Source organism: Dipodomys merriami, unplaced genomic scaffold, assembly GCF_024711535.1.
Source record: "Dipodomys merriami isolate MVZ:Mamm:240054 unplaced genomic scaffold, mDipMer1.0.p SCAF_113, whole genome shotgun sequence".
Classification (NCBI taxonomy): Eukaryota; Metazoa; Chordata; class Mammalia; order Rodentia; family Heteromyidae; genus Dipodomys; species Dipodomys merriami.
In genome coordinates this window covers 2,439,068-2,727,425 of record NW_027202416.1, presented here as the reverse complement: position 1 = coordinate 2,727,425, position 288,358 = coordinate 2,439,068, and the positions used below count along the sequence as shown (strand labels likewise).

At 42.9% G+C, this 288,358-nt stretch overlaps 3 pseudogenes; all 3 read right to left on the bottom strand.

Moving 5' to 3' along the window:
• Positions 1–96,446: 96,446 nt before the first annotated feature.
• LOC138822614 (chromodomain Y-like protein) lies at positions 96,447–111,783 on the bottom strand (annotated as a pseudogene).
• A 2,743-nt stretch (positions 111,784–114,526) lies between these two features.
• LOC138822613 (tubulin beta-2 chain-like) lies at positions 114,527–252,989 on the bottom strand (annotated as a pseudogene).
• LOC138822625 (U6 spliceosomal RNA) lies at positions 234,452–234,551 on the bottom strand (annotated as a pseudogene).
• Positions 252,990–288,358: the final 35,369 nt, after the last annotated feature.

Here is a 288,358-nt window from a genome sequence, read left to right as displayed (position 1 = left end):
GTGTGGAGAACATAAAGCTCAAACCTGTCAAGCATCCAATTTCTATGTCCTCAGGGGAGGGTAGGATTCCTCTGAAGCCTGGAGGAGTAGGGGGAGGGGAAGAAAGGTTAGCTGTAGCTGGGTGCTAGGCTGGGAGAGCGGTACACTGTCTTAGCCAAGAAGGAAAGTGTGGCTAGATGTTAATATCTCATGCTCTCATATTCCTAGCTCCTCAGGAGGCTGAGATCTAAGGATTGGCATTCAGAGGCAGCCTAGCTCACCTTTTCTTTTCTTTTTTTTCTTTTTTTTTTAGTATCAGTGGGATCTTTTTTTCTGTGTGAAAATTCTGTACAGAGGGCTTACAATTACATGGGCAAGATAATGAGTAAATTTCTTATCACCAGCTAAATTTTCTAAAGTGTGTGAGACTCTCCTTTCCCAATAACCACCTGAAAGCTGGAAGAAAAGCTGTGGCTCAAGTGGTAGAGTTGCTAGCCTTGAATGAAAAAAGTGAGGGACAGAGCTCAGGTCCTGAGTTCAAGCCCTAGTACCAAGATGTGCCCATGGACACACACACACACACACACACACATTCACACACACTCACACACACAGAGGAAGGTAGCAATGATGAGCTGAGCTAGAACTGGGGGCAGTCCAGAGGCATAGTCATAGTAAACTCTTGACACATAAGTTATTTCTCCCCAACTCCTTCTTGGGCTGAGGTGTCTGGGCCATGACTGTAAGTCCCATGGAACCTGCACCTCCATCCATGCATAGGGTACAGGACCAAGGGAAGAACACGATAGATGCTGGTTTATACTCAGTACATGATTGCAGACCTTCATCTGCCACTTAACACTGGTGACCAAAGCAGGGATCTGAGCCCTGGGACTCGGGATAGCCACTACTACAAGCAGCAGGTAGTCAGCTGTGGATTCCTGAGCCTATAAGTCTTTCATGAGCCCAACTCAACACCCACCCAAGGTGTGCCTGACAAATTTGCCCCCATGAGTAGGCATTACCTGCTGTGCCATCTTGCAGCTCTTGCCCCTCCTGACTCAGAAACTTGGTCTAAAATATTGAATTACTGCTCAGATCCACACTGCACCCATGACAGATGGCATTCTGATGACCTGGCTGATGACTTCCAGGCCCCAAGGCTAGAACCTTCTCTGATACTTTGGCCCACTCTGTAGGCAAAGGCTCCCAAAGAGGCTGCTTTCAAGACTTGTAGGACACCTAGATATTGGGAGACCCTTAGTGGTCCACTGGAAATTACTCTACCTAGAGCCACAGAGTGAGGTTCAAGCAGGTCTGGTGGGCCTTGAACTCTGGGACTGGGAACTGTCCCTTCAGCTCTTCAGCTTACCACTTGAGCCACAGTACCACTTCCAGTTTTCCTGTGGTTCATTGGATATCAGAGTCTCTTGGACTTTCCTGCCCAGGCTGGCTTTGAACCATGATCCTCAGATCTCAGTCTCCTGAGGAGCTAGGAGGATAAGCATGAGCCAGCAGCACCCAAGTAATTTGGACTTTCACCACAGTGGACTAGGAACTCCTGAAAGCTTTTCTTTATTTTTTATGTGCCAGTACTGGGGCTGGAAATTAGGGTCTGGGCTCTGTTCTCTAATTTTTGCCTCAAGGCTGACACTCTACCACTTGAGCCACAGTTCCATTTCTGGCTTTTGGTAGTCCATCGGCAAGAAGAGTCTCACTAACTTTCCTGACCTGAGCTGGCTTTGACCCAAGACTTCTGATCTCAGTCATTCATTTGAGTAGCTAGGATTTGCAGGTGTCGAGCCACCACTGGCATTGGGCAAGAAGCTTTACTTAAGCAAGTGTTCTTCCCTGCATTTGCCCTGACTCCTCCATGTAAAGGAGGCCTGAGGGTCAGGAGCTGTGAAAAATAGTCTTCCAGCCACAGGAAGTGGCTGGGATCCATGATGAAAAGCCAAGCTCATATTCCCCTGGGCACCATTCTGGGACCTCTAGCCTCTGCCTTCCCTGTGACTCAAGTACAAACCTTGACCCAGCCTTGTATGTCCTGCCAGATATGTCAGAAGCCACAGAACTTTCATTCCACCCACACCACCTATTCTACACCACACATCAGGGAACTTTGTGCATTGTTGTACCTTCTGCCTGCGGCTCTCTATCTTGTTCCACATCTTAGAACTCCACTGGAATTTTGGCACTGGTTATATCACCTCCAGGAGCAAATCTTTCCTTCCCTTCTCTCTCTTTTTTTTAAATATTGATTTGCTAGAGATGGAACTTGTGCAGGGGGCTGGCAAATGCTCTGGCTTGGTGTGTGTGTGTGTGTGTGTGTGTGTGTGTGTGTGTGTGTGTGTGTGTGTTTGTGTGTTTGTGTGTTTGTGTGTTTGTGCCAGCACATCATCTTAAATATACTTGGAACTCAAGAAGTTAAATCCCCCAACAACAAATCCTGAAAGAAACAATTCCCCAACAAATAAGTGGGCAAAAGACTTAAAGAGAATCTTCTCTGAAGAGTAAAGAAGGATGGCCAATAGACACATGAAGAGATGCTCAACTCCCTACCCATAAAAGAAATGCAAATCAAAACAACATTGAGATACCACCTCACCCAGTTAGAATGGGTATAATCAAGAACTGTAATAACAACAGATGCTGGAGGGGATGTGGACAGAAGGGAACCTTACTGCATTGTTGGTGGGAGTGTAAATTTGTTCAACCACTTTGGAAAGTACTATGGAGGTTCCTCAAAAGACTCCACATAGAGCCCCCCTATAACTCAGCAATCCCATTTTTGGGCATTTACCCAAATGTTTACAAACAAGACCACACTAAAGCTACCAGCACGACTATGTTTATTGTAGCACTATTTACTATAGCTAAGATATGGAACCAACCCAGATGCCCCTCAGTAGATGAATGGTTCAAGAAAATGTGGTATATATACACAATGGAATTCTATGCCTCCATCAGAATGAATGACATTGCCACATTTATTCGAAGTGGAAAGTCTTGGAAAAACTTATATTATGTGAAGTAAGCCAGGTCCAAAGAAACATAGGTCCCATGGTTTCCCTTATTTGCAATATCTAGTATATGTCTGAGTCAAGCAGAAAAGGTCAGTTAAGGTGAAGTTAGCGAAATGAACCCTAAGATATGTGCTCAAATGTTTTTTTCTTTCTTGTGATTGTTTCTAACACATTTATAAGACTATTTCTTTGTTGCTTTGAATGACCCTCCCCCACAGTATAACCCATGCTTTCACTGTATTTGATGTCAGTATAATTTGTGGAGGGGAAGGGGAAAAACAATTCATTTAAATAGGGATACATGTGGACCCATTGCAACAATGAGGTGTACAAGTCATTTTGTCAATAACGAACTTCACAACTTTGGTGCAGGGTGGCAGGGGTGAGTGGGGAGGATTGGGTGGGGGCGGAGGGCAGGATGGGAAGGGATGGGAAGGGGAAACAAAGGAGGAGGCTACAATGCTTGATAAGAAATGTACTCATTATCTTGCCCATGTAATTGTAACCCCTCTGTACAATATATTCACAATAAAAAAAGGAAAACAAGCCCTGCACTGGTGGCTCATGCGTGTAATCCTAGCTACTCAGGAGACTGAGATCTGAGGATCTCGGTTCAAAGCCAACCCGGGCAGGAGAGACCGTGACACTCCTATCTCCAATAAACCACCAGAAAACCGGAAGTGGCGCTGTAGCTCAAGTGGTAGAGCCCTCTCGTTGAGCTGAAGAGCTGAGGGAGAGCTCCCAGGCCCAAAGTTCAAGCCCCACGACCGACCAAAAAAAAAAAAAAAAGGGAAAATAAATGAATAAAACAAAAATGCAATAAATAACTACAACAAACAGGACATGGACTCAACATTTATACGAAAGTACAAATCATACCTTTACAATGTATATAAATAGAAGGTTTCCAGGGCTGGGACTTGAATTCAGGCCTAGGGACCAGCCTTATTTTCTTGACTTCAAGCATGGTGAGCTTCCCCTTCATCCACCGTGCTTCAGTTACCCAGGCCTTAAGTTCAAATTCAAAGGTAGGAGAAAAGGCGTGAATTGCAAGCCAGGGACCCTATTTTTTTTTTTTTTTTTTTTTTTTTGCCAAGCACTTTCTTGAACTCAGGTCATGGCAACAGTGCCTCAGCTTTCATCACCATAGGCTGGGGTGCAGCCGCTGAAAACACAGCCTATCCTGGGATCCTAGAACTTCAGGCCTTGTGCAGGGGGGGGGGGGAAATGCACAGAAAAAAAGTGGTGTGATGGCGTTTTTACATTTTCTTCCTTTGCACTATGGCCATCTGGGTCTGAGTGATCTGACTCCAAAGGATAATTCACCTTGCATTGATGAAGGCTTGCAGGCTACTGAAGAAGCCATAATCCCGACCAATGATTAGCCAGGCACCAGTGGCTCTCAGCAGTCCTCCTTGATACTTAAAAGGCTGTGATAGGAGGATCATGGTCAAAGTCACCCTAGGAAGTAAAATCCTTAAGACCCCTGTCCAACCTCAATGCCAACAATGCAAAAGTAGAGCTGTGTGGCTCCAGTGGTAGAGGGCTAATCTTGAGCAAGAACAGCTCATGGACTGTGCTCAGATCCTGAGTTCAAGGTCCAGGTTTGGCAACAAACAGACATACACAACAATCTGTGCAGCCATCTGGCTAAAGCAGGTCTCCCTCTTGTCCCCAACTGGATTGTACAGAGTTTCCTGGTGAAGGGGCTGCTGTCATCTTGACTCTGTCCATTCTGTCTGCATCACAGGATTCCAGGAACACCCCCATTCTTTCATGGTTCTTTTTGCCCAATGGGATACAAGAATAGTGGCCACGCCCACATTCCATGCTTCCCAGTTACACCTGGATTCCCTCTGTTGGTTGACACCAGCAGTTGAGGAAAGTAGAGGTGGCTGAGTGGTGAGCAAGAGACTCCAGGTGACTTTGAGGTAGAGTAGGAAATGATGTCCTAGTCGGTGAGTGGGAGAATAGAGGATTTCCTAGAGCCTGGGAATGTGGCCAGCCCAACTTTCCCGTCCCATTGCTCAGATGTCTGAAACAATAAGAATCAATGAGAGAACTGTGGGCAAGAAACTGCCACAAGAACACCAGCAGTATCCTCCCGACAGACCTGAAACATTCAAGAAAACAAAGAACACGAAAAAGGGAGGGATCCCCAAGATAAACACCACTGGGGACCCAGATTGAATGGAGAGTCCGGCCAAAGGTGATGTCGACCATGGGCCTACCCTGCCTTTGGACACAGTCACAGCCACCAGGGTCCAGAGTGTCAAGGGTCCCAATACCACCAAGGATCCACAGAGGTGCTACCTGCATGTGGTGCCCACCCTGGACCACAGAAAAGAAGAAACCAGGCACTCTTTGCCAAGATCCTACCACTGAAGCTGGGAAAGACAGACCCGCAAGGTCAATGGGAGTAAGAGAGGGAGAAGATAGCCCAGATACATGCAGCAACAAAAATGGAGGTATAGATCCAAAAGGTACCCATACAGCGGTTGGTTTCAGCAGAAAGCGATTTACAATGTGCACTGGCCCAAGTGCAGCAGACCACTGATGACAGAGAAAGGAAGCATGAAGCTCTCACCAGCTGCCTACAAGCTACAGAGTGGCGTTTGGCAGAGCTGGAGATAGTTGCTTCTCTGGTCACTGCTGCAAAGGAGCAGACCAAAATGTTCCTCAAACAGCTGAATGATGTGATCCTTCAGCTCGAGGAAAATACCAGAAACTCTGATGACCTGGAGCAAGTGAACACAGAGTTGCAGGAGAAGGTGGACGTGCTGTAGATACAGAGGAGCAACATGAAGAAGAGAATATGCAAGTTCCAACAAGCGCTGGAGGGCATTAGGTACTGAAGATGGAGTTGAATAACCTGGAGGAACAACTTCACATCCAGGTCCAGGAAAACCAGTCTCCGTCTTCAGAACGTGGAGCAGCAGGAGCAACTGCAGAGACTGGAGGAGAAAGCCTAGGATCAGCAGGAGACCCCTGAGACCCCACGATGTGCATGTGTGTGGGATAGACAACCGGAGGAAAAGCTGGCCCTGCTGTGGAACGCTCTCCACAGGGTGAGCACTGAGAAGGAGGAGCTCGCCAGCATCCTGGACTCAGAGCAGCAGATGAAGAAACATCTGTGGGAGCAGTAGGACTGCTCAGAGAAGAAGATAGAGAAATGGATAGTGGTGGCTGAGCGAGAGAGAGCCAAGCAGCTCAGGAGCAGCAGGAGCAGTCCCTGGGTCAGTGCAGGAGTTCAGAACCTCCTGTGAATGGCACATTGTCTCCAATGAGCGACTGTGGTCTGAGAAGGAGGCCCTGCAGCAGCACTTAGAGAGGCAGATCCAGCTGCTGGAGCAGCTGAAGCAAGTGAAGGGCTCAACAAACTGGAAGGACCAGGTGGTGTCCCCGAAGTGGCAGGACACTCTCAAGTGCCTGGAAGCCACCAGATCACAGGAGGAATGCCTGCAAGCCCAGCTGAGCTTCCTGGCTTTCCCTGGGGAAGGGGAAGGTATGAGCCCTGGAGAAGCAAAAGGTAAGGAGGTGAATCCCCCCCACCCCATGTGACCATCACACAGGATGGAGATGTTCCCCAGACCAAGAGTGATATGGCTCTGAGAGTGCTCTTGGAGGATGAGATCCACAGGTGGAAACTCCTGACCCAAGAATGGTGGGCTAGCTTCAGGCACCCCATGGCCAACCCAGCAGCTCAGTGCCAGACTGAGCTAGAGCCACAGACCCTCATCCATGACCTGCCTGATGAGGTGGACTTCCAGAGTCCAGCAGGTGAGCTCCACCATTGATGCAGCCAGCTGTTGGCACACATCCAAACTATCAAGGAGTCCCTCATGGTGTGTAAAGAGCAGATGTTGGTCCTGAATGAGCTATGTTGTGAAAAAGCCCAGTGCATGCACTGGCTGTCTCAGGAGAAGATCGAGAAGAGGAGAGTGTTGTGGAGCTGCTGTCACTCCTAGAAAGGGAAAGCACAGACAGCAGTTTCCAGATGCCAGCACAGGCTGAGCCTCCCATCCCCCTCCCCAACACTGCTTCAGAAGCAACTTGAAGACAGCATGGAAACTGCCAGAGGAGAGGTCAGGGTTCCCGACCCCATAGTGGACTCCCCCAAGGAGCAGTTCCTGCCCCAGATGCCCCACATCCAGATCTGCCCACAGCTTCCAGGCTCAGGGGAGGAGTGCTTTCTCACTTTCTCCGGTAGACTGATGCGGATGATGACTATGTGACATACTGACTCTCAAAAGCGTTGGCAGCCACCAGCAGTAGGTGACTAAATGGCTTTCTCTCAGGCCTCCATCTGCCGGGCAACGGGAAGGTTAAACTGGGGGTAGGGTAGGGCAGAGGCTGAAGGGAGTGGGCCCAAACTGAAGGGACATCTAATTGCCTATTGGTGGCCCATTGGTGACTTCTGGCATGCTAGGCAAACACTCTACCACTGAGCCACATTCTCAGCTAGGATGATTTTTCCCCCTCCCAAACCCATATGGCCATTCCTCAGATAAATAGGAAGTAGGGGCTAGGATGAATATGAAGCACAAGTCTGGTTCACCCCAAAATATTCCCATGCCCCCTCTTCCCACACCCTGAGTTGAAGCTTCTCTTCTAACATTGAGGGATGAGAGAGGGAGAGGGGAGTCCCAAGAAAATACCAACAACAGTGGCCCCCTGAGTCCCACATCCTTCCCCACACAAGTGGTCCTCCAGATTCTGATCTTACCTGACTCAATGTAAAGTCTAAACTGTCTCCCTACCACTGCAAGGCTCAGGATGAAATAAAAGTCAGCCCAGGCCTCAGCCCACACGCAAAGTGGAAGCTCCTAGTCCCAGACCTACTTCCACCTCTGACTGCCCCTAGTTAGGCCACACCCACCACTCACCACTATGATGGTGGTGATAACCTCATGGATAGATTCCAGGAAGAAGGTCTATGGCAAAGAGCAGAAGCATCAGGGTGAGCAGGGCAGAAGGAGGTGGGGTGATTGCTCTGGGATCTTCCTTGGAGCCCTCCCATCCAGCCAGACCCATGCTGACCCAAAGCACGGACAAGGCCAGGGGGTGAGACGAGATGGAGGAGCACAGGACTAAAGGAGGTACTGCTTTGTCTTGGAGGACTTGATTAATTCCAATTATAATTAATTCCAATTATATTTGGCCCATGCCAATCCCAAAGACATCATGCAATGCCTCTCCGTGTTGTTGGTCGTGAAGGCTGTCCCTGAGCTCTTTTTCTCAAGGCTGGCACTCTACCACTTGAGCCACAATGCCATTTTTGTTTTCTGATGGTTCATCGATAAGAGTCTCATACACTGTCCTGCCCAGACTGGCTTGGCACCATGATCCTCCAGATCTCAGCTTCCTGCGTAGCTAGAATGACAGGCATGAGCCACCAGTGCCCAGTATGTGATGCCTTTTGAAGGCATCTTGGCGAGTCTGTAAAGGAGCCCCAAAGGGCCTGGATAGACCATGACCCAATCAAGGAGCCGGGATGGGGGAAGGTTGACCTTCTAGCCATTCTGTTCCTCCAAAATTGAAGATGCCAGGTGATGTTGTATGCACCAAACACCTGGCCCAGCAGCCACCAGGCTTAGTGGGGGAAAAAGTAGAGAATACCCAAAGACTGCAGTGTAGAAATCTCTGATTTTGCATTCATGTGGTGTGTGTGTTTGTGTGTGTGTATGTGTGTGTGTGTGTGTGTGTGTGTGTGTGTGTGTGTGTGTGTGTGTGTGTGTGTGCAGCCCCACTTCCTTTTCGATGGTTAATTGTAGGTAAGAGTCTCAAGGACTTTTCTGTCCAGGGTGGCTTTGAATCATGATTGGGGGCCCCAGGGAAGCAAGAGTAAACACAAGTCGCAAGTACAATCCCTATTGTGGGCCACTCCTGCCCCCTAGTGGCCACACATGGAACATGCGGTCTCATGCCATTATCCTCTAGAGTTCAATTTGGGCAAGTTACTAGGGCCAAGCTGACTTTTGCTTACCCAGATTGTTGATGCCAGAGCAGGTCTGTTCCACCCTAGGCCAAGAGAGCTACAGGAGGCCCAGCTTTCCAGGGACACAGGGAAGAGAGAGGTCAGCTCCAGGCTGAGCTAAGAGCCTTTGCCCACAGATACCCTAACTTGGCCTTACTTATCACCATAAGACCTGTCAAAGAACAACCCCAAAAAACAAAATTGGATCTGTGCCTCCAAGTGTTAGAGCTCTAGCATTGAATCAAAGAGCTCAGGGACAGGGCCCCCAAGCTTTGAGTTCAAGACCCCCAGTTGACTTCCCTCATAAAACACAGCTTGTCTAAATGTGAACTGGTAGGATTTGTGAAGTGTTTCTGAAGAATGGTGATACTGAAGAAAGCACCCTAATTCTAATGACAGCTGAACTTGTGACATACAGCTATGTGCTGAGTCCTTCACAGGGCGTTATTTACTGGGTCCTTCCCTCATGAGAATTATATGGTGAGTCCTTAAAAAGATGCTGTTTGCTGAGTCATACCAAAGGGTGCTATGTGCTGAATCCCTGAGAAGAGTGGGCCATCCTGGTTTTTTTTAAAGGGGGCTTTTTGCTGAGTCCATTACACAAAGTATTGTACTCTGAGTCCTTCAAAAGTTGTGGTGTGCTAATGCATCCTAAAGGGTCCTGCTATGTGTGAGCCTTTGAGAAGAGAGGGATGAAGTTTATTTTGAGTGCTGTGTGCCAAGTCCTTTCCATAGGGTGCTCTGTACTGTCCTTCAAATGGTGCTGTGTGCTGAGAGCTTCCACAGTGTGGTATGTGCTGAGTCCTTCAAAATTGTTCTGTGTGCTGAGTTTATCTAAGGAAGCTGTGCACTGTGTGTTTTACACAGCGTGCTTCAACACAGATTATGATGAGTCCCTGGTAAAGAGTGCTATGTGCTGAGTGTTTCAAAGCATGCCATTCACTGAGTCCTTTACACTGTGGGCTATAGACTCCCTCCTTCAAAGGGTGCTGGGTAGAGTACTCAGCATACTACATGCTGAGTCCTTCAAGGGGAGCTGTGTGCTGAGTCATTTACACAGGGTGGTTTGTGCTGATTTTGGAAGTGTGCTGTGTGCTGAGTCATCCCAAAGGGTGCTATGTTCTGAGGCCTTGAGAGGTGGTTATCCCCAACAATCACACAGACACAAACACAAACACACATACACACAGGAGTGTCACCATGCAACTGCTTGGTGTGTGGAGTGGAGGGGGATGGAGGAGAGTCTCCTCAGGCGGTGGGGCTGAGGGGAGATTCGATCCCCTGGGCCGGTACTGGGGGTGGGGGTAGTTTTGAGCTGAGGTAAGGCTGCAATTGCCATGGTCTAGAAGCCTCAGGGCCCAGTCAGGGCTGCAATTGTGGCCAGGGGTGGGGGGTGGGGCCCAGGGGAGGAGGGGGCGGGGCCCAGGAGCACACTTTGTTGGCAGCAATGGCCAGGAGCTCCAGGGGCAGCGGTGTGTGTGCAGCATGGGTGGGTGGCCAAGGAAAGGAGTGTGGGGCAGAGAGAGAGCTGGGAGAAGAGCGAGCATGAGCACTAGCACGCGTGGAAACGGCTTCAGTGGCTGGCGGTTGCTCCGCTCATAGTGTGGGTCCTGGCCGGGAGCGCAGAGCATGTGGAGCTGCACGGCAGGCACATCGCCACACCCAGCCCCTCGGAGGCGCCCAGCCATGGTGGCCCAGAGTCTAAGGTCCCAGTGTGGGGAGCACGGCAGAGGCAGTGGCTGCTGAGGCGGCGGACGCCACAGGTTAGGAGGCCGCTGATGCTGCGGTGGTGGCTGAGGAGGAGCAGAGGCTGCGCACAGCTACACCACGCGCCCGCGCTGGGTTTCAAACATGGCGCTGCTGGCTGGGACCCGTGGAGCCTCTAGCAGTCACCTGGCGGAGATGTTGCGCCCCTGGCCTGCTGGTGGCCCTGACGTGGTTCCAGCCCTCGGTTCTCAGACTCCTGGCGCCACGCGGAGTTGCAGCCTACAGCTTCTTCCAGCAGCACACGTGAGTGGCCGACCTGAGCTCCCGCACTCCACAAACCCCCTGTAAACCCCGTCCCCCACTCTACCCTTCCTCCCCACCCTCGAGGACCCGGACCCTTGCCTCTTGCCTCCCCATCCTGCCCTGCCTGCGCCTCCCCCGTGCCCCACAGTCTGTCCTGGCTCTGCCACAAATGCATCCCAGAGGTGGGGGGTGGAGGTGGGTGTCCACCTGGAGATCCCACCCTCATCCCTGGTGGACAGTGTTCCAGGAAAAGGGGACCTGCAGGGATGGGGAGGAGGGGGCACCACAGAACCCCTGTCCTGGAGCAGTGGGAACCACACAGCTGTGCATCTGCACCCTTCCTCTCCCTGGTGGGAACCTGGTGGCTTTAGTCAGAAGTGGGGAGCTGCACCTCCACACCTACCTTCTCGGTTCTTTTCCCTTTTGCTGGGCAGGAGTTGTTGGATGCAGAAGATAGAACCCGTTGTTGTGTGAGCCCTTGTCTTCTGCGCTCAGTCACCCTTTCACCTGAGGTCATTCCCAGAAGAGCCCACTACAGAGGTGAGGGCACTGGGGTCAGATAGAAGGTGGGTATTTGGGAGAAAAACACACCCCCTCTGACACACATATAAACGGCCTGTACCCCCAACCCCAGCTGTCAACAGTTCTGACTGGGTGATCACATTTCCCAGTTCTGCCAGCTTCTGCTAGTGCTACCAGTCCATCTAGTCTCGTAGTCCTCACCAAGAATTTGCCAAGTTGCCCAGAAGTATGTAGGAGGGAAGTAGGGAGTCCATCCATGTATATAGCCTTTAGGACCCCATCAAAGTCCCCAACAACGCCCCCACCCCAGGTCAGACACCTTTCTGGAGGCACCTGCTTTGTTTTCTGTCCAGGCTCTGAGAAGCCACATGTCTCGGAACTCCTTCACCCAGCATCCTGGTCCAGGGTTTTGGTGAATGGTGAGTCAAGGCTTGTTGTTACCAATGGGAAGGGTCTGGCCCGTCTGCATTATGAGAGCATTGTTCCCCTTGGGTGAGATCCCTTGGTTCTGACAAGGGAACCCCTGTGCTCCAGCTAGTACATTGCCCAGGTGAGAAACCAACAAACTCAGGAGAGACACTGCTCTGAATCTGTGTATATGTGTGTGTGTGTGTGTGTGTGTGTGTGTGTGTGTGTGTGTGTGTGCGAGAGAGAGAGAGAGAGAGAGAGAGAAAGAGAGAGAGAGATCATCTTTCTCATTGTACAGTCACCTTGTCTAAAAAGAGCAAAAGCATTTTATTTGTGTGTATGTGTGTATTTGTTATTCTTTTTCAATTAATGTCCAGTATGAGCCCAGCCATAATTTTTGTTTTCTCTTTCACCGTTTCATGGCTCCTTTAGAGAAGGTCTCAGTAGATGTTCCTTTCCACCTCTTTCTTCCCCTTTTCTGCAGCCCACAGTAGCTGCTGGACCTGCGTGGGTCTCTTCTAGGAGGCCTGTGTGAACCTCAGACCAGAGTGGAAACCTGCCCTTCTGTCTTTAGCCAGAAGGATCATGAGGCTACTGTGATCACAGCCGCACTCTTCCAGCCAGACAGTCTGCTCTGGTGTGTATAGTTGGAGCTAATTCAAGGTTGGGAATGAGTCTGCCAAACATAAATAGGGAATGAGATGGGAGATAGTAGGGCAGGGGCTTTGAATCTAGGAGGGTCTGGGAAGTGATGAACGGTGTGACATAGCAGATGGTTCACCACGACTGAGGATGAGAGGAGAATCTTACCCAGGGTATTGACCATGTAAGTGGGCATCTGGGGAGGGCGATCCGGGCCCCCAGTGGTGGCGTGGATTCACTCTAGGGGCAGTGCACTGGTGGGTAGTCCAACCTGGAGTCCTGCAGACTCCAATCTGTGTCCCTCCTGGGCTGTTTCCAGCTGGGCAATGGTAGGCAAGTGTTTGCCCCTGCTGGAGCCTGCTTGGTATCAGGACATGGCAGTTAGCTAGGGCTCTCTGAATGCCATTTCTGTAACCTGCTGTATGCTGTCTGGAAGGAAAAGAGGACCACTGACTTTGGAACCCTTTAAGTTTGATTGGGACAAGTTGAAATGCCAGCTTTTCCAGGGTTTTTTCCTTGAAGCTGGCAATTTCTACTAATGCTTGGGATAATGGGTCAAATGAGAAAGACCATTTCAGCCACCAAACAATGATATTCAAGCAGTACAAGCGAGTTGCGGAGCCAAATGGTCTCCTGATATGAACGCCGTGCCTTGACTGGCTTTCTCTGGCAGCTGCCGATTCTCCTCCAGCTCTCTCTAGGGTGATCACTACATTCGAGAATGTTGTGGGGAGCAGAGATTGTGACCTTGCCATCTGAAGCCTGATTGCTGTGAGCAGAGACAATTCCCAGGACCTGTACTGGACTCTGGGAGACTTAGAGACCCAGGATGCCTCAGGGATCCTTTTCTACACCATGAAAATTGGGGGCCGGATATGGTGGACCATCCAGTCTGGCACTAGGGAGTGAAGAGGAGGCCCCTTGAGCCAAGCTTTCAACTCAGGACAACCTTGTTCACAGCTGAGTGGGGAATAGAGTGCAATACAGCTGGTCAGTGGCTGGACAGAGATCTTTGAGAAGATAGGCATCCTAGAGGCCCCAGAATACAGTGAGTACATGGCTCACGTCCTTGGAACCAAAAGAGTTAGGTGCGGTGGCACCAGGAGGGTGGGAAGAGGGAGGAGGGAGAACTGTGGGAGGGCTACATCAGGCTTTACCCCCACCCAGGATGCTTACCTGAGTTGGATGGGACTTTTCTGTAGTATTGTCATAGACAGATGCTCATCTATTTATCTAACAAAACGTTACAGTGTGTGCCATTTCCTGGGGGGGAGAGAGTTGGAGTCATACAAGATGAAAGGTTCCAGTGCTGGTTCAACAGCACATGAAGAAATCTTGGTTTGAGCTGGATGCTGGTGCCTCACACCTGTCATCCTAGCTACTTAGGAGGCTTGAGACTCTTTATTTCCAACTGACTACCAAAAAGAAAATGCCAGAAGTGGATTAGCAGCTCAAGCTGTAGACTGTTGGCCTTGAGTAAAAAGGCTCAGGGACAGCACCCAGGCTCTGAGTTCATGCCCAGGAGTGACACAAAGAAAGGAAAGAGAAAGAGAGGAGGGAAGGATGGAGGGAGAAAAGGAGGAAAGGAAGGAAGAAGGGAGCATGCAAGCCTTGGTATGGAGTCCCTAGATCAAGGGAGCCAACCATTCACAATCTCTGTGGGGAAAGTTCCAGTGCCTAAAGCTAGTGTGTAGGACCAAGCCACTGACCCATTCATGACATCAGCAACTTCATGACATACAAATCTGAGTGGTCGCCGACTGCAGAGGTAAACAGCCTAGGGTAGACCCTAGGGCTCAGGGTGGGTCACAGAGTTTCAATTTCCCCTGGCTCACGGAGTTTATTTTCTGGTCAGATAAGAAGAAACTGTCCAAGGGCTAGGGAGGTATAGGCTGAGGGAGTGTCCAGAGGGGGGTGGCAAGGGATTAGCAGGAAGATGAAGAGGGAGGACAATCCCAGATCCAGATCAGGCCATTGGAGCCATGACCTCAACTGACAACCTAGACCATCAGTGATAGAATCTTCGACCCAGCCACATGGCTATTAAAAGTCCTGGCACTCTGGGTTCACCATTGAAAACCTGGCTGTTGTCTACTGCAGGATGCCTGTGCAGTACATCCATGGGCACTGGCACTTTTGCTGGCTCAATCTGAAGATGACACCCCCAGTGTTCATTCCTCGACCAGAGACAGAGGTAAGCATGCCACTGGAACAGGACACCCAGGGAATGAGGGCGAGAGTTAAACCCGTGTTGCCCCCAGACTTCCTCTAGGGGATTCTAGGGCCCCCTGACTGCCATTCTCAGAGGTAGAGGTGGGTCTCTTTGCTGGCTCACCCTTTAGTCTAGATGGCAGATGAGGGAGGGGCCGACTGATGGTTGAGGCTAGTGGGAAATCAGGAGGCACTGGGGTGGGAGCAAGGTTGTTTCTTTGAGGATACTCAAAACCCAGGAACATTCCTGAGATGGATGAGCCCCTTTCTCCTCCCTGAGAGAGAGGGACCTAGAGCCCTCCAGTCTGCATCCCTTGGCTGAGAAATTCATTCATTCCCATATCCTTTGTTTGGATAACTAGATCTCACCTGACTGCCCAATGTCAAGGCAGGACAGTGAGAGATCTTGAATCCTTGATGAGGTCACGGGATCCTCAGTATGAGATTGTACTTGAATGTCCTGACTTGGTGCATGGTCAGTCCCATCTCAGCCTGCCATGATCTAGTACATAGAATCTAGAGACTCAGAGCAGGATGGGGTCTATTCTGTGAGTCTTGAGTTTATGTGTGAACTTTGAGCTCCCGTGTGCTCACCTGCTTCCTTTTCTTGGGTGGGTCTATGCTAGAAAAAGCTTAAAACTAGGGCCTGGGTCCCATCCCTGGTTTCATGCTCAAAGCTAGCACTCTACCATTTGAGCCACAGCTCCACTTGCAACGTTTTTTGGTGTTTAATTGGAGATAAGAGTTTTCAATGACTTTGCTGCCAAGGGTTGCATCCAAGTGCAGTCCTCAGATCTCAGTCTCCTGAGGGGATAGTATGATACGCATAGAAAAGCCTGTTTGGCTGGGTGCCAGTGGCTCATGGCTCTCATCCTAAGTATTCAGGAGCTGAATCTTAGCATCATGGGTAAAAGCCAGCTTGGGCAGGAAAGACCCTCAGCCTCTTCTCTCCAATAAAGCACCAGAAAACCGGAAGTGGTGCTGTGGCTCAAGTAGTAGAGTGCTGGACTTGAGCTGAAGAGCTCAGGGATAGAACCCAGGCCCAGAGTTCAAGCCCCAGAAACAACAAAAAGAAAGAAAGTAAAACATCTTTGCCTGCAAAGGATGGTGGAGGTGTGTTTGTGTGTATGTGGGGGGGGGGGGAGGAAGTGGTGGCGGTAGACATTTTGTGCCCTGCTCAGTCATCATTTTAGACGGATTGTCCCAAACTCTTACTTCACAGGTGAAGCTCTGGGTTGGATGTCGACCACCGGACCTCAGTCTCCTCATGGGACAGTTGTGAGTAAATAAGGGACTAATGCAGAGGGATCTCTGGAGCAGGGCCAGGCACAGAGGGAGCAGGTGTCAGATATAGTTCTCAACAATTCTGTGAGCATATGACAGGAAGTTGCCGGGAAAGGGCTCAGATGGGGTCTGTTATTAATCATGCAACAGGTGTGGGATTATGAAACAAAACATGGCTGCTTTCATCATTACCCTGTCCCCATGAGGAAGGGATTTTTCACTCTATTCATTTTTCCAGCTGGGGAAAATGAATCATGGAGAAGCCAGGTGACCTACTCATGACCCCAGCTGACAGGAATCTTGGCCTGATTTCTCTACCATGCTTATAGGACCCTGTGTGTTATTCAGTCCCTTCTTGTGGTGGGAAGTCCACTTCTTGTCATTTGTGGGGATTGAATTCTGGGCCTGGATGCTATCCCTGAGCTCCTCATAACAAGGCTAGTACTCTACCCCCTGAGCCACAGCATCACTTCCGGTTTTCTGTTGGTTCTTTGAGGATAAGAGTCTCACATACATTCCTCTGGAGCCAGCTATGAACCACCATCTTCACATCTCAGCCTCTTGTGTAGGTAGGATTATAGGTCTGAGCCACCAGCACCTTAATTAAGTGTAGTTCTGGACCTCTGTCTCTCTCTCTCTCCCTCTCTGTCTCTTTTCTCTCCCTCTCTCTTTCTCTCTCGCAGGAATTGGTAGAATGCTGGAGGAGGTGGCCCAGCATTCCCATGTGGCTGGAACCCAAGGTGGCCCTCTCATTCTGGAGGTGGGCTGTGGGTCAGGATCTGTTTTGCCCAGCCTGTTGAACCAGCCCCTTGAGGTAAGCCCCTCTGTGCCCTGGCTAGACGGTGATGGTTATTCATTGTCTATCCCATAAGTCCTTCCCCACATCCCTCTGCTACATTGTTGAAGGAAAGTGGATGAGAAGGTGTTGCCTTGTCCCCCTGCCAGCACAATTCCGGGCCTCTGACCTATACCCCCACGTATCTGACAAGACCCTGGGTATAAGACAATAAAAACACTCTGTGTGTACTACGTTTTGCTGGGGAGTGTCATTTTGGTTAGGGTGGCGGGGTTCAGAGGAAAGACCACAGACCTGACGCCTCCCGGGGGGACATTTGTTCTTGTGACAGAGCCATGTCATTGCTGTGGATAAGGACGAAGCCTCCATCAGACTGACCCAGAACAATGCTCAAAGATAGGTAGGTTGTTGAAGTATCAAACCCACTCATGTCTGCTTCCTACTCCCAACAAGGAGGTGTAGTATAGGTGGCTTGGCTCTGGGCCTAAGGGATTATAAATGGATGTTGGCAGTCAGGAGCTCATGGCTCCCACCCATCATTCTGGCTCTTTGGGAGGCTGAGATCTGATGGATGTGACTCAGAGCAGCCCGGGCAGGAAAGTCCAGGAGATTCTTATCTCTTATTAACCACCTCCCTCCCCAAACCCACACACAAAAAAGCCAGATGTGGTGCTGAAGCTCAAGTGGTAGAGCCTCAACCTTGAACAAAAGAAGCTAAGGGATAACACCCAGGCCCTAAATCCAAGCCCTAGGACTAACACAAACATAAAATAAATGAATAGTGTACATCTTTTTTCTGACTACCAAGAAAGATGTATTCAGTTTTCTTGCTGGTACATGTAGCCAAAGGTAGGGGCTCACTTTCATGTTCCAATAACCCTCTCCTTCTCTCCTTTATCTGTCCAGGCTTTATCAGTGCAGGACAGAATTCAGATCATCCCCCTGGATGTGACCTTAGGTACCCTCCCTCATCCACCTCCCTTGGGGTCAGGATCCTGGATGCACTCCCTGCTGGGAGGAGGAGGCACCACGTAGATGAGGGTAGGTATCCCCAACACCCATACACATACACACACAAACATCCCTAAGCCAATGTCCAAAGACATTTTATCTCCATGGATTGACCGACTTGGGAAGGAATTTGATCCCCTGTAACTGATTATTTTAACTTGGTTTTGCTAGTTCACAGGAGATAAATGGAAGCAAACAAAAACCAAAAAGCCTTTGGTGCCCGTCACCTCTGGCTCAGGGTCAAGCCTGACATCCTGGCGACGTGGGATGCAGAGATCTGAGGATCAAGGATCAAAGCCAGCCATAAGCTGGAAAGCCAGAGAGACACTTCTCTCCATGGAACCAACAAAAAGCCAGAAGTGGAGCTGTGGCTCAAGTGGTAGAGCACCAGCCCTGAGCAATAAAACTCAGAGAAACAGCTCCCAGATCCTCAGTTCAAGCCCACAAAAAGAAATGGACCTGTCATGTTGCCCACAGATTGCCCAGTCCTCGAGGCCCCTCTCACGGAGTGTGATACAACACCTGCCCCTGGGTGGTGTATCAGGGTCTTCACAAATCCGGTGGTGGAATCCAGGCCTTCCCCTTCATGCATTCTCAACCCACACTGGCTGGAGGGCAGAGTCTGACAAGGTTGGCAGCCTGCACAGCGGAGAGGCTCCAGCTTTTCCAAGGTGATCAGAAAGGGCTTCTTGGAGCCAGCACTTGAAAAGGGGTCTTGCTTAACAAGGAGGATCTGTAGGAAGCACAGAGTACAAAGGTGCTACAGATGATGGGCAACATAGCAGAGCGTGTTCATTTCCAGCCAGGGCTGCTGGTGAGAGACTTGGTATAGATGTGCGAGACTGTCCCAAGACAGGCCCGAGGGATCACAAAAGAACAGCTATCCAGGGCTGGGATTGCATCCTAGAGGTAGAGCTGCCTAGCACACAGGAAAGCATGGGTTCGATTCCTAGGTCCTGCATACACAGTAAAAGCTGGAAGTGGCACCATGGCTCAGGTGAAAGGGCCCTCCCCTGTAGACACAGAAAGTCAGGGACAGTTCCGGGCCCTGAGGTCAGGCCCCAGGGCTGTCACCATAAAACACTTCTCCCAGGGACCTTTGTGAGAGGTAGATGCACTGAATCTCTTAGTAGATCCATCCGTGCTTTGTGTCTCCTTTGACAGAGGGGAGCTGGACACTCCTTCTGCCCTGCGCACCCCTGGGCCCGGTTATCAGCAACCCTCCCAACGTCTTCCACCGTGACATGGAGCAGCTGGCCCAAGAAGTCTTCAGGTATCGGTTGGGTGGGGCAGGGGGACATAGGGTAGGCCCCAGAACTCCTTGTGGGTCTTATCCACCCTGGAAGACCAGGCAATCCAGAGGAGGCAGATGGGAGCTTCGAGGGGGTTAGTGATGTGGAGTGGGCCCTTTAATCCCCAAGACCCCACCCAGATTCTAGCCTCCCTTTGCTTTCCCTGAAGGAGGTAGAGGGCTGTCTAGGTGGTAGTGTCTAGAGAAGGACTAGGTGGAAATTCTGAAGGACTAGACACCTTAAACCATGAGCCAGTGGCTCACACTTGTCATCTCATACCTGTCATCTCACAGCTGTCATCCTGCCCACTCGGGAGGCTGAGATCCAGAGGATCTCATTTCTCAGCCAGGCAGGAAAGTCCCTCCAGAGCCTCATCTCCAATCTCCAACCCGAAGTGGAACTGTGGCTCAAGTGTTACAGCACTGGCCTTGAGGAAAATTAGACATCAGGGACAGTACCCAAGCCCTGAGTTCAAGCCCCTCAACCAAAAAAAAAAAAATTCAGAAACCGAACAAGAAAGAAAGACACCCCTTCCTTGCTTGCAAGAGAGGGTGAAGTAGTAGGGTTTCTCTGGTTGTGAGAACCAGATGTTGACCTCACAGTACAAACATTTCTAATAAGTCCCCAGATTTACCCCAGTGTGAAGCCAAAGCAGGGTGGGTGGTGCCTTACCAAGAACTCCAGAGGTTTTGGCTATGGCAGGCAGGGAGTGGGTGAATGGGATCTGGGGTGGAATGGTAGTGTCAATTATATGCTCTCCACCCATGGAAGAATGGTTTTGGATGCTGGTGACAAAGTCTGAAGTGTAGGGTTACATTTGGTTTGTGTCTTGATGAGTTGGGTTTTCCCTTGGTATAAGAAGTTGGCTGCAGAGGAGGCTACAATGCTTGATAAGAAATGTACTCCTTTTATGGCTAGGGAGGTTGAGCATTTCTTCATGTGTCTATTGGCCATACTTCTTTCTGCTTCAGAAAAGTTTCTCTTTAAGTCTTTATCCCACTTATTTATTGGACAGTTGTTTCTTTGAGGATTTGTTGTTGGGGGACTTAATTTTTTGAGTTCCAAGTATATTTTAGATATGAGACCCTTGTCCATTGTATGGCTAAGTGAAGATCTTCTCCCAATCCGTAGGCTTTCTATTGGTCTTGCTAGCTATGTCCTTTGCCGTGCAAAAGCTCTGCAACTTCATGCAATCCCATTTCTCCAACCTTTCTTTGATTTGTTGTGTTTCTGCGTCTCTATTAAGAACATTTTGGCCTGCGCCAAGGAGACCTAGGGTTTCTCCTATTCCATCCTCTAATGTTTTCCGAGAGTCTGCTTTGACTCCGAGGTCTTTGATCCATTTGGAGTTGATTCTGGTGCAGGGTGATATATAAGGATCTAGCTTTAGTTTTCTACAAGTAGTTAACCAATTTTGCCAGCACCATTTACTGAAGAGGCTGTCTTTCTTCCATTCTATTTTTTTTAGCTCCCTTATCAAAGATTAGATAGCTATACTTCTTTAGGTTCATTTCTGGGTTTTCAATTCTATTCCATTGGTCCTGAGGTCTGTTCTTGTGCCAGTACCATACTCTTTTGATTACTATTGCTTAATAGTAGAGGTTGAAATTTGGTATTGATATTCTTCCAGCAGGGTTCTTTCCGTTGAGGAGCGTTTTTGCTATTCGGGGTCTTTTATTGTTCCATATGAAATTTTGTATTGCCTCTTCTATTTCCTTGAAGAATGAGGTTGGAATTTTGATAGGTATCACATTGAATTTGTAGATAGCCTTGGGAAGTATTGCCATTTTCACAATGTTAATCTTTCCAATCCAAGAGAATGGGAGTTTTTGCCATTTTTGGCTTAAGGTGTCTAGTCCTTCAGACACCTTAAACCATGAGCCGGTGGCTCACACCTGTCATCTCACACATGTCATCCTGGCCACTCAGGAGGCTGAGATCCAGAGGATCTCATTTCCCAGCCAGGCAGGAAAGTCCCTCCAGAAACTCATCTCCAATCTCTAACTGGAAGTGGCACTATGGCTCAAATGGTAGAGCACTGGCCTTGAGGAAATTTAGACATCAGGGACAGTAACCAAGCCCTGAGTTCAAGCCCCTCAACCAAAATAAAAAACAAAAAACAAACATGAAAGAAAGATACCCCTTCCTTGCTTGCAAGAGATAGTAGTAGGGTTGCAAATCAAAACAACATTAAGATACTACCTCACCCGTTAGAATGGCAAAAATCAAGAACTCTAATAACAACAGATGCTGGAGGGGATGTGGACAGAAGGGAACCTTACTTCATTGTGGGTGGGAGTGTAAACTTGTTCAACCACTTTGGAAAGTAGTATGGAGGTTCTTCAAAAGACTCCACATAGATCACCCCAATGACCCACGAATCCCACTTTTGGGCATTTACCCAAATGTTTACAAACAAGACCACACTAAAGCTACCAGCACAACTATGTTTATTACAGCATTATTTACCATAGCTAAGATATGGAACCAACCCAGATGCCCCTCAGTAGATGAATGGTTCAAGAAAATATTGTATATATACACCATGGAATTCTATGCCTCCATCAGAAAGAATGACATTGCCTCATTTGTTAGGAAATGGAAAGACTTGGAAAAAATCATATTAAGTGAAGTAAGCCAAGCCCAAAGAAACTTAGGTCCCATGGTTTCCCTTATTTGCAATATTTAGCATATATATATGAGTCAAGCAGAAAAGGTTAGATAAGGTGATGTTAGGAAAATGAACCCTAAGGTTTATATTTAAATGTTTTTTTTTCTTTCAAGCATTTGTTTCTAATGCATTTATAATATTATTTCTTTGTTGCTTTGTATGTCCCTTGCCCACAGTACAACCCCTGCTTTCACTGTATTTAATTGTGGTATAATTTGTGGAGGGGAAGGGGAAAAAACAAGTCATTTAAGTAAGGATACAGGCTGACCCTTGCATCAATGATAAGTACAAGTTGTCATATCAAAAAAGAAATTTACAATTTTCGTGGGGGGGGGGAAGGGTTGGTTAAGGGATAGGGGAAAGCTGGGAAGGGATGGAAGGGGAAACAAAGGAGGAGGCTACAATGCTTGATAAGATATGTACTCCTTATCTTGCCCATGTAATTGTAACCCCTCTGTACAGTATTTTCACAATAAAAAAAGAACGAAAGAAAAGAGCTGAAAAAAAAAAAAAAGAAGTTGGTTGTAGCCGGGCACAGCCAGTGGCTCACAACTGTCATCCTAGCTACTCAGGAGGCTGATATCTAAGGATCACGGTTCAAAGCCAGCTTGGGCAGGAAAGTCTGTGAGACTTTATCTCCAATGAACCACCAGAAAATTGGATGTGGTGCTGTGGCTCCTGTGGTAGAACACACAACTTCATTTGAAGAGCTGAGGGCCTGCTGGCAGGCCCAAAGCTCAAACTCCATAACCTACAACCAAACAAAAGGTAGCTGAATTTTCTGCGTAAATGTACAGTAGAAATGCCATGATGTGTTGTGAACCATTCCAGACATGTGAGAGGCTCTGAGTTTTGTCTACAGTTGGTCTATGATGGTAGTGCCATCATCTCTGGGGTGGAATATTCAGGGTGCTCAGGGACTGCTGAGGGTTTGGGCTACCAGTGTGTATGTCTGTGTGTTCGTGTGTGTGTCTGTGTCTGTGTGTTTGGATGTAGAAGACCTGGGTCTTGAACTCAGGTGAAATTCCTATGCTTCTGTGCTCAAAGCTAGTGCTCTAACACTTGAGGTACAGCTCATTTCTGGCTATTTGTTGGTTCATTGGAGATAAGAGCCTCACAGACATTTCTGGGCTGGCTGGCTGGCTTTGACCTCAAACTCGTGAATAGCTAGGTTGACAGGTGTGAGACACCAGTGCCATATTTGTGTGTGTGTGTGTGTGTGTGTGTGTGTGTGTGTGTGTGTTTTCCTCATCTTTCTCTGTCCCCTTCCTGGGTGCCTGTCTGCCTCTTTCTGACCTCAAATGGTGCTCCTTCTCCATACCGCCCTTGCCTTTAGCCTCCTATCTGGGTCTACAATGAGTCCTAAATTGCCAGAGACCTGAGTTCACACTTTTCTTTGGGGCCCAAGTCGAGATGTCCAAATCTTTGGCCTCCTGCAGGGGATTCTGGGTCAGCCAGGCCAGCTGCAATAAAGTCTTGCCTGTCTGTGGGTGGGGAACTTAGACATGGGATGTCCTGCCCTTTTCCTCTTCTAGACCTCTGGCTGCATGTCCCTCTCAGCAGGCTGGCAGTGAGTGGGGGAAGGGGGTTGCCAGTGGCTCTGGCCAACTCCAGCTTCATAGCGGACTGAAGGCCGCCCAAGCAAGAAGGATTCCGTGCTACATTGAAGGTGAGGCCAAGATGGCTTGGAAGTGTCTGTTGGTGTCTAGGAAATGTCAACATACATTATCGCAGGCAAGTCAATCTTCCAGCCTTAGCTGGGCCTCTCAAATCCTTCTAGAGAATTCTGGATGCCCAGAACACTGAGGCACAGACTTTAGATTCCAGGGCCAGGGAATTGGGGTAGGAGAGACTGGTATGGCCAATACTTCAACGTTCTGGGCATTAGCCTTGACCTGGGTATGCCCCCATTGTGTACGTTCACGTCTTAACCCAGAGCTGGCCAGAAACAGGCCACTTGTGGTGGTGCTGTAGAAGTGGCAAGAGTGGAAGTGAGATCTAGGATGACCAATATCTGGATTTAGGGCCTGATGGCGGGGGCGGGGGGGGAGGTGAAGGTGTCTTTTTAAAAAAAAATCTCTAAGAGCTGGAACTCAGGGCCTAGGCACTGAGTTTCCTTTGCTCAAATCTAACACTCTACCACTTGAACCACAGCTCACATTTCATCTTTTTTAGTAGTTTAGTGGAGATAAGCGTCTCACGAACTTTTTTGCCTGGGCTGGCTTCAAGCTGCCATCTTAAGAGCTCAGCCTCTTGAGTAGCTAGGATTGCTGGTATGAGACACTCGCACCTGCTAAGGATGTTAGTGTGAGTGTGTGTGTGTGTGTGTGTGTGTGTGTGTGTGTGTGTGTGTGTGTGTGTGTGTGTGTGTGTGTTTACCAGGGCTTGAGCTCAGAGCCTAGGTGGTATCCTTTAGCTTGTTTGCACAAGCCTCATGCTCTACCAGTTGTACTATAGTAGCTCTGCTTCTCAGCTTTTTGGTGATTCATTGGAGATAAGAGTCTGCCCACCCAAGCTAGCTTTGAATCTTGCTTGATCCTCATGTGTCAGCCTTGAGTAGCTAGGATTATAGGCATGAGCCACTGGCATCCAGCTGCAAGGATGTCTCTTCATACTGTCTTCTGTTCTAACAGCTGTCTACTTGCCCTGGCCTAGATCTCTGATCTCCACATCAGCTCCCAGCAGCCCTTGACTGTGTGGAGAACATAAAGCTCAAACCTGCCAAGTATCCTATTACTATGTTCTCACCGGAGGGTATGTTTCCTCTGAAGCCTGGAGGAGTAGGGGGAGGAGGAAGAAGGTTAGCTGTAGCTGGGTGCTAGGCTGGGAGAGAGGTACACTGTCTTAGCCAAGAAGGAAAATGTGGCCAGATGTTAATATCTCATGCTCTCATATTCCTAGCTCCTCAGGAGGCTGAGATCTAAGGATTGGCATTCAGAGGCAGCCCAGCTCACTTTTCTTTTTTTTTTTCTGGTATCAGTAGGATCTTTTTTTGTGTGTGAAAATACTGTACAGAGGGGTTACAATTACATGGGCAAGATAATGAGTACATTTCTTATCACCAGCTCACTTTTCTAAAGTGTGTGAGACTCTCCTTTACCAATAACCACCTGAAAGCTGGAAGAAAAGCTCTGCCTCAAGTGGTAGAGTTGCTAGCCTTGAATGAAAAAGTGAGGGACAGAGCCCAGGTCCTGAGTTCCAGCCCTAGTACCAAGATGTGCCCATGTACACACACACACACACACACACACACACACACACACACACACACACACACACACACACACACACACACACACACACACACACACACACATACACACACAGAGGTAGGTTGTAATGATGAGTTGTGCTAGATCTGGGGGCAGTTGAGAGGCACAGTCATAGTAAATTCTGGACACATAAGTTATTTCTCCCCAACTCCTTCTTGGGCTGAGGGGTCTGGGCCATGGCAGTAAATTCCTTGGAACCGGCACCTCCATCCATGCATAGGGTACAGGACCAAGGGAAGAACACATTTTTACTCGTTTTTACTCGGTGCATGATTGCAGACCTTCATCTGCCTCTGAACATTGTTATGGAAAGCAAGGCTCTGAGCCCTGGGACTCTTGGGATAGCCACTGCTACAAGCAGCAGCCAGCCACCTGTGGATTCCTGAGCCTATGAGTCTTTCATGAGCCCAACTCAACACCCACCCAAGGTGTGCTTGACAAATTTGCCCCCATGAGTAGGCATTACCTGCTGTGCCATCTTGCAGATCTTGCCCCTCCTGGCCCAGAAACCTGGTCTGAAATGTTGACTTACTGCTCAGATCCACACTGCACCCATGACAGTTGCCATTCTGATGCCATTCTGGCCCATGTCCTCCGTGCCCCAAGGCTAAAACCTTCTCTGATATTTGGCCCGCTCTGTAGGCAAAGGTTCCCAAAGAATGGTGCTTTCAAGACTTGTAAGAAATGTAGATATTGGGAGACCCTTAGGGGCCCACTGGAAATTACTCTGCCTAGAGCCACAGAGTGAGGTTCAAGCAGGACAGGTGTTGCTCATGGGGCTAGAACTCTGGGCCTGGGCACTGTCCCTTCAGCTTTTCAGCTTACCACTTGAGCCACTGTACCACTTCCAGTTTTCCTGTGATTCATTGGAGATCAGAGTCTCCCGGACTTTCCTGCCCAGGCTGGCTTTGAACCATGATCCTTAGATCTCAGCCTCCTGAGGAGCTAGAAGGATAAACATGAGCCAGCAGCACCCAACTTATTTGGACTTTCACCACAGTGTTCTAGGAACTCCTGAAAGCTTTTCTTTATTTTTTCTATGCCAGTACTGGGGCTTGAACTTAGGGTCTGGGCTCCGGTCTCTTTAATTTTTGCTTCAAGGCCTGCACTCTATCACTTGAGCCACAGCTCCATTTCTGGCTTTTGGTAGTCCATCGGCAAGAAGAGTCTCACTAACTTTCCTGACCTGAGCTGGCTTTGACCCATGACTTTGATCTCAGTCTTTTCAGTAGCTAGGATTTACAGGGGTTGAGCCACCAGTAGCATTGGGCTAGAAAGTGTTCTTCCCTGCATTTGCCCTGACTCCTCCATGTAAAGGAGGCCTGAGGGTAAGTAGCTGTGAAAAATAGTCTTCCAGCCACAGGAAATTGCTGGGGTCCATGGTGAAAAGCCAAGCTCATCTTCCCCCTTAGCCCCATTCTGGGACCTCCACCCTCTGCCCTCTCTGTGGCTCAAGTACAAACCTTTACCCAGCCTTGAATGCCCTGCAGGACTTGTGTGAAGCCACAGATCCTTCATTCCACCCACACCACCTATTCTACACCACACCTCAGGAAACTTTGTGCATGTTGTACCTTCTGCCTGAGGCTCTCTATCTTGTTCCACATCTTAGAACTCCTGTGGAATTTTGGCACTGGTTATATCACCTCCAGGAGCCAGTCTTTCCTTCCCTTCTCCCTCTTTTTTTAATATTGAGTTGCTAGGGATGGAACTTTTGCAGGCTGACTGGCAAATTCTCTAGCTTGGTGTGTGTGTGTGTGTGTGTGTGTGTGTGTGTGTGTGTGTGTGTGTGTGTGTGTGTGTGTGTGTGTGTGTGTGTGTGTGTGTCTGTGTGTGTTTGCCAGTCCTAGGGTTTGAATTCATAGCCTGGATACTATCCCTGAGGTTTTGTGCTCAAGACTAGCACTCTATTACTTGAACCACAGCTCTACTTCTGACTTTTGGGTGATTAATTGGAGATAAGTGTCTCATATAGACTTTCCTGCTTGCAATTGTGATCCTCAGATATCAGCCTCCTGAGTAGCTAAGATTACAGGTGTGAGCCACCAGTAACTGTCCTCTACCATACCTCTTACCTCTAACCTTGGCTCTTCTATAAGTACCAGAAGAATATGTCTCACCAGGCTCACTTTTTTGCCAGTCTTGGGGCTTGAAATCAGAGTCTGGGCATATTCCTGAGTTTCTTTTTGTCAAGGCTAACACTCTTATCACTTAAGCCACAGTGCCACTTTTGGCTTTTTCTGTTTCTGTGATACTGAGGAATCAAACCCAGGGCTTCGTGCGTGCTAAGTAAGCACTTTACCACTAAGCCACATTCGCAGCCCAAGGCTCACTTCTGACAGGAACTATGAGGGTGGGCTTTATTGGCTTACCCCTTTTGGTGCAGAAATCGCTGGCTATTTCATATCTTTGCCAAGATTTGGGACCAGGATGTGACTCGGCAATGAGGAATGGTGAATGAGGGATAGCCACCAGGCCCTAGAGGAGTAGGCTCACATATTCTACAGAGGGATAGAGAATATGGAGCCAGAACCTTTGACATCTCCTACAGCCTAGGAACTGTGGTCTCCCTGGAGGCAGTGGCTGGCTGCTAGGTGTCCCGATGGGACATCTCAACCAGAACATAAGGCACTTGTTGCACTGCCCTGGCAAAGCCAGTGTGGCTTCAGTTATTAAATGGCAGAGAAGGATGCTTTGTTCAAGGTGCTGGCTCAGACTTAGGACTCTCTGAGGATTTGCCCAGGTTGGGGGGATGGACATGAGCAACCTGCTGAATGCCCATCATCCATCCATACACAGAGACATGGAGTTATTGCCTCCTTTATTTGGGGTGGGGGTGAGGAAGTTCCAGGGTTGTCATATGAGCCTAGGCCCTGTCCCTGAGCTCCTTTTACTCAAGGATAGCACTCTGCCCTTGAGCCACAGCCCCACTCATGGTTTATTTTTCCCCCCTGTGATCTCTTAGAAAGAAGACTGTTTTGGACTTTTTTGCCCTGGATGCATTCAAATTGGCATTCTCTACATCTCAGCTTCAGGAGGAGTTAGGATTATAGGCAGGAGCCACTGACACTTGGCTTTCTTTTCTTCTTGTTGTTCTTTATTTTAATTGTGACAATCTGAAATCTTCACAGTGTCATTCCAATGTTTTGCATTCAAAGTAATCTACCCAGGCCTGGAATTCGAATGCTATGACTATCACCCACAAATGGAGGGAGATCCTGATGAACACATTCTTGTTCATGTGAATGCTAATGGAATGTTATAAAAGTAATAATTAAATTTGCCGTTAATTCATGATTGTATTTTAGAATGCCACACAAAAATTCTTGGATTTATATCTTCATTCTAGCACCAAGGTATGATTAAGGATATTGACTAATTTTTAATTAATGCTGTTGTAAGTATTCAACTATGATACTTCATTAAATGGAGTCATAATTTAGTAACTAATAATTGGTTATAACATATATATAATTTAATAACATCTTCACATTCCCTCTTTGTAAGTGTGTGTAAATATATATATATACATGTAGATGCAGGTATATATATATATATATATATATATATATATATATATATAATATCATTCTACACATTTATCAATTGAGCAGTACTGTGGCTTGGTCACAGTTCCTTAGAATTTTCTGGATGCTCAGTTTGCTGGAGGCTGGTGTGCTAAGACTGTACCCCATTTATGGATTGGGCAATGTAGGCTGAGTTGAAATTCCAGCATGGCCAAAAACTTATTTGTGGAGTAAGAAGCCAATTTTACACTTTTTGTTCATTCTCTGTGAAAGTCCTGGGTCTCAATACGATGTATAATCCATATGCAAATATATCCTATGAGATATGATATAAAAAAGGAAATGTTATATGTGTAACAATACTAAATAAGTAAGAGTAATAAATGTCATATACAGTAGAACGTATGTATGTAAATAGATCTCATATATATGAATATTATTTTTTCCAGTGCTGGGGCATCTATTCAGACCCTGGGAACTGGTCTGAATTTCTTTTTTCTTTTTTTCTTTTCTTTTCTTTTCTTTGCCAGTCATGGTGCCTGAAATCTGGGCATGAGCACGGTCCCTCAGCTCTTCAGTTCAAGGTGAGTGAACGCTCTACCACTTGAGCTACAGTGCCACTTCCAGCTTTTTCGGCTTATGTGGTGCTGAGTTACTGAACCAGGGGCCTCATGCATGCAAGGCAAGCACTCTACCACTGAGCCACCTTCCCAGCCCCATGAATTTCTTGTCTTTAATGATGGTGAGCTTTCCTCTTCATACATAGTGTCACAGAGTTACCCAGACCCTGAGTTCAAATCCCAGGCCTGCTAAAAAATGGTGCAATTTCCTCACCAGGGTCTTATTGTTATTATTACTTTTTTTTGGCCTAGCACAGGGCTTGAACTCAGGTCTTCGCATCTCTGCCACAGCTGATCATTGGATCCTACCACCCTACTTCAAATTTCGGAGCTGGCAAAAAAATAAATAAATAAAAAGGAGAAGGATAAAACTGAGAAGTTCAAGAAGGCAGTTTTACTTTTTTTTTTCCTTTGTATTGTGACCATCCTGGGTCTAAATGACAAGCCCCAGAATGTGTACATGACATTGCATTGCTAATATTTGGTGGGCTATTAGGGAAGCCATAGCTGAAACAAGCAACTTAGACCTGGAGGTCCAATCTTGGAACTGCCACTAATGAATGTGGGAGGTTCTAAGAAACGCATTCTGATATACATCCGTACAAATAGAATGTTATAAAAGTAACATTTAAATTAGTTAGTATATGATTATATTCTAAAATTAAACACAACAATTACTCTACATTGACTAATTTTCAATTAATACTTTATTATGTATTCAATCATGATACTTAAAAAAGGAAGGAATAATTTAATTGCCAATAATTGGTAGTAATATCATATATGCAGTTTCATAATATACAGACATCTCTTGTTTTATATCTATCTATCTACCTATCTGTCTATCTATCTATCTATCTATCTCTATCTACCAATCTACACATTTATCTGTTTATACACTTGTCACTCCTGGGGCTCAGTGTTAGAGTGCTCACTGAGTATGTACAAAGTCCTGGGTTCCATTCCTCACTACCACTTGCACGGAAAAATCCAGAAGTCATGCTGTTGCTCAAGCAGTTGAGTACTAGCTTTGAGCATAAAAGTTTAGGGACTGTGTCTAGACACTTACTCAAGATGCAGGACTGGCACCAAAACAAAACAATTGAATGTTCTGACTGCAAAGATATAAGAATAGGACTGCAAATACATCATTGTAGAGCAAGCTAGGAGTCTGGTGCTTAGAGCTGCCATCTAACCTGACTTAGCCAGAGGTAAACTGCTGCAACCCAGCTACACGGAACCAGATGCTTCTGGCTCAATCAGCCCTGTCATCCAAGATACTGGGGGGCTGAGATCAGACACTGGTGGTTTTAAAATCCAGCCCTGACAGGAAGTCTGCAAAACTCTGAGCTGTGGCTCAAAGTGGTAGAGCTCTAGCCTTGAGCAAAAGATCTTAGGACAGTACCCCCAAACTTTCAGTGGAATCCCCGTGGCTGACTCACCCCCCGCCCTACAAAAAACCCACCCCTCTAAATCATTAGAACTTTGTGTAGTTTGGTGACACTGATGAAAGCATCCTAATTGTAATGACAGTGTGTGGGATACAGCTATGTCATGAGTCTTATATGAGGAATGGTGTACTGAGTGCATTCTTGCATCTGGTCCTTGTAAGAGCTCCACAGATTATTGTGCAGATGAGAACCTTGAGGCTCAGATATGTCCCCATGTCAGGGCCAAAATGATGTATGTACTGAAATCTAGTGAGTTGTCTCCTGCAGACAATTGTTTTGGTTTATTTTTCTCGGTCATGAACCTTAAACTCAGGGCCTAGCTACTGACCCTTCCCTGTTGGGCTCATGGCTAGCACCCTACCAAGGGGACCCAAGGACACCCATACAAAAGTGTTACAGTCTAGGCATCTGTGGCTGATATCTGTCATCCTGCCTACTTTGACACATTTTTTTCCTTCTCTGTAAAAATCCTGAGTCTCTGTATGAAGTATAATCCATATGCAAATATATCCATGTGATAAGATGTAATAAATGAAATAAATGTTATATATGTAATAATACTAAATAAATAAATAATGAATAAATAAGTGTAATAAATGTCATGGAGTAAGCCCATGTATGTAAAAAGATCACATATATGAATATTAATTTTCCCAGTGTTGGTGCTGAAATTCAGCCTGGAAACTGATCTGAAATTCTTGTCTTCAACAACAGTGAACTTCCCTTCCTCCACAGTGTCACAGAGTTACCCAGACCCTGAGTTCAAATACCAGGCCTGTCAGAAAAATGGAGCAAATTCCCAGTCACGGCCTTAATTTATTTTGTCCAGGCCCAGGGCTTGAACTCAGCTTGTGGCATTTCTGCCTCAGATTCGATCACCCTAGCCTGGGGTGTAGCCAATGGACCCACAGCCCATTCTGAGATCCTAGGACCCAAATTCAAAACTCGGGACTGATAAAAAAAAAAAGGAGAAGGGCAGGGAAGATGGCCCAGTAGTAGAGTGCTTTCCTTGCTTGCATAAGGCCCTGTGCTCGATTCCTCAGCACCACATAAACAAAAAGCTGGAAGTGGTGCTATGACTCAAGTGGTAGAACACTAGTGTTGAGCTGAATAGTTGAGGAACAGTGTCCAGACCCAGATTTCTGGCCCCACAACCAACAAAAAAGAAAAAAAGAGAAAGTGGGGGAAGAATAAGGATAAACCAGAAGGTAGTTTTACTTTGTTTTTTCCTTTGCATTGTGACCATCCTGGGTCTAAATGAAAGGGCACGGAAAGAGTATGTGACCTTACACTGCTGAAGTTTGGTGGGTTATCAGGCAAGCCATAGCCAAAACCAGCAACCTAAGCCCAGGGTTCAAATTCTGGGACCGCCACCTACGAATGGCGGGAGATCCTAAGAAATGCATTCTGACATACATCCATATGAATGGAATGTTTAAAAGTAACAATTACATTAGTAGTTAGTATATGATTATATTTTAAACTTAAAAACAATAATCATAGTACATTGACTAATTTCAGTAAATATATTATTGTATTTTCAACAATGAGAAATGAAGGAATAATTTAATTATGGATAATTGATAGTAATATAGTATGTGTAATTTAATAATATACAGATATCTTTCTTATTTTATACATATATATCTGTACATATATATTTCTACACTTGTCACTCCTGGGGCTCAGTGGTAGAGTGCTTGCCTAGTATGTATAAAGCCCTGGATTAGTTTCCACACTATCACATGCACAGAAAAAGCCGGAAGTGTTGCTGTCACTCAAGCACCAAAGAAAAGTTAGAATGTTCTAACTGGAACTATACAAGAACAGGACTTTAAATACGTCATGACAGAGCAAGCTGGGAATCTGAAGATGACGGCTGCCATCTATCCTGACAGCCAGAGGTTAACAGCTGCAAACCAACTCCATCGAACCAGATGCTGCTTGCTCACCCTAGCTGCTCAGGGGATGAGATCTGACATTGGTGGGTTGAAAACTCAGCCTTGACAGGAAGTCTGTGAGACTCTGAGCTTTGGCTCAAAGTGGTAGAGCTCTAGCCTTGAGGAAAAGATCTTAGGACAGTACCCACAACCCTATGAGTGCCACCCCTGAGTCTGATGACCCTCCTCCCCCACCCCGACTAACCACCCTTCTAAACTGTTAGATGTGAACTTGTGTGGTTCGTGACATTTTTCTGAAGGAATGGTGATACTGATGAAAACATCCTAATTCTAATGACAGCTTGTGGGATACAGCTATATGAAGAGTCCTTCCTGGGGTGCGGGGTGCTGAGTCCTTCATGGGGTGTATTGTTTCATCTGATCCTTGTTAGATCTCCACTAGTAAGATGATTGTGCAGGTGAGAAACTTGAGGCACAGATATTTCCCAAGGCAGGGCCAACTTAATGCATGTACTGAACTCTATTGAGTTGTCTCCTGCAGACAATGGTTTTGGTTTAGTTTTCTCCATTACGAACCTTGAACTCAGAGCCTAGACACTGATTTTCCTCTTATGCGCATGGCTAACACTCTACTGTGCCGAGCCAAGGACCACCTTGCAGCAAAGTGTTACGGGTTTGGTGTCTTTAGCTGAGGTCTATCATCCTGCCTGCTCAGGAAGCTGAGGATCTGGATTCAAAACTATCCCACACACAAAAGGTCCCATGACACTATCATCTCCTATTCACCACTTAGAAACTTGAAGTGGAAGCTGGGTGCTGGTGACTCATGCCTGTCATCCTAGCTACTTACTCAGCAGGCTGAGAGCTCCGGATCACGTTCAAAGCTAGCCTGAGCAGGAGATTCCTTGAGATGGTTCTCTCCAATTAACCACCAGAAAGCCTGAATCGGTTCTGTAGCTCAAGTGGTAGAGCTCTCCACTTAAGCTGAAGAGCTGAGTGACAGCACCCAGGCCCAGACTTCAACTCCTCCAACTTAAAAGAAAAGAAAGAAAGAAACCTGAAGTGCAGTGCTGGGGATGGGTCTTAGGGGTAGAGTGCTTTGCATGTTTGAAACCCTGGCTTTGAATCCTCAGTGGCACATCACTAGAAAAAGCCTGTAGTGGCTCTGTGGCTCAATTGGTAGAGTGCTATGCTTGTACAGGAGAAACTCAGGTACAGTGCTGAGGTCCTGAGTTCAAGCTCCAGGACTGGTATATGCACACAAATTACCCCACACACACACACACACACATAGATACCAGAAGTGAAACTGTGACATCAAAGGGTAAAGCACTGGGAAGTAGGGCCTGAGAGAAGACTTGAACTGGTACAGCTTCTTCCCAGGCTTTGCCTTTGTTTTAAGGATTTTCAGAAAAAAAAAAAAAAAAAAAAAAAACTTTAAACAATGTTAACTAGACCTTGGCTCCAACTAGCCCTGCTCCTGGAATGGAAAGAATGTATCTAGAATGGAAAGAATGCCTCTAGTTCCCCTTCTCCTTAACAACCTAACTTACTTTGATTGTTGAGTTAAAGACTGACCCATAAAACAGATAGATTGTAATCTGGCTCCAACTACCTGCCTTTCACACATGCTTACAGTAAACTCTGCCTATTGGCCACCTGTGTGTGGTCTGGTATGACCATGCAATCCTTTTGTATGGTATGATTTCATTGATCACCTGTGCTTGACCAGGCTCGACCTCGTGGATTTTGCCTTTAAAAACCAAAGAATGGGGGATGCTCAGGGTGGCAGTATCAGCTCCTTAGCCTGTGCTGTGGCCCTGGCCGGTCAGTGTAGGAACCTTCTCAATAAAGTTGCTTCTTTGTTACTAACTGTGCTCTGTCACTCCAGTCGAATAGGTGGTTTTGCCTGCCTGAGTAGGAATCTTCCTACTACACAGTGAACTTCTGTTCTGAGCTCATGGTCAGTACTCAGGCCCTGTGTTCAACCTGGATACCTAGCCACCCAAGGCCCAACTAGGAGAGGTCAAAGGTTTCCAAACCTGATGAGCTCCACCAGCCCTACATAACAGGGAACATTGTGATTTTGCAAATGTGCTTAGATGTAGCAAGCTTCGGAAAACCTGGGGAGGCACCATTTCCAATAATGAATCATTGCATTAGGTTCAGCTCCCTAGTTGTTGTCTGCCAGAAGAAATCTTGAATTAATTGTAGCAGTTTGTTTCAACACTGGAACATATTCTAACAAAGATAGGATAAGTGCAGGGAACATGGCCTGTCCCTGGAGGTGGCACAAATGAAGGCTTCCTGTCAAAACAGAGCACTGGGGAGAGAGATATCTTGGGGTACAAAGAGGCCTTTTTCTCCTGGTCTTCATAGCCTGCCCATACTCATCATAACTAGTTGGCCCGGATAGAGTTGTTTGTTAGAGAGCTGTAAGGGAGTGAGGCCTTTTGACTGCCTGTTCTAACAAAGAGGCAGACTTCCTCCAGCAGCATGGGGTGTGAAGAAACCCTCAGGCTACACTGGGAACAGGGAGGGGAGCCCTGGAACGTGCACTGTCTTGAAAGCACCCTCTGGGCTATGAAATCATTCTATTCAAAGCAAATTTCCTAGCTGGGTGCCTTTCTTCATAGCGACTCTGGATGTTCACCAATAGAAATACATTCACACATACATAGACACATGGAGTTACTGGCTCTATTTTTTTTTTTTTTTTGGTGCAGGTCCTGAGGCTTGAACTGTGAGCTTAGACATTGTCCCTGAGCTCCTTTTGCACAAGGAAGCACTTTATTATGCCTTAAACCATGATACATCATTAAATGAAGGCATAATTTAATACCTAATAATTATTAGTGAAAGACCCCCTCCCTAACCAACCAGGCCCTGAGCCTCCTTTTTTTTAGGGGAACAGAGTTTTGTATCTAACCACGCTATTTCTGGCTTCTGTAACATGCTTTGCTAAGAAAATTATATTACCCCCATATTCCCCCTTTTGATAACTAACCTCACCAGTTAATCAATAAGCCCACACCCTACTAACTAACCCCACCCCGCAGTCAGCCCCCTGGTGTGAGCGAACGATTAGGCGTCGACTCGGACAAAGGTCACTTCCTCATACCAAGGGCCGGAGACACACAACTCGGCACGTACACCGAGGGACCCCCTCGAACAGTGATTGGCCAAAACACATGATTTGTTTTAAAAGGATTGGCTGCCTGCGTGCAGACCAGGTTGTAATACTTTAAATTTACTGGCTGAAAAAGCGCGGGCACTCCTGTAACGGACAGAGGGGTCCCATAAAAGGACCATCCCCGGGACTGCTCGGGGTTCCCAGCCACTGACCCGAACCTTGCGGATCTCGAGGTCACGTGCACCTGGGAACCTGGGCATGCCCAAATAAAACCCTCTTGCCTTTTGCATCTGGTGTCGTCTGACTGGTGCTTGGGGCAGGGAGGTCCTGATATGGGGGACACCCGAAGTCGGGGGTCTTTCATCTTGGGGGCTCGTCCGGGATCGCCCCCTGACCCACTCCAGCTCGGACCCACCAGGAGGTAAGCCGGCCTTTGTCTTTGTCTCTGTCTGTCTGGTGTTTGTCTCCGCGCAGCGTCTGTACTATTACGCGTAATAGCTCTGTATCTGGGCGGCTTGAGAAGGAGCTGACGAGCTCGGACTTCTCCCCCGCCACCCTGGGGGACGCCTCAGGGATTAGAGGGGCTCGATTTTTCGGAGCTCATGTCTGGAGGAAGGAGGGAACGTGGAATCTCTCTCCTTCCCGGGGAAAGGAGGGAACGTGGAATCTCTCTCCTTCCCGGGGATTTTGCTTCCCCGTCTGAAAATCTGCTTTCGGTTTGTGACCGGAGCCGCGCAGCGTTTGTCTTAACCTGTCCGTTTTTGGTTCTTTTTGTGTTCAGTGTTGGTTTAACTCTTGTTCTTTTTAACATGGGTCAGGCTGTTGTTACTCCTCTGTCTTTAACCCTAGACCACTGGAGAAGTAATCTCTCTCTTCCTGGCCCCGCCCTGGAGTCCTACTCCAGGGTGACCTGGAGGAAGGAGGGAACGTGGAATCTCTCTCCTTCTCGGGGGAAGGAGGGAACGTGGAATCTCTCTCCTTCCCGGGGAGTTTAGCCGTGGTCGGCCACTCCCATCTGAAGTTGCTTTTTCTGTTTGGCGCCTGTCTGTTTTTGTCTGTTTCTGTTTAGTGTTAATCGTCTCTGTTGTCTGTTTTGTTGCCCTTAAAGGGATGGGGCAGCAACTAACAACCCCCCTTAAGTCTGACTATAGATCACTGGAAGTTACAGCCTGAGCCGAGATTGTCAGGTTTTGGGAACTTGCTTGTTTGTCAATTATGAAATTGCCACTGACCACCTGCGAGTGGCCCCAGTTAGATCTCAGCCTCAGGCCTTGGCTTAGGGGGTCTGAGCGTGGGGGAGAACCTGTCAGTCTGAGGGGACGGCCGCTATGGGACTTCTTTCCCTTGCCCCAAGATGACTGGGAATTCTCCTCTGCCTTGGAAGGCCCCTGGGTCAACGTCTGCAGGAATCTAATAGAAAAATTTCTCTGGAATGAGTAGAGGGGGTGTTGAGTCCCCTGGTGAGTGGTGAGATGTCGCCCCATTCACTGAGACCTGATTTTGTCTTGTGGCCACTTGTTTGTCTTGTTAACTTTAGTGTGTTTGTTTTATGTTTTCTGGGGTAGGAAAGTTCTGGGTGAGTGTGGCAGGCTCACCCAGCAGACTCTGGATTCAGCTTGCTGAGTGAGAACAGCACAGAGTTCCGGTAGGGATAAACTGGGGCCCATTAGTCCCCAACTCAGCCTTTGGTTCTTGTCTAGTTCTGTTTTAAAATTGGTACCAGTTTTAAATGTGGATCCTTGGTTTTTGTGTGTATCTGTGTTTTTGTTATTTATTTATTTAAACATCTCTGAGGGAATAAAAGCTCCAACTGGGCTTGGTCACAGACCTGCTATGCCCACCCTCCCTGCGAGGCATGGAAGGTTACTGGGCTAGTTTGGTTCCCTTCAAGCCTCAGGCTGCACCTTCTCCCAGTGGAGGCTGCTGGAGGACAGGCGAGGGCGTAGAAGGCTGTGTGCCTGGTTTGGACTTTTCAGCTAGTTCTGTCTAAAATTGGGTAAAATAAATAAATAAATAAATAAATAAATAAATAAATAAATAAATAAATAAATCAGGCCAGTTTTGTTTTAGGTGACTCCCTCCCCCAGCCCTCCTCCAACTCAGAAGAGATTCAAAAGCCTTGCTAACAAGCAAGCTCTGTGAAAATGAAGCCCAACAAAGGTACCTAGTTCTAAAAGAAATACTGTCTTAAATTTTTGTTTAAAAACTTTAGAAGGCGTACATACAACTGATTTTGATTTTTGCGCACTTTAAGATCTGTGTGAGTGTTTTGTGTGTGTCTGTGAACGTGTTCAAAGATGAAAATTGTCAGCATACTGTAACAATTGGGTGAGTTTAAATTTAAAATTCAAAAGATTATGAGGTTTGGACATTACCAAAAATTTTAAAGAATCTTCACATTGTTTTAAATGGCTTTTTAAAGATTCTTTAACTTGCAAATTAGAAAATCTGGTATTTTAAAAGCTAATATTTTAAAATGCATAAGTCTGTTTATACTGTAATCAAGTTATCTGGCTTAACAAAATGCATTGGCAGTTTGGCATTTAATTCCTTGGCTAAAATTTGGGGAAAAATAATAAAAATTTAAATGTAAAAGTTAGTTTAACACTGTCAAAGATGTTACCTGTTCTGTCTGTCTAAAACTGTGTATTTCATTCGAGAACCAAGAGAAGAGACAGGGGGAAAAACTTAGAAGCCAACAGAAGACCTATCTTTAGGGGTAAGGGGTGAACAAGCAGAAGTGCAGTTCAGCTGGTCATGCATGGTGGGACAGGCCCTGGGAGGAGTCCACCCATGGTGAGGCAAGCTGGCACAAACGCAGTTCATCTAACCCTAAAGAGTCGGATTGGGTGTGTGCCTGCCTATTCCATAGGAGGGGCCAAGTGGCCCATCGTTGTTCTGTCTCTTTTCCCTGTGGATAGCCACTGAAAACATGATTAAAATGAGTGATGTGATAATCTGATTAGTATTGCTAAAACTTCCCCTTGGATGTGTTAACATTAAAATTAGGAAGGCCTTAAAAAGAGGGTTAAAAAGTTATTTGTATAATGTGACTTGCTTTTAATGTTTACAATTAGGATGTTTTTAAAAGTCATAAAGACACTAAGTCTAACTTTTTGGTTCAGTTATGATAATTGTTATTTTCTCATTAAGGAAAAATTGTCATCTGAGTTTAAAAATCTTAATGTATGTCTGTTTTAAAACGAGCCAAGAGGCAATGAGTGACACTTGGCCTCAAGATTTCAAGGGATCTTTTCAAAACACAAATAATAACTAAAGTATAAAATATTAAAGGTGGTTAATAAGAGGTTAAAAAAAATAGGGAATGGATTTTTGGATATAAAGTTTAAATGTAAAATTGTTCTTGACATTGGCCTCAATGTGCACAAAGGAAAAATTAGGATTACCAAAATAATTGCTATTCTAGTTTGCTCTTATAGGTTTTTCAAGTTTCCAGCAAAGTCCAGAGCAAAGCACAGAGGATTCCTACAGTTTGTCAGATATAACTTTGACTCTTAATAAGTTTCAGGTAAGAGCATGCTTAAAAGCTACTTCTATGTTGACCACCTTGTTGCTTTCAATTGGAGTAAAGTGGCCTTTTATAAGACTCATTGATCTGCAAACTGGTTCAAAGCCAGCCCGGGCAGAAAAAGGTCCCTGTGAGACTGTCACCTCTACTCAGCCAGCAGAGTGCTGAAAGAGCAAGCAGAGATGCTTTGGGACTCACAGTGGCAGAGTACTAGCCCTGGACTGAAGAGTTAAGGGACAGCATTCAAGCCCCGAGTCTGGGACTCAAAGTGGCAGAGTGCTAGCCTTGAGCTGTAGAGCTGAGGGACAGTGCTCAGGCCCCGAGTTCAAGTCCAGCAACCAGCTAAGGAAAATGCCAATGAGGCATTTATCCAGTGTAGAGAAGACACTCCTGGGACAAAAACAATGGAGGAACATCCAGAGGCAGTAAGCCACTGCTTGGATGGCAGAAATGTCAGATCCTAGAGTCATTTGTGCGTGGCCCTTCAAAACTGATCAGAGCCGGGAGGTCATAGGAAGATAGTTTGGAAGCATGCCTAATGTTCATGACTACCTTGTAAGGGACAGGAACTTGCCAGTCCTCTGTGATAGTAAAAAAGCTAATGTTATAAAATATGGGAGGTAGTTTAAATCTTAACCCCTTTATGTGCCAAAAGCTCTAATTGGCAGTAATATTGAGCTGACACCAGTTACATGAAATTCATCTTCTCAGGAAAAAGTTTGTAAACCTGAGAGTGTGTTTCTATTGATATCTGTCTAAAGGCCTGCAAAGGTAACTCAGGCATTGTGTTAGGGTCACTAGAGATCACATTCCTAAGTCATCCAGAAAGATGCTTTTACAAACCAGAGTGCTAAACAAGCTACACTGCTATAGCTGGAGAAAAGGTCTGTGCAGTTGTCAAAAGTTAAATATTGTTCTTAATGACATCTAACCCTGATGGCCTCTTTGTAAAATAGGCTAAGGTTATAGGCTCCTGGCTAGGTAAGATCAACGCCCCTAAAGTCAGCTTGAAGAAATTACAGAAGATGGACCTTCGCCCTTCTACCCCCATTTTAAGATCAAGGGTCGAGTCAGTTTTGGAAAAATGAGGCAAAATAGATAAAATAATTTTAAAAAAGGGCATAAAAAATAGTGTTAACTCTTGTAGGTGTGCAAGGTGTGGAGACTGCATTTGTCAGAGATGGTTACAAGACTAAGCCTTCTGTGTCTATTTACTAAAATATCTGGTTAGTAAAAAGTTGTGATTTTGGTAAATTGTCCTCAACTATTGTTTAAAAGATCTTAAAAACCAACAGGATCAAAGCCTGCCAAGCCTATGCAATGTATCCTTAACCAGTCTGTGTAGGAATTTACAGCCGAGCATGAGGTGTGACAGTCCCTTGGAGCCACTGAGAGATCCTGCTGTTGCTGCTGCTGCTGCTGCTGTTACGGTTGCTGCTGCTGCTGCTACGGTTGCTGCTGCTGCTGCATACCTTAATGGGTAAAGTTCAACGACGGCCTGACAGTCAACCAGAGATACTCCTGCTTGATTCCATCACCTGAGTCTGCTTCCTGGTTGACTGCTGCTAAATCTAAGATCTTGTGGGACATTCTTTTGGGTGATATCCAGAAATCCTCTCTCTTCCCACAGTGGATATTGGGGACAAGGATATCACTGGCTTGCTTGTCTTAGGCACTTCAGTGCATAGTGACTGAAAATCCACTCTAGGGTCACAGCCTAGTTTGACTCTGATATGGTAATAACCTGAGTGTGTTATCAATAGAGGTAATACTCTTAGCCTTAAAATCTAGCAAGCTTCTGCATCACAGTGGTGCCTTAAGGCTGTTCTAAGATAAAGGTTCTGCAAGCCAAAGGAAAATTGGGCTTGTAACACTGGAATTACCCCGTGTGTGTCAACAGCCGTTTTTAACCCAACTAGGGATTATTGTGTACTAGTGCAAATTTGGCCCCCCATCACCTACCATCCCGATGAATTTGTCCTCCAGTATTTCGAGAACCCTGTATACAGGGACAACAGAGAACCTAGCTGTTCTTTTGGGCCTTGGAGGAATAATGGCCGGAATTGCCACAGGAACCACAGCCCTGATGAAGGCAGATCAATACATGCTCCTACATCAGGCTGTAAATGAAGACTTAAAGACCCTAAAAAAGTCTGTCCGGGCGTTGACAGACTCCGTAAGCTTCTTAGCTGAGGTAGTCCTCCAAAATCGAAGGGGGTTAGACTTGCTTTTTCTAAAGGAAGGGGGCCTATGTGCAACCTTAAAAGAAGAGTGTTGTTTTTACGCTAACAAAACAGGAGTAATAATCGAGACCCTAGACAAACTCAAAGAGAGGCTAGATAAAAGAAAGCGGGAATTTGAGTCCCAACAGAGATGGTATGAAGGATTATGGAACAAGTCTCCTGGTTCACTACCCTATTATCCTCCTTGATGGGACCACTTATACTACTGATGCTAATCCTTACCTTAGGCCCTTGCATTGTGAACCGCTTGATACAATTTGTAAAAGACTGCCTATCGGTAGTACAGGCCCTAGTTTTGACCCAACAATATCAAGCCCTCAGACAACAGGGAACTGGTAGTTAAAATAAAAAAAAAAGGACAAAGCCTCTAAGGTTAGAGGCACTAACAAAAGAAATGGGGGAATGAAAGACCCCCTCCCTAACCAACCAGGCCCTGAGCCTCCTTTTTTTTAGGGGAACAGAGTTTTGTATCTAACCACGCTATTTCTGGCTTCTGTAACATGCTTTGCTAAGAAAATTATATTACCCCCATATTCCCCCTTTTGATAACTAACCTCACCAGTTAATCAATAAGCCCACACCCTACTAACTAACCCCACCCCGCAGTCAGCCCCCTGGTGTGAGCGAACGATTAGGCGTCGACTCGGACAAAGGTCACTTCCTCATACCAAGGGCCGGAGACACACAACTCGGCACGTACACCGAGGGACCCCCTCGAACAGTGATTGGCCAAAACACATGATTTGTTTTAAAAGGATTGGCTGCCTGCGTGCAGACCAGGTTGTAATACTTTAAATTTACTGGCTGAAAAAGCGCGGGCACTCCTGTAACGGACAGAGGGGTCCCATAAAAGGACCATCCCCGGGACTGCTCGGGGTTCCCAGCCACTGACCCGAACCTTGCGGATCTCGAGGTCACGTGCACCTGGGAACCTGGGCATGCCCAAATAAAACCCTCTTGCCTTTTGCATCTGGTGTCGTCTGACTGGTGCTTGGGGCAGGGAGGTCCTGATATGGGGGACACCCGAAGTCGGAGGTCTTTCATTAGTAATATATTACATTTAATTTAATGATATATAGACATCTCACATTCTATAAATATATTTATATATTTAAATATACACTGTGATATACATATACATCTCTCTCTCACACTCTCCCTGCATATATATGTATTTGCAGCAATTTATACATCTATCTATTTATATATTGGCCACTCCTGGAGGTTAAACTTAGGTCCTGGGAACTCCCTGGCAGTGAATTTGTTTGAGGCTGCTGTGCTTACATTGATCCCTTGATGAGTTGGGCATTCAAGGCCCTGAGTTCAAATCCCAGCAGTGCCAAAGACAATAGGTGGGGTAAGAAACCAATGTTGACCTGCTCTGCTCTCTGTGAAAATATTGTTTCCTAGGTACAATATGTAATACCTATGCAAATACATATATATGATGTATATTATAAATGTATATAAATATTATTTTGCCAGTCCTGGGGCTAGAATTCATGCCCTGGGAAATGCTCTTGACTTTCTTTTATTCAAGGAGGGTGAGCTTCCACTTTACCCACAGCAACATAGAGTTACCCAGGCCCTGATTTCAAATCCCAGGTATGGCAGATAAAATGTCCCAAATTCCAAGCCAGGACCTTAACTTTTGGGGGGAGGAGCAGGCACGGGGCTTGAACTCAGGTCTTCACAACTCTGTCTCAGCCTTGATTACCCTAGGTTGGGTTGCAGGTTTTACATCCACAGATGATCCAAGGATCCTAAGACCCAATTTCAACTCCCATCACTGGCCAACAAACAAACAAACAAATCAAAATGGAAGAGGAAAAACCAGAAAGTTTTACACAACAGTTTTACCTTTGTTTCTTTTGCACAGTCAACATCCTGGGTCTCACTGACTTGGCTTAAAAATTATACATGACTTTGCATGGCTGAGGCTGGTGGGCTGTCAGTGAAGCCTGAGGTTAACCCTGACACCTGCGCCCTGAGTTCGATCCTGGGACTCCCACATACACATGGCTGAAGATCCTAGGAAACTGGTTCCTATCTCTAGGAACACTAATAGAATGTTTGAAATGTGCTACTTGAATTTCTAGTTAACTAGTCTTTCTAATATAAAATTGTATGCATTAAATATAGGTCACTGGTTAGTTTAATTAATATTTTATTAAATCTTCTACCGAGATTAATTAATGGAGGAATAATTTTAGACCAAATAATTAGTAGCAACAGAATATATAAAAGTAAGATATAGACATCACTCTTTATATAGAGTTATACACTAGAATCTGCATAAATGTCTATCTGTCTCCCTCTGTATATGTTTATAGATGCATATACATATGTAATTAAACATACACTGCATTTTACACATCTATGCGTTTAAATCTTATCCACTCCTAGGGCCAAATTTGACTGAAAACTCCATTTGCATCAGACTGGTGTGCTAACATTGACCCATGCCCCATTCATGAAGTGGGTTTTCTAGGCCCTGAGTTTAAATCACATAACTGCCAAAACTTAAGTAATCCTGGTGGAAGAAGCCAAATGTCCCATTTGTCTTCCTTATTGGTGAAAGTCCTGGGTCTCAGGAATGATGTATAGTACATTGGCAAATCTATGTTGTATGTAATAAGATGTAAAAATGGTTATGTGTGTAATCATACTCACTAAAATACATAGGAAATAAATAAAACACAAAATAAAATGAATAACCACACTAACTGCAATATGCAGTAAACATGTGTATGTAAATATGAATCCTGTATTTAAAATGAATACAAATATTATTTTTGCAAGAGCTAGGTCTTGAATTCAGTCCCAGCGAACAGGCCTGACTTTCTTTTCTACCAGCATGGTGAGCTTCCCCTTCTCCCACAGTGCTGTAGATGTACCTAGGCCCTGAGTTCAAATCCCAGGACCGGCAGAAAAAAAATGGCATGAATTCCAAGCCAAGCAGTCTCCTAATTTTTAAAATATTTTAATGTGTTTATTTATTTATTTATTTATTTGTTTGTTTGTTTGTTTGTTTGTTTGTTTGATTATTTATTGTCAAGCATAGAGCTTGAACTCAGGGCATGACAACTCTGCCTCAGCTTCAATCACTCCAGGCTAGCGTGCAGCCACTGAAACCACAGCCAAACCTGAGTTCCCAGGGCACAAATGCTGACAGGAAAAATAAATACATAAAACAACACAGAAACAAAGAAGAAAAACCTGCAACTTTCAGATGGCTGCCGGTTTTACATTTGTTTTCGTTGCAAGGTGATCTTCCTGGGTCTGAATGACATGGCTGAAAAGTCTTGGAAACCTGGAATTGCTGAAGGCTGGAGGGCTTCCAGGAAAGACATAGGCCAACACGACAACATAGGCCCTGGGATCAAAGGCTGGTCCTGACCCCTACAAATGGCAGGAGATCCTAATAGTCTCCTTCCTATTCATAGGAATACTGATGGAAGGTTATGAATGTCAAGGTTGAATTAGTTGTTCCTCAATGATGCTACTATAAAATTAGAGTGATTTTAGGAGGCCGATGGATTTTCATGAATATTTTTGACACATTAAAAGAATACTATTAATTACATGGACACAATGGTTTCGGGACAGTGGTTGATTTAATTAACAATTCATTAAGGATGAAAACAATAATATAAATTACATGGAGGCATTAAAAATACTCAAATATTGGTAGGAATATAGCCTACTTAAATGAATAATGTATAGACATCTCTGGCACTCTATAAAGATCTATATTTATTTGTGTACTACCATCTGCATGTCAATCTGTTCTTATTTTCTCAACCCCTGGGGCTCGAACTCAGGTGCTGGAAACTACCTGTCAGCTCAATAATCCCCAGGCTGGCATACTGACACTCACCCATTCATGAATTGGGGCTTGTAGGTTGTGAATTCAGATGCCAGCACTCACAAAAATTGATTCATAGAGTAAGAAACCCTTGGTGACACAGGTTTTCCTTTGCTGTGAAAGTCCTGGATGTCAGGTGTGAAGTTCATACATAGGCAAATCTATCCTATATAATAAATGTAATAAATAGTCCATGTGTCAGAACAGTCAATAAAATAAATGGTAAATAAATGAATAAAACAAAAAAAAATGAATAGCTACACTAAGCACAATATGGAGTCAATATATGTGGCTCGATCTCAGGGCCTGGGAACAACCTGGCAGCTGAATTGGCTAGAGGCTGCTGTGCTGGCAGCCACACATAAGTGAATTGAGCCTTCTAGGCCCTGAGTTTAGATTCCAGCACTGCCAAAAATGTAATCATGGAGTGGGAAACCGAGCATGACACATGATTTTCTTTTCTTTGAAAGTGTTCAGTGTCAGGAAGGATGTATAATTTGGATGCAAATCAATATGCTATGTAAGTAGAATGTCACAAAGTTAAAAAAAGTCATAGGTGGAAGAATTGTCACTACAATAAATGATAGATTGAATTAATAATGAATCATTCTAGGATAAATTTAGATGTGGTAATTATAGGATGTGGATTAAGTTTAATTAATATTTTATTAAGTATTAACAGAATAAAAATTGCATAGAGACATAAATACCTAATTATTGGTAGTATCACATGATGCATAATTTAAGAATATATAGACACCTGTCTCATTCTCTAAAATATTTAATTATATGTATGGATGTATGTACATATATGATAAACAATAACAGGATATTGAGTATTAATTAATGCTTTATTAATTGTTAGCTGGGACACATCATTAAATGGAGATATAACTTAATACCTAATAATTGATAACAACATTATCTATAATGTAATAATATAGACATCTCTCTTTTGTCTATATAATATTTATATACAACAATCTATCTATTTATACCTCCTTTACTCCTGGGGCTCAGTGATTGAGTGCTCCCCTAGTAAGCATGAGCCCTGGGTTCGACTCCTCAGTGCCACTAAGCAGAAAACTTGGAAGTTCTGCTGTCTTTCAATCAATTGAGTGCTAGCCTTGAGCACAAATGCTTAGGGAGAGTGTCTAAGCCCTTACTCAAGCCCCAGCACTGCCACCAAAAAAAGGCAGAATGTTCTAACTGCAATTATAGAAGGACAGGACTTCAAATACCACATCACAGAACAAGCTAGGAGTCTGGCACTGACAGTTGCCACTTAACCTGACTTAGGCATATGTAAACAGCTGCAACCCAGCTCCACAGAAGCAGATGCTGCTGGCTTAACCCCATCATCCTGGCTGCTTGGGAGCTTTAAAACCAAGCCCTGGTAGGAAATATGTGAGACTCTTGGAGATGTGGCAATAAGTAGTAGAACCTTAGCCTTGAGCAAATGTTATTAGAACAGTATCCCCATGCATTGAGTTCAAGCCCTATGGGTAGACTGCCCCTCCAAAAAACACCCCACTAAACCATTAGATGTGAACTTGTGTGATTTGTGAAATGTTCCTCAAACAATGGTGATACTGATGAAAGCAACCTAATTCTAATGACAGCTTGTGGAATACAGCTATGTGCTGAGTCCTTCATAGGATGCTCTGTGCTGAGTCTGGCACAGGGTGCAGTGTGCTGAGTCCTGCATTGGGTGCTGGGTGCTAATTCTTCACAGGATGTTGTGTGCTAGTCCTTCAAAGAGTGCCATCTGCTGTGTCCTTCACAGAGCGCATTCTTTCATATGGTCCTTGTAAGAGCTACAAAACTGAGATGATTATGCAGACAAGAATATTGAGATGCAGATATGTCCCCATGTCAGGGACAAAATTATGTATTACTGAAGAGTGGGTGAGTTGTCTACTGCAGATAATTGTTTTGTTTTATTTTTTCTCAGTCATGAACCTTGAACTCGCGGCATAGCCACTGACACTTACCTCTTGTGCACATGGCTAGCATTACACCATGTGGAGCCAAGGACCCCCTTGCAGTAGAGTGCCACAGTCTAGGGGTCTATAGATGAGGTCTGTCAGCCTGCCTTCTCAGGAAGCTGAGATCTGAGGATCTGGTTTCCAAACTATGGCAGACACAAAAGGTCCCATGAGACTATTATCTCCAATTCACCACTAAGAAACCTGAAGTAGAAGCTGGATGCTTGTCACTCATGCTTGTCATCCTAGCTCCTCAGGAGGATGAGATCTAAGAATCTTGGTTGAAAGCTAGCCTACGCAAGAAAGTCCTCGAGACATTTAGCTCCAATGAACCATGAGACAACCTGAAATAGTGCTTTGCTTCAAGTGGTAGAGCACCAGACTTGAGGGACAGCACCCAGGCCCAGACTTCAACTCCTACAAGCAACAACAACAAAAAAGAAACAAAATAACAAACCTGAAGTAGAGGGCTGGGTATGTGCCTTAGGGGTAGTGTGCTTTGCATCTATGAAACTCTGGACTTGATTTCTTTGGAACACATCAGTAGAAAAAATCCTCAAATGGCTCTGTGGCTCAAGTGGAAGAGGACTATTCTTGGACAAGAGAAATAAGGTACAGTGTTCAGGTCCTGAGTTCAAGCTCCAGGACTGGTGTATTTGTGCAAGCTTGCACACACACAAACCCACACACAGACCAGAAGTAAAAGCTGTGACACAAAATGTTAAAGCATTGGGCTCCTGCACTGACCTCATGGTCAGCACCCAGGCACTGTGTTCAACCCCAAAACTTTGCCACCCAGGGCTCAACTAGGAGAGGTCAAAGGTTTCAAAACCTAATGTGCTTCAGCAGTCCTAGATGACAGGAAGCATGGTGAGATTAGACATGTGATTGGATTTCTAAAGCTTCCGGAAACCTAGCAGAGGCATCATAGTCCTATCATCTCCCTCAATGAAACATTTCTTGAGGTTAAGTGCCCTAGTTGTCTGCCAGAAGGACTCCTGAATTATATTGAGCACTGTATCTGATCACCAGAATACAGTCTTACAAAGGCAGGATTAGTGCTGAGAACTTGGCCTGCCAAAGGAGGTGGCAGAAATGAAGGCTTCCTGTTAAAATGGAGCACTGGGGAGAGAGATAGCTTGGGGTACAAAGAGGCCTTTTTGTCCTGACATTCAGAGCCCATCCACACTCCTCCTTACTAATTGTCCCATATGGAGTTGTTTGTTACACAGCTGTACAGGACTGAGGCCTTTTGTCTGCCTGTCCAGACAATGAGAGAGAGACTTCTTCCAACAGGCCTGGGAGGCAGAGAAACCCTCAGGCTGCACTGGAAACTGTGAGGGGATCCCAGGAACATGCACTGTCATGAAAGCAGTCTCTGTGTTATGAAATCATTGTATTGAAAACCAATTTTCTAGCTTGGTGCCATTCATCATAGCTACTCTGGAGCTTCAGCTATAGGAATATATCCACACATACACAAAGACATGAAAGCAGATCCTGGGGTTGAACTATGAGCATAGGCCTTGTCCCTGAGTTACTTTTGGTCAAGGGTATTGCATTAACCTTGAGCCACAGCCCCACTTTTGGGTTTTCTGTGATCTCTTACAAATAACAGTGTCTTGGACTTTCCTATGCTGACTGGATTCAAACTCAGATTCTCCACATCTCATTCTCTGAGGAACTGGGATTTTAGTCAGCAGCCACTGGCACCTGCCTTTCTTTTCTTCTTCATTTTTTAATCTGGACAATCTGACTACTTAACAGCATCATTCCAGTGCTTTGAATTTATAAGTAATCTACCCAATGTTCTTTATAGGTGCTTTCTCTGAGAAGGAATTTCTCTCCTCATCTTATTCTCTGGTCACAGGTTTAAAGCCAAAAGTGATAAATGAGTGTCACATGATTTTGGCAGCAAATGTCCACAGGACATGCCAGTTCAGTCACTTAGCATTGAGCTGCAGTGAATTTACTCTCTCAGGATGAGAGGACCAAAAGCTGGAGCGATCCTCATACTGTCTGCATTGTTCCTTAGGCTTATAAAATTATCTATAATTATGAGTGTTTTGTGTCTCCAACTTAAGTATCTAGAACACACTAGAAGCATCTTCATGTTTCAATTTTGCTCTAGTATCTCTCAAGATTTAGACTAAGGGTTTGTGTGGAGCAGATCCTCGGCGAATCCCTGTGGAAAGCCACTTGAAGTCTCCTCAGGAGATCTCTGTTCAAAGCCAGCCCGAGCAGGAAAGTCTGCGAGACTCTTATTTCAATAAACCACCAGAATACCAGAAGTGAATCAGAGGCCCAGAGGGTAGAGATCCAGCTTTGAGAAAGAAAGCCGAACAGGAGATACAAGCCAGACCAGGCAGGAAAGTCTGGCAGGTGCTTCTGTCCAATTAACAACCAGATGGTTGGAAGTGGAGCTGTGGCAATGGTAGAGTCTCAGCCTTGAGCAAAACGGCTGAGGAACATATAGGACCCTGAGTTTAAGCACGGGATGGCCACCATAAAAATTCAAAAAGAGAAGGCCAAGTTTATGTATGAGTGTCCTACCTACTTATGTGTGTATATTACCTCCCTGAGTGCAAACAGATTGTATGCAATGCTTCTCCTTTTATGTACAGATTTATTTTTCAGATAGGCTTGTTGCACATACTGCATCATTCTCTTTTTTTCAGGCCTGTGGCTTTTCTCTTCCAGAGTTCCAGGCCTGTTTCCTTATATGGTACTCACTTAAGATCTCAGCAGCCTTTTTTACATTTTATTATGAGGCCAAGGCAGGAGCAGTCACAAATCAGGCAGGAGAAGGGAAGATCGGGGTTTTTGAAATAACTGGTATTCAGAAAATTAAACTTGGGGGATGTAAAATGGTAGCATACTTAGGTAGAAACTACCATTATGAAAAAGATGATAGGGCTGGGAATGTGGATTAGTGAGAGAGTGCTTGCCTAGCATGCAAGAAGCCCTGAGTTTGATCCCTCTGTAGCACATGCACAGAAAAAGCCAGAATTGGTGCTGTGGCTCAAGTAGTAGAGTGCTAGAGACAGTGCCCAGGCATTGAGTTCAACTCAAGTACAAGTAACTTCTCATCACCAAAGGAAATCCAGGAAGCTCTTGAACATCTGCCCTTTCAGAAGTGGAAGTCAGAGTGTCATAGACATTCCTGCCCTGGCTGGCTTCACCATGTAATCCTCAGACCTCAGCCTCCTGAGATAGGGGATGGGCCTTAGCTACTGGTGCTCTGCTAGGTCAGAAGTGTAATGACATTGACAATACAAGTCAACTGCTTATCACAAAGGGCTTGGGGAACATATTAAGCCTTTCAACAATGGACCTTTCAGAACCCTGTAGGACACAAGGTTATAATTCTAGAGTCTGAGAGGCTGGGCATATGGATCTGCTAAACTTGAACCTTGAGCTCTAACTCCAATTCTGGTGTATATCAGCTTTCATTTTTCCAGTGAATGTTCTCCTAATTAGCAAATAGGAAAAGTACTTTGATTAACCTTCACTTTTTCCCATTGTGTGTCTCGAACTCAAGCTTGGGCACTCACTGTCCCTGAGCTCTTCCTCTCAAGGCGAACAAGCTACCACTTGAGCCACAGTGCCACATGGGGTCTTTTGGTGGCTCATTGGTGATAAGAATCTAACAGGCTTTCCTTGCCTAGGCTGTCTTTGAACTGTGGTCTTTGGATCTCAGCCTCCTGAGAAGAATGGTCCCAGGTGTGAGCCATTGGAATCGGGCCTATTGTTTTTGCCAGTGCTGGGGCTTGAACTTAGGGCCTGGGTACTGTCTCCGTGCTTCTTTTTCTCAAGGCTAGTGCTCTACCACTTGAGCACTCCACAGCTTCTGGCTTTTTCTGAGTATGTGGCACTGAGGATTCCAACCCTGGCATTCATGCATGCTGAGCGAGCTCTCTACCACTAAGCCACATTCCCAGTCTCACCTTTACAATATTATCCCTCAACTTGCCTATCCTCAAGGAAAGTCTTCTGAGTATAAATCATCTAAAAAATCCGTGTAGGAAGTTGTTAAAGATAAACAAGACACAGCTCATATTTGGGAGTGACTCCAAACATGTTAAGGCTGTGACAAATGCCTCCATTTAATCATGTATCATGTTTCAACACTTAATAAAGTATTAATGAAAAATGAGTCAATGTCCTAAATTGATGTGTATAATTTTATAATAGATGTGCAAAATGTAATAAATATTATGTGTATAATGATACTAATACAATAATAAAAAATCATAATTTGTAATAAACATACACATGTAATATATCACATATATTACACATGTAAATAAATATTATTTTCCATTATAGGGACTTCATTCAGGCCCTGGGAACTCTACCCTGAATTTCTTTTCCTCAAGGACAGTGAGCTTCCCCTTCACCTACGATGCAAAAGAGTTACCCGGATGGTGAGATCAAATCCCAGCAGTGGCAGAAATACTAGCCCCAGTTCCAAGACAGTCACTTAATTATTTTTAATGGAAGGAGTTATTTTTATTCAATTCCATACTGAATATTTTAAAAAATGCAGTGTATAATTTTGTATATCTATTCAGACATCCTTCCCTTACCTGCAAAGTGCTTCACTGAGCTCTAAATTGTTTCCTTTTTTGTACATTTTTTGTTTTAATAATGTGGTATAGAGGGGTTACAGTTACATGAGCAAAGTAATGAGTACATTTACTATTGAGCATTGTTGCCTCCTCCTTTGTTTTCCCCTTGCCTTCCCTTCCCTCCCACCTCCACAGCTATTCCCCTCCCCCCAGCTGAGGTCACTGACTTAATTTTTTGTTTTTGTCTTGGCACAGGATTTGAACTCAAGTAGTAGAAACTCTGCACCTTCAGTCACATTGCTACAGATATACCAAGATCCTGAGTTCAAATCCCAGGCTAGGAAAGAAAACTGGCAGAAATTCCAAACCAGGGGGATTTTTTTCAATTTAGTTCAACAATTAATTAATTTTTTTATTTATTCTTTTTCTTTTTGCCAACCATGGAGCTTGAAATCAGGCCATGGCAAGTCTACCTCAGCTTCGATTGCCTTAGACTAGGCTGCAGCCTCTCACCCATAGTCAATCTTGGGATCCTAGGCCCTGAGAGCTTGCAGGAAGAAAAAAAAAAGTGGGACAGCACAAAAAGTGTCCAGCTGCAGAGGACTGGAGGTTTTACATTATTTTTTTCTTTGCAGGGTGATCATACTGAGTCTGAATGACATGGCTGCAAAGTGGAGCTGAACTGATATTCCTGAATGCTGGTGGGCCATCAGGGAAGCCATAGGCGAAACCTGCCAACATAGGCACTGGGTTAAAAATCTAAGTCCTGACACCTACCAATGGCAGGACATCACAAGAGACTCATTCCTATGCATAGAAATACTGATTGAAAGAGTAGTTCGTGCATCAGTCGAATCTAAAAGTGGATGTAATAATTCTAGGATGCTGATTGATTTTAATTGATAGTTTATTAAGCATGAAAAGAATAATATTACTTCAAAGGCAGTATAATAAATACCTAAGAGTTGGTAGGAATGTAGAAGGCATCATTTAGTCAGATAGATGGCTCTGGCACTCTACCAATATTTATTAATTGTATACCACTCAGATCATGACAGCTCTGTCTCAGCTTCCATCACACTAGCCTGGGGTGCAGCCTCCAGAACCAAAGCCGATCCTGGAATCCTAAGACCTGATGTCTGACAGGAAAACAAAATGAAAATGACATTAAAACAAGCCTCAAGCCGAACATGGTAGGCGGTTTCTTGGCTTTGGTTCCTTGCATGGTGACCATCCTAGGTCTGAATGACATGGATACCACGCACAGGTGACCTGTCATTGCTGAAGGCTGGCGGACTGTCAGGAAAGCTATAGGCCAACCCCACAACATAGTCCCTGAGTTCAAATCCTGGTCTTGTCACCTACCAATGGCAGGAGATCCTTAGAGACTCCTGCCTGTGCATAGAAATTCCAATGGAATGGTATCCAACTTATGATTGAATAGTTCATGCAGCGGTCTGGACTCAAATTAGATGAAATAATCCTAGCACGCTGATTGAACTCAATTAATGGTTACTTAGGCATGAAAAGAATAATATTCCTTCAATGGAGGCATAATAACTACCTAAGACTTGGTAGGAACGTAGCAAATGTCATTGAATACTAGATACACAGCTCCAGCACTCTGTAATAATATGTATTTATTGGTGTACTACCACCTGTCTATCCATGTATAGCTATTTTGGCCACCCCTGAAGTTCAATCTCAGAGCCTGCCAAAAATGTCATACTGAAGTAAGAAGCCAAGTGTGACACCTGTTTTCCTTTTCTGTGAGAGTGCGGGATGTCAGGCATGATGGAGAACAAGTCTACAAATCTAAATGCTATGTGATAGGGTGTAAACAATGTAATACAAAGTTAGGTGTCATCATAGTCAATAAAATAAATGGTAAATAAATGAATAAACCAAAAAGTAAAATGAATGACCACACCAAACATAATATAGACTGAACACCTGTCTCGACGTTCAATCCTATCTTTAAAATACATGTAAGGACTACGTTTTCCAGGTTTGGGGCCTGAATTCAGGCCTAGGGAAGAGGCCTGACTTTCTGATCTTCAAGCATAGAGACCTTCCCCTTCCCCCAGAGTGCACCAGAGTTACCCAGACCCTGAGTTCAAATCGCAGGCCTTGCAGACAAAAAATAGCATACATTCCAAGCCAGGGAGCTTCATTAGCATTTCTCATATTTTTTAAAGTTCACTTGGCCTTTATTTGATATATTTTGATTTTATAACAAGAGAGTTTTTCAAAAAGGGGTTTAAACGTTTACATTTCAGCATAGCACATTGGTGTTTCCATTTTGTCCATCTGCCATGAAAAGTGAGAATTAAAATCAGTACATCCTTCCTCCATAGAGGGACAGTTCATGTTAATTCTATTTAGAGTTATTTCTGTAACTATAAACTATCTGCAATTGTATCGTGTGAGTTTTCCTCAGTGACTACCACAAAATACACTAGAGGAGTCCTCATACCACAAAAGGTTGGGTTTCTGAATAAAAACTCACTTCTGTGAGGACAGGAGGTACTTGTAAGCATTATGGGAATAAAGTGAATTTTAAAATGAGAAACTGAAACATTGGGATGGGGATGTAGCTCAGTAGTGGAGTACTTGCTTAAAGAGCATAAGACCCTGGAAGAAAAGGAAGACAAGTTTCCTAAAGCTCAGAAGGTTAGAATTTTATGATCTGTATAAACAAATTTCTTTCTTTCTTTCTTTCTTTTTTTTTTTTTTTTTTGATGGTGGGGCTTGAACGCTGGGCTTGGCTGCCCACCTTCAGCTCTTCAACTCATGGCAAGTGCTCTACAGCTTGAGCCACAGTGCCATTTCCAGTTTGTTGGAGATAAGCCACAGTGCCGTTTCCGGTTTATTGGAGGTAAGAGTCTCATGGACATTCCTTTCCAGTCTGGCTTTGAACCGCCATCCTCATATCTCAGCCTCCTGAGTAGCTAGGATTGTAGGAATGAGCAACCAAAGCCCAGCGCATGAACAAATTTATCAAAGATTGATTCTGAGGAATGAAACTTGGAATACACTTTTAATATAAATAATTTATAATGCCATCCTTAAGGCACTAATTCAGAAGTATTTATTCATTGGCTAGTTTCTTAGTTTATTTAAAGATATATATATATATATATATTTAATATATCTACATGTATATTATTAAAACATAGCTTTGAAGTGTACCTAAAAGCATGTGTGCTCATGTAAAGTTATACAACTGCTTGATTTTTTTATTTTCAGTTTGTTGGTGCCATAAATTAGGTGGGATGTGTGTACTTTTGTTTTGTTCTCTGTTTTTGGAGGATTTCTCTCTGCTTTCTTTCCCTATCCACCCCTCTCTGCACTTTAATTCAGCTTGCTCTTTCTTGGCTTGATTGTTCATAGCTGATTTTCTACCACTTCAGCCATACCTGTAGCCTGGCTTTTTGCCAGTTAATTGGAGATATCGTCTCTCAGGCTTTTCTGCCTGGATTAGCTTTGAAACTTCATCTTCCAGTTCTCACCTCTTGAGTAGCTGGGATTACAGATGTGAGCCACTGGGGTGCTTAGGGATGAATTCGACTTTGGTTGGTGTATTCTTTCTGTTTTTCTAAGCATGGGATCATCTACTATAGAATTTCTGTGAATGTCCTGGGTCTGAAGTAAGATATATAATACATATGCTAATCTGTATAGTTATCCTAAGATGTAATCCATTTAATACAAGTTATAAGTGTAATAATAGTCAATATAAATAATGAATGAATGAATAGCGCAAAAAATAAAATAAATACACAGTAAAATAATATGCAGTAAACATAAGTATGTAGATATTACTCATTATTTCAAATGTGGATGAATATTACTTTAACAGGGCTGGGGATTGAATTCAGGCCTAGGGAACAGGCCTGAATTGCTTGTCTTCAAAGACGGTGAGTTTCCCCATCCTCCATAGTGCATTAGAATTACCCAGACTCTGAGTTCAAATCCCAGGACTGACAGGAAAAAAAAAAGGCACGAATGTCAAGCTGGTGAGCTTTATTAGTATTTTTACAATTTTTTTTCCGTGGGGCTTGAGCTCTGGCCTTGGGCTCTGTCCTTGCGCTCTTCAGCTGAAGGCGAGTGCAGTACCGCTTGAGCCACAGCACCACTTCTGGTTTTCTAATGCTTTATTGGAGATAAGAGTCTCATGGGCTTTACAGCCTTGGTTGGATTGAACCACAATCCTCAGCCTCTTGAGTAGCTAGGATTACAGGTGTGAGCCACCAGCGCCCGGCTATTTTTAATATTTTAATATTTTTTGATTGATTGATTGCCAATCACTGTACTTGAACTGAGGTTGTGGCAACACTGCCTGAGATTCCATCACCCAGGCTGGGATGGTGCAGCCTCTGGGCCCACAGCCGATCAGGGGATGGTACGCCTCAGGGACTGACAAGAAAACAAATTGAAAACAGCACCGAAAAAAACGCCATCTGTGGATGGTCGGCGGTTTCTTGGTTTTCCTTCCTTGCATGGTGACCAATCTGGGTCCAAATGACACGGCTGCAACCTGTAGGTCACTTGGCACTGCTGAATGCTTTCAGGTTGTCAGTGAAGCCATAGGCCAACCTGAACACCTAGGTCCTTAGTTTGAATCCCGGTCATGCCACTTACAAAGGGCTGGGGAGCCTAAGAAACTATTGCCTGTCCATAGGAGCACCAGAAGAATGTGAACAGTGTCATGGTTGGATGAGTAGTTCATCAATCAGTCTAGCAGAAAATTAGACCCAATAATCACAGGACACAGACTGATTTTAATTCATAGTTTATTATGCACTAAAAGAATAGTATTGATTAAATGGAGTCCTCACTAAAGACCTGAGAATCTGTAGGAGCGTAGTATGCATCATTGAACACTAAATAGACATTTCTGGCAGTATGTAAATGTCTAAATTTATATTTATTTGTATACCATCATCTGCATAGAACATTTTTGCTAATTTGGCCAAACCTGAAACTTGTTCCCAGGTCTTGGGATCCACTTGGCACCTGCATGGGCTAGATGCTGCCGTGCTGACACTCACCCCTTCATGAATGGGGTCTACTAGTCCCTCAGTCAAGGTACCATCATTTCCAAATATTCTTCCTGGAGTAAGATTCCATGTGTGACAACCGTTTTCCTTTTCTGTGCAAGTGTTGAGTGTCAGGTATGATGTACATATTATCTCTGCAAAGCTATATGCTATGGAATAGCTTGGAACAAATGTAATTAATGTTATAGGTGTACTCACAGTCCATAAAATAAATGCTAAATCAATCAATGAATCAATAATAATAAAATATAATGAATCACTCCAACAAACACTATTGGAAATGAATATAGAGATATAACTCAAATATTTAAAATGTCTATAAATGTTATGTTTTTCAGTACTGGTGCTTGAATTCAGGCCTAGGGAAGAGTTGAGAAGTTCATGCATGATTCGCATAGGAAATGATCTTAATTAAGACTGCATGAAGTGTGACAATAATAATTACATTTAGGAAATCGAGGCATTGGGAAAGATCCAAGAATCGGTAGTCACATGGAAGATAGGATTCCAACACAGCTCGCCACATCTCCAACTCTATACAAACAGGCCTTTATTAGCATATTAATTTCAGCTTATGAATGGGTGAATATGGTTCTCCACCCCCACCACAAGGCTAGATCTCAGGTCCTGGGTATGGTCTAGCTCCTTAGTGGCTCACAAGCTGGTGTGCTCATGTGGACCCATTTGGCAGTTGGTTCTGCTAGGCCCTGAGTTCAAGTTCCAGCACTGCCAAAAGGTTCATCCTGATGTGAGATGCCAAACCTTGTAGATGTTTTCATATCCTGTGCAAGTCCTGGGTCATAGCTAGGATCTAGAAAGCATAGGCAGCTCTATACCCATGGGAAAAGGTTGTCATCCATGTGAGTACAGTTATATATGTCATCCTATACTCAGTAAAATACACAATACATAGATGAATTAGACACAAAATAAAAAGATTAACTACACTGAAAACAAGGTGCATACCACACCCGTATGTTGAGATCCTAGGTTTAAAAGAGGTAGGCTTGTCCAGTTCTGGGGCTTCAAATCAGGCCCAGTACCAGGACTAACCTTTTAGTTTTCAAGGACGGTGAGCTTCACCTTCCCCCTCAGTGCAACAGAGTTACCCAAACCTGAGTTCAAATCCCAGCTCTCACTGTAAAATGGCACAAATTCTGAGCTAGGTTTCTTCCTTCATAGTTTTTTTCTGTTTTCTTTTACCAGATCTGGGGCTTGAACTCAAGTCGTGGCAACTCTGCCTTAGCTCTGATTATCCTAGGCTGCAGCTTCTGGACCCACATCAAGTCCTCGAACCCTCGGACTCTGAGGTTTGCTGGAAAAAAAAAAAAAAAAAAAAAAAAAAAAACCTTCGAGGGGAAAAAAAGCAGAGGAAATTCTACCTGGCTCTTTTATGTTTATTTTCCTTTGCATGGTGACCATTCTGGGTCCAAACATGGCTGCCTGCAGAGTGAAGTTGACCTGGCATGGCTGAAGACCTGCTGATTTTTGGGGGAGCCACAGGCTAACCAGACAGTGAAGGCCCTGAGGACGAATCCCAGTCAGCCCTGTGACGATGAGGGAATGGCTGGAGATCCTAGGACACTTGTTTCCAGACCTTGGAAGAGTCGTGGAATGCAATCAATCTCATCCTTGAATGAGTAGTTCTTGCTTGATGTGAGTAGGAAATCATAGGCAAGACTCATGGGGTATCGATTATTTTTAATGAAGAGTTGATGAAACATGACCATAATCATCACAATCATGAAATGGAGGCATGGGGGAAGATCCAAGAATCGTTAGTTCCAAGGTTGATTGGATTCCATCACTGGTCGCCATCACTGTGGGGCTCAATCTCAGGTCCTGGGAATGGCCTAGCTTCTTAGTGGCTCACATGCTGGTGTGCTTACCTGTTGGGTCTTCGTCCATCCCACAAAAGACGGACGGAGTCCGAGGAAAGGTAAGTGTGGCGCTCGCCCGTTCCTTAGCCTCCCTCAGCCCAGGAGACAATCAGACACAGCAGGGAGCCAAATCCAGCAGGTAGAAAAACTCGTTTATTAACAGAGAGCAGCCCCTTTTAAAGACAAAAAGGGTGGGTAGTATGGTAAGGGAGGAAGAGGAACCAATCACTGTCAAGGTCATACCCTATCATTCACCTGGCTGGTTAGGCACTGATCGGCAGGTCAATTGGGCTCTACCCACTCTACTCTCTCCCAGAGCCATCTTGGCTGGCCATGTGCTCTACAGTAAATTAGGCTCTGCCCACTCAACCCCCTCCCAGCACCATCTTTGCTGCCCATGTGCTCCACAGATTCCCCCCCCCTTTTTTTTTAAATGGCTGACCCACCTAGCACAGTAATAAACATCAGTCCCACCACAGTTAGAATGTCCGAAGCAGTTCAATTAATTCCTGGGCACCTGGTGTCGTTTAAGTAAGCCAGTTCCTTGTACGTGTCTTTTAGCTAGCACAGGAGTCAAGATCACCTTTGAGCTTTACTGTCAGCTCCCAATTGCTCCCAACATCATCTCCCCCTGTCTTTGCTTAAAGAAGTGAACCCGCCTGTCTTAGGTTGGGTGGATCGCCTTGTCTGCCTTGCCCATCATTGGCAACTTCTTCAGAGCGAAGCTGAAGGCCCTGTCTTAGGTTGGTCAGACTGACACCCCCTCTTACCCATCTCTGGCTGCAATTCCTCTGGGGGGGGGAAATTCATTCATTTGGAGCTTGTTAACTGGCTGGCTAAGCTCATAAGAGTTTTGCAGTGCACGTATAATGCAAGGAAGGCATAGAAAAACCATCAGCAAAAGCATTCCCAGGCCAAGAAATGTCACTACTAGTCCTTTAACCTTAGTGAAGGATGGGATAGCAGTCTTTGCCACTTCAGAGTCCAGAGGTGGGGATTGTTCTAATCCAGCTATTTGCCTGTGGGGTTGGACAAAATCTAAGCTGGAAGCATAACAAAAGGTGGTTGTTTAACAATTAAGTATGGATTCAATGCTGCTATACAAGCAATTAGTAAAAGAACAATTAAAGCAGGTAACATTAAAATAATTAACTCCTACAAAAATATTAAGCAGTCCATAGGGTGGTGATCAAAATGAAGGTCAGGCCACCAGGTCGAAGGGACAGCTTCTCTTGTGGTGCTCCTGATGATTTCTGCATTGCCAGTGTTGACCACTGCTCAGGTCACTTGTCAAGGTTGATGCAGATTCCATAGGGCCATTCACAGGGTTGGGAGAGTCAGGACAGCCAACAGCTGGAGTATCGCCATCTGCTGGTTGACCTTGGGGATGGTTAATAATTGTCTTTTTGGCTTTTGTCTTTAAAACACAAGCCGTTTAAAACATGGCCGTTTTTTTGTTTTTTGTTTTTTTTCCTTGTTGGTTAGCTTATTCTTGGGCATCCTCCTGTATAGAGGAAATGGGTAAAAACTTGGGTTCCTGGCAGGGATCCAAATGGAAGCGGACTCCCCTATGGGAAAAACACATCCAAATCCCCGATCATAGTAACTAGGGGGTCAGGTCCTCTCCATTGTTGTGTCAGGGGGTCCTTCCACCTGACTTTCACTTGGGGCTTAGGGTTTAGTTATCCCCAGTGCTTTTGAAATCTGGATTCAGTTGCCCCTTTTAACAAATTTAAAAACAAAGCTATCTGTAACTGTATATGGGGGCTAACTCCCCCTTTTTTGTTTTAATAATTGCTCTTTAAGACATTGATGATTTCTTTTTATAATTGCTTGGCCTTGGGGATTATAGGTAATTCCTGTAGTATGATTAATATGCCATTTGTCAAAAAACTCTGACATTGCTTTGCTAACAAAAGAGGGTCCATTATCGGTTTTAACTTGTGCTGGTAGACCCAAGGTGGCAAAGCATTGAAGAAAATGTGCTTGTGAATGTTTAGTTCTTTCTCCTGTATGTGCTGTGGCCCAGCATGCTCCTGAGTAGGTATCTATAGAGACAAAGATATATTTAAACTTACCAAAGGCCAGGAAATGAGTGACATCCATTTGCCAGAGGACGTTAGGTTTAAGGCCTCTGGGATTTACCCCGGGGGTTGTAACGGGGTACTTTTAAGAAAGGCTGGCATGTTTTACAGGTATGTACTATCCTTTTAAGGTCCTTTACAGGAATCTGAGGAAATCTATGCTGAAGAACTCTCCAATTAATATGGGTTAAATCATGCAAACAGGTAGCCTCTTGTAATGTTAATGCTTGTGGGCCAGTAGCTAACTGGTCTGCCCACTTATTGCCTAGGGGAAAAAACCCAGTAAGTTTTGAATGCCCTCTCAAATGTTGAATATGAATAGGGGCTCCCCGCCCTTCTAATAGGCCCTTAAGGGTAACCATAAGGGGGGAAATAGGGTTTTCATCCAGCTTAATATGTGCCTGGGGAATATGAGGGAGCAAGTTAATCATATATAGGCTATCAGAATACAAATTAAAGGGTTTTTGAATGTCCTGAAGAGCCATAATTACGGCCAGCATTTCTTTATATTGTGCTGACCCTTGACAAGGTTGAAATCTTTGTTGGCTCGGGGTCTTTTGTTGTTCCTCAAAGGCTGCATATGCAGAGCCTGCTTTACCTCCGTCAGTAAAAACATGAAGGGTGCCAGGAATAGGAGTAGGAGAAAATAGAGATGGTATTTTGAGGGGAAGTCACCATAACATGACAGTCCATTTGGATGGCCCATAATGGCAGTCAATTTGGCCTAGAAACCTGTCCAAGGAGACGAGCATTGGCTCAAGTGAGCCACTCAACGTCTGCCATCCGAAAAGGAAAAACAATGGAGTGAGGGTCGAGGCCATAATGCCTTTGGGCTTGTGTCCTTCCCTTCACAATAGCATCTGCAAGTTGGTCTGCTTGAGAATACACCCGAGGCGTGCCCCCAGGGGAGTGTGAACCCACTCTAATGGCTCCCCACTTTGAGTTAAAACTGCAGATATTAATGTGACCCCTGCAAACAACCAAAGGGAAATGGGCTCACTAATAGAACACCTCTTTAGAGAAACTTTATCCAGGGCTTTTTGGAACGGCAAAAATATTGCCCTATGGCTGTCTGTAATTGTAATAACTTCTTGTGGTGTCCTGTCTTTTAGCAGGGCAAATAAGGGCACAAGACTACCTTTAGGGACAGAAACCCATGGCAACAGCCAATTTATTTCCCCTAAAAGACTCTGAAGTTGGGTTAAGGTTAGAGTGGCCGGAATATCCAGCAAAGGCTTAAGGGGGCTGGCCTGAGTCAAGGTAAGGTGGGTCCCGAGCACCATAAAAGGAGCTACCTTTTGAATTTTATTAAGGGCTATGGTAAAACCCCCCTTTTTTAATATGTCCAGAACCTGGGCCAGAAGGCCTTCCAGGCAGCTTGGGTCTCGGTGTCCCAGAATTATATCATCCATGTAGGCATAGACAAAGGAGTTATCTGAACCCAGCACAGGCTCTAAAAGTGTGGCCAAGTATTGTTGGCAGAAGGCCGGGCTATTGGCCACACCCTGTGGCAGCACTGTCCATTCAAACCTCCGATCAGGCTGGGAAAAATTAAGAGAAGGTATAGAGAAAGCAAACTTCTCGCAGTCATCTGGATGCAGAGGGATAGAGAAAAAACAATCTTTAATATCAATCACAACCAAGGTATATTCTGAAGGTATAGCAGGAGTCCAGGGCATGCCTCTTAGGGGCTTTCCTACTAGCTCCATCCTTTCATTTACCTTTCATAGATCTAGGAGCATCCTCCAAGCCCCAGAGGCTTTTTGAATAACAAATACGGGTGTGTTCCAAGGACTTATAGAAGGGCGGATATGCCCGAGGCTTATCTGTTCCTCCACCAGAAGGTGGAGGGCTTCAAGTTTAGGTTTGGTCAATGGCCACTGGGCCACCCAGATTGGGCTTCCTGGCTTCCACCTAATGGGAGGTACTTGGGGGGCAGTGGTCTTTAGGATTGGGGGTGCACCCGAGAGGGTCCCCTATGTTCTTCCTGTTTAAGCCTTTGTGCTTTTTCTCCATCCAGGATATCATCATATGATGCTCGATGGTCTGTAGTGACCATGGCATCCATTTGTCTTAGTATGTCTTGCCCTAGTAAATTGACAGTGAGGTTCTTTGCCACTAAAGGGCGTATCTTTCCCTGTTCTCCATCTGGGCTAGTCCATGTCATAAGGGCAACAGTTTCTTTGGTCTCGGAGTTGCCCCCTACCCCCAATATTGGAGCCCCAGGTGCAAGCTTCCAGTCCAAGGGCACTACCTCCTCCCTGAGTATGGTTCGGTCTGCCCCAGTGTCAATTAAGCAGTGAAACCTCTTTCCGCCTATGAGAATACTCATTTTAGGGCAGAGTCCATCCTCCGGGGGATAGTCCAATGGGCCTGGGTCACCCCGCCATGAGGCTGCCTGGGCCTCACAGCAGAGGGGGTTCCTCCTTGAGTTAAAGGGGCTAGAGGATGCCCCTCCCCAAGTTTAAAGACTTCCCCTCTAAATCAAACTTGTATCCCTCCATGCCCTTGGGGCAGGGTGTAGGGGGCGGTTTGCTCTCAGGCCGGTTGGCGGGAGATTGTTGTAAACAGTCCCTCTTAAAGTGCCCCTCCTGCCTGCATTTAAAACAAGTCCCTCTTCCGGATAGTCTTGGGGTTGCTTGGCCCTGGGCTGCCAGCGCCTGAGTAATAGCCTCAGTCATTGCAAATGCCTGAGCCTGTAAAGCTAAAGCTAGTGATTGGGACTGGTGCTGTTGCGTTCCCACATCCTGCGAGGCCACCACCCATCTGCTCAGGGAACTCTCTCTCAATCCCGAGCAGGCCATGAGGTGGTCTGCATTCATCCCTTCCCAGACCAGCAGCTTTACAAACTGATCTCGGAGTTTCCCTGCTGGCAGCTTGCGGTGAACACTCTGTTGGACTCGGTCTATGAAATCAGGTAGAGACTCACCCGGTTTTTGTCTCACTCCTGCTATGGGGGACTCAGTAGGCCCATCATCTAGTTCGTACCACGCAGCAAGTCCTGCCTGCCTCACCTGGTCACGGTACGGGCCAGGTATTGTGGCCTGTTCGACGCCGGTGGAGTAGGCTTCTCCCGTCCCTGCTAACATGGTATAAGTAATAGGTATTGCAGGTTGAGCCTGCCGGTTACTCTATGCTCTCACTCTGCATTCCTCCTTAAAGAAAGCACACCATTTAATAAACTGAGAACTAGTAAGAACGGCTTTGGCCACATCCATCCAGTCATTAGGGACACAAGGGTGATAGGCAATGTCTTGGAATAGGGTCTGGGCCCAGGTAGAGTTTGGGCTATCCTCCGCCACCGCCTTGCGTAGCTCTTTAAGATCCTTAGCTTCCCATGGATACCATTCCAAGGGCCTGTTAGCTCCTGGTGCCAGATTGACCAGATATGCTTGGGGAAACGAATCCTGTGGCCGAGAGTCTGGGCTCTTGGGTGGCCCTTCCTTTCCAGGGCTCTTTGGTGGCCCTTCCTTTCCAGAGGAGGTCTCCGAGGAGGTTACTTCCCCAGCCCTCGGCCCCTCCATAGAAGGCTGGTAGGGGTCTGGGTCTTGCAAGTCCCTCTCACAGGTCTGTAGGGCACCGTACCTCCCCTCCAATCAGGAGAATAGGGAGGGGGCCTAGGACCATCAGTATCAGCTGGGTCAGAGGGGGTAATATCAGCTGGGTCAGAGGGGGTAATTTTTACCCTCGTTTTGACTTCTACTGTGCACGTCTCAGTGCGTTCTCGATTGGATTTGACACTTTCCTTTTCCTTCTCACTTCCCAAGTCCTCCTGTACCCCTTCTAGGCCTAATGTTGCCTCTTCCTTCTCCTTCTGTGATATATCATTACCCATATTTAGGGTTTCACTTACCCCGAGAGACCGCTTAGCCTCGGCCGGTATCTTTTCCTTTCGTGCCCCACGTTGGGCGCCAGATGTTGGGTCTTCATCCGTCCCACACAAGACGGACGGGGTCCGAGGAAAGGTAAGTGCGGCGCTCGCCCGTTCCCTAGCCTCCCTCAGCCCAGGAGACAATCAGACACAGCAGGGAGCCAAATCCAGCAGGTAGAAAAACTCATTTATTAACAGAGAGCAGCCCCTTTTAAAGACAAAAAGGGTGGGTGGTATGGTAAGGGAGGAAGAGGAACCAATCACTGTCAAGGTCACACCCTATCATTCACCTGAGCCTTCATGGGCTGGTTAGGCACTGATCGGCAGGTCAATTGAGGTCTGCCCACTCTACTCTCTCCCAGAGCCATCTTGGCTGGCCATGTGCTCTACAGTAAATTAGGCCCTGCCCACTCAACCCCCTCCCAGCGCCATCTTTGCTGCCCATGTGTTCCACACTTACCTGGACCCTATTGGGCCTGCCAGTCCCCGAGGTCAGATCCTAGCACTGCCAAAAGATGAATCCTTACGTGAGAAGCCAATCATTGCACCTGTTTTTCTGTCCTGTGAAAGTACTGGGTCTCAGCTAGGATGCAGTATGCTATATACGCAACTCTATATTCATGGGAATCAGTTGCCATTCATGTCAGCACAGTTATAGCTGTCATCATATGTAATAAAATACAAAATGGGCATCCATGACTAAGACACACAATAAAAATAATAACTACACTGAATGCATGATGCATTCCACATCTCTATGTAAAGAGAAATCTTATGTTTAAAGCAGGTGAGCATAGGATTTTTGACAGTGCTGGGGCTTTAGTTCAGGCCCTAGGACTAGGCCTGACCTTGTAGTCTTCAAGGATGGTGAGCTTCACCTTGCCCCACAGTGCAACAATGTTACCCAGACTTGAGTTGGAATCTCAGAGGTGGCAGAAAAATGGTGAGAATTCTGAGCCAGGGTGTGTTGTTATTATTATTATTATTATTGCCAAGCATGGGATTTGAACTCAGTTCATGACAACTCTGCCTCAGCTTCGATCACCTTAGGCTGGCGGGCTCCCATGGACCTGAGATCCTAGGCTCTGAAGTTTGCAGGAACAAATGACAGAAAAATGACAGAAAAAATGTCACAGGATAGATTTTTTAATATTTATATTTTATATTTTCTTCTTTGTACGGTGACCATACTGGGTCTGAATTACACGGCTGCAAAGGCTACTTCACCTTGCATTGGTGAAGGCTAATGGGCTATCAGGGAAGAAATAGGCCCATGTGGCAACATAGGCCCTGAGCTTGAATCTTGGTCCTGACACCTACCAGTGGGGGGAGATCCCAAGATATTTGTTCCTATGCATGGGAATAACAATGAAATGTTAGCAAACTCATGATTGAATGAGAAGTTTCTGCATGTATTGGTCTAGTCCAAAATTAGATATAATGATCTTTGGACAATGATTCATCTTAATGAATGGTTTATTAAGCATGAAAAGAATACTATTCCTTCAATGGTGGCATAATAAAGACCTAAGAGGTAGTAGGAATGTAGTTGATGTCATTGAATCTTAGGTAGATGTCTCTGGCACTCTGTACAAATATATATTTATTGGTGTTCTACCACCTGTCTACCCATGTATGGCTATTTTGATCACCCCTGTAGCTCAATCTCAGGGTCTGGAAATTCCCTGGCAGCTTCATTGGCTAGAGGTTGCCGTGTTGACACACCCATTCAGGGTCTGAATTGGGTCTGCCAGGCCCTGAGTTCAGATCCCAGCACTGCCAACAATTGGATCATGGAGTAAGAAGCTGAGTGTGATACCTGTTTTCCTTTTCTTTGAGAGTCCTGGGTATCAGACATGATGGAGAACACATCGACATTGTCATCAATATCATAAATGTAATATGTATCATCACAGTCAATAAAAAATCTCATATCTAAAATATACTTGGAATTCAAAAAATTAAATCCCCCAACAACAAAGCCTCAAAGAAATAACTGCCCAATAAATAAGTGGGCTAAAGACTTGAAGAGAAATTTCTCTGAAGAGGAAAGAAGCATGGCCAATAGACACATGAAGAAATGCTCAACCTCCATAGCCATAAAAGAAATGCAAATCAAAACAACTTTGAGATACCACCTCACCCCAGTTAGAATGGCAAAAATCAAGAACTCTAATAACAAAAGATGCTGGAGAGGATGTGGACAGAAGGGAACCTTACTACATTGTTGATGGGAGTGTAAACTTGTTCAACCACTTTGGAAAGTAGTATGGAGGTTCCTCAAAAGACTCCACATAGAACTCCCCTATGATCCAGCAATCCCACTTTTGGGCATTTACCCAAATGTTTACAAACAAGACCACACTAAAGCTACCAGCACGACTATGTTTATTGCAGCACTATTTACTATAGCTAAGATATGGAACCAACCCAGATGCCCTTCAGTAGATGAATGGATCAAGAAAATGTGGTATATATACACAATAGAATTCTATGCCTCCATCAGAAAGAATGACATTGCCCCATTTATTAAGAAATGGAAAGACTTGGAAAAAATTATATTAAGTGAAGTAAGCCAGGTCCAAAGAAAGATAGGTCCCATTGTTGCCCTTATTTGTAATATCTAGTGTATGTCTGAGTCAAGCAGAAAAGTTCAGATAAGGTGGTGATAGGGAAATGAACCCATTGTTTGTCTTATTTGTAATATCTAGTGTATGTCTGAGTCAAGCAGAAAAGGTCAGATTAGGTGGTGATAGTGAAATGAACCCTAAGATATGTACTCAAATGTGTTTTTTTCTTTCTTGAGATTTTTTCTAACACGTTTATAAGATTATTTCTTTGTTGCTTTGTACGTCCCTTCCCCACAGTATAACTCCTGCTTTCACTGTATTTGATGTTGGTATAATTTGTGGAGGGGAAGGGGAAAAACAAATCGTTTAAATAGGGATACAGGTGGACCCATTGCAAAACTGAGATGTACAAGTCATTATGTCGAAAATGAACTTTACAACTTTGGTGCAGCAGAGGCGGGGGGGAGCGGGGAGGATTGTGGGGGGGGCTGGGAGGAGGATGGGAAGGGATGGGATGGGGAAACAAAGGAGGAGGCTACAATGCTTGATAAGAAATGTACTCATTATCTTGCCCATGTAATTGTAACCCCTCTGTACACTATTTGCAAAATAAAAAATGGAAAATAAATGAATAAAACAAAAATGCAGTAAATAACCACAACAAACAGGATATGGACTGACCATTTATACATAAGTACAAATCCTACCTTTATAATGTATATAAATAGAATGTTTCCTGGGTGGGTACTTGAATTCAAGCCTAGGGACCAGGCCTTACTTTCTTGTCTTCAAGCATGGTGAGCTTCCCCTTCATCCACAGTGCTTCAGAGTTACCCAGGCCTTAAGTTCAAATTCAAAGGTAGGAGAAACGGCGTGAATTGCAAGCCAGGGAGCTATATATATATATATATATATATATATATATATATATATATATATATATATATATATATTGCTTTTTTTGCCAAACACGGTCTTGAACTCAGGTCATGGCAACCGTGCCTCAGCTTTCATCACCATAGTCTGGGGTGCTGCTGCTGGAAACACAGCCTATCCTGAGATCCTAGAACTTCAGGCCTTGTGCGGGGGTTGGGGGGGTGGGGGTGGGGGGAATGCACAGAAAAAAAGTGGCGGGATGGCATTTTAACATTTTCTTCCTTTCCACCGTGGCCATCTGGGTCTGAGTGATCCGGCTCCAAAGGATACTTCATCTTGCATTGCTGAAGGCTTGCAGGCTACTGGGGAAGCCATAATCCTGAACAATGATTAGCCAGGCCTCTTTCCTGGTGACCAATGGGCCATTAGATGTCCCTTGAGTTTGGGCCAACTCCCTGCAGCCTCTGCCTTACCCTACCTCCAGTTTAACCTTCCCGTTGCCCTACAGATGGAGGCCTGAGAGAAAGCCACTTGGCCACCTATTTCTGGTAGCTGCCAAGGCTTTTGAGAGTCAGTATGTCACAAAGAGAGTCATCATTCGCCACATTCTCAGATCTCAGCTTCCTGAGTAGCTAGGATAACAAGCATGAGCCACCAGTGCCCAGTATGTGATGCCTTTTGAAGGCATCTTGGCGAGTCTGTAAAGGAGCCCCAAAGGGCCTGGATAGACCATGACCCAATCAAGGAGCTGGGAGGGGGGAAGGTTGACCTTCTAGCCATTCTGTTCCCCCAAAATTGAAGATGCCAGGTGATGTTGTATGCACCAAACACCTAGGCCAGCAGCCACCAGGCTTAGTGGGGGAAAAGTAGAGAATACCCAAAGACTGTAGTGTTGAAATCTCTGATTTTGCATGCATGGTGTGTGTGTGTGTGTGTTTGTGTGAGAGAGAGAGAGACAGAGAGAGAGACAGAGAGAGAGAGAGACAGAGAGAGAGAGAGACAGACAGACAGACAGAGAGAGAGAGAGAGAGAGAGAGAGAGAGAGAGAGAGAGAGAACTCAGGGCCTAGGCTCTATCCCTCTATCCCTGAGTTTTCTTGCTCAAGGCTAGTGCTGTGCCACTTGAGCCACAGCCCCACTTGCTTTTTGATGGTTAATTGTAGGTAAGAGTCTCAAGGACTTTCCTCTCCAGGGTGGCTTTGAATCATAATGGGGGCCCCAGGGAAGCAAGAGTAAACACAACTCACAAGTACTATCCCTATGGTGGGCTACTCTTGCCCCCTGGTGGCCACACGCGGAACATGCGGCCCGGTGCCATTATCCCCTAGAGTTCAATTTGGGGCAGTGACCAGGGCCAAGCTGACTTTTGCTCACCCTGATTGCTGATGCCAGAGCAGGTCTGTTCAACCCTAGGCCAAGAGAGCTCCAGGAAGCCCAGCTTTCCAGGCTCACAAGGAAGGAAGAGGTCAGCTCCAGGCTGAGCTAAGAGCCTTTTCTCACAGATACCCCAACTTGGCCTTACTTATCACCATAAGACCTGTCAAAGAATAACTCCAAATAAACAAAATTGGAGCTGTGACTTCAAGTGGTAGAGCTCTAGCATTGAACCAAAGAGCTCAGCAACAGAGCCCTCAAGCTTTGAGTTCAAGACCCCCAGCTGACCTTACCCCATAAAACATAGGCTGTCTAAATGTGAACTAGTAGGATTTATGCAGTGTTTCTGAAGAATGGTGATACTGAAGAAAGCACCCTAATTCTGATGACAGCTGAACTTGTGACATACAGCTATGTGCTGAGTCCTTCACAGGGCGCTATTTACTGGGTCCTTCCCACATGGGGGTTTTGTGCTGTTTGGTGAGTCATCCCAAAGGGTGCTATGTGCTGAGTCCCTGAGAAGAGTGGGCCGTCCTGGGTTTTTCAAAGTGTGCTGTGTGATGAGTCCATTACACAACGCACTGCATGCTGAGTCCTTCAAAAGGTGTGGTGTGCTAATACATCCCAAAGGCTCCTGCTATGTTCTGAGCCCTTGAGAAGAGAGGGATGAGGTGTTTTTTGAGTGCTGTGTGCTGAGTCCTTTACACAGGGTGCTCTGTACTGTCCTTCAAATGGTGCTGTGTGCTGGGTCCTTCCACAGTGTGTATGTGCTGAGTACTTCAAAATTGTTCTGTGTGCTGAGTTTTTTGAAGGATGCTGTGCACTGGGTGTTTTACACGGCGTGCTTCAACACAGGGTGTGATGAGTCCCTGGGAAATAGTGCTATGTGCTGAGTTTTTCAAAGTATGCCATGCACTGAGTCCTTTACCTTGGGGGCTATGGACTCCCTCCTTCAAAGGGTGCTGTGTGCTGAGTACACTACACAGCATAGTACATGCTGATTCCTTCAAAGGGAGCTGTGTGCTGAGTCATTTACACAGGGTGCTTTGTGTTGATTTTGGAAGAGTGCTGTGTGTTGAGTCATTCCAAAGGGTGCTATGTTCTGAGTCCTTGAGTGGTGGTTATCCCCAACACACACACACACACACACACACACACACACAAACACAAACACAAATACACAAACGAGTGTCACCATGCACCTTCTTGGTGTGTGGTGTGGAGGGGGATGGAGGGGTGGGGCTGAGGGGAGATTGGATCCACTGAGCTGGTACTGGGGATGGGGGGTAGTGCTTAGCTGAGGTAAGGCTGCAATTGCCATGGTCTAGAAACCTCAGGGCCCAGTCAGTGCTGCAATTGTTGCCAGGGGTGGGGGGCGGGACCCAGAGGAGGAGGGGGCGGGGCCCAGGAGTGCACTTTATTGGCAGCAATGGCCAGGAGCCCAAGGGGGCAGGGGTCTGTGCTCAAAAGGGGCGGGGTGGCCCAGGAGAGGAGTGTGGGTCCAAGAGAGTGCTGGGAGAAGAGCGAGCATGAGCACAAGCACCAATGGAAACGGCTTCAGTGGCTGGTGGCTGCTCCAATCATAGCGTGGGTCCTGGCTGGGAGTGCAGAGCATGTGGAGCCTGCATGGCAGGCACATCGCCACACGCAGCCCCTCGGAGGCACCCAGCCATGGTCGCCCTGAATCTGAGGTCCCGGTGCGGGGAGCACGGCAGAGGCAGTGGCTGCTGAGGCAGCGGCGGCCACAGGTTAGGAGGCCGCTGAGGCTGCGGTGGTAGTTGAGGAGGAACAGAGTCTGCGTGCAGCCCCACCACTAGCCCGTGCTGCTTTTCAAACATGGCGCTGCTGGCTCGGACCCGCCGAGCTGGTGCGCCCCTGGCCTGCTTGTGCCCCCGACTTGATTCCAGCCCTCGGCTCTCAGACTCCCAGCCCGCACCCGGAGTCCCAACCTACAGCTTCTCGCAGCAGCTCACGTGAGTGGCCAACCTGCACTCCCACACTCCACGACCCCCCTTGTAAATCCCGTCCCCCACTCTACCCTTCCTCCCCACTCTCTCGGACCTGGACCCTTGCCTCTCCCCTCCCAGTCCAGTCCAGCCTGCGCCTCCTCCATGCCCCATAGTATGTCCTGCCTCTGCCACAAATGCACCCCAAGGGTGGGGTTTGGAGGTGGGTGTCCACCCAGGTATCGCACTCTCATCCCTAGTGGCCAGTGTCCCGGAAAAGGGGAGCTGCAGGGATGGGTGAGGAGGGGGCACCACAGAGCCCCAGGCCTGGAGCAGTGGGAGCCACACAGCCTTGCATCTGCATCCTTTCTCTCCCTGGTGGGAACCTGGTGGCTTTAGTCAGAGGTGGGGAGCTGCACCCCACACCTGCCTTCTTAGGTCTTTTCCTTTTTGCTGGGGAGGGGGGTGTTGGATACAGAAGATAGGCCCCCCTTGCTGTGTGAGCCCTTGTCTTCTGTGCTCAGTTACCCTTTCACCTGAGGACATTCCCAGAAGAGCCCACTAGAGAGGTGAGGGCACTGGGGTCAGATAGAAGGTGGATATTTGGGAGAAAAACACACCCCCTCTGACACACATACAACTGGCCTGTACCCCCAACCCCAGCTGTCAACAGTTCTGACTGGGTGATCACATTTCCCAGTTCTGCCAGCTTCTTCTAGTGCTCCCAGTCCATCTGGTCTCCTTGTCCTCGCCAAGAATCTGCCAAGTCACCCAGAAGTATGTAGGAGGGAAGTAGGGAGTCCATCCATGTCTATAGCCTTTAGGACCCCATCAAAGTCCCCAACAACGCCCCCACCCCAGGTCAGATACCTCTCTGGAGGCACCATGACCCCCTGCTTTGTTTTCTGTCCAGGCTCTGAGGAGCCACGTGTCTCAGGACTCCTTCACCCAGAGTCCTAGACTAGGGTTTTGGTGAATGGGTAGTCAAGGCTGGTTGTTCCCAATGGGAAGGGTCTGGCCCTGGAGAAAGGGGGAGGCAGGGTGGTTCTGTGTTATTAGAGCATTGTTCCCCTTGGGTAGTTGCCCCTGGTTCTGACAAGGGAACCCCAGTGCTTGAGCTGGTATATTGCCTAGATGAGAAACCAACAAATTCAGGAGAGGCACTGCTCTGAGTCAGTGTGTATGAGAGAGAGAGAGAGAGAGAGAGAGAGAGAGAGAGAGAGAGAGAGAGAGAGAGAGAGAGAGAGAGAGAGAGACAGAGACAGAGACAGAGACAGAGACAGAGACAGAGACAGAGACAGAGACACAGAGAGAGATCATCTTTCTCATTGTACAGTCAGTATGTCTAAAAAGAGCAAAAGCATTTTTGGGGGGGGGTTCTGGTTGTGGGATCTGAACTCTGGGCCTGTGCCCTGTCCCTCAGCTCTTGAGCTCAAGCTAGCACTCTACCACTTGAGCCACAGCGCCACTTCCAACTTTTTCTTTTTGCTTACGTGGTGCTGAGGAATGGAACTCAGGGCCTCGTGCATGCAAGGAAAGCGCTCTACCACACAGTCACCTTTCTAGCCCAAGCGAAAGCATTTTATTTGTGGGCATGTGTGTATTTGTTGTTCTTTTTTCATTAATGCCCAGTATGAGCCCAGCCACAATTTTAGTTTTCTCTTTCACCGTTTCATGGCTCCTTTAGAGAAGGTTTCAATAGATATTCCTTCCCACCACTTTCTCCCCCTTTCCTGCAGCCCAAAGTAACTGCTGGGCCTGCGTGGGTCTCTTCTAGGAGGCCTGTGTGAACCGCAGACCAGCGTGGATACCTTCCCTTCTGTCTTTAGCCAGAAGGCTCGAGAGGCTACTGTGACCACAGCCACACTCTTCCAGCCAGAGAGTCTGCTCTCATGTGTATAGTTGGAGCTAATTCAAAGTTGGGAATGTATCTGCCAAACATAAATAGGGAAGGAGATAGGGGGAGTAGGACAGGGTCTATGAAGCTATGAGGGTCTGGAAAGTGATGAACGGTGTGACATGGCAGATGGTTCACCACGACCGAGGATGAGAGGGGAATCTTACGCAGGGCATTGACGGTGTCCATGGGCATCAGAGCAGGGGGTGTTGGGCTGCCAATGTTGGCATGGATTTCCTCCCAGGGCAGTGCACTGGTGGGCAGTCCTCCCTGGAGTCCTGCAGACTCCAATCTGTGTCCTTCCTGAGCTGTTTCCAGCTGGGCAATGGTAGGCAAGTGTGTTCCCCCTGCTGGAGCCTGCTTGGGATCAGGACATGGCAGTTAGCTAAGGCTCTCTGAATGCCATTTTCTGTAACCTGCTGAAGGCTATCTAGAAGGAAAAGGGGACTACTGATTTTGGAACTCATTAAGTTTGATTGGGACAAGTGAAATGCCAGCTTTTCCAGGGTTTTTTCTTGAAGCTGGCAATTTCTACTAACGCCTGGGATTCTGGGTCAAATTAGATGGACCATTTCAGCCACCAAACAATGACTTTCAAAGCGGCACAGGCAGAGTTTCCGAGACAGATGGTTTCCTGCTACGAACGTCGTGCCTTGACTACCTTTCTCCAGCAGCTGCTGATTATTCCCTGGCTCTCTCTAGGGTGACCACCACAGTTGAGGATGTCTTGGGGAGCAGAGATTGTGACCTCACCATCCACAGCCAGCCAGCTGTGAGCAGAGAATTCCCAGCACCTGCACCGGAATCTGGGAGAATCAGAGACCTAGGATGCCTCAAGGATCCTTTCTCTGCAACATGAAACTTGGGGGCCGGATATAGTGGACCATCCTCTCTGCCCCAGGGAGTGGAGTGGAGGTCCCTTGAGCCTGGTGTTTACCTCTCAGCAACCTTGTTCACACCTGAGTGGAGAATGGAGTGCCACAGAGCTGGTCAGTGGCTGGACAGAGATCTTTAAGAAGATAAGCGTCTCAGAGGCCCTGGAATCCAGTGAGGACATCATGGCTCATGTCCTTGGAACCAAAACAGTTAAGTGCGGTGGCACCAGGAGGGTGGGAAGAGGGAGGAGGAAGAACTGTTGGAGAGCTACATCAGGCTTTGCCCCCACCCAGGATGCTTACCTGAATTAGATGGGACTTTTCTGTAGTATTGTCATAGACAGATGCTCATTTATTTATCCAACAAACCGTTATAGTGTGTGCCAAGCCTTGGGGGGGGGGATCATACAAGATGAAAGGTTCCAGTGCTGGTTCCAGGGCACATGAAGAAATCTTGGTTTGAGCTGGATACCATTGCTTCACTCCTGTCATCCTAGCTACTTAGGAGCCTGAGATGGGAGGGTTTAGGCTTAAAGCCCATGCAGGAAAGCCTATAAGACTCTTATCTCCAACTAACTACCAAAAAGAAAATGCCAGAAGTGGATGAGTGGCTCAAGCCATAGACTGTTGGCCTTGAGTAAAAAGGCTCAGGGACAACACCCAGTCTCTGATTTTAAGGCCCAGGAGTGACACGAATAGAGTAAAGAGAAAGGAGGGAAGGACGGAAGGAGAAAAGGAGGAAAGGAAGGAAGAAGGGATCATGCAGGCCTTGGTTTGGAGTTCTTGGATCAAGGGAGCCAACCATTCACAATCTCTGTGGAGACATTTTCAGAGCCCAAAGCCAGTATGTAGGAGCAAGCCACTGTTCCCTCAGCAACTTCATGGCATCCAGGATCTGAGTGGTCGCTGACTGCAGAGGGAAACAGCCTGGGGTAGACCCTAGTGCTCAGGGTGGGCCATGGAGTTTCAATCTCCCCTGGCTCACTGAGTTTATTTTCTGATCATTTAAGAAGAAAGTGTCCAAAGGCTAGGGAGGATAGGGAGAGGGAGTGTCCAGAGGGTGGTGGCAAGCGATAAGCAGGAAGATGAAGAGGGAGGACAATCTCAGATCAGGTGTGTCAGGCCATTGAAGCCATGACCTCATCTGATAACCTAGACCATCAGTGATAGAGCTTTCAACCCAGCCCCATGGCTATTAAAAGTCCTGGCACTCTGAGTTCACCGTTGACGACCTTGCTGTCGTCCTCTGCAGTATGCCTGTGCAGTACATCCTTGGGGACTGTAATTTTTGCTGGGTCAATCTTAAGATGACACCCCAGAGCTCATTCCTCGATCAGAGACAGAGGTAACCAGGCCACTGGCACAGGACAGCCTGTGAGGGCAGGAGTCAGACCCGTGTTGCCCCCAGACTTCTTCTATGGGACTCTAGGGCCCCGTGACTGCCATTCTCAGAGGTAGAGGTGGGTCTCCTTGCTGGCTCAGCCTTTAGTCTAGAGGGCATATGTGGGATTTAGAGAAGGTTGACTGAAGGTCGAGGCTGGTGAGAAAACCAGAGGCACTGGGCTCTGAGCAGGGTTGTTTCTTTGAGGATACTCAAACCCAGGAATATTGCTGAGATGGATCAGCCCTTTCCTCCTACCCAAGAGAGAGGGACCTAGAGCCCTCCAGTCTGCATTCCTTGGCTGAGAAATTCATTCATTCCTATATCCTTTGGTTGGATAACTAGATCTCACCTGACTGCCCAGTGTCAAGGCAGGACAGTGAGAGTTCTTGAGTCCTGGATGAGGTCACGGGATTCTCAGTATGAGATTGTACTTGAATGTCCTGACTTGGTGCATGGTCAGTCCCATTTAAGACTGCCATGACCTAGGACATAGAATCTAGAGACACAGAGCAGGAAGGGATCTATTCTGTGAGTCTGGAGTATTATGTGTGAGCTTTGAGTTCCCGTGTGCTCACCTGCTTCCTTTTCTTGGGTGGGTCTATGCTAGAAAAAGCTTAAAACTAGGGCCTGGGTCCCATCCCTGGTTTCATGCTCAAAGCTAGCACTCTACCATTTGAGCCAGAGCTTCACTTGCAATGTTTTTGGGTGTTTAATTGGAGATAAGAGTTCTCAATGACTTTGCTGCCAAGAGTGGCATTTAATTGCAGTCATCAGATCTCAGTCTCCTGAGGGGATAGGATGACAGGTATGGAAAAGCATCTTTGGCTGGGTGCCAGTGGCTCATGGCTGTCATCCTAAGTACTCAGGAGCTGAATCTTAGGATCATGGGTAAAAGCCAGCTTGGGCAGGAAAGACCCTCAACTCTTCTCTCCAATAAAGCACCAGAAAACCGGAAGTGGTGCTGTGGCTCAAGTAGTAGAGTGCTGGACTTGAGCCGAAGAGCTCAGGGATAGCACCCAGGCCCAGAGTTCAAGCCCCACAACCAACAAAAAGAAAAAAAGTAAAACATCTTTGCCTGAAAAGGATGGTGGAGGTGTGTTTGTGTGCGTGTGTCATCATTTTAGATGGATTGTCCCAAACTCTTAGTTCACGGCAGCCGATTCTTCACCACAGGTGAAGCTCTGGGTTGGATGTTGACCATCAGCCCTCAGTTTCCTCACGGGACAGTTGTGAGGAAATAAGGAGGGATCTTCGGAGCAGTGCCAGGCACAGAGGGAGCAGGTGTCAGATACAGTTCTCAACAATTCTGTGATTATATGACAGGAAGTTACCAGAAAGGACTCAGATGGAGTCTGTTTTTAATTGTGCAACAGGTGTGGGAATATGAAACAAAACATGTCTCTCTTTCATCATTACCCTATTCCCATGAGGAAGGGGATCCTTCACTGTATTCAGTCTTGCAGCTGGGGAAAATGAGTCATAGTGAAGCCAGGTGAACTACTCATGACCCCCAGCTGACAGGAAGCTTGACCTGATTTACCTGCCATGCTTCCTAGGACAGTGGGTGTTATTCAGTCCACTTCTTGTCGTGCAAAGTCCACTTCTTGTCATTTGTGGGGTTTGAATTCTGGATCTGGATGCTTTCCCTGATCTCCTCAGGTCAAGGCTAGCGCTCTACCACATGAGCCACCGCATCACTTCCGGTTTTCTGTTGGTTCTTTGAGGATAAGTGTCTCACAGATCTTCCTGCCAGGGCCAGCTATGAGCCATGATCTTCATATCTCAGCCTCCTGTGTAGGTAGGATTATAGGCCTGAGCCACTGGCACCTGGTTAAGTGTAAATCTGGTCCTCTCTCTCTCTCTCTCTCTCTCTCTCTCTCTCTCTCTCTCTCTCTCTCTCTCTCTCTCTCTCTCCCTCTCCCTCTCCCTCTCCCTCTCCCTCTCTCTTCCCCTCCCCCCTCTCTCTCCCTCTCCTTCTCTTTCTCTCTCTCCTTCTCTCTTTCTCTCTCTCAGGAACTGGTTGAATGGGTGCTGGAGGAGGTAGCCCAGCATCCCCATGTGGCTGGAACCCACAGTGACCCTCTCATTCTGGGGGTGGGCTGTGATTCAGGAGTTGTTTTGCTCAGCCTGTTGAACCAGCTTCATGAGGTAAGCCCCTCCATGCCCCGGCTAGACCATGACAGTTATTCATTGTCCATCTCATGAGTCATTCCCCACATCCCTCTGGTACACCATTGAAGTAAAGTGCATGAGAAGGTGTCAACTTGTCCCCCTGCCCAGCACAATCCAGGGCCTCTGACCTATACCCCCACTTATCTGACAAGACCCTGGCTATAAGACAATAAAAACACTCTGAGTGTACTACCCTTTGCTGGAGAGTGTCATTTTGATTAGGGGGGAGGGGTTCAGAGGAAATACCCCAGACCTGACACCTTCCAGGGGACATTTGTTCTTGTGACAGAGCCAAGTCATTGCTGTGGATAAGGATAAAGCCTCCATCAGACTGACCCAGAACAATGCTCAAAGATAGGTAGGCTGTTGAAGTATCAAACCCACTCATGTCTGCTTCCTACTCCCACAAACGAGGTGTAGTGTGGGTGACCCAGCCCTGGGCCTAAGGGATTATAAATGGATCGTGGCAGTCAGGAGCTCATGGCTCCCACCCATCATCCTGGCTCTTTGGGAGGCTGAGGTCTGATGGTTGTGGCTCAGAGTAACCCGGGCAGGAAAGTGCGTGAGAATCTTATCTCCCATAAACCACCTAGCTCCCCAAAACCACACACAAAAAAGCCAGATGTAGTGCTGAGACTCAAGTGGTAGAGCCTCAGCCTTGAACAAAAGAAGCATCATAAAATAAATGAACAGTGTACACCTTTTATCTGACTATGAAGAAAGATGGATACAGTCTTCTGCTGGTACTTGTAGCCAAAGGTAAGGGGCTCCCCTTGTTGTTCCCCTAAACCTCTCCTTCTCTCCTTTATCTGTCTAGGCTTAGGCTGCAGGACAGAATTCCGATCATCCCCCTGGATGTGACCTTAGGTACCCTGCCCCCGCCCTTCCTTGGGGTCAGGATCCTGGATGCACTCCCTACTAGGAGGATGAGGCACCGCAGAGATGAGGGTAGGTATCCTGGACACTTTTACACACACACACACACACACACACACACACACACACACACACACACACACACACACAAACACATATGAACACACAAACACCCCTAAGCCAACTCAGAGTAGCCTTTTTCAAAGACACTTTATCTCCTTGGATTAACTGACCTAGGAGAGAGTTTTGATCCCCTGTAACTGATTATTTTAAATTGGGCTTGCTAGTTGACAGGAGATAAACAGGAGCAAAACAAAAAGCCTTTGGTGCCCATCACCTGAGGCTCAGGCTCATGCCTGTCATCCTGGCTACTCAGGAGGCTGAGATCTGAGGGTCACAGCTTGAAGCCAGCCATAAGCTGGAAAGCCCGTGGGACTCTACATTCCATGGAACCACCAAAAAGCTAGAAGTGGAGCTGTGGCTCAAGTGGTAGAGCACCAGCCTTGAACAATAAAACTCAGAGAGAGAGCTCCCAGATCCTCAGCTCAAGCCCACATGGAGAAATGGCCCCATCTTATGGCCCACAGATTGCCCTGGCCACGAGCCCCCACTCATGGAGTGTGATACAACACCTGTCCCTGGGTGGTGTATCAGGGCCTTCAGAAATCCGGTGATGGAATCCACGCCTTTCCCTTCGTGCACTATCAACCCACACTGGCTGGAAGGCAGAGCCTGACAAGGCTGGCAGCTCTGCCAAGGTGATCAGAATGGTCTTCTTGGAGGCATCACTTGAAAAGGGGGTCTCGCTTAACAAGGAGGATCTGCCCGGAAGCACAGAGAGCAAAAGTGCTGAATATGATGGACAACACAGCAGAGCATGCTCATTTCCAGCCAGGGCTGCTGGTGAGAGACTCGGTATAGATGTGTGACTTGGGATAGATGTGTGAGACTATCCCGAGATAGTTCTGAGGGGTCATAGAAGAACAGTTATCCAGGGCTGGGATTGTATCTTAAAAGTAGAGGGCTCACCTAGCACGCAGGAAAGCACAGGTTGGATTCCAAGGTCCTGCATACACAGAAAAAGCTGGAAGTGGCACCACGGCTCAGGTGAAAGAGCACTCCCCTTGAGACAAAGAAAGTCGGGGACATCGCTGGGCCCCAATGTCAGGCCCCAGGGCTGTCACCATAAAACAGTTCTCTAAGGGACCTTGGTGACAGGTGGATGGCTATGCCCTGAAGCTCTCAGTAGATCCATCTGTGCTTTGTGTCTCCTTTGACAGAGGGGAGATGGATACTCCTTTTTTCCCTGGGCACCCCTGTGCCCGGTTATCAGCAAACCTCCCAAGGTCTTCCACTGGCACATGGAGCAGCTGGCCCTGGAAATCCTCAGGTATCGGTTGGGTGGGGCAGGAGGATATAGGGCAGGCCCCAGAACTCCTTGTGGGTCTGATCTGCCCTGGAAGACCAGGCAATCAGGAGGAGGCAGATGGGAGCTTAGAGAGGGCTAGTGATGTGAGGGGGCCCTTTAATCCCCATGGCCCCACCCAGATTCTGAGCCTTCCTTTGCTGTCCCTGAGGGAGGTAGAGGGGTGTCTAGGTGGTAGCTTCTAGGAGGAGTAGGTGGAAATTCTGAAGGACTAGACACCTTAAGCCAGTCGCTCACCCCTCTCCTCCCACACCTGTCATCCTGGCCACTCGGGAGGCTGAGATCCAGAGGATCTCATTTCCCAACCCAGGCAAGAAAGTACCATGAGAGGCTCATCTCCAATCCAACTGGAATTGGCACTGTGGCTCAAGTGGTAGAGTACTGGCCTTAAAGAAAAATCGACCTCAGGGATAGTATCCAAGCCCTGAGTTCAAGCCCCTCAAACAAGAAAGAAGAAAAATAAAAGAAAACAGAAAAAAAAAAACAGGAAAGAAAGAAAGGCATCCCTTCCTTGCTTGCAAGAGATGTTGAAGCAGTGGGGTTGCTATGGTTGGGAGACCAGATGCTAGCCTCCCTGGGTTTGCTCCAGTATGAAGCTGTAACAGGGTGGGTGGTGCCTTACCAAGAACACCAGAGGTTGTGGCCTGTGGCAGGCATGGAGTGGGTGAATGGGAGCAGGCGTGGGATCGCAGTGTCAATTATATGCTCTCCATTCATGGTTTTGGATGCTGGTGACAAAGTCTGAAGTGTAGGGTTACATGTGGTTTATGTCTTGATGAGTTGGGTTTTCCCTTGGTATTAGAAGGTGGCTGAAGCCGGTCGTTGCCCGTGGCTCACAACTGTCATCCTAGCTACTCAGGAGGCTGAGATCTGAGGATCATGGTTCAAAGCCAGCTTGGGCAGGAAAATATGTGAGACTTTATCTCCAGTGAACCACTAGAAAGCCTGAAGTGGTACTGTGGCTTCAGTGGTAGAGCGCCCACCTTCAGCTCAAGAGCTAAGGGACTGCGTGCAGTCCCAGAGTTCAAACCCCATGACTGACAACCAAAAAAAAAAGTAGCTGAGTTTTCTGCATAGTGGTATGTACATTTAGGAAATACCAAGATGTGTTATGAGCCATTCCAGATGTGTGAGATGTCCTGAGTTTTGTTTACACTTGGTCTGAGGATGGTAGTGCCATCTTCTTGGGTGTGGGATGTTCAGGGTGCTCAGGGACTGCTGAGGCCTTGGGCTGTGTGTGTGTGTGTGTGTGTGTGTGTATTTTTCCTTCATCTCTCTCTGTCTCCTTCCTGGGTGCCTGTCTGCCTCTTTCTGACCTTGGATGGTGCCCCTCCTCCACACTGACCTTGCCCTTTAGCCCCCTATCAGGGTCTACAATGAGTCCTAAATTGCCAGAGGCCTGCATTCCAGTTTTTCTTTGGGGCCCAAGTCTGGCCTGTCCAAATCTTTGGGCACCTCCAGGGGATTCTGGATTCTGGATCAGCATGGCCAGCTAGCATAGGGTCTCTCCTGCCTCTGGGAGGCCTCAGTCATGCGATGTCTTGCCTTTTCCTCAGCTGGGTCTCTGGCTGCACGTCCCTCCCTGCACGCTGGCAGTAGTGTGGGGGATGGAAGTTTTCCGGTGGCTCTGGCCAACTCGAGCTTGATAGCTGATTGAAGGCCATCCAAGCAAGGAGGATCCGGGGCTACATGTGAGGTGAGGCCAAGGTGGCTTGGAAGTATCCATCAGTGTCTAGGAAATATCAACATACCTTGTCACAGGAAAGTCTATTCCCCACCCCCTCCCCACAGCTTGGCTGCTCAGGTCCTTCTAGAGAATTCTGGATGCCCAGAATACAGATGCACACATTTAGATTCTAGGTCCAGGGAACTGGGGCATGAGAGACTAGTATGGCCAATACCTCAATGTTCTGGGTCATTAGCCTTGACCTGGCTATGTCCCCCTTGTTGTACGTTCACTTCTTTTTTAAAAAAAAAAAATTATTGTAAAGATACTATACAGAGGGTTACATTTACATGAGTGAGGTAATGAGTACACTTCCTCTTGAACATTGTTACCTCCCCCATTATTTTCCCCCTACCATCCCCTCCCTCCCTCCCTTCCCCGAGGTTCTTTTTTTTTTTTGATTGTGATTAAGTGATTACATAATTTCCGGAAATTCACAGTATTGTGGAATAATGATGCTCATTTAAAGTCACAAGTTCATTCTAACTTTCCTGGAGCAAATTGTCTATCACAGTCTGTAATATATAACGGTGCTCACATGTTATATACCATATATGTGATCAGCAGCATGGGGATATTTGGTAGTGGTTCAACCAGATGAGTGGGACTTCTTTGTTTCTTAAGTCCTGTTAGTTTTGTCATATCACCTAACATTTTGGATTTAGCATCCACTTATCAGGGAGACCATGTACTGTTTGTCTCTTCGTTCTTGGCTTACCTCGCTCAACATGATTCCTTCTAGCTCCATCCATTTCCCTGCAAATGCCATTATTTTGTCATTTCTAATGGCTGCATAATATTCCATTGTGTATAGATACCACAATTTTTGGATCCATTCATCTGTGGTGGGGCATCTAGGTTGTTTCCATATCCTAGCTATTGTGAACAGTGCTGCAATAAACATGGAGGTGCACGTGTCCTTGTATATTGGTTCCTGTTGTTCAGGGTAGATGCCTAGAAATGGTATGACTGGGTCGTAAGGGAGGTCAAACTTTAGCTTTCTAAGGACACTCCAGACTGCTTTCCAAAGTGGTTGTATAAGTGTACATTCCCACCAGCAGTGTAATAGCGTTCCTCGTTCTCCACATCCCCTCCAGCATTTGTCGTTGGCTGATTTGTGGATGTGGGACATTCTGACTGGGGTAAGGTGGTATCTCAGGGTTGTCTTTATTTGCATTTCCTTCACCACCAGGGATGATGAACATTTCCTCATGTGTTTCTTTGCCATTTTTATTTCTTCATTTGAGAAGTCCCTCTTTAGTTCCCTTGCCCATTTAGTAATTGGTTTGTTAGGTTTGGGAGGGATTAGTTTCTTGAGTTCCCTGTATATACAGGGTGTTAACCCCTTGTCTGATATATTGCTGGTAAATATTTTTTCCCAATTAGTTGGTTGTCTTTCTAGCTTGGTTGCAATAGCTTTATCTGTGCAGAAGCTTTTTATTTTAAGGTAGTCCCATTTGTCGAGTCTCTCTCCAACTTGTTGTGACCCTGGGACTCTGTTCAGGAAGTTCCTTCCTGTGCCTATTAGTTCAAGTGTCTCTCCTACTCTGTCCTGCAGTAGTTTCAGAGATTCAGGTTTAATGTTAAGGTCTTTAATCCATTTTGAGTTGATGTTGGTGCATGGTGATAGGCTGGGGTCCACTTTTAGTTTTCTGCATGTGGCTGCCCAGTTTTCCCAGCACCAGCGGTTGAAGAGGCTGTGTTTCTTCCATTGTATGTCTTTGGCTCCTTTGTCGAATATCAGCTGGCTGTAGGCCTGTGGATTTATTTCTGGATCTTCTATTCTGTTCCATTGGTCTTCGGGTCTGTTTTTGTGCCAGTACCATGCTATCTTTGTTATTATACCTCTGTAGTAGAGTTTGAAGTTCGGCATGGATAGCCCTCCCATATTGTCTTTATGCCCTAGAATTGTTTTGGCTATTCTAGGTCTTTTGTTGTTCCATATGAATTTTTGGACTGTTTTCTGTATTTCAGTGATGTACGTCATTGGGATTTTAATAGGAATTGCGTTGAATTTGTATATTAGTTTTGGAAGTATTACCATCTTTACTATATTAAGTCGGCCTATCCAGGAGCATGGGAGGTCTTTCCATTTCCTAGTGTCTTCTGCAATTTCTTTCTTTAACTTTTTATAGTTCTCATTAAATAGTTCTTTTACATCTTTGGTCAGGTTAATTCCTAAATATTTTATTTTTTGGGAGGTTATTGTGAATGGGGTTGCTCCCTTTATTTCCCTCTCTTCCTGTACATTATCAGTGTATAGGAAGGCAACTGATTTTTGTGGGTTTATTTTGTATCCTGCTATTTTGCCGAAGTGATTTATGATTTCTAAGAGTTTGGGGATGGAGTTTTTGGGATCGTGGAGGTATAGTATCATGTGGTCTGCAAAAAGGGATAGTTTAACTTCTTCTTTCCCTATGCGGATCCCTTTAATGTCTTTTTCTTGCCTTATTGCCCTGGCTAAGGGTTCTAGGACTATATTGAAGAGGAGTGGAGAAAGTGGGCATCCTTGCCTTGTTCCTGATTTTAGGAGAATTGGTTGTAGCTTTTCTCCATTAAGTATAATATTGGCTATTGGTCTGTCATAAATGGCTTTTATTGTTTTTAGAAATGTTCCTTCTATTCCTATTTTCTCCAGAGCTTTTAGCATGAATGAATGTTGAATTTTGTCAAAGACCTTTTCTGCATCTGTGGCGATAATCATGTGATTCTTGACCTTGGCTCTGTTGATATGTTGAATTACATTTATTGACTTACGTATGTTAAACCATCCCTGTGTCTCTGGGATGAAGCCTACCTGGTCATAGTGAATTTTTTTTTTATGTGTTTCTGGATTCTGTTAGCTAGAATCTTTTAAGGATCTTTGCATCTGTGTTCATCAAGGAGATTGGCCTGTAGTTCTCCTTTTTGGTTGGGTCTTTGCCTGGTTTGGGGATGAGTGTGATATTGGCTTTGTAGAATGAGTTTGGGATAGCTCCCTCCTTCTCTATTTCTCTGAAGAGCTTGAGGAGTATGGGTATTAGTTCTTATTTAAAGGTCTTATAGAATTCTGCTGTGAATCCATCTGGTCCTGGGCTTTTTTTTGTTGGAAGACTTTTGATAGCTTCCTGTATCTCATTATAGGATATTGGCTTATTTAATTGGTTAACTTCTTCTTTGCTCAGTTTGGGCAACTTGTATTTCTCTAAAAATGCATCCATTTCTGCCCAATTTTCTTCCTTTAGAGAGTATAGCTTTTGAAAGTAGTCTGTTAGAATTGTTTGGATATCTTGGGTACGTGTTGTAATGTTTCCCGTGGCATCCCTAATCCTATTAATATGCGTTTCCTCTCTTCTTTTTTTAATTAATCTAGCCAATGGGCCATCAATTTTGTTTATTTTTCAAAGAACCAGCTTTTTGTTTGGTTTATTTTGGTTATGGTTTTCTGATTTTCTAATTGGTTAATCTCTGCTTTTAATTTGGTTATCTGGCTTCATCTAGTAGCTTTAGGTCCCATTTTTTCTTGTTTTTCTAGCTGTTTTAATTGCAACATGAGATTATTTACTTGGTTGGTCTCCATTCTCTTGATGTGGGCACTGAGGGCAATAAATTTGCCCCTCAGGACTGCTTTTGCTGTGTCCCACAAGTTTCTTTGTGAGGTGTTTTCATTTTCATTGAGTTGTAGGAAATGCTTTATTTCTTCTCTGATCTCTTCTGTTATCCAGGCATTGTAAAGGAGTGTGCTGTTCAATTTCCATGTATTAGAGAAATTTCTGCGGTATGCTTTGTTATTGAGAGCTAGCTTGATTCCACTGTGGTCAGATAGGATACAGGGGATTATGTCGATCCCTTTGTATTTGCTTAAGTTCCTTGCATGAACTATGATATGGTCTATTTTGGAGAAAGTTCCGTGAGCTGCTGAGAAGAATGTGTACTGTGTTGTTTTAGGGTGAAATACTCAGTAGATGTCAGTTAATTCCGCTTGGAGTATGGCCTCTCTTAATTCGGTGGCTTCTTTGCCAATACTCTGGTTGGTAGACCTGTCCTTTGGTGAGAGTGGTGTGTTAAAGTCTCCTAGTATTATCGTATTGGGATATATTTTATTCTGTAAGTTTGAGAGCATTTGTTTGACATATCTGGGTGCACCAATATTTGGGGCATATAAGTTGATGATGGTTATATCCTCCTCTTGGATTGTTCCCTTTATTAATATGTAGTGTCCGTCCTTGTCTTTCTGTACTGATTTTAATGAAAAGTTTATTTTGTCAGATATCAGGATAGCTACACCTGCTTTCTTACTGGGGGCGTTTGATTGGTAGATCCTTTTCCACCCCTTCACTCTGAGTTTGTTTGTATGTTTGGCTGAGAGGTGGGTCTCCTGAAGGCAACAGATGGATGGGTCTTGTTTTCTGATCCAATCCTCAGTTCGTTTTCTTTTAATTGGCGAATTCAGCCCATTTATATTAAGAGAAAGTATAGAGAGATGCATTGTTGTCCCTGCCATTCCGTTTTCCTAAGTTTTTCTTCTTTCCTTTCCTCCTGTGCTTGCTCAGTTAGACTTTGAGTAACGCCTGTTTGGGGCAGGCCCCAGTTCCTGGTTGCTTTCTTCAGGTTGTGTCCCCCCTCTTAGAATTCTTTGTAATGCTACGTTCACTTCTTAATCCAGTGCTGTCCCCACACCGACCCTTGTGGCAGTGCTGTGAAAGTGGCAGGAGTGGAAGTGAGATCCAGGGTGCCCAAAATCTGGATTTATGGCCTGATTGGGGGTGGAGTGGGGGCAAAGGGTGTCTTAAAAAAATCTTATAGTTGGAATTCAGGGCCTAGGCACTGTCCTTGAGCTTCCCTTGCTCAAAGCTAACACTCTACCACTTGAACCACAGCTCACCTTTCATCTTTTTTAGTAGTTTAGTGGAGAGAAGAGTCTCACAGACTTTCCTGCCTGGGCTGGCTTCAAGCTGCCATCCTAAGAGCTCAGCTTCTTACGTAGCTAGGATTGCTGGTATAAGACATTGGGACCTACTAAGGATGTTTTTGTGTGTGCTTTGTGTGTGTGTGTGTGTGTGTGTGTGTGTGTGTGTGTGTGTGTGTGTGTGTGTGTGTGTGTGTTTGTGAATTTACCGGGGCTTGAACTCAGAGCCTAGGTGGTATCCTTTAGCTTGTTTACATAAGATTGGTGCTCTACCACTTGAACTACAGTACACTTCAGCTCCCAGAAGACCCTGACTATGTGGAGAGCATAAAGCTCAAACCTGATCATATTTCTTCGACCTCAGGGTAGGATATGACTCCTCTGCAGCCTGGAGGAGTAGGGGTGGAGTAGGAGTGGTAACTGTAGATGGGTGCTAGGCTGGTAGAGAGGTACTCTGTCTTTTGCCAAGAAGGATAGTGATAGCTCAAGCTCTCATTTTCCTAGCTATTCAGGAGGCTGAGATCTGGGCCAGGAGGGGCAAAAGCTGCAAGATGGCACGGCAGGTAATGCCCGCTCATGCAGGGATCACAAGAGTGCAAATCTGTCAGGCACACCTCGGGGGAGGGGATATTGAGTTGGGCTCATGAAAGATTTGTGTGCTTACAAATCCACAGCCAGCTAGCTGCTACTTCTAGCAGCAACCTGGAGTTCCAGGACTCAGAGCCCTTCTTTCCTCACCAGTGTTTGGGGGCAAATGAAGGTCTGCAATCATGGGCCAACTACAAAGGAGCATTTGTAGTGTTCTTTTCCTTGGTCCTGTGGCCCCATGCATGGATGGAGGGGCGGGTTCCCTGGAACTTACTGCCTTGGCCCAGACCCCTCAGCCCAAGAAGGACTTAGGGAGAAACCACATGATCTGGCTTGAGAGTTTACTATGACTATGCCTCAGGACTTCCCCCAGTTCTGACTCAGCTCATCATTACCACCTTCCTGTGTGTGTGGGTGCATTTTGGTACTAGGGCTTGAACTCAAGTCCTGGGCTCTGTCCCTCAGTTTTTTTCATTCAAGGCTAGCACTCTACCACTTGAGTCCCAGAAGAATATGTCTCACCAGGCTCACTTTTTTTTTTTTTTTTTTTGCCGGTCATCAGGCTTGAACTCAGGGTCTGGGCATGCTCCTGAGCTTCTTTTGCTCAAGGCTAGCCACAGTGCCACTTTTGGCTTTCTCTGTTTCTGTGGTACTGAGAAATCGAACCCAGAGCTTTGTGCGTGCTAGGTAAGCACTCTACCGCTAAGCCACATTTGCAGCCCAAGGCTGAATTGTAACAAGAGTTATGAGGGTGGGATTTATTGGCTTACCCCATTTGGCATAGAAATCGCTGACTATTTCATATCTTTGCCGAGATTTGGGACCAGTCTGTGACTCGGCAATGAGGAATGATGAATGAATGAGAGCCACCAGGCCCCACAGTTCTAGGCTCACATACTACAGAAGGATAGATAATATAGATCCAGAACCTTCGACCATTCCTACAGCCTAGGAACTCTGAGGGCTTGTCCCAGCTTGCCCAAGTTGGGTGGGCTGAACATGGACATCCTGCTGAATGCCCATCATCCATCCATACACAGAGACATGGAGTTACTGCTGCCTTTTTTTGGACAGGGGGCAGGTCTGGGGTTGAACTATGAACCTAGGCCCTGTCCCTGAGTTCCTTTTGCTCAAGGGCAGTACTCTGCAACTTGAGTCATGATCCCACTCATGTTTTTTTTTTCCCTGTGATCTCTTAGAAATAAGTGTCGCCTACTTTCCTGCCCTGGCTGAATTCAAGTTGGCATTCTCTACATCTGAGCCTCCTGAGGAGCTAGGATTACAGGCAGAAGCCGCTGACACCTAGCTTTCTTTTCTTGTTCTTTTTTAACCATGACAATCTGAAATCTTCACTGTGTCATTCCAATGGTTTGCATACGATGTAAACTACCCTGGAGTTCGATTGCTAGGATTGCCACCCACAAATGGAGGGAGATCCTGACAAACTCATTCCTATTCGTGTGAATTCTAATGAAATATTATAAAAGTAATAATTAAATTTGCAGTTAATTCATGATTCTATTTTAGAATGCCACACAAATATTATTGGATTTATATCTTCCATTCTAGCACCATGGTATGATTCCCCTAATTGAAGGATTTTGACTAATTTTTAAGTAATGTGTATATAAGTATTCAACCATGATACTTCATTAAATGGTGGCATAATGTAATAACTAATAATCGATAATTATATATATATAATTTAATATCATCACATTCCCTCTCAGTATATATCTATATCTATATACATATATATACACACACACACATATATACATATACATATCTATTAATGTATATATTGGGCACTACTGTGGCTTGATCAAAGGTCTTCAGAACTTCCTGGCAGCTCTGTTTTCTGGAGGCTGGTGTGCTAAGACTGTGACCCCATTTATGGATTGGGCATTGTAGGCCATGAGTTGAAATCCCAGCATGGCCAAATATTTATTCGTGGAGTAAGAAGCCAACTTTGACACATTTTTTTCCTTTTGTGTGAAAGTCCTGGGTCTCAGTATAATGTATAATCCATATGCAAATATAATCTAGGTGATATGATGTAATAAATGAAGTGTTATATGTGTAACAATACTAAATAAATAAGGGTAGTAAACGTCATATGCAGTAAACCCATGTATGTAAATAGATCTCACATATGAATATTATTTTTTCCAGTGCTGAGGCTTGAATTCAGGCCCTGGGACCTGATTTGAATTTCTTATCTTCAAGGACAATGCCACAGAGTTACCCAGGCCCTGAGTTAAAATCCCAGGCCTGCCAGAAAAATGGTGTAAATTCCAAGCCAGGGCCTTATTATTTATTTTATTTTATTTTATTTTATTTTATTTTATTTTATTTTTTTGGCCAAGCACTTAGGTCTTGGCACCTCTGCCACAGCTGACTCTGGGATCCTAGGACCCGAGTTCAAATCTGGGGCTGGCAAAAAAAAAAAAAATAAGGAGAAGGATAAAACTGAGAAGTTCAAGGAGGTGGTTTTACTAATTTTTTTCCTTTGTGTTGTAACCATCCTGGGTCTAAATGACAAGGCCCAGAAAGTGCAAATGACCTTGCATTGCTGATGTTTGGCGGGCTATTAGGGAAGCCATAGCCAAAACTGGCAACCTAGGCCTGGAGGTCAAATCCCAGGACTGCCACTAATGAATGGTGGGAGGTTCAAAGAAATACATTCCAATGATACATCCGTACAAATGGAATGTTATGAAAGCAACAATTAAATTAGAAGTTAGTGTATGATTTTCATATTATAAGATTATACACAATTATACTACATTAACTAATTTTCAATTACTACTTTATTATGTATTCAATCATGATACTTAAAAAAGGAAGGAATAATTTAGTTGCCAATAGTAGTAATATCATATATGCAATTTCATAATATACAGGCATCACTCTTGTTTTATACATATACATCTATCTATCTATCTATCTATCTATCTATCTATCTATTTATCTATCTATCTATCTATCTATCTATCTATCTATCTATCTACCAATCTACACATTTATTTGTTTATAAACTTGTCACTCCTGGGGCTCAGTGGTAGAGTGCTCCCTAGTACATACAAAGCCCTGGTTTCTATTCCTCACTACCACATGCACAGAAAAATTCAGAAGTCGTGCTGTCGCTCAAGCAGTTGAGCACTAGCTTTGAGCATAAAAGCTTAGGGACTGTGTCTAGACACTTACTCAAGACCCAAGACTGGCACCAAAGAAAAGAATGTTCTGAGCACAATGATATAAGGATAGGACTGCAAATACCTCACCACAGAGCAAGCTGGCAGTCTGGTGTTGAGAGCTTCCATCTAACCTGACTTAGCCAGAGATAAACCACTGCAACCCAGCTCCATGGAACCAGATGCTACTGGCTCATTCACTCCTGTCATCTAAGATACCCGGGGTCTGAGATCTGACACTGGTGGGTTTAAAACCCAGCCCTGGCAGGAAGTCTGAGAAACTCTGAGCTGTGGCTCAAAGTGTTAGAGCTGTAGCCTTGAGCTAAAGATCTTAGGACAGTAGCCCCAACTTTGAGTGCAATCCCCATGGCTAACTCCCCCCCCCCACACAAAACTCCCCACCACTTTAAACCATTAGATGTGAACTTTGTGCAGTTTGTGACATGTTTCTGAAAGAATGGTGATACTGATGAAAACACCCTAATTCTAATGACAGCTTGTGGGATACAGCTATGTGATGAGAACTTCATGATGTATTTTGTGCTGAGTCCTTCACAGGGTGCATTCTTTCATCTGGTCCTTGTAAGAGCTCCACAAGTAAGATGATTGTGCACATGAGAAAGTTGAGGCTCAAATATGTCCCCATGTCAGGGTCAAAATTATGTATGTATTGAACTCTAATTAGTTTTCTCCTGGATTATTTTTCTCGGTTGTGAATGTTGAACTCAGGGTCTAGGCACTGACCCTTCCCTATTGGGCTCATGGCTAGTGCCCTATCATGTAGAGCCAAGGACCCTAGGTATCTGTAGCTGAGGTCTGTCATCCTGCCTACTCAGGAAGCTGAGATCTGAGGATCTGGGTTCAAAACTATCCCGGACACAAAAGGTCCCATGAGACTATTATCTCCTACTCACCACTTAGCAACTTGAAGTGGAAGCCAGCACTGCTGACTCGTGCCTGTCATCCTAGCTACTCAGGAGGCAGAGAGCTGAGGATCACATTCCAAACCAGCCTGGGCAGGAAATTCCTTGAGATAGTTATCTCCAGTGAACCACCAGAAAGCCTGAAGGAGTGCTGTAGCTCAAGTGGTAGAGCTTGAGCTGAAGAGCTCAGAGACATCACCCAGGCCTGCCATGGGAGGTGGCACAAATGAAAACTTCCTGTCAAAACACAGCACTGGGGAGAGAAAGACCTTGGGGTACAAAGAGACCTTTTTCTCCTGGACTTCAGAGCCCACCCATATTCATCCTCACCAATTGCCCCCAGATGAATTGTTACAAAGCTGTACAGGAGTGAGGCTTTTTGTCTGCCTGTTCCAGCAATGAGGCAGACTTCCTCCAGCAGCCTGGGGTGCACAGAAACATTCAGGCTACACTGGGAACAGTGAGGGGAGCCCCGGCACATGCACTGTTTTGAAAGCCCTCTCTGTGCTATGAAATCATTCTATTCAAAGCAAATTTCCTAGCTGGGTGCTTTTCTTCATAGAGAATCTGGATGTTCACCAATAGAAATACGTGCATTCATACACAGACACATGGAGTTACTGGCTCTTTTTTTGTGTTGCAGGTCCTGAGGCTTGAACTGTGAACCTAGACATTTTCCCTGAGCTCTTTTTGCTCAAGGAAGCATTTTATTGTGCCTTAAACCATGATTACTCTAGGCTGGGGTGCAGCTTTTACACCCACAGATGATCCAGGGATCCTAGGACCCAAGTTCAACTCCCAGCACTGGTAAAAAAAATCAAACCAACACAAATTTAGGAGGAAAAAACCAGGAGGTTTTACATAACTGTTTTACCTTGTTTCCTTTGCACTGTGACCATCCTGGGTCTCAATGACTTGGCTTGAAAATTGAACGTGACCTTGCATGACTGAAGGCTGGTGGGCTGTTAATGAAGCTCAACTCACACACCTAGGCCCTGAGTTGGATTCTGGGACTGGCACCTACACACTGCTGAAGATCCTAGGAAAATTGTTCCATGTATAGGAACACTAATAGGATGTTTGAAATGTACTAATTGAATTACTGATTAGCTAGTCATTCTATAAGTTTGTATGCAATAAAAACAGGTCATTGATTAATTTAATATTTATTAAGTTTTGTACTGTGATTAATTAATGGAGGCATAATTTTAGACCAAATAATTGGTAGTAGTAGAATATATAAAAGTAAGATATAGACATCACTTTATATAGAGTTATACACTAGAATCTACATAAATGTCTATCTGTCTCTGCATACATTTATGGATGCATATACATACGTAAATACACACATACACTGAAATCTACACATCTATGTGTTTATATAGTGGCCACTCCTAGGGCTTGATCTCAGGTCCTCAAAGTTGCCCCATAACTTCACTTGCATCAGACTGGTGTGCTAATATTGACCCATTCATAAAGTGGGCCTTCTAGGCCCAGAGTTCAAATCACAGAACTGCCAAAAACTTAATCCTGATGGAAGAAGCCAATTGTCCCACTTGTTTTCCTAATTGGTGAAAATCCGGGGTCTCAGGAATGATGTCTAATACACAGGCAAATCTATGTCCTATGTAATAGGATGTAAAAAATATTATATGTGTAATCATACTCACTAAAATATATAATAAATAAAACAAAATAAAATGAATAACTACACTAACTGCAATATGCAGTAAACATGTGTATGTAAATATAAATCATGTATTTAAAATGTATACGAGTGCTAGGACTTGAATTCAGGCTCTGGAGACAGGCCTGACTTTCTTGTCTTCCAGCATGATGACCTCCCCCTTCCCCTACAATGCTGCAGATTTACCCAGACCCTGAGTTCAAATCCCAGGCCTGGCAGAAAAAAATGGCATGAATTCCAAGCCAAGGAGCCTCAAAAAATATTTTAGATATTTTAATGTATGTATGTATGCATATATGTATGTATGTATGTATGTATGTATGTATGTATATATGTATGCATTTTTATTTTGTCAAGCACAGGGCTTGGACTCAGGTCGCAGCAACTCTGCCTCAGCTTCAATCACTCTAGGCTAGGGTGCAGCCACTGGACCCACAGCCAAACCTGGGTTCCTGGGCCCCAAAGGCTGACAGGAAAAAAAAAAAAAAACACTAGAAAAAAAAAACTCGGCAACTTGCATACGGCTGCAAGTTTTACATTTGTTTTCTTTGCAAGGTGACCTTCCTGGGTCTGAATGACACAGTTGAAAAGTGTTAGTAACCTAGCATTGCTGAAGGCTGGCGGGCTATCAGGGAAGCCATAGGCCAACATGGCAACATAGGCCCTGGGTGGGAAGCCCGGTCCTGACCCTTACCAATGGTGGGAGATCCTAAAAGTCTCGTTCCTATTCATAGGAATACTGATGGAAGGTTATGAATGTCAAGGTTAGAGTGATTTTAGGAGGCCAATGGATTTTAATGAATATTTTTGGCACACTAAAAGAATACTATTAATTACATGGATGCAATTATTTTGGGACAGTGGTTGATTTAATTAATAATTCATTAAGGATGAAAACAATATTAATTACATGGAGGCATAATAAGTACCCAAGAATTGGTAGGAATGTAGCATATATAACTGAATATTGTATAGACATCTCTGGCACTCTATAAAGATCTATATTTATTTGTGCACTACCATCTGCATGTTAATCTGTTCTTATTTTTCAAACCCTGGGGCTCGATCTCAGGTGATGGAAACTACTTGTGGGCTCAATATGCACCAGGCTAGCATGCTGACACTCACCCATTCATGAATTGGGCCTTGTAGGCTGTGAGTTCAGATGCCAGCACTCACAAAAATTGAATTGTGGAGTAAGAAGCCCATGGCGACACATGTTTTCCTTTTCTGTGAAAGTCCTGGATGTCAGATGTGAAGTTTCATACACAGGCAAATCTATATCCTCTGTAATAAATGTAATAAATATTCCATGTGTAATAACAGTCAATAAAATAAATGGCAAATAGATGAATGAAACAAAAAATTTAATGAATAGCTACACTAAGCACAATATTGAGTCAACAGATGGGGCTCTATTTCAGGGTCTGGCAACTGGCTAGGAGCTGAATTGGCTGCTGTGCTTACTATCACCCATTCATGAACTTCTAGGCCCTGAATTTAGATCCCAGCACTGCCAAAAGTATAATCTTGGAGTGAGAAGCTAAGCATGACATGTTTTCTTTTTCTTTGAAAGTGCTCAGTGTCAGGTAGGATGTATAATTTGGATGCAAATCTATATGCTATGTAATAGGATGTCATAAATGTAATAAATGTCATAGGTGGAATAATTGTCACTACAATAAATGATAAAGGGTTGAATTAGTGAATCATTCTATATTAAATTAGATGCAACAATTATAGGAAGTATATTAAGTTTTATTAATATTTTATTAAGCATTACCAGAATAAAAAATTACATGGAGACATAATTAAATATCGAATAATAGGTAGTGACACATGATGCATAATTTAATTATATAAGACATCTGTCTCATTCTATAAAGTATGTAAATATATATGTGTATATGTACATATATGATAAACAATAATGGGATATTCAGTAATTATTAATTAATGCTTTATTAATTGTTCAACTGGGACACATCATTAAATGGAGACATAATTTAATATCTAATAATTGGCAGTAATCCCTGCAACTACTGCTGCCTCCTTCTTGCCCTCATCGCTGGCCTGTCAGTGCCAAAAAAGGCCTCCAGGAGAACCCCTCCACCCCTGCACCAATGTGTCCTGTACTTCCAGTGACTCCTGGTGGTCTGTATGATCTACATGACCACAGAAGAGCATGAGGATATATGTTACACACAGACATGAAGAACTAGTATGATGGCTTGACCTTCATGGCCTCTGAAAATGGAGCTTTGACCTGCATAAGTTTTGCTTCACTATGAATTTTCTATTTTCACACTGAACACCATATACTTTCCTTGTGATTCCTTTATTGGTTTTTGTCTTATTCTCTCATAGGCTGATACTATGTCTCTGGTGATGGCACCAGCAGATCCAAGTGGAAAAGGAAGTGGGACATAGAGTACCCATCCTTTTCAAAAGAGTCCACCACAGGTCAGAAGAACAAGTCTTAGGAGAATGGGCACAGCTGATGCTTCCCTCTCTGAAGCATGGCTCAAGTTTGGAGAGGAATTTCAAGACATCTGAAATATTGAATTATTGAAATATTGAATTATCTCCAAGACCAAAGAAACAACCACATCTAGTAATTGAGCTCACAAGTATACCATGGAGATCCAGTGAAAATGATCAATCAGATGAAGATAGGACACTGTTTAAAATACAGAGAAACAATGGGATTGGCACTATTGGCAGGAACAATTTGTGTACAGAAAGAAGATAGGGCCAAGGGAGATGAACTGCAGTTGATTGACTAGAAAATGGACAGTGACAGAGAAGAAACCAGTAAAGGCAGTGAATGTGAAGATGGAGAGGGTGCCATGGAAATTTCAGATGGTGCTTCTAGTGCAAGTAGTTATTCTTTGGCAAGTGATAGTAGGAAACCTGAGCTTCCTAAGGCAGGACCTGACTTTATTGCCTAGCTGGACTAAAAGTGAAGATCCTCCTGCCTCACATTCCAGAGTTCTAGGATTACAGTCATGCATTACCACATTCCTGTTTGAAACATTTAACTTCCATGTTAGATTATTTCTTTTTCACCTGTGGCCTTTATAAGCCTGACTTCGACATTTTTGGACCTTGGCGTGAACATTTGTCTGGATTATGAGGAAACAATAATTATTCCAACAGTTTTCCATATTGAAACACCCACTCCTTGGGTACTTGTCAACTCACTGTGTTCATCTGGCCTGTGTGGAGATTGTCCTTTCTGCTCTGGTCCTTAAGAGGTCTGCAAGATTCTCAGCTGTGTACTAGAAGAACACAGAGATGGAGAGTTTTAGATAGCAATGAGAAAAAAGAAATTTACTTCACTGAAACTCTATTATTTGCCTTATTTTTGCCTGTCATATTTACCTTGCTCACAGTTTACATTCTTTTATGGTATAATGAAGTAATAACATTTATTTTCCTCAGCATTTAATTTTAATTCTTTGTTTTCATTGAGACAAACTTCTAAGAAAGAACAACTAATCTCATGTTCATTTCCACAAATGGATGTTTTTATTTTCATATTCCCTTGTAAGACAATAATTCTTGGTGTGGCAAGTCAGGAAATAGAAATAGATTAAAATTTTAAACATGATACATTTATTTGTGATGTCAGTAAGCTTTGGAATTTTAGTCACTAAAATGTGTGTGACTACTACGTTTATTCTTGCCCACTCTGGTGAGAGCATCCTTAATTACTAAGTTATTAACAAGTGAATGGATTGCCAGACAAACTTTGAGAGTTGTTGTTTTCTTGGCAGACCATTAAACATTTCTTTAGAGGAAAAAATACCACACTATTTCTGCTCTTCATTGAGTCTACTATACTTCAGTTAATTCATCTGTAACTATTAGCATACAACTGAATGTATTTGCTTTTGGGTTTATTGGAACATTCTAGCAGCCACAAATAAGGGAAACCATGCAGCTTGTGTTCTCTGGGTCTGGATTACTTCCCATAATATAATTCTTTCCCAGTCTTTCCACATTATTACAAATGGTAGTCTATCATGCTCTCTGATGGATGAGTGGGATTTCTCTCTGTTTGTGTGTGTGTGTGTGTGTGTGTGTGTGTGTGTTCATACATACATTTATATATATGTATATATGTACATATACACACATATATATGTATATATATTTATATCTATATATACATATATGTATATAAAATGTGGTATACATGTATGTAACCTCATACATACATATATATATATGTATGCAACCTCATACATACATACATACATATATATATATATGTGTGTAACCTCATACATGTATACCACATTTTATTGATCCATTCACCATTTTAGGGTTTTCTGGGTACTGGAAAGTGAGAGACAGGAGCCTTATCCCTCTGTTTGTGGGAAGACATGAACTCTTGTAGCAACAGTCCTGAGCCTTGGTACCCTTTTTTATGGCCTGAAGTGGTAAAAGCTGATCGACAATTTGTTCACTTTTGCAATTCCTGGGGCCTGAACTCAGTGCCTGTGCACTGTCCCTAAGCATTTTTTGCTTAAAGCTAGCATACTAACACTTGAGCCACTGCAACACTTCCAGCTTTTTCTGGATATGTGGTTACTGAAGAATCAAACTCAGGGCTTCATGCATGCTAGGCAAGCACTCTACCACTAGGCCACCTTCCCAACCCAAGGTTTTATTTTTTTAAAAACTAACATGTAAAAGAAACAACTACATGAACAACTGTATTACAGGAAGCAAGCTCCATGACTAGAACCATGACTTCCCTGGCCAGAAACCTGGGAGACCAGGCCTTTGCCACAAGTCTCCTGTGAGGTCAGCTTCCAACCACTGAGCATCATTTCATTGGCCTGAAAGGAAGGAGAGTGTTGAGATGTGAAACATGATGCAAGCAGACAGAGGGAGCCTCATCCCCCAATGTCAACAATGAGGATGGTTACTCTCAAACCCCAGATCCTGTGACACATGTGCTAGTAGACACTAATTATGAATTGTGTAGAGTCATGATCCAATGGGCAGATGGGTTGAGCTATTATGAGAAAGACATAACCTCATTCAGAATCATATGGACTCCAAAAATGTGAACTAGAAAAGGTCTACTTTGTGTTTGAGGTTATTGTTTTAACTTCCTTTATCTGCACTCTATCCTCTAAAGCCAGCTCCCATGTGTGAACTCTTCATATGCAAGAAAATGAGCCATAAATAAGGCCAAGTAATTGTTAATCTTATGGAAGTGAGCCAGCCATAGAATGGCTGTCTGGGGTTTCTTTTCCTCTCTGAGTTACAAAAAGTGACTTGTTCCTGAGACAGAGCCCATGTTCTAATGGCTAAGCTATTACTGCTGGATATCACATTTCACCATGTGGATATAACTATAAGAGACAAAGCAGCCAGGACTTTGATGTTCCCAAAATTATTGCCATGCTGAGTGAGTCTGACACATGACTTCGAATGACTGCATGAAGGAAGTGAACATTCTTTTGTTTTTACATGTAATAGTGTATAAATCGATACATGCTTATTCACTTTACACTGACTTTAATTTTGTCCCAGGTTTTCATTTTGGTTTCAGAGGAAAGTGTCTGGATTTACCATTCCAACAACAGGCTCCCAGATGCTCATGCAGGGTGAGGAGGGGAGAATGGGTCGAAATGATGACTTCCTTCTGTGTTTCCCTGGCAGTGCTGAAAACCAGACCCAGAGCTTCTGGGCTCCAGGTAAACAAGCAGTGGGTAGAGTCTCCCTTCTCAAGAAATGAAATCTTCATGAAAATTGCCCACAGGACACTACAGTTTCCACTGCTTTTTTACTTCCACGCAGTGCACATAGCACACGAGCTAATGCTGGAGGGCACAGGTATGGCTGACTCACCACCCTTCAAGAGAGGCAAGAAGGATGAACACAGTGGCAGGGGACCTGTTCCTCAGCAGAAAGCCTTGCAAGGTTCTGAACATCACCCTAAGTGAGGCTGGCATTTGAGCACAGTCTTGGACAGGTCATAAGCATCTGAAGAGTGTGGAATGTTCTGCTAATCCACAGGTTGACTAAGCAGCCTCTCCTGGGGGGAAAAGGATCTACTATAAGTAAACATTTATCAGAAATCTCACTAAACCTTGTTCTTTATATTAAGTCAGTTCTTCAAGGCAGACAAGTGAGAGTGGATAAAGGAGAAGGGCCCTAGGACCACTGAATTTTCCCATCTTAGAGCATCATTTTCTTTCTCAACATATAGTAGGGAAGCCACAGCCTAGTCCTGCTAGCCAATAGAAGTATATTCTCAATGGTATATGCCAACATGTTCAGGTCCAGATAACTCAGTGATAGTGGTTCCACTCTGTTCTCTCAGTAACTTCTCTTTTTTGAGATAGGGTCTAATCTAAGTAAGACTTTGGGCTAAGCTACCTTTGTATGCAGATCATAGGCATGTACCACCATGCCTAGTCTCATTACTTCTTTTTTTTTCTGCCCTTTGAAAGTCAGCCAATAGCTCTAACATCTTTCTCTTCCATTACATTCTATTCATGCCCTTATCTGGTTCTCTCCATCTGGTCTAACTGGAGCCATCTGTCTCTAGCCAGCACACTGTCATGGTGGTCCATCTTCCCAGCTAGCTCCATACACATCTGTTTGTTACTAGGGAGTCTTTCCTGACTTGTGTTTTCACTTTTCCAAATGACTGGATGTGCAAGACAATAAAAGGAGTTCCTGAATTTTGCCAAGAGTGTGAATGACATGACTGATTCAAGGCTGTTAACCATTTTCTTTTCTTTTCTTTTCTTTCTTTTTTTTTTGGTCCGGTTGTAGGGCCTGAACTCTGGGCCTGGGCGCTGTCCCTCAGCTCTTCAGCTCAAGGCTAGTGCTCTACCATTTGAGCCACAGCGCCACTTCCGGCTTTTTTTCTTTTTGCTTATGTGGTGCTGGGGAATCGAACCCAGGGCCTCATGCATGCAAGGCAAGCACTCTACCACTGAACCACCTTCCCAGCCCCCTGTTAACCATTTTCCACTTAAACACACAATCAGTGGGCCAGGATTGGTGGCTCATACCTGTGATCTTAGCTAATAGGTAGGCTTAAATCTGGAGGATGGTGGCTCTGAGACCAGCCTAAGCAGAAAAGTCTTGAGATCCCACCTTCAAAATAATCGCAAAAGAAGGGCTGGAAGTATGGCTTACGGTGAGCATACAATATGAGCAAGAGCTGTCATAGTATAGGTCACCTTGTGCTGCTTGTAGCACAGGTCCTTTAGTCCCAGGTCTGTACTAATAACATCTCTTCAATTCCAACTTTGTGTATGTGTGTGTATGTGTACAACTTCACGTACTCATGCACTTGTTGTGTACACTGATAATATTAAGTTGCACGTGCTTATGTTGCAGAGACTTCAAACCAATTTTTATCTTTCCAAACACAATGAGCCATCAAGAATTCTACCACTGTCAACATTCATTACAAAGATTCCACTTCCAAAATGCCATTTGGTTAGATGGTGTTTACCTATCCATATTTACTTAGTCTTTCCTCTAGTTGACCCTCATCCTCCCATACCATTGCACCTCCACACATTCCCCCAGATTATTGTTTACAATGATCTTAACATTTTCCTGGAAATAAGGATTCTTTAGTGGTAGAATTAGCATTTAATTGCTAGCAAGTCACCTTCTTCAGTAATAACTCACAATGAGCTTAAAGATCTACCCTTAATCAGGTAGGGATAGGTGGACACAGCATAGTAAAATGGACAAAAAAGCATTTGAATGCCAGGTGGACCGCTATGGGACCTGATGCGATACCATCATGTGCTAAACATGGACATCCCAGGTGAGGGCAGAATACTCTCTTGTACGTGTAGGACTCCTGGATATCAGGAAAGTAGGAGGCTGAGACCTGAGTCCAACCCTTACTCTTCTCAAATTGCTGGCAAAGTTTCAGAAAAACTCAGTAATCTGCCCAAGGAAGGTATGCTAGACTACAGGTGAATAAAGACAGGAGCCTAAAACATGGCATGCAATTTCTGAGAAGACACCTTCATACTTACTAAGAACTTATGAGCTTATAGAAATTGATTTGTTGTGGTCAGACAGTGTGGGTATGCAAACCAAGGAGGGGACTGGCCACTTCCTTACAGTATCATCCTATAGTGACAAGAAGAGGAAAATAACCCCAAATGGGACTGCACTGGTCATCTACTTGATGTCAAAGTATTGGGGCTGAACAGTACTGAGTGTTAACCTGGACTGCTGGTCAGAGAGCTGGAAAAGTAGGGAGTAGGATGTGAATTGAATGATAAATAGAGGGATGGGTTGATGGAAAGAATTGTCAACTGCAACATCACATTCAGATCTACCAGAGATCTCTCATAAAGGGCCAGTACAGTCAACCATATGAACCCATTAGCACTGGTCATTCTTGTTTGCTAGCAATCACTTTCTGACTTATCAGACATATACACACACCAAATGGCCATGGTTTGGTGGACACAGAGGGCTAGAATATAAATGTCAGTAAATGCCTGGCATGTTAGCAGAGAGTATCAAAGTTTAGCCACCCTGCATTGTTCATTCCCAAGATTCTCAGCCTGTTAGGTCCTTGTGGCAAACTCAGTGCTCCAATGGGAAGAGATGCTGCCTCCAGGCCTCCCTTTCTTATCCTCCAGGTCTCAGAAGTCCCCAAAAGGCTGGTCTGGAGGTGTGGGGGAATAATGCAGGCAAAGCCCAAGTGTTGGAGACTCCAATTCATAGCAATGATAGGGTGCTGCAGAGCTCTGGATTGTGTTGTGCCTCCAAGGGAAGGAGGCACTGTTGGCACATGAGTGCATCAGGGCTTCCTGATCCTCCCTGCCCAACAGCAGCTGTTCTGGATTGAGCAGCACACTGGGATGGGGTATGAGGCACCCTGGGGACAAGTACCCACCAGTAGAGGGATGGATAGGGCAGGTAAATCTACAGAGAACAGTGCCAGTACTGGGCAGCTGTGCTCTTTTATCAACTTCTCCACATTTCAGTTTTCAAAAACAACTTAGACTTTAGAGTAAGTTTCAACCTATGGAAAATTTACACAAGTGTGTTTCCCTCACTGCCCTAGCTCTCCCTTGATTCACATGTCATAAAACATGTTAATCAAAGTCAGAACATTTCCACTGAAGCCATATTAGTCATTAAACACAAACCCCGTACCAACCTCAACATTGCCTCCTTCTGCCCTTCTCTCACTCAGGAGTCCATCTGGTCCTGCAGATCGTTGCTCTCCTCCCCTTTGAGGGGCCAAAGTTCCAACTAAACCTCCATCCTTGGCCATCGTGAGGGGTTCTGCTCAGCATTTGCTGTCTTGGTAGGCATAGATTGAGGGATGTCGATGGACTGTTCCTCTTTGGCAGGAGCCTACAGAGCAACAGATGCTGCAGCAATCTCAGTGAATCACACTGGGGCACCGAGGTCACCATGCTTAACCTTGTTCATGGTACTCGTGTTAGAACTCAGAGTATTGTACTTGCTAGGTAGGTGAGCTATATGCCTATTTTGTGCTGGTCATTTTTTAGTTATGGTCTTGCTTCCTATCCAGGTACATGCCTGGGCCTGGACTCACCTATTTTAAGCTTCCTGTTGTAGTGAAGTTGATATTAATTGATAGCTTAAGAGGAGATGTCACCCAGTTTTTGGCTTGGGCTGGCCCTGAATAATGATCATCCAAATCTCAGCATCTTAAATAGTTAGGATTACACATGTGACTCCCAGCTCCAATGTGCCTTCCTTCTCAACCCTACCAACTCAGCAGTGACTGACAGCTTCCTCTCCTCAGTTACTCTTACCCTCTGGAATTTCAGAGAGGAGACACACATTTTCTTCTTCATTGTACTCTAATTGCTCCCAAGATTGCCTGAAATTGTACTATCTCCCCTCATTGTAGGCTCCCCAAGGAAGTAATACCCTTGGATACTGGATATTTCTACATGAGGAAGTAAACTTAGCTGTGAACCCCAAAGGGAGATCCTGTTACTTCAGCTGTGGGCTGTCAGTTCCTTCCGCAACTCCCTCAGCTACAGTCATTTTCCATGACACAATGGTCTTCCTGAACTCCCCACACTGATGGGTACAAAGACAGCATCATGCCAATTGGCCAGGTCAAACTATGGGACACTCAGTGGTGGAGCTGGAGGAGTTGCACTTGTCCCCTATCCAATCTGACATCCAGTCCCTCTCTTCAACAGAATTCAATCTTTGTGGATTCTCCTCTCTGCCAACACTCTCAGTCTGTCTCTAGAACTAAGGAACAAGGTATATGTAATTGAGAAAACACAAACACAATCTCTCATCATGAATGGACCAATTTAAATAGTGAAAAAATGAGCCACAAAATTATACTGAACCCCTCTCCCTGCTTCTTTTATTTGTGCAAGTTTGCTCCCTAATTGCTTTTGTGTGTTTGTTGGGGAAGGTGTGTGGGTACGGGTGCAGGGGATATTGTGTATAATAGGACTTGAACTCAGGGCCTTTGGCTCTTAACCTAGCTCTTTTTTGTTCAAAGCTGGCACTCTACCATTCCAGCCACTGATCCCTAGTGGCTTTTTCCAGGCTAATTGCAATAAGAATCTCTTGGGTTTCTCTGCCTACAATGGCTTCAAACTGCAATTCTGGTATCAGCCTCCCAAAAGGCTAGTGTGTGAGCCACTAGTGCATGGCCTCCCACTGCTACATTAAAAGGGCAGATTTTAAAGTGAAGTAAAAGAAAATTCTTGATTGAAAACTGGGTATCAGTGTGATTTAGGTAAATCTGGAGGCTCCTCATGGGAGGAAAGGCCTTCTCCTGGGAAGTATTACAGCACTACATGAACCAAGTGGGTTTGATGAAATGTCCCCAGAGAACACACAAGATACCCTGAGTGAAACAACACCCAAAGCACAGGTTCTTAGGACATTGTCTAAAATAAGTTTTTAACCAAGGTGCTCACAGATGTGCCTCCCATATCCATGGGAAAGATATCAGTAGAGCAGCCATCTGGATTCTGTCCTATGGGGGTACAAGGTGTTTGGAACCAAGCCTTTTCCTTAGTCCAAACCACATCACAAAGAGGCCATGTGGATGCTCCTAGTCCAATGGCTGGGCCTTTTACTGCTACAAAATTAGGCTTCTTAAACTGGATGAAAGTATTTACTAAGTTTCTAAAGTTAAAAAAGTACACAGGGAAAAGTAAAAACATTGCATATGTGAGCAGATGACAAAAATCTATTCTAGATTGGAAGTTGCCAAGCAGAAACTATGCAAATCATAAAAATTAAGATTTCTTAAAAAGCCTCCTCCCAGAAAAGGTAGACTGTGGATCTACCTGCTGCAGGTTGTAAAGGCTTACCTACAGCCTGGATATTACACAGGTGTCGCTGCTACCACCAGTTGTAGGTGACATAGCCAGAAGGGCTTTCATATTTACAGTGGCTCTTGGCCACTCTGACTATTGCATATAGCATTTCCAACTTTCTCTCATTGAAGACCCAAGGATCATACTGACTTTAGGGAGTTCTTGTATCCAAGAAAAGGGAAAATTCAGAGTGAACTTGGCACTAAGATTGTCTGGTACTGACTGAAGGGTTATTGACTAAGGGATATAACCTGCCCCTGCAAGAAGACTTTACACATTGAATTGGAAACACGTATTTTCTTAGGTCTTATAAACTGGACTAAATTAACTTATGGACATGGAGATAAGCTAATTTAAGACATAAGGTTGGAAATAAAGATCAGCAAGCATCTCAATGCCTGTATCCCATTATGTGTTGTTGGATGCTATTGCCACAGGAAATTGGAGAGCAAAGCAGACATGGGAGAGGGAGGCCTTTGCAGGGGACAAGAACTTGCCATAAAACACAACCAATGCTGTGCTGGAGTTTGTTTTATAGGCTTTGTAGTTCCAGGGAGGTTGATGCTATACTATATAGGGAATCTGCTTCTTCCTCCCCACCATACAGCTGATTCTGTTTTCAGAGGTAGTCTCTTGTTCTGATTTCACAGAGTAGATCAAAGCATAAACTTATACCTACATACATATAAAGTGATTTTGTATAGGTAGTTTGAGCCTGACCATTGAAGAATAACTAAAACTTTTCATATACAGAGTTCTAAGCCAGAGCTTGACTGACAACAGCTATTGAGGCACTTCCTACTAGTTCCTCATCCTCTGAATACTATCAAGATGGAATATAGTGCTGCATCTCCCCTCCCCCTCCCTCCCCCCCCCACCCCTGTGCAAGTCCTGCAGTTGAATTCAGGGTCTTCTGCTTAGTTGGCTGGCACTTGAATACTTGAATCACACTTTCAGTACTGTTTGTACTAATCATTGGAGGCTCAATTTTAACAGACTTTTCTAATTGATCTGGTCTTAACACAAATCCTCTGGATGTATCTCAGACTTTTGAGTAGCTAGAATTACAGATGTGAGTCACTGCTTCCAGCTAGATTATATTGTAAGGAGGGAGGTTGGGAGGTTTGTAAGGAACACAGGAGAACAGGGCTTGCAGATGCGGATTCCAGCAATTGGTGTGAGGTGTAGTCCATTAGGTGAGGCCAACCTCATCTCAGCCTTGCCAATTGCCCCCAAGGTAAGTAATGTTTTGCATTATGCAAGAATTGATCCTTTAAAAGAATAAGCCACACTAATATCTAAGGTTTCTAAATGAGATGGCCCAAGGCATTATTTGAAAGCTCACAATGGAGTTTAACGATAAAGCTCTGGTACATGAAAACATAAGAATAAAAAAACTGTCCATGATTCCATGCTTCTCCCATGATATATTTGTACATACATAAAAAATTCTCATCTCAAGCCCAAAGAAACACAGGTCCCATGGTTTCCCTTATTTGCAATGACTAGTATATGTCTGAGACAAGCAGAAATGTTCAGAGGAGTTGATGTTAGGTGAAATGAATCCCAAGATAAGGACTCATATTTTTTCTTTCTTGCTATTGTTTTAAACATATTTATAAGATGATTGCTTTGTGTTTTTTTATGTCCCTCCTCCTCAGTATAATCCCTGTTTTCACTGTATTTGATGTTGCTATAATTTGTGGAGGGGAAGGGAAAAAAACAAATTGTTTAAACAGGGATACAGGTGAACCCATTGCAACAATGAGATGTACAAGATGTTATGTCGAAAAATGAATTTTACAACTCTGGCGTGGTATGGGGAGGGAGATGGGAAGGGATGGTAAGGGAAACAAAGGTGGAGGGAACAATGCTTGATAAGAAATGTACTCATTTGGGCTGGGAAGGTGGCTCAGTGGTACAGAGCTTGCCTTGCATGCATGAGGCCCTGGGTTTGATTCCTCAGCACCACAGAAGCAGAAATAAAAAGCTGGAAGTGGTGCTGTGGCTCAAGTGGTTGAGAGCTAGCCTTGAGGTGAAATGCTGAGGGACAGCGACCAGGCCCAGAGTTCAGGCCCACGACCGGACTCCCCACCCCCCAAAAAAGAAATGTACTCATTACCTTGCTCGTGTAATTGTAACCCCTCTGTACTACATTTTCAAGATTAAAAAAAATTCTGGTTTCAAAGTCTTTGAGGAAAATCAATACCAGGATTTCAATAGGATTGATACATTGTTTTATAACTGGAATTTCAATTTTTGCCTGGAATGATAATAATGTCAAATGAAATTATGTCTCTATTTCAGAGGTCCATGCTAAATTCATCAGCAGCCCTGCTCAGAGGAAGGGTGCAATGATGATGTGTAAACTCATTTGTAAACATGAGTTGAACAGAAACTCAGTTTGTTAAAACACAGCCACCCACCAAATCTTTGTAGAAATAACCTGTCAGGAGAGACCTCTCCAGTCCACAAAGCTGTACCATCATGTACTAGCAGTGTGGCTAGTGGTAGGAGATCATGATGGACCTAAAGAGGAAATGTGTACAGTTTTGTTAAGTATACATGCGGTTGTGTTTGCTAGCCATGGGGCTTGAACATAGGGCCTGTGCACTGTCTCTGAGCCTCTTTGTGCTCAAGGCTAGTGTTCTACCAACTAAATCCCAACACCACTTCCAGCTTTTTCTTAGTAGTTTATTGGAGATAAGAGTCTCATGGACTTTCTTGTCTCAGCTGGCTTCAAACTACAATCCTCAGATTTCAGCACCCTGAGTAGCTAGGATTACAGGCATGAACCAGCAGGCTCCTGGTTTTTATACTTATCTTTTAAAACTTAATATTAAAGCCCATAAACATTAATAGGTGTACAATGCAGCATACTCAATTTGTATTTGTTCCCACTGGATTATCTGTGAACTGAGTTAAAGGCTGTCTTAGATATGGAAGGAAAGGAAAGATTTTCCACAAAGTTAGTTTTTGAAGACATTATTATTCAATAGAATTCCTTCTGAGAAGACACTTGACAAGATCAGATGTTAGGTCACACCCTCATGGAAGGGTGTAGGAATTGTCTGGGGAAACCAGGCAACAAAATTTGAATTAGGAGGTAGTGTGCTTCCTTCCTCAGCTTACTCAACTTTATTATCTGAAGAAGAAAGGAATGAGTAGGAAGAGGTCAAGTTCTAGGGCCAGTTTATGGGTTTGTTTTGTTCTCTCTCCAAATCCTGTAATATAGGAGTGCTGAGTAATAGCCTCTTCCTTTGGAAAGTCTGCACATTATCTCACTCTATCATGAGAGGAGACCTCACTTCTGTGGAGATAAGCTTGCTCTTGGGTCCTTCAGACACATAGTATGCAGACATCAAAAGTCCAATGCTATAAAGGGAACCCAAAATACTCAGTTTTATCAATGATGTAAGGGCCATTTCATGACAATGAATCTGCAAACTGGGTATCATCAATTCCAATAGTGGAAATAGCAGCCCTGGACAGTGGATGATGGGATGATGTAAGATGTTAATTGATCTCCATTCTGACTTCCCTTTCCTTCCATTCTGAATATTTGCCACAATGAAGATCTTTGCCTCAAAAAGTTTAAGGAATTTGAGTCATGATACCACAGAAACAAGCAAAAATACAATACATAGAAAGATTGTTTTGTGTAATATCCCTCATAGGCATATAAAGTTAATTTAAATAAACTGAGTAAGAGAAAGGTTAAGTGAAACTGCTTTAAATAAGTAGTTTTTTCTGATTCTCCCATATTCCATTAAGCAAAATTATTGCTGATAAAAATACATTTACTCAAAGCAGCAGCAATGCAGGTTTAACAGAAGCACAATGTTTCAGTTTCCTATAATATCAGCTGAGCCTTCTGTGGAATCCAGGAGAAGGACATGGCATTGGGAGGCTGGGAGAAGTAATAGGAGTGAGGATCTGATGAAAACAAGCATCTAAAATCACCTAAAAGTGCAAGAGATGAGGTTTCTACTTAAATATCTGTATCTATCTTTTCTCTTTCTCTAATCCCAGTACTACAAGCCTCAGCCACTGTCAAGGGCAGAGACTGGACACCTGAGGAGGGAGAAGACTGGAGAGCAGCAAGATTGGTAAGAAAAGCTCTAAGATGCATAAGAGAGGACTCAGGAGGTCTCACAGAAGATGTACAAAGTCACCACTGAAGACAATGGTATGTGTGTGTGTTTGTGTGTATGTGTGTGCATGTGTGTGTGTGTGTGTGTGTGTGTGTGTGTGTGTGTGTGTGTGTAAAAAGTGAGGCTTAAAGACATGCAACATATCCTGAACTATGATTTAACAATGAGCAGTGTCTACACTTTGATATGAGGTTCTGATAGTCTAGAGCAGAATTATGTCCACTGATGAAGGTTTATAATTTCAAGTCAAGTAAGAAGGCAATGCCTTCTAGCACCACATCTGAGAACTCAGAATAATAATGGGATTATAATATTTCAAACCATAGGTATGTTATTTTGGGGAATAACAGAGATGGGGGGGACTGAGATCCAAGGCTAGTCTAGGCAAAGTTTTAGCAAGCAGACCTTATCTCAACAAATTATTCTGGCTAGGTGGTTCATTCCTGAAATCCCAGCTCTGTGGGAGGTGTATGTGAGGGAAGAGCAAAGCCCAAAAATTACTTAAAATACTTAAAGCAAGAAGGGGGCAGGAGGTGTGGTAGAATGCATGCCTAGCATGTATGAGGCTTTGAGTCCAATCAAACCATAGTACTATTAAAACAACCCAACAGATGTAAGATGTGTTCATTAGCTGATTCAGCTTTTTTCCTCTCTACTAGAAATATTTAGAATTCGGGGAAGCATAGGAGAAGTGTACAGCACAAGTACCATGCAGCTGTACATTATCTATACAGCACTCTTATCCAACATGCCGAGCACTTGCTGGGTTTCAGTTGTTGGCCTCTGATAAGCAGTCATTAATGTCAGACTCATAGAAAGAGCAGATGAGTTAATTGAGTCAACTCACTTAAATGACTGACATTGAAGCCTATGCAGGGCTGTGATCTTCAGTTCTAGTACTTGGAAAACTAACCCCAACCCCGATGCAAACACATTGGCTCTGCAAACCTGATTGCATCTGCCATCTTGGTGCCTTTTCTCTTTCTATCATCTGTGAGATGGTCTATGAAGTAAATTAAGTCCAGGCCACAATAGAAGATGCTGCCGGGTGCACTGAGATAGACCTGCTGTCATTGGCAGTGGCTGTTTTCAGGGCACTCAGGACTTCTTTTATCACCGGGAAGTCACCATAAGTTCCAATGATAAGGACCACTTTGGGTACAGACTACTATAAGCATTTTAAAGACCCCTCTGTATGGTATTTTCACAATAATAATCATAATAATAAAAAGAAAGCCTTTGTTTCTCTGAAGGTTACAAGAAATGGGTATTTCTGCAGTTTGAACAGCAGGTGGCACTTTTAACTACTTTACAAGTGAGTCCAGTCTGTTGTTTTTGTTATTGTTGTTGCTGATTTAGCTTAGGATAGAAACCTAAGTGATATGGTGAGAGGGCAAAAAATCATTTAAAATGATCTTGGAAACATTAAAAAACCTCACCAGTGAAGAGCTTGAAGTCTAAAAATGTACCAAAAATCAAGCCCTGAACTGCTTGTTCTGTATGAGTGTAGCTAGCACACAGACCTTCTGTAGGTAGCTTTCCTTGTCTGGAACAACCTACTCAAGCTGTGTACAAAGGAAAAGAAACAACACTAGAACTTAAAATTTGGAAATGCCCAGTGCAAGTTGAGATGTATGCATTTCCAGAGCCTTCCTAGCACTAGGGGCTTTTGAACAACAATCTCTTCAACAACAATCTCCTTGGCCTTTGCAAGCTGCCTTTTCAGGTATTAGTCAATATGCATGCATAGAAAGCCCCCTTGCTGTGTGCTCTGCCACAACACTAAGACCATCAGTGTTGTAGGATGATAGGGAAACTTCTCCCAGGACAGAATGCAGCCATTGTTATGTTTAGCAAATAATTAACCTGTCAAACTGGGCACCAGTGGCCCTTGACTGTAAACCTAGCTACTCAGGAGGCAGAGATCTGAGTATGCCAGTAAAAAACCAGCTTGGGCAGGAAAGGCCTTGAGACACTTATCTCCAAGAAACCACCAGAAAACTGGAAGTGGCACTGTGGCTCAAGTGATAGAAAGCTAGACTTGAGTTGAAGAACAGAGAGACAGCCCCTAGGCCTAGATTTCAAGTCCCATGACCAACAAAATAAAGAAAAAGAAAGAAAGAAAGAAAGAAAGAAAGAAAGAAAGAAAGAAAGAAAGAAAGAAAGAAAGAAAGAAAGAAAGAAAGAAAGAAAGAAAGGAAGAAAGGAAGAAAGGAAGAAAGAAAGGAAGGAAGGAAGGCAGGAAGGAAGGAAGGAAGGAAGGAAGAAAGAAAGAAAGAAAGAAAGAAAGAAAGAAAGAAAGAAAGAAAGAAAGAAAAGAAAGAAAGAAAGAAAGAAAGAAAGAAAGAAAGAAAGAAAGAAAGAAAGAAAGAAAGAAAGAAAGAAAGAAAGAAAGAAAGAAAGAAAGAAAGCAAGCAAGAAAGCAAGAAAGAAAGAACCTGTCATGATGAGAGATATGGCAAAGCTCAAGCCTTTGCAGATAAAGACATACTAACCTGGGAGATGGCTCAAAAACAGAGGCACTGTTACCTTCTCCTGGTAAGAACCAAAGCTCCCACTGGAGCCCATACCATTAGAATAGAGCAGATCCCCAGCACATGCCTACAGCCCCAAGTCAGTGTGGCCAGAGTGATTAGCAGCCAAGCTTCCAAGTCCCCTTTGATTCCTGCCTCCTGGGCACATTGTGGGCCAGCTCAGAAGGAGGTTTCAGAAGAGCATAAAGAGCCATGAAGCAAAGCAGTCGTGTAGAAATGCAAAGCACATGACTCTCACCTCTGGGATTCCAGAGTTATTCTCAGATTATTTTGTGGATAAGAAGATGTGAGTGAATCATCTTGCTTCCTGAAAAATATCTCTGTATAGGTAGGTACTCTTTGCCTCACACTGAAAGGCAACCACTTGTCCAAAGGCTGGTCTCATCTGTGGCCAATAAATTTCCTTTTCCCGGCCATCACCCCTTTAACAGACATTTGTATGTTGGCTGATAGCACATCCATCAATGGAGATGTACCTGCAAAGGGTTTGAAACCATAGTGGTCCATGATGTCCTATCACCATTTCTCTCCCACTGTCATCTCAGAATTAGACCAGAAGCTGGTTGCAATCACCGCACATATCAACACAAGACTGTCAATACCAGAACCTTGTCAAAGTCTACTTCAAAGATACCTTTCAGTTTCAATCTATGTCTGACAGAGTATCTACCCCATACTTTTTTGGTCTAGGATATGTGCACCTATAAACTGGGAGACTTTTAGAGAATAAGATTAGAGAGAACGGGTCTCCTGGACAGGATCTGCTATAGGTACGACAAGTTGGAAGGAAAAGGGAAACAGCATAAGGAAATATCATTAACATGGCCAAAGTGGTCAAAAGACATCTCTCCAATGCAAGAATGTCTTTCTGACAAACCTGTTCTTGTTGGGCCATGGCCTGGTATGGTAGTGCCACTTTACACTCTGGTCCCATTAAATTAACATACATGTCATGGCTTCTTCCTTCCATGGCCTAGGCTGACTACCAGAGGTTCATTCCCTGTTTCTACCTCTGCTTTCTAAAAGGTACACATATCAAGGGGCTCTCTTCTTTCCCCCTACAAATATTCTACCAATGTCCCCTCATTTCACAATTCCTCATTGCCAATCTGGGTGCTGCTTTTCTATGAGTTCTAATGTATCCTCTCCTGAGCCTAACATTTGTTGCCTTTCCTCCTTTTGGTGCTGGGGACTGAACTGAGAGTCATGTGCATGCCAGGGATGTACTCTACCACTGAGCTGCATCTTCACCTCTGAATTTTGTTTATCATACTTGTCAAGAACTCTATTAAGTATTTGATACAATTACTAAGGTACATGAGAATAAGGGAGATGCTGCACTTAGCAATTGGACAAAAAATCACCTATCTATAGGAATCACCTCCACATTAGCTTGTGTGGCAATGAATGCAGAGCTCTGGCTAGGAGAAAACAAAAGTCATGCCTGAGAAATACATGTTGGTCTACTGGTAAAATTATCAACAGGAGTTTTCTAAGGAGTGAGGGATTAGTCATTAATTATGAACCAAGAACTACTTCTTAAAAAGTGTAAAGAAATAAGCCAAAGCCACCAGAAAAGACTCATGAAAAGACTCATAAATGAGTACTTAAGAGAAAACAAAAATGTTCTTAGTCAAACACTGGTAGAAAGGATGGGTGGTGCCTCCATCACAGCTTGGCCTCAATCCTTAACCCACTGAGGAATGAGAGTGCCTTGGCCAGGCCTGCCTTCAGTTCTGACCCAGCAGCCTTAGAAGATTTGAGGTCATCCAACCTGGTCAGTTCTAGGACTAGAGACCCAGGGGTGTCAACACTTCCTCCCTAGAACTCCCACAATGGAAGCTATTTGCACTTTGATCTCCCTGGGGCAAGGACACAAAACAACCTGCTTCTAGTCACAGATCACTCTCTGGGACAGTTTACTTTCTAATGAGTGAGATCAGCTTGGCTTAAAGAGCTCTATCCCACCCCTCCCCACCCTACCCCAACCTCAGGCCTGGTAGAGGAAAACTTACGGAACTTACCATCTCCCAACTTTACTAGCAACAAGGGACTTGCACCTCACCCAGAAGTACCTTTTCCTTAGAGCTTTCTATAAGTTGCAGTATTCCCATAGCCCTGTTTCTGAAGAAAAAGGTACTCTTACAGGTTATTGGTGGCCATGGAGGAATGCTTGGCACAGACAACCTGCCTAGAGCCTCACTGAAAGAAGAGTGAAAGATTCTGGCAAAAAGAACCAGTGACTGATTTGGCCTCCAGTGAAAACAGAAGTGTTTACCCTCTTCCTGGCTATTGTAGATTCTAAGCAATTGAGATTTCTGTTTCACTCATGTAAAGTAAACATACCCAACAGGCTAGATCCATCCATCCCTTATATCCTTACAACACCCTGTGGGCCTCAGACAGCTTTGACTGCTGGAAAAATGAACATGAGAATGGGTAATTGGGACAGGCCATGTTTCCCCTCCTGTCCTTGACTTGGAAGTACTGTGTCAAGCAGTTCTTTATACACTATGGGACTGGTCAGCTTCTCAGCCTCTCACTCCCTCAAACAGCTAGAGTCACTTCTGTACTTAAAGCTGACAGACAACTTGAGAAACTTCCCTGGCAACCAGGAACTTGCACTCATCCTGTGAGCACTGCTTCATTGCCAATTGAACTCTAAACACAGGGATCAATGTTCCTGATACTGTTTCTGGGAATGTGACTGAAATCCCTCTGATGGGACATGAGACAAGAACCTGTGGTTGTCTGAAGGAGAAGTAGCATCTGGATCTAGTTTTCTTTTTCTTCAAACTGCTTTTTTGCTACTTGCATGCTTTCGAGATATTGAAAACTATAAAACTGGGCCAGGGGGAAAAACAACAACATTGGCACTTGTCATCCTCTTCTTCAAAATAGCAGAAAAACCATGAATTTAATACTCCTCTTCAGTACCAGTCCTATATTGCTAAGATTAAATCCTTCTGGCCAAATTTATATTTCAAATACACTGAAAGAATAAAAAGGATTCTAAAGAAGAAAAAGGGCTCAGGGTATAAAATGTATACTTCTTTATTTATACAAATAGGGTTTTAAAACAATCATTTAAAAGAAATCTGCATTTTTACATTCACCGTCAGTGAGTTCCTGACAGAGAAGGCTGAGCATGATGATACATAGCAAGGTCCCACTGCAGGACAACAGTAGCTCAGGAAAGCACCATTTATTTGAGAAGCAGTAGGCATGCTCTGGCATTCCTGTTGCACTGCTAGCAATGGGAAGTCTTAAACCTCTTCTTCCACAAGACTTCTTCAAATTCCCCCTGTTCATCAGCAGTGGCATCTTTGCATTGCTGGTACTTGGACACCGGGTCGTTGATGTTGCTCTCAACCTCAGTGAACTCCATCTCATCCATGCCCTTGCCTGTATACCAGTGCAAGAATGCCTTGTGCATTGAACTGTTCTGAAGTGTGCTTGAAGGGTTCCTGGATGGCCGTGTTGTTGCCAATGAATGTGGCCAACATCGTGAGGCTATGTGGGGGGATGTCACACACAAGTGTCTTCACGTTGTTGGGGATCCATTCTGCAAAGTAGCTGCTGTATTTGTTCTGCAAGTTGAGCATCTGCTCATCCACCTCCTTCATGGACATGCGGCCTCGGAAGATGGCAGCCGCTATCAGGTAGCAGCCATGGTGGGGATCACAGGTGATCATCGTGTTCTTGGTGTCAAACGTCTGCTGGGTGAGCTTGGGCAGTGAAAGAGCATTGTATTGCTGGCTGGCACGGCTAGTCAGGGGTGCAAGGCCAGGCATGAAGAAGTGCAGGCAGGGGAAGGACACCGTGTTCTCGGCCAGCTTGCGCAGGTCTGCATTCAGCTGGGCAGGGAAGCACAGGCAGGTGGTGACCTTGCTCATGGTAGCCAACACCAGGTGGTTCAGGTCTCCATAGGTGGGCATGAGCAGCTTCAGGGTGCAAAAGCAGATGTCATACAGGGCCTCGTTGTCAATGCAGAATGTTTCATCTGCATTTTCCACCAACTGGTGGACAGACAAGATGGTGTTGTAGGGTTAGGTGAGGATGATAGGGTTAGGTGGATAAAGGCTCAGCCCAGCACTGGGAACTAGTGTCTGGATGTTAGGGAGGAGGGGGTGCCTGTTAGCCATCTCCTATGGACTATGATGACATATCAAATATGAAGTTGTCTGGTCTGAAACTCTGGCCAAATGGTTCCGATCTCACTGAGTCTAAGGTGCCAGTGTCCAACATCTTGGGCAAGGGCATGACACTGAAGGTGTTCATGATGCTGTCTGGGAACTCCTCTCGGATCTTATTGAGAATCAGGGTGCCCATGCCTGACCTGGTGCCACCTCCCAGGGAGTAGGGCAGCCAGAAACCCTGGAGACAGCCACACCTTTCTGCTCACCACTTCCAACACTGACTCCACCAGCTCGGCTCCCTCTGTGTAGTGGCCCTTGGCCCAGTTATTGCCTGCCCTGTTCTGGCCTATCAGACACAAAGACACATACTCCAGGAATAATGACTGTGCTATATACATTGTGCAGACTATAGGCTCCTCTGAGCAACTTTGGCTATTATTTTAGATACACTTTGGTGAAATAAAGGAAATGTTTTCTTTTTTTGGGTCCAGTCATGGGCCTGAACTCTGGGCCTGGGTGCTGTCCCTCAGCTCTTCAGCTCAAGGCTAGTGCTCTACCACTTAAGCCACAGCACCACTTCTGGCTTTTTTTTTCCTGCTTATATGGTGCTGAGGAATCGAACCCAGGGCCTCATGCATGCAAGGCAAGCACTGTACTGCTGAGCCACCTTCCTAGCCCTCAGGAAATGTTTTCAATGTGTCTGGGACCCTACAAATCACCCAGGTTCTAAAGAAAGTAAAGACAATGTGGAGGAAGATACATTTTAACCCAAACCACGTGCGTACTTCTAAAAATGAGCAGAGCCTGGGGATGGGAAGGGGTCTCAGTGGTACAGTGCTTGCCTCACATGCACAATGCCGTGGGATCGATTCCTCAACACCACATAAACAGAAAAAGCCAGAAGAGATGCTGTGGTTCAAGCGGTAGAGTGCTTGCCTTGAGCTGAAGAGCTGAGTTACAGTGCTCAGGCCCAGAGTTCAAGCCCCACGACCGACCAAAAAAAAAAATGAACAGAGCCTGCCTCAAGACTGGAAAAGTACTTACTTTCACAGGAGGAACAGGAGAACAGAATGGTAAGAGGGAAGCTAAGCTGCAGGCACGTGTCTGCACCTTGCTCATACATAGCTGTGCTTTGATTTCTGGTGTCCTGAAGTGGTTCCCTGTTATTGCCAGGTATTTGAAATGGCCAGCAGCACTGAAACCTTGTTGGAGGCATTCCCTGCTCGCTGTTCATTCCCTTCAGAGGCTGTTTGCAGACTGGCATTTATCTGTGCTGATTGAGTGGCCAGGGACATGACTCCCATGGACTGAAATAGGTAGGTTAGGTGAGGATGATATCTAGATGGATAAAGGCTCAGCTCAGCTCTGGGAACTGGAGTGCCTGGATGTTAGGAAGGAGGAGTGCCTGTTAGCCATCTTCCATGGACCATGCTGACCTACTAAATATGAAGTGTCTGGTCTGAAACTCTATGGTTCCAATCTTACTGAGTCTAAGGTGCCAGGCTCCACGTCCACCATGATGGCCCGAGGAACATATTTGTTGCCTGTGGGAACAAGAGTTGACTTAGGCCTATACTTGACAAGGAACTTAGGGGCAGAGCTTATGATTCTAAGTGGCTCTCAGCATTCATTACAGAAATTACAGCATTTCAGACATGGAAACAGAAAAGATATCTTGAGAATGAATCACCATGCAAGAGGCTTCAGCAACTTTAAGGACGTTTGCAGTTGTCTATTTCCATGCATTTCATTCCTTTGCTTTGGGCATGGTGGCTGAAATCTCAGCTACTCAGGAGGCAAAGATGAGCATCAGGCTTTGAGTCTAATGGGGCAAAAGAAAGATGACAACACCTTTTCTTGTTGTTGTTGTTCATGGTGGGGCTTGAACTCTGAGCCTGGGCACTGTCCCTCAGCTCTTCAGCTCAAGGCTAGCACTCTATCACTTGAGCCACAGTCCCACTTTCAGTTTTCTGAGTTGTTTATTGTAGATAAGGGTCTCAGGGGCTTTCCTGCCCAGGCTGAATTTGAACCATGATTCTCATTTCTCAGCCTCCTGAGTAGCTAGGATTACTGGTGTGAGTCATCATTGCCTAACAGCAAGAACCTTTCTCTTTTTTTGTTAATTTTATTTTTATTGTAAAGGTGCTGTATAGAGGAGTTATAGTTACATGAGTAAGGAAAAGAGAACATTTATTGTTGAACATTGTTACCCACTCCTTTGTTGTTCTCCCTTTCCTTCCCCAATTAAAAGTAGCTAGGTGCACAGCACCATTGGCTCATGCCTATAATCATAGCAACTGTGGATTTGGAGATCAGAGGATCGCTGTTCAAAGCCAGCCTCGGCAGGAAAGTCTGTGAGACTCTTATCTCCAATAAACTAATAGAAAACCAGAAATGGCACTGTGGCTTAAGTGGTATGGCTGCTTGTCTTGAACAGAAGAGTTGGGGCACAGTGCATAGGCCCAGAGTTTAAGCGCCACTGCCGAAAAAAAAAAAACAAACAAAACAAAAGAGCCAGGTGTGGCTCTTTTGTAGAGGAATTCAAGTATAATGCTTTCCTAGGGAAATACATAAAATACATATTTCTTGTGTTATAATGTTTCAATAATTGTTATCAAATAGCACATTTCCCTGTATGCAAATACTCAGAGCAACCTTGGGCGATTACTTGCAATTTGCCATTTAACCTGATTTTTCAAAAGGGATATCAGTTAAAATGATATAAACATGAGTTTGAGATTGCCCCCTTCCTAAACAATCACATGAAGAAAACTGGCCATCCAGCCTGATATGCAGGGGTTCCGGGAAGATGGCGGAGGAGAAGCTGGAATCTGAACAAGCTCTCGAATAGAAAGCAGTTTTAGAGTTCCAGTGAACAGTCCTAAGCCAGAGAATCACACCAAGTGTGCCATCACAGGACAGAGAGTTAGACAAGAGAGGGGAAACCAAGGAGACACATCTGAGCCAGCCAGCAGCTGCCGCTGCGGCGGCAGAGTCGCGACGGCGACCACCGCCGTGGGGCCATACCTGAGACACAGAGAGTCCAGGACGAAGGAGCCAGACGCAGCCGACGAGCGGATTCTACTCAACACCAACAAGAACCGACAAGGAGCGGACATCTTCATCCTGCTGTTTGCAGACCAGAGACGACCCAGGATCCAAGACTCGGCGTGAGTACAAGCCCGACGTCCTCACCCCTTCTCAGGGAGCAGAGGAGGGAAGGCCACCCCTCCCCCCCCAGCACTGGTGATCTCCATCTTGGATACCGACAAAGTTCGGAGGAGCTGCTAGCTCCAGCTCAGGCCTTGGAATAAAACGAGTCATTTAGCAGGTCACAAGAACTTAACGGCGAAGTGACCTGCCAGACTCAGCTCCATCCAGGGAAAAGTCACCCAGCTCAGGCGCCAGCCATTGGAGTGGCTCGCCACACTGGGTAACCAGAGCCAGAGGCTGCCCCTCCCTCTAGCAGCCACCACAATCAATTGAAAAACAGAAACCCTGAGAATGGCTCCAGGCTGGGCGCTGTGAGCTTTATCACAAAATAGCCCCAGGGAAAAGCTACTGTTTGTTGAAAGGCCTCAACTCTACTCAGAACCTAGCCTCATCCCCACATCCCCCTCTTTTGTGATTCTAAAAGCAGATCACCCTCCCAGAAAACTAACCTGGGAGGGGGATCTCAAAATCTTGGGTAAAGCAGAGCATTTTTCTGCCTCTTCCAACAAACCAGCCTGATATGCAGGATCTAATAAAGACACAACATAAAATACTGTTCATAGGAGTGACACAATCCCACACAACAACTCTCAACCAAGGAACCACAAGATTAAAGTCTTATATCTTACTTAAGCAATATTAACACAAAATACCAAGGTGAGGACATCCCCAAATGTAGATCCATAAAACTCAAATACATTAAATAGCTCTGTCCTTTTGTTTGCACTTTTTCATTGGTTTATTACACAGGAAAACCAATTATCTACGATTCTGTTTGTATACAATAATGTAGAACGGAAACTCTTTATATAAAATTAAATGAATTTCACATTGACAGTTACAAAAACTGAAAATCTACTCTGTAGACTTCAGTAAGGTTGTTTGTATTAGGAAAGACAATATGAATCATTTAAAAGCAGTGTTTACACATTATTATTGGGTTTTTCTACATCACAACAATGTTTTTTACTTTAAAAACCTTAAAAAGAATTTATTGTTGGCTAAGTATTCATATTCAAAATGCTGAAGTCCAGAAGTGTTATAGATTTCAGGGTGAGACACTTTATGCTTTGTGATTTGGACTATTCACATATATATTAGTGACTGAACATCCCTCTTTGAAATTTTAAAATTTTCAATTTCAAAAAAATTTTTTTTAGAAATTTAATCTGTATTTTAAAGAGGGCAATGCAACTGGGCTCTGGTTGCTGAAGGGTGAAATTCTAGCTACTCAAAAGTCTGAGATCTTAGGATCGTAGATTGAAGCCAGCTGGGGCAGGAAATTCTGGGAGACTCTTATCTCCAAGAAACTACCTGAAATAGTTGGTGCCATGCCACCTCCTATGGAGTCTGCATGAGATCGTGTTAGACAAAGAGCTTTAAGGAAGCATGCCTGCAGGAAGAGGGTGTTGGTTCAAGGCATCCCATACACTTGGCTGCACCTTTATAGCCTCTACTACCTTTATTCTTACTATATTCTTCTTGGCTGTACATTCGTTGCTTTTATTCTCGTTTTGGCTATTTTTCTATTGATCCGTGAACAGAGCATGTTGTTTCTTTCCAGTCCAATGGAGATGACTTCTCTAAATAATAAAGACTAGGACCAAAGATTAAATGTGGCCTTGCCCCAATCAATCTATCATCTGATGTGACGCTGCCTCCAAAAACTCCTACAACTTCACAAGCGGTTTTGCAGCTCACGCATAGTAAACATAAAAACTTAAAATTTCCAAATATGTTACAACAAGCAGAATTAATGAATTAAACTAAGCTAGAAGGAGTTATCCCAGAAGCCTAGAGAGTTCTGAAAAAAGGAACCCCTGATAATAAAAAGAAAAGAAAGATTGAAGAGATGAAGGACAATGCCTATGCCCAGAGTTGAAACCCCATGACAAGAAAAAAAAATCCAGGTGTGGCTAGTCAGCAAGTACAGGTAGGGGGAATTCAGTAAAAGGCTTTCCTGAGGAATTCACAAGTGTATACTCAAAAATTAAAACAAAATATATGGTGGAGTGGCTCAGGTGGATACAGCACTTGACTTACAAGATGGAGGCCCCAAATTCGAACTACAATACCACCCTAAGAAAGGCAGGAACTCCTTCCTTGTCATTAGTATTCCTAGGGACCTATTCTGCCACGGTATTGGAAGCCAGTTGGGAGACACTCACTAGCTGCCTCATTGTAATACACCTCGATTCTCTGCAGCTGTAAGCTGCTGTCTACATAGTAGTTTCCCGTGCAGTCAATGTTGTGCTCATTGCTTAGCATTTCCCCAAACTGAGATGGAAATAGAAGTGTATTATGGCCTAGAATGTTAACTGTCCAAACAATGGATTTTAAAATAACTATGAGAAACCCAAGTCCTGTTGACACAACTATTTTTGTAAAAAAATTAGATTTTTTAAATTAAAAAAGCACAAAAATTGATAGCATTTTAGTTTTGTTAATCTCTTTGCTATCTTGCTGAATAGAAGACATCTGGGTTCTCCTATGAGTATTCTATCTTATGGGATACCATATTCTGTTTGGATTCTATGACCAGAACCTGGTCTTATATGGACATTAAGTTGCCAAAGCAGTAACTTGAAGACTCAGCTAGAAGGGTCTCCAGAACCCCAAGGGTCCTCAGAGCATACACTGATTTAGACAACCACTGATTTAGAAAACACCCAACGTAAGGGAACTGAGTTAGGGCATGAAAACTCAGAGAAATTTGCATTAAGGTGGATGAACTGTTCTCAATTATCTGATACTCATCAGTTGACAAAAAGGGAATCCTCTGTATCTGTCAGCTCAAAGACACTGCACTCCTTTCATTCAAATCAGACCAAAAATGCATTAGTCTATTCCCAGGAAACTAAGTACAATGACTTGAGTCTCAGGTAAGACAAAGACATGCAAGCCTTGCTTAAAAAACCACACCCACCTGGGCCACACAAATTAGGGAAATTGGGGAAACTATCTGGGGGACTTGATTTCCAGGAGGTTAGGGACTACTATGGAGCCCCATCTACCTCAGCCTAGACATGACCACCACCACCTGCACCCTCCAACCCCATCCTCTTCCTCCTCATCCCCCTAAATTTGAGACTAGGATCCTAGGCCAGTGTCATGCTCCCCTTTGCGCCAATCTGGTTGCCACAGTGGCTTGCCTGTATGTACATGATCTCCCTCACAGTGTAGGGCTGCAGTGCAGTTGGATGCGTGTCCTCAGCAGTGGTGTACACAGAGGCAAACAGGTAGGGCTGGGGAGCAGGAATCTGACACAGCCAACTCAGATCCCCATTTAAACCTCTGGTTGTTACAGGGGCAGAGGAGATGGGGTGGACTTGATAGGCAGAGCCAGTAGGTGCTCCAGCTCATTCTCCCTACTGCTGGGTAATCAGAGATAGCTACCTGTTATCACTTAGCCCTGGCATCCAGCTGTCAGCCTCAAGTCAATTAGCACAGCTGCCACTCTATTTGGAACCTCTTGTCACACTGCCATCCACATCCCACCCTGACTCACAAGAGAGGCTGAACCCTGGGATCCAGGAAGCAAGAGGAGGGGCTTCCTTTACACAAGGTACTTGTGCCAGAAGCCAAGAACAAGCCTACCTTCTATTTTTGATAGGAGGGCCTAGAACTGAAGGGGCACGTTCAGCTGTGATCCCAAGAACAAGCACAAACTGTTGGATTCCATGACTGATTTCCATTCTGGGAAGAGTCAGGGGCTTAGGGCCTTGCCTTCATACTCAGGTTTTCTTTTCTTTTCTCTTAAAAGCAGCTTGCTTTATTACTTAAGCCATAGGTCTACAACAGTCTACTTTTTGTTTCATTTGGCTTCTGCTCCGAGCATGAGAACTCAGCTCCTGCTCTGTGTGTGTGTGTGTGTGTGTGTGTGTGTGTGTGTGTGTGTGTGTGTGTGTGTGTGTGTGTGTGTGTGTGTGTGTGTGTGTGTGTGTGTGTGGCCGGAGTTAGGCATGTTGGTGTTAGGACTTAAAATTAAGGCCTGGTGACCCTTTTTGAGATTTTTACTATTATTGAGATTAGGTGATTACCTAAATTTCTCTTATTTCAGAATATTGTGGAATAGTGATATTTAGTTGAAGTCACAAACATATTTTAACCTTCACAATGCAAATTGTCATTATTATGGTCGATAAAGTTTGTGAATTCTATAAGCTTTGACAATACAATTCTATAAGCTTTGACAATACAATTATTTCTTCCAGGTGATATATACATTTCTTTCCTTTTGCTTATTGTAAGACGTTCTGTCTTTCACTCTCATTCCTCTCCTCTCTTTCTGAGGTTTTATTGATTTACTTAGTTAACTGAAGGGTAGGTGGCTCTACTACTTGAGCCACAGCTAAACTTCTGCCTTCTTTAAGTGATTAATATGAGGCAAGAATTCCATGGGTAGTCCAGGGCAGTACAGAAAGGCTTGAAATCTGATGATCAGAGTTCAAAGTCAGCCTGGGCAGAAAAGTCAATGAGACTCTTATCTCCAGTCAACCTAAGAGGTGGAAGATAGTAGAGCTGTAGCCTTGAGCAAAACACTTCAATTTTAAGTCCCTCAACTGAACACACTGAAGCAAGTTTCATGGACTTTCCTGTCCAGTATGGCTTTGAACCATGACCTACAGATTTCCGTTTCCTTAGCATTCAGAATTATAAGTGTGAGTCAACATTTACAAATCTTTAATTACCTCTTCTTTCACCTTTTCAGTTATTTATTCTTTCTTTCTTTCCTTTTGACATTTGTTATTAGGCGCTAGCTCTTATGCTGTTTTTTTGTTTCCCTTGAAACTACCATGCCCTACAACTTTGACCACAGGTAAACTACAGGCTGTTTTTCTTTTTTGCAGCTCTTTTTCTAGGGCTTAAACTCAGGTCACAGTGACTGAGGTTCTATTTTTTTTAATTGAGTGGTGGTTCTTAGATCTTGAAATTAAGTCAAGATGACTTTCCTTGAGGTTTATTTATTTTTACCTTAATAGTAGCTGGTTTCACTACTTGAGCCACAGCTCAACTTTTGCATTTTTTGTGGTTAATAGGAGATTAGAATATCAATAGAAAGTCAAGAGCATTACAGAAAGGACTGAAATCTGAGAATCATGGTTCAATGCCAGTCTTGGGCAAGAAAGTCAATGAGACAATTATCTCTAATAACCACCAAGAGGTTGGAAGAAGTAGACCTGTAGCCATGAGCAAAACATAGCAAGTTCAAGCCCCCATACTGAACACAGTAAAATATGTCTCCTGTACTTTCCTGCCTGGGCTGGCTTTGAACCACAGTCCTCAGTTTTCAGTAATCTGAGCAGGTAGACTTACAGTTTTGATTTAGAAAGCCTTAATAGCTCCTTTTCCACCTTTTCACTTATTTGATTGTCCCTTCCCCCTTTTTCAAAGTTCATGTCCTTTATTATTAGGGCCTACTCATTTATGCTCAGTATTTAATTAATTAATTTATTGATATTGTCAGTTGGGGGCTTGAACTCAATGCCTAGGAACTGTCTGTCAGGGACACAGCAGGTACACTACTATTTTCAGACACAGTGCCACTTAGTTGGAAAAAAAAAAAAACAGTCACCAGGGGACATTTTAGCCGAGGCTGGCTTCCAAATGTGATTCTCAGATCTAAGCTTCCTGAGTAGCAAGGATTACAGGCATGAGCCAGAGGCACCTGGCTTGTTTTTTTTAGATCAAAACTAGCAGGCTCTACATTTAGGCCACACTACTTCACTGTCCATGAGATTTTTGGCCTTTTGTTTTTTGCTCAAAGCTAGCAGGAACAAACACTCAACTCCTGAGGGTTTTTTTTTTGGGGGGGGGAGGGGAGGCTTGAATTCATGGCCTAGTGACTCTCTATGAGGGTTGTTTTGTTTTATTTTGGGTATTTTGTTTTTCATTTCAAAGCTAGCAGGCTCTACTACTTGAGCCTCAGCTCAACTTCCGCCTCTATTTTTCTTTTAGTGGTTAATAGTAGATAAGAGTCCCATGGGAACCAAGGCACTACACAGTATCCTAAAATCTAAGGATTACAGTTTAAAGCCAGCCTGGGCTAGAAAGTCCATCAGACTCATCTCCAATTAACCACATGAGACAGGAAGTAGTATTTTTAAACTTGAGTAAAAACCCTCAAGTTCAAGCCCATGTCTAGCACACTCAAAAAGAAGTTAGTTGGACTTTCCTGCCCAGGCTGGATTCGAACTGTAATCTTTACATTTCAGCTTGGATTAAAGATATGAGTCTATATTATAAAAAACTAATTGGCTCTTTTCTTCTTCACATACATTTATTTATTTGTTGGTTCTCTGTCTTGTTTTTAGGGCCTCACCAATCTTGCTGAAGGATAGAATGCTCTAAAAGTTTAGTAACAGTTGCAATTTGGTTCATTTTTTGGTTTTGGTGGTTAGTAGGAGGTAAGTATAGACACTCCCACAAGGTCCTGAATTATACTGATTGCGGTTCATTGTCAGAGGACAAGGAAAGTTCATGAGATTCTTATCTCAAATTAACCTCCAAAAGATTGGAAATGGTCAAGCAAAAACTTCTAGATCATATCCCAGAAAGGAACACACACACACTCATACACACACACACACACACACACACACACACATAGACACACACACACACAATGGGCTTTTTACACACACACACAAACACACACACACACACAAACACACACACACACACACACACAATGGGCTTTCCTATCCTGGCTGGCTTGGAATAGTAATGCTCAATTTCAGTGTTTTGAGTAGCTAGAATTTCAAGTGTGAGCCACCAGTTTCTTGTTAATTTTTATCATTTTTAAGACTCTTTGTGCTCTCTTGTACTTTTTTAAAAATTTATTTTGTGGTTGTCTTAGTGCTAGATCTGTTTTTCACTTACCTTTTTTAAAACTTTTTTTTCTTAGCTTTATCTTAGCTTTTTTTATGCTCAAGGTTGCTGCTCTGCCACTTCAGCCACAGTTCCACTTCTTTTTGCTGATTAGTTGGGAATAGGAGGCTCATTGACTTTCCTGCCCAGGCTGGCTGTGAACCACAGTCCTCAGATTTGAGGATACTGTGTAGTGCCCTTGAATTCCTGTGGGACACTTCTGTCCTATTTACCACCAAAAGATAAAGAGAATGGGGCAGAAGTTGATCTGTGGTTCAAATAAGAGAGCCTGCTAGCTTTGAATTTAAAAACAATACTTGGAAGTCTAATTCTGGTACTAATTGTACACTATTCAAACAAAACAAAACAAAACAAAAAACAAAAACAACTTATGCGCAGTGACCAGGTAATAAGGATTCCTAACTGATAACCTGAACTCATTTCCCAAAGCCTTTTTAAGATATATATGGTCATTTGTGTCAGCTGAGGAGAGATTAAAGAACAAGGCTTTACAGGCCAGTTACTCAGGACTTGGAAATCAGGATCCATTGGCAAAGCTTTTCAGAAAATGACTAATAACTCACTCTTCACAATTCCAAATGGTTCTTCCCTCTGTGCAAGGGAAAGAAGGATGAGAAGGAAGAAATATGGGAACTAAGAAACCTCAAACAAGGTAAGTTATGTTAACTTTATTAGATTAAGTAAAACATAGGTGTACGGTGTGCAATCCAGAAAAGGACATGTCACCTCTGTGTGGATCCCAGTTAATTTAGTTAATCGATGGTAAGAAGTAAAACCCACTATTGTATTTATAGAAAGGAGGTACATGGCAGGCAAGTCAGTTCACTAACTTCAAGGATTTTGAACATAAAGGAGTGAAAGTGTTTGACTCTGTTTGGGCAACAGGAAGGAACAGAGCTGAGGAGGACTGAGATGTGCAGACATTCCCCAAGAAAGATCTCACTGACATCAAGTCTTCAGATGCCTGCTGGTTGCCAGTGGCTTATGCCTGTAATCCTACTCAGAAGGCTTAGATCTGAGGATTGTGGTTTGAAGCCATCTGGGATAAGAAAGTTTGTAAGTCTTTTATGTTTTACAACTCAAGAATATTCATATTTGTTGCTAATTGCAACCCAAGGCAGTGCAATAGGATACCAAGCTGAAGAAAATTAGAAAATACCAGACAGGTATAGAGAAAAAGAAAAAAAAATCAATGAGGACCTTGGGTCCCAAGGCTTACTGGCACCTGGGCCCCAGGTCACACAAGCAATCATATTTATTTGAATTCACACTGGGAAGGTTACCATGGATACATGCAAAAATGAAGCTTCTATATTGCAATCAGAGCCACCACAGTGACTGAGAAACACTGGTTCCCTTTTTGTTTTGAGAAAGGAGAATGCAACCCAGAGAAAATCCAGACATTTGGTCTATTTTATCTAGATTCCTAGGTTAAGTTGTCAATTCTTTTACCTCCCAGGCTTAATAGCTTAACCCTCTCCAGAGCTGTGCTTTTTTGTAAAATTGTGAAAATACCATACAGAGGAGTTACAATTACATTGGCAAGATAGTAAGTACATTTCTTATCAAGCATTATTACCTCCTCCTTTGTTTCCCCTTACCATCCCTTCCCCTCTCAACCCCCCTTCTCTCCCTCCACCCCCCACTGAAGTTGTAAAGTTTGTTTTTCAACATAACATCTTATACATATACATTTCATTGTTGTAATGGGGTCACCTGTAACCCTATTTATATATTTATTTATTGATTGATTTTTTTATTGTGAAAATACCATACAGAGGAGTTACAATTGCATGGGCAAGATAATGAGTACATTTCTTATCAAGCATTGTTGCCTCCTCCTTTGTTTTCCCTTCCTATCCCTTTCCATCTCCCATCCCTCCCCCCGTTCCTCCCCCCACCCCTCCCTCCCGCTCTTCCTACCCCCCCCAAAGTTGTAAAGTTTGCTTTTCGACATAATGTGTTGTACATCTCATTGTTGCAATGGGTCCACCAGTATCCCTATTTAAACAATTTGTTTTTCTTCCCTTCCTTTCCACAAATTAAACCAACATCAAATACAGTGAAAGCAGGGCTAATACCATGGGGGAGGTACATATAAAGCAACAAAGAAATCATTTTATAAATATATTGGAAACAATCTCAAGAAAGAAAAAAAATTTGAATCCTTATCTTGGGGTTCATTTCACCTAACATCAACTTGTCTGACAGTTTCTGTTTGTCTCAGACATATACTATTTATTTCAAATAACTTTGGGCCTGGCTTACTTCACAGAGCTGTGTTTTAACCTTTGCATGGTCAGCTCTCAGCTTTCTGAGTACTATTGAGGTGGTGTTCCAACCTCTCAAACCTTTTCCAGGTTCAACAGCTCAGCTCGAGTCTCCTACACCTATTAATATTAATAGTATAGATTACAAACAGTAAAAAGAGAAAAATAACATTATACATTTAAACAGAAATAACTGACTGCATTCATTTATCCAGGACAAAAAATTTAGCACTGCTGTTTAAGTCACTAATAACACTTTTTTAAGATATACTTTGATGGATTTCATAAAACTTCCTATATACTCCTTAGAGTGTCTTTTTACCTCCCATTTTTATTTATTGCATTTGCATAGTAGTATAACATCCTTAAAATCATATCACCTCATAATTAAAGTTTACCTTGTAAGTAAATACTTATGAGACTCCAATAAAATATCAAAAAAGCTGAAAGTGGAGCTGTGGCTTAAGAGCTATAGTACAAGCCTTGAGCAAAAGAGGCTCGGGGCACTGTCCAGGCCCAGAGTTGAATCCCTAGTGTCCACACATACACCCTCCCCACCCCAGACCCCACACACAATCAGATGATAATGTCTATGAAGTTCTTCCTTAGGATGATCTTGGTGATGTCAGCAACTGTATCAAGTTTCTATCTCTCTTCCATGCATTTGTGGTAGTAGACAGCAGAGTCGCTGTAGTATAACACGTGTCTAAGATGGCATTAGCAAAGGCTATCATGTAACATATCCAACATAATGTCCAGCTCTCTTGATGGTAGATCTGCACATCTTGGGACTTGATGTGACCCATGTACTCCTCAACTCGCTTTCCCATCCTCTGTGCCACCTGCTGCAATGATTCACTATCCACACCAAATAGGCTTTCATAACCTTTCCCTAATTATCTGAATACTGGATGCCAGAGATGTCATGGAGACACTCTGTGGCTATTCCCCTCCCCTGACAGTCCATTTTACCTCCTATGCTCTCCTCACAGATGTGGGCAATGGTCTCTGAGAGACTTCGTGCATCATCTTGGAGAGATTTAGTTTCATTGTATCCATAATCTTTGGGAAATCATGCAGTGAAGGGTCCAGGTTAGGAACATAGCTCCTCCTTCTGCAGGTTTTCCTGTATGTTTTCTTGGCCATTGAACAGAAGGGGGGTCTCTGAAAGGGAATTTATATGGTGTTCTCTGTCTGTCTTGGTCCATATAACATAGAACCACTTTCCCATCCCTTTAATGATTTAGACATGCTCCATGTGATTTGTGCTGCACTGCTCTAAATGTAGTAACAATGTAGAGGACACAACTGGATGTTGTGTGGATAGCTGTCCATACTTGGGCATGAGTCCCCTGACCGGCAGGGCCCATAACTCCATGCTGGGAAAGTGAGAGGAAGATTAGCTGGCTTATATCTATGTAGTCTGAATGACCCCAGGAGGCATTGAGGCCTCCTCTTCATGTACATGGCCCCTCAGCATATTGATAAAGAATGACACACCATGCCCAATCATCACCAAAATGTTCACCTGGTCCTGGGCATTATCACCACCGTCTCACCCACTTCTAGAAAATTCCCTTTTTCAAGGCATTGCCAATCCTCCTCCTTGCATTCTCAGTTAAAATACTGCTGTCCATGAGTAAAGAGCAGAAGACAAGGAAGCAGGTACCCTAGGGAAAGTAAATACTGGACCTATTCCATGGTGAGAAGATAATGCAACCTGCAACTATAGAATAGCGAAGGACTTAAGATGGTTGTGCACACAGTTTGTGCAGAAAAAATGCCAGACCTAGTATGCCCTGTTCAGAGTTTCAGTCCATAATTGTCTCTAACAAAGACATCTAAGGTACAGATAAACCAAGTTCATAGTGTCTTTCTTTCTTTTATTCTGTGCCTTTCTGGGGCTTGCAATCAGGAAATGGATACTATACCTGTAGTTTGTTTTTCCCCTCAAGTCTACTGCTTTACCACTGGAGCCACAACTCTACTTCTAGATTTTTTTTTTTTGTTCATAATTTGAGATAAAATTCGTATAGGCTTTCCTACCCAAGTTGGCTTCAATCACTGATCCTCAGCCTCATGAATAGCTAGGATTACAGGCTTGGCCACTGAGCCTGGCAGCAATACTCTTCCTTTTTTATTGCCTTTTCTTTATTTTTTTGTCAGTTATGGGCATGAATTATGGGCTTGGGCACTGTCCCTCATCTCTTCAGATCAAGGCTAGTGCTCTACCACTTGAGCCACAGCGTCCCTTCCAGCTTTCTTTCTGCTTATATGGTACTGAGGAATTGAATTCAGGGCCTCATGAATGCAAGGCAAGCACTCTACCATTGAGCCACCTTCCCAGCCTCATCTTTCATTTTCTTAAAAAATATTATTAGGAATATGATATTCAGAGGTGTAACAGTTAAGTCAGTTAAATTAAACAGTTGTCAGGTAATGAATACATTTTTGGGGGATAATTACACCCCTTCCCTTGCTCTCAGTTTATCCCTCCCACTGTGGCTTTTTTGTGGTTAACTGGAGATAAGGGTCTTCCAGACTTTGCTGCCCAGGGTGACTTTGAACCACAATCCTCAGACATCAGTCTGCTGATGAGCTAGGCTTGAGCTTTAAAGTCAGGATGACTGTTCTGAAGGTTGTTCTATATTTCCTATGGGCTGTGGGCCTGAATGGACTTAGGCAGTGAATGCCAGGCAGGTCTGTCATCCGGAAGCATGTGTCCTACTTAAGCCTGACTGGCTCTCAGAACAGATAGGTGATGCTTTCAGAGCAAGAACCAGTGTGTACTAGCTCAACAGAAGTCCTCACTATATTTATCTCATTCAACAACTACTGGGTTGCTTATCTTATCAACACTTTTTCTTTCTTAAGAATATATGTATTGTAAGATTGCAGTAACTACAGATTTGTAATGGCCTAGGAATATATGTGTGTTATCATATTTAATATTCAAACTACATAACTGCTCCAAATCATGTTTTATTTATCTTAAAGTAGTTCTTGAATAATACTCTTTATTAGTAATGATATTATTAATATAAGTATTAAAGTTCTTCAAACATGTTTCTCTTATTAGATTAATCCTTACAGTGACATTGAAAACACCTTCTGGAGCAGCAATGGAAAAGATACTTGGTGAATACTAAGAATGAGGGATGAGAAGTGTGAAAAACTAAGAGACTTACAAGTGTGACTGGGAAACATCTTCCACAGAGCAGAATCCCAGACTTTTGAAGGTATGTCAGTGTGAGAATAGGTCTTCAACCAGTTCACATGACCACATGGGTGATTCTCAATGTTGCCACATAGATTCCTATATGAAAGACTCATGTCTGATGGGCTTTCACAACGCCAGATTTATGAAAGTTTGCTGTTTTCTTTCCTTCAATATTACTTCATACTTTAGTATTGAGTGCATTTTTTCTTTTAAAACATGAAAACAACACCATCTTTTGGACTGAGGTGTTTCCTTTCTCCCTAAGAATAGCTCTGGTATTTAAGAGGATTCCTGACAGGTTCCAGTGCCTCACTTCTTTAATACCAGCTACTCATGAGGCTGGGATTTGAATATCACAGTCGAAGCCTGCCTTGGTAGGAGAGTCCATCAGAATCTCATCTCCAATCAACTACCAAAAAAGCCAGAAGTGGAGCTGTGGATGAAGTGGCAGAGAAGCCTGAGCCCCTGACCAGCCTTCAGGCACACACATACACACACACACACACACACACACACACACACACACACACACACACACACACACACACACACGTGTCTTCCTGCCAGGCTTGTCCATGGGGTCCCATGAAATTGTTGGAGACCTCTCTTCAAATGGACTCACCCTTGTATTCATGCCTTTAATGTGGAAATTGACTCGCAGTCACCTATAGATCTATTGGTTCAGATTGTGTATTTTGCATCCCACTTCCTCTGCTTGTTTTCTGAGGTGAGTCTTGTAGCTCAATACAGCTGTCCATACACTTCAAGATGCTGCTTATGATCTCAGGGCCTGCATTCACACTCCAAATGGAAAAATAAAATATAACCTGAGGGTCTTGTTTAAATAGGGATGCAGGTGGACCCATTGCAACAATGAGATGTACAAGTCATTATGTCAAAAAACGAACTTTGCAACATTGCTGGGGGGGGGAGGTTCTGTTAAGGGATAAGGGAAGGTATGGGAAGAGATGGGAAGGAAAACATAGGAGGAGGCAACAATGTTTGATAAGAAATGTACTCATTATCTTGCCCATGTAATTGTAACCCTTTGTACAGTATTTTTATAAAACAAAAAACCAAAACAAGAACAAAAAACAAAAGAACAAATCAGCAACTTGCAGATGGCTGCCGGTTTTACATTTGTTTTCTTTGCAAGGTGACCATACTGGGTCTGAATGACATGGCTGAAAAGTGTTTCTAACCTGGCATTGCTGAAGTCTGGCAGGCTACCAAGGAAGCCATAGGCCAACACGGCCACATAGGCCCTGTGTTCGAAGCCTGGTCCTGACCCCTACCAATGCAGGGAGATCCTAAGAGTCTGGTTCCTATACATAGGAATACCAATAGAAGGTTATGAATGTCAAGGTTGAATTAGTTGTTCCTTAATGATAATACTATAAAATTAAACAGAGTGATTTTAAGAGGCCAATGGATTTTAATGGATAGTTTTTGACACATTAAAAGAATACTATTAATTACATGGACACAATAGATTCAGGACAGTAGTTGATTTCATCAATATTTCATTAAGGATGGAAATGAAAATATTAATTACATGGAGGCATAATAAATACCCAAGAATTGCTAGGAATATAGTTTATATAACTGAAGAATGTATAGACATCTCTGGCACTCTTTAAAGATCTATATTTATTTGTGTAGTACCATCTGCATGTCAATCTGTTCTTATTTTGTCAACCCCTGGGGCTTGATCTCAGGTGCTGGGAACTTCTTGTAAGCTCTATATGCCCCAGGCTGGTGTGCTGACACTCACCCATTCATGAATTGGGCCATGTAGGCTATGAGTGCAGATGCCAGCCCTCAGAAAAATTGAATGGTGGAGTAAGAAGCCTATGGTGACACATGTTTTCCTTTTCTGTGAAAGTCCTGGGTGTCAGGTGTGCAGTTTATACATAGGCAAATCTATATCTTATGTAATAAATGTAGTAAATGTTTCATGTGTAATAACAGTCAATAAAAATAAATGGTAAATAAATAAAATAAAACAAAAAATAAAATGAAGAACTACACTAAGTGCAATATGGAGTCAACATACAGGGCTCGATCTCAGGGCCTGGAAACTGCCTGGCAGCTGAATTGGCTAGAGGCTGCTGTGCTGGCAGTCACCCATTCATGAACTGAGCCTTCTAGGCCCTGAGTTTAGATACCAGCTCTGCCAAAAATGTAATCATGGAGTGAGAAGCCGAGTGTGACACGTTTTCCTCTTCTTTGAAAGTGCTCGGTGACAGGTAGGATGTATAAATTGTATGCAAATCTATATGCTATGCAATAGGATGTCATAAAGGTAAGAAATGACATAGGTGGAAGAAAAACAGATTGAATTAGTAGTGAATCATTCTGGGATAAAATTCAACGCAATAATTATAGGACTTGGATTAAGTTTAATTAATATTTTATTGAGCATTAAGAGAATAAAAATTACATGGAGACATAATTAAATACCTAATAATGGGTAGTAACACACGATGCATAATTTAATTTGTCTCATTTATAAAATATGTGATTATATGTATGGATGTATGTACATATATGATAAATAATAACAGGATATTGAGTAATTATTAATGCTTTATTAATTGTTCAACTGGGACACATCATTAAATGGAGACATAATTTAAAACCTAATAATTGGTAGTAATATTATCTATAATTCAATAATATACAGACATCTATCTTTTTGTGTATATAATACTTATATACAGGAAGCTCTACCCATTTATACCTCGTTCACTCCTGGGGCTCGGTGGTTGAGTGCTCGCCTAGTAAGCAAGAAGCCCTGGGTTGGATTTCTCAGTGCCACATAAACAGAAAATCCAGAAGTTCTGCTGTTTTTCAATCAATTAAATGCTAGCCTGGAGCACCAACACTTAGGGACATTTTCTAAGCCCTTACTCAAGCCCCAGGACTGCCGCCAAAAAAAGGTAGAATGTTCTACCTGCAATGATATAAGGACAGGACTTCAAATACATCAGCACAGAGCAAGCTAGGAGTCTGGTGCTGACAGCTGCCACCTAACCTGACTTAGCTATATGTAAACCGCTGCAACCCAGCTGCATGGAACCAGACGCTGAAGGCTGGCTTAACCCCATCATCCTAACTGTTTGGGAGCTTTAAAACCCAGCCCTGGTAGGAAGTCTGTTAGACTCTTTAAAATGTGGCTCCTAGTGGCAGAGCTCGAGCCCTGAGCAAATGTTATTAGAACAGTATCCACATGCTTTGAGTTCAAGCCCCATGGTTAACCCCCCACAAAAAAAAACAGCCCTCTAAACCATTAGATGTGATCTTGTGTGGTTTGTGAAATGTTCCTCAAAGAGGGGTAATACTGATGAAACCACCCTAATTCTAATGACAATTTGTGGAATAGAGCTATGTGCTCAGCCCTTCATAGGGTGCTCTGTGCTGAGTCTTGCACAGGGTGCTATGTGCTGAGTCCTTTACAGGTTGCAGTGTGCTGAGTCCTGCATTGGGTGCTGTGTGTTGAGTCATGCAAAGATTGTCACGTGCTGTGTCCTTCATAGAGCACATTCATTCATCCGGTCCTTGTAAGATCTCCACAACTGAGATGATTTTGCAGACAAAAAATGTGATATATATATATATATATATATATATATATATATATATATATATATATATATATATATATCACATTCTATGCCTCCATAAGAAAAAATGACATTGCCACATTTGTTAGGAAATGGAAAGACTTGGAAAAAATTATATTAAGTGAAGTAAGACAGGCCCAAAGAAAGATAGGTCCCATGGTTTTCCTTATTTGCAATAACTAGTATATGCCTGAGAAAAGCAGAAAATGTCAGATATGTTGCTCTTAGGCAAAATGAACCACACCATAAGGATTCAAATGTTTTTTCTTTCATGTGGTTGTTTCTAACATATTAATAAGATGATTTATTTTTTGCTTTGTAGGTCTCTCCCCCACAGTATAACCCCTGTTTTCACTGTATTTGATGTTGGTATAATTAATGGAGGGGAAGGGAAAAAGCAAATTGTTTAAATAGGGATACAGGTGGACCCATTGCCACAATGAGATGTACAATTCATTATGTCTAAAAACGAACTTTACAACTTGGGGGGTGGGGAGTGAGGGGGAAGGGATAGGAAGGGGAAACAAAGGAGGAGGCAACAATGCTTACTAAAAATTGTGTTCAATACTTTGCCAATGTAATTGTGACCCCTCTGTACGGTATTTTCACAATAAAGAAAAACAGGAGTTTGATTAAAAAAAGAATATTGTGGCTCAGATGTGTCCCCATGGCATGGACAAAATTATGTATTACTGAAGGCTAGTGAGTTGTCTTATGCAGACAATTGTTTTGTTCTATTTTTACTCAGTCATGAACCTTGAACTTGGGGCCTAGGCACTGACCCTTACCTCTGGGCTCAGGATAGCCCTCCACCACATGGAGCCAAGGAACCGCTTGCAGCAGAGTGCCACTGCCTAGGGGTCTATAGCTGAGGTCTGTCATCCTGCCATCTCAGGAAGCTGAGATCTGAGGATCTGGGTTCCAAACTATCTCAGACACAAAAGGTCCCAGGAGACTATTATCTCCATTGACCACTAAGAAACCTGAAGTGAAGTTTGGTGTTTGTGGCTCATGCCTGTCATCCTAGCTACTCAGGAGGATGAGATCTGAGGATCATGGTTCAAAGCTAGGCTGGGCAGGAAAGTCCTTGAGAAACTTAACTCCAACGAACCACAAGGAAACCTGAAGTGGTGCTGTGGCTCAAGTGGTAGAGCACAAGACTTGATCTGAAGAGCTCAGGGACAGCACCCAGGTCCAGACTTTAACTGCTACAACAGACAACAACAACAACAAGAAAAACACAGAAACAAACTAACAAACCTGAAGCAGAGGGCTGGGAATGGGCCTTAGGGGTAGAGTGCTTTGCATATATGAAACCCTGGGCATGATTTCTCAGGACCACATCACTAGAAAAAAGCCTGAAGTGTCTCTGTGGCTCAAGTGGGAGAGAGATATCCTTGTACAAAAGAAACTAGGTACACTGCTTAGGTCCTAAGTTCAATCTCCAGGACTGGTGTATGCACGAATGCACATGGACACACACACACACACACACACACACACACACACACACACACACACACACACACACACACACACACACACACAGACCAGAAGTGAAGCTGTGACACCAAATGGTAGAGCACTGGGCTTCTGCACTGAGCTCATGTTCAGCACTCAGTCCCTGTGTTCAACCCCAAAACCTAGCCACCCAGAGCCCAACTAGGACAGGTCAAATATTTCAAAACCTGATGAGTTTCACCAGCCCTAGATGATAAGAAGCGTTGTGATATCCGACATGTGCTTGATTTCCCAAGGTTCCAGAAACTTAGGAGAGGCATCATAGGCCCATCATTGCCTGCAATTAAACATTTCAATAGGTTCAGTGCCCTAGTTGTCCGCCAGAAGGACTCCTGAATTATATTGAACAATGTATCTGAACACCAGAATTTAGTCTCACAAAGGCAAGATAAGTGCAGGAAATTTGGCCTGCCAAGGGTGGTGGCATAAATGAAGGCTTCCTGTCAAAACAGAGCACTGGTGAGCGAGATAGCTTGTGGTACAAAGAGGCCTTTTTTTCCCTGACTTTCAGAGCCTACCCACACTCATCCTCACTAATTGGCCCAGATGGAGTTGTTTGTTACACAGCTGTACAGGAGTGAGGCTTTTTGTCTGCCTGTCCAGACAATGAGAGACTTCTTCCAACAGGCCTGGGATGCAGAGAAACCCTCAGGCTACACTGGGAACAGTGAGGGGAGCCCTGGAACATGCAATGTCTTGAAAGCCCTGTCTGTGCTATGAAATCATTGTACTGAAAACAAATTTCCTAGTTCAGTGCCATTCATCATAGCTACTCTGGAGATTCACCTATAGGGATACATCCATCCATATACAAATACATAGAGCTACACTGTCTTTTTCTTTTTTGGTGGGGGGCAGGTCCTGGGGTTGGACATTAACCCTAGCCATTGTCCCTGAACTCCTTTTGCTTAGAGGTAGTGCATTAAAATTCACAGCCCCATTTCTGGGTTTTTCTCTGATCTCATAGGTATAATAGTGTCAAATTTCCTACACTGGCTGGATGCAAACTAAGGTTCTCTACATCTTAGCCTCCTGAGGAGCTGGAATTACAGTCAGCAGCCACTGGCACCTGCCTTTCTTTTCTTCTTCATTTTTTACTCTGGACATCTGACTTCTTAACAGGGTCATTCCAATGGTTTGAATTTATAAGTAAACTACCCAATGTTCTTTATAGCTGCCTTCTCTGAGAAGGATTTTCTCTCCTTATCTTCCCCTCTGGCTACAGGTTTGAAGCCAAAAATGAGAAATGAGTGTCCCAGGATTTTGGAGCAAATGTCCACAGGCCATGCCAGTTCAGTCACTTAGCATTGAGCTGCAGTGAACTTACTGTCTCAGGACGAGAGGACTGAAAACTTGAGCGATTTTCATACTGTCTGCATTGCTCCTTTTGTCTATAAAATTATGAATGTTTTTTTTTTGTCTACACTCTTAAGTATCTAGAACACACTAGAAGCATCTTCCTGTTTCTGTTTTTCTCTAGAACCTCTTGAGATTTAGACTAAAGGTTTGTGTGGAGCGGCTTCTCAGTGAATCCCTAAGGAAAGCCGCTTAATCCTCCTCAGGAGATCACCATTCAAAGCCAGCCTGAGCAGGAAAGTCTGTGAGCCTCTTATCTCCAATAAACCACCAGAAAAACAGAAGTGGAGCAGTGGCCCAGAGGCTAGAGCTCCAGCTTTGAGAGATAAAGCCAAGCAGGAGATACTGTCCAGAGCAGGCAGTAAAGCCTGGGATGCGCTTATGTTCAATTATCAACCTGATGGCTGGAAGTGGAGCTGTGGCGGTGGTAGAGCCTCAGCCTTGAGCAAAACAGCTCAGGAATGCATTGGGCCCTGTGTTTAAGCCCTGGGATGCCCACAAGAGAAGGCCAAGTTATGTATCAGTGTCCTCCTACCAACTTATGTGTGTATATTACTTCCCTGAGTGCAAACAGACCCTATGCAATGCTTCTGCTTTTACTGACTGATTTATTTTTCAGATATGCTCATTGCGCATAATGCAGCATTCTCTTCATTTCAGGCCCACATCACTTTTCTCTTCCGGGGCTCCCTGCCTGCATCCTTATATGATGCACACTTAAGCTCTCAGCAGCCTTTATTTACATTTTATTATGAGGCCAACACAGGAACAGTCACAAATCAGGCAGGGGAAGAGAAGATCAGGGTTCATAGTTATTACAGCCATTCAGAAAAATTAACTTGGGGACGAAAAATGATAGCATACTTATGTAAAAACTACCATTAAGAAAAAGATGAGGGGGCTGGGAATGTGGATTAGTGAGAGAGTGTTTGCCCAGCATGCAAGAAGCCCTGGGTTTGATTCCTCAGTAGCACATACACAGAAAAAGCCAGAATTGGTGCTGTGACTCAAGTAGCAGAGTGCTAGAGACAGTGCCCAGGCCTTGAGTTCGGCCCAAGAACTGCCAAAGAGATACCAGGTAGGTAGGTAGGTAGGTAGACAGACAGACAGACACATAGACAGACAGACAGACAAACAGACAGACAGACAGACAGACAGACAGATAGATAGATAGATAGATAGATAGATAGATAGATGATAGATAGACAGAGAGAGAGAGAGAGAGAGAGAGAGAGAGAGACAGATAGATAGACAGATGATAGGTGAATCTGGTCTTGGATGTCAGTAGGAAAGAAGGGAACACTTCCCCACCATGAGGCCTTCTGCAGTATGCCAGGAAACCAGCATCGCCTTCACATAACCACAGAGCAGGAAGACTGTCTCTCTCCCACTTCTCAGGCAGTGGAGGGCCCGAGAGTCAAGAGGGCAGAGCCAAGTTTTAGCTCACATGCTTGGAGGCAGAAGAGAAAGGGCCCTGCCTCTCTTTGGACTGGGGATGTACATTAATGATGTGGAGAATGAAGGAAGGAGAATGGACTGGCAGAGGTAGAAGGGCCTTTAAATCTGACAGATAGAGAGTCAAGAACCTTACTCCCTAAGACCAAAAAGCAGTATTTTTCTACTCTGTTCCTCCCCTCTCCCCTACTAAACTGGCTCTCTATTGGTAACCTAAAGATAACCTGAGGCTCCCTTCACCTGAGGGAGGAAGGATAATTAGTCATTGTTTGAAGAGGCTGAGAAAAGCCTGACCCTGGTGTGACTCTAACAAATATTTCAGGTTTCCCCCCATTGCTGGCTGTGCCTGGAATGAATGAAGTGGTTTTGCAGCTCACTTCCCTGTTGAGTGTATACATTCTGCCTTCTAATCCTGCAGGCCTAGGTCTCTGCACCTAGCCAGATTTTTGAAACTGTTTCCTGTCCTTCAAATAAAGTGTTACATTGGAGTTCTTCCTGCTAGCAGGATGGGTCAATGATGTTTCTTTCCTGCTTTTATAGCTTGAGAACTCTAAGAACATTTAGAATGCAAGTAACTTCTCATCACCAAGGGAAACCCAGGAATTCTTGAACATGTGATCTTTCGAAAGCCCACTGGAGGACACAAGATGATTACAATCTTCACGTGAGTGGCTGGGCAGATGGATCTGCTACACTTGAACCTTGAACTCGGCCTGCTCTCCTAGTCCATGTCCTTCTTTGGTCCTTGTCCTGCTAGCTCCTCAGGAGCTTCCAAGACAGAAATAGATTGATCAAACCCAAAGGGAGTTACTGGCTTTTTTCTTCTTTTTCTGTCCTTTGCTTTAAATGTCTTGCAGGTCTTTGGGCTTGAATTGTGGATCTAGGCTCTGTCCCTGGGCTCCTTTGGCTTAAGGCTAGCGCTCTGCCACATGAGTCCCTTTCTGCTTTGTCTGTGGTGAAGTGGAAGTCAGAGCCTCATAGACATTCCTGCCCTGGCTGTCTTCACCCTGTGATCCTCAGACCTCAGACTGCTAAGCGAGGTTGACAAGCATGAGCTTCTGTTGCTCTGCTAAGTTCAGAACTGTAATGACATTGAAAATACAAGTCAACTGCTCATCATAAAGGGCTTGGGGAGCATATTAACCTTTTCAACATTGGATCTTTCAGAACCCTGTAGAAAGCAAGGTTATAATGCTAAAGACAGAGAGCCTGAGCATATGAATCTGCTATACTTGAACATTGAGCTCTGACTCCAATTCTGATGTACACCAGCATTCATTTTCCAGAAAATGTTCTCATAATTAACAAATAGGAAAAGTACTTTGATTAACCCTCACTTTTTTTTCCCAGATATGTGTCTCGAACTCAAGCCTGGGCACTATCCCTAAGCCCTTCAGCTCAAGGTGAACACTCTACCACTTGAGTCACAGCTCCATGTGGGGTCTTTTGATGGTTCATTGGAGGTAAGTGTCTAACAGGCTTTCCTTGGCTAGGCTGTCTTTCAACTGTGGTCTTGAGGTCTCAGCCTCCTGATTAGCTAAGGTTGTAGGTGTGAGCCACCCGCATCTGGCCTATTGTTTTTGCCAGTGCTGAGGCTTGAACATAGGTCCCGGGGTACTGTCTCTGAGCTTCTTTTTCTCAAGGATAACACTCTACCACTTGAGCCATTCCACAGCTTCTGGCTTTTTCTGGGTATGTGGCACTGAGGATTTAAACCCTGGTATTCATGCATGCTGAGCAAGCTCTCTACCTATAAGCCACATTCCCAGCTTCACTCTTACTATTTTATCCCTCAACTTGCCTATCCTCAAGAAAAAGCTTCTGAGTATAAATCATCTAAAGAAATCCCTATAGGAAGTTGTCCAAAATGAATAAGACAAAGCTCATACTGGGGACACATTGTAAACATGTGATGACTGTGACAAATGCCTCCATTTCATTATGTATCATATTTCAACACTTAAAAAAGTATTAATGAAAAATGACTCAATGTCCTAAATTATTGTGTATAATTTTATAATAGATGTACAAAATGTAATAAATATTATGTATGTATGTAATAATACTAAATACATTAATCAACGAATAAATGAATAAAATAAAAATAAAAAACAATGACAATAATAATAATATGTAATAAACATACATATGTAAGTATATATCGTAAATATTTTTCCATTGCAGGGCCTTACTGCAGGCCTTGGGAACTATAGCCTGAATTGTTTTCCTCAAGGACTGTAAGCTTTGCCTTTACCCATGGTGCAAAAGAGTTACCTGGAATGTGAGATCAAATCCCAGCAATGGCAGAAATACTGGCCCCATTTCCAAGACAGTGACAATTTTTTTTGATGAAAGCACTTATGTTTATTCAGTTCCATACTGAACATTTCAAAAAAAAGCAGTGTAGAATTTTGTACAGCTATTCAGACATCTTTCCCTTACCCCCAAAGTCCTTCTCTGAGCACTAAATTGTTTATTTTTTGTATGATGCCTCTTCCTTTGTTTTCCCCCTACTATCCTTTCCCTCCCATTTCCACAACTACCTCCCCCTGCCAAGATCAGTGACTTAATTTTAAATTTTGGCTTGGCACAGGGTTTGAACTAAAGTAGTGGTGACTCTGCACCTTGCCTCACATTGGTATGGATTTACCAAGACCCTGAGTTCAAATCCCAGGATAGAAAATAAAACTAGCAGAAATTCCAAATCAGGAAGCTTTATTTTTTAAATTTAGTTAAATAAATAAATAAATAATTTATTTGTTTGTTTGTTTGTTCTTTTTTTGCCAACCACGGGTTTTGAACTCAGATCATGGCAACACTGCCTGAGCTTTGATATCCCTAGGCTGGGCTGCAGCCTCTTGACCCAAAGCCAATCCTGGGATCCCAAGCCAAGAGGGCTTGCAGGAAGAAAAAAAAAGTGGAACAGCACCAAAAGTAGTGAGCTGCAGAGGGTTGGGGGGGGTTATAATTTTTTTCTTTGCAGGGTGACCCTACTGGTTCTGAATGACACAGCTGCAAAGTGAACCTGACCTGCCATTGCTGAAGGCTGGCGGGCTATCAGGTAAGCCATAGGCCCACCTGTCAACATAGGCCCCAGGTTCAAATCCCTGTCCTGACACCTACCTACCAGTGGCGGAGATCCCAAGAGACTCGTTCCTATGCATAGGAATACTGATTGAAAAAGTAGTTCATGCATTGGTTTAGTCTAAAATTGGATGCAAGAATCCTAGGATTCTGATTGATCTTAATTAATAGTTTATTAAGCATGAAAAGAATAATATTCCTTCAATGGACATATAATAAATACCTAAGAGTTCGTAGGAAAGTAGTAGATGTTATTCAATAATACATAGTCGGCTCTGGCACTTTTTACCAATATATATTTATTTGTATATCACCATCTGCCTATCCATGTATCACTGTTTTGGCCAAACCTGGGGCTCATTATGAACACCTGGGAACCACCTGACAGCTTCATTGGCTAGAGGCTGCCAGGCTCACACTCACCCATTCATGAATTGAGCCTGCTAGGCACTGAGTTTATATCCTAGCACTGTGAAAATTTAATCTTGAATTAAGAAGCTGGGTGTGACACATGTTTTCCTTTTCTGGGAGAGCCCTGTGTTTCAGGCATGAAGGAGAACACATCTAAAAATCTAGATACTATGTGATAGAATATAAACAATATAATAAATGGTATAGGTGTCATCAGAGTCAATAAAATAAATGGTAAATAAATGAATAAAACAAAAAATAAAATGAATAATCACACAAAACACAGTATGGACTGAACATCTATATGGAAGTATAAATCCTACCACACCAAACATGATATGGACTGAACATCTGTATGGAAGTATAAGTGCTATCTTTAAAATGCATATAAGGAGTATGTTTTCCAGGCCTGAGGCTTGAATTCAGCCACCATATTAAAACGGTATGGAGGGAGATCCCTAGATATTAGTTTATGGAACTAGGAAGAGTCATGGAATGCGATTGATGTCATCTTTGAACCAGTAGTTCATGCGTGATGGGAGTAGGAAATGACAGGCAAGAATCATGGGGTATTGCTTATTTGCAATGAAGATTTGATGAAGCATGACAATAATCATCAGTTGTGAAATGGAGGCATCAGGAAAGATCCAAGAATCGGTAGTCACACAGCAGATTCGATTCCATCATAGGTGGCCATCTCTCCTACTCTATACAAATATGTACTTATTTGCATACTATCTTCAGCTTATAAATGGATGACTGCTGTGCACCCTCCCCCTACCCTCCACCTGGGGGCTCAATCTCAGGTCCTGAGAACGGCCTAGCTCCTTAGTGGCTCACAGTCTGGTGTGCTCACGTGGACCATTCACCTCTTGGGCCTGCTAGGCCCTGAGTTCAGACCCCAGCACTGCCAAAAGACTCATCCTGATGTCAGAAGCCAATCGTTGCACCTGTTTTCCTTTCCTGTGCAAGTTCTGGGTCTCAGCTAGGATGGAGAATGCATGAGTCACCCTGTGGCCATGGAAATTGGTTGTCATCCATGTCAGCACAGTTATACCTGTCATCATATACACAAGAAAATACACACTACATCCATGAATAGCATACAAAATAGAGAGAATAACTACACTAAATGAGCGATGCAGTCCACACACAGATGTGAATGTACATCCCATGTTTCAATGATGCATTGATGTCTATTGTGGTATCCCTGGGGATCGATTTCAGTTCCTGGGAACTGCCTAGTTCCTTCATGGATCACAGGCTGGAGTGCACACGTGGACCCATTGGACAGTTGGGCCTCCTAGGCCCCAAGTTCAAATCCCAGAACTGCCAAAAATTCACCCTGATGTGAGAAGCCAGTCTTTGCACCTTTTTTTTCTGTGCTGTGCATGTTCTAGGTCTCAGCTAGGATGGAGAATGCATAGGCAACTCTCTACTTATGTGAATAGGTTGTCATCCAGGTCAACACAGTTATATTTGTCATTCTATACTCAAGAAAATACACACCACATCAATGAATAAGGTAAAATAATAAGAATGACTATACAGAACGCAAGGTACTGCCCACCCATGTATGGAAATAGAGGTCCTCTGTTTAAATTGGGAATTTATGACTATATTGGCCCCTACCCTGGGGGGCTTGATCTCAGGTCCTGGGAACGGCAAAGCTCCTTAGTAGCTCACAGGCTGGTGTGCTCACCATGTCCCATTCACCAATTGGGCCTGCTAAGCCTTGAGTTCAAATCCCAGTACTGCCAAAAGCTTCACCCTGATGTGAGAAGCCAATTGATCCATCTGTTTTCCTGTCCTGTGAAAGTCATGGGTCTCAGCACAGATGGAGAATACTATATAGTCAGCTCTATAGACATGGGGATAGGTTGTCATCCATGTCATCACAGTTATATCTGTCATCATACTCAATAATCATGAATAAGACACAAAATAAAAAGAATAACTACACTGAATGCAAGTTGCATAACACACCTGTTGGTAAAGAGAGATCCTATGTTTAAAAAAGGTGGGCTTATTATTTTGTCCATTGCTGGGGCTTCAAATCAGGCCTGGGACCTGGCCTGACATTCTAGTCTTGAAGAATGGTGAGCTTCCCTTTCCACCACAATTCAACAGAGCTACCCAGACCTGAATTCACATCCCAGTACTGACAAAAGTTTCATCCTGATGTCAGAATCCAGTCATTGCAAATATTTTCCTCTCCTGTGAAAGTCCTGGGTCTCAACTAGGATGGAGAATGAATTCATAGGCAACCCTATAACCATAGGAACAGCTTGTCATCCATGTCAGCACAGTTATACCTATAAGCAATAAAATACACAGTACCTCCATGAATTAGGAACAAAATAAGGAGAAGTGCACTGAATGCAAGATGCTGCCCACACATGTATGTAAATATAGATCCTATGTTTAAATTATGAATTTATGACTATCTGGCCTTCTCTGGCACTCGATGTCAGGTCCTGGGAATGGCCTATCTCCTTCATTGCTCACAGACCTGTGTCCTCACATTGACCCTTTCCTCAATTGGGCCTGATAGGCTCTGAGTTCAAACCCCAACACAGCCAAAATATGAATCATGATGTGAGAAGCCAATCGATTCACATATTTTCCTGTCTTGCGAACGTCCTGGGTCTCAACTAGGATGGAGAATGCATAAGAAACCCTATAGACATGGCAATATGTTGTCATCCATGTAAACACTGTTATATCTGTAACCATACGCAGTAAAATACACAATACCTCCATGGATAAGGAGTAGACCGAACACGAGATGCTGTCCACACATATATGTAAATATAGATCCTATGTTTAAACAATGAATTTATAACTATTGTGGCCCACCCTGGGGATCAATGTCATATCCTGGGAATGGCTTTCCTCCTTAGTTGCTCACAGGATGGTGAGTTCACATTGACCTATTTGCCAATTAGTCGTGCTAGGGCCTGAGTTCAGATTCCAGAACTACCAACAATTGGATCATGGAGTAAGAAGCTGAGTGTAAAACTTGTTTTCCTTTTCTTTGAGAGTCCTGGGTGTCAGGTATGATGGAGAACACGTCTACAAATCTAGATGCTATGTGATAGAATTAATGTAATAAACGGAATGGGTGTCATCATAGACAGTAAAATCAATGGTAAATAAATGAATACAACAATAAATACAAGGAAAAACCACACCAAACTTGTATGGACTGAACATCTATAGGTAAGTACAAAGCCTATCTTTATATAAATAGTATGTTTTCAAAGGCTGGGGCTTGAATTCAGGCCCAGTCAACAAGCCTGAAGTTCTTATCTTCAAATCCACTGCAGATTTACCCAGACCCTGAGTTCAAATCCAAAACCTGGCAGAATAAATGGTGGGAATTGCAAGCCAGGGAGCTAAATTTATTTTATTTTATTTTTTCCCAGAGTGGGGCTTGAACTCGGGTCGTGGCAACTCTGCTTCAGCTTTGATCACCCTAGGCTGAAGTGCAGCCACTGGACCCACAGCTGATCCTGGGATCCTAGATCCCTAGGCCTTGAAGGGGAAAAAAAAATCACAGGAAAAATGTGGCAAGATGGCCTTTTTATGTTTTCTTCCTTTGTGAGGTGACCCTCCTGGGTCCGAATGACACTGTTGCAAAGGGTATTTTACCTTCCATTGCTGAAGGCTGGTAGACTATCGGGGAAGCCATAGGACTACGTGGCAACATAGGCCCTGATTTCAAATCCCCGTCCTGACACCTACCAATGGCAGGAGATACTAAGAGTCTCGTTCCCATCCATAGGAATGTTATCAATGTCACGGTTGAATGAGTTGATCGTGAATGATTCTTCTATAAAATTAGACAAGATGATTTCAGGAAGCTGATTGATTTTATTTAATATTTATGAAACATTAAAAGAATACTATTATTTACAGGAATGCAATAATTTCAGGACACTGATTTAATTAATAGTTTATTAAGGATGAAAACAATAACATTAATTACATGGAGGCATAATAAATACCCCAGAATTTGTAGGAATGAGTCTATATAACTGAATAATGTATAGACATCTCTGGCACTCTATAAACATATATATTTATTAGTGTACTGTCATCCGCATGTCAATCTGTTCATATTTTGTCAACCCCTGGGGCTCGATCTCAGGTCCTGGAAACTGCCTGTCAGCTCAATTTTCTCCAGGATGGCTTGTTGACACTCACTCATTCATGAATTTGGTCTTGTAGGCCATGAGTTCAGATGTCAGCACTCCCAAACAATTAATTGTGGAGTAAGAAGCTGATGGTGACACATTTTTTTTTCCTTTTCTGTGAAAGTCCTGGGTGTCAGGTATAAAGTGAAATACATATGCAGACCTATAATCCTATGTAATCAATGTTCTATGTGTCATAATAGTCAATAAAATAAATGGTCAATACAAGAAAAACAAAAATGAATAACTATACTGAGTGTAATATGGAGTGAACATTTGTATATGAATATAAATCATATATTTAAAATGTACATTAATAGGATGTTTTTTAGTGCTGGGGATCAATTTCAGGCCTAAGGAACAGACTTGAATTTCCTGACTTCAAGGAGGCAAGCTTCCCCTTCCACACAGTGCAACAGAGTTATCCAGACAATGAGTTCAAATCCCAATCCTGGCAGAAAAAATTACACCTATGTGAGGTCCAATTCTTAGGTATTTCGTTCTGCCTCCATTTAATGAATGTGATTATTTAAATGTTTAATGAAGTATTAACTAAAATTGATCGGTGTCCTAGGTTATAATTGTGTATAATTTGATCCTAGAATCATTCAAGAACTACTCATTCAGTCTTGACATTGATCACATTCCATTGGTAAACTTATGGATAAGAATGAGTTTCTTACAGATGCTGGAGGGGATGTGGACAGAAAGGAACCTTACTTCATTGTTGGTGGGAATGTAAACTTGTTCAACCACTTTGGAAAGCAGTATGGAGGTTCCTCAAAAGACTTCACATAGATCTCCCCTATGATCCAGCAATCCCACTTTTGGGCATTTACTCAAATGTTTACAAACAAGACCACACTAAAGCTACCAGCACAACAATGTTTATTGCAGCATTATTTACCATAGATAAGATATGGAACCAACCCAGATACCCCTCAGTAGATGAATGGATCAAGAAAATGTGGTATATATACACAATGGAATTCTATGTCTCCATCAGAAAGAATGACATTTCCCCATTTGTTAGGAAATGGAAAGGTTTGGAAAAAATTATATTAAGTGAAGTAAGCCAGGCCCAAAGAAGCATAGGTCCCATGGTTTCCCTTATTTGCAATATCTAGTATAGGTATGAGTCAAACGGAAAAGGTCAGATAATGTGATGTTAGGAAAATTAACCCTTAAATATGTATTTTAATGTTTTCATTTCTTTCATGCATGTGTTTCTAATGCATTTATAAGATTATTTCTTTGTTGCTTTGTATGTCCCTCCCCCACAGTGTAACCCCCGCTTTCACTATATTTGATGTCAGTATAACATGTGGAGGAGATGGGGACAAACAAGTCGTTTAAGGATTCAGGTGGACCTGTTGCAACAATGAGAAGTACAAAATGTCATGTCAAAACCAACTTTACAATGTCGGTGTGGGGTGGGGAGGGGGGTATAATTGGGTGGGGGGAGGGGGGAGGCTGGGAAGGGATGTGAAGGGTAAACAAAGGAGGAGGCTGCAATGCTTGGTAAGAAATGTATGCATTATCCTGCCCATGTAATTGTAGCCCCTCTGTACAGTATGTTCTCAAATAAAATAAAATAAAATAAATAAATAAAAAAAGAAAAAAAAAGAATGAGTTTCTTAGGTTCCCCTGCCATTTGGAGGTGGCAGGACCAGGATTCCAACTGTGAGCTCCAGCTCCCACCACTTCAACCCCAGGATAGGGAACTCACAGGTCTGTGCCAGAACATCAGCAAGACCAATGATTAGGCAGGCACCAGTGGCTCTCAGCAGTCCTCCTTGATACTTACAAGGCTGTGATAGGAGGACAATGGTCAAAGTCACCGTAGGCAGGAAAGTCCTTGAGACCCCTGTCCAATTTCAATGCCAACAAAGTCAGAAGTAGAGCTGTGTGGCTCCAGAGGTTGAGGGCTAGTCTCGAGCAAAAGCAGCTTACAGACTATGCCCAGATCCTGAGTTTAAGGTCCAGGACTGGCAACAAACAGACATACACAACGATCTAAAGCCGGTCACCCTCTTGTCCCCAACTGAATTAGACACAGTTCCCTGGGAAACGGGCTGGGGAGCCACTGTCATCTTCACTCTGCCCATTCTGCCTGCATCACTGGATTCCGGCCATACTCCCATTCTTTCATGGTTCTTTCTGACCAATGGGATATAAGAATGGTGGTCACACCCCATTCCATGCTGCCTGATAGCACTGGGATTACTCTGTTGGTTGACACCACTACCAACAGTTGAGGAAGGTAGAGGTGGCTGAGTGGTCATCAAGACTCAAGCTGTAAGAGGAGAGGCCTTGCTCAGCCCTGCCACGCACCTGCCCATGCCCCGGTCCCCTTCAGCATTCCGCGGCACTGCATTTCAAACCTAGCACTGCTTGCTTGGACCCATGGTACCTCTTGGAGTCCTCAGGTGATGGCACACCACAGGCAGGCTTGTGGCCCTGACCTGGTCAAGGCCCCCTGTCTCTGCTCCAGGCCTGAGTATTTGCCATGCTACTGCCTTCGCTGCTTGAACCCACCAGGAGCTGCCTCCAACAGCTTCTCCCAGCAGCACATGTGAGTGGCCTCCTCCTGGGCCCATACCCTATGACCCCCACACCATGTGATTTCCCCCCCCCCTTCCCGACTGGACCTCCAGCTCCCTTATGCCCTACAGTCTGACCAGGGCGCTGCAACAAATGTGCCCCAGGGGTGGGGGTGGGAGTGGGTGTTGACCAGGGGATCCCACGCCCATCCCTAGCTGCCAGTGTCCCAGGAAACAGGGAAATGCAGGGATGGGTGAGGAGGGGGCACCACAGAGACCCTGGCTTGGAGCAGTGGGAACCACACAGCCACGCATCTACACCCTTCCTCTTCCTGGTGGGAACCTGGTGGCTTTAGTCAGAGGTGGGGAGCAGCACCTCCACACCTGCCTTCTTGGGTCTTTTCCTTTTTTCTGGGGGCTGGGGGTGTTGGATGCAGAAAATAGGTCTCTCTTGCTGTGTGAGCCCTTGTCCTCTGTGCTCAGTCACCCTTTCACCTGAAGAGAGGGTCCCAGAAGAGCCCAGTAGGGAAGTGACAGTGCTGGGGGTCAGAGCAGAATGTGAATATCTGGGAGGAACACCCCCCCAAACTCACATACACATACACCCAGCCTGTCCCTTCCCCCCAACTGTCAACAGTTCTCACAGAGTGATCACATTTCCCAGCTCTGCCAGCTTCTGCTGGTGCTCCCAGTCTATCTGGTCTCCTTGTCCTTCCCAAGAATCTGCCATGTGGCCCAGAAGCATGTAGGCTGGAAGTAGGGAGTAAGTCCATGTATGTAGCCTTTAGGACCCCATCCATTTCCCCAACACCACCCCCACCTGAGGTCAGACACCCCTATGGGCTCACCATGACCCCCTGCTTGTTTCCTCCCCTGGCTCTGAGGAGCCGCTTGTCTCGGGACTCCTTCACCCAGCGTCCTGGACTAGGGTTTTGGTGAATGGGGAGTAAAGGGTCTGGCCCTGGAGAAAGGGATAGGTAGGGTGGTGCTGCATCATTAGAGTGGTGCTCCCCTTGGGTTGGAGCTCCTGATTCCTCCAAGGGAAGCCCCGTGCACTAGCTTGTACATTGTCCCAGATGAGGAACCAACAAACTCTGGAGAGGCACTACTCTGAGTCTGTTTGTGTGTGTGTATGTGTGTGTGTGTGTCTGTGTCTGTGTCTGTGTCTGTGTCTGTGTCTGTGTGTGTCTGTGTCTGTGTGTGTGCATGAGAGAGAGAGGGAGAGAGAGATATCATCTTCCTCCTTGTATAACCTGACTGTGCTCAGGTGAGTGATCATTTGGAAAATTGCAGGTGCTGCATGGACGAGTCTTCTGTCACTGGTCTGGATTTTTGTGTGTGTGTGTAGAAGTGGGTTGTAATAAGGTGGCTGGGTCCTTTGGTAACTTGTGCCTGATCCATTTGGGGGATGCATGGGCTTTGTGGCTGAGGTCTGGGGGCCTGGAAGTGGTGTGAGACGCTTGAAGGGGACTCAACAACATTAAATTATAAGACCAAGGGAACTGTGTGCCTTCGTGCTCTCTACTCCTTTGGGCCTGGTTGGTGGCAGCTGGAGCTTGGGAGGACCTGGGTATGGGGCCCACAGGGGTTGGCTTCCAAGGGGGACAGAGAGCATGGCCAGCACTTAGTAAGGAGGTGAGCCCTGCTGGTATGGAGTGCACCAGCATATGTCAGACTCCGGGTTTTCTCATCTTGACTTCTGATGGGTGAGGCCAAACCTATTTTAAATCTTTTGCTGTGATCTTCATATCTCAGCCTCCTGAGTAGCTAGGATGATATGCATGATCCTCTGGCACCGGGACTCTCGTTCTTTTTGGTGTATTAGGGTTGAACTCAAGGTCTTAGGCTTGCCAGTCAGGTCTTCTACCACGGTAGCCAAGCCTTTCTGTCTTGGGCATTTCCGAGATAGAGACTCACTCAATATGTGCTCAGGCTGGGCTGGATCGTGGTCCTCCAATCTGTGACAGGCATGCGCCATGAGGCCTAGTCCTCCTTAGTTGGGATGGTAGACATATAGCGCCATGCTCAGTCATCCGTTTAGATGATTGTCCTAAACTTAGTTTACAGCAGCCGTAAAGCTCTGGGTTGGGCCTCCACCATTGTACCTCAGTCTACTCCTGGGACAGTTGTGAGGAAACAAGGGATCAATATAGGGGGATCTCTGGAGCAGGGCCTGGCACAGAGGGAGCGGCTGTCAGATATGGTTCTTGGCAATTCTGGGAGCATATGACAGGAAGATAACTGGGAAAGGGCTCAGATGGGGCCTGTTATTAGTCGTGTGACATGTACGGGATTATGAAACAAAACATGGTTCTCTTTCATCCTTATCCTATTCCCATGAGGAAGGAGATCCTTCACTGTGTTCAGTTTTGTAGCTGGGGAAAATGAGGCACGGAGAAGATAGGTGACCAACTCATGACCTCCAGTTGACAGAAAGCTCAGCCTGACTTCTCTGCCATGGTCCCTAGGAGAATGAGTGGTATTCAGTACACTTCTTGTGGTGGGAAGTCCACTTCTTGTCAGTCGTGGGGCTTGAACTCTGGGCCTGGGTGCTGTCTTTGAGCTCCTCAGCTCAAGACTAGCATTCTACCACTTGAGCCACAGTGCCACTTCCAGTTTTCTGGTGGTTCTTTGGATATAAGAGTCTTATGGACGTTCCCGCCTGGGCTGGCTATGAACCATGTTCATCATATCTCAGCCTCTTAGTTAGGATTATAGTCCTGAACCACCGGCACCCGGCTTAATTGTAATTCTGGCTTTCTTTCTCTCTCTCTCTTTCTCTCACAGGAACTGGTTGAATGGGTGCTGAAGAGGTGGCCCAGTGTCCCCATGTGGCTGGAACCTAAGGTGGCCCTCTCATTCTGTAGGTGGGCTGTGGGTCAGGAACTGTCTCACTCAGCCTGTTGAACCAGCCCCATGAGGTAAACCCCTCTGTGCCCTGGCTAGACCATCCAGCCTTATTGTCCATCTAGCCCTATTGGACTTAGTATTGTTTTCTATGTCCTTTTCTAGCAACTGGCCAAAATTATGATACATAGTTATGGAATGAAAATATAATACCATCTCAAGAAAGTCATTTAGAACTCTGGGAATGTGGCTTCATGGTACGGTGATTGCCTACCATGCATGAAAACCTGAGTTCAATTCCTCAGTACCACATAAACAGAAAAAGAAACACTGGAAGTGGTGCTGTGCCTCAAGTGGTAGAGTGCTAGCCATGAGAGAAAGAAAAAGCCCAGGAATAATTCCCTAGCCCTGAGTTTAATCCCCAGGACTATAGGACTGGCAAAAAAAACCCAAAAAACATAAAAAAAACATTTAGTTAGTAAATGCAAAATAAATAATCCATACTTGGAATATATGTTGCTCCTTCCATACTAATACCTGACAATACTCCCTAATTCATGTACTTTACCTATATTAGGATACTGTGTTAAAAAAATGTTTTGTTCATTAGGTCACAACAATTAATGCTAGGAATGTGCTTAGATGTCAGGTGAAGATTTTTTCTGGAAATTCAAAGATTCCAGGCTTTTGAGTGGTCACTGCTAATCACAATGAGAAGGATAGTCTAAGTGAGATTTGGAAATCTTTTTGGTCAGTCATGGCACCAAAAAGGCAGAGGCAAATTATCAGTTGGGACAAGAGAAGGAATAACTCTAGATGGAAGGAACAAATGATAGTAACTAATGCATACCAGAAATCATTTTAGGGAACCATTTTTGGTTATTGAAGAACTAGTTATCAACCAGGCTTATTGTTCATTGCCTTTAGCATTCTAAATCTCTTAGGCTAGTTCTTAATCTCTGTGTGATAAATGTATCTCCTCTTATGCTGTTTTTCCATACCTGATCTCTTTTGCTTTGTAAAAATCACAGTCTTTCCTGATACTAAATACACCTACACAGATGGCAAGGGGTTGCTAATGTAAGGGTCCCATAGCTCATGAGTCATTAATGTAACAAAATGGAATAGGAGGACTTATTTATTGCTACCTCAATTTTTCTGAAAGCTGCCATGGATTTCAAAAGGCCTCTTTTTTACAACCTGATGGGGCACCAGATAGTATTTTTGATTTTTCCATTGCTAACCCCGATTATGATTATGCCGCCTACTTAAAACATAATTCATGAAAGTTTAATGGCTAAGCTCCTGATACGCCTGGGGAACCCCTGAAAAGATGGCTCACTCCAGGGTGGGTGGCTTCCATTTTGGTGAGTCACTCTCCCTTTCACAATAAAACTAGCATTCAGCTGGATTTGTTCAGACTTTTTGCAGCAACAAACATGATTTTACTGAAAAAGCCCAAAGAAACTAAGAGTACTGCAATTGGAGTAAGAGCATGTGTGAGTTATCCTGTGGAAATTTTAGCTGGAAAACTAGATAATTTAATCATTATTAATCAAGGAAAATCTTATTATATTAGCTGTAAGGGTTGTATTTTTACTAATTGTCTTACTTCTTCTCTGGATAAAACATATTCTGTAATTTTTATTTTAAAAAGACCTTCATATGTAATGTTACATGTAGATCTTTAAAATGACCCTTGGTTTAAAAATTCTGCTTTACGAATGCTGAAAACTGTGGATATTATGTTGCAGCCAAAACGCTTTGTTACGGCCTTGATTTTAGGAATAAGTTCTTTAATAACAATAATTAGCTCTTTAGCGATTTCTACAGCAGCCTTAGTAAATGAAGTAAACAATGCTCATTTTGTTACTGATTTAAGCAAAAATGTTTCATTAGACCTAGCAGAACAACAAATTATAGATAAAAAGTTAGAAATGAAAATAAATGCTCTGGAGGAAGTGGTTCTGGCTATAGGTCAGGAAGTTCAAAATTTAAAAACACAACTCTGTTAAATGTCATGCTAATTTTAAATATATCGGTGTTACTGCTCTAAAATATAACTTTTCTTTTAATTGGAATGCTACCAAAAATCATTTGTTAGGAGTTTGGAGAGATAAAGATATCTCTCATGTTATGGAGGCTTTACAAGACAAAATTACATCAATTAGTAAAGCTCATTTAGATGTAAAAAATTTACAATCTTTGGCAGAGTTATTTAAGCATAACTTGGAGGCCCTCAATCCTCTGGATTGGATTCATGTAATAATTATAATTGCCATTGTCAGATCAATTCTCTCAATTCTTATTCTTATAATTTGAGTCATTTTCAGGATGATCTTTGGATTTGTCTCTTCTGTGCACCAAGACATTCATGAGCTTCAATTAAAAAAAAAAAATAGGAAGAAATGCCATGACACCTCCTGCTGAATCTGCGTGAGAGATCATGCCAGACAAAGCATAAGCCTCATGGAAGCATGCCTGCAGGAAGCGGGTGTTGGTTCAAGGCTTCCTATACACTTGGCTGCACCTTTATTGCCTCTACCTTTATTCTAACTATATTCTTCTTGGCTGTACATTTGTTGCCTTTATTCTTGTTTTGTCTATTTTTCTATTGATCCACGAACAGAGCATGTGAAGCCACTTCCCCTTGTGCCTGAACTCGCTCCTCTCTGCTCTCTCTACCTCCACTCCTCTCGCAGGCCGCCTCACACCCTCTGCGCATGCACACCTGCCCCTGCGAGACCCTGGCCACTGCTGCCTCCACAGTGAGGCCCCTGGGCCCTGCCTCCTCCTCCCCTCAGCCCAGTCCCCTTTTCCCCTTGGCTCCGACCCCTACCCTTGCCCACAAGAGCAGCCCTAACTGAGCCCTAAGGCTTCCAGGCCATGGGAATTACAGCCTCACCTCAGCTCAGCACTCCCCGCCAATCCTAGCACTTGCTCAGGGGATCGAATCTCCCCTCGGCCCCACCACTAGAGGAGACTCTCCTCCAAGCCTCTCCACTCTACATATCAAGGATGTTCACAGTGACCCAGTGAGAGAGAGAGAGAGAGAGAGAGAGAGAGAGAGAGAGAGAGAGAGAGAGAGAGAGAGAGAGAGAGAGAGAGAGAGAGAGAGAGAGAGAGAGATTGAGAGACTGAGAGACTGAGAGACAGAGATTTAGAAAGATTGTTGGGGAAAACTACCTCTCAAGGACTCAGAACATAGCACCCTTTGGGCTGACTCAGCACACAGCATACTTCAAAAAACAGCACAAAGCACCCTGAGTAAAAGACTCAGCACAATGTGCCCTTTGAAGGACTTAGCATATAGTAGCCTTTGGGATGACTCAGCACACAGCACCCTTTGAAGGAGTGAGTCCATAGTACGCAGTGAATAGGACTCAGTGTATGGCACACTTTGAAAAACTCAGCACGTAGCACACTTTCCCAGGACTCAGCACATAGCACCCTCTGTTAAGACTCCATACACACTATCTTTTGAAGGGCTGAGTATATACCACACTTGGTAAAACACTCAGTGCACAGCACCCTTTGAAAATCTCAGCACATAGCAAAGTTTTGAAGGACTCAGCACATACCACCTTGTGGAAGAACTCAGCACACCACCATTTGAAAAACAGTACAGAGCACACTGTCTACAGGAGTCGGCACACAGCACTCACCTCATCCCTCTCTTCTCAAGGATGCAGCACATTGCACCCATTGGGATAACTCAGTACATAGCCATCTTTGAAGCACTCAGGAAAAGTACCTGTGTAAAGGACTGGGCCCACAGCACCCATTGAAAAACTCATCTGTCCCTCCCTTCTCAAGGGGTCATCACATAGCACCATTTGGGATGAATTAGCACACCGCACTTTTGAAGGACTCAGCATAAAGTACATTGTGTAATGGACTCAGCACACAGCACCCTTTGAAAAACCCAGCACAGCCCACTCTTCTCAAGGACTCAGAACATAGCACCCTTTGGGATGACTCAGCACAACAGCATGGTTTATGAAGACAGAAAAACCACCCTATGTGGGAAGAAACCAGAAAACAGCATACTGTGAAACACTCAGCACATACCTGTATGTCACAAGTTCAGCTGTCATTAGAGTTAGAGTGCTTTCTTCAGTATCATCATTCTTCAGAAACACTTCACAAATCCTACTAGTTCACATTTAGCTAATGTGTGTTTTATGGGGGAAGGTGAGCTGGGGGTCTTGAATTCAAAGCTTGGGCCCCTGTCTCTGAGCTCTTTGGTTCAATGCTAGAGCTCTACCACTTTGATTCACAGCTCCAATTTTGGTTTGTTTTTTTGGGTTGTTCTTTGACAGGCCTTATGGTGATCAGGAAGGCCAAGTTGGTGTGTCCATGGGCAAAGGCTCTTAGCTGGGCCTGGAGCTGACTTCTCACTTCTTGTGCCCATGGAAGCAAGGCCTCCTGGAGCTCTCTTGGCCTAGGGTGGAACAGATCAGCTCTGGAATCAGCACTCAGGGTGAGCAAAAGTCAGGTTGGCCCCTGTCTCTTCCCCAAATTGAACTCTAGAGGACAATAGTCCCCCACGATGGCACAGGGACATATGTTCCACGTCTGGCCACCAGGAGGCAGGAGTTGTCCACCATAGGGATTTTATCGAGTTGTGTTTTCTCTTGTTTCCCTGGGGACCGCATCATGCTTTGAAGCCACCCTGGAGAGGAAAGTCCTTGAGACTTACTTACAATTAACCATCGAAAAGCAAGTGGGGCTGTGGCTCAAGTGGCAGAGCACTAGCTTTGAGCAAGAAAACTCAGGGATAGAGCCTAGGCCCTGAGTTCACACACACACACACACACACACACACACACACACACACACACACACACACACACACACACACACATACTCCACATGCATGCAAAATCAAAGATTTCTACATTGCAATCTTTGGGTATTCTCTACTTTTTCCCCACTGAGTCTGGTGGCTATTGGCCTAGGTGTTTGATGCATCCAACACCACCTGGCATCTTTAATTTTGGGGAACAGAATGGCTAGAAGGTCAGCCTTCCCCCATCTCAGTTCCTTGATTGGGTCAAGGTCTATCCAGGCCCTTTGGATCTCCTTTTACAGACTCGCCAAGATGCCTTCAAAAGGTATCAAATGCTGGGCACTGGTGGCTCATGCCTGTCATCCTAGCTACTCTGGAAGCTGAGATCTGGAGGATCACGGTTCAAACCCAGCCTGGGCAGGAAAGTGTGTTAGACTCTTATCATCGATGAACCATCAGAAAACAAGAAGGGGCCCTTTGGCTCAAGTAGTAGAGTGCTAGCCGTGAGAGAAAGAGCTCCGGGACAGTGACCAGGAAAAGATTTGAAGCCCCAGAACTGGAAGAACAAATCTTTATTGGAGGCTTCTTTTCCCTTTGAAAACGATTTTTTCTTTGTGATAAGCATAACATGGGCCTCTTCCCTGGCCACCAATACGCCATTAGATGTCCCTTGAATATGGAACACCTCCCAGCAGACTTTGCCCTACCCAACCCACAGTCAACCCTTCCCAAGACCCAGAAGATGGAGGCCTGAGAGAAAGGCCACTGGCCACCTACTTATGGTTGCTGCTGAGGCTTTGGAGAGTCATTATGTCACATAGTCATCATCTGCATCAGTCTAAAGAAGAAAGGGAGGGAGCACTCCTCACCTGAGCCCATGAGCTGTGGGTGGATCTGGATGTGGGGTAGCTGCAGCAGGATGTGCTTTGTGGGGGAGTCCTCTATGGGGTTGTGAACCTCGATCTCTCCTCTGGCAGTTTCCACACTGTGTTGAAGTGGCAATTCTTCAAAACCTTTCTGCTCCTCCCTCATTTCACCCGCCCTGGAGCCTGGAGGCATTCAAAGAGGTGGCAGTGACAGAAGGCGCAGCCTGTGCTGGCATCTGGAGCCCGTTGTCCATGTCTTCCCCTGTGAGGAGTGACAGTGGCTCCCGCAGCTCTCTTCTCTTCTCCATCTTTTCCTAGGACAGCTGGTACACACGCTCACGTTTCTTCTGTCACAGCTCAGCCAGAATGAACATCTGCTCTTTACATGCCATGAGGGACTCCTCAACAGTGTGATGTGTGCCAACAGCTGGCTGCATCTATGTTGAAGATCACCCGCTGGACTATGGAAGTCCATCTTATCAGGCAGGTCATAGACAAAGTAGATTTTCTTCTCGGACACCCACGTGTCCCGCTTCCCATCCTCACACAGGCTGTGGTGCCAGCTCATGGGATGGAGGGCCTGTGGCTTGAGCTTTCTCTGGCACTGAGCTGCCAGGTGCACCAGTTACCCACAGTGGGCCTGCCACTCCTGCTGCAGGAGTTTCCCCCTGTGGATTTCAGCCACTAAGAGTGCTCACAAATCCACATCCCTCTCAGTTTGGGGAATGTCTCCATCCTCTGCAATGGTCATGTGGGGTGGGGGGGAGTTGACTCCTCACCTTGTGCTTCTCCAGGGTTTTCAACTTCACCTTCCCCAGGGAAAGCCAGGAAACTCAGCTGGACCTGCAGCCGCTCCTCCTGTGGTCTGATTGTTTTCAGGCACTTGAGAGTGTCCTGCCACTTTGGGGACACCACCTGGTCTCCCAGTTGGTCAGGCCATGCACTTGCTTCAGCTGCTCCAAGAGTTGGGTCTGCCTCTCTAGGTGCTGCTGCAGGGCCTCCTTCTTGGTGCTCAGCCGCTAATTGGAGGTGATGTGACACTCACAGGTGGCTCTGAGCTCCTGCAGCTGGGCCAGGGACTGCACCTGCTGGTCCTGAGATTCTTGGCTTTCTTTCTTTCTCAGCCACTTCTTTCCATTCCTCTATCTTCTCCTCTGTGTGGACCAGATGTTCCCGCTAGTGTTTCTTCACCTGCTGCTCTGTGTCCAGGATGCTGGTGAGCTCCTCCTTCTCACCGCTCACCCTCTGGAGAGCATCCCTCAGCAGGACCAGCTGTTCCTCCAGTTGTCCATCACACACATATGCACATCATGGTGTCTCAGGGATCTCCTGCCAATCCTTGGCCTTCTCCTCCAGTCTCCACAATTGCGCCTGCTGCTCCACATTCTGGAGATGGAGAATGTGGTTTTCCTGGTCCGGGATGTGAAGTTATTCCTCCAGGTTTTTCAACTCCATCTGCGTGCATTAGGCCTGGGCCTGCAACTGCCACTCGGCCTGAGCTGGCCCATGGTTCCTCCAGCCTGTTCTCTAGGCCAAACACCTGCCTCGCCCCCTCGCTCCCTCTCCTCAGTCAGTTGGTTCACCCGCTGGGTCAGCTGCTGGGCCTCCTCCTTCCACGTAGCCCTCTCAATGCTCAGGTCTTCTGTGAAGGTGTCTTTCTCGAGATTGGCTGTGCTCACCAGTCAGCTCACGTTGTCCAGTAGTCTCTTCAGTAACTCATGCCCTACCAGTGCTTGTTGGACCTTGCAGATTCCTTTCTTCCTGTTGTCCAGAGCACTTCCAGCTTCTCCTGTAACTTTGAGTTCACTTGCTCCAGGTCATCGAAGCTTCTGGCATTTTACTTGAGCAGAAGGGTCACATCATGCAGCTGTTCAAAGAACATTTCAGTCTCATTCTGTGATCAGTGACCACAGAAGCCGACATCTCCAGCTCTGCCATGCACTGATCTGTGGCCTGCAGGCAGCTGGTGAGAGCTTCATGCTCCCTTTCTGTGTCATCAGCCACCTGCTGCATGCAAGCGAGTGCACATTGTAAATTGCTCTCTGCCAAAACCAACCTCTGTATGGGTGCCTTGTGGATCTCTAGCTCCATTTTAGGTGCTACCTGCACCTAGGCTATCTTCTCCCTCTCTTTCTCCCGTTGATCCTGCAGGTCAGTCTTTTCCTGCTTCAGTGGTTGGATCTTGGCATAGAGTGCCTGGTTTCTTCTTTTGCTGGGGTCCAGGGTGGGCACCACGTGTCGGTAGCACCTCTACAGATCCTTGGTGGTATCAGGACCATTGACACTCTGGAACCTCGTGGCTGTGACTGTGTCCAAAGGCACGGGAGGCCCGTGGTGGGCATCACCTTTGGCCAGACCCTCCATTGAATCACTCTCCCTAGTGGTGTTTGTCTTGTGGATCCTTCCCTTTTTCATGTTCTTTGTTTTCTTGAATGTGGCAGGTCTGTCAGGAGGATTCTTCTACCGGTGTTCTGGCAGCAGTTTCATGCCCACAGCTTTCTCATGGAGTTTTACTGCTTCAGACATCTGAGCGCTGGGATGGGAAAGATGGGCTGGACATGTTCCCAGGCTCTGGGAAATCCTCTATTCTCCCACTCACTGATTAGGATGTCAATTTCGTACTCTACTCCAAGGTCGCCTGGAGTCTCTTGCTCACCACTTAGCCACCTCTACCTTCCTCAACTGCTGGTAATGGTGTCAACCAACAGAGGGAATCCTGGTGCTTCCAGGCAGTATGGAATGTGGGTGTGGCCGCCATTCTTGTATCCCATTGGTCAGAAAGAACCATGAAAGAATGGGGGTGTCAAATGTTTACAAACAAGACCACACTAAAGCTACCAACACAACTATGTTTATTGCAGCATTATTTACCATAGCTAAGATATGGAACCAGCCCAGATGCCCCTCAGTAGATGAATGGATCAAGAAAATGTGGTATATATACACAATGGAATTCTATGTCTCCATCAGAAAGAATGACATTGCCCCATTTGTTCGGAAATGGAAAGACTTGGAAAAAATTATATTAAGTGAAGTAAGCCAGGCCCAAAGAAACATAGGTCCCATGGTTTCCCTTATATTTGCAATATAGTATATGTATGAGTCAAGCGGAAAAGGTCAGATAAAGTGAAGTTAGGAAAATGAACCCTTAGATATGTATTTTAATTTTTTTCTTTCATGCATTTGTTTCTAACTCATTTATACGATTATCTCTTTGTTGCTTTGTATGTCCCTCCCCCACAGTATAACCCCTGCTTTCACTATATTTGATGTCAGTATAACTTGTAGAGGAGATGGGGAAAAGCAAGTCATTTAAGGATACAGGTGGACCTGTTGCAACAATGAGAAGTACAAGTTGTCATGTCGAAAACGAGCTTTACAATGTTGGTGCGGGGGGTGAGGTGGGGTGGGGGGGAAGGCGGGGTGATTGGGTGGAGGGGTTGGGAAGGGATGTGAAGGGTAAACAAAGGAGGAGGCGTCAATGCTTGATAAGAAATGTATGCATTATCCTGCCCATGTAATTGTAACCCCTCTGTACAGTGTGTTCACAAAAAAATAAAATAAAATAAGATAAAAATTAAAAAAAAAGAATGGGGGTGTGACCAGAATACTGTGATGCAGGCAAAATGGGCGGAGTCAAGATGAGAGCAGCTGCTTTCCCAGGAAAGTCTGTCTAATCCAGATGGGGACAAGAAGGTGACCTGCTTTAGCTGGATGGCTGCACAGATTGTTCTGTATGTCTGTTTGTTGCCAGTCCTGGACCTTAAACTCAGGATCTGGGCACAGTCTGTGAGCTGCTTTTGCTCAAGGCTAGCCCTCAACCTCTGGAGCCACATGGCTCTACTTCTGGCTTTGTTGGAACTGATGTTGGACAGGGGTCTCAAGGACTTTCCTGCCTAGGGTGACTTTGACCATCATCCTCCTATCACAGACTTGTAAGTATTAAGGAGGACTGCTGAGAGCCATTGGTGCCTGCCTAATCATTGGTCTTGCTGATGTTGTTGGACAGACCTGTGAGTTCCCTATCCTGCAGATTGAATGGTGGGAGCTGGAGCCCACAGTTTGAATCCTGTTCCTGCCACCTCCAAATGGCAGGAGATCCTAAGAAACTCATTCCTATCCATATGAATACCAATGGAAAGTGATATATGTCATGAATGAATGGGCAGTTCTTGAACGATTCTAGGATAAAATTATACACAATTATATCCTAGGACTCTGATCGATTTTAAGTAATACTTCATGAAGTATTTAAACAATCATATACATTAAATGGAGGCATAATGAAATATCTAAGAATTGGGTGTCACATAGAATGAAGGTGCCATTTTTTCTGCCAGGACTGGGATTGGAACTCATGGTCTGGGTAACTCTGTTGCACTGTGTGGGAAGGAGAAGCTCACCTCTGAGAAGTCAAGAAATTCAAGTCTGTTCCTTAGGCCTGAAATCGATCCCCAGCACTAGAAAACATCTTTTTCATGTATATTTTATATACATTATTTATATTTACATACATATGTTGACTCTTTATTGCGTTCAGTGTAGTTATTCATTTTATTTTTTGTTTTATTCATGTATTGGCCATTTATTTTATTGAGTATTATGGCACATAGAGCATTGATTACATTGATTACATAGGATATAGGTCTGCATATGTATTCCACTTCATACCTGACACCCAGGACTTTCACAGAAAAAGAAAACATGTTACCATCAGCTTCTTACTCCATGATTCATTGTTTGGGAGTACTGGTGTCTGAACTCAAAGCCTACAAGGCCAAATTTATGAATGGGTGAGTGTCAGCACGCCATCCGGGACAAATTGAGCTTACAGGCAATTCCCAGCATCTGAGATCGAGCCCCTAGGGTTGACAAAATAAGAACAGATTGACATGTAGATGGTATTATGCTAATAAATATATATCTTTACAGAGTGCCAGAGATGTCGATACATTATTCAGTTATATATACTACATTTCTACCAATTCTTGGGTATTTATTATGCCTCCATGTAATTAATGTTATTGTTTTAATCCTTAATAAACTATTAAGTAAATCAAGGTCCTGAAATTATTGTATCCCTGTAAGAAATAGTATTCTTTTAATGTTTCATATTAAATAAAATCAGTCTACTGAAATTATGATGTCTAATTTTATACGAGTAGCATTCACGATTAGCTCATTCAACTGTACATTCATAACATTCCATCGTTATTCCGATGGATGGGAATGAGTCTCTTAGGATCTTCCACTATCTGAAAGTGGCATGACTGGGATTCGAACTCTAGACCTATGTTCCTTTGCGGGACTATGGCTTCCCCAATAGTCCGCCAGCCTTCAGCAATGCAAGATGAAGTACCCTTTGGATCTCTGTCATTCAGACCCAGATGTTCATGGTGCAAAGGAAGAAAATGTAAAAATGCATTCATGCAACATTTTTTTTTTTTGGTCGGTCATAGGGTTTGAATTCTGGGCATGGGTATTGTCCCTGTGCTCTTCAGCTCAAGGCGAGCACTCTACCGCTTGAGTCACAGCGCTACTTCCGGGTTTCTAGTGGTTTACTGGAGATAAGATTCTCATGGACTTTCCCGCCAGGGCTGGCTTTGAACTGTGATCCTCAGATCTCAGCCTCTTGTGTAGCTTGGATTACAGTTGTGAGCCACCGGCGCCCGCCTCTGTCACTTTTACTCTGTGCATATTTTTCCCACTTGCAAGGTTTGGAGATCTAGGATCCTAGTATCTGCTCTGGCTCCAGTGGCTGCACCCCAGCGTAGGATGATGGAAGCTGAGTCAGAGTTGCCATAACCTGAGTTTAAGACCTTGTTTCTCAAAATAAATAAATAAAAAAAAATAGCTCCCTGGCTTGCAATTCACGCTGTTTTTTTCTACCAGGCTTTGGATTTGAACTCAGGGTCTGAGTAACTCTGTAGCACTGTGGAAGTTCACCATGCTTGAAGACAAGAAAGTCGGGCCTGGTCCCTAGGCCTGAATTCAAGCCCCAGCCCTGGAAAACATACTATTTATATTCATTATAAAGATAGAATTTGTGACCTCAGGACCAATGGAATAGAATTGAAAACCCAGAAATGAACCTACAGACCTATAGCCATCTAATCTTCGATAAGGAAGCTAAAACAATAGAATGGAAGAAAGACAGCCTCTTCAGTAAATGGTGCTGGCAAAATTGGTTAACTACATGTAGAAAACTAAAGCTAGATCCTTATATATCACCCTGCACCAGAATCAACTCCAAATGGATCAAAGACCTTGAACTCAAAGCAGACACTCTGAAAACATTACAGGATGGAATAGGAGAAACCCTAGGTCTCCTTGGCTCAGGTCGAAATTTTCTGAATAGAGACCCGGAAGCACAACAAATCAAAGAAAGGTTGGACAAATGGGATTGCATAAGATTGCAGAGCTTCTGCAGGGCAAATGACATAGCTGGCAAGATCAATAGAAAGCCCACCGATTGGGAGAAGATCTTTACTAGCCATACAACGGACAAAGGTCTCATATCTAAAATATACTTGGAACTCAAAAAATTAAACCACCCAACAACAAATCCTCAAAGAAACAACTGCCCAATAAATAAGTGGGCGAAAGACTTAAAGAGAAGCTTCTCTGAAGAAGAAAGAAGGATGGCCAATAGACACATGAAGAAATGTTCAACATCCCTAGCCATAAAAGAAATGCAAATCAAAACAACATTGAGATATCACCTCACTCCAGTTAGAACAGCAAAAATCAAGAACTCTAACAACAACAGATGCTGGAGGGGGTGTGGACAGAAGGGAACCTTACTTCATTGTTGGTGGGAATGTAAACTTGTTCAACCACTTTGGAAAGCAGTATGGAGGTTCCTCAAAAGACTTCACATAGATCTCCCCTATGATCCAGCAATCCTACTTTTGGGCATTTACCCAAATGTTTACAAACAAGACCACACTAAAGCTACCAGCACAACTATGTTTATTGCATCATTATTTACCATAGCTAAGATATGGAACCAACCCAGATGCCCCTCAGTAGATGAATGGATCTTGAAAATGTGGTATATATACACAATGGAATTCTATGCCTCCATCAGAAAGAATGACATTTCCCCATTTGTTAGGAAATGGAAAGGCTTGGAAAAAATTATATTAAGTGAAGTAAGCCAGGCCCAAAGAAGCATAGGTCCCATGGTTTCCCTTATTTGCAATATCTAGTATAGGTATGAGTCAAGCAGAAAAGGTCAGATAATGTGATGTTAGGAAAATGAACCCTTAAATATGTATTTTAATGTTTTCGTTTCTTTCATGCATATGTTTCTAACGCATTTATAAGATTATTTCTTTGTTGCTTTGTATGTCCCTCCCCCACAGTGTAACCCCCGCTTTCACTATATTTGATGTCAGTATAACATGTGGAGGAGATGGGGGCAAACAAGTCGTTTAAGGATTCAGGTGGACCTGTTGCAACAATGAGAAGTACAAAATGTCATGTCAAAACCAGCTTTACAATGTCGGTGGGGGGGTATAATTGGGTGGGGGGAGGGGGGAGGCTGGGAAGGGATGTGAAGGGTAAACAAAGGAGGAGGCTGCAATGCTTGGTAAGAAATGTATGCATTATCCTGCCCATGTAATTGTAGCCCCTCTGTACAGTATGTTCTCAAATAAAATAAAATAATATTAAAAAAAAATAAAGATAGAATTTGTATTTACCTATAGATGTTCAGTCCATATACTGTTTGTTGTGGTTATTGATTGTATTTTTGTTTTATTCAACTATTTACCATTTATTGACTGTGAAGATATGCATTCCATTTATTATACTGATGACATCCCATCACATAGTATCTCAATTTGTAGATGTGTTCTCCATCATGTCTGACACCCAGGACTCTCAGAGAAAAGGAAAACAGATGTCACACTTGGCTTATTATTCCACAATCCAGTTGTTTGCAGTGCTGGGATCTGAACTCAGGACCTAGCAGACCCAATTCAACACAGCATCCTCTAGCCAAGGAAGCTGCCAGGCAGTTCCCAGACCCTGAGATTGAGCCACAGGGGTGGACAAAATAGCCATACATGGATAGGCAGGTGGCAGTATACCAATAAATATATATTTGTATAGAATTCCAGAGACATCTACTTAAGATTCAATGACATCAACTACATTCCTACCAACTCTTAGGTATTTATTATGCTGCCATTGAAGGAATAGTATTGTTTTCATGCTTAATAACCCTTCATTAAGATCAATCAGCATCCTAGGATCATTGCATCCCATTTTAGATTAGATGATGCCCGCAGAAACTTATTCAATCATGAGTTTCCAAATATTCCATCGTTATTCCCGTGCATAGGAACAAGTCTCTTGGGAAGTCTCCCCACTGGTAGGTGTCAGGACCAGGATTCAATATTAGGGCCTTCGCTAACATATGGGCCTGTGGCTTCCGCAATAGCCCGCTAGCCTTGGCCAATGCAAACTGAAGTAAACTTGTAGCCTTGTCATTCAGGCCCAGATTGGTCACCATGCAAAGGAATAAAATGTAAAAAATCCATTCTGCGGCTATTTTTCAGTGAGTGTTTTTATTTTCTCCTGCAAGGCTTCAGGGCCTAGGATCACAGGGTCGGCTATGTGCCCATGGCAGCCCACCAGCCTAAAGTGATCAAAGCTGAGGCAGAGTTGCCATGAACTGAGTTCAAATCGCTTGGGTGGCAAAAAAATAAAATAAAAAAAATAATAAACCATCCGAGCTCAGAATTCACATCATTTTCTCTGCCACAGCTGGGATTCCAACTCAGACCTGGATAACACTATAGCACGATGGGTGAAGGAGAAGCTCACCCTCCTTGAAGACTACAAGGTCAGGTCTGCTTCCAGGGACTGAATTGAAACTCCCACACTGGCAAAAATCATATGCCCACCTAATTCAAACATAGGATCTCTATTTACATACATGTGTGGAATGCATCATGCATTCAATGTAGTTATTCTTTTTATTTATGTCTTAGTAAGGGATGCATTTTGTATCTTATTGATTATTATGACAGTTATAACTGTGCTGGCAGGGATGAGAACTAATTCCCATGTCTATAGCATTGCTTAAGCCTTCTCCATCCTAGCTGAGACCCAGAATTTTCACAGGGCAGGAAAACAAGTGGACATATTGGATTCTCACATCTGCATTCCTCTTTTGGCAGTGTTGGGGTTGGAACTTAGAGCTTAGCAAACCCAATAGGAGAAAGGGTCAAGGTGAGGACACCATGCTGAGAGCTAATAAGGAACTAAGCTCTTCCCAGGACCTGAGATCGAGCCCCAGGAGTGGGAGAGGGAAAGCACAATACTCATCCATTCATAAGCTGAAGGTAGTCAGCATATTTGTATAGAGTAGGAGAGATGGTGACCTGTGATGGAATCCAATATACTCCATGACTACCGATTCTTGGATCTTTCCAGATGCCTCCATTTCATGACTGTGATGATTATGGTCAAGCTTTATCAACTCTTCATTGAAAATAATCGATACACAAAGAATCTTGCCTATCATTTCCTGCCACGCCTACTCTGGTGGAGTCTGCTTAGCATGGGAAACCTGCTTTTAGATCTGAGAATGGGGCTTTAAAGAGGCCTACCTCCTGGAAAGGCTGGCAAGCCCCTGGGAAAGATGTGTTCCTGTTTTCCTTTTCCTCGCTGTATAGGAGCGCCTATTAATCTTTTACTGTTCCTGCTGCTTGTTCTACTTACTCATGTTCTACGTTCCCTTATTCAAGGCTCTTTTGTTGACGACTCCAACATCCGATGAGTGTCTTGAGAATATGACTAACTCACCAGAGTTAAGTGCTACCCTGAAAGCCCCTCTTATGGAGGCTAGTAGACAAGTCATAAGTAAATATAAAAGTATTGGGGGTTTCATGATGTCACTTCAGCAGAAGGAATTGTAAGAAATTTACAAGAAGCTGTAGGCACGGCTAGAGCAGAAAGAGTGTATGGCTGTTGGAGACTTCCCTTTAATCCTGAAGCATATACAATAGACTCATATAGATATCCTGTGGATAAGAAAGATGTAGAGGGATATGTAGACCAAAAGCTAAATAAGATTCCTAAAAAGTCGGTAGATGGAAGGTAGCAATAGCTTATCAAAGGAAAATGATGGGATCCTCCATTATCTAGAGGACCCCAGAGACTTCCCCCAGATCCATAGCCTTTTACAGGTGTGTATGATAAGGATGGCAATCATTGGGAGAACTACTTAGGAGAAAGAACTTCCTATTACTCTCTTCCATTTACTGAGAGACTTGCTAGATCTAGACCTCTTTGGTGCTTACTATCAAAGAAGGAATAAGAAAGATCTTATGAGCCAGTTAAGGCCTCTATGGAGAAGAGTAAATGATTATGTGAACGGGTTACAGAAAAGACACTGTGAGCTTAAATTTGATATATGGCCAGATTTAACTAAGTATACTAAATATCATGATTTGGGCCACAAATTGGGGACCCTCTAAAGAATGGCAAAGAAGCAAAATTGCTTAAAAAAGATTTGAAACATATAAAGTACAAAACTAAACAAAACTAACTATGAAGTACTAGAGTTCATGCCTTTCTGTTCAGCCCTTGCCCATATGCTCTGGTTAATGGTTAATAGTTGATAAACATTGAAACCAATTGTATTTCTTAAAAATAGAGGTAAAGCCAAAAACAAGTGCCTATCGTCATAGTTCGTCATCCAAAAAACAAGATCAGGTGACCAGCTGGTGACCAATCACCCAAGAATGAAGCCTTACAACAAGATTGTGTAACCTTTTGCCCTTTCTCATGGAGACTTTTGCTATAAAAGCTTGTTATCCTCTGCAATAAATCCCACTCAGCACTCACTCCTCTTGTGTGTGAGTTGTCTGTTTGCCATCTCCCCACCTATTCCAGTTATCTCCACTTGGTGTCCTCAGTTGTCCCGACAGAGCTGGTCCGTGGCAATTTCCTAAGTGCATCCTGCAGAAAGTACTCATTCAAAGATGAGAATTCAACGACCCTTCCAAGTGCCGGAAACGAGTATATCAGGATCTTCCACCATTCCCTCAATGGAGGGGGACTGACCTGGAATCGACCTTGAGGTCTCCGATACCCCGTTGCCCTTAGGCTTCCCCGAGAGCCAGCAGACCTTCAGTCACTCCAGGTCAACTTCACTCTGCAGGCCGCTGAGTTCGGACCCAGCATGGTCACCATGCAAAGGAAAATGAACATAAAAGGGCCAGGTGGAACTTCCTGCCGCTTTTTTTTTCCCCTAGCGGCTTTTTTTTTCCTGCAAGCCCTGGGGTCCTAGAATCTGATGATGGGTTGTAGATCCAGAGGCTGCAGCCTAGGATGATTGGAACTGAAGTAGAGTTGCCACGACTTGAGTTCAAGATCTGAGTCTGTTAAAAAATATTATGAAGGAAGCACCCCAGCTCTGAATTCGCCCCATTTTACTGCCAGAGCTCGGATTTGAACTCAAGTCTGGGTAACTCTGTTGCACTGTGGGGGAAGGGGAAGATCACCATCCTTGAAGACTACAAGTTCAGGCCTGCTCCCAGTGCCTGAATTGAAGCCCCAACACTGGCAAAAATCATATGCCCACCTATTTTACACATAGGATCTCTATTTACATACATGTGTGGAATGAGTCATGCTTTCAGTGTAGTTATTTATTTTATTGTGTGTCTTAGTCAGAGATGCATTTTGTATTTTATTGAGTATGATGACAGATATAAAGGTGCTGACATGCATGACAACCTATTCCCATGTCTATAGAGTTGCCTGTGCCTTGTCCATCCTAGATGAGACCCAGGACTTTCACAGGACAGGAAAGCAAGTGAACTGTTATACTGCTCACATCAGGATTCATGTTTTGGTAGTGTTGTAATTTGAACTCAGAACCTAGCAGGCCCAATTGGCGAAAGGGTCAAGGTGAGGACACTGGCCTGTGAGCAACTGAGGAGCTAGACTATTCCCAGAACCTGACATTGAGCACCAGGGAGGGCCAGTATAGGCATAAATTCATAATTTAAACATAGGACCTCTATTGATATACATGTGTAGAATGCATCATGCATTCAGTGTAGTTATTCTTTTTATTTTGTGTCTTAATCAGGGATGCATTTTGTATTTTATTGCATATGATGACAGATATAACTGTGCTGACATGGATAGCAATCTATTCCAATGAGTATAGAGTTGCCTATATAGCATACTGTGTCCTACCTGAGACCCAGGACTTCACAGCACAGGAAAACAGGTGCAACAATGGGCTTCTGAAAGAAGCATTCATGTTTTGGCAGAGTTGGGATTTGAACTCAAAGCCTAGCAGGCCCAATTGGTGAAAATGTTAAGGGAAGGACACTGGCCTGTGAGCAACTGAGGAGCTAGGCCGTTCCCAGGACCTGACATCGAGCCCTAGGGAGGGCCAGGATAGGCATAAATTCATAATTGAAACAGGATCTGTATTGATATATTTGTGTAGACAGCATCTTGCGTTTGGTGCACTTCTCCTTAACTTGTGTCAAATTCATGGAGGTATTGTGTATTTTACTGAGTATGGTGACAGATATAATGTGCTCACATGGATGGCAACCTGTTCTCATGGTTATAGAGTTGCCTATACATTCATTCTCCATCCTAGCTGAGACCCAGGACTTCCACACGAGAGGAAAACAGATGCAACGACTGGCTTCTGACAACAGGATGAAACTTTTGTCAGTGCTGGGATTTGAACTCAAATCTGGGTAACCCCATTGCAATGTGGGGGAAGGGGAAGCTCACCATGCTTGAAGACTAGAATGTCAGATCTGGTCCAAGGCCTGATTTGAAGCCCCAGAACTGGACAAAATAACAAGCCCAACTCTTTCAAACATATCTCTACTTCCATACTGGGGTGGTATGCATCTTGTATTCATTGTAGATTTTTTTTTATTTTGAGTCTTATTCATGGATGTATTGTGTATTTTATTGAGTTTGGTAACAGGGATATCTGTGCTGCCCTGGATGCCAACCGATTCCCATGAGTAGAGAGTTGCCTATATAGCATTCTCCATCCTAGCTGAGACCCAGGACTTTCACAGCACAGGAAAACAGGCAACAATGGGCTTCTCACATCAGGATGAATCTTTTGGTAGGGTTGGGATTTGAACTCAAGGCCTAGCAGGCCCAAGTGGTGGATGGGTCAAGATGAGCACACCAGCCTGTGAGCCACTAAGTTGATATGCCCTTCCTGGGACCTGAGATTGAGCCCCAGTGGGGGCCTTAATAGTCATCAATTCATAATTAAAACAGAGGATCTCTATTTCCATACATGGGTGGGCAGCATCTTGGGTTCGGTGTAGTCATTGTCTTTACATGGTGTCTTATTCATGACGTATTCTGTATTTTACTGAGTATAGGATGACAGATACAACTGTGGTGACCTGAATGACAACCTATTCCCATGAGTCTAGAGTTGCCTATGCATTCTCCATCCTAGCTGAGACCCAGAACTTGCACAGCACAGAAGAACAGGTGCAATGACTGGTTTCTCACATCAGGGTGAATTTTTGGCAGTGCTGGGATTCGAACTTGGGGTCTAGCAGGCCCAAGTGCCCAATGGGTCCATGTGAGCACACCAGCCTGTGAACAACTAAGGAGCTGGGCCTTTCCCAGGAACTGAGATCTAGCCCTAGGGAGGCCACAATAATCGTCAATGCATCATTGAAACATAGGATGTCTATTCATATCCATGTGTGGACTGCCTCATGCAATGAGTGTAGTTATTCTCTCTATTTTGTGTGCTATGCATGGATGTATTTAGTATGTTCTTGAGTATATGATGACAGGTATAACTGGGCTGACATCGATGACAACCTATTCCTATGGCTACAAGGTGGCCCATGCATTCTCCATCCTAGCTGAGACCAAGGACTCCCACAAGAAAAGAAAATAGGTGTAAACACTGGCTTGTCACATTAGGATGAATCTTTTGGCACTGCAAGGATCAGAAATTAGGGCCTAGTAGGCCCAATAGGTGTTTGGGTCCACGTAAGCACACCAGCCTGTGAGCCACTAAGGAGCTAGGCCAGCCCCAGGGTGGAGGTCCTGGGGAGCACAATAGTCATCCATTTATAAGCTCAAGATATTATGCAAATAAGTACATATTTGTACAGAGTAGGAAAGATGGCGAACTGTGATGAAATCCAATCTACCCTGTGACTACCAATGGTTGGATCTTCCACTATGCGTCTATTTCATGACTGTGATGATTATGTTCATGCTTCATCAACTCTTCATGAACAATAATCGATACCCCATGAGTCTTGCCTACCATTTCCTACTCGCATCCTGCAGGAACTACTCATTCAATCACATTCCATGACTCTTCCTAGGTCCGGAAACAAGTATTTCAGGATCTCCCGCCATTCCCTCAATGTAGGGGGGCTGTCCAGGATTTGAAATTGGGGTGTCTGTTGCCTGGTCAGCCTGGGGCTCCTCTGATATCCAGCAAGCCTTCAGCCATGCCAAGTCACCTTCAATCTGCAGGCCACCAGGTTCAGACCCAGCAAGGTCACCATGCAAAGGAAAATAAACAAAAAAGCATCAGGTGGAACTTCCTGCCACTTTTTTCTTCTCATGTCCATTTTGTTTGTTTGTTTGTTTTTTTCCTGCAAGCCCTGGGGTCCTAGGATCCAAGGATGGGCTGTGGGTCCAGAGGCTGAATCCTAGGATGATCAGAGCTGAGACAGAATTGCCAAAACTTGAGTTCAAGCCCTGGGTATGGAAAAAAATTAAAAATTAAAAAATTATGAATGAAGCACCCCCGCTCAGAATTTGCGCCATTTTACTGCCAGAGCTGGGTTTTGAATTCAGGTCTGAGTAACTCTGTTGCGCTGTGAAGGAGGGGGCAGCTCACCATCCTTGAAGACTAAAAGGTCAGGCCTGCTCCCAGTGCCAGAATTTGAAGCCCCAACACTGGCAAAAATCATATGCCCACTTATTTTACACATAGGATCTCTATTTACATACATGTGTGGAATGCATCATGATTTCTGTGTAGTTATTCATTTTATTCTGTCTTAGTCAAGAAAGCATTTGTATTTTATTGAGTATGATAACAGATTTAACTTTGCTAACATGGATGACAACCTATTCCCATGTCTATAGAGTTTCCTATGCCTTGTCCATCCTAGATGAGACCCAGGATTTTCACAGGACAGGAAAACAGGTGGACTCATGTACTGCTCACATCAGGATTGATGTTTTGACAGTGTTGTGATTTGAACTCAGATCCTAACAGGCTAAATTGGTGTAAGGGTCAAGGTGAGGACACTGGCCTGTGAGCAACTGAGGAGCTAGACCATTCCCAGAACCTGACATTAAGCACCAGGGAGGGCCAGGATAGTCATAAATTCATAATTTATACATGGGATCTCTATTGATATACATGTGTGGACAGCATCTTGCATTCGGTGTACTTCTCCTTAACTTGTGTCTAATTCGTGGAAGTATTGTGTATTTTACTGAGTATGCTGACAGCTACAACTGTGCTGACATGGATGTCAACCTGTTCCCATGGTGGTTGAATTGCCTATATAGCATGCTCCATCCTAGCTGAGTCCCAGGACTTTCATAGAACAGAAAAAGTGGAGGATTGATTGGATTCAGACATCAGTATTCATCTTTTGGCAGTGCTGGGATTTTAACTCAATATCTAACAGGCCCAAATGGTGAATGGATCATGGTGAGTACACCCGCCCGTGAGCCACTAGGGGGTTAGGTTGTTCCTGGGATCTGAGATTGAGCCCTGCTGGGGGTCATTATTGATATAAATTCAAAATTTACACAGATGATCTCTATTTACATACATGTGTGGCATGCATCATGGGTTCAGTGTAGTTATTTTATTGTGTGGCATAGTCAGCGATGCATTATGTATTTTATTGGGTATGATTACAGATATAACTATGCTGACATGGCTGGCAACCATGAGTATAGAGTTCCCTATATAGCATACTCCATCCTAGCTGAGACCCAGGACTTTCACAGCACAGGAAAACAGGTGCAACGATGGGCTTCTCACATCAGGATGAATCTTTTGGTAGGGTTGGGATTTGAACTCAAGGCCTAACAGGCCCAAGTGGTGGATGGGTCAAGATGAGCACACCAGCCTGTGAGCCACTAAGTTGATATGCCCTTCCTGGGACCTGAGATTGAGCCCCAGTGGGGGCCTTAATAGTCATCAATTCATAATTAAAACAGAGGATCTCTATTTCCATACATGGGTGGGCAGCATCTTGGGTTCGGTGTAGTCATTGTTTTTACATGGTGTCTTATTCATGACGTATTCTGTATTTTACTGAGTATAGGATGACAGATACAACTGTGGTGACCTGGATGACAACCTATTCCCATGAGTCTAGAGTTGCCTATGCATTCTCCATCCTAGCTGAGACCCAGAACTTGCACAGTACAGACAAACAGGTGCAATGACTGGTTTCTCACATCAAGGTGAATTTTTGGCAGTGCTGGGATTCGAACTTGGGGTCTAGGAGGCCCAAGTGCCCAATGGGTCCATGTGAGCACACCAGCCTGTGAACAGCTAAGGAGCTGGGCCTTTCCCAGGAACTGAGATCTAGCCCTAGGGAGGACACAATAATCGTCAATGCATCATTGAAACATGGGATGTCTATTCACATCCGTGTTTGGACTTCCTCCTGCATTGAGGTTAGTTATCCTGTCTATTTTGTGTGCTATGCATGGATGTATTTAGTATGTTCTTGAGTATATGATGACAGGTATAACTGGGTTGGCATGGATGACAACCTATTCCTATGGCTACAGGGTTGCCCATGCATTCTCCATCTTAAAGGAGACCCAGAACTCACACAGGAAAGGAAAACAGGGCAATGATTGGCTTCAGACATCAGGATGAATCTTTTGGCACTGCTGGTATCTGAACTTGGTGCCTTGCAGGCCCAATAGGTGAATGGTTCCACCTGAGCACACCAGCCTGTGAGCCACTAAGGAGCTAGGCCCTTCCCAGGACCTGAGATCGAGGCCTGGAGTGAAGGGGGGCACAATCGTCGTCCACTTATAAGCTGAAGGTAGTATGCAAATAAGTACATATTTGTATAGAGTAGGAGAGATGGCGACCTGTGATGGAATCCAATTTACCCTGTGACTACCAATTCTCAGATCTTCACCAATGCCTCCATTTCATGACTGTGATGATTATGGTCACGCTTCATCTACTCTTCATAAAAAAAAATGGATAGCCCATGAGTCTTGCCTATCATTTCCTACTCGCATCTTGCAGGAACTACTCATTCAAGGATGAGATGATCACATTTCACACTTCCTAGGTCGGGAAACGAGTATTTCAGGATCTTCCACCATTCCCACAATGTAGGGGGTTTGACCGGGATTCCAACCCGTGGCCTCCGTTGCATGGTTGGCTGTGACTTCCCTGATAGCCAGCAGGCCTTCAGCCATGCCAGGTCACCTTCACTCTGTAGGCCAACGGGTTCAAACCAACATGGTCACTATGCAAAGGAAAATACATTTAAAAGCATGAGGTGGAAATTCTGGCTACTTTTTTCCCCTTCTGGTCATTTTTTCTTTCCTGCAAGCCCTGGGGTCCTAGGATCCGAGGATGGGCTGTGGGTCCAGAGGCTGCAGCCTAGGATGATTGCAGCAAAGGCAATGTTGTCTCGACTTGAGTTCAAGGCCCAGGTTTGGCAAAAAAAAATTAATAATAATAAAAATAAATAAATAAATAATTATGAATGAAGCACTGTCGCTCAGAATTCATGCCATTTTACTGCCAGAGCTGGGATTTGAATTCAGGTCTGGGTAACTCTGTTGCACTGTGGGGGAAGGGGAAGATCACCATCCTTGAATACTACAAGGTCAGACCTGCTCCCAGGGCCTGAACTGAAGCCCCAACACTAGCAAAAATCATATGCCCACCTATTTCACACATGGGATCTCTATTTACATACATGTGTGGAATGCCTCATGCTTTCAGTGTGTGTCTTGGTCAAGGATGCATTTTGTATTTTATTGAGTATGATGACAGATATAACTATACTGACATGGATGGCAACCAATTCCCATGTCCATGGAGTTGCTTATGCTTTCTCCATCCTAGCTGAGACCTAGGACTTTCACAGGACAGGAAAGCAGGTGGATCGATGGGCTTCTCATATCATGATTCATGTTTCCGTACTGTTGTGATTTGAACTCAGAACCCAGCAGACCAATTGGCAAAAGGGTCAAAGAGAGAACATGGGCCTGTGAGCAACTGAGGAGGTAGGCCATTCCCAGGACCTGGCATCGAGCCCCAGAGAGGGCCAGGATAGGCATAGATTCATCCTTGAAACACAGGATCTGTATTGACATATATGTGTGGACAGCATCTTGCATTCAGTGCACTCCTTCTTATTTTGTGTCTAATTCATGGAGGTATTGTGTATTTTACTGAGTATGGTGACAGATATAACTGTGCTGACATGGATGATGACCTGTTCCCACGGTTAAAGGGTTGTCTATGCATACATTCTCCATCCTAGCTGAGACCCAGGACTTCCACATGAGAGGAAAACAGGTGCAACGACTGGCTTCTGACATCAGGATGAAAGTTTTGTCAGTGCTGTCATTTGAACTCAGGTCTGGTTAACTCCATTGCACTGTGGGGGAAGGGGAAGCTCACCATCCTTGAAGACTAGAATGTCAGGCCTTGTCCAGGGCCTGATTTGAAGCCCCAGCACTGGACAAAATAACAAGCTCATCTCTTTTAAACATAAGATCTTTATTTACATACAGTTGTGGTATGCATCTTCCATTCAGTGTAGTTTTTTTTTTTTTCGAGTCTTATTCATGGATATATTGTGTATTTTATTGAGTATTGTGACAGGTATATCTGTGCTGCCATGGATGACAACCTATTCCCATGGCTATATAGCATTCTCCATCCTCACTTAGGTGCAGGACTTTCACAGGACAGGAAAACTTCTCACATCAGGATGAATCTTTTGGCAGTACTGGGATTTGAACTCAGGGCCTAGCAGGCAAAATTGATGAATGGGTCAAGGTGAGCATATCAGCCTGTGAGCCACTAAGGTGCTAGGCCGTTTCCAGAACTTGAGCTTGAGCCCCGGAGTGGGGCTGGTGCATGATATTCATCCATTCATATGCTGAAACTTCTGTGCTAATAAATACCTATTTGTACAGAGTAGGAGATGTGGCGAACTGTGTTGGAATCTTATCTACCATGTGAGTACCAATTCTTGGATCTTTCCCAATGCCTCAATTTCCTGAATGTAAGTATTATTGTCACACTTCATGAAGTCTTAATTAAAAATAATCATTGTGCCAAAGATCTTGCATATCATTTCCTATGAGAATCATGCATTAACTTCTCATCTCCTCCCTAGACCTAAATTCAAGCACCAGCCCGAAAAACGTAACATTTATAGACATTTTAAATATATGATTTATACTTACATCTATATATTCAGTCTATATCATGTTTGTTGGAGTGATTCATTATATTTCATTATTGATAGATCGATTTAGCATTTATTTTATGGACTGTGAGTGCACCTATAACATTTATTATATTTATTCCAATCTATTCCATAGCATGTGGCTTTGCAGATATATTATGTACATCATACCTGACACCCAGTACTTGCACAGAAAAGGAAAACAGGTGTCACACATGGAATATTACACCAGGAAGAAACTTTTGGCAATGATGGGACCTAGACTAAGGGTGAGTGTCATCATGGCAGCCGCTAGCCCGTTCAACTGCCAAGTGGATCCCAGTATCTGGGATTAAGCCCCAGGTTTGGCCAAAATAGCAATAACTCTCTATGCAGATGATGGTATATAAATAAATATAAATTTAGATATTTAGATACTGTCAGAAATGTCTATCTGATATTCAATGATATATACTACATTCCTACGGATTCTCAGGTCTTTAGTGAGGACCCTATTTAATCGATAGTAGTCTTTTAATGCAAAATAAACTATGAATTTTAATCAATCTGTGTCCTGTGATTATTGGGTCTAATTTCATGCTAGACTGATTCATGAACTACTCATCCAACCATGACATTGATCACATTCCTCTGGTGTTCCTAGGGACAGGCAATAATTTTGTAGGCTCTCTAGCCCTTTGTAAGTGGCATAACCGGGATTCAAATTCAGGGCCTAGGTGTCCAGGTTAGCCTATGGCTTCGCTGACAGCCTGACAGCCTTCAGCAATGCCAGGTGAACTACAGGTTGCAGCTGTGTCACTTGGACACGGGAATGGTCACAATGAAAGGAAGGGAAACCTGAGAAACTACTGACCATCTGCAGTTCACAGTTTTTTTGTCAATGCCATTTTCATTTTGATTTCCTGTCAGGCCCCGAGGCCTAGGAACCCAGGATGGGCTGTGGGTCCAGAGGTTGCACCATCCCAGCCTAGGGTGATGTTAGCTGAGGCAGAGTTTCCACGACCTGAGTTCAAGCCCTGTGATTGGCAAATAAATAAATAAATAAATAAATAAATAAATAAATAAATAAATAAATAAATAAACCTAAAAATAGTAAAAGGACTAATGAAGCTCCCTGGCTTGGAATTTGTGCCCCCCTTTTTTTTCTGCTAGGCCTGAGATTTGAACTCAGAGTCTGAGTTAATCTGGAGCACTGTGGGGAAAGGGGAAGTTTACCCTCCTAGAAGATAAGAAATTCAGGACAGTTCTCTAGGCCTTAATTCTAGCCCCAATCCTGGAGAACGTAACATTTATAGTAATTTTTAGTATATGATTTATACTAACATCCATATGTTCAGTCCATATCATGTTTGTTGAAGTGTTTAATTATATTTTAGTATTTATTTATGTATTTACCAATTATTTTATTGATCCTGAGTACACCTATAATATTTATTACATTTATTCCAATCTATTCTGTAGCACATAGCTTTGCAGACATACTATATACATCATACCTGACACCCAGCATTTGCACAGAAAAGGAAAACAGGTGTCACACTTGGAATCTTACTGCAAAATGAAATTTTTGGCAATGCTGGGACCTGAACTGAGGGCCAACGAGGCTCAATTCATGAATGGGTGAGGGTCAGCACAGCAGCCTCCAGACCATTCAGCTGCCAAGTGGATCCCAGGACCTGGGATGGAGACATAGGTTTGGCCAAAACAGCAATACCTTTCTATGCAGACAGTGGTATACAGATAAATATATATTTAGGTATTTAGATACTGCTAGTGATGTCTATCTGGTATTAAATGACATATACTGTATTCTTACGGATTCTCAGTCTTTAGTGAGGACTCCATTTAATGAATAGTATTCTTTTAATGCATAATAACTATTAATTAAAATCAATTTGTGTCCTGTGATTATTAGGTCTAATTTTATGCTAGACTTATAGATGAACTACTCATCCAGCCATAACATTGATCACATACCTCTGGTGTTCCTAGGGACAGACAATAGTTTCTTACGCTCTCCAGACCTTTATACTGGCATGACTGGGATTCAAACTCAGGGCCTAGGTGTCCAGGTTGGCCTATGACTTCGCTACCAGCCTGCCAGCCTTCAGCAATGCTAGGTGACCTACAGGTTGCAGCCTTGTCATTTGGGCCCAGAATGGTCACAATGCAAGTAAGGAAAATCAAGAAACCACCATCCATCCACAGTTTGTAATTTTTTTTCAGTGCCATTTTCATTTTGTTTTCCTGTCAGCCCCCGAGGCCTGGGATCCCAGGATGGGCTATGGGTCCAGAGACTCCACCTTCCCAGCCTAGGGTGATATTAGCTGAGGCAGAGTTGCCACGACCTGAGTTCAATCCCCGTGCTTGGCAATAAATAAATAAATAAATAAATAAATAAATAAATAAATAAATAAATAAATAAATAAATAATTTAAAAATATTAAAAATAGTTGGGCACCAAAGGCTCATGCCTGTAACCTTAGCTACTCAGGAGGCTGACATCTGAAAATCACGGTTCAAAGCCAGTCAGAGCAGGAAAGTCCTTGAGACTCTTATCTCCACTAAACCACTAGAAAACCGGAAGTAGTGAAGTAGCGCTGTGGTTCAAGTGGTAGAGTGCTCTCCTTGAGCTGAAGAGCCCAAGGACAGCTCCCAAGGCCAGAGTTCTGGTCCCATGAACAATATATATGTATATACATACATACATACATATATATGTATATATATGTATATGTATACATATGTATACATACATACATATATATATATATAAACTAATGAAGTTCTCTGGCTTGGAATTCATGCCATTTTTTTTTTCTGTCATGCCTGGGAATTAAACTCGGAGCCTGGGTAACTCTAATGCACTGTTGGGGACAGAGAAACTTAACTGCTTTGAAGACAAGGCCTGTTCCCTAGGCCTGAATTCATTCCCCAGCCGTGTTAAAGTAATATTCATCCACATTTCAAATAATGATTAATATCTACATGTGTTTATTGCATATTGCTTTGAGTGTATTTATTTTACTTTTTGTATTATTCATTCATTCATTATTTTTATTGACTATTATTATACTTATGTATTAACTTGATTACATCTTCTGAGAACTATACAGATTTACATATGCATTATATATCTTACTTCAGACGCAGGACATTCACAGAAATTCTATAGTAGATCATCCCATGCATAGAAAAACAGAATGAATACACCAACCAAAGTCTAATTTATCCCTAGGTACCCCAGTGGCTCACATCTGTAATCCCAGCTACTCAGAGGTGAGAAGTGGAAGATTAAGTTTTAAAGCCAATCCAAGCAGAAAAGCCTGAGAGATATCGTCTCCAAATAAATTGCCAAAAACCAGGCTACAGGGATGGCTGAATTGGAAGAAAATCAGCTATGAAAAACCAAGCCAAGAAAGAGCAAGCTGAGTTCAAATGCAGGGAAAGGGGGTTTGGGGCATAAAGGGGAGAAAACTCCTCCAAAAACAGAAAACAATCAACAGTACACAAATCCCACCTAATTTAAGGTACCAACCAAAGTGAAAAAAAAAATCAACTTGTGCAGTTGAATAACTTTACATGAGCACATATGTTCTTAGGTACACTTCAAAGCTATGTTTTTAGTAATATATATGTATTTGTTAATAATGTACATATTATGTGTATATATATATATATATATAAATAATGTGTATATATATGTGAATAAACTAAGAAACCAACCAATGAATAAATACTTCTGAATTAGTGTCTTAATCATGGCATTATAAATTATTTGTACTAAAATTATATTCCAAGTTTCCTTCTTCAGAATCAATCTTTAAGACGTTTGTTCATGTGCTAGGCGTTGGAGGCCCATCCCTATGATCCTAGTTACTCAGGAGGCAGAGATCTGAGGATGGTGGTTCAAGGCCTGATCTGGCAGGAAAGGCTGTGAAACCCTTATCTCCATTAAACCACTAGAAAACTGGAAGTGGCGCTATGGCTCAAGCGGTAGAGTGCACTCCTTGATCTGAAGAGCACAGGAATAATGCCCAAGACGAAGAAAGAAGTTTGTTCATACAAACTTCTAACATTCTAAGGTTAAGAAACTTTTCTTCCAGGGTCTTATGCTCTTTAGGCAACTACTCCACTGCTTGGCTACATCACAGTCCCAATGTTTTTGTTTTTCATTTTACAATCCAGTTTATTCCCAAAATGCTTACAAGTACCTACTCTCTTCACAGAAATGAGATTTTATTCACAAACCCAACCTTTTGTGGTATGACACCCCTAGTGTATTTCATGGTAGGCACTGAGGAAAACTCACACAACACAATTGCAGACAGTTTATAATTACAGAAATAACTCTAAATAGAAACAACATCAATTGCCAGGTGCTGATGACTCAGGCCTGTAATCCTAGCTACTCAGGAGGCTAAGATCTGAGGGTCACGGTTAAAAGCCAGCCCAGGCAAGAAAGTCCATGAGGCTCTTATCTTCAATAAACCACTAGAAAACTGGAAGTGGTGCTGTGGCTCAAAAGGTAGAGTACTCGCCTTGAACAGAAGAGCGTAGGGACAGTGCCCAAGCCCAGAGTTCAAGCCCGAGGACCAACTCCCCCCCTCAAAAAAAAGAAATAACATCAACTCTCCCAACCTTCTAGGGAGAAATGATGTCCTTATTTTCATTCTCACTCTTCATGGCAGATGGCCAAAATAGAAACACCAATGTGCTATGCTAAAATGTAAAAGTTTAAACCCCTTTTTTGAAAAAACTCTCATGTTTTAAAATCAAAATGTATCAAATAAAGGCAAAGTGAACTTTAAAAAAATATTAAAAATGCTAATGAAGCCCCCTGGCTTGGAATGTATGACATTTTTTTTGTCTGCAAGACCTGTGATTTGAACTTGGGGTCTGGGTAACTCTGTTGCACTGTGGGGAAACGGGAAGCTCAGTGTGCTTGAAGACCAGAAAGTCAGGCCTGTTCCCTAGGCCTGAATTCAGGCCCCAGCCATGGAAAACATACTCCTTATATACATTTTAAAGATAGGATTGAACTTCCATACAGATGTTCATTCTATGTTATGTTTGGTGTGGTTATTCATTGTATTTTTTTGTTTTATTCATTTATTTTCCATATATTTTATTGACTCTGATGACACCTATACCATTTATTACATTGTTTACATCCTATCACATAGCATCTACATTTGCAGATGTGGTCTCCATCACGCCTGACACCCAGGACTCTCCCAGAAAAGGAAAACATTTGTCACACTCAGCTTCTTACTCCAAGATTAAATTTTTGGCAGTGCTGGGATCTGAAGTCAGGGCCTAGCAGACCCAATTCATGAACGGGTGAATGTGAGCACGGCAGCCTCTAGACAATGAAGCTTTCAGGTGGTTCCCACATACTGAGCTCGAGTCCCATGTTTGGCCAAAACAGCGATACATGGATCGCCAGATGGTGGTATACAAATAAATATATATTGGTAAAGAGTGCCAGAGCTGTCTATCTATTACTGAATGACCCTTACTACATTCCGACCAAATCTTAGGTATTTATTATACTGCCATTGAAGGAATATTATTCTTTCCATGCTTAATAAACTATTAATTAAGATCAATTGGGGGCTGGGAAAGTGGCTCAGTGGTAGACCGTTTGCCTTGCATGCATGAGGCCTGAGTTTGATTCCTCAGCACCACATAAGCAGATAAAAGAAAAAAGCTGGAAGTGGCACTGTGGCACAAGTAGTAGAGCACTAGCCTTGAGCTGAAGAGCTTAAGGACAGTGCGCAGACCCAGATTTCAGGCCCCATGACCCCCTACCCCCCAAAAAAGATCCATCAGCATCCTAGGATTATTGCACCCAATTTTAGACTTGACTGATGCACAAACTACTCTTTCAATCAAGTCTCTTGTGATCTCCTGCCATTGGTAGGTGTCAGGACTGGGATTTGAAAATGAGGCCTATGTTGACAGGTCGGCCTATAGCTTTCGTGATAGTCCACCAGCCTTCAGCAATGGCAGGTCAGGTCCACTTTGCAACCGAGTCATTGCAGACCCAGGATTATCACCATGCAAAGAAAAAAACGTAAAACCCCCAGCCTTCTGCAGCTTGTGACTTTTTGTGCTGTCCCACTTTTTTTTCATCCTGTAAGCCCTCTGGTCCTAGGATCCCAGGATCGACTATGGGTCTAGAAACTACACCTCAGCCTAGGGTGATCACAGCTGCGAAAGGGTTTCCACGACCAGAGTTCAAGCCCCATGGTTGACAAAAATAAAAACAATAAATACAAAATTAATTAATTATTTAACTAAATAAAAAAATAAATCTCCCTTGTTTGAAATATCTGCTAGTTTTCTTTCCTAGCCTTGGATTTGAACTCAGGGTCTTGGTATATCTGTAGCAATGTGAGGGAAGGTTCAGAGTTGCCAATACTTGAGTTCAAACCCCATGCCAAGCCAAAAATAAAAAATTAAGTCACTGACCATGGCGGGGGGAGCAGTTGTGGATATTAGAGGTCAGGGATGGTAGGGGGAAAACAAAGGAGAAGGCAACAATGCTCAATAGGAAATGTACTCATTACCTTGTACATGTAACTGTAACTCTCAGTACAACATTTTTACAATTAAAAACGTGCAAAAAAAAAGAAAGAATGTAATGATCAGAGAAGCATTTGGGGGGTAAGGGAAGGATGTCTAAATAGCTGTACAAAATTCTACACTGCTTTGCTTTTAATGCTCAGTATGAAACTGAATAAACATAACTGCTTCCATTAAAAAAATCAAGTCACTGTCTTGGAACTGGGCCAGTATTTCTGCCATTGCTAGGATTTGATTGCATCGCCCAGTAACTCTTTTGCAACAAGGGTGAAGGTGAAGCTCACTGAACTTGAGGAAAAGAAATTCAGGCTAGAGTTCCCAGGAACTAAATGAAGACCCTGCAATGGAAAAAATACTTCCATACATGTGTAATATATGATATATACTTACATATGTATGTTTATTACATATTATTATTTTTATTATTGATTTTGTATTTATTATTTGATTCATTTATTGTTTATTGTATTTAGTGTTATTATACACATATTTTTACATGTTGTACATGTATTATAAAAATATACAAAATAAATTAGGACATTGACTCATTTTTCATTAATACTACATTAAGTGTTGAAACATAATACATAATTAAATGAAGGTATTTGTCACAGTCTTAACATGTTTAGAATCTGTTCCCAGTATGAGCCTTGTCTTATTTATCTATGGCCATCTTCCTATACGGATTTCTTTACATGACTTATACTCAGAAGCCTTTTCTTGAGAATAGGCAAATTGAGGGATAAAATTGCAAGGGTGGGGTTAAAATATGGCTTAGTGATAAAGAGCTCACTCAGCATGCATGAATGCCAAGGTTTGAATTCTCAGAGCCACATACTCAGAAAAAGCCAGAAACTGTGGAGTGGCTCAAGTGGTATAGCGCTAGGCTTGAGAAAAAGAATCTCAGAGACAGTACCCAGGCCCTAATTTCAAGCCCCAGGACTGTCAAAAACAGTAGGCCAGATGCCAATGGCTCACTCCTGGAAACCTAGCTACTCAGGAGGCTGAGATTTGAACACCACAGTTCAAAGACAGCCTATGCAAGGAAAGCCTGTTAGACTCTTATCTCCAATGAACCACCAAAATACCTCACATGGCATTGTGGCTCAAGTGGTAGAGTGTTCACCTTGAACTGAAGTGCTCAGGGACAGTGCCCAGGCTTGATACAAGACACACAACTGGAAAAAAAGTGAGGATTAATTAAAGTACTTTTCCTACTTTCTAATTATGAGAACATTCTGTGGAAAATGAACACAGATGTACACTAGAATTGGAGTCAGAGCTCAAGGTTCAAGTGTCCACATCCATATACCCAGCCTCTCTGACTCTAGCATTATAACTTTGCATACTACAGGGTTCTGAAAGGTCCAATATTGAAGGGATTAATATGATCCCCAAGCCCTTTGTGATAAGCAGTTGACTTGTATTGTCAATTTCATTACAGTTCTGAAGCTAGCAGAGCACCAGTAGCTCACGCCCATCACCCTAGCATAGGAGGCTGAGGTCTCAGTATCACAGGCTGAAGCTAGCCAGAGCAGGAAAGTCTATGACACTCTGACTTCCTCTTCTGAAAGGTTAGATGTTCAAGAGCTTCCTCTGTTTCGCTTGGTGATGAGAAGTTACTCACACTCTAAATATTCTTAGAATTCTTGAGCTATAGAAGCAAGAAAGAAACATCATTGACCCATCCTGGGTTCAAATGAAGTTCTCAGGATCCAAGCCTTAGCCCTGTTGGCAGGAAGAACTCCAATGAAATGCTATATTTGAAGGACAGAAAACAGTTTTAAAAGCTGGACTAGGTGAAGAGTCCTAGGACTGCAGGATTAGGAGGCAGAATATACACACTCAACAGGGAAGTGAGCTGCAAAACGACTTCATTCATTCCAGGCACAGCCAGAAATGGGGGGAAACCTGAAATATTTGTAGACTTACACCAGGGTCAGGCTTTTCTCATCCTCTTCAAACAACAACTAATTAACCTTCCTCTCTCAGGTGAACCGAGCTTCAAGCTATCATTAAGTTCATAATAGTGAGCCAGTTTAGTGGGGGAGAGGGCAGGAACAGAGTAAAAAAAACATGCTCTCTGGTCTTAGGGAGTGAGTTTTTGACTCTCCAACTGTCAGATTTGAAGGCCCTTCTTCTACATCTTCCAGTCCATTCTCCTTCCTTCATTCTCCACATCATTAATTCAAATCCCTAGTCCAAGGAGAGGCAGGGCCCTTTCTCTACTGTCTCCAAGCACCTGAGTTAGAACCTGGCAGTGCCCGCTTGGCTCTGGGGCCTTCAGCTGCCTGAGAAGTGGGACAGAGACAGTCTTCTTGCTCTGTGGTTGTTTGAAGGTGATGCTGGTGTCCTGGCACACTGTAGAAGGCCTCACGACAGAATTGTTGCCTTCTTTCCTTCTAACGACCAAGACCAGCTTCATTTATCATCTATCTATCCTATCTATCTATCTATCTATCTATCTATCTATCTATCTATCTATCTATCTATCTATCTATCTATCTATCTATCTATCTATCTATCTATCTATCTATCTATCTATCTATCTATCTATCTATCTATCTATCTATCTATCTATCTATCTATCAATCTCCATATCTACCTACCTACCTACCTAGCCAGCTAGGTATCTTTTTGCCAGTTCTTGGGTTGAACTCAAGGCCTGGGTACTGTCTATACCACTCTACTACTTGAGCCACAGCATCAATTCTGGCTTTTTCTGTGTATGTGCTGTTGAGAAATCAAACCCAGGGCTTCTTGCATGCTAGGCACTCTCTCACTAATCCACATTCCCAGTCCCCTCATCTTTTCTTAATGGTAGTTTTTACCTAAGCATGCTTCCATTTCACGTTTAATTTTACATTTAATTTTCTGAATGCCGGTTACTACTATGAAACCTGGTCTTCTATTTCCCTGCCTCATTTGTGGCCATTCATGCATTGGCCTCATAATAAAATGTAAATAAAGGCTGCTAAAAGCTTAAGTATGCATCATATAAAGACACAGGCCAGGAACCCTAGAAGAGAAAAGCGATAGGCCTGAAGTGAAGAGAATGATGTAGTATGCAAAATGAACATATCTGAAAAATAAATCAGTAAATAAAAGCAGAAGCATTACATGTGCTCTGTTTGCATTCAGGGAGGTAATTTACACACATAAGTAGGTAGGGCACTGATTCATAAACTTGGCCTCCTCTTTTTGAATTTTCTTTTTGGCCATCCCAGGGCTTAAACTCAGGGCCTGATGCGTTCCTGAGCTCTTTTGCTCAAGGCTGTGGCTCTACCTCCACCACAGCTCCAGGCATCTGGTTGTTAATTGGACATAAGCACCTCCCAGTCTTTCCTGCCTGGTCTGGACTGTATCTCCCACTCAGCTTGTTCTCTTAAAGCTCGAGCTCTACCCTTTGGGCCACTGCTCCACTTCTGGTTTTCTGGTGGTTTATTGGAGATAAGAGTCTCACAGACTTTCCTGGTCGGGCTGCCTTTGGATGGCGATCTCCTGAGCGGGTTTCCAGTGGCTTTTCTCAGGGATTCACCGAGGAGCCTCTCCATACAAACCCTTAATCTAAATCTCAGGAGGTACTAGAGAAAACAGAAACATGCAGTTGTTTCTAGTATGCTCCAGATACTTAAGGTTGGAGACACAAAACACTCATAATTATTAGATCATTTTATAGGCAAAAGGAGCAATGCAGACAGTATGAAGATCACTCCAGCTTTGGTCCTCTCATCAATTCAGCTCAATGCTAATTGATGGAAATGGCATGTCCTGTGGACATATGCTCCCAAATCCTGTGACACTCATTTCTCACTTTTGGCTTCAAATCTGTGACCAGAGAAGATGAGGAGAGAAAATCCTTCTCAGAGAAAGCAGCTATAAAGAATATTGGGGTAGTTTACTCATAAATTCAAACTATTGGAATGATACTGTTAAGAAGTCAGATTGTCCAGATTAAAAAAATGAAGAAGAAAAGTAAGGCAGTGTCTGTGTAATCCCAGCTTCTTAGGAGGCTGAGATGTAGAGAATATTAGTTTGAATCCAGCCATCATAGGAAAGGAAATGACACTTTTATTTCTAAGAGATCCCAGAAAAATCCAGAAGTGAGCTGTGACTCAAGATTAATGCACTACCCTTGAGCAAAAGGAGCTCAGGGACAATGTCTAGGCTCAATGTTCAACCCCTGGACCTACCTGCCCCCAATAGAGCCTATACCTCCATGTCTTTGTGTATGTCTGGATGTATTCCTATAGGCAAAGCTCCAGAGTAGATATGATGAATGGCACCAAGTTAGGAAATTTGTTTTCAATACAATGATTTCATAACACAGAGACTACTTTTATGACAATGTATGTTCCAGGGCTCCCTTCACTGTTCCCAGTGTAGCCTGAGGGTTTCTCTGCATCCCAGGCCTGCTGGAAGAAGTCTCTCTCATTGTCTGGACAGGCAGACAAAAGGCCTCAGTCCTGTACAGCTTTGTAACAACTCCACATCAGGGCCAATTAGTGAGGATGAGTGTGTGTGTGCTCTGAAGGCCAGGAGAAAAAGGCCTCTTTGTACTCCAAGCTATCTCTCTTCCCAGTGCTCTGTTTTGACAAGAAGCCTTCATTTGTGCCACCTCCCATGGCAGGCCAAGTTCCCTGCACTTATCCTGCCTTTGTGAGACTATATTCCAGTGCTCAGATACAGTGCTCAATATAATTCAGAAGTCCTTCTTGCAGACAACTAGGGCACTGAACTTAATGAAATGTTTCATTGCCAGCGATAATGGGCCTATGATACCTCTCCTTGGTTTTCCTGAAGCTTGAGAAATCCAAGAACATGTTGGATATCACAAAGCTTCCTGTCATCTAGGGCTGGTGAAGATCATCTGGTTCTGAAACCTTTGACCTGTATTAATTGGGCCTTGGATGGCTAGGTTTGGAGGTTGAACACAGGGCCTTGGTGCTGACCATAAGTTCAGTGGAGAAGTCCAGTGCTTTACCATTTTGTGTCACAACTTCACTTCTGGTCTATGTGTGTGTGTGTGTGTGTGTGTGTGTGTGTGTGTGTGTGTGTGTGTGTGTGCATCTGTGTGTCTGTGTGTGTATGTCCATGTGTGTGCGCGCATACAGTCGTGGAGCTTGAACTCAGCACTGTACCTAATTTCTGTTGTACAAGGATAGCCTTCTCTCACTTGAGCTACAGAACCACTTCATGCTTTTTCTAGTGATGTTGTCCTGAGTAATCAAGCCCAGGGTTTCATATATGCAAAGCATTCTACCCCTAAAGCACATTCCCAGCTCTGTACTTCAGATTTGTTAGATTGTTTCTGGTTTTGGGGTTTTTTTTATGTTGTTGGTTGTAGGAGTTGAAGTCTGGGACTGGGTGCTGTCCCTGAGCTTTTCAGCTCAAGTCTTGTGCTCTATCTCTTGAGCCACAGCACCACTTCAGGTTTTCTGGTGGTCCATTGGAGCTAAGTGTCTCAAAGACATTCCTGCCCAGGCTAGCTTTGAACCATGATCCTTAGTTCTCATCCTCCTGAGAACCTAGGATGATAGTCATGAGCTGCAAGCATCAAGCTTCCACTTATTGTTTCTTAGTGGTGAATTGGAGATAATAGTCTCATGGGACTTTTTGTGTCTGGGATAATTTAGAACTCAGATCCTCAGATCACAGCTTGCTGAGAAGGCAGGATGACAAACCTCATCTATCGACCCCTAGGCCATGGTAGTCTGCTTCAAGGGGATCCTTGGCTCCATGTGGTGGAGTGCTAGCCTTGAGCCCAAGAGGTAAGGGTCAAAATCTAGGTCCTGAGATCAAGGTTCATGACTGAAAAGACAAACAAACAAAACAATGGTCTGCAGGAGACAACTCACTAGTCTTCAGTTATACTTAATTTTGTTCCTTCCATGGAGATATATCTGAGCCTCAATATTCTTATCTGCTTAAGCATCTCAGTTGTGGAGCTCTTACCAGGACCAGATGAAAGAATGCACCCTGTGAAGGACATAGCACATGACACAGTTTGAAGGACTCAATACACAGCATCATGTGAAAGACACAGCACCCAGAACCCAATTCAGGACTCAGCACACTGCAACCTGTGAAAGACTCAGCACATAGCACCCTGTGCAGTACTCAGCATAGAGCACCTTATGAAGGACTCAGCACATAGCTGTATTCCACAAGCTGTCATTAGAATCAACGTGTTTTCTTCAGTATCACCATTCTTTGAGGAACATTTCACAAACCACACAAGTTCACATCTAATGGTTTAGTGGAGTGTTTTTTTTCGGGGGAGGTTACCTATGGGGCTTGAACTGAAATGTAGGGATACTGTTCTAATAACATTTGTTCAAGGCTACAGCTCTACCACTTGGAAGAGTCTCACAGACTTCCTGCTAGGGCTGGATTTTAAAGCCGGTGAGCAGCTAGAATGACTGAGGTAAGCCATCAGCGTCTGGTTCGGTGGAGCTGGGTTGCAGTGATTTACATCTGGATAAGTCAGGTTAGGTGGCAGCTGTCAGCAGCAGACTCCTAGCTTGCTCTGTGATGAAGTATTTGAAGTCTTGACCTTCTATAGTTGCAGTTAGAACAGTCTACCTTTTTTGGCAGCAGTTCTGGGCCTTTAGTAAGGGCTTAGCCACTCTCCCCAAGCGTTTGTGCTCCAGGCTAGCACACAATTGATTGAAAGAAAGCAGAAATTCTGGTTTTTCTTTTTATATGGTACTGAGGAATGGAAGCCAGGGCTTCCTGCTTACTAGGCGAGCACTCAACCACCGAGTCCCAGGAGTGCATGAGGTATAAATAGAGATTGCTGTATATAAATATTATATATACAAAAAGAAAGATGTGGGCTGGGAAGGTGGCTCAGTGATAGAGCGCTTCCCTTGCAAGCATGAGGACCTGAGTTCAATTCCTCAGCACCACATAAGCAGGAAAAAAAAGCCAGAAGTGCTGCTGTGGCTCAAGTGGTAGAGTGCTAGCCTTGAGCTGAAGAGCTGAGGGACAGAGCCCAGGCCCAGACTTCAGGCCCACGACTGGACCCCAAAAAAAAATAGAGAGAGAGATTTATGCATATTATTAAATTATAGCTAATAGTACTACCAATGTTAGGTATTAAATGATGTCTCCATTTAATTATATATCCCAGTTGAACAATTAATAAAACATTAATTATTACTCAATTTACTGTTATTGTTTATCATATATGTACACACATCCATACATATAATTACATATTTTATAGAATGAGACCTCTATTTATAATTAATTTATGCATCATGTGTTACTACCAATTATTAGGTATTTAACTATGTCTCCATTTACTTTTCATTCTGTTAATGCTTAATAATATATTAATTAAACTTAATCCATGTCCTATAATTATTTTGTCTAATATTATCCCAGAATGATTCGCTACTAATTCAATCCATTTTTCATTTATTGTAGTGACCATTTTTCCACCTATGACATTTTTACCTTTATGACATTCTATTACATAGTATATAGATTTGCATACGAATTATACATCCTACCTGACACAGAGCAATTTCATAGAAAAGGAAAATACGTGTCACGCTTGACTTCTTACTCCAAGATTGCATTTTTGGCAGGGCTTGGATCTAAACTCAGGGCCTAGAAGGCTCAGCTCATGAATGAGTGACTGTCAGCACAGCAGCCTGTAGCCAATTCAGCGGATGAGAATGAGCCCCATATGTTGACCCCATATTGTGCTTAGTGAAGTTATGCATTTTATTTGTTGTTTTATTCATTTATTTACCATTTATTTTATTGACTGGTATTACACATGGAATATTTATTACATTTATTACATGGGATATAGATTTGCCTATGTATGAAACTTCATACCTGACACCCAGTCGCTCACAGAAAAGGAAAACATGTGTCACCAGTGCTTCTTACTCCATGATTCAATTTTTGTGAGTGCTGGCATCTGAACTCAAAGCCTACAAAGCCCAATTCATGAATGGGCGAGTGTCAGCATGGCCAACCTGGGCCATATGGAGCTGACAAGCAGTTACCAGCACCTGAGATCCAGCCCCAGGGGTTGACAAAATAAGACAGATTGACATGCGGATGGTAGTACACAAATAAATATAGATCTTTATAGAGTACCAGAGATGTTTATATATTCTTCAGTTATATAGACTACATTTTTAACAATTCTTGGGTATTTATTATGCTCCCATGTCATTAGTATTATTGTGTTCATTCTTAATGAATTATTAATTTAATCAACCACTGTCACAGAACTATTGCATCCATGTAATTAATAGTATTCTTTTAATGTGTCAAAATATTCATTAAAATCCATCAGCCTCCTAAAATCACTACTTTTATAGTAGTATCATTCAGGAACAACTAATTTAATATTGACATTCATAATCTTCTATCAGTATTCCTATGAATAGGAATGAGACTCTTAGGATCTCCCACCATTGTTAGGGGTCAGGACCGGGCCTCGACCACAGGGCCTACGTTGCCGTGTTGACCTATAGCTTGCCTGGTAGCCCACCAGCCTTCAGCAATGTCAGGTTACAAAACTTTTCATCAATGTCATTCAGACCTAAGATGGTCACCTTGCAAAAAAAAAAAAAAAAAAAACAAAAAACAAATGTAAAACAGATAGCCATTTGCAAGTTGCCAGATTTTTATCTGTGTCATTTTATTTATCTTTTTCCTGTAAATCTTTGGGGCCCAGGAACCCAGGTTCAGCTGTGGGTCCAGTGGTTGCACCCCAGCCTAGAGCGATCAAAGCTGAGGCAGAGTTGCCCCAACCTGAGTTCAAGCTCTGTGCTTGACAAAATAAAAATAAATAAATAAATAAATTCATTAAAAATATTTATAAAATAATGAGGCTTCTTAGCTTGGAATTCACACCATTTTTTCTGCCAGGCCTGGGATTTGAATTCAGACTTTGGGAAAATCTGCAGCATTGTCGGGGAAGGGGAAGCTCACCATGCTGGAAGACAAGAAAGTCAGGCCTGTTCCCAGGGCCTGAATTCAAGTCTTAGCACTCAAAAAATAATATTCATATACATTTTAAATACATGATTTATATTTGCATACACATGTTTAGTTATATTGCAGTTAGTGTAGTTATTCATTTTATTTTATTTTTATGTATTTCTTATGTATTTTAGTGAGTATGATTACACATATAACATTTTTTACATCCTATTACATAGGACATAAATTTGCTTATGTATTATACATCATTCCTGAGACCCAGGAATTTTGACACCCATAAGGAAAACAAGTGGGACAATTGGCTTCTTCCACTAGGATTAAGTTTTTGGCAGTTCTGTGATTTGAACTCACAACCTAGCAGGCCAACTTCATGAATGGGTCAATGTTAGCACACCAGTCTGATGCAAATGAAGTTTTCAGGCAAATGTCAGGACCTGAGATGAAGCCCTAGGAGTGGCCAATATATAAAAAGATAGATATGTAGATTGCAGTGTGTGTGTATTTACATATGAATATGCATCTATAAATAAATGTATACAGAGAGAAACAGACATTTATGTAGAATCTAGTGGATAACTCTATATAAAGTGATGCCTACATCTTATTTTTATATATTCTATTACTACCAATTATATATTCTATTACTACCAATTATTTGGTCTAATATTATGCCTCCATTAATTAATCACGGTACAAGTTATTAATTGAATTAATCAATGATATATATTTATGCATACAATATTATACTAGAAAGACTAGATAAATAGTAATTCAATTTGTACATGTCAAATATTATATTAATGTTCCTATAGATAGGAACGAGATTCCTAGGATCTTCAGCTGTGTGTAGGTGGCAGTCCGAGGATAGAACTCACGGCATAGGTATCTGGGTGGGGCTTAGGCTTTACCAACAATCTGTGAGCCTTTGGCCATGCAAGGTCACATACAATTTTTAAGCTGAGTCATTGAGACCCATGGTGGTCACAGTGCAAAGGAAACAAAGGTAAAATGGTTGTGTAATACCTGCTGGTTTTTTCCTCATCTATATTTGTTGGTTTGATGTATTTTTGCCAGTGCTGGGAATTTAACTGGGGTCCTAGGATGACTAGATCATCTGTGGGTGTAAATGCTGCAAACCAGCGTAGGGTAATCATGGGTTAAGACACAATATGGTGCTTCCTTGAGAAAAAGGAACTCAGGGACAGTGCCTGGGGTCACAGTTCAAGCCTCAGGACCTGCCACAAAAATAGAGCCAGTAACTCTATGTGTCTGTGTATGTATGCATGTATTTCTATCAGTGACCATCTAGAGTTGCTGTGAAGAAAGGTTTGAATGGAATGATTTCACAGCACAGGGAGTGCTTTCAAGACAGTGCATGTTCGGGGGCTCCCTTCACTGTTCCCAGAGTAGCCTGAGGGCTTCTGTGTACCCCAGGCTGCTGGAGGAAGTCTGCCTCATTGTTGGAACAGGTAGACAAAAGGCCTCACTCTTGAACAGCTGTGTAACAAACAATTCATCCGAAACAATTACTGAGGATGAGCAATGAATGAGGATGAGGGCAGACTCTGAAGGCCAGGAGGAAAAGGCCTATTTGTACCCCAAGCTATCTCTCTCCCTAGTGCTTTGTTTTGACAGGAATCCTTCATTTGTGCTGCCTCTTGGGGCAGTCCAAGTTCCCTGCACTCTTCCTGTCTTTGTTAGACTATGTTCCAGTGTTGAAACAAACTGCTACAATTAATTTAAGGGTCCTTCTGGCAGAAAACAAGAGAGCTGAACCTAATGAAAAGATTCCTAATTGGCAAAGGTGCCTCCCTAGTTTTCCGGATGCTAACTCTAAGCATTTGTGCAAAATCACAGTGCTTCCTGTCATCTAGTGCTGGTGAAACTAATCAGGTTTTGAAACCTTTGCCCTCTCTTAGTTGCGCTCTGGGTGTTTATATTTTGGGGTTGAACACAGGGCCAGAGTGCTGACCATGAGCTCAGAGCAGAAGTTCTTTTCTTTACCATTTAGTGTCACAGCTTCACTTACGGTATCTTTGTGTGTGTGTGTGTGTGTGTGTGTGTGTGTGTGTGTGTGTGTGTGTGTGTGTGTGTGTGTGTGTAAACACCAGTCCTGGAGCTTGAACTCAGTACCTCAGCTCTGTACCTGAGTTTCTCCTGTATAAGGATAGTGCATTACAACTTGGGCCACAGAACCACTTCAGGCTTTTTTTTTCTAGGGATGTAGTACTGAGGATTCAAACCCAGGGTTTCATACATGCAAAGCACTCTACCTCTAAGAAACATTCCCAGCACTCCACTTCAGGTTTCTTTCTTTCTCTCCTTGTAGTTGGAGGAGTTGAAGTCTGGGACTGGGTCCTCAAGTCTAGCACTCTACCACTTGAGCTACAGTGCCCCTTCAGGCTTTCTGGTGGTTCACTGGAGATAAGTATCTCAAGGAATCTCCTGCCCAGGCTGGCTTTGGACTGTGATTCTCAGCTCTCAGGATCCTGAGTAGCTAGGATGACAGGCATGAGTCACCAATGCCCAGCTTCCACTTCAAGTTTCTAAGTGGTGAATAGGAGATAATATTATCATGGGACCTTTTGTTTCTGGGATTGTTTGGAACCCAGAACCTCAGCTTCCTGAGAAGGCAGGATGACAGACTTCAGCTAAAGACACACTTTGCTGCAAAGGTGTCCTTAGCTCACAGGTAGAGCACTAGCCATGAGCCCAAGAGGAAAGTCAGTACCTAGGCTCTAAGTTGAATGTTCATGATGGAGAAAACTAAACCAAACAATTGTCTGCAGGAGACAAGTCAGTAGAGTTCAGTATATACATAAATTTGGCCCTGCCTTGGGGACATATCTGAGCTTCAACTTTCTCATCAGCACAATCATCTTACTTGTGGAGCTCTAACAAGGACCAGATGAAAGAATACACCCCATGAAGGGCTCATAGCATAGCACCCTGTGAAGGACTCGGCATACAGCAACCCGTGAAGGACTCAGCACCCAGCATCCCAGGAAGGGCTCATCACATAGCTGTATCCCACAAGCTGTCATTAGAATTCGGGTGCTTTCATCAGTATCACCATTCTTTCAGAAACACGTCACAAACCACACAAGTTCACATCTAACAATACAGATGGGTGGTTAATGGGGGGGAGGGTCGTCCGCTTCGGGGATCTCACTCATAGGTTGGGGGTACTGTCCTAAGACCTTTTCCTCAAGGCTAGAGCTCTACCACTTTGAGCTACAGCTCAGAGTCTCACAGACTTCCTGCCAGGGCTGAGTTTTCAACCCACCAGTGTCAGATCTCATCCCCCAAGCAGCTAGGGGTGAGCCAGCAACGTCTGGCTAAATAGAGTTGGTTTGCAGCAGTTGACCTTTGGCTGTCAGGTTAGATGGCAGCCATGAGCTTCAGACCCTCAGCTTGCTCTGTTATGAGGAATTTGAAGTCCTAGCCTTCTATAGTTTCAGTCAGCACGTTCTAACTTGATTTTTTGGTGCTGGAGTGACAGCACCACTTCTGGCTTTTCTGTGCATGTGATAGTGTGGAAACAAACCCAGGGCTTCATACATACTAGGTGAGCACTCTACCACTGAACCCCAGGAGTGACAAGTGGAAACTTAGATATGTAGATTGTTTTATATATACATATATATGCATAAAACAAGAGGGAGATGTCTGTATATTATTAAATTATATATACTATATTACTATTAATTATCGATAAATTATTTCTTCCTTTATTTATCATGGTTAAATACATAATGAAATATTTATTGAAAATTAGTCAATGTACTATGATTATTGTGTATAATTTTAATATAATCATACACTAAATACTAATGAAATTGTTACTTTTACAATATTCCATTTATATGGATGACTATTGGAATGTGTTTCTTAGGATCTCCTGCCATTTGTAGGTAGCAGTCCCCGGATCCGAACCCCGGACCTAGGTTGCTTGTTTAGGCTGTGGCTTTCCTGATAGCCCACCAAACTTCAACAGTGCAAGGTCATGTACACTTTTCGGGTCCTGTCATTTAGACCCAGGATGGTCACAATGCAAAGGAAAAAAACAATGTAAAACCGCCAGTATAAAACTTCCCAGTTTTATACTTCTCCTTTTTTCCCCATCTTCTTTTTTTTTTTTGGTCTGTTGTGGGGCCAGAAGTCTGGGTCTGGGTGCTGTCCCTCAAATCTTCAGCTCAAGGCTATCGTTCTACCACTTGAGCCATAGCACCACTTCCGGCTTTTTTCTGCTTATATGGTGCTGAGGAATCCAACCCAAGGCCTTATGCATGCAAGGCAAGCACTCTACTATTGAGCCACCTTCCCAGCCCCTCACTTTTTTTTTTTGCCAGTCCCGAGATTTAAACTTGGGTCCTGGGATCTCAAGATGGGCTGTGGGTCCAGAGGTTGCACCCCAGCCTAGGATGATCAAAACTGAGGCAGAGTTGCTACTAGCTGAGTTCAAGCCCCGGGCCTGGCCAAAAAAAATAAGGCACTGGTTTGGAATTTACACCATTTTTTTGCAGGCCTGGGATTTGAACTCAGCGTCTGGGTATCTCTGTGGCACTCTGGGGGACAGGAAGCTCACCGTCATTGAAAACAAGAAATTCAGACCAATTTCCAGGACCAAATTCAAGCCACAGCACTGGAAAAAATAATATTCATGTATGAAATCTTTTTACATACATGGGTTTACCCCATATGACATTTATTATCCTTATCTATTTATTCTTTATTTTACTATTATCACATATATAATATTTATTTCATTAATTACATCTTTATCACATGGATATATTTGCACATGGATTTTACATCATACTGAGACCCAGGACTTTTACAGAAAAGGAAAAAAAATATGTCAAAATTCGCTTATTATTCCACCTATAAATTTTTGGCCATGCTGGGATATGAACTCACAACCCACAATGCCCAATTCATGAAAGTGTCAGTTGTAGACAAAGCCTTTGGCAAATTGAGCTGCCAGTCAGTTCTGAGGACGTGTGATCAAGCCATCATAGTGGCCTAGATTTAGATATAGATATAGATAGATAGATAGATAGATAGATAGATAGATAGATAGATAGATAGATAGATAGATAGATAGATAGATGTAGATGTGTAGTTTGCTCTCTCTCTCTCTCTCTATATATATATATATATGAGAGAGAGACAATATGAGGATATTGAATAATATATATTGTGAATTATTAGTTATTAAATTAAGCCTCCATTTAATGAAGTATCATGGTTTAATACTTATTAAAGCATTAATGTAAAAGTAGTCAGTATTCTTTAATTAAGAGAATCATACCATGGTGCTAGAATGAAAGACATAATCCAATACTTTTTGTGTGGCATTCTTTAGGAGAATCATGAACAACTGTGAAATTTAATTGTTACTTTTATGACAGTCCATTAAGCATTCCCATGAATAGGAATGATTTTTTCAAGATCTCCCTCCATTTGTAGGTATCAGTCCTGGCATTTGAACTCCAGGCCTCGGTAGTTTACTTCGAAATGCAAACCATTAGTATGACACTGTGAAGATTTCAGATTGTCATGATAAAACAAAGAACATCAAGAATAAAAGAAAGCCAGGTCTCAGAGGCTCATGCTTGTAATCCTAGCTCTTCAGGAGGCTGAGAGGTAGAGAATGGCAGCTTGAATTCAGTCGGGACAGGAAAGTTCAGGACACTCTTATTTCTAAGGGATCACAGGAATATAAACACCCATGAGTGGGACTGAAACTCAAGGGCAGAGCACCACCCTTGAACAAAAGGAGCTCTGGGAGAGTGACTAGGCTCATAGTACAAGCCCCGGACCTGCTAAAAAAGAAAAAGTAGTAAATCCATGTCTCCCCATGTATGTATGCATGTATTTCTATTGGTAAAGATCCAGAGTAGCTATGTTGAAAGGCACTCAGCTAGGAAATTTGCTTTGAATAGAATGATTTCATAGCACAGAGAGTGCTTTCAAAACAGTGCATGTTCCGGGGCTCCCGTCACTGTTCCCAGTGTAGCCTGAGGGTTTCTGTGCACTCCAGGCTGCTGGAGGAAGTCTGCCTCCAGGTCTGGACAGACAGACAAAAAGGCCCCCCTCCTGTACAGCTGTGTAACAAACAACTCCATCTGAGCCAATTAGTGAGGATGAGTGTAGGCAAAATTTGAAGGCCAGGAGAAAAAGGCTTCTTTGTACTCTAAGCTATCTCTCTCCCCAGGAAGCTTTCATTTGTGCCACCTCCTGTGGCAGGCCAAGTTCCCTGCACTTATCCTGTCTTTGTTAGATTATGTTCCAGTATTGAAATAACCTGCTCCAATTAATTCATGGGTCCTTCTGGCAGACAATAAGGGAGCTGAACCTAATGAAAAAATTCCTAATTGGCAATGGTGCCTCCCTAGGATTCCAGAAGCTTGCTAAATCTAAGCACTTGTGCAAAATCCCAAAGTTTCCTATCATCTAAGGATGGTGAAGTGCATCAGATTTTGAAACCTTTGACCTATCCTAGTTGAGCCCTGGATGGCTAGCTTTTGGGGTTGAACACAGGACCTGGGTGCTGACCATGAGCTCAGAACAGAAGCTCAGTGCTTTACCACCATTTGGTGTCACAGCTTCACTTCTGGTATCTGTGTGTGTGTGTGTGTGTGTGTGTGTGTGTGTGTGTGTGTGTGTGTGTGTGTGTGTGTGTGTGTGTGTGTGTGTGTGTGTGCATACACTTGTCCTGGAACTTGACCTCAGGACCTGAGCATGGTTCCTGAGTTTCTCCTGTACAAGGGTAGCACTCTACCACTTGAGCCACAGGGCCACTTCAGGCTTTTTTCTAGTGATGTGGTACTGAGGATTCAATTCCAGGGATTCATACATGCAAAGCACTCTAACCACTCCTCTTTTGGTTTGTTTGTTTCTTTTCTTTTCTTGTAAGTTGGAAGAGTTGAAGTCTAGGCCTGGGTGCTGTCTATTCTAGAGCTTTTCAGCTAAAACCAAGCACTCTACCACTTGAGCTACAGCACCCCTTCAGGTTTTTGGTGGGTCACTTGAGAGAATTGTCCATCTCAAGGAATTTCCTGCCCAGGCTGGCTTTGGACCATGATCCTCAGCTCTCAGGCTCCTGAGTAGTTAGGATGACAGGCGTTAGTCACTGGTGCCCAGCTTCCATTTCAAGTTTCTAAGTGATGAATAGGAGATAATAGTCTCATGGGAACTTTTGTGTCTGGGATAGTTTAGAACCCAGATCCTCACATCTCAGTTTCTTGAGTAGGCAGGGTGACAGACCTCAGCTACAGACACCTAGATCATAACTCTCTGTTGCAAAGAGCCATGGGGAATGCACTGAAAATTTAGGGGTACTGTTCTAAGGTCTTTTGCTCAAGGCTAGAGCTCTACTACTGTGAACCACAGCTCAGAGTTTCACAGATCAGCCCCCGAGTATCTTGGATGACAGTGGTGAGTGAACCAGCAACTTCTGGTTCCTTGGAGCTGGGTTGCAGTGATTTATCTCTGGCTAAGTCAGGTAAGATGGCAGCTGCAAGCACCAGACTCCATGCTTGTTCTGTGATGAGGTATTTGCAGTACTATCCTTATATTGTTGCAGTCAGAACATTCTATTTTATTTTATTTTTTTTTGGTGCCAGTCCTGGGTCTTGAGAAAGGGTCTAGACACAGTCCCGAAGCTTTTATGCTCAAAGCGAGTGCTCCACTGCTTAAGCGACAGCAGGACTTCTAGATTTTTCTGTGCACAAGGGAGTGAAGAATCGAATTCAGGGCTTTGTACATAGTAGGCGAGCAATCTACAAATGAGCCCGATGACTGACAAGTGTATGAACACATAAATATGTAGATTGATAGATAAATAGATGCATATATATATATATATATATATAGCAAGAGAGATATATACTAGGAAATTGCATATAAAATATTATTACAAATTATTGGCATTTAAATTATTCCTTCTTTTTTTAAGTAACATGATTGAATAAATAATAAAGTATTAATTGAAAATTAGCCAATGTAGTTTTATATAATCATACACTAACTACTATTTTAATTGGTACTTTTTTTCTTTTATTTTACATTGTGAAAATACTGTACAGAGGGGTTACAATTACATGGGCAAGATAATGAGTAAATTTCTTATCAAGCCTCTTCCTTTTTGTTTCCCCTTCCTATCTTTTCCCATTCTCTCCCCGCCCCTCACCCCCCCACGCAATCATCGTTCCAAGCACCCCCCCTGCCACAGTTGTAAAGATCATATTTTGACATAATGACTTGTACATTTCATTGTTGCAATGGGTCCACCTGTATCCCTATTTAAACAATTTGTTTTTTCCCTTCCCCTCCACAAATTATACCGACATCAAATACAGTGAAAGCAGGGGTTATAAAGTGGGGAGGGACATAGAAAGCAACAAAAAAATAATCTTATAAATGTGTTAGAAACAATCACATGAAAGAAAAAACACATTTGAATACATATGTTAGGGTTCATTTCCGGGAAATCAATTTATTTGACCTTTTCTGCTTGACTCAGACATATACTAGATATTGCAAATGAGGGAAACCATGGGACCTATGTTTCTTTGGACATGGATTACTTCACTTAATATAATTTTTCCAAGTTTTTCCATTTCCTAACAAATGGGGAAATGTCATTCTTTCTGATGGAGGCATAGAATTCCATTGTGTATATATACCACATTTTCTTGATCCATTCATCTACTGAGTGGCATCTGAGCTGGTACCATATCTTAGCTATGGTAAAAAATTCTGCAATAAACATAGTCGTGCTGGTAGCTTTAGTGTGGTCTTGTTTGTGAACATTTGGGTAAATGCCCAAAAGTGAAATTGCTGGGTCATAGGGGAGCTCTATGTGGAATCTTTCGAGGAACCTGCATACTCCTTTCCAAAGTCATTGAAGAAGTTTACACTCCCACCAACAATGCAGTAAGGTTCCCTTCTGTCCACATCCGCTCCAGCACCTGCTGTTATTATAGTTCTTGATTATAGCCTTTCTAACTGGGGTGAGGTGGTATCTCATGTTCTTTTGATTTGCATTTCTTTAATGGCTAGGAGGTTGAACATTTCTTCAGGTGTCTATTGGCCATCCTTCTTTCCTCTTCAGAGAAGTTTCTCTTAAAGTCTTTAGCCCACTTATTTATTGGGCAGTTGTTTCTTTAAAGATTTGTTTTTGGAGGATTTAATTTTTTGAGTTCTAGGTATACTTTAGATATGAGACGCTTGTCCACTGTATGACTAGTGAAGATTTTCTCCCAATCCGTGGGCTTTGATTGATCTTAATAGCTATGTCCTTTGCCATGCAGAAGCTCTGCAATTTCATGCCATCCCATTTGTCCAACCATTCTTTGATTTGTTGCTTTTCCGGCTCTTTATTATGAAAATTTCAGCCTGTGCCAAGGAGACCTAGGGTTTCTCCTATTACACCCTATAATGTTTTCAGAGTGTCTGCTTTGACTCTGAGGTTTTTTATCTTTTTGGAATTGATTCTGGTGCACGGTGATATATAGGGATCTAGCTTATTTTTCTAAAAGTAGTTAACCAATTTTGCCACCACCATTTACTGCAGAGGCTGTCTTTTTTTCATTCTATTTTTTTAGCTCCCTCATCGAAGATTAGATGGCTATAGGTCTGTAAGTTCATTTCTGCGTTTTCAATTCTATTGCATTGGTCCTGAGGTCTGTTCTTGTGCCCGTATCAAGCTGTTTAGATTACTATGGCTTTGTAGTAGAGTTTGAAATTTGGTATTTATATTCCTCCAGCACTGTTCTTTCTGTAGAGGATCATTTTTGCTATTTGGGATCGTTTGTTGTTCCATATAAATTTTTGGAGTGCGTCTTCTATTTCCTTGAAGACTGAGGTTGGAATATTGATAGGTATCTCATTGATAGACAGCCTTGGGAAGTATTGCCATTTTCATGAGGTTGCTCTTTCCAATCCATGAGCATGGGAGTTTTTGCCACTTTCTAAATTCTGTTTTGATTTCCTTTTTCAACTTTTTAAAGTTTTCATCATAGAGCTCCTTCACTTTTTTGGTTAATTCCTAGATATTTTATTTTTTTGTGGGGCTATTACGAATGGAGTTGATTTCCTAATTTCAGCCACACTTTTCTCATTGTTGGCATACAGAAAAGTCAATGATTTTTGAGGGTTAATTTTATATCTTGTTACTTTGCCAAAGTTTTGAATCAGCTTGAGTAATTTGGGAGTGGAGTCTGTGGGATTCTTTAAATACAAGATCATGTCATGTGCAAAGCGGGAGAGTTTTACTTCTTCTTTCCCTATTTGGATCCCATTTATGTTTACATCTTGTCTTATTCCTGTAGCTAGGTATTCTAATACTAGATTCAAAAGAAGTGGAGAGAGTGGACCTCTTTGTCTCGTTCCTGAGTTAAGAGGAAATGGCATTAATTTTTCACCATTAAGAATAATGCTGGCTGTAGGTTTGTCATATATTGCCTTTATTGTATTGAGGAATGTTCCATGGTTTCCTAATTTTTCCAACACCTTCATCATAAAGCGGTGTTAGATCTTGGCAATTGCTTTTTGTGCATCTATTGAGATAACCATGTGGTTCTTATCCTTGCTCCTGTTGATGTGATGAATTATATTAATTGATTTGCATATATTGAACCAGCTGTGCATCTCTGAAATGAATCTTGTTTGATCGTGGTATATGATTTTTTGGATGAATTGTTGAAGTTGATTGATCAAAATTTTGCAGAAATATGACATTTATTACCCTTATTTATTTAGCATTATTACATATATAACATTTCTTTTATTACATCATATCACATAGGATATATGTAGATATGGATTATACATCATACTGAGACCATGGACTTTCACAGAAAAGGAAAACAATGTGCTAATATTGGCTTCTTATTCCATGAATAAATTTTTGGCCATGCTGGGATTTCAGCTCACAGCCTAGAATGCCCAGTCCATAAATGGGGTCACAGTCTTAGCAGACCAGCCTCTGGCAAACTGAGCTGCCAGGAAGTTCTGAGGACCTGTGATCAAGCCACAGGAGTGCTTGATATTTAGATAGTTAGACAGATAAATAGATGGATAGATAGATAGATAGATAGATAGATAGATAGATAGATAGATAGATAGATAGATAGATAGATAGATATAGAGACATATGTAGATTGATATACATATATATATATATACAAAGAGAGGGACTGTGAGGTAATTAAATTATATATATTATTACCAATTATTACTTATTAAATTATGCCTCCATTTAATGAAATATTACTGTTGAATACTTATAAAAGTATTAATTAAAAATCATTCAATACCCTTAATCATACCATGGTGCTAGAATGGAAGACATAAATCCAATATTTTTTGAGTGGCATTCTAAAATAGAATCATGAATCAATGGCACATTTATCATTTTTATAACATTCCGTTAGCATCCACATGAACAGAAATGAGTTTTTCAGGATCTCCCTCCATTTGTGGGTGGTAGTCCTAGCATTTGAACTCCAGACCTCGGTAGTTTACTTCGAATGCAAACCATTGGAATGACACGGTGAAAATTTCAGACTGTTAAAATTGAAAAAAATAACAAGAAGAAAATAAAGTAAGGTGCCATTGGTTCCTGCCTATAACCCTAGCTCCTCAGGAGGCTGTGATGTAGAAAATGCCAATTTAAATTCAGATGGGATGGGAAAGTCTAGGACACTCTTCTTTCCAAGAGATTACCAGAAAAATAAACATGAATGGGGCTGTGACTCAATGGCAGAGCGCTACCCTTGAGCAAAAGGAGCTCAAGAGCAGGGCCTAGGATCATAGTGCAATAGAGTACCTGCCCTCCCCCAAAAAGGAGGCAATAACTACATGGATCTCTGTATGGATGATGGGCATTCAGCAGGTTGCCCGGTCCCCAGCCACCCCAACCTGGTCAAACTGGGACAAGCCCTCATAGAGTACTAAGTGTGAGCCAGCAGCTTGAACAAAGCACCCTCTGCCATTTAATAACTGAAGACCTGAAGGCTTTGCCTGGGCTAGTGTGTGCAACGGGTGCATAATGTTCTGTCTGAGGCATCCCATTGGGACACTTTTCAGCCAGCCACTGCTTCCAGAGAGTCCACAGTCCCTAGGTTGGAGGAGTTGTCCAAGGTTCTCTCTCATCGTCTCTATCCCTGTGTAGGATGTGAGCCTAGACCTCTGGGGCCTGGTGGCTATCACTCATCTATCATTCTTCATTGCCAAGTCAAAAGCTAGTCCCAAATCTTGGCATAGACATGAAATAATCAGCTATTTCTACGCCAAAAGGGGTAATTCAATAAATCCCACTCTCATAATTCCCATTAGAAGTGGGCTGCAAATGTGGCTTAGTGATAGAGTGCTTACATAGCACAAACGAAGCCCTGAGTTTCATTCTTTAGTACCACAGAAACAGAAAAAGCCAAAAGTGGCACTGTGGCTTAAGTGAGAGAGTGCTAGCCTTGAGCAAAAGAAGCTCAGGAACATACCCAGACCCTGAATTCAAGCCCCAAGACTGGCAAAAAGAAAAAAAAAGTGAGTCTGGTGAGACATATTCTTCTGGGACACAGAGGAGGGCCAAGGTTATAGGTAAGAGGTAAGGTAGAAGGCAGGTGCTGCTGGCTCACCCCTGTAATCTTAGTTACTCAGGAGGCTGAAATCTGAGGATCCCAATTACTAACAAAAAGTCTATATGAGACATTTTTCTTCAATTAAACACCCAAAAAGTGAGAAGTAGAGCAGTGATTCTAGTAGAAGAGTGCTAGCCTTGAGCACAAAAGCTCAGGGTTAGGACAACGTCCAGACCATAAATTCAAACATTAGGACTGGCACACACACACACACACACACACACACACACACACACACACACACACACACACGCGGGCATGCTCACGCGGGTGCACACATGCACATGCACATGCACACACAACACACAAAGATAGAGCATTTGCCAGTCACCCTGCACAAAGTTTTGTCTATAGCAACTCAATAATAAAAAAAAGAGAGAAGGGAAGGAAAAATTTGCTCCAGGAGGTGATATAACCAGTGCCAAAATTCCACAGGAGTTCTAATGTATGGAACCGGACAGAGAGCCTCAGGCAGAAGGTCCATCATGGGCAAAGGTCCTTATGTGTCATATGGAGCAAGTGGTGTAGGTGGAATGAAGGTTCTGTGGCTTCAGACATTCTGGCAGAACATTCAAAGCTGGATCAAGGTTTGTTGAGACACAGGTAGGGCAAATGGTGGGTTCCCAGAATGGGGCCCAGGGGGAAGATTAGCTTGGCTTTTCACCATGGACTCCAGCCATTTCCTGTGGCTGGAAGCCTATTTTTCACACCTCCTGACCCTCAGGCCTCCTTTGCATGGAGGATTCAAGGCAAACACAGGGAAGAATGCTTGCTTAAGAAAAGCTTCTAGCACAATGCCAGAAGTGGCTCAACCCCTGTAAATCCTAGCTACTCAGAAGACTGAGATCAGAGATCATGAGTCAAGCCAGCTCAGGTGAGAAAAGTTAGTGAGACTGTTCTTGCAGATTAACTACAAAAGCCAGAAATGGAGCTGCGGCTCAAGTGGTAGAGTGCCAGACTTGAGGGAAAAAGTTAAGAGACCAGAGTCCAGACCCTGAGTTCAAGCCCCAGCATTGGCACCTAAAAAAATAAAGAAAAGCTTTCAGGAGCTACTGAAAGGTCAGATCAGCCAGGTGCCAGTGACTCACACCTCTCCTCCTAGCTCCTCAGGAAGCTGAGATATGAGGATTACGGTTCAAAACCAACCCCAGGCAGGAATTCCAGGAGACGCTGATCTAAAAGGAACCTCCTGAATACTGGAATTGGCCCTGTGACACAAGTGGCAAGCTGAAGAGCTAGGGGACAGCATCCAAGCCCAGAGTTCAAGCCCCATGAACAACACCTGGCCTTCTTGGACCTCACTCTGTGACTCTAGGCAGAGTATTTTCCAGTGGGCCCCTGAGGATCTCCCAATGTCTTGGTCTTCTACAAGTCTTGAGTGCAGCCTCTTTTGAGGCCTGTTCCTATAGAGCAGGCCACGGTATCAGAGAAGAATCCAGCCCTGGGGTATGGAGGTCATTGGTCGGGTCATCAGAATGGCATCTGTCATGGGTGCAGTGTGCATCTGACCAGGCAATCGACGTCTCAGATCATAGTTCTGGGCCAGGAGGGGCAATGGCTGCAAAATGGCACAGCAGGTAACACCCACTCATACAAGTATCACAACAGTGTTAATCATCAGGCACACCTTGAGCAGGTGTTGAGTTGGGCTCATGATAGACTTGTAGGCTCAGGAATCTAAAGCCTGCTGGCTGCTGCTTGTAGCAGTTGCTATCTCTGGAGTCCCAGGGCTCAGAGCCCTGTTTTCCTCACCAGTGTGTGGGGGTATATGAAGGTCTGCAATTGTGGGCCGACTACAAAGGAGCATCCATAGTGTCCTTCCCTGGGTCCTGTGGCCCCATACACGGATGAAGGGGCAGGTTCCATGGTACTAACTGCCATGGCCCAGAACCCTCAGCCCATGAAGGACTTAGGGAGAAACTACTTGAACCGCCTTGAGAGTTCACTATGTCTATGCCACAGGACTGCCCCCAGTTCTAGCTCAGCTCATCATTACTACCTTCCTCTGTGTGTGTTTGTGTGTGTGTGTGTGTGTGTGTGTGTGTGTGTGTGTGTGTATGTGTGTGTGTGTAAAGAACACTGCTGGTGGAATATCAATACTAAATTTCAAACTCTACTATAAAGCCATAGTAATCAAAACAGCTTGGTACTGGCATAAGAACAGACCTCAGGACCAATGGAATAGAATTGAAAACCCAGAAATGAACCTACAGACCTATAGCCAACTAATCTTCGATAAGGGAGCGAAAATAATAGAATGGAAGAAAGACAGCCTCTTCAGTATATGGTGCTGGCAAAATTGGTTAACTACTTGTAGAAAACTAAAACTAGATATTTATATATCACCCTGCACCAGAATCAACTCCAAATGGATCAAAGATCTCGGAGTCAAAGCAGACACTCTGAAAACATTACAGGATGGAATAGGAGAAACCCTAGGCCTCCTTGGCTCAGGCTGAAATTTTCTTAATAGAGACCCAGAAACACAACAAATCAAAGAAAGGTTGGAGAAATGGGATTGCATGAAGTTGCAGAGCTTCTGCATGGCAAAGGACATAGCTAGCAAGATCAATAGAAAGCCCACAGATTGGGAGAAAATCTTCACTAGCCATACAACGGACAAGGGTCTCATATCTAAAATATAGTTGGCATCCACATTCTTTGGCAAGACCAGCCCCAGGGCTCAGCCCCATAGCTCACCTGCCAGTGGGGTGCTTGGGGCGGTTTCTGCCATGGGGCTCTCTAGCAGGAGCACCTTGGGAGGCACCCGAATTAGGGCCCCATCCCATTGGTTTGCACATCAGTACCTGCACCTTGAGCAGGACTCGCCCTTTAGGTCTCCCTCCATCCCCTGGATTCAGGGAAGAACAGATGCAGGGGCCTGACTGGGCCCACCCACTTCCTTCTGCTCCCACCTGCATCACAGGGACAGACTCGCGACAAGGCCCTGCCCTTCCAGGCTTGCTGGCATCTGTTTCCTGAGCCTGGTCCCACCCCATTTTTCCTGCTGCTGCTTGGATCCCAGTGCCTTGTTCCCAGTAGGCCTTTTGCAGCCCCGGTACCCCAGGCAAGACCCTCAGGCTGAGGCCCCAGCAACTCTTCCTCTGCCCCGCATCAGCCCATGGGATCAGGACAGCTCCAGAAGTCATTTCCTGGAAAGCAGAGAGAGAATGGCCCTGGCCTGGAAGGGATGAGGTTGGAGCAAGCTCCAAAACTGGGAACTGACTCTTAATGGCCCATGGAGCCTTTGCCATTCTGAGAGGGCCAGGCTGCCAAGGAGGGGTGGGATAAGTGGAAGGGGCATGAAACTTAGGACAGGGGCAGGCCAGGAATGGAGGAGGTAGGGCTGATGGGGGAAATGGAGGAGCAAGGATGGAGCAGATGCAGATGGGGTCTCGGTGTTGTGCCTGCTGGGCCCCTAGGCCCCTATGGTTAGGAGAAGCAGGAGAGGGACTGGCGGGGCAGGAGAGGCAGGAACAGTCAGTGGGAAAGGGCCAGCCAAGCGGGGAAGAGGAAGGCAGGATTTCTGGGCTTCCTCAATGAGAACCAACCCGGACTGCCAGGGAGGGGCAGCAAATGGGGAGCAGGCCAACCCAGCAGTGTGGGTGGACTTAGTAGGCGGAGCCCTCAGAGACCAGTAGGGGAGAAGGGGTGGGCCTCCATCTGGGAAATCTTGAAGTTGGCCTTCAGGGAAGGGAGAAAGTAGGAAGGGGGAGAATTCGGGGCTGCTGCCATATGCCTGCAGGGGGGAGGGGGGCTAGGCCTCCCTTGGGCTTTGCTACAACACATCCGACCATACCAGTGGGGCCACGGGGCACCAGCACCTCCTCCCAGACTAATATCCTGGGATGAGGGAATGTAGGAGATAGGAAAGGCTGCCCTCAACCTGTGGGTCCCCTCTGGTTCCTGAGGCCTCTCTAATTCAGACCCACTGTGGCTGACATGGCCCAGTTGCCAACAGAGAGCCTTGGCTCTGTGTGTGGCTGTGGCATTGAGAGGTCATTTCCCAGGGAAATGGGTGAGCATGGGGGAGGGAACTCAAGACACATCCGGGAGCAGTGAAGGAGAGAGCTTCCCACAGGAATGCAGGCCAGCTTCTGGATTTCCCACACAGATCAGACTTGGTTGCATAGGGCTGGACAGCCAAGAGGGATCCAAGAAGGAGCTGGGGATGGGAGTGGGGTGAGGGGGTGGGGAATCAGCTGGTGACCTCTCCACGTGGGGTGAGAAAAGGCATCTCCAGAGGAAAGGGGTTGGGGGAGGCAGTGAGCACCTGCAGAGCCCACAGCAGAAATAGTCCAGGAAGGAAGAGGGGGAAACATGAGCCAGGTGCTTGGGCCTACTCCTGTCCCACCAGGGAGCCCATCTCTCCCAGTGTGTTGTCTCCCTGGAGTGGGGGGAGGGGTGGTATTGCGCCTTTGGCTCCCTAGGTGGGACAGGGGGCAGGGGCATGTCCCACAAACCTTATCCAGACATGGAGAGGTCCTTCCTGCAAGGGGAAGGTGGAGAGGGAAAGCACAGTGCAGAATCAAGTCCAGGAAGGAGCAATGGAGGATGCACGGTGTACAGGGAGCAGCCTCTGGCTCAGCAGTGGGTGGAGCAGTGAAGGGCTGGCAGGGGGGAGGGGGAGAGTGGGTGGTCGGTTCAGATGCGGCATCTGGTACTCTGTGTATGTGGGGGGGGGTTCTCCTAAAATCTATTCCCAACAGATGGAGAGACCCGCACTCAGGAAGTGAAGAAGCCTGAGAGATCTTGGTGGTCATGAGTGGCCAGGGATAGAACAAGGTAGGAGGGACGAGGAGGGAAGATGGCCCCCTTTGGGGTGGTGCAGGACCTACTCAGCAACTTGGGCTTCTGGGAGCATTCTGGTGCAGATCTGATCTGTTTGTGTGTGGGGGGGAACTTTGGCACGTGTGGTGGGCAGGGCTTCTAAAAGCTATTTCTGTTGGGAGGGTGGGTAGGAGGGGTTTCTAAGAGCAGGAAGATTTAAGAAGCAAAAATAAAGACATTAGACCATGAAAATTATGTAAAATTGGAAAGGGTGTGGAGGATTTGACAGGAGAGTGCTGGGGTGAAGAGGGGCTGCATATGGTCGAAATTAAGGAGATGTGGCTCCACCTGCTCAGCTAATCGGCAGCTCTGGCCCCATACAGCCCAGGGATGGGGGTCTCATCCAGAGGGACACTTCCAGTACACAGATCGGGGGAGAAAGAGGGGGAAGGAGGTTGAGTCAGATACCTTCTAAGAAGTCACCCAGACTTCCATTTTCCATTGGTCTCTGTAGGTTCCAAGGTAGAAGGTGGCTCTGAGGCTTTGTGTAGAATCACGGTCAGTATGTGAAGATCCACGTTCATACCCCCTTGCAGAGACCAGGGACTCGGGAAGGAGCTGGACTCGGAGCCGCAGGTCTCGAGCAGAAGAGTGCCTGCCAAGTGGGAGAAAGACACGCCGGATTATACAGGCCTGTGGAACCAGAGTCTGGGCTCTGGTGTACACACACACACACACACACACACACACACACACACACACACACACACACACACACACACACACACACACACACACACACACCGGCCTTGCCTAGAATACCTATCTATAGATAATGGTGAGAGAAAGATATCCTACACAGGGAATATACATATACGGTGTCTTCAACCTAAGCCAACACGGCTTAGGGCCAGTGCAGACAGCATATCCAATTAGATGTAGGTGGGAGTTCATCAGTAGCATTTTTTTAAATTGCAAAAAATTTGGACACGGAACAAATATACACATTTTTCAACCATCATATTCCACATCCTTCTTCTTCCTTCCTAGGAAACACACCCAATCAACAAAAAGGCTTAGATATGGCTCTTGACCATGAAAGTGGAAGCAGAATATTTTGGATGTCTGAGCTGTTAATAGTGTTTTCAATAATAATGTCACATGCAACAAGCCCTATGAGTCCTGCAGGTCAACACTGTACTTCCTTAGTGATGTGATAGGAATGTAAACCTTACTGGACTTAGTATTGTTTTCCACTTCCTTTTCTACCACTTGGCCCAAATTATAATACAAAGTAATGGAAAGAAAAAGTAATGCCAACTTAAGAAAGTCATATAGGGTTCTGAGAATTTGGCTTCATGGTACAGTGATTGCTTAGCATGCATGAAACCCTAGGCTCAATTCCTCAGTACCACATGAACAGAAAAAGAAACACTGGAAGTGGTGCTGTGCCTCAAGTGGTAGAGTGCTAGCCTTGAGCAAAAAAAAAAAAAAACAAAAAAACAAAAAAAAAAAAAAACACCGAAAAGCTCAGGAACATTTCCTTGGCCCTGAGTTCAAGCCCCAGGACTGGCAAAAATGTCACTTAGCTAGTAAATGCCAAATAGAGAATCCATACTTGGAATATATAATTGCTCCTTCCAACTATATTACCTAACAGTAGTCCTTAATTCATGTTTTTTTTTAACCTATATTAGGATACTGTGTTTAAAAAAAAAAACCCTTTTGTTAACAGGTCACAGCAATTAGTGCCAGGAATGTGCTTAGATATCAGGTGAAGATTAATCCTGGAAATTCAAAGATTCCATGCTTTTGAGTTGTCACTTCTAATCACAATGAGAAGGGTAGTCTAATTGAGATTTGGAAATCTTTTTTGGTCAGTTATGGCACCAAAAAGGCAGAGGCTAATTAATAGTTTTAACAGAAGTGAAGGAATAACCCCAGCTCGAAGAAATAAATGATAATAATAACTAAATTATACCAGAAACTGTTCTAGGGAACTATTTTGGGTTATTGAAGAACTAGTTATCAACTAGGCTCATTCCACATTGCCTTTAGCATTCTAAATCACTTTGGCTAGTTCTTAATCTCTGTGTGATAAGTTGTATCTCCTTTTATGTTGTTCTTTCATTCTTGATATCCTTTGCTTTCTAAAAATCTGTCTTTCTCTATTTCTCTATGAACAATTCCTAATATTAAATAACACCTACACAGATGGCAGAGGATGCTAATGTAAGAGTCCCATAGTTCATGAGTCATTAGTATAACAACATAGAAAAATGAGGACATAGTTATTCCTACCTCAATTTTTCTGAAAAGCTGCAAGGTCATCATTTGATTCAAATTTCCATTCTTTGCATACATAGTGTCATTAAATGCAATAAATTCAAACATGAGCCAGGTGCTGGTGGCTCACGCCAGTAATCCTAGCTAAGCTACTCTGGAGGTTGAGACCAGAGGATTGTGGTTCAAAGCCAGACTGGTCAAGAAAGTCCATGAAACTTTTCTCTTCAATTAACCACCAGAAACCCGGAAGTGGTTCTGTAGCTACAGTGGTAGAGTGCTCAACTTGAGCTGAAGAGCTGAGGGACAGTGCCCAGGAGCAGAATTCAAGCCCCACGACAAACAAAACAAGTGCAAATATGACTTTCAGTTTCCCCAAAAGGAACTACGAAGTCAATATTAATCTTCCTATGCATAAAAAATAATTCCAAAATGATTCAGTGCACCTACTTTAGTTGAGTTATTTAAGTTATGGCTTCTTTGATGGATATATTCTCTTATTTTAAAAATTACCAAATATTAGCTTTATAAAAAACTTCTAATACTTCTTGTTTCAAAAGAGAAGTCCATACAGTTGATGTCACTTGGTTTTCTCAGTTCAAAGCCAACCCAGGCAGGGGAGTCTGTCACATTGTTATCTCTAATTAAACACCAAAAAAGCCAGATGTGGGGTTTTAGCTCAAGCAGTAGTGTACTAGATTTGAGGGCAGGTAGACAAGAAAGACAACTGTTCAGGGACAGGGTCCAGCCTCTGAGTTCCAGCCCCACATCCAGAAAAAACTAAACAAATGAAGAAGCAAACAAAAAACCCACATATTTCTTTGGGACCATCCTTACAGTACTGGTTTGAGAAGAGGCTCCTTTTGCTTATCATATTCACTGGAACCTGCTTTTTGGAATCCTCATTGCTATGGTGAACTCAGGACCAGATTAAAGGAATGGATAACTGACTTTTGCAACAAGAGAATCATCTCAGGAGTTAAATACCCATGCATAAGACATTTTAAAACCTCATGTCTTTGTTTCTTTGAAGTAGAATACTTTAAAACAAAGTTATTTTCTTTTTCTATGCTGGCCTTCAAATGGCAGATTGTTTCCTTTTGTAATACTCTCAATTTTAGAAGTTTACAGAAAAGTTTTATATGAGTAAAGAAGACACTGGAACAAGTCAGGGACAGATTTTCCTTCAAGCCTTGGATTATTTTCTTGTACAGTAAAAAGGACAGCACAAATTAACTTGAACTTGGTCATTTCCCTATGTTCAATTCCTCTCTTAGAATCAGTATCCACTTCCCATAACAGTTCCTTCCACTTACTTCCAGGAACAATCTATGGTGCTACTCCCGATAAAATGAATGTTTTCTGGCTTCATTGAAATAGCACAAGTACATCTTTGGACATAAGGTAACACGTGTTTCAGAGACAACTTAGTAATGAGAAAATATGGAATTATCATGGTTTATAAAACATTATCCATGTACATATGGACATATAAGATGATGTTAAGTAAAATGAACCTCAAGATAGGAACACAACTTGTTTTTTTTTTGTTATTGTTTTTAATGTACTAAATGTACTATGTGATTTTTTGTTTCTCTTCTATTTTCTTCCTCCATGGTGTAACCCCTGTTTTCACTGTATTTGATGTCGTTAACCTGCACCTTACATATATATTTTTCTAATGTGGGGAGGGGAAGGGAAATAAAACGCTGAAACAAGGAAACAGTATGACCCATTGTAACAACAAGATGAACAAGACACTATGTTGAAAACGAACTTTAAAACTTGGGGATGGGAGGGGGGAGTTTGGATGGTGGAGAGAAAAAAAGATGACGGGGAAAAACAAAGAGGATGTAACAATGCTCATTAGATAATGCACTTATTAACTTACTTATGTAACTCTAACCCCTCTGTACATCATTTTCAAAAATAAAAAAAACATGAAAGAAATTATCCTGGAGTACATTAAGTTGAAATTTCCTATGCTCTGTAAATTAAGACCAATTTTAAGTGGGAAGAAGATTCTCAGAAACATTTTTTAGTAAGTGTGTGTGTTGTTCATTAGTTCCCTAGTGTACGTAAGTTAACAGTAGGAGATACAATGAGAATAATAGGAGAAAAAGAAGTTCTGTGTTTAAATATAATGGTCCAATACACTATAGAAGACTCTGCAAAACACAACTTTGAAACAATAAAGCCAAAACCAGTATTTAGATCTATGGGAGTGATATAGAGAAAGCATTACTATTAATGAAACATGAAGGATAAGGCCACTCTCTTTCATCTACTAACTCTAAATCATGGTAGCTAATCATGCAAATTTGTAAAATGTAGAATGGAAGAATAATTCTGGTTCCAAGTAAGTCAGATATAAGAGCATGGACTTAATTGGAAAAAAAAGGCTATGTTGAGAAAACAGGAATTATATTAGCAATGAACTGGTGGCTAAGATCACATTTCTTTTCCATTTTTCTTTCTTTCTTTTTTTTTTTTTTTTGGATGGTTGTGGGCTTGAAGTCTGGGCCTCCACTCTTCAGTCCAAAGCTAGCGTTCTATCTCTTGAGACACAGTGCTACTTCCAGTTTTCTGCTGGTTAATTGGAGATAAGGGCCTCAGAAACTTTCCTACGCATGCTGGATTTGAACTGCAATCCTCGGATCTCAGCCTCGTGAGTAGCTAGCATTATACGCATGAGCCACCAGCATCCCTCTTAACATCACATTTCTAACAGTGTACACTCAGTATATGTAATGTGTATGTTTCTCTATCTTTATATGAACTCGAGTTAAAAATCTGGGCTACAGCTTTTGCACTCACAAAAATGTTTCTAGTTAAAAGTTGGTACTCCTGGAAAAATAGAAACTAAGAATGTAAAGGAGTCTGGGAAGTTCAGCTTGCATCCAGCCTGGGAGAACAGTCTTTGAGACACTATTTATAATTACCAGCCAAAAGCTGCACTGGAAGAATGGCTCATGTGATGGAATGCTAGTTATAAGCAAGATTGCTGAATAAGAGCTTGAGGTTATCATATATATATTATATATATATATAATATATATATATATACCCACAAACATGCACATATACACAAAGGCACTTATATGTGCAAACACACATATAAAACAACTGTCAGAATGTGCAGAAATGTTAGAAAATAATAAAAAAATATGTCCCAAGACTAGAATCAAGTGATAATTTTTTAATTTTAGAAAGTCCTCAAGTGAAATTTCCCCCCAAAACGCTTGAGAATATTACATAGTTAGGGAACAGAGATAGTAAGAAAGTCAAGTAATCGTTATTGAAGGGGTTGGATCCATGGAGGAATGAATCAGAGACCCCTGCAGGTGCATCTGAAAACGTTCATATCCTGTGTCAAATGTTAGAAAATAGTACATAAACATTCTGAGCCATCAGTCTTTTGAAAAATATTATCGGAGAAGTTCAGAAATGCTAGTCTATATCAAGATTAAATAAACCAACAAAGTATGGTAGGACAATGAGATACAAGCCTGGAATTCTAGCACTCAGACTAAGACAGGAGATTAGAGAGTGGAATTACATAGTGGTACCTTCCCTGGACTAGGTAATATAATTTTGTCTCAATAAAACAAAACCAGAAAGGAATAAAAAAAACAAGAAAGGAATATACAGTTGCAAGTTTTGGCTAATTTTGTCATTATGTTTTAAGAAGTCAAGTTTCCTATTGAAATGCAACTCATATGTAATCCTCAGTTGTGTTTTAAATGCTGTCATCATTACAGAACATTCCTAGATGCTAAAGAGCTCAAGATTCCCAACCAAAAAATTGAAAAAGTAAGCATCATTCTGTTGGATTCCAAAGAAATGGTGAAGGATTACAAAAGCTTAAGCCTGGGGTCAGTATAATATGTGGAGGAGATGGGGACAAACAAGTCGTTTAAGGATTCAGGTGGACCTGTTGCAACAATGAGAAGTACAAAATGTCATGTCAAAACCAGCTTTAAAATGTCGGTGTGTGGGGGGGAGGGGGGTATGATTGGGTGGGGGGGAGGGGGGAGGCTGGGAAGGGAGGTGAAGGGTAAACAAAGGAGGAGGCTGCAATGCTTGGTAAGAAATATATGCATTATCCTGCCCATGTAATTGTAAACCCTCTGTACAGTATGTTCTCAAATAAAATTAAATTAAATTAAATTAAATTAAAAAAAAAAAGCTTAAGCCTGGGGAAATAGCGAAGTTCATCTAATGTAGGACTTTGTAGACCTGTCCAAATTAGAATTTAGATTTAAAATAAATATTTTTGTTTGTATTTTTTGTAATTTCATATTCTATTTCATATTGTATTTCATATTCTATAGGATAGAAGATTTAATTCACAAATTCACAAATGATTCTGGCATTCTATTTGCCTAAAATATTCTGTCAAGTGAGGTATAATTAGAACTTAGTTAATAGATAATTGCAACAGTTCCTGTGTAACATGATAATGTGAATAATCTAGAAAAAGTTGCCAACAAATTTATGACATTAATTTATAAATTTAGAAAAAGAGGAATTTTTTGAGAGTTTGGTGCACCATGGTATGTATAGAGTAATTGTGTGACATCCTTTTTCTTCTACTTATATATAACACAGGAAGAAATTTCCTTAATTACATACCTCTGTATATGATGAGAAAAATGCTAGGTTTGGGGTTTGTTTTTATTTTGGTTTTGTTGTTTGCTTTATCCTTGGGTTTAAATTCTGGGCTTGGGTACTGTCCCTGAGCCTGTTTTTCCTCAAGGCTACTGCTCTTCAATTGAACAACAGTGCCACTTGTGTCTGGCTTTTCGTGAGCAGTTTATTGGAGATAAGAATCTAAGGAACCTTCCTGCCTGTGTGGGCTTTGAACCATAAGCTTCAGATCTTCATATTCAGGTATTCAGATCTCCTGAATATCTGTGATAGATAAAAATATAGCTATAAATAATATTTGCAAGTGTTTTGATCTCAAGAATACCACTGGGGGGAAAATGATGCAGCAAAGTTTAGTGTAATGTTCTTTCCCCAATAGGAAGAGCATCACATTAGCAGAAGTTTAGTATTTTTTCACAATAATGATAAGCTAGTCCTGATGTGAATTTAGGGAATTTCAAGGTCTACCTTACAAGTTGGAAACTGTTGGGCTAGGATGAATTTACAGCATAAAAACTTAGGATTGATGGTCATAGAAATAATAGCTTACTCTGATGAACGTATGTTTACACTTGAGGAATTTATTATAAATACTTCATAGTTTTATCTTCTACCAGAATGTGGCTATTTTTTTCTGTTGACTTTTAAATATGTACCCCCACACTGGAAACTGCATCAATTGCAGAATAAAATGTAAACAGGTACTCTTTTGAATGTCTCTGGTTCGGCATGTTCAGAATTTGAAAATGAGTAGTTAGTAGTTACAGGAATGTTGAAAAATACATATATTCTGTCCTCTTAACAATTAGTCAGTTTTAAAAGTTAGGAGTTTCCATAGAATTGAACTGTTTTCTGTTTTAGTATGACAATACTAAAATAATGTGTTTTTTCCAAAATAATGGCAAATATATTCTGAAAAATTTGTATAGTTTGATAACATTCAAGTTGATGACCATCTGATAAAGAAAGGGGTAATTAATACAAATTAGAAGACAAATAGCGTTCATTTTTTAAAAAGGTAATCCACATAGAATATTTACTATACCAATATAGTGAAATTATATTTTATGTAGCTTATTTTTTAATTTAATTTTATTGTCAAGGTGATATATAGAAGTGGTTGCAGTAATTGTAAGGTAGTAAATATATAGCATGTTGAACTTTTTACCTCCTCCCTCATTTTTCTCATACTTTTCCTTCACCCTAATACCCCTTACAAGTTGTAATGTAAATTTCCAACAAGTCTTGTGAGTATTGCTATTGCACTGGTTTGTCTTTTGCCCTTTGTCTCGCCATTTTGTTGTTCCTCTTCTCTTGCCAAATTAAGATATATGTATATACAATACACAGGATCCCAAAATCAAATATAGTAGGGGATAAACCATAGGGGTAAACACAAAGAAAAAGAAATTACATTGTACATCAAAAACAACAACCTCAAAGAAAAACCTGTTTCCATATCTAGGAGTTTATTTTGCTCAGCATTATCTTATATGGTCATATATACATAACTATTGAGACATTTGGCTCATCTGCTAGGACTATCCTAGACATTTCCTACTTATTACAAATGAGAGAAACCATGGAATTTCTTTGTGTCTTGCTTATTTTACTTAGTAGGCTATTTCCAAGTCTTTCCATTTCCTTATGACTTAGAAGCATAGAATTCCACCGTGTGTGTTTGTGTGTGTGCGTGTGTGTGTGCTCGCGCGCGCGTGTGTGTGTGTGTGTGTGTGTGTGTTTGTGTGTGTGTATACCACATTTTGTCAATTCGTTCATCAACTGAGTGGCATATTGGTTTAAAACATGATTGCATGTAAGTATCACTTAGGGTCATTCAAAAATGACAGATGCCACTTCCCCAGACATTCTAAAACCATGATTTCTAAGTCAGGATTTTATGGTGGCAGGTGTTGAGATATCTGAATTAGTCTATCTATATCTTGCACTGAATTAGGCAGGAAGATATCTAATATCATATAGGATAAAAATGGTAGTGATAAAATATTCCCTTGAGAAAGACATAGGAGGTTGCCAGAAGTATGAAGTAGTTGAGATAATTTTGAAGAATTTAGAAATGCAAGCTCAGGTATGTCTCTTTAAATAATAATTATGTAAGTGGAAGTGCAAAAGAAGGGGAAGAGAAGAAAAGAACTGACAGCAGATCATTGTCCCAAATTAGAGTATAAAAGACATAATCTATAACTTCCAAGTTAAAAAGAGACCAATATAATACGTCGCACTTAATTTAGGTACATGCAAAATGTTTACTTGGCTTTTTCCTACTCTAATGCTCCTAAATAAATGAAGACATAAGAAAAGGTATGTGATTGCCATTATTTCAACCTGAACACTAACTGTGATGAGCCCTCTTTTTCTCACTTTGCACTTGGAAAATAGTACCTAAGTTGATGATGTTGTGGCTGATTAGAGGTAGACTAAGGAGCTTCTAATTATACAATTATCCCAGAATAGTTTAAAGTAGTTTTTTCTCCCAAGATATCCAACTACATTTTCTGAAGTTGTGCTTTGAACACACCCTCACACATGAGCAGATTATTTGAAATTATAATTCAGCATTTCCTTGGCACATTCTACTTTGTGCCTTTGTCTTTTTTTGCACATTCCTTTTGAGTTCATGGTTGCTCTATTTCCATTTCATCTGTAAAAACTGCTAAGAACATTGTTCAACTACCACTTCTTGTTTGCACATGCCCAGTCTATGTATGAAGGTACTTTGTACATGCTAAGCAATAGGGTAGTACTCACTCTCTGAGGAGAATAGTTCCACATTATAACCTTATGCTCACATTAGAGGGCATAGAATTTAAAGCATTTTGAGACAAACAGTGATATTAGAATTGAAAGGCTCCTTAGGGACATTTTCTTGGAGCTCATTAGTTTACCCAGGAGAAATATAAATATCCACAAAACCTGGAGCTTATTAGTAAGTATCCGAATTAACACAAGATCTTAGATGCTGTGTTAATACAAGTCACCATTGTATTATTGTTACATCAGAATCCTTCCCTATTGCAAATATGGATGAGAAAATGAAAGAAAGGCATTAAAAAATGTCTTATCTTTTTAGGCATTTAATCCTAGTGGTGAGGGTAATGTCTGAACTCTCCCATTCAATAAACATTTAAAGTTTATAAGAGTACTTCCTACATATAAGAATTTGTGGCATGTTGATTGACAGGGTTATTTCAGCATGGAGATATCCCTAACAAGAACTACATTTAAATAGAATATATATCAGTTATGATGTGTCAATCAGGCATTTTCTATTCTAAAGAAGAATCAATTCAAGGACTGTTCAGTAACATCAGTAACATCAGTATTACTTGTGCTACATTTATAATGAATAGGCTGATAAAATATCCAAACATATCTAAAGATATTTCAATAAAATCCCAAACTGAATGGATACATGGGTCACTCATTGAAACTGTAGACAAATTAGTCTTATCTGTGCTGTAGATCAATCTATAATCACCTGGCTAAACAAACTCTTCAAAAATATTCACAGAATTCCTCTAAGTAAAGATCATGACAGTTATATCTGTATACTTCTTCTAAGGTCAGGATAAAAGAATTTGTTCTCAATATTTTAAATCAACAGGATCTGTTGAATTCATGGATCCAGAATTTTATGGTTTCACATTCATATCTCAAAATTTTATTAATATGACTTTCACCAAAACACTGTTCGTATTGAACTCCTCTATGTCCTTTTAGTTTTCAAATCCAAACAGCATTTTTCCTTCAGTATCTTCCTGACAATTTGTTCCCTCGTTTACCTCTCTAAACCTGTTTTTCGTCGTGGATATTTTAATGATGTCTAAAAAGACTTATCTATGCATCTGTTTAACATAAATTTTAGAACTATCAGAGAGTTTTTTCCTCTAAATCCATCATTTCCACCTGTAATCCTTATCACCAATAATATTACTAACATGGTTGCCAGCCAGAGATGTGGGAGCACTTTAGATTTCTTCTTACCCTTCTTACTTCCATCTGTTAGATAAGATGAATGATCAAGATTTTTTGTTTCTGTCACTAATATAATTTCTATGTACTCCTTTTTATGCAACTGAAACTGGCCTGTTTCAAATACTCATCATTGGTCACTTTGTCCTAAAACAACTGCTTACATAGTATGCTTTTTCCCCATAGACTTTTCATATTGTTCTTCTCCATCACCAAATTACTGCTCCATGTAAGCACACAGAGTGAATATCTCAGACACAAATTCTAGTATCATTAATTACTCACTACATTGACTGTTGGCATTACATTTCTCATCTGTAAATGGATATAGTATACCAGAAATATTGAAGAATGAATTTGTTGAATTCTAGAGCAAGAGAAAAGAAAAGTGAAGAGTCCTTACCTTTTCCACCTTACCTTACAAATAAGAAAAGAGACAAATTAAATTTGTTGGTTTAAAATCGCAATTTTTTTCATGCAGAAATAAAAATAAGTCATCATCAGGCTACACTGTGGTCATCATTCTCACCAAAATTATTATTAGCATTATAAGTGCTAATTATTGAAAGCCTGGTATGTGTCTATGACGTTGCTATTATTTGTCTTTTGATTAATAATTTTAATGTTACCACTGTGCATGCATCCATATTAAAATTTTGAACAAATAGAGAAACTAAAAAAAACTAAACTATATCAGGTAGCTTGACTATGTGCTTTTAACAAATTATGGAATAGATTTTTGAAGCATTACAAATTCCTAACCAGTATGAATTAACTTCCTCTCTCTCTGTCACTACACACAAATATTTAAGAGTTTGAACAGAACTTTTTTCAAGTGATATACTCTAAATGTTACTACAATATCATGTGTATATCTAAAATTTCCTTTAAAGTAATAAACTCTACTTTCAAATCAAGTATTAGTTATTTTATTCTCAGGAACTTTTAGATAAAGACTGTATATCTTTGAAATGCAAAAGGTCAAAATAGTAGCATAAAAATTTTAGAGGGAGTCTGTCTTCAGAAATACATATACATATATATCTATATATACATTATGTGCAGAAAGATATAGATTTTTAGAGATTATTTGTCATCAGAAATATGTACATATATTTAAATTTCTGTGTAGAATGATGTACATTATAGTGAAAGATACATCTTAAAACATAATTAAAATTCAAAAAATACATCAAACCAAGTGCCAGTGACACGCTTATTATTCGAGCTATTCTGGGTGCTGAGATCGTAGAATTGTGTTCAAAACTAGCCCAGAGAGAAAAGTACTTGTTAGAGTCTTATCCCCAATTAATCACTAAAAACAGGAATTAGCTCTGTGCTTCCAGTTGTGGAGTGCTGTCCTTGAGCATAAAAACATTGGGGACAATGCCAAAGTCTTGCAAACAACAACAACAACAAAATGTATCACATTAATTTCACAAAACCAAATTTTAACTGCTGTGACCATTTCTTAGAAACATGAATACATTCCCCTGGAAAATGTTAAGTAAAAGTAGAGAATATTTACGTCTATGTTAAAGACAAGACTATTTAGATTGTTTAAGATATTTAGGTGATGATTAGGAATTAAGAATAATGATAGTTAGGTAATAGATTGGAATTGGACTTTAATTCTAGTTTACAGTAGTAATAAAATGATATTTGTAATGATTATATAAAATTATTCTTGCTTGGTATATGAATTATAATAAGTGATAAACATTTTAAAATTATTTCCAATGCAAAGGATTATCAATTCTTTTGTACTTTCAAAAAATTAAGAAATCTATTCCAAGGCTAGTTTGCTCTAAGACTATATTTGTTTTCTAAAATTAATTTAGGAATGAGTTAAGATTTAGATAACGATGCACGGCAGAAGAGAGTGAGAAGGGATAGAATGTTGGACCACATAGGAGCTGTATGTCATTGGTACTGTGTTTCAAAAAACAGAAAGACTTCAAAGAAGAGAAACAGGAATATAAGGTGTCCTGAATCAAGTTTCGTTTTAATCCACCTAATAGTTTTGACTGAGAATCAGAGAACATGGGAAAAATAGAAAATAAAGCATTGTGTAAACTTGTTACAATGTAAAGAAATTGTAATAGGAAGATGATAATTTCCAAAGAAATAAAAGAAAGGATAGGTAAACTCTAAAGGGAAAAAGAATGAAGAGAGAAAAGAAGGAAAATAAACCTTTATCAATAACAAACACAGGAGTTTGTGTAGGGAGCCGAGGCGAGACTCCGCCCACTCCCTTGCAGCTTTGAGGTAACCACCCCAGACGGTGCTTGGCGGGACGCCTGGGCTGTGCGCGTGCGCGAGCCAGGTAGAGTCCCCAGCCAATCCCATGACACCTGGTGATGGTAAAAGGCAGGCGACCAACAATAGAAAGACCCGTGTTCCAATTCCCTATATAAGTGGCCATGTTTCGGGTGCACGCTCTCTCGCGCTCAAGCTCTCCTACAACTAAAAGGCTCTCCAATAAAGCGTGATCTGAGAAGACTCCTGGTGTGGTGGTCGTTTTTTCTCGCTGGTCGAGTAGACGGTGGCTACAAGTTTGGAAGTGGAAAGCCAGTAGAAATATTGTAAATAACAATAAAATAACAATAAAAATTACTAACGTGGATAGAAGATGGATCATATTTTATCATATATGATTTTGAAGTAACAGGAAATGAAAATTAAAAAGTCATAATTTATAACACTATAGCCCAATGGTAAAACATTGCCATAGCATGTGTGAAGCAATGGTGTGATCGCCCAAACATTACAAAGTACACCCAAAGCACACACACACAAAAACCCACATTAACACACACACACACACACACACACACACAACATACACACATTTGGAATATTGATATTATCATATTAAACAGAGGTAATTATCACAAATAGTAAAAATATGTTAATATGAAATCATATTATTGCTCATACTATTTAAAAGTTTACTAGAAATAAAATACTCACAATATACTTAGATTCTTATAGATCAACTAAATTGAAAATTAAGAAATAGAAGACACGAGAACCTTTGCAAACAAGTTTTAAATAATAAACATTTTGAAACATGTATACTTTTATTTTGACAAAAGATTGATGTTACTGGTATTTTAACTCAAGATTTAGAATATGATAACCAGATGCTCTATATCTCGCTAGAGATGGCTATATTTCTAATCATTTCACTCTGGATACTTTTATAATAAAGGTCTCATCATTTCAAAGCCTCTCCCGAATCACAAACCCTGCTTATATTTCCCACCATAGCTAGAAAATGGAAGCCACAAATCACCATTCCCTGCTCAAACATTTTTTTAATTCAAGTACAAATATTTCCAAAAAGTGACCAGGTAATGAAGCCTTCTTAATAAAGTATGTGCTTCTTGGAAACACAGTAAGGACAAATATGTTTAGAACTATAAGAAATTAAAATTATTTAAATTCACCAACCATATAAAAATTAAGAAAATAATTTTTAAATATTCATGTTAAATATTTTAAAAGCAAAATATATGTGTCTAAATAATTTACATTGTAAAACTCATGCAAAATTAAATTAATCCTTCGACTCTGAAAAAAGAATTACTCTAAAGAAACAAAAGAAAATAATTAAGTTCAAAATTTGAAATTTAGAAAATGAAATGAATTGCATTTTTTAGTTGACTGAAGAAACTGTAAACCCTCTGTATATCAATTTTATAATAAAAAATGCATGAACAAAGAAAGCAAAAGTACCCATTGATCAATAGCACCAGCTAAAGTATCAGTATTTCTTTTTTTGAGTGTACAAGAAAATCGATGGAGGGGATAACAATGTTCCTTCCATTAAAAAATGTACTCATTACCTTACTTATGTTACTGTAACCACTTTGTACATTACCTTTACAATAAAATTAAATTGAAATTAAAAATAAACTAAATAATATACCAATTAAGAATTCTTAGAAGCCATTGGTTAAAAACTTTGTAAAAAACTGTCTTAGGAACCCAAGGAATATACTTTGATGATACTATTTAAATACTTAAACTTCAGCAGAGAAGCAAAAAGTTTATAAATGTTACAAGTAAAGTAATAAATCAGAATATATTACTATTAATAAAAATCATAAGATGAATTTATAGTGGTAGTCAAATATGTAACAAATGAGACGAATTGCCATTCGTTTGCACTTAATAAGTGAGAAAGAACTTTCTAGGTCTTTTAAAATATATATTAAGATAATGAAGAAACTATTCTGTCACATCATATGATAATCAGATAAAGATGATATTAAAACAAAGAACAGATTGTACTAAGTTGTGGGATGTTAATGTATTTACCTATTTTGGTAGTGGGTAACTGGGGATTTCAACTTGGAGTATTGTTCTTGCTAGGCTGGCATCATATCAGTGGTTAATTATAGGATAGGGGTTCCCTTTCCACAAGAACATGCACCTGATCTGTCCTTTTAGCCTTCCCATCATCAATAGCATCAGAGTTGCACACCAACTTGTCTAGCTGCCTACCTTGGCTGGCCTGGATTCTGCAGTCCTTCCAATCTTTGCCTCTAGATAGTGCAGGACCGTGGAAATGATCCAGTTCACCCAGCTATAGAATGAGAAGGAAGTCCACTAAACTTTAGGCTTGGGTTCTGTACTGAAGCTTCCTAAGTAGTTAAGAGTAAAGATGGGAGCCCCTGGTGCCAAGCAGTAGCAGTATTTTTAAAAAACTTGACATATATATGAGTTAGGCTTGTGATTACCTCAGGAAAAGAATAAAAGAGCAGTGAAGCATAAAGGATAGTCAGAACTTTAACTAGCTACTCAGAGGCTGAATCAGCTTAGCTAGCTACTCAGGGGGCTGAGATCTGAAGACCACTGTTCAAAGCCAGTCCAATCATGAAAATACATGTGATTATTTCCAAAAAATCAGAAGTGCAGCAGTGGCTCGAGTGGTAGACCACTATCCTTGGGCACAGAAGCTTAGGGATAGTGCCCAGGCACTAACAAGCTTCAGGAATGATGAATACATGCATGAGCTCCTGCAAATGTGCGTGTGCATACACACGTGTGCGTGAACACACAAACACACCAATGAGTATTTCAATACTACCTTCTTTAATTTTTTTTACCTTGTTGTACCCTATTGCCATGTATTGGTTCACAAATTAACAAAATCAGCTAAACAGCTATTTACATACAACTGATCATGTTTCTCTAAAGTCTATTCTCTTTTTGCAAGCCTGCTTTTATATGACCCAAAAGTAAATTGTTCAGGAGGGCAATTCATCTCCCTCAACTCTGTAGTATTAGATGATTGTTTAGGTTCTTCCTAGCTATATGATTTTGTGAAATTCTGCATCAAACAGTGTATTTCTTTCACAAGAAGGGAAGTCTTTGTCAAACAATTAATAATAGGATTTTCTCCTCCTGGCAAGCATGTATAGTTTTATTATCTTCATATATTTCATGATCTGTCTGTGTATGCCAAAGACTGCTGTGAAAATAAAAAGACCATTCTCAGCACTTAGCATTCGTATAACATTCATATGTATGAAGGTATTTAAATATTACTGAAATTGCTTTGGAATAAATAATGTTCACCTTGACTATTTTGAGAAAGAAGAATTGGTTTCTCAGCACTTAGGTAAGAACGTGAGTGAAAGAAACAAAAGGAAAGTTTGGAACAACTCAACACATACATTCAAATGAAACAAAACAACCCAAGAAAACACAAATTAATTCAGTACTTAAAAACCTGCAGGAAATCCTCCTGAGTAACCAGGATTCCAGGCATAAGCTGTCTATTTTTTAAATAGTTTAGTAAATCATGTAGTTACAGAAGTTATAAATTATCATTACAACCTGTGTAATAGATGTGTGTATGTATATATCAATGCATACAGACAGAAATATTTTATCGTATCTTTGTATCTACAGTAGATTTATGAAATATCAACCTTCGTTGTAAAATAAAATGGAAACAAAAGTTATTAAGGAGCAAAACAAAGGGAATTGTCACAAGTTTCTTGTTGAATGGAATATGAATTGCGAGAATCAGTTTGGGAAAATCATCTTAATTTAACATAATGGATAATGGGTATTAATTCCAATCTATCTATTTGCCCATATTGTGCATCCTCACACATGAGTGTCAAAATCAAACCACAATTTTTGCTTTTGTATTTAACGCACCTGTTATAATTTAGGGGATTGATGAAGTACTCAAATAAAGATTAAAACAATAGTAAGTGAGGCTATGAGTTAGAGCTGAAAATGTTTTTAAATATTATAATAGCTAATTAAATTGAAATTTTCTTACTTTTACTCTATTGTCATGTCTCTCATTCGCACATTAGAAAAGTACATAGAAGGTTCTCAGTAAATTATGTGTATAATCATGAAAAAAAATGTATTGAAAGAATATGGGCCCAGTGTGGTTTTAGCTTATTGAGACCTGTAGGGGGTAGTGTGTTTTTGAGGCCTTGCAAAACGTTATGATGGAGATGAAAGGAGGGATGTACTTATTCTTGAAAAATTGTCTAGAGGATTGCTCCCAGAAAGATAGTGACGAATTCTTCCAAAAGATATAGCAAAATCACTTCCACAACCATGTTCACTGCTGCACTATTTACCGTAACCATGTTATGAAAACAGCCCAGATGTCTTATGGTAGAAGGATGGTTGGAGAAAGTGGGGCACATATACACAGTTGGATTGCACCCATCCATTATGAAGACTGTTACATAATTTGCAAAGAAATAGATAGATCTAAAAATATGTTAAGTAAACTAAGTCAGAGCCAGACACACAGAGGACCCATGTTCTGTCGTGTATTTGGAACATAGGACTTTATGCAAGTTTACACAACAGTATTAACCAAAGCATGCTCTTTGCAGACGAGTATTTAAAAGGTGTAATTTCTTATAAAATTGAACTTTTATTCCAACAAAATGAATACCAAGAAACTATCATTTGGAAGATATGAGCGGAAGTCAAAGGGAAGGAATAAAGAGAGTTATGGATGAAGAGAGGGAAGGTATAATATTCAATGCAGAAACTAGAAGAAATGAAAGTGGGGTGAGGTTTGGAAGGGTATTGGAAAGTTACGTAAAGATCCATTGTACTTATAAACTGATTTGTTGAATGGAAATTCCTTCATACAACTATTTAATAAAAATATAATTAAAAACAATGGAGACGGGGTGGGAAGGTGGCTCAGTGGTAGAGAACTTGCCTTGCAGGCCTGAGGCCCTGGGTTCGATTCCTCAGCACCACATAAGCAAAAATAAAAAGCTGGAAGTGGCGCTGTGTTTCAAGTGGTAGAGAGCTAGCCTTGAGCTGAACAGCTGAGGGACATCACCCAGGCCCAGTGTTCAGGCCCCACGACCAGACCCCCCCCCCAAAAAAAAACAATGGAGACATCTGAACCTTGAAGTGTGTTCTCTTAAATCATGAGTCAAAATAGTAGTTTCCTTCTCAGAAATTTTCTTTGCAGTTATTTTCCTCAAAATGACAGAAAAGTGACCAACAAAATGAATGTCAATACATCACATTGCATATCCTAAAGAGAAACAATATAAAAATCACAGTAAAAATGTTAGAATTCATCACATGATAAAATAACAGGTAGAAAGGATCAAATGCTGATTGTTTTTCCAAGTACGTTACCTATGGTATCTAATTTAATCCTCACAATAATCCCATAAAGTAGAACTACTTCTATTTCTAATTCTCAGATGATGATATTGAAGTCTTCATAGTTGGAATTACTAGTACAACATTTCACAAATGGTAAATCTTAGCCTGCGGCCCATTCCCACCGTATCAAATAACTTCATTCTATTTTGTGACTAAAATACCAGCACTTAGTTCACTAATTCTAGGAAAATTTCCCAGAATTATTGTTCACACTCTAATAATATTTCACTTTATCTTTGTTAGAAAATAGGAAACTAAGCGGGATGTCGGTGGCTATACCTGTAATTGTAGCTACTCAGGAGGCTGAGATCTGAGGAACGCGGTTCAAAGCCAGCGCAGTCAGGAAAGTCCGAGAGATTCTTATCTATAATAAACCGCTAATAAACCAGAAGTGGCACTGTAGCTCAAGCGGTACAGTGCTTGACTTGAGCGGAAGAGTGCAGGGACAGTACCCAAGCCCAGAGTTCAAGTGCCAAGACCAACTAAAAAAAAAAAAAAGGAAATAGGTAACTGCAATATGAAAACTCCAAGTTCATAATCAATTTATACCTCCCTGGTGAAAGGAACTGCTAAACTATAACATTTTTGATTTCTAGGTCAAAATTGTAGAAATTATATTCTCTCCCATGACAACACTGCATCGCAGTCATACTGAAAGAATAATCTCCCCAATTCCTGAAGGAAACAGATTGCAGGTCTTATAGACCAATCATTTCCACATTGTAGCTCACATAAGTTGTTTACCATTAGATGTATCTTGATTGCTTTTTATACCCAACATTTTGAGAGAAATGTATTGCTTTAAAATTTTATTAAAGCAAGACTGATATAAAAATCACCTTTGACCCCAGATAAATATTTACCTTTCATATACCCAAAAATGCAGTCTTACCTATCATTAATGTTAGGAACGAGAGGTTAAAAATCATGGAAACCAAGACCTAAGCATGAATTAAAGACTCTCCAACTTGTGAATACAATTGGTTTAAAAAGACATCAATACTACTGCATGTTTTTCAAAATTTCTTGTGATATTGAAGATTCAATGATAAAATATTAACACTTGAAAATAACTCATTTTCTTGGGAGTAGAGAAAACACAAGATTAATCCATCATTTTCAAATACCTTTATTTTTCTACAAATTCACTCTTATAATTATCAAGATTATAAAACTAACTGAAGTACAGAGCCACAAAGGAAATAATTTAACTGCATCATCTACATTCAAAAAACTGTTACTGGGGCTGGGAAGGTGGCTCAGTGGTAGAGTGCTTGCCTTGCATGCATGAGGCCCTGGGTTCGATTCCTCAGCACCACATAAGCAAACAGGAAAAAGCCGGAAGTGGCGCTGTGGCTCAAGCCGTAGAGCACTAGCCTTGAGCTGAAGAGCTGAGGGACAGTGCCCAGGCCCAGAGTTCAAGGCCCCACGACCGGACCCCAAAAAAAGAAAAAAAAACCTGTTACTAGAAAACAAAGTTATTCTAATAATTAGCTTACCAAATTCACTTATATCCTTTTATTCTATTTCATAATATTTCATAATATTCTATTGCATAAAAAGCCTATATACCCACTTACATCTTCAGATCTTAACATTTATTTCAGAAATGTCTATAGCTCTATAGTCAATGAACTGAAATAATACTAAAAATATTCAAAGGCTTTTCAGAAATTGCAGGATGCTCTCGGGGTTGTTATTTATATTGGAAAAGATATTCGAAAAGCCTTATTTGTTAAAGTTGTGATAGTTACTTTCACAAAGAGCCATTAGTGAGGATCCCATTGCATGTACAAAAGAACTTCAAATGCATCCACAATCTGGAGGTGACACATGCTTTTTGTTTGTTTGTTTTGAAAGGTATATCTAGCAAGCATATCCACAATACTGGTTTTCAGTCAATATGATGAGATATTCAAACCAAATAAATACAGGGTTGATTATCTTAGTGAGAATAGATATAATGTTACAAAGAAAGTTATTTTCAACAGAAATCCAGAAAGAGTTTATTCACCTTGTGTTTCACAGGAATAACCAGAGAGTAATACCTGTTTGGTCAAGTCAGTCAAACTCACTCCATGAGTATATCTTAAAAGTATAACCAATTTAAGAGGTCAAATACATATTTTGTACTGACAGTCATCTTACAGCAATAACTTACTACCTAATTATATCTGTATCTTCTTACCTAACATATAATAAGAGCTGAAAGTGGTCTCTTTTATCTAACTTAATGTTGTATATGCTTTGATTATGATGATGATATTATTTGACAAATAAAATGTACAGAAGGGTGGCTCCACAGAAATGACATGACAGAACACTGATAAATAAAAACATTGCAACACAGTTAGCTCTTTTGAGCCTCACCTTGTCCACATTGGCAAGCAACATTGCAACAGCACACGCACACATATACACATACACACGTGTGCACATGTACACACATATACTTGCATGCTAAATTCAGGGTTTAGTACAAAAAAGTACAAATAAAATTTTAGTGATTAGGACAAATGTTAATTTGCCTTATTACAAAATAATACACAATCCAGTCACCATGGGTGTCACATTTTACTTGCCTCGCCACATGTGACCACTTAATTTATTTTAATTAATTAATTAATTCATTTGTTTGGTGCTAATACTAGGCTTGAACTCATGGCCTGGCTCTGTCCCAGAATTTGTTGTTTTTTTGTTGTAGTTTTCTCAGGCCTAGAATTTTACTGCTTGTCCCACAGCTCCATTTCTAGCTTTTGCTGGTTACTTTCAAATCAGAATTTAATGGACTTTTTTTTGCTTGGTTTGGTTTCAAACCACAATCCTCAGATTTCATCTTTCTGATTAGCTAGGATAAACACATGAGCCACAAGTGTGGCTTCTAGTTTTTCCTCTATAGCTATCTAATACACATATTAGATAGTAATTTAAAACTTAGAGTATAGAAGCAAGTTGTACAGTGATGATATTGTCTTGTCAGAAATTTAAGCTAGTAAATTTCTTCTTAAAACCATAAACAAAAATACCATGGTATAATATAAGAGAACTCACTATTGAACATATGAGCTTTAAGAGCTTTCTAATAGATCCATTATTTGTTACCCAACATTAGAAAAAACTATATAATGCAGTAGTAAAATAGAAGTCCTTTGTAGGAATACTTAATTACCTTGTTTTAAAGATACTTGTTTTCATCCAAAAAAGTAGGCCTGTCTATTGTCTTCATGTGATTTTGATGATTGAAGGTGCTTAATGAGAAGTCAAAGTGTATTACTAATCCTTTGCTATCAATTAAATCTCACCTTTTCTTCTTGGAACTTATAATTATTAAAGAAATAGTTCAGAATCAGCAAGCAATAGTTCAGATTCACACTTCCAGTGCAAGTGGATCACCAGTACTTAATCCTTGATACCATTTTCCACAAAGTTTTGTCACAGATACAATCGGTCTGCCTTCTCTAGCTGCTTTCCTAGCCTGGACCTATTCCTTCACTCTACAGGAAAAGTGTGATTCAACTGATTTCAGTCAGATCTGTTACTAGAATTATCAAGGATTTAGATTTTTGTCTGTAATTTGGTCAAAGCTATGTCTCTTTATGTAGGCTAATAAAAATGTATTTACTAATTTCAAGAAAATTCATAAATTCCATTTCCACCTCTTTTAAAAAATAAAATTGTTTGCTCTATAAATTGATTAGAGGCATGGATTTTGTGGCTAGCTAGGTCATTGTACATCTGTCTCTCTCTTCCTCTCTCCCTTTCATGGCTCTCATAGATAATGTGACTGCTCCATAATTATCCTAATTTATTTTGCTTTTATATTTTTGGTTGCATCATTTCACTTTCTGCTCTGCCATTTCCCAAATCATTTACATAGAAGGCATTATTTCATATTTTCTCATTCCTATAATAAGCTGCACATGAAGACACCACTGGTCCCATTTTCAGTCTGTACCTTTGAATATGGAGGAAACCTTTCCTTTGCTCTCTATGAATTACCTACTCTCCAGTTAGAATAATTTCCAATAGTAAAATTGGAAAAAGAGAAAGAAAATCATGGTGAAATAACAGATGTAGAAAATTCACTGTATTTTTCTGACCAGTTCAACCAACGTGAACTATTCTGGAATACATGTGCACCCCATTCCCACTGGTACTCACTGTCTCTGGTTAGGCAATTCTGATGAAGACAAGGAACAAGATGAAAAAGTGAGGAATGATATCATTTGCAAAAAAATGGAGAAGTATTAAAACAAATTTTTGTTTGGGCTGCTGAAAATAATTGGCTTACTACAGTGCAGACACTGCTTTCCTAAAAGGCCACTCATGTGAATACTAGGGATGATGATGAGTATACCTCTCTTCATCGGGAAGCCTCCAGTGGGCACTTAGACATGGTCCATGAGTTGGTGGCTCAAGGCAGATATTCATGCAATTACTGTGAATGGCTAGACACCCCTGCACAGTGCTTATATGTTGAATAATACCAGAGTGGCTGCTTCCTTAGTTCACATTGAGTCAGATACCAATGCCCAAAGTAAAGTCCTCTTGACTCCCTTTCATCTTGCTGCTTGGAATAGAAATATCAAAGATATGCTGGATTGCCTTCTATTGAAGCATTATATCAAACCAGGTCTGAAGAACGACTTGGAAGAAACTGCATTTAATATTGCCAAAAGGATAAATATGTATCACTACCTCTTTTAAATTGTGGAAGGCTGTAAAAATTGTTCTCCTAACTCATAATGGTTTGGTTAAGATTCTTAAATTTCAAAAATGCAAATCCATCTTTGTGTCTGTACAAAATATTTTCACAAGACAAAGCAACAGCAATATCTTACTTTAAAAATTCATGGATTCCATAGTATTCTTCAAGTGAATTGCCTGACTTTGATGTCAAAATGTATTCAAGAGTTGTTTGTATACATCTATAATGATTTCTGCAGGGTTTGTCATTTTTAAATCAGAAATCACTTTAACTTATCTGTTGAAATGAGTAGTACAGAAACTAAAAATATTTCTGGTGCTTGTATGAAAAAAGTATATTTTAAAATACTCTGTATTTTGTTTGTATAATGTCCATAATCTATTTAATTCTCTCCTAGATATAATACTTTGAATTATACATTGTTTTATAATATATAGGTTCGTTAATAAATGTGTTATTTCAGATAGCATTCCATATAGAAAAAGTTTAAGATTCCTTTTTTTTCCTAGGTCCTTATAGTATTTTATTTCTTTGGGATAAAATGACAATGTTATCCAATTTCAAATGTTTTGTAAAGATTATGCTATGTAAAGGCCATTCTAAGGTGAGGATTTAACACACTGATGTCAAACTAACTTTCAGTTCAATGAATTACATATATTGTTACATTTGCCTTTTTAAATTTTTTATTGTGAAAATACTGTACAGAGGGGTTACAATTACATGGGCAAGATAATGAGTACATTTTTTATCAAGCATTGTAGCCTCCTCCTGTATTTACCCTTCCCACCCATTCCCATCCTTCCCCTGCTTCCCCACTCAATCCTCCCTGCTACCCCTCCACCAGCACAAAGTTGTAAAGTTCATTTTTCGACATAACGACTTGTATTTTTGTAATAAATTTTTTAATGACTGTTTTTCATTTCTTGCATCTCAAGAATGAAAAATATGGAATATTTCACAAATTTTCATATCATCCTTGTGCAAGTGCCATGATAATCTCTATATTGTAGTAATTTGGGTAAACGTCCTGCTGAAGCATGTAGTATCCTGTAAATTTAAGTAGTTATTGATGCAATCTTTATACAGGCATATATCCTTGGTTGACTGTTTGTAACTAGGAAACCTTATTGTTCCTAAAAATGTTATTGATCTTACTTCTCTAAAATTCTGTGTATATTGGGAAAAGCTAATATTGTTTGGTCGATTGCTCACATTTGCAATTTTTTTTAATTGTATTTTATTTTATTTGAGAACATACTGTACAGAGGGGCTACAATTACATGGGCAGGATAATGCATACATTTCTTACCAAGCATTGCAGCCTCCTCCTTTGTTTACCCTTCACTTCCCTTCCCCGCCTCTCCCCCCACCCAATTTTACCCCCTCCCCCCAACCAATTATACCCCCCTCCCCCCCCACACCGACATTGTAAAGCTGGTTTTGACATGACATTTTGTACTTCTCATTGTTGCAACAGGTCCACCTGAATCCTTAAACGACTTGTTTGTCCCCATCTCCTCCACATGTTATACTGACATCAAATATAGTGAAAGCGGGGGTTACACTGTGGGGGAGGGACATACAAAGCAACAAAGAAATAATCTTATAAATGCGTTAGAAACACATGCATGAAAGAAACGAAAACATTAAAATGCATATTTAAGGGTTCATTTTCCTAACATCACATTATCTGACCTTTTCCGCTTGACTCATACCTATACTAGATATTGCAAATAAGGGAAACCATGGGACCGATGCTTCCTTGGGCCTGGCTTACTTCACTTAATATAATTTTTTCCAAGTTTTTCCATTTCCTAACAAATGGGGAAATGTCATTCTTTCTGATGGAGGCATAGAATTCCATTGTGTATATATACCACATTTTCTTGATCCATTCATCTACTGAGGGGCATCTGGGTTGGTTCCATATCTTAGCTATGGTAAATAATGCTGCAATAAACATAGTTGTGCTGGTAGCTTTAGTGTGGTCTTGTTTGTAAACATTTGGGTAAATGCCCAAAAGTGGGATTGCTGGATCATAGGGGAGATCTATGTGAAGTCTTTTGAGGAACCTCCATACTGCTTTCCAAAGTGGTTGAACAAGTTTACATTCCCACCAACAATGAAGTAAGGTTCCTTTCTGTCCACATCCCCTCCAGCATCTGTTGTTGTTAGAGTTCTTGATTTTTAAATTTGATCATACTTTGAAGCCTTTATAGCTAGGTCAAAGGTGATTGTTTTTCAAGTACTTATTTATAAACTGAGTTAGCTTTGTGGAGCTAATGGATTCAAAGTAAGCCTTGCTTAAGAGCTACTTCTAAACTTCTGCAGCTTAAAAATTCCTAAATGATGTCTTACTGGTATAAATGTCTACCTGACCCTTTACTCTTCTTCCCTGTAGCAACAGACCAACCAGAATATCTTACCCTGACAGCATAGATTTTCTTATTGGAACAAAACTAATATTAGTTAAAAGGGATCATAGAGAGATAAACAGTTAAGACAGAATCATTTAGACTAGAAGGTATTTTATCAAAATATAATTGTTTTTTATACCTAACATTTCAATAGGAGCTAAAGCCAAGAAGGTGAAAAAAAAATTCACATGCATGATTACCAAATGTCCTGGCCAATCTACCATCCATCCAGGCAGGAATTTACACTACTGCCTTTCTTTCATCAAATATTTTCATAGTTACAAGAGAAGTCTATATGTTTCTCCTCGATATTAGGCCTTAAATTGGTAATGTTTTAATCACAGTGTTTCCTCTTGTCTCTAGGCTGTAAATCTCCAAATGGTAAAGTTTTAGGTCCAACTCTACCAAACACTGAGGTAGAAATAATGGAATAATATTTTAAAACACAGTTGCCTTTGATACCCTAACCACAACAGAACATTGCAAAACATGTGCCTTTTTTCTTATATTTTATAGTTATATATTTTATATTTATACGTGCTGATATTTTTTCACACAGTGAAACTTACTAGAATTAATTGATAATTTGACAAATAAATAGATATTTATTACAATAAATAGATTTGAATATAAATAATAAGGTTTAGAATGTACATTAGAATATAAAAAGTATCAATGCAATGTCTTTGGTATAAAGTTGTGATATGTTCTAAGTATTCTTGGTCTTTTGAATTCACATTGTAAAAAAAAAACAATTGTTTTCCTCTAATCTATAAGGGATTTTGCTCTGCTGCTCTGTTTATTGTTTTAACTCACTGGTTGCAAAATGTTTTTCTCTATATTTCTGAAGCATTTCTACTTATTGTACCCAAATTTTGCTGATATGATATCTAAAAGGTATTATTCTTCTGCAGGACCAATGGGTCCTAGGATCCCGGTCTTAGTTATCCTCTTCATCTGATAACAAGGGGAAGATTTCTCACCGAGGCTCATGAAACTTGCCAACAGAAATTAATTGAAAATCCATCTCAATTCCTTATGACACCGGAATTAGTGGTAAGCAATTGTGTAATGCAATGCAACTTAAAATGAAAGATGAGATCACAAAATCTGAGAGAAAGTACAGTAATTCAAACTTTCAATTAACAAATGACCAGCCCATATGAGTGACCAAGATCACAAATGTCACAAAATTATTTTTAATACCCCTCTTCTAATGATTACTCCAAGATTTCAGTCCAGCATAAGTAGGCAAAAAAAATAGTTCCTAGAACGATAGATCCATAATTGGTCTACCAAGGCTAGGAAAACTTGACTTACAGGTCAAATATAATTCACAAAACCATTAATTGAGAAGATCGTTAATGCTTCAAAATACTGGTACTTCAGTAAAACTTGTTTCTGTAGAATAAAAATGTTATCAGTCTCAAACCAATGATAACCTACACTTAATCTCCTGAAAACATATTCCTTTTCAAATAATCTCTTAAAAATCACATTCACCAAAATAACATTTGACAAGTAGACAATATTGACATTACAAAATTTTTCAAGTTTAGGGTGCAAGTTACAATAGAGTTGTTTTATTTACCCAGCACTAACGCCAAACCGGTTCAACCATTCATTAAAGTTTAGAAATAGTACCACCCACCATTTGTGTTGTTCAGTAGGTGCCTTACAGAAATGTGTCAAATAGAAAAACCTCCCATAATTCAAACCCAAACACTAGCTAATAAAGTAAGTTTAATCACTTACTAAGGTACATTTTAAAAAGTCACAAATAGTTGCTTTATCATATGTTGTTTTATATTTTACCTATCAGTTTAACATAGTAAGAAATATGACTTAAAGTCATGAATATGGGTACTCATCAGAGATGTGACAAACATAAAATCTGTCTTCTATTTCTACCATATTCCTGTATAGTAGTAAATCGTAGTCTTCTTTTTCCAAAACTTATAGGTAGTAGAAAATATTATCCCATGTAAAATAAAATAATCACAAACCTTTTTCAAAGCCATTTATAAAATTTGGTAGTTAGGAATATATTCTAAGCCATTTTTAAACTTTCTTGTTGACTAAAGATTAATCTTACAAATGGATGAGAATAAAATCATGTCTAGGTGCTTCACGTCTCCAGTCTTGCAAATTGTTATTGCAGATTAATGAATTATGGAAATATAAGCTGACATCAGTTCAAGTGTACGAAGGATTGAAACTCCATGGATAGTATATAAACCTTTCAAAATATTAACAGTTTAACAGAATGACTATCAGGAAGTTGAAACCAGAGAGGAATAATAGTAAAGACAGAATGAATGAAAAATGGAACAAGGGGCAAGTACAGCTAGAATACTCAATGTACACATGTGATAAAGGAAGTGATAAATCTGAAATACATCTTGGAGAAGGGGTTGGTTGAGAATGATAGAAGGAGTCACTCTGATCCAGGAGCATTGGACAATTAGATGGACATATTTATTGTAATACACTTGCACAACCTTTTGAAATTTAATTAAAAAACACAACAAAAAACAAAAACACACAAAAATCATAACCAAACAGCAATCTCTAGAGAGGATGTATATGACCTCTCAAAATTTTAAATAGTTCATGAAGGGTAATCTTGGGAATAGCAAACAAAGCTGTTCAAAGAAGGCAGTTTGGGGTAGCAGAGAATTTTGAACAGATTTAAGTAGATTATCTAAGGTTGTGAATCACCTACATCTGCTGCAAATATTTTCTTCTGTGAGTTCTCTTTGTCTGCAATGGATACTCCAGTCCTCAGCCACACTTGATAGCTTGTGAAGATAGAATGGAAGAAACAAGATCAAGAATCCATTACTCCACTGTAGACAGAAGAGTCCTCTATGTTTTCTCTCATCTCTCTTCACTACTCTTTCTTCATACTTTTAAGTCAAGTGATTTTGAATTATATCTTTCATTCTTTGCTCTGGCAAAGTAATTAGCCAAACTAATTTCCTAAATATTATTTGCCATTTTTTTCTACCATGCTGTTTACTTGTCCAAGGGAGTCCATTAAGCTTCACCCTTGCATTTGGTTGCCACGAAAATCCAACATCTATGTTAATGAGGACAAACTCTAATGTAAAACTTTGTCTCCAAAAAACCGATCCAAGAAGCTGTGATCACAAATATTTAGCTATACTTTTTCTTTTACCTTGAAAGTCTTCTTGTGTCTAAAGTTCCACAAAAATAAGTACTCCACTACTTTTTGGTTCAATCATTTCTAACCTCAAAGATATATTTTGCTAACAAGATGCTTAGAGGAAACTGAAGTATACTCCACTTTTATGTTCTCTCTTAAGACTCTCCTTAGATACCATATCAGGATCAGTGAAGTTATTCTTTGCAAAATTATTTCAATAGATTATTTTTTCTTAGTCTTGCATTTGCTCAGCAAGATGTATGGAATAGAATAGAGTTAAATCATCCATACCTTGGGTAACAGTGTCTATTACAAAGGACAATGCTTCTATGTCCTAATTCTATGTCCTCCTCTTAGCTCTTCCCTGATTTCCAATTAAGCGCAGCTTCTTGACTTCAAGTCCAGTGAAGCTGAAAGACTATAAGATCTCCTCCCCACCCCACCCCGCTACATCTTCATGGTTTCTCTTTTAAAACTCTTTTAAGTTGCCTCATTTGGACGTAGAATTTATTTTCCTGTCCTCATTCAAACTGTTCTACATTGTAGTGAGCCAAATAGGCTCTGTAAAATCACTTTAGGTAGCAAAAATATTAAGACAATCTATATCAAAATTTTTGGCCTCCCTCCACTGCTGAAGTCAGTATGCTTAGATAGGGCTTCTAAGAACATTGTTTTCTTACCCTTTCCATTTTCTCAATTCTTTTCTGATCCCAAACTTTTTGGCTTATGTAATAAGAGAAGTCTTCACTACCTCATGTTAATAAGGATATTATTTTTTGTGAGCTACTTAGAAATGTGTAATCATTGGCGTAACCAATCAGATTTTTTTCTGTGTTTCAGTGCTTCACATGCAAAGACATTGTGGAAAGTGTTACAAACAGAAAAGTGTGAACCCAATACCTTCTTTCATTTTGAAGGGCCCTTTCTCCCTAAATATTTTGACCCAAATTATCTTTTTCAAAGAATAATTTGGGTAATTAAAGGTCAATTCACAAAATTTGATGTCTTAGTTTTCTTAAGAACTTTGAATTTCACACAGTGAGAGTATATTTCCTGGGTAAGGACAATTCTCAAGGGAACCTACAGGATTTACAGTAAGGTTTCTGATACCTGTCATAATTTTTAAACTCTTTTGAAATTCCTTTATCAGAATCACGTTTTCCCTAATCCTAATTCAACCTTTTCCATCAAAAACAGTAACATGTTGTTGATATGATATAGTGTCCATGCAACTATTATTTTCCAGTGGCTTTATGTGTATATATGAACATATAAGCTGATGCTGAGCAAAATGAACTCCAAGGTATGGAAACAGAGATTTTTTTGCAGTTGTTTTTAATGTACTATGTGATTTCTATTTTCTTTGGGTTTTCCACCTATGGTTTGGCATCAGCTGTATTTGATTTTGTGCCCTGTGTATTGTGTATACATTTACCTTAATTAGGGAAGGGAAGAGGAACAACAAAATTGCAAGACAAAGGACAAAGGGCAAGCCAATGCAATAACAATACTCAAAAGACAATATGTTGGAAATGTATATTAAAACTTGTGAGGAGTATTGAGGTGAAAGAAAACTGTAAGAAAAATGAAAGAGGGGGTAAAAGTTTGAAAAGTTATGTTTTCACTACCTTACAATTACTGTAACCCATTGTTCACCAATTTGACAATAAAATTAAATTAAAAAATAAGCTACATAAAAAATAATTTCACTGTATTGTTATAGTAAATATTATTTTATGTAGTAACTTTTTAAAAATCAATATTATTTGGCATCTAATTTGAATTGATTACTCCTTTTTTTATCAGAGAGTCATCAACTTGAATGTTATACAACTAGACAATATTTTCACAATAAACTTGACAATATTTTGAAAAAAGGGAAAATTTAGTACTTTCTCATACTAAAACTGAATGTTGTTTAATTCTATGGAAACCCATAACTTTTAAAAGTAAATGAGTTGTTAAGATGACAGAATATATGTGTTCCTCAAAATACCTATGACTAATAACTACTCATTTTCAAATTCTGAACATTCCATACCTAAGCGATTCAAAACAGTACCTGTTTGCATGTTATGTAATTTTGCAATAGATGCAGTTTCCAATGGAGTGTTACAGATTGAGAAGTCAACAGAAAAATAGCCACATTCTGGTAGAGGAAAAAATTATGAAGCATCTGTAATTAATTCTTCAAGAGTAAGCAAATTTTATCAGAGAAAGCTATAATTTCTATGAACCATCAATCCAAAGATTTATGCCATAAAGTCATCCTAGTCCAATAATTTCCAACTTGTAAAGTGCACCTTAATATTCCCTTAATTCACATCATGAATAGCTTATCTCTATTGTGAAAAAAATACTACACCTCTGATAATGTGATTCTCTCCTTCTTCTGGAAAGAATACTACAATTAACTGGGTTGCATCACTTTTCCCCCAGTAAGATTCTTGAGATCAGAACACTTGCAAATGTTATTTATATTTATACTTTTTTAAACTATCACAGATATTTAGGATGCTAAGGTCAGAAGATTATGGTTCAAATATCCAATAAACTCAGAAAAATTCAGACACAAGTGGCACTGAGATTGAAGTGGTAGCACACGAGCCTTGAGCATAAACAGGCTCAGAGACAGTTCCCAGGCCCAGATTTCAAGCCCTAGGACAAACCAATAAAACAAAAACAAACCCCAAATGTAGCATTTTTCTCATTGTATACAGAGGCACGTAATTAAGGAAATTGTTTCCTGTGTTACATATAGGTAGAAGAAAGAAGATGTCACACAATTATTCTCTTCATACAATGTTATACAAAACCCTCAAAAATTGCAATTTTTCTATATTTATAAATTAATATCAATTTGTTGGCAACTCTGTCTAGATTATTTACATTATCATTTTATACATGAATTGTTGGAATTTTCTATTAACTAAGATCTAATTATAACTCTCTTGAAAGCATATTCTAGGCAAATAGAATGCCAGAATCATTTGTGAATTTGTTAATTAAACCCTCTACTCAAAAAGAATTTTGTAGTATCCTATAAAATATGAAATTAGAAGCAAAACTAAAATATTTATGTTAACTCTAAATTCTAATTTAGCATGATCTACAAAGTCCTGCTTTAGATGAACTTTGAAATTTCTCTAGGCTTAAGATTTTGTAATCCTTCCTCATTTCTTTGGAATCCAACAGAATGATGCTTACTTACTTTTTCAAATTTTGGGTGGGAATCATGAGCCATTTTGAATCTAGGAATGTTCTGGAATGAAGAGAGCATTTAAAACAAAACTGAAGATTATATACGAGTTGCATTTCAATAGGAAACTTGACTTCTCAAAATATAATAACAAAATTAGCCCAAACTTCCAACTGTGTATTCCTTTCTTGTTGTTTGGTTTGTTTTATTAGACAAAATTATACTACCTGGTCCAGGAAATGTATCACTATTTAATTCCACTCTCTAATCTCCTGCCTTAGTCTGAGTGCTAGAATTCCAGGTTTGTATCACATTGCCCTGCCATGTTTGTTGGTTTATTTAATCTAGACATAGACTAGCAATTCTGAACTTCTCCAATGATATTATCCACTAGACAGACTGCTCAGAGTGTTTATGTACTATTTTAGAAGATCTTCTAACATTTGACACAGGATATGATCATTTTCAGATGCACCTGCTGGGATCTCTGATTCATTCGATCCCTTTAATAGTAATTACTTGACTCTCTTACTATCTCTCGTCCCTACCTATGTAATAGTCTCAAACTTTTTTGAAGAAAGTTCATGAGGACTTTCTAATATTAAAATTCATCTCTTAATTCTTACTCAGGACATATTTTCTATTGCTATTTTTAAACTTTTCTACATATTCTAAGAGTTGTTTCATTTGTGTATTTGTGTGTACACATATAAGTGCCTCTGTGTGTATGTGTATGTTTGTATGTATGTATGCAAAAGCCTCAAGCTCTTATTCATCAATCTTGCTCATGCCTGGTATTCCATCACCTGAGACATTCTTCCGATTCAGGTTTTGGCTGGTAGTGTGGCAAAGACTGTTCTGCCCAGGCTGCATGCAAACTGAAATTCCCAGACTGCTTTACATTCTTAGGTTTTATATCTCCAGAAGTATCAACTTTTAAACTACGAACATTTTTGTGAGTGAAAAGTCTAAGCTGTAGCCCACATTTTTAACTCAAAAATTCATATAAAGATAGATGAACATACACATTGCATATGCTGAGTGTACACTGTTAGAAATGTGATCTTAAGCTGCGTGGTGGAGAGATCTGGGGATTGGGGTTCAAAGCCAGCCCAGCTAGGAAAGTCCCAGAGACTTTTTTCTCCAATTAACTACAAGAAAACTGGAAGTGGCACTGTGGCTCAAGTGGTAGAGCAGTAGCCTTGAGCTGAATAGCAGAGGGACAGTGCCCAGGCCCAAAGATCAAGTGCCAAGACCAACAACAACAACAAAATGCAAGTAAAGGAAAGAAAAAGAAATGTGATCTTAGCCACTAGTTCATTGCCAGTATAATCCCTGCTCTCCCGAGATGGACTTGTTTTTCCAGTTAAGTCCATGCCCTTATATCTGACTTTCATTGGAACGAGAATTATTCTTCCATTCTATTTTTAAAAATTTGTGCGATTAGCAAACGTGATTGAGAAAGGGAAAGGCCTCATACTTCATATTCCACTTAGGAACACTCCCATAAATCTACATATTGGACTTGGCTTTATTGTTTCGATGTTGTCTTATTTGTAGTCTTCTATATTGTATTGAACCCTTATACTTAAACACAGAACTTCTCTTTCTCCTATTGTTGCAAATGTTTCTCTTACTGTTAATTCATGTGCACTAGGGAAATAACACACAGCAAATACACTCACAAAAAGAATGATCTGAGGACCTTCTTCCCATTTAAAATTTGGCTTAATTTGCAGAGCAATTATGAAGTTTGAACTAAATGTACTCATGGATAACATATTTATAAGCAATATAAATTTTATATTTTCTCTTTTACTAAGTTTTCTCTGAAACACCTATTACCTCATGTCCAAAAGTGTCCTTGTGTTATTTCAATGAAGACAGAAAACATTCATTAGACCTCAAGAAGCACCAATGATTGTTACTGGACTTTGTGGAAACTGATCCCAGGAGAGGAATTGAACACAGAGAAATGATAAAGTTCAAATTAACTTGTGCTTTCCTTTTTACTGTACAAGAAAAGAATCCCAAGGATTGAAGGAAACTCTGTCCCTTACTTTTTCCAGTGTGTTTTTTATTCATATAAACTTGTCTGTAAACTTCTAGTTGAGAGTATTACAAGAGATAATAATGTGCCATGTGAAGGCCAGCATAGAATAAAAGGAATTAACGTTGTTGTTTTTTTAGTTAGTTTGTATTTGTTTTTGCCAATTGTGGGGCCTAAAGTCTGGGCCTGGGCGCTCTCCCTCAGATCTTCATCTCAAGGATAGTGCTCTACCACTTGAACCACAGCACCATTTCTGACTTTTTCTGTTTATGTGGTACTGAGAAATCAGGGCCTCATGCATACAAGGCAAGCACTGTACCACTGAACCACATTCCCAGCCCCTAATAACATTGTTTTAAAGTTGTTCTACTGCAAAGAAACAAAGACATGGAGGTTTAAAAGTGTCTTATGTATGGATATTTCATCCCTGAGAAGATTCTCTTTTGGCAGGAGTCAGTTATCAATTCCTTTAGTCTGGTCCTGAGTTCTCCATAGCAATAAGGATTCCAAAAAAGCAGGATCTTGTGAATATGTTCAGCACAAGCAGCCTCTTCTCAGAGCAGTACTCCTTTAAGGACAGTCCCAAAGAAATATCTGGGGGTTGTTTTTGTTTGCTTGTTTGTTTAGTTTGTCCTGGTTCTGGGACATGAACCCAGGGGCTGGACCCTGTCCCTGAACAGTTGTCTTTCTTGCCCACCTATCCTCAAAGCTAGTACTCTACTGCTTGAGCCAAAACTCCACTTCCGGCTTTTTTTAGTGTTTATTTAGAGATAATAGTTTGACAGACTTTCCTGCCTGGATTAGCTTTGAAATAGGATAGTAAGAAAGCCAAGTGATATCGACAGTATGGACTTCTCTTTTGAAAAAAAAATATTAGATGAAGTTTATTATAAAGCTAATATTTGACAATTTTTAAAAGAAGAGAATATGCCCAGCAAAGAAGCCATAACTTAAATAACTCAGTGAAAGTAGGTGCACTGAATCATTTTGTAATTATTTTTTATGCTTGGAAAGATTACTATTGACCTTGTCATTCCTTTTGGGGAAACTGAAAGTCATATTTGCACTTTTTTGTGGGCGCTGTCCCTCACCTCTTCATCTCAAGTTGAGCACTCTACCACTTTAGCTACAGCACCAATTCCAGGTTTCCTGTGATTAATTGAAGATAAGTGTCTCATGGACTTTCCTGACAAGGCTTGCTTTGAACCACAATCCTCTGGTCTCATCCTTCTGAGTAGGTAGGATTACAGGCTTGAGCTACCAGCACCTGGCTCATATTTGCATTTATGTGTACTTAATGACACTATGTAGACAAAGAATGGAAATTTGAACCAAATGATGACATTGCAGCTTTTCAGAAAAATTGGGGTAGGAATAAATATGTCCTCATTTTTCCATGTTGTTATATTAATGACTCATGAGCTATGGGACTCTTACATTAGCATCCTCTGCCATCTGTGTAGGTGTTATTTAGGACTAGGCAATATTCATAGAGTAATATAGAAAGACAGGTTTTTAGAAAGCAAAGGAGATCAGGTATGAAAGAACAGCATAGAAGGAGATACATTTATCACACAGAGATCAAAAACTAGCCTAAGAGATTTACAATGTTAAAGGCAATGAGGTATAAACCTAGTTGATAACTAGTTCTTCAATAACCAAAAATATTTCTCTAGAACAGTTTCTGGTATATGTTAGTTACTATCATTTATTCCTTCCATCTGGAGTTATTCCTTCTCTTCTATCACAACTGTTAATTAGTCTCTGCCTTTTTAGTGCCATGACTGACCAGAAAGATTTCCAAATCTCACTTAGACTAGCCTTCTCTGTGATTACCAGTGACCACTCAAAAGCCTGGAATCTTTTAATTTCCAGAATTCATCTTCCCTTGACATCTAAGTACATTCCTGGCATTAACTGCAGTGATCTAATGAACAAAACATTTTTTTTCAACACAGTATCCTAATATAGGCAAAATGCATGAATTAGGGACTATTGTCAGGTATCAGTATGGAAGGAGCAATTATATATTCCAAGTATGTGTTCTTTATTTTGCATTTACTAACTGTTTTCTTTTGTTTTTGACAGTCCAGGGGGCTTAAACTCAGGACTAGGGAATTATTCCTGAGCTTGCTTTTTTTTCCCTCAAGGCTACCACTCTATCACTTGGGGCACAGCACCTCTTTCAGTGTTTTTCTGTGAGGAATTGAACCCAGACATTCAAGCAGGCTAGGCAATCACCACACCATGAAGTCACATTTCCAGAGACCTAAATGACTTTCTTATGATGGCATTATATTTTCATTCCATAACTATGTATCATAATTTTGGCCAGGTGCTAGAAAATAACATACAAAAAATACTAAGTCCAGTAAGGCTGGATGGACAATGAATAACCGTTATAGTTTAGCCAGGACACAGAGGGGCTTACCTCATGGAGCTGGTTCAACAGGCTGAGCAAGACAGCTCCTAACCCACAGTCTACCTCCAGAATGAGAGGGCCACCTTGGGTTCCAACCACATGGGGACGCTGGGCCACCTCCTCCAGCACACATTCAACCAGTTCCTGTGAGAGAGAGAAAAAAAGTCAGAATTAAACTTAAGCCGGGTGCCCATGGCTCAGACCTCTAATCCTAACTACACAGGGGGCTGAGATATGAGGATCATGGTTCACAGCCAGCCCGGGCAGGAACGTCTGTGAGACTCTTATCTCCAAAGAAGCACCAAAAAACTGTAAGCAGCTCTGTGGCTTAAGTAGTAGAGTGCTAGCGTTGATCTGAGGAGCTCGGGGACAGTGCCCAGGACCAGAGTTCAAGCCCCACGACTGACAAGAATTGGACTTCTCACCACAAGAAGTGGACTGAATAGCACCCATTGTCCTAGGGAGTATGGCAGAGAAGTCAGGCAGAGCTTCCTGTGAACTGGAGGTCATGAGTATGTCACCTGGCTTCTCCTTGCCTCAGTATCCCTAGCTGCAAAACTGAACACAGTGAAGGATCCTCTTCCTCATGGGGACAAGGTAAGGATAAAAGAGAGACATGTTTTGTTTCATAATCCCTCACCTATTCCACGATTAATAACAAGCCCCATGTGAGCCTTTTCCAGCTATCTTCCTTTCATTTTCATAGAATTGCCAGGAACCTTATCTAATGGCCGCTCCCTCTGTGCCCTGTGCCAGAGATCCCTCTGTATAAATCCCTTGTTTCCTCACAACTGTTCCAAGAGGAGACTGAGGTCCAAGAGTTGAAGCCTAACCCAGGGCTTACCCTGTGGTCAAGAATTGACTGCTGTGCACTAAGAGTTTGAGATAATCCATCTAAACCGATGACTGAACATGGTGCTACATGTCTACTATCCCAACTACAGAGGACCAGGCCTGGTGGAGCATGCCTGTCACAGATAGGAGTACCATGATCCAGCCCAGTCTGACCATATATTTAGTCTCTATTTTGGAAATGCCCAAGACAGAAAGGTTTGGCTCACATGGTGGAATACCTGACTGGCAAGCCTAAGGCCTTGAGTTCAAACCCTAATATACCAAAAAGAATCAGAGGCCCAGTGCCAGAGGATCATGCCTGTAATCCCAGCTACTCAGGAGTCTGAGATCTGAAGATCATAGGTCAAGATTTAAAAGAGGGTTGGCCTCAACCATCAGACATCATGATGAGAAGACCCGGAGTCTGACTTATGCTGGTGCACTCCATACTCGCAGGGTGCATATCCTTACTAATTGCTGGCCACACACTCTGTCCCCCTGGGAAACCACCCCCTGTGAGACGCACCCCCAGGTCCTACCAAGCTGCCACTGCCACCAACCAGGCCCAAGGGAGTAGAGAGCTCCAGGGCACACAAATCCCTTGGTCTTGTAATTTAAAGGTGATCAGTCTCCTTCAAGCACCTTACCCTTCCAGGCCCCTGGACCTCAGCCATGAAGCCCATGCACCCCCCCCTCCCCTCGCGAAGATAGCAGGAAAAGTTACCAAAAGGTTCGACCATCTTTGTTGTAACCCACTTCTACACACACACAAATCCAGACTGGTGACAGAAGACTTATCCATGCAGCACCTGAAATTTGCCAATTGATCACTCACCTGAGCACTGTCAGGATGTACAAGTAGAAAGATGTCCAGAGCCCTGCAGGGAGTCTCTCTGCATGATAAGCTTGACTATCTCGCTGGAACATCTCTCGAGGTTATTTATAGAATCTGGTCTTTTCATCCTGCCCCAAACAAAGACCAGGTAGCTGCTATGGACCACCTTTTCACATTGCCCTAAGCAAACATCTTGCAGCTGCTACGGCCAATGAAAAAGCTTCCTTATTCTAAGCATATAAATACCCCTGTGTGAAAAATAAAATTTGGCAGCTTGATCAGAATCCTTGTCTTGCTGTCCTTCTTCGTGTCTCTTGTCCCTTCATTCCTTCTCGCTTAGGTTCATTGCCCTGGTTGAAGTCCTGCGGGTCGGGACAACTGGCGCCCAACGTGGGGCACGAGCCTCTGACTAAGGAAGGAACGCCATCCTCTGGGAAAACTTGGCTAAGTACAGTCTGAGATCATGAGATCGCCTCGACAGACCCCGCCGAGAGACAGATCCAGGAGGAGAGTGGGGACGGCACATGGTGAGTGACCCACTATGGGACAAGCAACATCGTCACATGATCTATTTCTGTCAGACCTCAAGGAGGCCCTCAAGACATGGGGAACGTGGGTTAAGAAAAAGGATTTAGAATTATTTTTCTCATTCATAGAGGACTTGTAGGAATCATAGATGCAAAAAGATGGTGAAGAGTAGGAGATTGTTTAAAAGATTATTATGAAACCTTTGGTCCGGAAAAGGTTCCTGCTACCGCCTTTTCCTATTGGAATTTGATTAATGAAGTTTTGAAATGTTCTCTATTTGATAGTGGAATTTTAAAACTTGTAAAAGCAGGAGAAGAGGTTCTCCAAAATGCCTCTCGGCCCCCCACGGCTTGCCCATCAGTTGTATTAGATATGACTGCTGGTCAATTTATTGAAAATCCCTCCCTTTTGTGACCTGGCCTTTCAAGGGCCCACTGCCCCTCCAGATCCAGATTTTTTTCTTCCCGCCCTTTACCTAACCTGGCACCTTTATCCGAGACTCTTCAACATAAGCGAGAACACCTTCAACTTTTAAAAGAACTGTGGTCCCTTGATTATGAACTCCGCATACTGGCCTTGGCCGATACGCCAAAAACGCCTGATAAAATTAAGGTTAGATCAGGCCATCAATCAGTTCTCGCCTTTCCAGTAACTTGGAGCCAGACAGATAAGACCTCAGAGGGTGGGGAGGATGAATCAGAAGAAGAGGAAAAGGAGGATGAGGAACAGGATACTGGGGATGAAGAGGAACAACCCACCCAGGGAAAAGGCCAACAAGAGTATAAGAGGCTTAGGCTTCGGTTTGTTGAAAAGCTTAAAAATGCATGTGCCCAATATGGCCTGACTGCCCCATATATGTTAGCCTTGTTAGAAAACCAAAGTGCGTGCTGGTTCACCCCCAATGATTGGAAGTTTCTGGCCCGCGCCACCCTTAGTGGGGGTGATTTTGTTTTATGGAATGTGGACTTTAAGGAACAATGTAGAGAGACCGCGCAAAAAAATTTGGCAAAAACATCTTCAAAAACCTGGACCTATACTAAACTTTTGGGTAATGTGCCCTTTGATACCAATGTTAAACAGGCGCGCTTTCCTGCCGGACTTTTGGCACAAATTCAAAATGCTGGCCTTTATGCTTGGAAGCGTCTCCCTCAAAAGGGATCGGCTACTACTTCCCTGGCAAAAGTTAGACACGGGCCAGATGAACCCTACAGTGACTTTGTCTCGCGGCTTAACTTGGCTGCAGAAAGGCTTCTTGGGCCTAGTGAAAGTGAAAGTGCCTTTGTTAAACATCTTGCCTTTGAAAATGCTAATCCGGCATGTCAAGATGTCCTCCGACCACATAAAAACAAGGGTGACCTCTCTGAGTTCTTCAGGCTTTGTGCTGGAGTAGGAACTGCCCACCCCATGGGACTCGCCATGGGTGCTGCCTTTACCAAGCCCTTTCAAGGTTCAGTCCCCAGCTCACATACTTGCTTTAATTGTAAACAACCTGGTCACTTTGCGCGTGAATGTCCCTTCAGCAAACAAAGCCAAGGGGAAATGTCCTCCCAAGCTACAGGTAGACCACTCCCTACCACTCTTTGTCTTGTAGATCAAGAACAAGTGGCCCCAAGGTGGCTGCCAGAATGCTTGATAAAACAGGTTAATGGCTTACCACAACCCAGGGGAAACCTTCCCCCGAGGATGATGCCTTTTCTCTTGCAGATGCAGCTAGAACTCCAGACATGGACCATCCTGTTTGAATTTATTAAATAACAGATTAATATCTTGGCTTCTAAGCCCATACAGGTTCATCACCATCGCCTTGATATGGCAGACTGCGGCATTGAGATCTAGGATTTACCCCAGGCTTTTAATTAGTGTTTTGCCATGAGCTCGTTCCAGTGGGAAACAGCCCCCCTTTCTTTTCTTATTTAGAAAATCCTTCTCCTTATTCATAACTCCTGACCATTCAACGGGCAAGACCTATTGCCATAAGGGATAGGTTCGCCCCTCCTCCTATAGGCCCCTGCGCTTGGGGGAGGATGCACCTATGGGAGGAAGAAAAAAATGCTCAAATCAAGGGTGCAGTTAAGACTGCAGGGGGATCGATCCACGAGATCCCAAAACCCAAGACCGCTGAGTGGCAAGCTCTGGTGCATGAAGGTTGGCATGCATATCCACAAGCCATCTCCTCAAAAAACATGCCAAGGCCTGTAAAACTCCCCACCCAGAGTGAGGATGCTTGCTCGGAGCAGAGAAAAACCCTGGGCCCTTAGAGGAACAGAGCCTCTGTCACCCCCTCAAAAAGAGCAGCCAACAATTGATGGTCAATTTTCTAAATAACAAAGGGGGAGATGTCGGGAGCCCTGCAGGGAGTCTCTCTGCATGATAAGCTTGACTATCTCGCTGGAACATCTCTCAAGGTTATTTACAGAATCTGGTCTTTTCATCCTGCCCCAAACAAAGACCAGGTAGCTGCTATGGACCACCTTTTCACATTGCCCTAAGCAAACATCTTGCAGCTGCTACGGCCAATGAAAAAGCTTCCTTATTCTAAGCATATAAATACCCCTGTGTGAAAAATAAAATTTGGCAGCTTGATCAGAATCCTTGTCTTGCTGTCCTTCTTCGTGTCTCTTGTCCCTTCATTCCTTCTCGCTTAGGTTCATTGCCCTGGTTGAAGTCCTGTGGGTCGGGACAGAAAGATGATCTCTCTCTCATTCTCTCTCTCTCTCTCTCTCCCCTCTCTCTCTCTCTCTCTCTCTCTCTCTCTCTCTCTCTCTCTCTCTCTCTCTCTCTCTCTCTCTCTCTCTCTCCCTCTTTCTCTGTCTCTGTTTCTCTAATGCACACACACACACACACACACACACACACACACACACACACACGACTCAGAGCAGTGCCTCTGTTCATTCCTCATCTGGGACAATGTACAAGCTGGAGCATGGAGGTTCCCTTGAGACAACCAGGGGCTCCCACCCAAGGGGAGCACCACTCAAATGATGCAACACCACCCCGCCTCTCCGTTTCTCCAGGGTCAGATCCTTCCCCTTGGGAACAACCAGCCTTGACTCTACATTCACCAAAACCCTAGGCCAGGATGCTGGGTGAAGGAGTCCTGAGACAGGTGTCTCCTCAGAGCCTGGGGAAGAAAACTAGCAGAGGGTCATGTTGACCTCAGAAGGGTGTCTGACCAGGGGTGGGGCATTGTTGGTGAAATGGATGGAGTCCTGAGGCTACATACATCGATATACTCCTTCCTTCTGGCCTACATGCTTCTGGGCTAATTGGTGGATTCTTGGGGAGGACGAGGAGACCAAATGGACCAAGCATCAGAACATGCTGGCAGAGCTGGGAAAGGTGATGACCCTGTGAGAACTGTTGACAGCTGAGGGGTAGGGGAACAGGCCAGGTGTATGTATGTGTGTGGGGTTGGGGTTATTCCTCCCAGATATTCACCTTCTGCTTTGACCGCCAGCGCCCTTCACCTCCCTTCTGGGCTTTTCTGGGACCCTCTTCAGGTGAAAGGATGACCAAGCACAGAAGACAAGAGCTCACACAGCAAGGGGGGGGGTCTATCTTCTGTATCGAACAACCCCCATGCCCAGAAAAAAGGAAAAGACCTGAGAAGGCAGGTGTGGAGGTGCTGTTCCCCACCTTTGACTAAAGCCACCAAGTTCCCACTAGGGAGAGAAAGGGTGCAGATGCATGGCTCTGTAGCTCCCACTGCTCCAGGCCAGGGACGATGTGGTGCTCCCTTTTCACCCATCACTGCATCTGCCCTTTTCCTGGGACATTGGTCACTAGGGATGGGAGTGGGATCCCCGGGTTAACACCCACCCCCTACCCTTGGGGCGCATTAGTGGCAGAACCCTGGCTGGACTGTGGGGTGTGAGGGAGGTGCAAGTCCGTGACCTATGGGGGTGTCACCAGGTACCGGTGTTGCAGGGTGCAGGCTCACTGGGCGACCACTCACCTGTGCTGCTGGGAGAAGTTGTTGGTGGATGCTCCTGGTGGGGTGAGCAGCAATGGAGGGGGCATTGCAGACACTCAGGTCCAGAGCAGAGGACTAGGGGCCGGGACCAGGTCAGGGCTGCAAGCCTGCCAGCAGCTTGCCACCAACCGAGGTTTGAAATACAGTGCCTTGGAGGAAGCAGGGGAGGGGGCTGGGAAGCAGGAGGGCACATCAATTTCCTACTCCAAAGTAGCTTCAAGACTCTTGTTCACTACTCAGCCATCTCTACCTTCTTCAACTGCTGGTAGTGGTGACAACCAACCTAGGGAATCCCAGGGGGTACGAGGCAGCATGGAATGTGGGCGTGGCCACCATTCTTGTATTCCATTGGTCAGAAAGAAACATGAAAGAATGGTGGTGTGGCCAGAATCATGTGATGCAGGCAGCATGGGCAGAGTCAAGATGACAGCAACTCCCCCAGCCACTTTCCCAGGGAACTATGTCCAATTCAGTTGGGGACAAGAGGGTAACCTGCTTTAACCAGATGGCTGCACAGATTCTTGTGTGTGCCTATTTGTTGCCAGTCCCAAACCTTGAAATCAGGATCTGAGCACAGTCCATGAGCTGCTTTTGCTCAAGGCTAGCCCTCTACCACAAGAGCTACACGGCTCTTCTTCTGGCTTTGTTGGCACTGAAGTTGGACAGGGGTCTCAAGGACTTTCCTACTTAGGATAACTTTGATCCTCCCATCACAGCCTTGTAAGTAACAAGGAGGATTGCTGAGAGCCACTGGGCCTGCCTAATCACTGGTCTTGTTTATGTTCTTGGACAGACTGATGAGTTCCCTATCCTCAGGTTGAAGTGGTGGGAGCTGGAGCCCACTATTCGAATCCAGGTCCTGCCACCTCTAAATGGTAGGAGATCCTAAGAAACTTGTTCCTATCCATATGATTACCAATGTAATGTGATGTAAGTCATGATTGAACAGTTCTTGAATAATTCTAGGATAAAATGATACACAATTATATTATAAGACACTGATTGATTTTAATTAAAACTTTATTAAGCATTTAAACGATCACATTCATAAAATGGAGGCATAATGAAATACCTAAGAAATGGACCTTATATACTATAAAGGTGCCATTTTTTCTGCCAAGACTGGGATTGGAACTCATGGTCTGGGTAACTCTCTTGCACTGTGTGGGAAGGGGAAGATTTCCTCCTTGAAGTCAAGAAAATCAAGTCTGTTCCTTAAGCCTGAAATTGATCCCCACCACTAGAAAATATCCTACTCATGTACAATTTACATATATGATTTATATTTATATACATATGTTGACTCCATATTGCATTCAGTGGAGTTATTCATTTTATTTTTTGTTTTAATCATGTATTGACCGTTTATTTTATTGACTATTATGACACATAGAACATTGATTACATTGATTACATAGGACATAGGTCTGCATATGTATTCCACTTCATACCTGACACCCAGAAGATTCACAGTAAAGGAAAACATGTCACCATCAGATTCTTACTCCATGATTCATTGTTTGGGAGTGCTGGCATCTGAACTCATGGCCTACAAGGCCAAATTCATGAATGGTTGAGTGTCCACATGCCATCCTGGGGCAAATTGAGCAGTTCCTACGACCTAAGATTGAGCCCCAGGGATTGACAAAATAAGAACAGATTGACATGCAGGTGGCAGTATACTAATAAATATATATCTTTATACCATTCCAGAGATGTCTGTCCATTATTCACTTATATAGACTACATTTGTACCAATTCTTGGATATTTATTATACCTCCATGTAATTATTGTTATTGCTTTCATCTTTAAACTATTAATGAACTCTGTGTCTTGAAATTATTGTGTTCCTGTAATAGTTTTCTTTTAATGCTTCATAATATTAAATAAAATCAATCAGCCTCCTGAAATTATGCTGTCTAATTTTATAGAAGCATCATTCACAATCAACTCATTCAACCGTGACATTGATAACATTCCATTGTTATTCCTATTGATGAGAATAAGTCTCTTAGTATCTCCTGCCATTGGTTGTGTCAGGACAGGGATTCGAAATCAGGGCCTACATTGCCACGTGGGCCTATGGTTTTCCCGGTATTCTGCCAGTCTTCAGCAATGCAAGGTGAAGTACCCTTTGCAACAGTGTCATTTAGACCCAGGAGGTCACCGTGCAAAGGAAGAAAACATAAAAAGCTGTCTCACAGCATTTTTCTGTGCATTTTTTCCCTGCAAGGCCTGGGGGTTTAGGATCCCAGGAGCAGCTATGGGTCCAGTGGCTCCATCCCAGCCTTGAGTGATCAAAGATGAGGCAGAGTTGCCACGACCTGAGTTCAAGTGCCGTGCTGAGCATAAAATAAAATAAAATAAAAAATAAATTAGCTCTCTGGCTTGCAATTTGCACTGTTTATTCTGCACAGTTTTCGATTTGAACTCAGGGTCTGGGTACACCTGCAGCACTGTGGATGAAGCGGAATCTTACCATACTTGAAGATAAGAAAGTCAGGCCTATTCATTAGGCATGAATTCAAGCCCCAGCCCTGGAAAACATACTATTTATATACATTGTAAAGATAGGATTTATACTTACCTATAGATGTTCAGTCCATACATGTTTGGTGTGGTTGTTCCTTGTATTTTTTTATTCATCTATTTACCATTGATTTTATTTACTACGATGACACCCACTCCATTTATTACATTGATGATATACTATCACATAGCATCTAGATTTGTAGACATGTTCTCCATCATGCTTAACACCCAGGACTCTCAGAGAAAAGAAAAATAATTTTCACACTCAGTTTCTTACTTCATGATCCACTTGGTAATGCTGGGATCTGTCTCAGGGCCTAGCAGGACCAATTGGTGAATAGGTCAAGGTGAACAAACCAGCCTGTGAGTAACTAAGGAGCTTGGCCATTCCCAGGATCTGACATTGATCCTCAGGGTGCCCCACTATAGTCATAAATTCATTATTTAAACATAGGATCTATATTTACATACATGTGTGGACAGCATTTTGCATTCAGTGTACTTCTTATTTTGTGACTAATTCATGGAGGTATTGTGTATTTTATTGAGTTTGGTGACAGGTATAACTGTGCTGACATGGATAACAACCTGTTCCTATGGTTATAGGGTTGCCTATGCATTCTCCATCCTTGTTTAGACCCCGCATTTCACAGGAGAGGAAAACATGTGCAACGATTGCTTTCTGACATAAGGATGAATTTTTGTCAGTGCTGGGATTTTAACACAAGTCTGGGTAGCTCTGTGGCACAGTGGGGAAAGGGGAAGCTCACCATCCTTAAAGACTAGAATGTCAGTCCCAGTCCAGAGCCTAATTTGAAGCCCCAGCACAGGACAAAATAATAAACCAATCTTTTTTAAACATAGGATCTCTCTTTACCTACAGGTGTCGTATGCATCTTGCATTCAGTGTAGATTTTTTTATTTTTTATTTATTCATGGATATATTGTGTATATTATTGAGTATGGTGACAGATATAACTGTGCTGACCTGGACAACCTATTTCTATGGCTATAGAGTTGCCTATATAGCATTCTCCATCCTCTCTGAGACCCAGGACTTTCACAGGAAAGGAAAACAGGTAGATCGATTGGATTCTCACATCAGGATGAAACTTTTGGCTGTGCTAAGATTTGAAGTCAAGGCCTAGCAGACCCAATTGGTGAAAGGGTCATCGTGAGCACACCAGCCTGTGAGCCACTAAGGCGCTAGGTCATTCCCTAGACCTGAGATCGAGCCCTGGTGGGGGACAATATAGTCATAAATTCATAATTAAACCAAGGATCTATATTTCCATACATGGGTGGGCAGCATCTTGCATTTGGTGTAGTCATTCTCTTTATTTTGTCTCTTATTCATTGATATATTGTGCATTTTTTTGAGTATAAGATGACAGATATAACTGTGGTGACCTGGATGACAACCTAGTCCCATGAGTATAGAGTTGCTTATACATTCTCCATTCTACTTGAGACCCAGAACTTGCACCTGTTTTCCTGTAAACAGGTGCAATGACTGGCTTCTCACATCAGGGTGAATTTTTGGCAGTGCTGGGATTCACACTCGGGGCCTAGGAGACCCAACTGCCCAATGAGTCTACGTGAGCACACCAGCCTGTGAACCACTAAGGCGCTGGTCTGTTCCCAGGAGCTGAGATCGAGCCCTAGGGAGGCCACAAGAGTCCTCAATTCATCATTGAAACATGGGATGTATATTCACATCTGTGTTTGGACTGCATCGTGCCTTTAGTGTAGTTATTCTCTATTTTGTATGCTATTCATGGATATATTGTGTATTTTCTTGAGTATATGGTGACAGGTATAACTCGGCTGACGTGGATGACACCCTATTCCCATGGCCACAGGGTGGCCCATGCACTCTCCATCCTAGCTGAGACCCAGGACTTAAACAGGAAAGGAAAACAGGTGCAACGATTGGCTTCTGACATCAGTATGAATATTTTGGCAGGCTGGGATCTGAACTCGGGGCCTAGCAAGCCCAATTGGCAAATGGGTCCATATGAGCACAGCAGCCTGTGAACCACCAAGGAGCTAGGCCATTCCCAGGACCTGAGTTTGAGTCACTGGGGAGGGAGAAGGAGAGCACAATAGTCATCCATTCATAAGCTGAATTTAGTATGCAAATAAGTACATATTTGTATAGAGTAGGAGAGAAGGCGACCTGTGATGGAATCCAATCTACCGTGTGACTTCCGATTTTTGGATCTTTCCTGATGCCTTCATTTCATGACTGTGATGATTATTGTCATGCTTCATCAACTCTTCATTACAAATAATTGATATCTCATGAGTCTTGCCTATCATTTTCTACTCCCATCATGCACAAACTACTCATTCAAGGATGATAACAGTTGCATCCCATGGCTCTTTCTAGGTCCAGAAACGAGAATCCCAGGATATCCTGCCATTCCCTCCTCCTAGGGGGGCTGAATTCAAGCCTCAGTCCTGGAAAACATACTCCTTATATACCTTTTAAAGAAAGGATTTCTACTTCCATACAGATGTTCAGTCCATATCATGTATGGTGTAGTTATTTATTTTATTTCTTGTTTTATTCATTTATTTACCATTTGTTTTATTGACTCTGATGACACCTATAACATTTATTATATTGTTTACATCCTATCACATAGCATCTAGATTTGTAGATGTGTTCTCCATCATGCATGGTATTGCTAGGATCTGAACGCAGGACCTAGCAGGCCGAATTCATGAATGGGTGAGTGTGAGCATGGCATCCTCTAGCCAATGAAGCTGTCAGGTGGTTACTAGGCGCTAGTTTGTGCCCCAGGTTTGGCCAAAACAGCGATAAATCGATAGGCAGATGGTGGTATACAAATAAATAAACATTGGTAAACAGTGCCAGAGCCTTCTATGACTGAATGACACCTACTACTTTCCTACCAACTCTTAGGTATTTATTTTTCCACGATTAAAGGAATATTATTCTTTTCATGCTTAATAAACTATTAGGATCAATCAGCAACCTAGGATTATTGCATCCAATTTTAGACTCAATTTGTGCATGAACTACTCTTTCAATTGGCATTCATATGCAAAGGAACAAGTCCCTTGCATTCTTCTACCATTATTAGGTGTCAGGACTGGGTTTGAACCAAGAGCCTATGTTGACAGGTTGGCCTATGGTTTCCCTGATAGCCCGCCAGCTTTCAGCAATGGCAGGTCAGCTCCACTTTGCAACCAGGTAATTAAGACCCAGGATAGTCACCTTGCAAAGAAAAAAATCCTAAAACCCTCCAGCTCTCTGCAGCTCACCACTTTTTGTGCTTTCCAGCTTTTTTTTTTCTTCCTGGAATCCCTCTGGGCCTTGGATCCCCCAATCGAATATGGATCCAGATGCTGCACCCCAGCCTAGGGTGATCGAAGCTAAGGCAGACTTCCACGATATGAGTTCAAGCCCCATTGTTGGTCAAAAAAAAAAAAAACAAATAAAAATTAATTAATTAATTAATTAAATAAAAAAATAAAGCTCACTTGTTTGGAATTTCTGCCAGTTTTATTTCCTAGCCTGGGATTTGAACTCAGGGTCTTGGTAAATCTGTAGCAATGTGTGGGAAGGTGCAGTGTTGTCACTACTTGAATTCAAACCCTGTGCCAAGCCAAAAATAAAAAAATATAAGCCACTGACCGGGGCAGTGAGAGTAGTTGTGGAGATGGTAGATAAGGTATGGTAGGGGGAAAACAAAGGAAGAAGCAACAATGCTCAATAGGAAATGTACTCATTACCTTGCTCATGTAACTGTAACCCCTCTGTCCAACATTTATACAATAAAAATGTACAAAAAATGAAACAATATATTTCTCAGAGAAGCACTTTAGGGGTAAAGGAAGGATGTCTGAATAACTGTACAAAATTCGCCACTGCATTTTTGTTTAATGCTCAGTATGAAACTGAATAAACATAACTGCTTCCATTAAAAAAAATTAAGTCTCAGTCTTGGAACTGGTGCCAGTATTTCTGCTATTGCTGGGATTTGATCTCACTGTCCAGGTAACTCTTTTGCACCATAGGTGAAGGCAAATCTCACTGTCCTTGAGGAAAAGAAATTCAGGCTAGAGTTCCCAGGGCCTGAATGAAGGCCCTGCAATGGAAACACTATTTCTATACATGTGTAATATATGATATATACTTGCATATGTATGTTTATTACATATTATGATACTATTGATTTTGTATTTTATTTTTATTTGATTCATTAATTTATTGTTTTATTATTATACACATAATATTTATTACATTTTGAACATAGATTATAAAATTATACACAATAATTTAGGACATTAACTCATTTTTCATTAATATTTTATTAAGTGTTGAAACATGATACATAATTAAATGGAGGCATTTGTCACAGTCTTCACATGTTTAGAGTCTCACTCAAGTATGAGCTGTGTTTTACCTTTGCACACCTTACTATAGTGATCTCTTTAGATGATTTATAGTCAGAAGCCTTTTCTTGAGGATAGGCAAGTTGAGGGATAAAATTGTAAGGGTGGGGCAAGAAATGTGGCTTAGTGTTAAAGAGCTCACTCAGCTTGCATGAATGCCAGGGTTTTAATCCTCAGTGCCACATACTCAGAAAAAGCCAGAAGCTGTGGAGGGGCTCAAGTGGTAGAGCACTAGCCTTGAGGAAAAGAAGCCCCAAGACTGTCAAAAACAATAGGCCAGATGCCAGTGGCTCACACTTGGAACTCTAGCTTCTCTGGAGGCTGAGATCTGAAGACCACCGTTCAAAGTCAGCCTAGACAAGGAAAGCCTGTTAGACTGTTATCTCCAATGAACCACCAAAAAACCCACGTGGCACTGTGGATCAAGTGGTACAGTGTTCGCCTTGCTCAGGAAAAGTCCCTAGACTTGATTCAATTCACACAACTAGAAAAAAGTAAGGGTTAATCAAAGTACTTTTTCTATTTGCTAATTAGGAGAACATTCTCTGGAAAATGAACGCTGATATATAGCAGAATTGAAATCAGAGCTCAAGGTTCAAGTGTAGCAGATCCATAAACCCAGCCTCTCAGACTCTAGCATTATAACCTTGTGTCCTACAGGGTTCTGAAAGGTCAAATGAAAGGTCAAAGACATAATATGCTCCCCAAGCCCTTTGTGATGAGCAGTTGACTTGTATTGTCGATGTCATTACACTTCTGAACCCAGCAGAACAGCAGTGGCTCACACCCATCACCTAGCTCAGGAGGCTGAGATCTGAGGATCACAGGGTGAAGCCAGCTAGGGCAGAAAAGTCTAGGACAATCTAACTTCCACTTTGGAAAGTGAGAAGCGTGAGATATATATAACCAGATAGACCTGTATTTGCCATTTTGTATTAGACCAGTATTTACCATTTTGTACTTTCTTTAACTTGCCTTTCTGCTTCTGTACACATGCTTGCTAAATCTTGAAGAGTGCAGCTGCTATTCTAACCGCCCTTGAGCCCCTGACACTCCTGGATCTGGAGCTGAAATTAACGACCCTCTGGCAGGGAGTACCGCCAAAGTACCTGATACATTCGAGACCACTTTCTCTGGGCCTAGGATCAGAGATAGTTGCTGCCCGGCAACCACTTCCCCTGGGTCAGTGTCAAAGATAGTGGCCATCTGGCAACTACTTCTCCTAAATTACCCTAAAAGTACTGTCTAATTAGTTTAGAGCACAATAGCTCACTAAGGCTGATCAATTATTAGCCCCAGCCCTTTTCCCGCTTTGTCCTGTGCCAATCATCCGCTAGAATTATGATTTAAATTTCCCGCATGGTGTATTGATTCGTTGCCAATACATACTGAGGCCTTACCCCTACCAAAGAACATATAAAAGACGCTGTAACCCTGTGCTGGGGGCCGCTCTCTGCACTCGGACATCAGTGCACAGAGGGGTCCATGCTCGAGCTCGTCAATAAACGACTCATTGCCGCTTGCATTGATCTTTGGTCTCTGGTGGTCTTTTTAGGTGCTTCAAGTCTCTGGGCATTACAAAAGGTCAGATGTTCAAGAGCTTCCTGTGTTTCTCTTGGTGATGAGAAGTTACTTGCACTCTAAATGTTCTTAGAATTCTTGAGCTATAGAAGCAGAAAAGAAACATTTTTGACCCATCCTGGGTTCAAATGAAGTTTTCAGGATCCAAGCCCTAGCCCTGTTAGCAGGAAGAACTCCTGTGTAACATTGTATTTGAAGGACCAAAAACAGTTTCAAAAGACATGCTAGGTGAAGAGACCTAGGCTTGCAGGATTAGGAGGCAGAATGTACATAATCAACAGGGAAGTCAGCTGCAAAAGCACTTCATGCATTCCAGGCACAGCCAGCAAAGGGGGGAACCCTGAAACATTTGTTAGAGTTACACCAGGGTCAGGCCTTTCTCAGCCTCAATGACTAATTAACCTTCCTCTCTCAGGTGAAGGGAGCCTCAGGCTATCTTTAGGTTAACAATAGAGCCAGTTTAGAGGGGGAGAGGGGAGGAACAGAGAAGAAAAACCCTGCTCTCTGCCTTAAGGAGTGGGATTTTTACTCTCCATCTGTCAGATTTAAAGACCATTCTTCTACCTCTGCCAGTCCATTCTCCTTCCTTCATTCTGCACATCATTAATGCAAATTCCCAGTCCAAGGAGAGGCAGGGCCCTTTCTCTTCTGTCTCTAAGCACCTGAGTTAAAACCTGGCTCTGCCCTCTTGGCTCTTGGGCCTTCCACTGCCTGAGAAGTGGGACAGAGACAGTCTTCCTGCTCTGTGGTTGTGTGAAGGCAATGTGGTGGCCTGGCTCCCTGCAGAAGGCCTCACACTGGGAAGTATTCCCTTCTTTCCTCCTGACGTCCAAGATCTATCTATCCACCTATCTACCTACCTTCCTTCCTACTTACCTATGTAGCTAGTGATCTCTTACCAGTTCTTGGGATGAACTCAAGGCCTGGGTACTGTTTCTAGCTCTCTGCTACTTGAGCCACAGCACCAATTCTGGCTTTTTTCTGTGTGCTACTGAGGAATCGAACCCAGGGCTCTTGGATGCTAGGCAAGCACTCTCTCACTAATCCAAATACCCAGCCCCCTCATCTTTTTCTTCATTGTAGTTTTTACATAAGTATGCTACCATTTTATGTCCCCAAGTTTAATTCTGAATACTGGTTATTTCTATGAACACTTTTCTTCCCCTGCCTGATTTGTCACTGTCCCTGCTTTGGCCTCATAATAAAATGTAAATAAAGGCTGTTGATAGCTTGAGTGTGCATCATATAAAGACACAGACCTGCTACCCTGGAAGAGAAAAGCCATGGGCTTGAAATGAAAAGAATGATGCAGTATGTGCAACGAGTATATCTGAAAAATAAATCAGTAAATAAAGCAGAAGCATTGAATATGGTCTGTTTGCACTCAGGGTGGTAATATACACACATAAGTAGGTAGGGCACTGATACATAACTTGGTATTCTCTTCTTTAATTTATTTTGTGGCCATCCCAGGGCTTATTCTCAAAGCCCGATGCATTCCTCAGCTGTTTTGCTCAAGGGTGAGGCTCTACCACCCTCACAGCTCCACTTCAAGCCATCTGGTCATTAATTGGACATAAGCACCTTCCAAATTTTCTTGCCTGGTCTGGCCTGTTTTTCCTGCTCGGCTTTCTGTCTCAAAGCTGGAGCTCTACCCTCTGGGCCACTGTTTCACTTTTGGTTTTCTGTTGGTTTTTGGAGATAAGAGTCTCAAAGACATTCCTGCTTGGCTGGCTTTGAACGGCAATCTCCTGAGGAGGCTTCAAGCGGCTTTCCTCAAGGATTCGCCAAAGAGGTGCTCCACAGAAATCCTTAGTCTAAATCTTGAGACCATGAGCTCAGAGCAGAAGCCCAGAGCTTTACCATTTTGTGCCACAGCTTCACTTCTAGTCTGTGTGTGTGTGTGTGCGCACGCACACACACATGCTTCTGCTGTGAGCCCATGGTCAGCACCTAGTCCCTGTGTTCAACCCCAAAACCTAGCCACCAGGGCCCAACTAAGAGAAGTGAAACATTTCAAAACCTGATGAGCTTCACCAGATTCATATGTCAGGAAGCATTGTGATACCAGACATGTGCTTGGATTTCCCAAGCTTCCAGAATCCTGGGAGAGGCATCATAGGTCCATCATTGCTGCAGGTCCTGGGGGTGAACTGTGAGCCTAGGCATACTCTCTGAGCTCCTTTTACTCAAGGGTATTGCATTAACCTTGAATCCATGCCTTACTTCTGGGTTTTTCTGTGATCTCTCAGAAATAACAATGTCAGGGACTTTCCTATGCTGGCTGGATTCAAACTAAGGTTCTCTACATCTCAGCCTCCTCAGGAGCTAGGATTACAGTCAGCAGCCCTTGGCACCTGCCTTTCTTTTCTTCATTTTTTAATCTGGACAATCTGACTTCTTAACAGGGTCATTCCAATGGTTTGAATTTATAAGTAAACTACCCCATTGTTCTTACAGCTGCTTTCTCTGAGAAGGATTTTCTCTCCTCATCTTCTCCTCTGGTCACAGGTTTGAAGCCAAAAGTGAGAAATGGGTGTCCCAGGATTTGGGAGCAAATGTCCACAGGACATGCCAGCTTTGTCACTTAGCATTGAGCTGCAGTGAATTTACTGTTTCAGGATGAGAGAACCGAAAGCTGGAGCAATCCTCATACTCTCTGCATTGCTTCTTTTCCCTATAAAATGACCTAATAATTATGAATGATTTTTTTTGTCTACACCCTTAAGTATCTAGAACACAATAGAAGCATATTCATGTTTCTGTTTTTCTCTAGCATACACACATGCACGTACAGCTTCACTTCTGGTCTGTGTGTGTGTATGTATGTGTGTGTGTGTGTGTGTGTGTGTGCGCGTGCACGCTCATGCACACACGTGCACATGTGTGCATACACCAGTCCTGGAGCTTGAACTCAGGACCTGAGCACTGTACCTAGTTTCTCTTATACAAGGATAGCCCTCTCCCACTTGAGCCACTGAGCCACTTCAGGCTTTTTTCTAGTGATGTGGTCCTGAGAAATCAAGCCCAGGGTTTCATATATGCCAAGTATTCTACCTCTAAGGCACATTCCCAGACCACTAAGTCAGGTTTGTTTGTTTGTTTCTGTTTTTTTTTTATTGTTGTTGTTGTAGGTTGTAGGAGTTAAAGTCTGGGTCTGGTGCTGTCCCTGAGCTCTTCAGCTCAAGTTTGTGCTTTACCATTTGAGCCACAGAGCTACTTCAGGTTTTCTGGTGGTTAATTGGAGCTATATGTCTCAAGGACTTTCCTGCCCAGGTTAGTTTTGAACCATGATCCTCAGATCTCATCCTCCCGAGTAGCTAGGATAACAGACATGAGTCACAAGCACCCAGCTTCCACTTCAGTTGTCTTAGTGGTGAATTGAAGATAATAGTCTCATGGGACCTTTTGTGTCTGGGAAAGTTGGGAACCCATATCCACGGATCTCAATTTCTTATAAGGCAAGGCAACAGACTTCAGCTATCAACTCCTAGGCCGTGGCATTCTGCTGCAAGGTGGTTAGTGGCTCCACATGGTGGAGTGTTAGCCATGAGCCCAAGAGATAAGGGTCAGCACCTAGGCCCCGAGTTCAAGGTTCATGACTGAGAAAAATCAAAACAAAACAATTGTCCACAGGAGACAACTCACTAGTCTTCAGTAATACATAATTTTGTCTCTGCCATGGGGACATATCTGAGCCTCAATATTCTTGTCTGCATAATCATCTGAGTTGTGGAGGTCTTTGAGTACCAGGTGAAAGAGTGCATCCAATGAAGGACACAGCACATGTTACTCTCTGCAGGACTCAGCTGAGAGCACCCTATGAAGGACTCAGCACATAGCTCTATTCGATAAGCTGTCATTAGGATTGGGGTGCTTTCATCAGTATCACCATTCTTTGAGGAATATTTCCCAAACCAAACACGTTCACATCTAATGGTTTAATGGGATTTTTTTGGGGGGGGGGAGTTAGCCAGGGTGCTGGAACTCAAAGCATGGGGATACTGTTCTAATAACATTTGCTCAAGGCTAAAATTGTACCACTTCAAGCCACATTTTAAAGTGTCCCACAGACTCCCTGCTAGGACTGGGTTTTAAAGCCCCCAAGCAGCCAGGATGATAGGGGTAAGCCAGCAGCGTCTGGTTCCTTGCAGCTGGGTTGCAGGGGTTTACATCTGGCTAAGACAGGTTAGGTGGAAGCTCTCAGCACCAGACTCCTAGCTTGCTTTGTGAATAGGTATTTGAAGTCCTGTCCTTCTACAGTTGCAGTTAGAACATTCTGCCTTTTTGGCAGCAGTCCTGGGGCTTGAGTAAGGGCTTCGATAGTGTCCCTAAGCATTTGTGCTCAAGGCTGGCACTCAATTGAGGAAAGGCAGCAGAACTTCCAGGTTTTCTGTTTATGTGGCACTAAGGAATCAAAACCAGAGATTCGTGAGAACTCAACCACTGAGACCCAGGAGTGAACAAGATATAAATAGATAGAGATTGCTGTATATAAATATTATATACACAAAAAGAGAGATGCCTGTATATTATTAAATTATAGATAAGATTACTACCAATTATTAGGTATTAAATTATGTCTCTGTTTAATGATGTGTCCCAGTTGAACCATTAATAAAGCATTAATTAATAATTACTCAATATCCTGTTATTATTTATCACATATGTATATACATCCATACATATAATTACATATTTTATAGAACAAGACAGATGTCTACATATAATTAAATTATGTATGCATCATGTGTTACTACCAACTATTATGTATTTAATTATGTCTCCATGCAATTTTTATTCTGTTAGTGCTTAATAAAATATTCATCTTAATGCAGTCCTATAGTTCTTATATCTAATTTTATCCTACAATGATTCACTACTAATTCAATTTGTTTATCATTTACTGTAGTGATAATTTTTCCACCTATGACATTTATTACCTTTATGACATCCTCTTACATAGCATATAGATTTGCATACGAATTATACATCCTACCTGACACCGAGCACTTTCAAAGAAAAAGAAAACATGTGTCATGCTCAGCTTCTCACTCCACGATTACATTTTTGGCAGTGCTGGGATCTAAATTCAGGGCCTACAAGGTTTAATTCATGAATGGGTGTCTGTCAGCACAGCAGCCGCTAGCCAATTCATCTGCCAGGCAGTTCCCAGGCCCTGAGATCAAGCCCCATATGTTGACTCCATATTGCGTTTAGTGTATTCATTTTATTTTTTGTATTATTCATTTATCTACCATTTATTTTATTGACTGTTAATACACATGGAATATTTATTACATAGGGCATAGATTTGCCTGTGTATGAAACTTCACACCTGACACCCAGACCTTTCACAGAAAAGGAAACATGTGTCACTTTGGGCTTCTTAATCCGCAATTCAATTTTTGTGAGTGCTGGCATCTGAACTTACAGCCTAAAAGGTCCAACGCATAAGTGGGTGAGTGTCAGCATGGCAGCCTGGGGCATATGGAGCTGACAAGCAGATCCCAGCATCTGAGATCGAGCCCCCGGTGTTGACAAAATAAGAACAGATTGACATGCAGATGGTAGTACACAAATAAATATAGATCTTTATAATGCCAGAGATGTTTATACATGATTCAGTTATATATGCTACATTCCTACCAATTTGTGGATATTCATTATGACTCCATGTAATTAATATTATTGTTTTCATCCTTAATGAATTATTAATTAAGTCAACCACTGTCCTGAAATTATTGTGTCCATGTAATTAATTGTATTCTTTTAAGGTGTCAAAAATATTAATTAAAATCCATCGGCCTCCTAAAATCACTCTAATTTTATAGTAGTATCATTCAGGAAGAACTAATTCAACCTGGACATTCAAAACCTTCCATTGGAATTCCTATGAATATGAACGAGACTCTTAGAATGTCCTGCCATTGGTAGGGGTCAGAACTGGGCTTCGAACTCAGGCCCTATGTTGCCATGTTAGCCTATGGCTTCCCTGGTAGCCAACCAGCTTTCAGTAAGCCACGTTAAGAGCATTTTTCAGCTGTGTCATTCAGGTCCAGGACGGTCACCTTGCAAAGAAAACAAATGTAAAACTGTCAGCCATCTGCAAGTTGAATGGTTTTATTCTGTGTTGATTCATTTACTTTTTTCCTGTCAGCCTTTGGGGCCTAGGAACCCAGCATTGGCTGTGGATCCAGTGGCTGCACCCCAGGCTAGAGTGATCAAAGCTGAGGCAGAGTTGCCACGACATGGGTTCAAGCCCTGTGGCAAAATAAAAATACATACATACATACACACATACACACATACATATGTACACTATAAATATTTTAAAAATTATGAGGCTCCTTGGCTTGGAATTTATGCCATTTTTATCTGGCAGGCCTGGGATTTGAACTCAGGATCTGGGTAAATCTACAGCACTATGGGGGAAGGGCAAGCTCACTGTGTTGGAAGACAAGAAAGTCAGGCCTGTTCCCAGGGCCTGAATTCAACCCTAGCATTAAAAAAAAATATTCATATACATTTTAAATACATGACTTCCATTTACTCTCAATTGTTTACTGCAGGGGCTGGGAAGGTGGCTCAGTGGTAGAATGCTTTCCTTGAATGCCTGAAGCCCTGGGTTCGATTCCTCAGCACCACATAAGCAAAAAGAAAAAAGCCAGAAGTGGCACTGTGGCTCAAGTGGTAGAGTGCTAGCCTTGAGCTGAAGAGCTGAGAGACAGCACCCAGGCCCAGAGTTCAAGCTCCACAACCAGACCCAAAAACAAATGTTTACTGCATATTACAGTTAGTGTATTAATTGTTTTATTTTGTTTTTAATTATTTGTTATGTATTTTAGTGAGTATGATTACATGTATAACATTTTTTACATCCTATCACATAGGACATAGATTTGCATATATATTGTACATCATACTTGAGACTCAGGACTTTGACCAGTAAGGAAAACATGTGGGACAATTGGCTTCTTTCACCAGGATTAAGTTTTTGGCATTTCTGTGATTTGAACTCAGGGCCTAGAAGGCCCACTTCATGAATGGGTCAATGTTAGCATACCAGTCTGATGCAAGTGAAGTTGTCGGGCAAATTTGAGGACCCAAGTTCATGTCCTAGGAGTGGCCAATATATAAACAGATAGATGTATAGACTGAAGTGTGTGTGTGTGTGTATTTGTATATGTATATGCATCTAACAATAAATGTATACAGAGACAGACATTTATGTTGATTCTAGTGTATAACTATATATAAAGTGTGATATCTATATTGTATTTATATATATATATTCTATTACTACCAATTATTTGGTATAAAATTATGCCTCCATTAATTAATCACGGTAGAAGACTTAATAAAGTATTAATTAAATTAATCAATAATCTATATTTATTGTGTACAATCTTATACTAGAATGACTTGCTAATTAGTGATTCAATTAGTACATGTCAACATTCTATTAGTGTTCCTATAGATAGGAACTAGTTTCCTAGGATCTTCAGCCATGTGTAGGTGGCAGTCCTAGGATCGAACTAAGGGCCTCTGTGCATGGATTGGGCTCAGGCTTCATTGACAGCCCCCCAGCCTCAGCTATGCAAGGTCACATAAAATTTTCAAGCCTAGTCACTGTCACCCAGGATGGTTACAGTGCAAAGGAAACAAAGGTAATACTGTTATGTAAAACTTCTTGGTTTATTCATCCTCCGTTTTTGTTGGTTTGATGATTTTTTGCCAGTGAAGGGAGTTGAACTTGGTTCCTAGGATCCCTGGGTCATCTGTGGGTGTAAAAGCTGCACCCCAGCTTAGGGTAATCAAGGCTGAGGCAGAGTTAGAACAACCTAATTTCAAGACCCATGCCTGCCCCCCCAACAAAAAATGTTAAGGCATTGACTTGGAATTTAGGCCATTTTTTCTGCCATACCTGGGATTTGAACTCAGGGGCTGAGTAACTCTATTGTGATCTGGGTGACATAGGAGCTCACCGCCTTGAAGAAAAGAAATTCACGAACATTTCCCAAGGCATGAATTCCAGGCCCAGGACTGGCAAAAATAATCTTTATATACATTTATAATGTATATCATATATATGTATGTATTTTCATAGATATTACATATTGTACCTAGGACACAAGATTTTCACAGCAAGGAAAACAGTTCAAAATTGGATTCTTACTCCACCTATTAACTTTGGCACTGCTGGGATTTGAACTCAGGGCCTGGAATGCCCAATTCATAAAGTGGCCATTAAGCACAGCAGCCTCAAAAAAATTTACTGCCAGGCAGTTCTCAGGACCTGACTTCTAGCCCAAGGAGTCACCAATATATAAATAGATAGAAGTGTAAATTGCTGCAAATATATATATATATATATATATATATATATATATATAGAGAGAGAGAGAGAGAGAGAGAGAGAGAGAGAGAGAGAGAGAGAGAGAGAGAGAGGGGAGGGCTGGGGGAGAGAGAGATTTATAGGTTTATTTGATTGTATATTTAAATATTTAAAAATATTTATAGAATGCAAGATGTTTATATATTAAATTACATGTAATATATTACTAATAATTAATAGATATTGAATTATGCGTCCATTTAATGATGTATCATGTTTTAAGGCACAATAAAATGCTTCCTTGAGCAAAAGGAGCTCAGGGACAATGTCGAGGATCACAGTTCAAGACTCAGGACCTGCCGCAAAAAAAAGAGCCAGTAACTCCAAGTATCTGTGTATATATGCAAGTATTTCTATCAGTGAACATCCAGAGTCCCTAGGAACCCAGCTAGGAAATTTGCTTTGAATAGAATGATTTCATAGCACAGCTTTCAAGACAGTGCATGTTCCAGAGCTCTCCTCACTGTTCCCAGTGTAACTTGAGGGTTTCTCCACACCCCAGGCTGCTGGAGGACGTCTGCTTCATTGTTGGAACAGGCAAACAAAAAGCCTTACTCCTGTACAGCTGTGTAACAAACATTTCATCTGGGGCAATTAGTGAGGATGAGTGTGGGTGGGCTCTAAAGGCCAGGTGAAAAAGCCCTCCTTTTCCCCAAGCTATCTCTCTCCCCAGTGCTCTGTTTTGACAGGAAGTCTTCATTTGTGCCACCTCCTGTGGCAGGCCAAGTTCGCTGCACTCATCCTGTCTTTGCAAGACTATGTTCCAATGTTGAGACAAACTGCTACAATTAATTGAAGAGTCCTTCTGGCAAGCAACTAGGGCCCTGAATCTAATGAAATGATTCATTATTGGCAGTGTTGCCTCCCTAGGTTTCCGGAAGCTTGCTAAATCTAAGCACTTGTGCAAAATCACAATGCTTCCTGTCATCTAGGGCTGGTGAAGCACATCAAGATTTGAAACCTTTGACCTCTCCTAGTTGGGCCCTTGGTGGCTAGATTTTGGGGTTGAACACAGGATGAAGCTGCTGACCATGAGTTCAGAACAGAAGCTCAGTGTTTTCCCATTTGGTGTCACAGCTTCACTTCTGGTCTGTGTGTGTGTGTGTGTGTGTGTGTGTGTGTGTGTGTGTGTGTGTGCGTGTGTGTGTGTGAGTGTGTGTGTGTGCATACACCAGTCCTGAAGGACTCAAGAACTGACCACTGACCTGAGTTTCTCTTGTACAAGGACAGCACTCTACCACTTGAGCCACAGAGCACTTTAGATTTTTTTTTTCTAGTGAGGTGGCACTGAGGATTCAAGCCCAGGTTTCATGTATGCAAAGCACTCTACCCCTAAGACACATTCCTAGCACTCCACTTCAGTTTTCTTTTTTCTTATAAGTTCGAGGAGTTGAAGTCTGGGCCTGGGTGCTGTCTCTTCAGCTCAAGTCTAGAGCTCTACCACTTGTGCTAAAGAGCCCCTTCAGATTTCTGGTGGTTCATTGGAGATAACCATCTCAAGGAATTTCCTGCTCAGGCTGGCTTTGGACTGTGATCCTCAGCTCTTAGCCTCCTGAGTAGCTAGGATGACAGGCGCGAGTCACCGGTACGCAGCTTCCACTTCAAGTTTCTAAGTGGTGAATAGGAGATAATAGTCTCATGGGACCTTTTTGTGTCTGGGATAGTTTGGAACGCAGATCATCAGATTTCAGCTTCCTGAGTAGGCAGGATGACAGACCTCAGCTAAAGAAACCTAAGCTCTGACACTATACTGAAAAGAGTCGTTGGCTTCACGTGGTAGAGTGCTAGCCATGAGCCCAAGATGGAAGTCAGTGCCTCGGCTCTGAGTTCAAGGTACATGATGGAGAAAAGTAAACCAAAATAATTGTTTGCAGGAAACAACTCACTACATTCCAGTACATACATCATTTTGGCCCTGACATGGGGACATATCTGAGCCTCAACTTTCCCATCTGCACAATCATCTTACTTGTGGAGCTTTTACAAGGACCAAATGAAAGAATGAACCCCGTGAAGGACTAGGCATACAACAACTCATGAAGAACTCATCACATAGCTGTATCCCACATGCTGTCATTAGAATTAGGGTGCTTTAATCAGTATCACCATTCTTTTAGAAACACATCACAAACCTCACAAAGTTCACATCTAATGATTTAGAGGGGTGGTTTTTTTGGGGGGGGAGTCAGCCACATGGATTGCACTCAAAGGTTGAGGGTACTATCCTAAGATATTTAGCTCAAGCCTAGAGCTCTGCTACTTTGAGCCAGAGGTCAGAGTTTTGCAGACTTCATGCCAGGACTGAGTTCTAAACCCACCACTGTCAGATCTCAGCCCCAGAGTATCTTGCATGACAGGGGTGAGTGAGCCGGCAGCATCTGTTTTGGTGGACCTGGGTTGCAGTGGTTTACCTCTGGCTAAGTCGGGTTAGATGTCACCTGTCAACACCAGACTCCCAGCTTGCTCTGTGATGAGGTATTTGTTGCCTATCCTTATATCATTGCAGTCAGAACATTCTATCTTCTTTTTTTTGGTGCCACTACTAGGGTCTTGAATAAGGGTCTAGACACACCCCCTATGCTTTCATCCTCAAAGCTAGTACTCGACTACTTAAGCAAGACAGCACAACTTTTGGATTTTTCTGTGCATGTGGTAGTGAGGAATCGAACCCAGGGCTTTGTATGTCCTAGGAGAGCACACTACCACTGATCCCCAGGAGTGACAAGAGTACAAACAGATAAATGTGTAGATTGGTGTATAGATAGGTAAGTAGGTAGATAGATAGATAGACAGATAGATAGATAGATAGATAGAGAGGTATATGCTTAAAACAAGAAAGAGATGTCTGTACATTATGAAATAGCATATACAGTATTGCTACCGATTATTGGCAATTAAATTATCCCTTCCTTTTTTAAGTATCATGATTGAATACATGATAAAGTATGAATTGAAAATTAATGTAGTATAATTTTTGTATATAGTTTTATAATATAATCATACACTAGTAATTTATTTGTTACTTTTATAACATTTCATTTGTATGGTGTATATCAGAATGCGCCTTAGAATCTCCCACCATTCATTAGTGGCAGTATCAGGATTCAACCTCCAGGCCTAAGTTGCCTCTTTTGGCTATGGCTTCCCTAATAGCCCACCAAATATCAGCAATGCAAGGTCATGTACACTTTCTGGGCCTTGTCATTTAGACCCTGGATGGCCACAACGCAAAGGTGGAAGAAAAAGTAAAACCACCTACTTGAACTTCTGTTTTTTTTTTTTTTTGTGAGAATACCCTAAAGAGGAGTTACAATTACATGGGCAAAATAACCAGTACCCTTCTTATCAAGCATTGTTGCCTCCTCTTTGTTTCCCCTTCCCATCTCAATTTTATCCTTCTCTTTTGGTTTTTTTTACTAGCCTCAAAATTTGAACTCTGGTCCTAGTCCTAGGATCCCAGGGTTGGTTGTGGCAGAGATGCCAAGACCTGAGTTCAAGTCCCATGCTTTGGCAAAAAAAAAAAAAAATAAGGTCCTGGCTTGGAATTTGCACCATTTTTCTGGCAGGCTTTTGATTTGAACTCAGGGTCTGGGTAAATCTGTGACACTGTAGGTGAAGGGGGAGATCACCGTCCTTGAAAACAAGAAATTCAGACCAATTCCTAGAGCCTGAATTGAAGCCCCATCACTGGAAAAACTAACATTTATATATGAGATCTATTTATATTGCATGGGTTTACAGCTTATGACGTTTATTACACTTATTAATTTAGTATTATTACACATATAATGTTTCATTTCCTCATATCACCTAGGATATATTTGAATATGGATTATACATCATACTGAGACCAAGGACTGTCACAGAGAAGAAAAAAATGTGTCAAAATTAGCTTCTTACTCCACGAATAAATGTTTGGCCATGCTGGGATTTCAACTCACAATGCCCAATCCATAAATGGGGTCACAGTTTTAGCAGACCAGGGTCTGGCAAACTGAGCTGCCAGGAAGTCCTGAGGACCTGTGATCAAGCCACAGTAGTGTGCAATATATAGATAGATAGAAAGATAGATAGATAGATAGATAGATAGATAGATAGATAGATAGATAGATAGATAGATAGATAGATAGATAGATAGATAGATAGATAGATAGATAGATAGATAGATAGATGTATATATATGTGAGTATGTGTATATATATATGCATATATATTCAGTGAGGGAATGTTAAGATATTATATATATAACCAATTATTAGTGATTACATTATGCCTCCATTTAATGAAGTATTATGGTTGAATACTTACAAAATCTGTAATTAAAAATTAGTCAAAACCCTTCCATTAGGTGCTAGAATGGAAGATATAAATCCAGTAATTTGTGTGTGGCACTCTAAAATAGAATCAAGAATTAACTGCAAATTATTACTTTTATGCATTCCATTAGCATTCACATGAATAGGAATGAGTTTGTCAGATTCTCCCTCCATTTGTGGGGGGCAGTCCTAGCATTCGAACTCCAGGCCTGGGTAGTTTTCTTCGAATGCAAACGATTAAAAAAAGAAGAAGAAAAAATGTCATGTCAAAACCAACTTTACAATGTCGGTGTGGGGGGGGAGGGGGGTATAATTGGGTGGGGGGAGGGGGGAGGCTGGGAAGGGAGGTGAAGGGTAAACAAAGGAGGAGGCTGCAATGCTTGGTAAGAAATGTATGCATTATCCTGCCCATGTAATTGTAGCCCCTCTGTACAGTATGTTCTCAAATAAAATAAAATAAAATTTAAAAAAAAAAAAAAGAAGAAGAAAAGAAAGCCAGGTTTCAGCAGCTTCTGCCTATAATCCTAGCTCCTCAGGAGGCTGAGATGTAGAGAATGCCAGTTTGAATTCAGCTGGGGCAGGAAATTTCCTGACACTCTTATTTCTAAAAGACCACAGGGAAAAAAATGCACACATGGGTGGGGCTGTGGCTCAAGGGCAGAGCACTACCCTTGAGCAAAAGGAGCTCAGGGACAGCGCCTAGGCTCATAGTTCAATCCCAGACCTGCCAAAAAAAAAAAAAAAAGGAGGCAGTAATTCTATGTCTCTGTGTATGGATGGATGGTTTATGGATGATGGGCATTCAGCAGGTTGCCCATGCCCAGCCCCCAAACCTGGGCAAGCTGGGACCAGCACTGAGACAATACTAAGTCTGAGCCAGCAGCTTGAACAAAGCATCCTTCTCTGCCATTTAAGTACTGAAGCCCCAAAGACTTTGCCTGGGCTGGTGTGTGCAACAGGTGCATTATGTTGTGGGTGAGGTGTCCCATCAGGACACCTAGAAGCCAGCCACTGCCTCCAGGGAGACCACACTTCCTAGGCTGTAGGATTTGTCCAAGTTTCTGGCTCCATATTCTATATCCCTCTGTAGGATGTGGGGCCTGGTGCCTATCACTCATTCATCATTCCTGACTGCCAAGTCTCAGGCTGGTCCCAAATCCTGGGAAAGATAGGACATAGCCAGGGATTTCTGTGCCGAAAGGGGTTAGCCAATAAATTCCACCCTCATAGCTCCTGTTAGAAGTGAGCCTTGGGCTGCGAATGTGGCTTAGTTGTAGAGTGCTTACCTAGATTGCATGAAGTCATGGGTTCTATTCCTCTGTACCACAGAAAAAGAAAAAGCCAAAAGTGGCACTGTGACTTAAGTGATAGAGCGCTAACCTTCAGAAAAGAAGCTCAGGAACATGCTCAGTCCTTGAGTTTAAGCCCCAAGACTGTCAAAAAAATAAAAAGGGACCCGGTTGAGACATATTCTTCTGGGACTCAGAGGAGGGCCGAGGTTAGAAGTAAGAGGTAGAGGTCAGGTACTGGTGGTTCACCCCTGTAATCTTAGCTACTCAAGAGGCTGGGATCTGAGGATCAAAATTACAAGCAGGAAAGACTATGAGACACTTTTCTCCAATTAAACACCCAAAAAGCCAGAAGTAGAGCTGTGGTTCAAGTATTGGTGTGTTAGCCTTGAACACAAAAGCTCAGGGATACTGTCAAGGTGATGAATTCAAACCCCCCAGTCTTGCAAAACACACACACCAGTCAGCCTTCACAAGTTCCATCTCTAGCAATTCCATATTTTTTTTAAAAAAGAGGGAAAAGTGAAGGAAAGAGTTGCTCCAGGAGGTGATACAACCTGTGCCAAAATTCCACAGGAGTTATAAGATGTGGAACAGGACAGAGAGCCTCAGGCAGAAGGTACAGCATGGGCAAAGGTCCTGAGGTATGGTGTAGAGCCGGTGGTGTGGGTGGAATGAAGGTTCTGTGGCTTCAGACAAGTCTGGCAGGACATTCAAGGCTGGGTCAAGGTTTGTACTTGAATCACCGGTAGGGCAGAGGGTGGGGACCCAGAATGGGGCCCAGGGGGAAGATTAGCTTGGCTTTTCACCATGTACCCCAGCCATTTTCAGTGGCTGGAAGCCTATTTTTCACAACTCCTGACCCTCAGAGGCCTCCTTTGCATGGAGGAGTCAGGGCAAATGCAGGGAAGAACTCTTTCTTAAGAAAAGTTTCTAGCCATCAGTGGCTCAACCCCTGTGAATCCTAGCTATCCAGGAGACTGAGATCAGATATAGCGGGTCAAATACAGCTCAGGAGAAGAAAGTTGGTGAGGCTCTTTTCTTGCCAATGAACTACCAAAAGACAGAAATGGAAATGTGGCTCAAGTGGTAAAGTGCCAGCTTGAGAAAAAGTTAAGAGACCAGGGCTCAAACTGAGTTCAAACCCCAGTACTGGCACAGAAAAAAAAATAAAGAAAAGCTTTAAGAAGCTCCTAGCCCACTGTGGTGAAAGGCCAGGTCAGCTAAGTGCATGTGGCTCTTACATGTCCTCCTAGATCCTCAGGAAGCTGAGATCAGAGGATCGTGGTTCAAATCCAGCCCTGGAAGAAAGTCCAGGAGACTCTGATCTCCAAGGAACCATCAGAAAACTGGAGAACATGCTGTGGCTCAAGTGGTAAGCTGAAGAGCTGAGCTACAGTGCCCAGGCCCAGAGTTTGAGCCCCATGACCAACACCTGCTTGTAGCTCACTCTGTGACTCTAGGCAGAGTACTTTCCAATGGGCCCCTGAGAGTCGGGTCTCCCAATGTCTAGGTGTCTTCAGAGCAGTCTCTTTGGCGGCCTTTGTGTATGGAACAGGCCACAGTATCAGAGAAGGGTCCCGCCTTGGGGCATGGAGGTCATCAGCCTGGTCATCAGAATGGCATCAGTCATGGGTACAGTGTGCATCTGAGCAGTAAACTGATGTCTCAGACCACGGTTCTGGGCCAGGAGGGCCAGGAGCTGCAAGATGGCACAGCAGGTAATGCCTACTCATGCGGGTATCACAAGTTTGCGACTCTGTCAGGCACACCTTGGGCAGGTGTTGAGTTGGGCTCATGAAAGACTTGTAGGCTCAGGTATCCACATCTGGCTGGCTGATGCTTGTAGCAGTCGCTATCCCAGGAGTCACAGGGCTCGGAGCCCTGCTTTCCTCTCCACTGCTTGGGGACAGATGAAGTCTTCAATCTTGGACTGACTACAAAGGAGCATCCATAGTGTCCTTCCCTTGGTCCTGTGGCCCCGTGCACGGATGGAGGGCAGATTCCATGGAACTTCCTGCCATGGCCCAGACCCACTTGGCCCAAGAAGGACTTAGGGAGAAACCACTTGATCTACTTTGAGAGTTTACTATGACTATGCCTCAGGAGTGCCCCCAGTTCTAGCTCAGCTCATCATTAACAACTTCCTGTGTGTGTGTGTGTGTGTGTGTGTGTGTGTGTGTGTGTGTGTGTGTCTGTGTGTGTGTGTGTGTCTGTGTGTGTGTGTGTATGTGTGTATGTGTGTGAGCATGTGCATGTGTGCATGCATACCCATGCATCTTTGTGCTAGGGCTTGAACTCAGGGCCTGGGATCTGTCCCTCAGTTTTTCTGTTCAAGGCTACCACTCTACCAGTTGAACCACAGCTTTTCTTCCAGCTTTTGGGTGGTTATTTGCAGAAGGGACTCTCACACACTTTTCTAGCTGGACTGACTCTGAATGGTAATCCTCACATCTCAGCCTCCTGAGGAGCTAGGAATAGGACAGCATCAGCTAGTAGCATCTGGCCACACTTTCCTTCTTGGCTAAAACAGAGTACCTCTCTCCCAGCCAAGTACCCAGCTTCAGCTACCCCTCCTAACTCAGGCTTCAAAGGAAACATTCCCTCCCCTGAGGACAAAGAAATAGGATCAAGTTTGAGCTTTATGTTCTCCACACAGTCAGGGGCTGCTGGGAGCTGATGTGGAGGTCAGAGGATCTAGGCCAGGGCAAGTAGACAATGTGTTAGAACAGAAGAGAGTATGAGAAGACATCCTTGTACCTAGATGCCAGTGGCTCATGTCTGTAATCCTAGCTACTCAAGAGTGACACCTGAGGATCAATCAAGATTCAAAGCTAGCCTGGGCAGACTCTTCTCTCCAATGAATCACCAAAAACACTGGAAAGCAGAGCTACCCTAGTTCAAGTGGTACAGCACCAACCTTGTGCAAACAAGCTAATGGATACCACCGAGGCTCTGAGTTCAAGCCCTGGTAAACACACACACACACACACACACACACACACACACTTACATGTGCACGTACACACACATACACACGGTAACATCTTTAGCAGTTGCCAGTGGCTCATACCATCAAACCCAGCTACTCAGAAGCTGAGCTCTTAAGATGGCAGCTTGAAGCCAGCCCAGGCAGGAAAGTCCACTAGACTCTTCTCTCCACTAAACTAGTAAAAAGGTTGAAAGGTGAGCTGTGGCTCAAGTGGTAGAGTGTTAGCTCAGGGACAGTGCCTAGGCCCTGAGTTCCAGTTCTGAGATATTTTTTTCTTAATAGACACCCTTTGCCATCCCCATACCCACAGGCCATACATCCATATTTTGGTATCCTAGATCTCACTTCCACTCCTGCCACTTCCACAGCACTGCCACAAGAGGCTGGTGTGTGGCCAGCACTGGATTAAGAAGTGAACATACACAAGGGGGACATAGCCAGATCAAGGCTAATGCTCCAGAACATTGAGGTATTGGCCATACCAGTCTCTCATCCCCCAGTTTCTTGGCTATGGAATCTAAAGTCTGTGCCTCTGTATTCTGGGCATCTGAAATTGTCTAGAAGGACCTAGAGAGGCCCAGCTGGGGCTGGAAGATACTTTCCTGTGGTAAGGTACATTGACATTTCCTAGACACTGACAGATACTTCCAAGCCACCATGGCTTCACCTCCCATGTAGCCCCAGAAGATCCTTGGTTGGGCGGCCTTCAGTCAGCTGTCATGCTTGAGTTGGCCAGAGCCACTGGCAACCGCCCTTCCCCCACTCCACTACCAGCCTACAGGAAGGGACATGCAGCCAGAAGCCCAACTGAGAAAAAGTACAGGACATCACATGACTGAGTCCTCGCCCCCCTCACCCTGTTGTCAGGGGAGAACCTATGCCCGCCTGACCTGCTAACGCAGAATCCCCTGAAGGTGGCCAAAGACATGGATAACCAGACTTGGGCCCCAAAGAAAAGCTGGAATATGCAGGTCTCTGGCAATTTAAGACTCATTGTAGACCCTGGTAGGGGGCTAAAGGCAAGGTTGCTGTGCAGGAAGGGCACCAACTGAAGTCAGAAAGAGGCAAAAAGGCACCAATGAAGGGGACAGAGAAAGATGAGGGAAAAATACACACACACACACACACACACACACACACACACACACACACACACACCATGGGTAGCCCAAGGCCTCAGCAGTCCCTGAGCACCTTAACTTCCCAACCCTTGAGAAGATGGCACTACCATCCTCAGACCAACTGTAGACAAAACTCAGAAACTCTCACATGTCTGGAATGGCTCATGACACAGCATGCCATTTCCTACTGTACACACCGCTATGTAGAATACTCAGCTACCTTATTTTTATTTGTTGGTCATGGGGTTTGAAGTTTGGGCTTGTGCGCAGTCCCTCAGCTCTTCAGTTGAAGGTGCACGCTCTACCACTGGAGCCACAGCACCACTTCCAGTTTTCTGGTGGTTCACTGGAGATAAAGTCTCACATATTTTCCTGCCCAAGCTAGCTTTGAAACTCTATCCTCAGATCTCAGCCTCCTGAGTAACTAGGATTACAGTTGTGAGCCACTGGCAACTCCTGGCTTCAGTCACCTTCTCACACCCAGGGTAAACCCACCTTGTCAGGTCACAAACCACATGCAACCCTTCCCTTCAGACTTTGACACCAGCATACAAAACCATTCTGCCATGGATGGGGAGAATATAATTGACACTACCCTCCCACCCCTATTCCCATTCGCCACTCCCTGCCTAAGAAAGGCCACGACCTCTGGAGTTCTTGGTAAGGCAAAGCCCACCATGCTGTAACTTCACCCTTGGGCAAAACTGGGCAGTTCTTAGAAATGTCTGTACTCTGAGGCCAGCACCTGGTCTCCCAAACCACAGCAAACCCACTCCTTCACCATCTCTTGCAGGCAAGGGCAAGGGGTGTCTTTCTTTCTTGTTTTTTTTTTTTTTTTTTTTGTTTTTTTTTTTGGTTGAGGGTCTTAAACTCAGGGCTTGGGTACTGTCCCTGATGATGATTTTTGCTCAAGGCCAGTGCTCTACCATTTGAGCCATGGTGCCACTTCTGGTTGGAGATTGGAGATGAGACTCTCCTGGGACATTCCTGACTGTGCTGGGGAAACAAGATACTCCCGAGTAACCAGGATGACAGCCATGAGCCATCAGCACATGGTTTACGGTGTCTCAGACTTTAGAATTTCCAACTAGTCCTCCTCTAGACACTCCCACCTAGTCACTCCTCTAGATCCCTTAGGGACAGCAAAGGGAGGCTCAGGATCTGGGTAGTGCCATAGGCACTAAAGTGCCCCTTCCATATCACTACTCCTCTCTAACCTCCCATCTGCCTCCTCTGGAAGGCATGGTCATCTGGGGCAGATCAGACCCACTAGGACTTCTGGGGCCTGCCCTGTATCCCCCTGCCCCACCCAACCGGTATCTGAGGATTTCTGGGGCCAGCTGTTCCATGTCGTGGTGGAAGATGTTGGGAGGGTTGCTGATAACTGGGTCCAGGGGATGCCAGGGCAGAAGGAGTGTCCAGCTCCCCTCTGTCAAAGAAGGAGACACATAAAAATGGATGGATCTACTAAGAGCTACAGGGCATAGCCATCCACCTGTCACCAAGGACTCTTGGAGTGCTGTTTTATGTTGACAGTCTAAGGGCTATACCTCGGGGTTTAGGTGCTATACACAAGCGTCTTTTGGTCGAGGCCAGTGCTCTTCCACCTGAGCCACGGTGCCACTTCCAGCTTTTTCTGTGTATGTGGGACCTAGGAATAGAACCCAGGGTTTCCTGTGTGCTAGTCGAGCCCACTACTGCTAAGACAGAATCCCAACCCTGGATAGCTGTTCTTCTGTAACCCCTCAGGCGTGTCTCAGGACAGTCTTGCACATCTGTACTGAGTTTCTCAGCAGCAGCTCTGGCTGAAAGTGAACATGCTCCTCTATGTTGTTCTTTATGTACAGCACCTTTGCTCTGTGTGCTTCCTGTCAGAAACTCCTTGTTAAGCAAGACCCCTTTTCAAGTGCTGCTTCTAAGAAGCCTGCTCCAATCACCCTGGCAGAGTGGGGTCTTCTCTCCTCTGCAGGATGTTGGCCTTGTCACGCTCTCCCTTCCTGCTGGTGTGGGTTGAAAGCAGATGAAGGGGAAGGTCTGGCTTTTACCACCCAATTTCTGAAGGCTCTGATACACTACCCAGGGACTGGTTCTGTATCACACTCCGTGAGAGGGCAATCGAGGCCCAGGCAGTCTGGGGGCAACAACATGGGTCCATTTCTTTGGTGGGCTTGAACTGAGGATCTGGGAGTTGCGTCTGTGAGTTTTTGTGCTCAAGGCTGGTGCTTTACCACGTGAGCCACAGCTCCACTTCTGACTTTTTGGTGGTTCCATGGAGAGAAGAGTCTCACCAGCTTTCCAGCTTATGGCTGGCTGCAATCTTTGATCCTGAGATGTCAGGATGTCAGGTGTGAACCTGAGACAGTGCCACGGACCGGCTCTGTCGGGACGACGGAGGACACCTGGTGGAGGTAACTGGAACAGGTGGGGAGATGGCAAACAGACAACTCACACACAAGAGGAGTGAATGCTGAGTGCGATTTATTGCAGAGGATAACAAGCTTTTATAGCAAAAGTCTCCATGAGAAAGGGCAAAAAGTTACACAATCTTGTTGCAAGGCTTCATTCTTGGGTGGTCACCAGCTGGTCGCCTGATCTTGTTTTTTGGATGACGAGTTATGACGATAGGCACTTGTTTTCGGCTTTACCTCTATTTTTAAGAAATACAATTGGTTTTGATGTTTATCACCTATTAACCATTAACCAGAGCATATGGGCAAAGTGCTGGACAGAAAGGCATGAACTCTAGTACTTTATTATTATTTTTGTTTAGTTTTGTACTTTATGTGTTTTAAATCTTTTCTAAGCAATTGTGCTTCTTTGCCATTCTTTAGAGGGTCCCCAATTTGTGGCCAAAAATCATGATATTCAGTATAATTAGTTAAATCTGGCCATATATCAAATTTAAGCTCATAGTGTCTTCTCTGTAACCCATTCACAAAATTTTTTACTCTTTTTCATAGAGGCCTTAACTGTCTCATAAGATCTTTCTTGTTTCTTTTTTTTTATAATAAGCACTAGATCTAGCGAGTCTCTCAGTAAATAGAGAGTAATAGGAAGTTCTTCCTCCTAAGTAGTTTACCCAACGGTTGCTATCCTTATCTGGGGGAAGTCTTTGGGGTCCTCTAGATAATGGAGGATTCCACCGTTTTCTTCTGATAAGTCATTGCCACCTTCCATCTAACAACCTTTTAGGAATCTTATTTAGCTTTTGGCTAAATATCCCTCTACATCTTTCTTATCTACAGGATATCTATATGGGTCTATTGTATATGTTTCAGGATTAAAGGGAAGTCTCCAATAGCCATGCACTCTTTTTGTTTTAGCCGTGCCAACAGCTTCTTGTAAATCTCTTACAAACAATTCCTTCTGCTGAAGTGACGTCATGAAACCCCCAATACTTTTATATTTACTTATGACTTGTCTAATAGCCTCCATAAGAGGGGCTTTTAGGGTAGCACTTAACTCTGGTGAGTTAGTCATATTCTTAGGACACTCATCGGATGTTGGAGTCATCAACACTTCCAAGAAAGAGCCCTGAATAAGGGAACGTTGAGCATGAGTAAGTAGAACAAACAGCAGGAACAGTAAAAGATTAATAGGCACTCCTATACAGCGAAGAAAAGAAAAACAGGAACAGAAACATATCTTTACCAGGGGCTTGCCAGCCTTTCCAGGAGGTAGGCCTCTTTGATGCCCCATTTTCTGAGGTAGACTTCGGTGAAGTCCCATTCTCAGAGGTAGGCCTCTTTGAAGCCCCATTCTCTGAGGTAGACTTCGGTGAAGTCCATTCTCAGAGGTAGGCTTCTGTGAAGCCCCATTCTCAGGTCTTAAAGTAGGTGTTCCATGCTAAGCAGACACCGCCGGAGTAGGCGTGGCAGTGACGGGTACCAAAGCCTTTCTTTTGAGCTTCTTTTTATCTCATGTCAAGTAGCGAGCCCTAGTTAAAATAGTCATTTACAGGGGATCAAGTTCCTCTCCTAGGTCAGTTAATCCAAGGAGATGAAGTGTCTTTGGAAAAAGCTAGTCTGAATTGGCCTGGGTGAGTATGTGTGTGTGTGTGTGTGTGTGTGTGTGTGTGTGTGTGTGTGTGTGTGTGTGTGTGTGTGTAAGTTTTGGGGATACCTACTCTATCTCTCCGGTTCCTTATCCTCCCTGTGGTGAGTACAACCAGGCTCCCCACCCCAAGGAAGGCGGGCAGGGGAGGGTACACAAGGTCACATTGAGTGGAATGATCTGAATTCTATCCTTCAACTGAAGCCTGGAAAGATAATGGAGAGAAGGAGAAGTTTAGAGGAACATCAAGAGAAGCCCATTATCTTTGGATACAAGTACCAGAGAGAAGACTGAATCCATCCTTTTTGGTAGTAAGGTAACAGACGCCCATTCTTCATTTATTTCATTATTTTTTGTGAGTCCTAGGGCTTGGATTCAGGGCCTGATTGTCATCCCTGAGCTTCTTTTACTCAAGGATGAGGCTCTACCACTTGAGCCACAGCACCACATCTGGATTTGTGTGTGTGGTGGGGTGGTTGTTGCTTTATGGGAGATAAGAATCTCACAGACGCTCCTGTCCTGGCTGGCTTTGAGTCACGTCTATAAGACCTCAGCCTCCCCAATAGCCAGGATGATGTGCAGGAACCACCGACACCTGACCACCACCATCCACTTATAATCCCCTAGGGCAAGTGCTGGACCACCTGCACTGCACCCCCTTGTGAGTGGGAAGCAGACATGGGTGGGTTTGATACTTCAACAGCCTACATACCTTTGAGCATTGTTCCAGGTCAGTCTGATGGCGGCTTCCTCGTCATACACAGCAATGACTTGGCTCTGTCACAAGAACAAATGTCCCCCAGGAGGTGGCAGTTCTGGGGTCTTTCCTCTTCACACTGCCCCCACTCCTCGAAATGACACCCCAGCAAAGCGATATAGACATAGAGTGAATTCATTTTCTTATAACCAGGGTCTGGCCAGAAGGGTAACAGTGAGGAATCCCGATGCAGACCAGCCTGAGCATATATTGAGACTCTATCTCAGAAATGCCCAAGACAAAAAGTCTTGGCTCGCATGTTAGAAGACCTGACCGGCAAGTCTAAAGCCTTGAATTCAAACCCTAATATACCAAAAAGAATCAGAAGCCCTGGTGCCAGAGGCTCATGCCAATAATCCTAGCTACTCAGGAGGCTAAGATCTGAAGATCACAGCTCAACATTTAAAATAGGGTTGGCCTCACCCATCAGACATCATGATAAGACCCAAAGTCTGAAGCATGAAAGTGTGCTCCATATTAACAGGGCTCTCATCCTTACTAAGTGCTGGCCATGCTCTTTGTCCCCCTGGGGAGCCACCCCCTGTGGGCTCCACCCCCAGGTCCTCCTAAGCTCCTTCTGCCACCAACCAGGCCCAAGGAAGTAGACAGCTCCAGGACATACAAATCCCTTGGTCTTATAATTTAGCAGTGCTGAGTCCCCATCAAGCATCTCACCCTTTCAGGTCCCCAGACCTCAGCCACAAAGTACATGTACCCACCAAAGAAAGCATGCAGAAGTTACCAAAGGGTCCACTGCTCCTTGTTACAGCCCACTTCCACACTCACAAACACACACACACACACACACACACACACACACACACACACACACATACACACACACAACCTGCAGGGGTGGTTCATGTTTGTCTTCCATGCTACTCAGGAGGCTGATGTTTGAAGATCACAGTTCAAAGCCAGCCCATTCTGGAAAGACTGTGAGGCTCTTATCTACAGTGAAACACCAAAAATCTAGAGGTGGAGCTATGGCTCAAGTGTCAGAGCAAAAGCTTTGATCACAGAAGCTCAAGAACAGCACCTAGACCCTGAGTTCAAGGCCCAGATCTTCTAACTCCAAACACACACACACAGACATAGACACAGACACAGAAACACACACACATGCACACACACACACACATACACACACACACACACACACACACACGGACAGCCCAAGGCTTCGGCAGTCCCTGAGTACAGACCCATGAACTGTCTCAATTAGGATCACATCCTACCCTCAAGAAGGTGGCACTACCGACATCAGACCTACTATAGAAAAACCAGTAAGCCTCTCACATATCTGGAATGTATCATAGTCCAACATGGCAGTTCTTAATGTACATACTGCTATGCCGAAAACTTAGCCCCCTCTTTTTTTTGTAGTTGGTCATGGGGTTTGAACTCTGGACCAGGGTAGTGTCCCTCAGCCCTTCAGCTGAAGGTGAGCAATATCCCACTTGAGCCACAGCACCAAATCCTGTTCTCTGGTGGTCCATTGGACATCAAGTCTCACAGACTTTTCTGCCCAAGCTGGCTTGGAACCATGGTCTTCACATTTCAGCCTTCTGAGTAGCTAGGATGACAGTTGTGAGCCACCAGCGGCTTCCGGCTTCACCTCATCAGGCCACAATCTTCTTTCAACCCTTCACTTCAGACTTTGTCACCCAGCATCCAAATCCGTCCTTCAATGGAGAGAATACAGACACAATAATCCCACCCCTGCACCCATTTGCCCACTCCCTGCCTGCCACAGTCCAAGTCCTCTTGAAGCTCTGGCTTCAAACTGGGGTAAACGGGGAGTTCTTAAAAATGTCTGTACATTGAAGCCAGCAGATGGTCTCCCAAACAAAGCCTCTCCCACACACACACCTCCACCATTTTGCTTTCTTTTTTCAGTTGTGGGGCTTGAATTCTGGGCCTGGGTGCTGTCCTTGAGTTTTTCAGCTCAAGGCAAGCACTCTACTACTTGAGCCACAGCACCACTTCCAGTTTTCAAGTGGTCCGTTGGAGATAAGAATCTCAGGGTCTTTCCTGCACATGATAGCTTTGAACCATGATGCTCAGATCTCAGCTTCTAAGTACCTAGGATGGCAGCCATGAGCTACTGGCACCTGGCCAAAGATAATTTTCCATCCTTTTCATCCTATCCCCTCAGGAGACTGATATCTGAGGACTACAGTTGGATTCCACCCATGGCACAAAGTCCATTAGAACTTTTTTCTACAATTAAACACCCAAAAAAGTTGGAAGTGAAGCTTTGGCTCAAATGGTAGAGTGCTAGCTTTGATCATCAAAGACAAGGGATAAAACCCAGTCCTTAGTTTCAAGCTTTTTCTAGCAAAGACCCACCCAAAAAGGGAAGCAGGTTGGTTCACGGGAGCTCAAAGTTCACACATAATACTCAGGACTCCCAGAACAGACCCCATCTGGCTCTGATTCTCTAGATTCTATGTCTTACATCATGGCAGTCTTAGATGGGACTGACCATGCACCAACTTAGGATGTTGAAGTACAATCTCATACTGAGGATCCCCTGACCTTATCAAAGACTCAGGATCTCTCATTCTCCTACCTTGACACTGGGCAGCAAGGTGAGTTGCAGTTATCCAACCACAGGATGTGAATATGAAAGGATTTCTCTGCCAGGGACTCCAACTGGAGGGGCTCTAGGTCCCTCTCTCTCTGGAAGAAAAGTGCTGGTCCGTCCCAGGAATGTTCCTAGGTTGTAAGTATCCTCAAAGAAACAACCCTGCTCAGAGCCCAGTGCCTCTTGTTTTCCCACCAGCCTCTATCCAAGCCTGCCCCACCTTCAGTCAGCCCTTTCTGAATCCCAGATATGCCATGTAGACTAAAGGTTGAGCCAGCAAAGAAACCCACCTCTGCCTCTGAGAATGGCAGTCACGTGGTCCTAGTGCCCTCTACAGGAAGTCTCGAAGTAACTCAGGTCTCCACTCCTTCCTCATTCCCTGACTGTCCTGTGCCAATGACCCACTTACCTCTGTCTATGGTGGCGGAATAAACACCGGGAGTGTCATCTTCTGATTGAGCCAACGAAAGTCCCAGTCCCCAAGGATGTACTGCACAGGCATCCTGCAGTGGACAACAGCCAGGCAGTCAATGGTGAACCCAAGGTTCCAGGACTCTTAATAGAAGTGTGGCTGGGACAAAGACTCTATAACTGGTGGTCTATAGTGTCAGGAAAGGTCATGGCTCCAATGTCCTGAAACACCTGATCTTGGATCTTCCTACCTCTTCCCTCATCCCAACACCTCCCTAGCCCTTAGACAATTTCTTATTATCTGTCCAGGAAATAAACTTGCTGGGGCTGGGATAATTGAAACCTGGTGACCCCCCCTGAGCCCTAGGTCCTTCCTGAGGCTGCTTCCCCCTGCAGTTGGTGACCACACAGCTCCTGGATGTCATGAAGTTGCTGAAGGGTCAGTGGCTTAATCCTACATACTGGCTATAGGCTCTGAAATGTTACCCACAGAGATTGTGAGTGGTTGGCTTTCTTGATCCAGGGACTCCAAACCAAGGCTCGCATGCTCCCTTCTTCCTTCCTTTCCTCTTTTTTTCCCTTCGTCCTTCCTTCCTCTCTCTCTGTTTCCTTCCTTTGTCTCGCTCCTGGCCTTGAATTCAGAGCCCGGGTGCTGTCCCTGAGCCTTTTTACTCAAGGCGACCAGTCTACAGCTTGAGGTACACATCCATTTCTGGCATTTTCTTTTTGGTTGTTAGTTGGAGATAAGAGTCTTATAGTCTTTCCTGTCTGGGCCTTAAGCCTTGATCCTCCCATCTCAGCCTCCTAAGTAGCTAGGATGACAGGCATGAATCCCCAGCATCCAGTTCAAACCAAGGTTTCTTCATGTGCTGTGGAACCAGCACCAGAACCTTTCATCATCTATGACCCCCACTCCCTTACTCCCTTGAGCATGGCGCATACTGTAA